Source organism: Pan paniscus, chromosome 8 (genome assembly GCF_029289425.2).
Source record: "Pan paniscus chromosome 8, NHGRI_mPanPan1-v2.0_pri, whole genome shotgun sequence".
Taxonomy (NCBI): Eukaryota; Metazoa; Chordata; class Mammalia; order Primates; family Hominidae; genus Pan; species Pan paniscus.
In genome coordinates this window covers 113,707,647-113,984,853 of record NC_073257.2, presented here as the reverse complement: position 1 = coordinate 113,984,853, position 277,207 = coordinate 113,707,647, and the positions used below count along the sequence as shown (strand labels likewise).

Here is a 277,207-nt window from a genome sequence, read left to right as displayed (position 1 = left end):
AAGACCAGCCCAGCCAACATGGCGAAACCCCATCTCTACTAAAAAATACAAAAATTAGCTGTGCGTGGTGGCGGCCGCCTGTAGTCCCAGCTACTCGGGAGGCTGAGGCAGGAGAATCGCTTGAACCCAGGAGGTGGAAGTTGCAGTGAGCTGAGATCATGCCACTGCATGGTGAAAGAGCGAGACTCCATCTCAAAGAAAAAAAAAAAAAAGGCAGGGCACAGTGGCTCATGCCTGTAACCCCAACACTTTGGGAGGCCGAGGCGGGCGGATCACGAGCTCAGGAGATCAAGACCATCCTGGCTAACACAGTGAAACCCCGTCTCTACTAAAAACACAAAAAATTAGCTGGGCATGGTGGCGGGCGCCTGTAGTCCCAGCTACTCTGGAGGCTGAGGCAGGAGAATGGCGTGAACCTGGGAGGCGGAGCTTGCAGTCAGCCAACATTATGCCACTGCACTCCAGTCTGGGCGACAGAGTGAGACTCCGTCTCAAAAAAAAAAAAAAAAAGATTAGAAGAAAACCAGTGGGTTCTGAACAAGGGCAAATGGTAGCAGGAGGGAGAAGCTGGAGCCAGACTGGACAAGGCTGCCGTGTTGATGATTATTATAATGATAGCATTTAACATTCATTCTGCACCAGCTACTGTGAGAAACCCTTTAAGTCAATTTTCTCATTAAAAACTGACCAGCCAAGCGAGGTGGCTCACGCCTGTAATCCCAGCACTTTGGGAGGCCAAGGTGGGCAGATCACAAGGTCAGGAGTTCGAGACCAGCCTGGCCAACATAGTGAAACCCTGTCTCTACTAAAAATACAAAAATAAGCCGGGCGTGGTGGCGGGCGCCTGTAGTCCCAGCTACTTGGGAGGCTGAGGCAGGAGAATCGCTTGAACCCGGGAGGCAGAGGTTGCAGTGAGCGGAGATCGTGCCACTGCACTCCAGCCTGGGCAACACAGCAAGACTCTGTCTCAAAACAACAACAACAAACAAAAAAAAACCTGACCATACTGTATGATGTAGGTACTGGGGGAATTGGTTCCAGAATGGATATCAAAACCCACGGATGCTTAAGTCCCTTATATAAGATGGTATAGTCTTTGCATATGACCTATGCATATCCTCCCATATACTTTAAATCATCTCAAGATTACTTATAATACTTAATACAATGTAAATGCTATATAAATAATTGTTATATTGTTTAGAGAATAATGACAAGGAAAAATCTCTGTACATGTTCAGTGCAGATGCAGCCATCCTTTTAGGGGGAATTTTTTTTTCTTATCTTTTTCTATAATGATGTTGACATCATATTTTTGGAATATTTTCCATCCGTGGTCAGTTGAATCCACAAATGCAGAACCTGAACATATATATGGAGGACCAATTAGCTCCCATTTTATTTATCTTTATTTTTATTTATTTTTTATTATTTTATTTATTTATTTATTTATTTATTTATTTATTTTGATTCAGAGTCTCACTCTGTCGCCCAGGCTGGGCTGCAGTGGCGCGATCTTGGCTCACTGTAAGCTCCACCTCCCAGGTTCACGCCATTCTCCTGCCTCAGCCTCCCGAGTAGCTGGGACTACAAGCGCCCACCACCACACCCGGCTAATTTTTCTTTGTATTTTTAGTAGAGACGGGGTTTCACCGTGTTAGCCAGGATGGTCTCAATCTCCTGACCTCATGATCCGCCTGCCTCGGCCTCCCAAAGTGCTGGGATTACAGGCGTGAGCCACCGCACCTGGCCACTAGCCTGGCCTATTTTTTATTTTTATTTATATATTTTGTGAGACAGGGTCTCACTGTCACCCAGGCTGGAGTGCAATGATGCTATCATATCTCATCTCAGCCATGAACTCCTGGGTTCAAAGGATTCCACGCCTCAGCCTTTCAAATAGCTAGGACTAAAGGCATGCACTACTATGCCCAGCTGTCTCCCATTTTATTTACCTAGGAGGAAACTAAGGAACAGAGAGGTCAAGCAGCTTGCCCAAGGTCACAGAGCCAGCAAGGATTTTGAATTTCATCCAAATGTAATGGGTTGTCACCAAAGGATCTAATGCAGGTCATGTTTAAGAGCTGGTCCCTGCCTTCCAGAAAAGAGAGAAAGGGCCGGGTGTGGTGGCTCACACCTGTACTCCCAGCACTTTCGGAGGCCGAGGCGGGTGGATCACCTGAGGTCAGGAGTTCAAGACCAGCCTGGCCAACGAAGTTTAGACTTAATTTTATAGAGAGTGGAAAACCACCAAAAGTTTTTCAACAGAGAAGTGACCTACTCAGATCTGTTATTTTTTTTATTTTTTTATTTTTTTAAATAAGGTTAGTTTGATGTGGTGTGTAGAACTGGAGAGGGGAAACTAATTAGGAGGCTATGAGGTCCATGCTGCTAGTAATGTAGAAAACCCAAACCAAACCACACAAAAAGATCCTAACTTATAAAATAAAACAAATACAAGATTAAAGAATTAGTCCGGGTGTGGTGGCTCACGCCTGTAATCCCAGCACTTTGGGAGGCCGAGGTGGGTGGATCACCTGAGGTCAGCAGTTCAAAACCTGAGGTCAGGAGTTCAAGCCTGGCCAACATGGTGAAACCCTGTCTCTACTAAAAATACAAAAAAAAACTAGCCAGGTGTGGTAGCAGGTACCTGTAATCCCAGCTACGGGAGGCTGAGGCAGGAGAATTGCTTGACCTGGGAGGCTGAGGTTGTAGTAAGCTGAGATAGTGCCACTGCACTCCAGCCTGGGTGACAGAGAAGACTCCATCAAAAAAGAAAAAAAAAAAAAAGAAAAACAAGATTAAAGAATTAAATGTAAGTAAATAAAGTTAGAAGAAAATGAGATTAAATAGTATTCATCAGCCTTGTAGGAATATGTGTGTGGGTGATAAACTTGCAAGCTTAAATACTATAGAAGAAATCAAAAGAGAGTAAATTTTATCCCAATTAAAAAAAAAAAAGGAAAGAATTTTGTATCTTTAGTAGAGATGGGGTTTCACTGTGTTAGCCAGGATGGTCTCGATCTGCTGACCTCGTGATCCGCCCGTCTCAGCCTCCCAAAGTGCTGGGATTACAGACGTCAGCCACCGTGCCCGGCCCTATAGTTATCCTTTCATCAATTGATGGACATTTGTGTTACTTCCACTTTTTTGCTGTTATGAAATAGGCTGCTAGGTCAGGTGCAGTGGCTAGTGCCTGTAATGCCAGCATTTTGGAAGGCTGAGACAGGCAGATTACTTGAGACCAAGGAGATGGAGGTTGCGGTGAGCCAAGATCACACCATTGCACTCGAGCCTGGGCAACAAGAGTGAAACTCCATCTCAAAAAAAAAAAAAAAAAAAATCATACAAAGTGGCTTCAATTCTGTTAAAACTTGTGTGATAGGAAAAGGTGGATGGGTGGTAATAAGAAGATTGGTGGTAACAAGAAGATTGGGCTCTAGGCTGGGCGCGGTGGCTCACGCCTGTAATCCCAGCACTTTCGGAGGCCAAGGTGGGCGGATCACGAGGTCAAGAGATCGAGACCATCCTGGCCAACATGGTGAAACCCCGTCTCTACTAAAAACACAAAAATTAGCTGGACGTGGTGGTGCCTGCCTATAGTCCCAGCTACTCCGGAGGCTGAGGCAGGGGAATCGCTTGAACCCGGGAGGCGGAGGTTGCAGTGAGCTGAGATGGCGCCACTGTACTCCAGCCTGGCAACAGAGCGAGACTCCATCTCAAAAAAAAAGAGGATTGGGCTCTAGTTGGATTTTTGCCTATTTGTCAAGCTTCTTTTAATGCACTCATGCTACCTTTTTAAATATCATATTTGTCTGGGTGAAGTGGCTCACGCCTGTAATCCCAGAATTTGGAAGGTGGAGGTGGGCAGATCACTTGAGGCTAGGAGTTGGAGACCAGCCTGGCCAACATGGTGAAACCCCATCCCTACTAAAAAAAAATTAAATTAGCCTGGTGTGGTGGCACGCACCTGTAATCCCAGATATTCAGGAGGCTGAGGCAAGAGAATGGCTTAAACCCAGGAGGTGGAGGTTGCAGTGAGCTGAGATTGTACCACTGCACTCCAGCCTGGCCGACAGAGTGAGACTCCATCTCAATAAATAAATAAATACAATAAATATCATTTTTCCTTTTACTTTTTTTTTTCTTCGTCAGGGTCTTTTTCTGTCACCCAGGCTGGAGTGTAGTGGCACAATCACAGTTCACTGCAGCCTTGACCTCCCAGGCTCAATCAGTCCTCCAGCCTCGGCCTCCCTAGCAGCTGGAACTACAGGTGTAAGCCACCACACTTGGCTAATATATGTAAAATAGAGATGGGATCTCATTATGTTGCCCAAGCTGGCCTTGAACTCCTGGGCTGAAGCGATCCTCCTGCCTTGGCCTCCCAAAGTGCTGGGATTACAGGCATGAGCCACCGCTCCTGGCCCAGGCCATCTTTATAGTAACAAATAATAACCATAAAAGACCAAGAATCCTGATAGGGCCGGGCGCGGTGGCTCATGCCTGTAATCCCAGCACTTTAAGAGGCTGAAGTGCGTGGATCACTTGAGGTCAGGAGTTCGAGACCAGCCTGGCCAACAAGGTGAAACCTCGCCTCTACTAAAAATACAAAAATTAGCTGGGTGTGGTGGCATGAACCTGTAATCCCAGCTACTCAGAAGGCTGAGGTAGGAGAATCACTTGAACCTAGGAGGCAGAGGTTGCAGTGAGCCGAGATAGGGCCACTGCACTCCTGCCTGGCGACAGAGCAAGACTCCAACTCCATCTCAAAAAAAAAAGAATCCTGATAGGAAGTAAAAAAAGACCTGAATTAGGGCATTTGTGTTGGGCCTGGGGAAGAAAGGAGAGGAATGGATACAATTCTATTCCTTACTGAGTCATAGGTGGTGAGTGATGGGAAGGATGGATGGCAATGCTGATGTTTGAAGGAACTGGAAGGATGCCAGTGCCATGAACTCAAATGGGGATCCCCAGAGGAATCACAGCACTGTGGTTCAGAGGACAGGCTCCTGCAATAGACACCCCTATTTTGAATCCTTGCCCAACCGGGATTATAGACGGCTAACCCTGAGCAAGTTATTTAACCTCTTTGACCTTACTTCCTTCTGTCTAAAGTGGAGATAATAATAGCATTTGTTTTAGAGGGTTGTTAGGAGGATGAACTGATATAGAGAATTTAGAAAGTGTCTGGCACAGAATAAACTTTCGATAAAAATTAGGTATTGTGATACGCCCAGCAGCCCTGGGAGATCTAGGGCTAGGACTTCTCTGTCCCTAGCCACCTATCAGACAAAAAATAGTTCCTCTACCTTTCCTGGGTCAGCCAGTTCACTGCCAGGAGGTGGCCCCAGGGGATGCTCTAAAACCCACAGGAGTGAGAGTAGATGGAAGCCTGAAGTGGGACAGGTGGGAGGACTGGAGGCAGGAAGAATCAGGAATGGGATGGAGTTATGATTTAGGAAATTGCAAGTTAGGTAGGCCAGGCTAGCAGTAAAGCAGAGATGCCCTGAAGCACCCCATTGAAGCCCTCCTATTCCATGTCAGTATACCAAGATACAACCTGGCATGAAGATGGGGTGCAGGAGGGGCTGTCCTTTGCCTAATAGGTGCTGGCTAATTGGGTACATTCTTCCTCCTCCTCCACCTGGACCTAGACTTACTGAGAGAATAAACCACAAGGAGAGGACTGGGTGCAGTGGCTCATGCCTGTAATCCCAGCACTTTGGGAGGCAGAGGCGGGAGGATCACTTGAGCCCAGGAGTTTGAGACCAGGCTAGGCAATATGGCGAGGCCTCATCTCCACTTAAAAAAATTAATAATAATAACAAATGTGGTAAATGACTAGGTCATCATCTCTTCTATCATTCATTCCCAAATCTTCCAACATGGTTTTGATAGTCACGGATTGTTTGGCAATTTCCACCTCAACTTCAAATATCTCTCCATCAGAACTCTGCACCTTAATTGAAGGCACGCTGTTTGGTCCCAAGGAGACTGGCCAGCTTGAGGTGGCATCAACACAGAAGACAAAGGCAGAGGACAAGGCTACTTGAAGGCCAGTTTTTCTAACTCTATTTTACACAGGAGGAAATGGAGGCTCAGAGGTTAAACGACTGAGAAAAGGTCACAAAATAAAGCAGAATTATAATGTACAAAGAGATTAGGTTCTAATGTCAATACATAGGTCAAAAATGGAATATTTTCAAAACAAACCATGGCAATTTCTTAAATCATCCATAAAATAAAGTAGAGCTGGCCTCTCAATAAATCCAACTCAGTCTGGTTTTTGTCCATCATTGGAACAAATTGCTCGTTTCAGTGGTTGAGCACCAGATTTGAAGTTGGCTTGCATTAAGGGTCCATGTTATGTAAAAAATGCTCGAATCACTAAACTCACACTTAGTGTCTCTGAGATGCTGTCTCCCTTCTTACCCTGCCAGCTGTTTACAACGAAATTGCCCTTTACTGAATGCACATAGCTATCCTGGCCCTGAGTTAAATGTGCCAGTGATGTGACTCCATTGTGGTTAAAGTGAGATTTAAACCTAAAAGCTGTGCCTCCCTCCCAAGCATTTATTTTTCTAGCTAGAGGGTCCTGAATATGTCAGTGTGGGCTTCAAACTGCTCTTTACTGAGCCTGCTTTGGGTTGCTCCCCACGACCCCTACCCCTATCCACTCCCTCAAACCATCCTCATGGAGCCAGTCTTGTTGAGGCCCTTCTTGACTGCTTACTCCAACTCAGCTTGAACAAGCATCCCAGCGTGAACTTTTTTTTTTTTTGTGACAGAGTCTCACTGTGTCGCCCAGGCTGGAGTGCAATGGTGCAATCTAGGCTCACTGCAACCTCCACTTCCCAGGTTCAAGCTATTCTCCTGCCTCAGCCTCCCTAGTAGCTGGGACTACAGGCACCTGTCACCACACCCGGCTAATTTTTTTGTATTTTTAGTAGAGACAGGGTTTCACCATGTTGGCCAGGCTGCTCTGGAACTCCTGATCTCAAGTGATCTGCCCGCCTTGGCCTCTCAAATTGCCGGGATTACAGGCATGAGCCACCGTGCCCGGCCCAGCATGAACTTTTGAGGCCCATGGAGGACAATCCCATCTGTTGATCCTCGGTGAGGGCTAAAGTCTGGGGGAGACAGGATAAAGATGAACCATCAGAGAGCACCACCCTTTCCGGTCCCACTGAAGACTAGTTCCACCTCACCCAGCAGGTTGGATTGGATTTTTCTGATGGGCTTCCATCCAAAGATAGTGTTTGTATACTAGGAGTAAGGGAAAGTTTGAAAGGAGAGGTTTTCTGCCCAGAAATAATCCCCTAGGGAGAAGGGATAGAGAAATGAGATTGGGTGGGCTGGGGTCTGGTTCCTGGGACTGTGAAGCCTAGAATCTGACACTCCTGCGGGTGTGAACCCAGGCGCTCTGGGAGACCGGGATTCTGGAATGGGGGTATGAGTAGAGCTGAGCTGGGGGAAAAGAGGGAAATTCCCAGGGGTGGAGGAAGAGTCAAGTCCCCCTCTACACCTAGAGGATGAACTTAAGGAAGGAGTGAAGGTCATATGTGTTGTTCCTGAGGAAAAGGCCGCTGTAGAAAATGGCCTCATACAGCTCCCCATTGCTTATGAAGCAGCAGATGTTCCAGTCTATGGGGAAATAAGGCAGGAGGGAGGGGCTTAGGGAACTCAAGGCTGGGTCAGAATGGGGAGAAGAGTCAGGAGAGGAAAATGGGGTAAGGGACAAGTGGAGGGTGGGAAGTTAGGAGAGGATGATGGAGGTGAAGGAGTCAAGGATGGGAGAGAGGAAAATGGAAGAGGGATCGGGGCAGATGAGAGAGGAGGCAGAGTATGGGCAGGATTGGATTTGGGGAGTACTGGGTAATGAAAGGGAATGGTTCTCAGAGGAATGGGGCAAGGATAGCCCAGGCGGGGAACAAGACTCACAAGGTATGGAGGGGTTACAGGTTAGGATCTTCCTGAGGAGACCAGAGGTGGCTCTTGGCCTGAGGGATCAGTTTTTAGAGAGGAGGGGTGGGCTCTGGGTAGGGGAAGGCTAACGTATAGCAGGAGCCCAGTCATGACCAGCAGGAAGCCAGCAGGAAGCAAGCAGGCAGGTGGTGCTGGGAAATGGGCTGAGGGAACACACAGCCCCTGCAGAACCTGCACAGGTAGCAGCCAGACAGCTGAGGCTGGACAGGAAGAGCAGCAGAGCAAAGGCCGGCCACAGTACCTCACGTCTATAATTCCAGCATTTTGAAAGGTGAGGCAGGAGGATCTCTTGAGCCCAGGAATTCAAGACAGCCTGGGCAACATAGTGAGACCTCATCTCTACAAAAAATAAATAAATAAATACATTGTTTTAATAAGCAGGGCAAGGGATGGGCACAGTGGCTCACGCCTGTAATCCCAGCACTTTGGGAGGCCGAGGCAGGCGGATCACCAGAGGTCAGGAGTTCGAGACCAGCCTGGCCAACATGGTGAAACCCCATCTCTACTAAAAATACAAAAATTAGCCGGGCGTGGTGGCATGCGCCTGTAATCCCAGCTACCCAGGAGGCTGAGGCAGGAGAATTGCTGGAACCCGGGACGCGGAGGCTGCAGTGAGCCGAAATCGTGCCACTGCACTCCAGCCTGCGAGACAGAGCAAGACTCCATCTCAATAAATAAATAAATAAATAAATAAATAAATAAGCAGAGCACAGTGGTGCATGCCTGTAGTCCCAGCTACTCTAGAGGCTGAGGTGGGAGGATCGCTTGAGCCCGGGAGGTCAAGGCTGCAGTGAGCCTTGATCACACCCTGCACTCCAGCTTGGGCAACAGAATGAAACTTGTCTCAAAAAAAAAAAAAAAGAAAGGCCGGCACGGTGGCTCACGCCTGTAATCCCAGCACTTTGGGAGGCTGAGGGGGGCAGATCACGAGGTCAGGAAATCGAGACCCTACTGGCTAACACGGTGAAACTCCGTCTCTACCAAAAATACAAAAAAAAGAAATTAGCCGGGCGTGGTGGTGGGCGCCTGTAGTCCCAGCTACTCGGGAGGCTGAGGCAGGAGAATGGCATGAACCCGGGAGGCGGAGCTGCAGTGAGCCAAGATCGCGCCACTGCACTCCACCCTGGGCGACAGAGCGAGACTCCGTCTCAAAAAAAAAAAAAAAAAAAAAGAGCACTGGCTGGGCACGGTGGCTCACGCCTGTAATCCCAGCACTTTGGGAGGCCTAGGCGGGCTGATCACGAGGTCAGGAGATCGAGACCATCCTGGCCAACATGGTGAAACCCCGTCTCTACTAAAAATACAAAAAAAAATTAGCTGGGCATGGTGGTGGCGCCTGTAGTCCCAGCTACTTGGGAGGCTGAGGCAGGAGAATGGCGTGAACCGGAAAGGTGGAGCTTGCAGTGAGCCGAGATCACACCACTGCACTCCAGCCTGGACGACACAGCGAGACTCCGTCTCAAAAAAAAAAATAAAAAATTAAAAAATAAAAAAAGAGCACCAAAGGAACAATGAAGGCGAGCACCAAAGGAACAATGAAGGCAAACACCAGGCACATCAGCACATCAGGTAGCCAGCCTTATCTTTCAAGACCTGGGAGCGGCGCAGTGGGGAATGTTGTCTTGGGCTTCAGTTAGACATCTGGGTAACTGCTCATATGTCCTCCTTCCTGGGTGTGCAGGGTAGGGAGGGGAAGTGGCAGCCGTGGCCTCTAGAAGCCGGACCTGCAAACAGAGCTCTCCTTATCTTCTTGTAGATGTTCCACCTGTTCTCCTTGTTTTGTTTTTGGTTGCAGGGGTGGGGTGGCATTATGTTGCCCAAGCTGGTCTTGAACTACTGTCCTCAAAGGATTTTCCTGTCTTGGCCTCCCAAAGTGCTGGGATTACAGGAGTGAGCCACCACACCCAGCCTCACTTTGTTTTTTTTTTGTTATTGTTTTTGAAACAGGGTCTCACTCCATCACCAGGCTGGAGTCCAGTGGCACGTTCACAGCTCACTGCAGCCTGGACCTCCTGAGCTCAAGTGATCCTCCTACCTCAGCCTCCCAAGTAGCTGGGTCTACAGGCGTGTGCCACCATACCTGGCTAATTTTTGTATTTTTTTGTAGAGACGGAGTTTTGTCATGTTGCCCAGGCTGGTCCCCAATTCCTAGGCTCAAGAGATCCTCCCTCCTCAACCTACCAAAGTGCTGGGATTACAGGCATGAGCGATTGCGCTGGCCCTCTGCACATGACAAGGACGGCCCTCCTCCTTCTGAGGATAATAAGAATAAAGAAAAGCGAACAGATGATATCTCTGTTTGGGACCAGGAATTCCTGAAAGTTGACCAAGGAACACTTTTTGAATTTATTCTGGCTGCAAACTCCTGAGACATCAAAGGTTTGCTTGGTATTACATGCAAGACCATTGCCAATACTATCAAGGGGAAAGCTCCTGAGGAGATTTGCAAGAATTTCAACATCAAAAATGACATTACTGAAAAGCAGGAAGCCCAGGCACACAAAGAGAACCAGTGATGTGAAGAGAAGTCAGATGTTGCGCCTGACTCTGTAGCACTGTAAGGATTGTTTCAAATACGAGTTGCACTGCTGTTTATAATCATGAATATTAGACAAACAGTAGACAAATGCAACTGCAAATCAATTATACCAGCAGAATATTGTGCTCATTGCATGCATCGTTTGAGTACAGATTCCAAACCTATGGCTGAGTTTCTTCCAGTGTGATAGAAAGTTCCTGTCTTCTTTGCTATACATAAAACTGAAATGTGGGTTCTCTAAAGAAAGTGGCATTTTGGGCTTTCCCCCTTTTTTATAAAGTGATGCCTGCCTAGTTTATTGTCCAGTTAACTTTAGTCACCTTTTTAAAAGTTGGCATTGTAGGCCGGGCGTGGTGGCTCACGCCTGTAATCCCAGCACTTTGGGAGGCCAAGGCCGGCTTATCACCTGAGCTCAGGAGTTTGAGACCAGGTGGGCTAACATGGTAAAACACCGTTTCTACTAAAAATACAAAAAATTAGCCAGGCCTGGTGGCATGCACCTGTAATCCCAGCTACACGGGAGGCTGAGGCAGGAGAATTGCTTGAACCTGGGAGGTGGAGGTTGCAGTGAGCCAAGATCACGCCATTGTACTCCAGCTTGGGCAACAAGAGCGAAACTCCATCTCAAAAAAAAAAAAAAAGAAAAAAGTTGGCATTGTAAGTAAAACAACTTGCAAAACATTTTCTGAAATAGAATTTAAAACAATTATCTTTTTTTTTTTTTTTTTTGAGACAGAGTCTCGCTCTGTCACCCAGGCTGGAGTGCCGTGGTGCAATCTCGGCTCACTGCAAGCTCTGCCTCCCGAGTTCACGCCATTCTCCTGCCTCAGCCTCCTGAGTAGCTGGGACTACAGGCACCCGCCACTATGCCCGGCTAATTTTTGTATTTTTTTAGTAGAGACGGGGTTTCACCGCATTAGCCAAGATGGTCTCGATCTCCTGACCTCGTGATCCGCCCGCCTCAGCCTCCCAAAGTGCTGGGATTACAGGTGTGAGCCACCTGGCTTTTTTTTTTTTTTTTTTTTTTTTCGAGACAGGGACTCACTCTGTCACTCAGGCTGGAGTGTAATGGCACCACCTTGGCTCACTGTAGCCTCGACCTCCTGGGCTCAGATGATCCTCCCACCTCATCCTCCCGAGTAGCTGGGACTGCAGGTGCACACCACCACAACTGCCGAAATTTTGTAATTTTTGTTCAGATAGGGTTTTGCCATGTTGCCCAGGCTGGTCTTGAACTCCTGGGCTCAAGTGATCTGCCCACTTTCACCTCCCAAAGTGCTAAGATGACAGGTGTGAGCCACCACACCTAGCCACAAAATATTATCTTTACTCATGAGTTGGAAACTGGAAAAAGGCTACTTGAAACAATTGATGTGAGTGGGGTTACTAGGATATCTTCCAGCCTCCTAGAGTCAAGGGGTATTACTGATATTGATTAACCTGTATGTAGCAGGGCTTTCCTTAATTGCATCTGAGGACTTTAAAAAAAATCCTCTTAGCTTTCAGTATATTGCTGAGAGACTCAGTTACTACACAGTTTGTGGGTTTTTTTGGAGAAATGGACTTGGAAAATTTGTTAGCTTTTCAATTAAAAAAGACACCCCACCCCCACCAAAGAAAAAAAAAAAAAGCCGCGTGTGGTCACCCATGACTATAATCCCAGCACTTTGGGAGGCTGAGGTGGAAGGATCATTTGAAGCCAGATGTTTGAGAGCAGCCTGGGGAACATGATAAGATCCTGTTTCTGCATAAAATAAAAATTAGCTTGGCATAGTGGCAAGTGCTTATAGTCCCAGCTATTTGGGAGGCTGAAGCAGGAGAATTGCTTGAGCCTAGGAGTTCGAGGTTGCAATGAGCTATGATCACACCACTGCACCATAGCCTAGGTGACAGAGCAAGACCCTGTCTCTAAAATAACTAACTAAAATAAAAATAAAGAGACTGATTTTAGCAACCCCTAAAAATCCTATTAGTGTCTCCAACTGATATGTAAAGAACTTATAAGCTTACAAATAATTTTCTCCACATTTATTCTCTCTTTTAATCCTTAAGACTGTCCTGTAAAATACTATTCTTATCTTTCATTTTTTGTGGCTGAGGAAATTGAAGCTCAGATGTCACTGAACCAAACTGGGTTCATTTGCCCACATGCAATGGAAAGCCAAACACCAAAGTATCAAGTTTTTGCAGTGAGAAAAGTTAATTGCAAGTCAACTGGAAGGGAGACAGGAGGAAACTCTCAAATCTGTCTCCCTGAGCTGGGGGATGGGTCAGGTTTTATAAACATAGGATAAGAAGGTGAGAACTGATTGGATCTTTTGATGAGGAGATGCCAGGAGGCAGGATCTGACTGGATCCTGCCATGGGGTGATGCCAGGGCTCCATCTTACTGAATCTTGGATCCCGCCATGGTGTCCACCTCTTAATTCAGTCCCTGCTCCTTGATCTGAGCACTTAGGTTCCACCATTGGCTGCATGCTTGGATCATCTGGTCATGCTCAGTTTACATGATCTTCAACCTGGGGTCCGTGGCAACTGAAAAACAACTCGCAACTTTGTTACATAAAAGTTGGACCAGGCTAGGTGCAGTGGGAGTGGTGGCTCCCGCCTGTAATCTCAGAACTTTGGGAGGCCAAGGCAAATGGATTGCTTGAGCCCAGGATTTCCAGACTAGCCTGGGCAACATGGCGAAACCCTGTCTCTACAAAAACTGGCCAGGTATGGTGGTGTGCATCTGTAGTCCCAGCTACTTGGGGGGCTGAGGCAGGAGGATCGCTTGAGATGAGAAAGTCGAGGCTGCAGTGAGCAGTGATCGAGCCACTGCACAGCCTGGGCGACAAGTGAGACCCTGTCTCATAAAAAATAAAGATGGCCAGGCGCAGTGGCTCATGCTTGTAATCCCAGCACTTTGGGAGGCCGAGGCGGGTGGATCATGAGGTCAGGAGATCGAGACCATCCTGGCTAATATGGTGAAACCCCATCTCTACTAAAAAATACAAAAAATTAGCTGGGCGTGGTGGCGGGCACCTGTAGTCCCAGCTACTTGGGAGGCTGAGGCAGGAGAATGGCATGAACCCGGGAGGCAGAGGTTGCAGCGAGTGGAGATCATGCCACTGCACTCCAGCCTGGGCGACAACAAGACTCCATCTCAAAAAAAAAATAAATAAATAAAAATAAAAATTAATTAATTAATTAAGTTGGACGAGATTGGTCTGATGTGGTTATACAGAGAGGTTAAGAAAATTACCTAAGGTTACACAGCCAATAGGTGGTGAAGGAGGGATTAAATTCTCATGAATTCTTATCCAGTGAGCCTCTAGGTACACATCTAACAGTTCAGAATGCAATCCAAACAGGTCAGCAGCATGCAGAAATGCCCCAGGCCTGAGTGGGCAGCTGAGCTTCCTTCAAGAAGCAAAGACAGTCATAAAATGGAAGGATATAATTTTACATACACCTCCTTTGCTTTCTAACTTGCAAAGCTCTCGGTCCTTTGGTCACACATCTGCTTTCCCCAAGTCCAAAGTTAAAATTATGCAGCTAGGCCGGGCACAGTGGCTCATGCCTATAATCCCAGCACTTTGGGAGGCCAAGGCGGGCGGATCACCTAAGGTCAGGAGTTCGAGACCAGCCTGACCAATATGGAGAAACCCCGTCTCTACTGAAAATACAAAATTAGCTGGGCGTGGTGGCACATGCCTGTAATCCCAGCTACTCAGGAGGCTGAGGCAGGAGTCTTGCTTGAACCAGGAAGCGGAGGTTGCAGTGAGCCGAGATCGTGCCATTGCACTCCAGCCTGGGCAACAAGAGCGAAACTCTGTCTCAAAAAAAAACAAAAAAAAAATTTTGCAGCTATGGCAGTCCAGCCATGGCTGGGGTCCTATTCTGCAGCTGAGAGGAGTCCATGGGGAAAGGTTCTGGCCTTAAGCCTTCAGACCCATCTTCTTTCTAGTCCCAGCTCTCTCATCTGCTAGCCAAGGAGCCAGTGTGCTGTTTGTAGCTTAGTTTTCTCATCCGTAATCTGAGCATCATAACCCCTGCCCTGTGGGCTTCAGGGATAGGAGGATCAGATGAAGTGACTGACAGGGAGGTGCTTTGAGGTATGAAATGCTCTTCAGTATGTTAGTGGGGAGGATGGAAGTTATCCAAAGAGTCTCCAGGATTGTGGCTCCAGCTTGGCCTGGCAGAGCAGTGCCTCCTTGGGCTGGGGTCAAAGCCAAGTCATCTTTCCACTGTCAATGCCAGGATCTATATTCCATTTATTGTTCTTGACTCCTTTCCTAGCAACCAAAGCTTTGAAAAGGTTCTGCAGAGCATCAGGGACCTTGCCCTTCAGCTCACTATGGAGAGGGACCAGCTGGACCAAGAGCTTCAGACACAGGGCAGCAACATCCAGGCTACCCTGGGCAAGTAAGGGAGCTCGGCCAGGAACTGCAAATTCACAGCCTAAAGCTCAACCTCAGTCTGAGCCTGGTGAAGGCTCTCCTGAGACTCTCAGCCTTTCCCTGGCATCCTGAGTCTGACCCACAAAAGACAGCCTTTACCCAAGATATAATATCCATCCCTCCTTAGGGAGCTGCAGTTATGAGGGAGACCTCACTCTTGTACAGTAGATGCATTTATTTGGGCTGCTATAACAAATTACCACACACTTGGTTTATAGCAACAGAAATTTTCTCACAGTTCTGGAGGCCAGAAGTCCCAAACCAAGGTGTCAGTAGTGCAGGTTTGTTCGGGAGGCTCCAGGAGAGAATCCGCCTCATGCCACTTTCCCAGCTTCTGGTGGCTGTCAGCAATTCTTGGTGTTTTTGGCTTGTAGACCCATCGCTCCAGTCTCTGTCTCTGCCTCTGCCTTCACATGGCTTTCTCCTTCTGTGTCTTTGTGTTTTCTTCTTTTCTGTCTTATTAGAAATATTCATTATTGGGGCTGGGCACAGTGGCTCACACCTGTAATCCCAGCAGTTTGGGAGGCTGAGGTAGGCAGATCACTTGAGTTTAGGAGTTCAAGACCAGCCTGGCCAACAAGGTGAAACCCCATCTCTACTAAAAATACAAAAACTAGGCTGGGCACAGTGGCTCACACCTGTAATCCCAGCACTTTGGGAGGCCCAGGAGGGCAGATCACCAGGTCAGGAGATCAAGACCATCCTGGCCAACATCGTGAAACCCCATCTCTACTAAAAATACAAAAATTAGCTGGGTGTGGTAGTGCATGCCTATCATTCCAGCATTCCAGCTACTTGGGAGGCTGAGGCAGGAGAATCGCTTGAACCCAGGAGGCGGAGGGTGCAGTGAGCCGAGATTGCGCCACTGCACTCCAGCCTGGTGACAAAGTGAGACACTGCCAAAAAAAAAAAAAAAAAAAAAATTAGCTGGATGTGGTGGCCAGCGCCTATAATTCCACCTACTCAGGAGACTGAAGCAGGAGAATTGCTTGACCCTGGGAGGCGGAGGTTGCAGTGAGCTGAGATCGTGCCACTGCACTACTCCAGCCTGGGCAACAGAGCAAGACTCCATCTCCAAAAAGAAGAAATTAAAAAAAAAAGAAAAGAAATACTCATTATTGGATTTAGGGCTCTTCTTAATCTAGAATGATCTTCTCTTGAGATCCTCACTTTAATTACATCTGCAAATACCCTTATTCCAAATAAAGTCACATTCTGAGGTTCTAGGTGGATGCCTTTTGGGAGTCACAACTTGGTTTGTAACAAGGAGCCTCCAGTTTGATGGGAGAGACCTAACCCCACTCTTGGAGAGTCTTCTAGTCTTAGAGGTGAAATCTGCCCCTACTTTAAGAAGCCCTTGTATGACAAGGAAGACCTTGATTCGCAGCCTGGTCCTCAGGAGCCTTTAAATTGAGATAGGGCTGGGTGTGGTGGCTCACACCTGTAATCCCAGTGGAGGACTGCTTGAGCCCAGGAGTTGGAGACCAGCCTGGGCAACATGGTGAAACCCTATCTCTATTTAAAAAAAAAAAAAAAAAAAGAGGCCCACAAATGTTGATGACAAGGAACGGTCAGCACTGGCAAACATCCAGACCACTATTCTCTACAGAACAATGCGAGGACATTGGTCAGGATTTGGAAGAGTAAGGGCATTCATGTCAGAATTTGGAGGGGTTGGTTCTGCCTTGACAAGGCAAGTGAGGCAAGCCAGACACCTAGTCCTAATCTTTGCCCACGTATATATATATTTGTGTGTGTGTGTGTGTGTGTGTGTGGAGATGGAGTCTTGCTCTGTCGCCCAGGCTGGAGTGCAGTGGCGTGATCTCGGTTCACTGCAACCTCTGCCTCCCTGGTTCAAGTGATTTTCCTGCCTCCCAAAGTGCTGAGATTACAGGTGTGAGCCACCGCACCCAGCCTTGTCCATCTTTTTTTTTTTTTTTAACTTTCCTCAGCTCCCAGATGTAAAAGAACAGGTATCATTGTTGAATACCTTTTTGAAAATGAACCTCCATGTGATCAACAACAAAATGGGACTGTTCTCTAGGATGGGAGGTGTCCCAATATGGGTGGGGAAGCCATCAGGGTTAAACCCCTAGGAAGATCCTTCTGTCAATTCAAGCTAGCTCCCTGAACACTGTTTTCTCCTATCTTACAAGGACAAGGCCATTCAGCTGGGTTCCTTTTCTTTCCACTCTGGCGATTCCTCTCCCCTCCCCTCCCCTTCCCTTTTCTTTCTTTCTTTTTTTTTTTTGAGGCAGGGTCTCTCCCTGTCACCCAGGCTGGAGTACAGTGGTGCAATCACAGCTCACTGTAGCCTTGACCTCCTGGGCTCAAGCAATCCACCTCAGCCTCCCGAGTAGCTGGGACTATAGGTGTGCACCACCATGCCTGGCTAATTTTTTTTTACTTTTCACAGAGACAAGGTCTCACTATGTTGCCCAGGCTGGTCCTGAGCTTAAGTGATCTTCCTGCCTCGACCTCCCAAACTGCTGAGATTACAAGTATGAGCCACTGTGCCCAACGACTCTGGGGATTTTTTTCCTGAACTGGGAGCCATATAATATCCAAATTGATCATCTGCACCCTCTTTCTTCCTTCCTACAAGCTGCAAGAGCCTCAGCCTGCTTACTGTCTACTTACTCAATCCCTGGGACTCCTCATTCCTCTAGATTGGAAGCTGAGGGGGGTACCATCTCTTCAGCTCTCCCCACACTTATTTGCCTCCCTGTTCACATCTCCCTAAAGAAAACTACATGGTACCTTTTCCTTTGAAGGATTTTACAGTTGATCATTGTGGGGAAAGAGACCCAAGGTTACCAAGTCGCTAGTCTGGGGGAAGGTGTGAAAATTTAGGAAATCTAGGAAACTTCTGCCAGCCCTGGTCTCTAGAATGAAAGGGCAGCCAGTAGTGTGGCTCTTTCTCCTCTCCTCTTAGTCCTGGCTTGAAGACACCAAGCAGGGCAACTGTTCATGTCCTCCTTGCCTCAGACATGACTGCATTTGAGCTTCTTCCAATTGGTTATTTATTTATTTATTTATTTATTTTTCTTGAGACGGAATCTTGCTCTGTCGCCCAGGCTGGAGTGCAGTGGCGCGATCTCGGCTCACTGCAATCTCTGCCTCCCGGGTTCAAGTGATTCTCCTGGCTCAGCCTCCCAAGTAGCTGGGATTACAGGCACCCGCCACCACACCTGGCTAATTTTTGTATTTTTAGTAGAGAGGGGGTTTCATCATGTTGGTCAGGCTGGTCTCAAACTCCTGACCTCAGGTAATCTGCCTGCCTCAGCCTCCCAAAGTGCTGGGATTACAGGCGTGAGCCTCCGTGCCTGGTCCTAATTTGTTATTCTCACCTCTGTATTTCCTCAGCCCCATGCGGGAACAGACCCCTTAAGGAAATATTTCTAGGAGAGCCACAAAGACTAAAGAATCTCAGTCCAAGGAGGTCTTAGTAGGGCTGACCTCCAATCTCCCTTTTCCTATAATCAGTCCTATGGAGTTGGGGTTAGAGAAAATTGCGATATTATCAGGGGACCCGTAGTCTCTCTATGGTACCCCAAAAATAGTGAACAAGAAGGCACAGATGTTGTAGTAGGTATGGGATGGGGGTATCTTCTGAGCTCCAGATCCCACTTTTACATTACCATCCCATTTCTACCATCTGCCCCCATCATTGTGAATACGCAGCTGGAAGACATTGGGATGTCAACAGAATTGATGAAACAGAAGATTTGCTGAATTCAAATTTTAAGAAATTTGGCCAGGCATGGTGGCTCACTCCTGTAATCCCAGCACTTTGGGAGGCCAAGGTAGAAGGATCACAAGGTCATGAGATGGAGACCATCTTGGCCAACATGGTGAAACCCCATCCATACTAAAATACAAAAAAAATTAGCGGGTATGGTGGCACACGCCTGTAGTTCCAGCTACTCGGGAGGCTGAGGCAGGGGAATTGCTTGAACCCAGGAGGTGGAGGTTGCAGTGAGCCAAGATCAGGCCACTGCACTCCAGCCTGGTGACAAAGCGAGGCTCCATATCATTAAAAAAAAAAAAAAAATTGGGGCCAGATGTGGTGGCTCATCCCTGTAATTCCAGCACTTTGGGAGGCCAAGGAGGATGGATCACCTGAGGTAAGGAGTTCGAGACCAGCCTCGCCAACATAGAGAAACCCTGTCTCTACTAAAAATACAAAAATTAGCCAGGCGTGGTGGCTGCGCGCCTGTAATCCCAGCTACTTTGGAGGCTGAGGCAGGAGAATCACTTGAACCCGGGAGGCGGAGGTTGCAGTGAGCTGAGATCGCGCCACTGCACTCTAGCCTGAGTGACAGCAAGATTCCATCTCAAAAAAAAAAAAAAAAGAAATTTGGTGTACTGATAGACTCTGTGGATTTGACTATTAATATGCACAAGTTCAGAATCCATCCCTTTGAGAGACGGGGATATGAGCACTGACCTGGGATAGATGTGAGGAAAGAAAAGGGATGACCAGGGCTTGACAGGGTATGATGGGCAACTGAAGCTGGGCGACAGAGCTGGGAGGCACAGGGCAGCCTTGCAACTGACTGAGATCTGCTGCTCTTTTGTTTTCTTTTTCTTTTCTTTTTTTATTTTTATTTTTATTTTATTTTATTTTTTGAGATGGAGTCTCATTCTGTTGCCCATGCTGGAGTGCATTTGTATAGTCTCTGGTCACTGCAACCTCTCATTCCAGGTTCAAGTGATTCTCCTACCTCAGCCTCCCAAGTAGTTGGGATTACAGGCACATGCCACCACGCCCAGCTAATTTTTGTATTTTTAGTAGAGATGGGGTTTCACCGTGTTGGCCAGGATGGTGTCGATCTCCTGACCTTGTGATCCCCCCGCCTCGGCCTCTCAAAGTGCTGGGATTACAGGCATGAGTCACCACTCCCAGCCAGCCTTTTCTTTTTTTAATAGATGAGGTCTTGCTCTATCACTCAGGCTGAGTAGCAAGATCATAGCTCTCTGCAGCCTCAAACTCCTGGGCTCAAGTGATCCTCCTGCCTTAGCCTCTTGGTAGCTAGGATTACACTGCTCCCAGACCTTTTGTTTTATTGATGACTCCTCAGCTGTCCCCTGCCTCCTTGACCCCTTGGAGCTTAGATTCCAAAAAACTATTCAGAAGAGAAAAATGGATGGACCTCAAGTTCTCTTCTGGTGTTCCCTCATGCCAAGCACTGAGGTCTCTATCCCTTGTGGGTCTGACTGCTGATATTAAGGGGATGATGGACAGGCTAACAGAGTGAGAAACATGGGGTCAAGAGCCCATTCCCAGCTCCAGTTAGATTTGCCATGAAAACAAAACCACACCCCTTCAACGTTTTCTGGGGCCACCTGGGAAGGTGCTGCATTCTACAAAGAGAAACTCTATCATTTAGTAGAGAAGCCACAGAGGTTTAGGAAATCCAGTGTTCCCTCCCTCCTTTCCTCCCTCCCTCTCTCTCTCTCTTTCTGACAAGGTCCTGCTCTGTCACCCAGGCTGCAGTGGCATGATCTCGATTCAGTGCAGCCTCAACCTGCCAGGCCCAAGTGATCCTCCTACCTCAACCTCCCGAGTAGCTGGGACTACAGGTGCATACCACCATGCCTGGCTGATTTTTTGTATTTTTTATGGAGACGGGGGTCTTACTATGTTTCCCAGGCTGGTCTTGAACTCCTGACCTCAAGCGATCCGCCCACCTCGGCCTCCCAAAGTGTTAGGATTACAGGCGTGAGCCACCATGCCTGATCCTCGCTCTCTTTCTGACTCCCCTTTTCTGGTTTGATGCTTCCTGGCTATACACTTCCAACCTTCCACTTTGGAGCCATTTCCATCTCTTCTTCCCAAGCAACTCTTTTTTTTTTTTTTTGAGACGGAGTCTCGCTCTGTCGCCCAGACTGGAGTGCAGTGGCACGATCTCGGCTCACTGCAGGCTCCGCTTCCTGGGTTCAGGCCATTCTTCTGCCTCAGCCTCCCAAGTAGCTGGGACTACAGGCGCCCACCAACACGCCTGGCTAATTTTTGTATTTTTAGTAGAGATGGGGTTTCACCGTGTTAGCCAGGACGGTCTCCATCTCCTGACCTCATGATCCACCTGCCTCGGCCTCCCAAAGTGCTGGGATTACAGGTGTGAGCCACCACGCCTGGCTGCAACCCTTTCTTTATTCCCAGAAAAGCCACATTATGTCCTTCCCTTTCCCAATATTCACAGGGGAGACCTACTCACTAGGGAATTCACTATGGTCTGACCAGTATGGTGGAGGGAAGAAGTGGTTGCTGATGTGTCCCTCCCCACTCCTTAGGCTCCCTGTAAATTCCATACCCCACACTGACCCTCCACTATCCCAAAGAAGCTATGAGAACAACGAGCTTATCTAGTCAGTCATAAGCAGTCACTTGATTTCCCATCTGGACAACTATCTCAGTGATACCTAGATCAGCATCCCCCCTGCCCTGTCCTAGGACCTGGCCTAGGATCTCTGTGTCCCCCTGACCCAATACCTCCCCTCAGTCTACCCTTCCTTCCCTTCCTCTACTGTGGCTCCTAATAGCCTTCCCACCCCAGCAACAGGGCTCTGTAGGAAAGGCCTGCCCCTCAATTCTGAGGCTCCGGGCTGTTCCTAGAGCTTGCCTGGGGCTGTTAGGGATAAGGGCAATGCCCACCTTCCCTACTTTTCTCCAGAATAAAACAAAAATAATAGAATTTGAGATGACTGCATATCACCTTGGAATCCAAATGGCTGCCAAAGCCTGAGGACCTGAAATCTATGTAAAGCCTGAACAGTTTGCTCCTCCAGGGCCTCCAGGAGGCCCAGGATGAGATGGGTCTTCCACTTTCTTGGTGGAGGTCACCATTCCCCTTTCCTCAGCCAATCACAGCTCCTTCCCTTTTCCTCTATTCTCTAGATAATGGAAACTTCTGGAAGACCAGATCTAGCTCAGCTGCCCCATTGGCTTTATGCATTGGCCATAATTCTGGTGACAGGCCCCAAAGGACCTTCTCTCTGTGCCTTCCTTCATCCTCCCAGCATTCATACCTGAGAGCCTCCTCTGCTCCCCAGAGTGAGCAAATGTCCCTGTTTCTCCCTCCTAGGCCCCTCTCCCCATGCCCATCTGTTATCTCTCCTTTTCATTCTCTGCATCCAGTCCAGCCCCATCTTCTTCCTCATCTCTCTGATTCTGTCTCTCCTCGCCTTTGTTCTTGCTCCTGTCCTGTCTTGCTCTTGTGCAGAGACCTTCAGAGCCAGGCCCAGGCCCTCTGTTTGGGAATTACAGGAGAAAGCACTCTAAGTCTTCTATCCACCACTGGGAGTGACCCTAGGCACTCAGTCCGGACCTCACAGCCCGATTCATTCTCTCTCCCCACCTGAATTTTTATTTAAAGCAGAAATGGGGACCCATGCAGTAATAGTGTAAGCAAAGCTTATAATTCTCATGGTTTGTGAGCCCTGAAATTGTGATTCTGGAAAATATTTTTATTGGGGGGCTCACCTCTATTTCACATTCCGTGCATTAAGTGAGACTTTATTTATTTTGAAAAAGTCCCAGCATCTTCCTGTACTTCAAATTCATATAAAATGTGAACTTGCTATGCCCTCCCAGGAAACTCTGCTGTGTGCCCTCAACTTCCTCCCCAGTTGGACCAAATTATCAAAGTCAGGTTGGTAGCTGGAATAGACTTCCAATCCTGGAGACGAAGAATCCTGCCAGCCCAGGTCCCCTTTCTTCTGGGTGATAACCATCCTAGTACAAGTCCAGGGCCCTTTCCCTTCTCCATAATTCTGTTCCTTGAATCTCTCCTTCCCTCTTCTCCTCTCTTGCTCTAAGAGAAGCTCCATTTACTACATCCAGAGGCTTCCTCAGTCCTTAGTTGAAAAATGGGCAAGTGTGCATGTTTGAGGGCAATGGGTGGAGTTGGCAGTGACAAGAGTAACCACCAGGGGGAGCCTGTGCCTAAGAAGAGACTGAGGTGGCATAGTGGAGCCACTCAGGACTTTTTCCCCTTCATTCTGGGGCAGTAAGGCTGCCAAGCATTCCAGCCCAGGGTGGCTCCTTATAGACCTGGGAATCTAGAGCTCCTTCCTCCCCCCTTTCTGGCTCTCCTCTTTTCCTGATTACCCGGGTCAGTGTGAACCAAACTGCTACATCTACACAATGTGAACACTTCCTAAGGACAGGTTAGGAAGAACATGGCCCCTGGAGGGCCTTATTATTTATTTATTTATTTATTTATTTATTTTTTTAGACAGGGTCTCACTGTATTACTGGAGTGCAGTAGTGTGATCACAGCTCACTGCAGCCTGGACCTCCTGGGCTCAAGCAATCCTCCCACCTCAACCTCCCGAGAAGCTGGGACGACAGGCGTGTGCCACCATACCTGGCTAATTTTTTGTTTTTTTGTAGAGACAGGATTTTGCCATGTTGCCCAGGCTGGTTTTGAACTCCTGGGCTCAATCTATTTGCCTGCCTCAGCCTCCCAAAGTGCTGGGATTATAGGCGTGAGCCACAGTGCCCAGCCTGGATGGCGATATTCAACGTAGGGATCGATCTTCCAGACCTTTGACCTCAACCCACAATTTCCACTAGCCCCTGTCACCAGTCTCTTCCTTGGAACCTCATTGACTCAGGCTTTCCTATCCCTTCTCAAACTCTCCTGGTTTGGGGATCGGGGGCACTGGGTAGTACCAGTTATGTCCATTGCTTTCACCTCCACCTCAACTCCCAAGATGGTCCGAGCTCAGTGACTTCTTCACCCCTGCCACTGTCCTTGGTGGCTAGGTTCTGCCTTCAGATCCACCTGACTTACTGCCATCAATTTCAGGGCTGGATCAACCAAAGAGTCAGTCTGGCTTATGAAAAGAAAGGAAGAGAGCCAGAGAATCTCTACAGGCCAGAGCTTAATCCCTTCTTTTCACCCCAGGTCATAGGGCCTTGTCAGTTCCTGCATTCACAATAATAATTAGGCCGGTCGCAGTGGCTCACACCTGTAATCCCAGCACTCTGGGAGGCCGAGGCAGGCAGATCACCTGAGGTCAGGAGTTCGAGACCAGCCTGACCAACATGGAGAAACCCCGTCTCTACTAAAAATACAAAATTAGCCAGGCATGGTTGTGCATGAGTGTAATCCCAGCTACTTGGGAGGCTGAGGCAGGAGAATCACTTGAACCCGGGAGGCAGAGGTTGCGACGAGCCAAGATCACACCATTGCCCTCCAGCCTGGGTAACAAAAGCAAAACTCTGTCTCAAAAATAATAATAATAATAATAATTAAACCTACTATGAACCTGGCACTGTGATACATGCTGAGGATACCAAAATACAAATAACCATGGTCTGTGTCTTCAAGGGACTTGTATACTAATCAGGGAAATGAACAAATAACTAGGCAATCACAGTATAAAAAAAGAGAAGACTGGAAGAGAAGACTGGAGAGGCAGGGCCAGACACAAAGGAAGGGATGGCTTTCTTAGGAGTTTGGCCTTTACCCTGAATGTTGGGGTAGGTGATGAACTTGATCAGATTTGCTGTAGTATACAATACTCTCGGTAACCAAGGTTAGATTTGAGGAGACAGGGATACCAATTAGAAAGCCAGTATAGGCCGGGTGCCGTGGCTCACGCCTGTAATCCCAGCACTTTGGGAGGCCGAGGCGGGCGGATCACAAGGTCAGGAGTTCAAGACCAGCCTGGGCAACATAGTGAAAATCCATCTCTACTAAAAATACAAAGATTAACCGGGCATGGCGGTGCACGTCTGTAGTCCCAGCTACTCAGAAGGAAGGAGAATCGCTTGAACCCGGGAGGCGGAGGTTGCAGTGAGCTAAGATTGCGCCATTGCACTCCAGCCTGGGTGACAGAGCAAGACTCCATCCCCTCCCAAAAAAAAAAAAAAGAAAAGAAAAGAAAGGCCGGGCGCAGTGGCTCATGCCTGTAATCCCAGCACTTTGGGAGGCCAGGGTGGGCGGATCACGAGGTCAGGAGATCCAGACCACCCTGGCTAACATGTGAAACCCCATCTCTACTAAAAATACAAAATAAAATAAAATAAAAAGCCAGAGTGATGGCAGGCACCTGTGGTCCTAGCTACTCAGGAGGCTGAGGTAGGAGAATGGTGTGAACCTGGGAGGCGGAGCTTGCAGTGAGGTGAGATAGCGCCACTGCACTCCAGCCTGGGAGACAGAGCGAGACTCTGTCTCAAAAAAAAAATAAAAAATAAAAAATAAAAAAAGAAAGAAAAAGGGAGGCTTGGGTCCCTGAGGCCACATAGGCAGTTGAAGGAGCCTTGCGCCCTGCTTCCTCGCCTTCACCCAGGACGCTTGCTGGGACTACTGTGCAGTACTCCTTGTGCCTAGCTTTACTGCCATGTGAACCTGAGAGAGCTCCTGAGGTGAGGCACACCTATGGAAATGCTCCTGCCCACTGGCTTAGGATCCTCCCCTCCCCTTCCCAGGGACTTCAGACCCCCCTACTCCTGCCTGTGGACCTTGGATCTGAGACCTTGTTCACCACTCAAAACCTTCAGCAGCTGGGTGCGGTGGCATGTTCCTAAAATCCCAGCTACTTGAGAGGCTGAGGTGGGAGGAGTGCTCGAGTCCAGGGGTTCAAGTCCAGCCTGGGCAACATAGCAAGAAATTGTCTCAAAAAAAAGAAAAGAAAAAAGGCAACCAAGCCAGGCATAGTGGCCTGTGTCTGTAGTTCCAGCTACTTAGGAGGCTGAGGCAGGAGGATTGCTTGAGCCCATAAGCCATTGCACTCCAGGCTGGGCAACATAGCAAGATCCTGTCTCTTAAAAACAGAAGCAAAAAGCTGGGCATGGTGGCTCATGCCTGTAATCCCAGCACTTTGGGAGGCCAAGGTGGACGGATCACCTGAGGTCAGGAGTTCGAGAGCAGCCTGACCAACATGGAGAAACCCCATCTCTACCAAAAATACAAAATTAGCTAGGTGTGGTGGTGCATGCCTGTAATCCCAGCTACTCAGGAGGCTGAGGCAGGAGAATCGCTTGAACCCGGGAGGTGGAGGTTGCGGTGAGTCAAGATCGCACCATTGCACTCCAGCCTGGACAAGAGTGAAGCTTCGTCTCAAAAAAAAAAAAAAAAAAAAAAATTAAATAAATAAATAAATAAATAAGAAACCCATCAATGCCAGAACTTACCCCTTTCTCAGGTACTCAAGGCCAAGGACTTTGGCTTAAGATCTCCACCCTCCTATTCAGAGACCTCTGTCTGATAACCCTCTCAGGAACTCCATTAAAGCTCAGTCACACGGTGATCCTTGTGCTGTTTCCAAAGTCCCGCATCCCTGAGCTGTCTTCCAAAGTCCTGAGATGCAGTTGGGATCACTTGCACCCTCCACATTGAAAGGAAGGATAAGGCTAGTGTGATCAAGCACCGAGCCTGTAAAAGCAGGTAAAAGTCACCATCTAAGCCCACCTGCTCTGCTCAGAGCTGCTGGGCTGGGTGGCCTTCATCTGGAGGCCCTACTAGTGGGTGGTCCCAGGGAACTTCCTTAAGCCATACAACCTTAATGAAAAACCTGGCTTCCTTCCCTTGCCCATGCCCCAGGGGCCCGCTGAGTAGAATTCCTTCTCTCCGGGGCACAGGAGGACCAAGCCAAATCTCAGGCTTGGGAGATTTGAGAAGCAACAATGATTAAGCAGGATCATGAACAGGAAGCAGCTTCCCATTGAGGAGCCATGATGAGCCCAGTTTCAAGACCAAGAAGAGGAACTCCTTCCAGACCAGGAAGAGGCTGAGGTGGAGGCCAAGACTGGAACTGTCCCTACCCCTGGGCCTCTAGCAAGAACAGTAGCTTGACTCCAGGTATTGGTAGGCAGCCTGGCTTAAGGGCCAGGACAAGGGCCATCCAAGTTCTGGAGGAGGCCAAGATGGTACCTCAGGACTTGGCCATGTAGATGAGCCACCTCAGGACCTCTATGAGGCTGAAGAGTTAACACCAGCCACAGATAAGACTAAGTAAGCTACTTCTCTCCCCTGAGAGACAGGAACTGTCCCTAGTCTCACTAGTCCTAGCCTGAGTCCACCTTAAGCCCAGGTTAAGGCTACCAGAATCTAAGCTGCAGGTCCCAGCTGAGGACAAAGCTGAGCGGCAGCCCTAACCTTGGCCCCAACCCTGGACAAGGGGTATCTGGGACTGCGGATGATGCTGAGTAGCTGCATCCAGGGTCCTAACCTAAGCTAGAACCAGGGGTCTATCCTACGCTAGGCTGAGGAGTTACTTGGGTAGAAGTGAGCATGGGGCAAAGGCCTCTTCAGAGTTGAGCCTGTTGAATACATCCAGACAAGCAGAGATCTGTGTTGCAGACGCTCTTATTTCTTGACTTGGGAGAGTCAGCAGGAATATGGGGCTCTCCAGATAGCTCTGCTCCCAGTGAATTTTGTTACTGAGCCAGAGAGCTCTGCAGGCAGCTCTCCTGTGTGTGGCAAATCTTCCCCTAAACTAGAGGCTGCTTCAGAAATCCTGGTGGAGACAGGCAAGGACCCAGGGCCCAGTAAAGTTCCTACTCCGGAGCAGAGGAGTCCTGGGGAAAGGAAGGGTGGAGCTCTGTAGTCCTCCTCCTCCTCTTAGCAGGCCAGGGAAGCCGGCATGGAGCCAGGGATGGGGGGTACATCCAAGCCCAAGCAGGTGGGAGCTACTGGGCTGTTCAGTGAGGTGGCTCCAATCTTTGAGTTGCTACTTTCTAGCCAAATGAACTTGGTCAAGTCATTTAATTTTTCTAAACTTCTATTTCCTGTAAAATGGGAATAACATCAGTACTTTCCCCACTGGGGTTATGAGAAGCTAGCTGAGGGATTATATAAAGATGAGTAGAATGCCTGCCTTGTATTAAATGCTCATAAATGTTAAACTATTTTCATGATTGGAAGTGGGGACTTTAGCCAAAAGATCCAGATCCAACCACTCCCTCTATAACCTGCATCCTCTGAGACCTGTACCTGTTTAAAAACACACAACTGTGTATATATTAAACTATGTATATATTTAACACACACATCTTAAAAATAGCTCCAGATGACAGAATAGTATTGCATACACAGGTCCATACATGGGACCCTCCAAGTCCCAGGCACCCTTCCCTGATCACTGTGTCCTAGAAATGATTTCCTGTGTCAGTGACACAGAGGACCTGTCCAAGCAAGCCTCCAGTCCCAAGCAAGCCTCCAGGCCCTGAGTGTTCTGATACCTGAAGGGTAGTCATAGGTCCCGAGGTGGAGTCGGGGGTGGAGTGCTGGGGTCCCATAGGATGTCCTCATATGGGCTTAGAACTGGGCCCGACAGCCATCCTTGAGCCCCAGTCTGCTCCAGCAGGGCTTTGAGCAAGCCCACAGTGAGAGGGGGCTCTGCTCCAGGCTCAGGGAATGGGGTTGGGGGCCCCACCTCATCTGGGAGGTATGTCCTCAGTAGAAGCAGGAGCTCAGCTGGAGCCAGTTCTGGTGGGCACAGGCGGCAAAGGAGGGGGAGGTAAGCATCAAGCCGGCGGTGCTGGGCAAACTCGGCCAGCAGCAGTTTGAAGATTTCACTTCGAAGCAGGGGACTGGAGGGGCCGAGGGCCAGGCCAGCATCCAGAGCCCGATCCCATTGTTCCTTTTGCACCAGCTGCCCAACAGCTTGGAGCACAGCTTTAGGCCGCCCACTGCTCAAGAGCAGCTCTAGCTCCAGAGCCTCAGGCCTGGTCCCCTCCTCACCTAGCACTGCCAGAGCTCGGCGATACAGGGGCAGTCCCGGGCCCCCTGCCCCCCAGCCCGGCCCGCCCTGCTGCTGTGCCAGCTCCACAAAGGGTGGCAGCCATCGAGGCTCCAGCTGGCACAGACATTGGCACAGGAGTTCAAAGGGGGGCAGTATTCCATTGGGGGGTTCCTTTCCAGCGGTTATTCCCCCTAACACTTTCTTCCACACATCAGGGGGTGCTTGGGACCTCAGCTTGCCATTCCCATCTAGCTGGAGCTGCAGGGCCCTGAGGGTGGCACCCCAGGCTGCTGTAGGAAGGGCTTGGAAAACGGTGTTGAGCTGGGCTAGCTGGTCTCCTATCAACTCAGTCCTCAGCAGGCGTGCCACTTCCTGCTCCGCCAGCTCAGTCCAACCAGCCTCCTCATCATCCCCAGCCACCAGCTGGGCCTTCAGCTGTTCTAAGCCTCGGTAATCCCGAAGCTCGGTCCTCAACATGGTCAGCAGTGCAGATGGGGGCAGGTGGCCCTGGAGGATAGAGGCCAGAGCCTGAGGTGCCCGGAATGTGCTGCTGTGTCTCAGTTCTTCTGGAGTGAGCTGGGCACCCCGCAGGCTCCGCCGCTGGTAGTACCCGCAGGCCTCCTCAAACACCAGATCCTTGGCTGAAGGCAACTCAACACCCTGTGGGGCTTCCCAGCCCACACAAAACAGACCCAAGGCTGAAAGCAGACGAAGATTCCCTCGGGTCTCCAGCTCTTCCTCATCCTCCATGCCGGGGGCTGGCGGTTCTAGCAGATGTACCCTGTCTGTACTTAGGACCTTCCTCTCCAGCAGCTGCCCACTGCCCATGTCCAGCAGTTCCAATGTGGAGCCCAGCACACAGGCCAGAGTGCCCTGAAATGTGCCTAGGGCTGCAGACCCCCACGGGCCTACAGGTGCCTCCTGCAGGGTGCCCACAGCCCGGGTACCACCGTGGGACTGCACTAGGCTCACAGTGCCCCCGAAGTCAAGCAACAGCAGGCCCTGGGGAGTTGGGGCCCAGGTGTGTACAGCCAGTGGCTCCCTGGGGGACAGCAACCCAGGAAGGCCTCGGAGCAGGGTCCGGAAGTCCCATGTGTCCCCTCGTCCAGGATTCAGACTCTTACTGTAGGAGAGGCCAAGCCGTGGGGCAGCCACCATCACTTTGCCCTTGCCTGGGCTCCAGATGAGTAGAACGTGGGCCACGCCAGGCCAGGTGGTGGCAGTGGGCACTAGGAAGAGTTGTCTGCAGGAGGCCAGCAGCCCGAAGGCAGGGCAGTGGTGCAGCAGGACGTGTGTGCGGCCCAGGCTGGTGCTAGCTTCCCCGCTGGGCTCCAGAGTCCGGACGCACACACAGTGGCTGAAAGCGGCTGCTGGCGATCCTGACGGGCCCTCGGCCCGGGCCTGGCGCTCCTCGCACCACACCAGGCGGCCTCGGAGCGCCGCCACTGCCACAACGCGGGCTCCCCCGCCCGGACACAGCTCGGTGCTCTGCAGCGGCCGCCAGCCAGGCCCCACGCCCGCGCCCCACACCTCGGCCAGGCCACTCTCCCACACCAGCACCAGCGCCGGCCGCGCTGGCCACGGCAGGAAGAAGGCGTCCAGCGGGGAGGGCTGGCCGGCCGGCCAGGCCCGCTCTAGCTCCGCGCCGGGCCCTCGCGACGCGACTAGCAGCTGTGGGGCTACCGCCCCAGGGGGTCGCAGGAGCAGCAAGTGGCGGCCGTCCGGACTGCCACGGACTCGGACCGCTGAGTCCCCGGCCAGCAGCTCCCGGAGCCGCGCCGCGCCGCCGAAGGCGCTCAGGTCCGAGAGCAGCCGCAGAGTCCCCGAGCGCTTCATGGCGCCGCTGCGCGGGAGCGCGCCCAGGCTTTGCCCAGGTCCAGCCGCCCAGCAGGGCGAGGCCCGATTCTCGGGGGAGCGGAGCAGGGCCAAGACTTCCGTCTCCCGTGGATGAGGTGAGCAGAGGCCGGGCCGAGCGTCGACTCCGCCCCGCCCGGCCGGCTCCGGGATGCCTCCCGCAGTCGCTGGGCCGACACTACACGCCCGCCGGGGGAGGAGCCACGGGAGCGCCCCAGGGGCTCAGCGCCTGGACCGCGCCCGCCCGGGCACGCTCTCGGCGCAGGGGGAGGCCCTTCCCCAGACCCCAGGACGCCGCCCAGTGGCCCGGAGTCCCACGCAGGAATAGGGATTCCAGCCCCCTGAGCCCCTCTCCCAAGAATCTCACCCCAATTTACTCATTCAGGAAATTTTCGTTGAGCACATGCTTTGTGCCAGGCTCTGAGTAGACAGCCCTAAACAAAATAGAAAACCTCAACCTCATGGAGATGACAATCTAGTGGAAATAGTAAACATGGCTGTGCGCAGTGGCTCACGCCTATAATCTTAGCACTTTGGGAGGCTGAGGTGGGAGGATTGCTTGAGGCCAGGCGTTCGAGACCAGCCTGAGCAACATAGGCAGACCTTGTCTCTATAAAAATTTTAAAAAGACAGAAAGAAAGAGAGAGAGAGAGAAGGAAGGAAAGAAGGAAGGAAGGAAGGAAGGAAAGAAAACCACTTCCATATCACTATGTGACAGCCTTCTCTATCCCCTAGTCCCTTTTACAGATAAGGAGGATGAAGCACAGAGAGATTACGTAACTTAACTAAGATCAAGCAGGTATTAAGTGGTGGAGGTGGGATTTCAACCACAGGCACTCTGGCTCCAGAGTCAGTGCAACAAATCACTTTATCATATCAACAACTCATCACCCAAACCAAAACAGAGAAACATAATTTAGAAGCACTGAGCCTGTGTACCGACTCTTCAGTAACACCTACAAATTTGTATGCAGGGGTCCTTCCACCCCTTGACTGCCTTTTCAGGTGAGCAGTTTTCCTCCTCTCTCCAAGGCCAATCCCTCTTTATGAGCCCTGCCTCTCCTCCCCGGCCCCTACCTTCCTTGAGAACTTGCATCCATTTCTGTTTCACTGCCCTCATTCCGTCCTCAGCATAGAAATACCCTGTCACCTCTCCTGTCTTGGAATTCGTTCTTTCATCCTCATCTCCCCACTTCCACCTCCATCACTCCCTCCCCTTTTCCTTTCTCAGTCAATTTTCTTGCAAGGATGCTACATTTGCCACCTCCACTTTCTTTCCTTCTATCCTCAACCCACTACTTCCCTGAAGTAGCTTTTGCTGAGGTCTTCAAGGACATTTTTATTTGACAGCCTTCTCATTGAAAGTCCCTCCTGTGGTTTGCACTGCATCTTTCCTGGCTGGTTTTCCTTTCCTTTTATTTTATTTTATTTTTTTATTTTTATTTTTAGATAGCACTGCCTTCAGAGTTTTATTTGCCTTTGGTTCATCTTCCTCCATCCTTTATTGATTGATTGATTGAGATAGAGTCTCACTCTGTCGCCCATGTTTGAGTGAAGTGGCGCCATCTTGGCTCAGTGCAACCTCTGCCTCCTGGGTTCAAGCGATTCTCCTGCCCAGCCTCCCGAGTAGCTGGGATTAGAGGCACCCACCACCACGCCCACCTAATTTTTGTATTTTTAGTAGAGACAGCGTTTCACCTTGCTGGCCGGGATGGTCTTGATCTCTTGACCTCGTGATCCACATGCCTTGGCCTCCCAAAGTGCTGGGATTACAGGCATGAGCCACCGTGCCTGGCCTATTTATTTATTTATTGAGACAGAGTCTTGCTCCGTTGCCCAGGTTGAAGTGCAGTGGCGCAATCTCGGCTCACTGCTATCTCCATGTCCCAGGTTCAAGCGATTCTCCTGCCTAAGCCTCCCTCCCTAGTAGCTGGGATTTCAGAAGTGCACCACCATGCCCAGCTACTTTTTATATTTTTAGTAGAGGTCGGGTTTTGCTATGTTGGTTGGCCAGGCTGGTCTCGAACTCCAGGCCTCAAGTGATCTGCCCGCCTTAGCCTCTCAAAATGTTAGAATTACAGGCGTGAGCCACTGCACCCGGCCCCTCCATCATCCTTTAAATGTGCTCTTCCTCCTATATCCTGATTCCACTTTGAGCCCCTTTATTTTTTTCTTTTGCCTACAGCTCAGACGTCTCTGCTAAGCTCCACACAAAAAAAGAGCATCCAAATGTCTACTAAATATTTATTTCTGCCTAGATGTCTCATCTCACAGACATTTCATTCTCAACATGTCCTAAACATCATCATCCTGCCCCAAACTGCTCCTCCTTCAGTTGCTCTTAGTTGACATAGGTTTCTTTTGTTTTTGTATCCTATCCTCATATTTAGAGTAGAGCCTGACACAAAGTCTCCACAGATGTTTGGTGAAGGAATCATTACGTTTTCATGGGCACATGTTTGTGTGTGTGATATCACTTAGAAAACTTTTCCTTAAAAATTACAGAAGTAGGCCAGGCACGGTGGTTCACGCATGCAGTTCCAGCTACTCAGGAGGCTGAGGCAAGAGGATTACTTGAGGCCAGGAGTTGGAGTCTTTGGTGTGCAATGATTGTGCCTGTGAATAGCCACTGCACTACAGCCTGGGCAACATGGCAAGCATCCTGTCTCTTTAAAAAAAAAAAATTACAGAAACAGACCATGGCTGTCTTAAGCAAAAATGAAGTTATTTAGAAGAACATAGGGGACTCACAGAATCTTCAGGAGAAAGGAAGAACAGGTGTGGCAAATGGTCATGAACCAAGACACCCACACCCACCAAATACTAAGAAGTAGGAAGCACGACTTTTTTTTTTTTTTTTTAGACAGAGTCTTGCTGTCTCCCCAGGCTGGAGTGCAGTGGCACAATCTTGGCTCACTGCAACCTCTGCCTCCTGGGATCAAGCAATTCTTCCACCTCAGCCTCCTGAGTAGCTGGTATCACAGGTGCACACCACCATGCCCTGCTAATTTTTGTATTTTTTGTAGAGATGGGGTTTTGCCATGTTGGCCAGGCTGGCCTTGAACTCCTGGCCTCAGGTGATCCACCTGCCTCGGCCTCCCAAAGTGCTGGGATTACAGGTATGAGCCACTGCGCCTGGCCACAACTGTTTTTTTAGCCGGAACAATTTGTTAAAGATACCATGATCTCTGGTGCTATACAAGCTGATCACTGCACTGGAAGACAGCACCTGTTATGAATAAATTCTGATCATACCTTCTATTGGGGTTCACCTCATTACACCTTTCTCTTACACCTGCCTACTTTTTTATATTCTATTAGGGTACAACTTTGATTTTTTAAAAAAACTGCAAATTGGCTGGGTGTGGTAGCTCACACCTGTAGTCCCAGCACTTTGGGGGGCTGAGGCAGGCGGATCACCTGAGTTCGGGAGTTCTAGACCAGCCTGACTAACATGGAGAAACCCTGTCTCTACTAAAAGTACAAAATTAGCCCAGCGTGGTGGTGCATGCCTGTAATCCTAGCTACTCAGGAGGCTGAGGCAGGAGAATCGCTTGAACCCAGGAGGCGGAGGTTGCCGTGAGCCGAAGTCACGCCATTGCACTCCAGCCTGGACAACAAGAGCGAAATTGTGTCTCAGAAAAACAAAAACAAAAACAAAAAAACCCCTGCTAATCATATCTTTCTTTTTCTTTTTCTTTTTTTTTTTTTTTTGAGACGGAGTCTTGCTCTGTCACCCAGGCTAGAGTGCAGTGGTGCGATGTCAGCTCACTGCAACCTCCGCCTCCCAGGTTCAAGCGATTCTCCTGCCTTAGCCTCCCAAGTAGCTGGGATTACAGGCGCCCACCACTGTGCCTGGCTAATTTTTGTAGTTTTAGTAGAGACAGGGTTTCACCATCTTGGCCAGGCTGGTCTTGAACTCCTGACCTCAGGTGATCCACCCGCCTCGGCTTCCCAAAGTGCTGGGATTACAGGCGTAAGCCACCGCGCCAGGCCAATCATGTCTTATACTATTGTGTAAGTAGACAAGAAAAATAAAACTCTACCAAGGAAGAACCTGAACTTCTGTGTTAAGAGGTGTTTCCTAATAGATCTGGATTCAAACCCTTCTCCACTTCTCACTAACTTTACATCTCTCTCTCTCTGTCTTTTTTTTTTTTTTTTTTTTGAGATGGGCTCTTGCTCTGTTGCCCAGGCTGGAGTGCAGTGGCACGATCTCTACTCACTGCAACCTCCACCTCCTGGGTTCAAGCGACTCTCCTGCCTCAGCTTCCCGAGTACAGGCACCTGCCACCATGCCCGGCTAATTTTTGTATATGTATATTTTTTTAGTAGAGAGAGGGTTTCCCCATGTTGGCCAGGCTGGCCTCGAACTCCTGACCTCAAGTAATCCACCGGTCTTGGCCTCCCAAAGTGCTAGGATTACAGGCGTGGGCCACTGCACTCTCTCTCTCTCTCATTCTCTTTCTCTCTCTTTTTTTTTTTTTTTGACAGGGAGTCTCATTGTCACCCAGGCTGGAGTGTAGTGGCGCGATTTCGGCTCACTGCAACCTCTGCCTCCCGGGTTCAAGCTATTCTCCTGCCTCAGCCTCCCGAGTAGCTGGGACTACAGTTGCATGCCACCACACCTGGCTAATTTTTTGTATTTTTAGTAGAGACGGAGTTTCACCGTGTTTGCCAGGATGGGCTCGATCTCCTGACCTGGTGATCCACCTGCCTTGGCCTCCCACAGTGCTGGGATTACAGGCGTGAGCCACCGCACCCAGCCCACATCTCTTGATGAAGAACTAAGCGCCAGGTGCATTGGCTCATGCCTGTAATCCCAGCACTTTGGGAGGCCGAGGCAGGTGGATCACGAGGTCAGGAGATTGAGACCATCCTGGCTAACATGGTGAAACCCCGTCTCTACTAAAAATACAAAAAATTAGCCAGGCGTGGTGGTGGGTGCCTATAGTCCCAGCTACTCGGGAGGCTGAGGCAGGAGAATGGTGTGAACTGAGGAGGTGGAGCTTGCAGTGAGTTGAAATTGTGCCACTGCACTCCAGCCTGGGTGACAGAGCAAGACTCCGTCTCAAAAAAAAGAAAAAAAAAAAAAAAAGAAAAAGAAAAAGAAAAAAAGAAATAAAGCCCTTGAAAGCTGCACCTAGTGTCTGAACCCAGGTCACATGCCCTCACTTATCTTGGTTGCCCAGGGCATAGTTTTCCATTGAGACTATGCCCAAGGAGGAATCTTCCAGAATAAAGGAGGAAGAATTCAATGCTGAATAACCTAAACAATATGACATAGGGTTTTTGTTATCCCCATTTTCTAGATGAGGAAACTAAGTTTCAGAGAGCTCAAGTAATTGCTCAGTCTTAGAGTTAGTGGGTAGCAGATCTGGGATCCCTTCTCATAGTTTTCCAGAGGTAGTGCTCTTACCTACTCAGTATATGGCCTTCTATATTTATTCTAGTCTGCATCTGTATAGAAATTGACTTCCCTGGCATAGATGTGGGCAATGTATTGTGTTGCTTCATTCTCATACCTTCTTTCTTTTTCTCCTCTCCTCTAACGCTTGACTCAATCTTCACCTTTCTCAGAAAGCCTCTGGAGATTCACATGACATTTTCCCTTCTCTGAATTTTCAAGGCATTTACAACTTCAGCCTTTGTATTCCAGCTTGTATTCATTGAGATTTAAAACATTTAATTGTATATATCTCTATCTCTGTACCTATCACTTTGTTACAATATACTCTCAGAATTGCTATTTTTCTTTTTACTGCTCCCAGGATTGGATATTCAGTAGGTGCCACGGGGAAAAGTGTTGTTTATTTTATTTTATTTTATTTTATTTTATTTGAGACAGGGTCTCACTCAGTTGCCCAGGCTGGAGTGCAGTGGTTCACTCTAGCCTCTACCTCCCAGGCTCAAGCGATCCTCCAACCTCAGCCTCCCAAGTAGCTGGGACTATAGGTGCACTCAGCTAATTTTTTAAATTTTTAGTAGAGATGAGATCTCATTATATTTCCCGAGCTGATCTCAAACTCCTGAGCTCAAGCAGTCCTCCTGCCTTGACCTCCCAAAGATTACAGGCATGTAATTGCTGTAATTACAGCTGGGATTACAGGCATGAGCCACGGCAGCATGCCAGAAAAATAATTTTGTTAAAAAGAAATCAGATACGCCCGGGCATGGTGGCCCGGGCCTGTAACCCCAGCACTTTGGGAGGCCGAGATGGGTGGATCACCTGAAGTCAGGAGTTCGAGACTAGCCTGACCAATATGAAGAAACCCCGCCTCTACTAAAAATACAAAAACTAGCTGGGCGTGGTGGCACATGCCTATAATGCCAGCTACTTGGGAGGCTGAGGCAGGAGAATTGCTCGAACCTGGGAGGCGGAGGTTGCAGTGAGCCAAGATGGTGCCATTGCGCTTCAGCTTGGGCAATAGAGTGAGGCTCCATCTCCAAACAAAAAATCAGGTATAGAACAGGGTTCTTTTAGCTGAACACAGGCTTCTAACTGGTATTCAAGAACTATTGGGGTTCACCTCATGATACCTTTCTCTTGCCCCTGCCCACTCTTTTATATTCTATTAGAGTACAGCTTTAATTTTTTTTTTTTTTTTTTGAGAGGGAGTCTCGCTCTGTTGCCCAGGCTGGAGTGCAGTGGCACCATCTCGGCTCACTGCAAGCTCCGCCTCCTGGGTTCACGCCATTCTCCTGCCTCAGCCTCCCAAGTAGCTGGGACTACAGGCGCCCACCACCACGCCCGGCTAATTTTTTGTATTTTTAGTAGAGATGGGGTTTCACCGTTTTAGCCAGGATGGTCTCGATCTCCTGGCCTCGTGATCCGCCCGCCTCGGCCTCCCAAAGTGCTGGGATTACAGGCGTGAGCCACTGCGCCCGGCCCGCTTTAATTTTTTTAACAGCCAATCATGTCTTACACTGCTGTGTAAGTAGACAAGAAAAATAAAACTCTACCAAGGTAGAACCTGAACTTTTGGATTGAGAGGTCTTTCCTGACAGATTTGGGTTTGAACTCTGTAGGGTCCAGCCCTACAGGGCCTGTGGGTTTTCTCTTCGTGTGTGGAGACGAGAGATGGTAGAAATAAAGACACAAGACAAAGAGAAGACAGCTGGGCCCCGGGGACCACTACCACCAAGACACAGAGACTGGTAGTGGCCCCGAATGCCTGGCCACGCTGCTATTTATTGTGTACAAGGCAAGGGGGCAGGGTAAGGAGTGTGAGTCATCTCCAATGATAGGTAAGGTTACACAAGTCACGTGTCTGCCGGACAGGGGGCCCTTCCCTATTTGATAGCCGAAGCAGAGAGAGAGGGGACAGCTTACGTCATTATTTCTTCTGTGCGTTTCTCAGAAAGATCAAAGACTTTAATGCTTTTACTAGTTCTGCTACTGCTATCTAGGTACAGAGCGGAACAGGAAAGTGAACCAGGAGCATGACCGCTGAAGCACAGCATCTCAGGGAGAGGTTTAAGCCTCCGGTTGGCTGCGGGTAGGCCTGGCTGATGTCAGGCTTCCAACAAGAGGTGGTGAAGCAGAGTGTTCTCTAACTTCCTCAGGGAAAGGCCCGTCTGCTAAGTAACAGGTGCCTTCCCAGGCACTGGCGCTATGGCTAGTCCAAGGTCTGCTAAGTAATGGGTGCCTTCTTAGGCACTGGCATTACTGCTAGACCAAGGAGTCCTCTAGTGGCCCTGTGTGGGCGTGACAGAGGGCTCACACTCTTGCCTTCCGGTCACTTCTCACCGTGTCCCTTCAGCTCCTAACTCTGTATGGCCTGGTTTTCCTAAATTATAATTGTAAAATATAAGTTATTAATAAAAGTAATGCTACAAACTAATGATTAATAATATTCATATATAATCACATCTATATTCTATTTCTAATATAGCTATTCTTATTTTAATTATTTTCTTTATTATACTGGAACAGCTTTTGTCTTCGGTCTCTTGACTCGGCACCTGGGTGGCTTGCCGCCCACAGAACTCTTCTCCACTTCTTTTTTGTTTTGAGACAGAGTCTCGCTCTGTCACCCAGGTTGGAGTGCGATGGCGCGATCTTGGCTCACTGCAACCTTCGCCTCCCAGGTTCAAGCGATTCTCCTGCCTCAGCCTCCCGAGTAGCTGGGATTACAGAGGACTGCCAACACGCCCGGCCATTTTTTGTATTTTTAGTAGAGATGGGGTTTCACCATGTTGGCCAGGCTGGTCTCGAACTCCTGACCTCAGGTGATCCACCCGCCTCAGCCTTCCAAAGTGCTGGGATTACAGGCGTGAACCACCGCGCCTGGCTTATTTTAATTTTTTTACTTGTTTTTTCTTTTTAATAGTATTCTTGCTGTTATAGCACATCTTTTTAAACCTTTCATTTGTGTATAAAAAAACAGAGACTCAGGCTGGGTGCAGTGGCTCACGCCTGTAATCCCAGCACTTTGGGAGGCAGAGGCGGGTGGATCACCTGAGGCCAGGAGCTTGAGACCAGCCTGGCAACATGGTGAAACCTTGTCTCTACTAAAAAATACAAAAATTAGCCGGGCGTGGTGGTACACTCCTGTAATCCCAGCTACTGGGGAGGCTGAGGCAGGAGACTCTCTTGAACTCGGGAGGCAGAGGTTGCAGTGAGCCGAGATCGCACCACTGCACTCCAGCCTGGGCAATAGAGTGAGACACCATCTCGAAAAAAAAAAAAAAAAAAGAAAACAGAGACTCAGAGGCAGGGAGTGGTGGCACGTGCCTGTAATCCCAGCTACCAGAGGCAGAGGCAGAGGCAGGAGGACTGCTTGAGCCTAGGAGGTGGAGGCTGCACTGAGCTGTAATTGTGCCACTGCGGCACTCCAGCCTGGGCAAGGGCAAGATCCTGTCTCAAAAAAAAAAAAAAAAAAAAAAAAAGGAAAAGAAAAGAAAATAGATTTCTGGCCAAGTTAATAGAGCTTTACACGCTACTTTGCACTTATCAGGCACACACGTATTTGTTGAAAGAATGAGTTTGTTTTCAATCTTTCACGTACAAAGTTGTAATACACATTTGGAAAATATATCTTTCCAAACTTCGCCAGTATTTCTAGAGGATACATGTATTCCTAGAAGTAAAATTGCTGAGGTCAAAGAGTCGGCCATGTTTCGGAAAACTGCTATTGCGACCCAGTAGGCCCTCAATAGACAATTCCACTGCGAATTTATTTCTCGCGATGCCTTTCGGGAGTTGTAGTCTTTGCGATGCTTGCTGGGAATCGTGGTCTGAGCCAGTCTCAGGAAGCGGGCGTGGACTAACCCATTGCGCCCCGGGCTTTAGGACCCGGCGGGGCGCGGGGACACGGGAAGGGTCGGGGAAGTCGGGAGCGCGCCCGTGAGCCCGGAGCAGCGGCAGCGTCGGTGGCGTCGGGAGCGAGCGGGCCCGGGAACGGCGCGGTTGGTAGAGGAGGAGCCGCGGGCTCGGTAAGCGGCGGCGGCCCGGCCCGGCCCGGTCCTCGAACCTGACCAACCCTGCGGGTCCTGCCATACTAGGCCTTGGCCCCGAGGCGGTTCTGGGGGCGGGGCCTGCGCTGGCCGCGGGGACGACGAGGACGCGAGGGGAGAGGGAGGGAGGACGGCTGCTGAAGCTGCGTGTGCCGGGGAGGGCTGGGCCTGGGGGCGGCCGAACCTAGAGAGAAACGGCTTCGCTCTTCCAGCGGCCGGTCCCTCGGACCACCCGGTCCCTGTCTTGTCCCTCTCCCGCATCCCTGCGGGGCCTTCTGGCTTCCGAGGTGCTGACCTTTGACCCCGCCAGCTGCCCCGAGAGCCTCCTCTCCTGCTGTTCTTGGTCCTGGGGTGCGGGCGTAGGGCAAGGCACCTCTGAGAATCTCAGGGATAGAGGAAAGCGGGTTTGTGCGAAGTCTTCAGGTGTCCCGGAAGGGCTCCAGTCCTGTCCCTCTCCAGGCTCTGACAGGCTTTAACCCACTCTTCACACGGAATCAGTGAAGCTACTGTGTTTTCTTTGGGTTACTCGGCGAGAGCCCAGGAAAGGAACCTGTTCCCAGGAGGGTATAGGGAAGGAAAAAGTAGAGAGAAACCTGGTCCCCTGGAGAGGGAGAAGCTGAGGCGTGCTGCCCCTGGCGAATGGGGAAGCAGAAACTTGGGCCAGACCCAAATGTATGTCACTGGATCATCCGACCCTCCGCAGTTCTTCCTCTCCAGAAAGTTTTTTTTTTTATTTTATTTATTTATTTATTTTTTTTGAGACGGAGTTTCGCTGTTGTCGCCCAGTCTGGAGTGCAGTGGCATGATCTCGGCTCACCACAACCTCTGCCTCCGGGGTTCAAGCGATTCTCCTGCCTCAGCCTTGCGCTACCACGCCCAGCTAATTTTATATTTTTGGTAGAGACGGGGTTTCTCCATGTTGGTCAGGCTGGTCTCGAACTCCCAACCTCAGGTGATCCGCCCGCCTCGGCCTCCCAAAGTGCTGTGATTAAAGGCGTGAGCCACCGCGCCCGGCCGTTTTTTTTTTGTTTGTTTGTTTGTTTTGTTTTTTGTTTTTTTGAGACGGAGTTTCGCTCTCGTTGCCCAGGCTGGGGTGCAATGGCGTGATCTCGGCTCACTGCAACCTCCGCCTTCCAGGTTCGAGCGATTCTTCCCCGTCAGCCCCCCAAGCAGCTGGGATTACAGACGTGAGCTACCACGCCCGGCTAATTTTTGTATTTTTAGTAGAGACAGGGTTTCGCCATGTTGGCCAGGCTGGTCTCAAACTTCTGACCTCAGATGATTCACCCACCTCGATCTCCCAAAGTGTTCGGATTACAGGTGTGAGCCACTGCGCCCGACCAGAAAAAGTTTTGAGCTTAGTGAGAGCTTTTTCTTTGCTATCCTTTAGTTGCTTTGTAAACTAGGGTAAATATGATTTGTGTCCCTGCCGGTAACTTAGCAGGATTGGAATTATTTTGGGTGTACCTTAAGTTGGATTTGTGTGCACAATAGCTTCTATGTGAAGACTTTCAGGATATCAGATCACAGTCAAGGGAAAGAGGGATCCCTCTTGTTACGACTGTAAAGGGGGAATACCCATTTCAGTGACTAGAGAAGCCTTTAAGGTGTTTTCATTGGACTTTTAGGTATTATAATTTATTGTTCAACTTTTTTTTTTTTTTTTTTTTTTTTTTTTTTTTTGAGACGGAGTCTCGCTCTGTCGCCCAGGCTGGAGTGCAGTGGCATGATCTTGGCTCACTGCAACCTCCGCCTCTCGGGTTCCAGAGATTCTTCTGCCTTAGCCTCCTGAGTAGCTGGGACTACAGGCGCGCACCACCATGCCTGGCTAATTTTTGTGTTTTTAGTAATGACGGGGTTTCACCATATTGGCCAGGCTGGTCTCCAACTCCTGACCTCGTGATCCACCCGTCTCAGCCTCCCAAAGTGCTGGGATTACAGGAGTGAGTCACTGCCCCCAGCCGACTTGTTCAACATTTGGATAATTAAAACAAGGTGAAAACCTCAAAGCAGTCATTATGAAATTTGGAATCTCACACTGAGCACAGTTTAGGAATCTGTAACATTTGGGGAAAATGGCCAAAAATTGATCCAGGATATATGAGGGTGAACTGTTTATTCAACACATTTATTGAGCACTTACTATGTAACTTTGGGAGGCGGAGGCCGGCGGATCACAAGGTCAGGAGATCGAGACCATCCGGGCTAACATGGTGAAACCCCGTCTCTACTAAAAATACAAAAAATTAGCCGGGTGTGGTGGCGGGCGCCTGTAGTGCCAGCTACTAGGAGGCTGAGGCAGGAGAATGGCATGAACCCAGGAGGCAGAGCTTGCAGTGAGCCGGGATGGCGCCACTGCACTCCAGCCTGGGCGACAGAGCGAGTCTCCCTCTCAAAAAAAAAAAAAAAAAAAAGTATACAGTGTAATGGGAATACTGCCATTGCTTGGGAGAGTCAGGGAAATCTTTGCAGGGGGAGATACTTGAGTTGGGTGTTGAAGGATGAGTAGGAGATTGCACAAGTAAGAAAAGGCATTTTGACTCGGCCTGGTGGCTTATACCTGTAATCCTAGCACTTTGGGAGGCCTAGGCAGGTAGATTGCCTGAGCCCAGGAGTTTGAGACGAGCTGGCTCAACATGGCGAGACCCCATCTCTAAAAGAGAAAAGGCATTTCATTTGGAGAGAACAGTACTTGCAAAGGCTTGGTGAGGATGTGAGAGGAAAAAAAATTATTTTAAATCTCAGAAATTTGTCCCAAACAGGATGTGTGGTGGGGAAACTGCTAGGAGGTGAGACTGAAAAGAAAGTGGGGAGTCATTGGAATTTTTTTCTCTTTTTTTTTTTTTTTAGCTTCTGAGGAGTTTTTTTTAAGTTAGGGAGTGACAAATGCAGATTAAAGTAATGAAGAATGAGGCAGTAGACTAATTAGAGTTGTTGCAATTGACTGAGAGTCTGAAGAAAGTGTAGCTGTGGGAATGAAGAGGAGGGGATTTTGGAAATACTGTACTTCTGAGATTGATTCAACTTCTTAGGAAGAGAGTGGGCTAGGATTTCTAATTTGAGAGAGTGGATGTATGGGGATTTCATTGACAGGATATGGATTAGAAAAAGTAGAGCAGGTTTCCGAAGGTTAGGGTATGGAAAGAGGCATAGGGGATATGGTTTGGTATGCTGAGCTCAGGTTGCTTGTAGGATGTACTGATGGAGACCTTAGTAGGCAGCTGGAAGTGAGAGACCTGGTGAGTTTAATGTATTGGCACCAGCTTTGAGTGAGGGCATATATGAAAAAAGTCTTGGGGAAAAAAATAATGTTTATTTTATTTGTCTATAAGGAAGTAGCAGATTATGCACTTCCTCCACTTAATAGTGAGCTTCTCAAGGCAGGGACTGTAATTTAGTAATTTTTTGGTCCCTTTCTGTCTTACACTATGCTTATGTAATTTATAAGGTCTTAATAAGTGTTATTCAAGTAGCAGGAAATCAGTTTACTTTGCAAGATTGCAGGTACCTTTTGGGCTTCCTTTATGAAGATTATGGGGTCAGGCAAGGTGTCTCATGCCTGTAATCCCAGCACTTTGGGAGGCCGAGGCTGGTGGATTGCTTGAGCTCAAGAGTTCAAGATTAGCCTGGGCAAGATAGCAAAACCCTGTCTCTACAAAAAATACAAAAATTAGCTGGGTGTGGCAGTGTGAGCCTGTAGTCCCAGCTACTCAGGAGGCTGAGATGGGAGGGTCGTGTAAGCCCAGGAGGTTGAGGCTGCAGTGAGCTGTGATTGTGCCACTGCATTCCAGCTTGGGCAACAGAGGGAGACTGTCTTTCGATGGGGCGGGGGAGTGGGGGAAGAAGATGATTATGGGACTTTATCTTATAATTTTCATTTTATATTTAGGTGGTGTTCATGAGGCTTGTATAATTGAGCAGGGGAAGAAATGAGAAGATACGAGTGACGGTGTGCCGTTTGAAGAAGTTCAGGGCTGGAGCAGGAGAAAGTATTAATTTACAGGAATCTCCTGCTCATTGAGAAGATCTTACCATGAATTTTCATTCTGGGATGTGTCAGAAAATGTGGTTTCTAATCAGAATTTCCTGAAATACTGTCAATTTGGAGCTGGTTCCCCCTTCGGAAGGAGGAATGCCTTCCTTCTTGTGTAGGATAATTTGAAAGGAAACCAAAGGTGGTCATGTTTATTTAAATGAACGAGAGCTCATCTTCATTGATCATTTGTAACATTAGGCAAACTGAGTAGATGCTGATGGGACCAGATTAAATTGTCTTTTGTGAAGCTAGTTGACCTGTAGTAGGTACAGACTGGCTGATACCTGGGAATAGTCCCGGTTTTGCCATTTGCTTCTTAGTCTTGGGAAAGTCTCTGAGTTACTTCCATTTTCAGGTATAGGCTGAACACCCATTCTGAGGGGAGCATTGTCTAGAGCACACAAGCTATGGACCCTGCCTTGTAGTGGTTTGTGTGCTTCCTTAATCAGTCTGGTTCTGTCCTAGCTTCTAGAAAATAGGGATGATGCTTGTCAGGTGATGTCCTGAGTTGACTGACTTCTTTCTTTTTCTTTTTCTTTTTTTTTTTTTCTGAAATGGAGTCTCCCTCTGTTGCCCAGGCTGTAGTGCAGTGGCCCAGTCTTGGCTCACTGCAGCTTCCGCCTCTTGGGTTCAAGTGATTCTCCTGCCTCAGCCTCCTGAGTAGCTGGGATTACAGACCCCCTCCACCACACCCAGCTACTTTTTGTATTTTTAGTAGAGATGGTGTTTCACAGTGTTGGCCAGGCTGGTCTTGAACTCTTGACCTCAGATGATCCGCCGGCCTTGGCCTCCCAAAGTGCTGATATTACAGGCATGAGCCACTGCGCCCACTTGACTTTTCTTTCTTTCTTTTTTTTTTTTTTTGAGACAGAGTCTTGCTCTGTCGCCCAGCAGGCTGGAGTACAAGTGGCACAATCTTTGCTCACTGCAACCTCCCTCTCCCGGGTTCAAGTGATTCTCCTGCCTCAGCCTCTTGAATAGCTGGGATTACAGGTGCTTGCCACCATGCCCAGCTAATTTTTATATTTTTAGTAGAGGCAGGGTTTCACCATGTTGGCCAGGACAGCCTTGAATTCTTACTCTTAAGTGATCTGCCTCGGCCTCCCAAAGTGCTGAGATTACAGGCGTGAGCCACCATGCCTGGCCTTTTTTTTTTTTTTTTCTGAGATGGAGTCTTGTTCTGTCACCCAGGCTGGAGTGCAGTGGCGTGATCTCAGCTCAGCGCAACCTCTACCTCCCAGGTTCAAGCAATTCTCGTGCCTCAGCATCCCAAGTGGCTGGGACTACAGGCATGTGCCACCATGCCGACTAATTTTTGTATATTTAGTAGAGATGGGGTTTTACCATGTTGGCCAGGCTGGTTTCGAACTCCCGACCTCAAGTGATCCACCTGCCTTGGCCTCCAAGAGTGTTGGGATTACCGACTTGAGCCACCACATTTGGTGACTTTTCTTGGATAAAATGGGAGTGTTGATATTATGGATGTCAGTTTGGAGTTTCTATAGAAGTGTAACTTTAACTGAATCTTTTTATGTATGTATGTATGTATGTATGTATTTATTTATTTGAGACAGAGTCTTGCTCTGTTGCCCAGGCTGGAGCTGGAGTGCAGTGGCGTGATCTCGGCTTACTGCAAGCTCCACCTCTCGGGTTCAGCCATTCTCTTGCCTCAGCCTCCCGAGTAGCTGGGACTACAGGTGCCCACCACCACGCCTGGCTAATTTTTGTTTTTTTGTATTTTTAGTAGAGACAGGGTTTCACCATGTTAGCCAGGATGGTCTCAATCTCCTGACCTTGTGATCTGCCCTCCTCGGCCTCCCAAAGTGTTGGGATTACAGGCATGAGCCACGGCGCCTGGCTCTATTTTTTTTATTTTTTGAGACTGAGTCTGGCTCTATCGGCCAGGCTGGAGTACAGTGGCGCTATCTCAGCTCATTGCAACCACCGCCTCCCGGGTTCAAGTGATTCTCGTGCCTCAGACTCCCGAGTAGCTGGGATTACAGTGAATCTGGTTTTTAATGGTCTAGTTAGCTCCTGATGTTTTGCACTAACAGGACATTCTGATAGGGAGAAGCGCTACCAGAGAGAAAGATTTAATGGCTTTATCACTTACTAGTTGTGTTACTTTGGGCAAAGTAATATCCTCATTGTAAAAATAGGTTGGGGCCGGGTGCAGTGGCTCATGCCTGTAATTCTAGCACTTTGGGGGGCCTAGGTGGGAGGATTGCTTGAGCCAAGGAGTTTGAGACCAACCTGGGCAACATGGTGAAACTCAATCTCTACAAAAAATATGAAAAGTTAGCCAGGCCTGGTGGCATGTGCTTGTAGTTCCAGCTACCCAGGAGGCTGAGGTCAGAGGATCCCTGAGGCTGCAGTGAGCCGTGATTGTGCCACTGCACTTCAGCATTGAGACCCTATCTCAAAAAAAAAAAAAAAAAAAAAGGTTGCAGGCCCTACTCTATTTTTTTTCTTTCTTTTTTTTTGGAAACAGAGTCTCGCTCTATCCCCCAGGCTGGAGTGCAGTGGCGCGATCTTGGCTCACTGCAACCTCTGCCTCCTGGGTTCAAGCAATTCTCCTGCTTCAGCCTCCTGAGTAGCTGGGATTACAGGCACTTGCCACGATGCGTGGCTAATTTTTCTATTTTTAGTAGAGACGGGGTTTCTGCATGTTGGCCAGGCTGGTCTGGAACTCCTGACCTCAAGTGATCCGCCCGCCTCAGCCTCCCAAAGTACTGGGATTACAGGCGTGAGCCACCGTGCCAGCCCTATTTTCATTTTGGATCTATAGAATCCTTGGAGTGAACTAGCAGTAGAAATTCATTAAAATAGAAAGGGGTTATTTGCTTGTCTTAGAGCCAGTCTTTTGGATGGAAGTGGGGGAACCTGTCCCATGCTACTGAAAGAAGCTGTGCTAAGGAACCATGTGGAACAGTAGGATGTGATCTAGCAAGTGAGCTAAATACCTGGGGCTTTTAGAAAAGAAGAAAGAATGATGCCCACATTCTTCACAAAGGAAAAAAAAAAAAAGAAAGTGAGAGGCATATTAGGAGATAGCTTGAAGGGCTGGGGCTTGGAGATAGAAAAACTGCATTCTCCTTAAGTTCTTATAGTGCTAATGTTTACCTCCAGGTAGTATGTTAGGTCTTGCAGAGAGGCTTAGGGAGCAGGTAACTTTTGCGTAAAGGTTTTTTAAAAAACCCTGTATCTAGAGAAACTAGGGAATTTTTAGGAGATCAGGACAGGAGACTTACTGGAAAGTCAGGGTAGGAGACTATTGCTGGCTTGATATAAACATGTTGTCTCAGCTGGGTGGCTGAGCGGTGGCTCAGCCTGTAATCTCAGCACTTTGGGAGGCTGAGGCAGGTGGATAACTTAAGATGAGTTCGAGACCAGCCTGGCCAACTTGGTGAAGCCCTGACTCTACAAAAAAATACTAAAATTAGCTGGGTGTGGTGGCATGCGCCTGTAGTCCCAGCTACTTGGGAGGCTGAGGCAGGAGAATTGCTGGAACCCAGGAAGCGGAGGTTGCAGTGAACTGAAATCGTGCCATTGCACTCCAGCCTGGGCGACACAGTGAGACACTGTCTCAAAATGAAACAAAACAAAAACGTGTTGCCTCCTTTGTATATTGGGTGAATGGCTCATGGTCAGATAATGGTAATATTTTCTTTGACTTAGCCACAACTCTTGGACAGATAGCTACATAAGATTTTCATCTCCATCACTAAGTATTGTGGATACTATAGTCAGTGTGTCTTGTAGTGATCTTCTTTCACATATGGGGAAATGGGCTACAGTCCCAAAGGAAGTGTGATTTAATGTGGGGAGAATGATATGTGGTAAGGTGAGTGTTGCTTCAACGCCCTTTTTAGAGACTGCAGAGGTTTCATTTATTCTGTCAGTATCATCTGTCTAGATACTCCTTCCTTTTCCAAGTCTGGTTTAAGGCTGGGATGAGTACTTCTCAAACTTTAATGGTCATCAGAATTACTTGGGGCAGGGTTTTTTAACCTCTTTGATATTGACATGTTGGGCTGGATAATTCTTTGTTGTGGGAGGCTGCCTCGAGTATTGTATGATGTTTAACAGCATCCCTGGCCTCTACCTAGTAGGTGCCCGTAGTACCTCCTCTCCCAGTTGTGACAATCAAAAATGTCTCCAGACATTGACAAATGTCCCCTGGGAGGCAAAATTGCACCAGTTGAGAATCAGTGATCTGGAGTGATTGTTAAAAATGTAGACCCAAGCTAGGCACTGTGGCTTATGCCTGTAATCCCAGCACTTTGGGAGGCCAAGTGGGCAGATCACTTGAGCTCAGGAGTTTTGAGACCAGCCTGGGCAACATGGTGAAATCTCGTTTCTACAAAAAAATGCAAAAATTAGCCAGGTGTGGTGGTGCGTGCCTGTAGTCCCAGCTACTTGGGAGGCTGAGGTGGAAGGATCACTTGAGCCTGGGATGCGGAGGTTGCCGTGAGCCGAGATCATGCCACTGCACCCCAGCCTGGGTGACAGAGTGAGAGGTTGTCTCTCAAAAAAAAAAAAAAAAAAAAAGTTTGGTTCAATAGAATGGTAGGAAGGCTTAAGAATTTACATATTTAGGAGGCACCCCAGGAGATTCTGAAGTAGGGGATCACAGCTCATCAGTATTAAAACATACTCCCTCCTAAGCTGAGGATTGTACAGACTCTTACTTGACTTGTTTTCCATTTCTTTTTTCTGTCCTGTTTTATAGTATCTTTCTATTCATTATAAAGTTGAGGGAGAATTATCCTCAGAACACTGACTATACTCAATTAAAATAGTGAAAAAAAATTAAAAATCCTCAAAGATAGTGGGAGAGTTTAAAAAAAAATCAATTAAATCCTGTAGTGGACATTAGGGTGTTTTATCCTTAAAAAAATTACCATGTTGGATACATCTATCAACTTGACTAGACACTCAGATTCTTCTCCTGTTTTTCCCTCCAAGTTTTCTGCCATTCCTGTGAATTTGTCTATTTCTCTCTGTTTCACTTTACTATTACCTACATTTACAGACAGATGTATATACTTCAGACAATTATCTTTTACTTTCTACCATGGCACCTTCATCCACTGACAAACTAGAGTGGTGGCTACTCAAGATATCTAGACATTTCACAGTTTGTTCATTAAAGCCAATGAGTACATACTCCCCCTTACTCACCTAGAACCTCTTCACAGTTTCTCTGTAGGCCCTCAGCTTTGTTTATGTATAGATGACTCTGCTCCTGCTCATTCCTCTGCCTTTTGAGATACAGTATAGCATAGTGGAGAAGAACAGGAACTCTAATATCAGGCTGCCTGGGTTTGAGTCCCCACACTCACTTATCTGGACAAGTTTATTTTCTTTTCAATTTTTCTTTTTTTGAAATGGAGTTTCATTCGTTGCCCAGGCTGGAGTGTAGTGGTGCAATCTCGGCTCACCGCAACCTCCGCCTCCTGGGTTCAAGCGATTCTCCTGTCTCAGCCTCTCGAGTAGCTGAGATTACAGGCATGCGCTACCATGCCCGGCTAATTTTGTATTTTTATTAGAGATGGGGTTTCTCCATGTTGGTCAGGCTGGTCTCAAACTCCTGACCTCAGGTGATCCGCCTGCCTCGGCCTCCAAAGTGCTGGGATTACAGGTGTGAGCCACCAATCTGGCCCATCTTTTCTTTTCTTTTTCTTTTTTTTTCTTTTTCTCTTTTCTCTTTCTCTCTCTTTTCTCTCTTTCTCTCTTTCTTTCTCTCTCTCCCTCTCTTTCTCTCTTTTTCTCTCTTTCTTTTCCAGTTCATGCTTTAGTTTTCTCATTGTAAACTTTCTGGATCATAGGGTTGATATGAGGATAAAATGAATTAATATATATAAAGTGCTTAGAACAGTGCCTGGTACATAATAAGAGCTAAATAGACTCTGGTTGTTATTTTATTTTTATTTTTTTTGAAATGGAGTTTAACTGTTGTTGCCCAGGCTGGAGTGCAATGGTGCGATCTTGTCTCACTGTAACCTCCTCCACCTGACTTCAAGCGATTCTCCTGCCTCAGCCTCCTGAGTAGCTGGGATTACAGGAATGCGCCACCATGCCCGTCTAATTTTTTGTATTTTTAGTAGAGATGGGGTTTCTCCATGTTGGTTAGGCTGGTCTCGAACTCCCAACCTCAAGTGATCCACCTACCTCGGCCTCCCAAAGTGCTGGGATTACAGGTGTGAGCCACCGTGCCTGGCCCTCATTCAATATTTTCTATGTAACTTACTCACATTGCTTCATGTATCAGTAATGGGCTCTTGTAAATTTCTATGTGGTATTCTATTGTATGACTGTATCATAATTGTCCCATTTACTGCTGATGGATATTTGGATTCTTCTTATATATTAAAAAAATTCACAAACACAAAAGACCCACTTTAATAAACTTTACAAAAACATTTCAGAAAAGGAATGTTTATGCTCTGTTTAGGCACGGTGGCATTTCTGTTTCCTGAACACGCCAAGTGCATTCAAATCTTGAGGTCTTTGCACTTGACATTCCATCTCGAACAATTTTCCCAAGATTTTTACTTGCCTGGTTTCTTCCTGTTATTTCAGATCTTAGCCCAAGTGCCATTTCCTCAAAGAGGCCTACTTTAATCTCCCAGTTGAGAGTAGTCCCCTTTGCAATTTGTCTTCAGGGCCCTTATCACTGTCTCAGTTTATCTTATTTGTTGTCTGTTTCCCTTCTACTGGAATGAAAATTCTGTGAGAGCAGGGATCTTTTCTGTCATGTTTACTGCTGTGTTCCCAGTGCCTGTGCCTAAAAGGTACTCAAAAAAAAGTTGTCGAATGAATGAGTGAATAAATGTCTGATCTGTACATATTTTTTCCCCCTAAACTATTTACTTTTGTTTCGCTCTTTTTTTTTTTTTTTTTTTTTTGAGACAAGGGCTGGCTCTGTTGCTCAGGCTGGATGCAGTGATGTTAACTCACTGCAACCTTTGCCTCCTGGGCTCAAGACATCCTCCTGTTTCAGCGTCCCGAGTATCTGGGATTACAGGCTCCCGCCATCACGCCTGTCTAATTTTCATATTTTTAGTAGAGACAGGGTTTTGCCATGTTGCCCAGGCTGTTCTCGAACTCCTGAGCTCATGTGATCTGCCCGCCTCGGCTTCCTAAAATGCTGGGATTACAGATGTGAGCCACCACGCCTGGTGTGCACATTTACTTTTATTCATTTTCCTTCTTTCCCCTTCCTTTTTTCTTTTCTTCTCTTCTTTTCCTTCTATACTGGTTGAAGTATTTTAGGATGTTTACCTTAGCATCTAGCTATAACATTGTTTTTGTTTGCCTCAATGTGAAGAGAGGGTGATACTTGGTGACAGTCCGTTACAAATGTGAACCTAAGGCTGGGTGCAGTGGCTCACGCCTGCAATTCTAGCACTTTGGGAGGCTGAGGCAGGTGGATTGCTTGAGTTTGAGACCAGCCAGGGCAACATGGCAAAATCCTGTTTCTATAAAAAATACAAAAAATTAGCTGGGTGTGGTGGCGTGCACCTATAGTTCTAGCTACTTGGGAGGCTGAAGCGGGAGGATGGCTTGAGCCCAGGAGGTGGAGGTTGCAGTAAGCTGAGATCATGTCACTGCATCCAGCCTGGACAACAGAGCCAGACTCTGTCTCAAAAAAAAAAAAAGGCCGGGCACGGTGGCTCATGCCTGTAATCCCAGCACTTTGGGAGGCCAAGGCGGGTGGATCACGAGGTCAGGAGATCAAGACCATCCTGGCTAACATGGTGAAACCCCGTCTCTACTAAAAATACAACAAAATGAGCCAGGTGTCTCAGCTACTGGGGAGGCTGAGGCGGGAAAATGGCGTGAACCTAGGAGGCGGAGCTTGCAGTGAGCTGAGATGGCGCTGCTGCACTCCAGCCTGGGCGACAGAGCGAGACTCTGTCTCAAAAAAAAAAAAAAAAAAAAAAAAAAAAATTAGCTGGGTGTGGTGGCACACATCTGTAGTCCCAGCTACTCACAAGGCTGAGGCACAAGAATTACTTAAACCCAGGAGGCGGAGGTTGCAGTGAGCCGAGATTGCACCACTGCACTCCAGCCTGGGTGACAGAGTGAGACTCTGTCTCAAAAAACAAAAAAAGGTTGGATAACTTGTATCTTCCAGAGAGAAGTGACAGCAGCTCACGTGGCTAACAGTCTTTCAGGTTTAGGAATAAAAGCCTTCATTGATTTACCATTCAGTTGAGGGGATTTGAAACCATTTGTAAGTTTGATAGTAGGTGAAATTAGTATTGAAAAGTTGCCTGATTCTTTTTTATAATTTTTCTATGTCTTATGTCTGAGACACTGCCTTAAAGCCTAAACTGACATTTCTGTGGGATTACTGTACCTTTGCTGTATTTGCTTCTTTGCCAGAAGGATTTAAAAGCTTGGATCAACAGGGGTCATAGCATAGTCACAGAATGTTTCTTTCTCTCCTTTATTATCCCATAGCATTTTCTTTGTACTTCTACTCCATTTATTTCTCATGATTTGCTTTGCACTATGGGTTGTTATGTGTCTGTCTGTGCCAGTAGATTATGAGCTCCCAGAGAATCAAGTCTGGAGTTTCCTCTCTTTAATCCTATAGTGCCTAAACTAGGGCTTTAGGTGCTTTTTATATATTTGTGGTATTTCAGTGATGCTGAGAGAATCATTAGATAATAGTCTGGTTCAATCCTCTTGTTTTACTTGTGAGGAAACTGAGAAGCACAGTAACTTGTCCATGTCGCCGAGTTGGTTGGGAGACCTGTGTTCTAATCTCAGTTCTGCTGGTTGCTTGTTCCATTATGCCTTGCAATTTCTCAGCTGATGCTGGTTCTCTCCTCTGGGAAGGAGGGGGATGGTTGTGAAATAGGAAAAAAGTGCTTGAGAATGTACAGATTACACTCACATTACTGATGTGCTGCAACTTTCTGCTCTACCAATCAGATATTTTACTTTTTCTTAGAGATGGAGTTTCACTCTTGTTGCCCAGGCTGGAGTGCAGTGGCGCAATCTCGTCTCACCGCAACCTCCACCTCCCAGGTTCAAGCGATTCTCCTGCCTCAGCCTCCTGAGTGGCTGGGATTACAGGCATGAGCCATCATGGCTGGCTAATTTTGTATTTTTAGTAGAGACGGGGTTTCTGCATGTTGGTCAGGCTGATCTCGAACTCCCAACCTCAGGTGATCCGCCCACCTTGGCCTCCCAAAGTGCTGCGATTACAGGCATGAGCCACTGCACCCGGCCGATATTTTACTTTCAAAATTAGGAGCATAGGCTTAATTTCTGAGACCCAAGGAAAAAGTTTTGTTAGAGTTCTATAGTTCTCCCAGTCTGCCACCTTAGAAACTCCCTGGGTAGGAGTGCTGGCAGGAGGAGAAGACTTTATGTTGTCATTTTCCAGTCACATTTCAGGCAGCTTGGGTGGTAAATTTCAGTTGCCTGTGATGACAGAGAGTAATGAGTTGAGGCCTTGGCTGATTTTCCTGCTGCTCCACATGGAAGGAGTAAAATGATGAAAAGAATTTAATTTCTTAGGAAATTTGGTAGTTTGGATTGGAATTGTTTTTCCCTCCTCTCCTGTTCCCTTTGCTTATTAGAAAGTATTGATTCTGAAATAGAGAAAGTGAATTTATTAGATTTGGGGTGGACATTGATTAGCTGTAACCCAATTATAAATCCTCAGAAGGGGATATTTGTAAACATGTACTTATCACGTCTAAGAACTTGTGGTTCCCACTCTTACTGCTAATCAACTGGTTGAAGCTGAGCACAGGCAAGATCCATATCCGCTAAGTTTAGAATTGCATTGCTTTTGATTTATTCTAATAGGATTCTCTTGATTTCCAATTTATTTTTCCTGGATAAGGACATCTTCCTCTTGACAACATGTTTAAAAGACATGTTGAATGGAGGCTGTATTTCATGCTTTAAGGAAAAGCCATGATCAATACAATGTAAATTGTCCCAAAGAGTCTTCTCTTTTCGTTATTGTTATTATTTTTTTCATCAGTTTTCTCTGGACCATAACAGAATTTGAGGGCTAAATTAAGCCTCGATAGAGATATGTCTTAGTAAAATTTTAGGTCAGGCTGGGGACAGTGGCTCACGCCTGTAATCCCAGCAATTTGGGAGGCCGAGGCAGGCGGATCATGAGGTCAGGAGTTTGAGAGCAGCCTGGCCAACATAGTGAAACCCCGTCTCTACTAAAGATACAAAAAATTAGCCAGGGATGGTGGTACACACCTGTAATCCCAGCTACTTGGGAGGCTGAGGCAGGAGAATCACTTGAACCTGGGAGACAGGTTTCAGTCAGCTGAGATCACGCCATGGTACTCCAGCCTGGGTGACAGGGTGAGACTCCATATCAAAAAAAAAAAAAGTCTAAAAATAAAATAAAAATATCTAGTTGGAGAAATTTACTGTGCTTTAGTGTATGCTCAGAGATGAATCTCCTCTTTTTGCTATATGTGTTAGAGAAGGACAATGTCTAAGATACAATCTTTTGTACTATTGGATACATCTCTTCCTTAAACAAAATTTTGATTTTGATCAGAAAGATAGTGCACATTTTCCAAAAGTCACTGATCAAAATTAGTTCTGCTGTGTCGGTTTTGTCTGGAAGTAAAATCTGGCCTCTCCCTATCTCACATACTTGTCATTGGATGAGATTAAGTTTCATATCTAGAGCGTAGGATTTAAAGGAAAGAGAGGAACTTTGTTAATAATGAAAAGAACCTGGGAGGTGAAGGGAATATGTGTAAATTCGCAGTAAAGACCTGTGGGATTTCGGGTTCTCAATTGAAAAAAAAAAATCGAGAATTCCTTGAAGCAAGATGGGAACATTTGGCCATGATTCATGAAACTACTTTTATATAGAATTGAAAAATACCTTGGAGTTTGATCTGCAATAGTGTTTTACGTACATATATATATATAATATATATATATACGTACACACAATTAAATTTGAAAGTAGTATATTACTCTATTCAGTTATTTTAAAATCAGATTTTTTTGGCCTCTTAGCTGCTATTTTCTGCCTTGGGTCTCTTTCCAGAGGAATTTCTAAAGACAGTCAAGTGCAGTGTGATTTATGAGGCAGTGAAGGCCAAGTACTTTGCAGTGATGAGGACCTACTTACTTTGGGGAAATCAATGAAGCACATCAGTCTGCAGCACACTTCCTGCCTTAATGGTCCTAAGCTCGATCAATATTTGAAATTTAACTTCACCATCAGTCTGTGGGCAGTGTGTGCTTTGCTGCCTTCCTTCCATCAACCTCAAATATATGGCCAGACCTATTACAGATGGAGCGAGTTACACTTTTGTGTTTGGTTTTGGATCTGCTTTAAGCCTTGTCCACTGGCACATTTTAAGAATGTAAAATGTGTTGTGCTGTTGGCCAAGTAATGATTTAAACCTTGACATTACCTAGTCAGGGAGGGGAGTGTTGGACAGATGCACAAGCTCTGTAGCATGGTTGTTTATCAGTTCTTCCTAAACGTTTTCTCATTAAGTGGTACGTCAGTGACTCCAGCACCTTGGAGAGCATTCTGGCACTGACTGGCTTTCTTTTCTTTTCTAAGATTTAATTTTTTTAGAGCTGTTTTTAGGTTCACAGCAAAATTGAAAGGAGAGGGCAGAGATAGCCCATACGTCTGCTTCCTTCACACATGCGTTGCCTCCTCTATTGACAACATCCCCCACTAGAGTGGCATTTGTTATAAATGATGAACTTACATTCATATATTGTTACCACCCAAAGTCCACAGTTTACATTAGGATTCACTCTTGGTGTTGTATATTCTATGGGCTTGGACAAATGTATGACATATATCTGCCATTATAGTATCATACTGAGTATTTTCACTATTCTAAAATGTGACTTTCTGTTCACAGATTCTCTAACCATGGCACAGGTAGAGAAACGTGGAGGTTTGCTCCGGAAATCTTCAGCCTCCAAAAAACCACTGAAGGAAAAAGTGGTGCTGATGTATGATGAGATCTTCATGGTAAGGCCTGCAGCCTTGTTGTGTACAGCTTGAGTCTTTAGTTTCTTAGTCCAAGATGAGAAATACCCTTACCTCTGCCTGCTACCTTCAGGTTCCTTGGGGGATGTGGGACGGGGGAGAGAAAGAGGGTTTGAGGGCAAAAATGAAAGCTGTCAGAGTAGAGATTATAATCATGTATGTATTAATATAGGTTGTTATTGTGTTGTCCTTATAGGTTGTTGCCATGAGCCAGGTAAAACAATTGAAAGGAGGGAGGAAGGCTGGGGAAGCTCCTTTTCTGAATATTTTAAAGAAAGACTTGCTCTCCTTATGCTCTAACTTAGGGCTGTCTTATCCTAGATGTCTCATGGTTTCTTTTGGACCTAGAATTCTATAATTCAGATACTTTTAAAGGATACATTATTATATTCCATCTCAAGTTGTTGGTAAAGGAAATAATTACTTAGGACTATCTCATTCCCCAACTATAGGGGATAACTGAGGAATTATTAGTAATTGGGTGGGGGATTTCTTTGGGTCTTCAGAACTGATTGGTCCAAGCCTATATTGTAAAATATACCCTATCAGGGGCTGGGCGCGGTGGCTCCCACCTGTAATCCCAGCACTTTGGGAGGGTGAGGTGGGTGGATCACAAGGTCAAGAGTTCGAGACCAGCCTGACCAACATGGTGAAACCCCGTTTCTACTAAAAATACAAAACTTAGCCGGGCATGGTGGTGCGCTCCTGTAATCTCAGCTATTCGGGAGGCTGAGGCACAAGAATCTCTTGAACCCGGGAGGCAGAGGTTGCAGTGAGCCGAGATTGTGCCACTACACTCCAGCCTGGGCAACAGAGTAAGACCCTATCTCAAAAAAAAAAAAAAAACCACTATCAAGGAAGATTAATTAGATATGCTGCAGGGGTACTTGCCTTCTGAAATTCTGGTCATAAGTAGTACGCATAAAGTAGAATAATACTTACAAAAAGAATTACTGGCTGGGTGTAGTGGCCCATGCCTGTAATCCTAGCACTTTGGGAGGCTGAGTGGGTGGATCTCTTGAGCCCAGGAGTTCAAGACCAGCCTGGGCAACATGGCAAAACCTCATCTCTACAAAAAAAATACAAAAATTATCCAGGTGTGGTGGAGTGTGCATGTAGTCCCAGCTACTTGGGAGGCTGAAGTGGGAGGATTGCTTAAGCCCAGGAGGTCAAGGCTGCAGTGAACTGTGATCATGCCACTGCGTTCTAGCTTGGGCAAGAGTGAGACCCTATCTCAAAAAAAAAAAAAAAAAAAGACCATATATTGGGTTTCTATTATGTGCCTGGAGCATTCTAAATGTATCACTAAATATAGAGGAGTTCTAATTCTGACAGGAATTCTGTGAGGGCACTGGTAGTATCCTCATTTAACAGATGAAGTAATTTGAGATCTCTGCTGGAAGGTGATGGAGCTGTGATTTGAATCCTGGTGCCTGATTCCAAAGCCATGACTAAGAATAAATAATTCAGTCCACTAAAATACCTAACTTTGGCAAGCCTTGGAAACAGAGTGCAGAAGATTAATACAGATTGCCCAGGCCAGTACAAGCAGCTATACAGAGAAAATAAGTAGGTGCTAGGATCCTATTAGGATTCTTTTGGCTGGGCGTGGTGGCTCATGCCTGTAATCTCAGCACTTTGGGAGGCCGAGGCGGGCGGATCACGAGGTCAGAAGATCGAGACCATCCTGGCTAACATGGTGAAACCCTGTCTCTACTAAAAATACAAAAAATTAGCTGAGCATGGTGGTGGGCGCCTGTAGTCCCAGCTACTTGGGAGGCTGAGGTAGGAGAATGGCATGAACCAGGGAGGTGGAGCTTGCAGTGAGCTGAGATCGCGCCACCGCACTCCAGCCTGAGCGACAGAGCGAGACTCCATCTCAAAAAAAAAAAAAAAAAAAAAAAGGATTCTTTCTTTCTTACGCAAGCTTGGTGTATACAACTCCTGCTTGAGTGAGCTTTGGGGATGGGAAGTGCCAGTTCCATGAATTCCCTCAGTTTCATTTGTAGACAATACAGTGATATTACAGAAGTGTGAGGGTCAAACTGTGACCTCTGCTTGGGAGCAGGACTTGAGAGAAAGTGATAGATAGAATCCATTAAGTGGCTGGGCGTGGTAGCTCACACCTGTAATCCCAGCTACCCTGGGAGGCTGAGGTGCATGGATTGCTTGAGGCCAGAAGTTTGAGACCATCTCGGGCAACATATCGAGACTCCCCTCTCTAATAACAAAATTAAGTGGGTGTAGTGGTATGTATCTGTAGTCCCAGGTAGTACCAGCTACTCCTAGCTACTATAGGAGGCTGAGGTGGGAGGATCCCTTGAGCCCAGGAGTTCAAGGCAGCAGCTAGCTATAATTGCACCATTGCATCCAGCCTGGGTGACAGAGTGAGAACTTGTCTCTAAAATAAGTAAATAAATAAAATAAATAATTAATTTAAAAATGAGGACGTTGTGAGAAGGCCAGAGATGTTGCTTCTTTATGCCATTCTCAATTAAAAATCCAGAAGAGGCTAGGTGTGGTGGCTCACGCCTGTAATCCCAGCAGTTTGTGAGGCCAAGGGGGGCAGATCACATGAGGTCAGATGTTTTGAGACCAGCCTGGCTAAGGTAGTAAAACCCCATGTCTACTAAAAATGCAAAAATTAGCTGGGCGTGGTGGTGCATGCTTATAATCCCAGCTATTTATGTGAGTCCAAGGCAGGAGAATCGCTTGAACCCGGGAGGCAGAGGTTGCAGTGAGCTGAGATCTTGCCATTGCACTACAGCCTGGGTGACAGAGCAAGAATCCATCTCAAAAAAAAAAAAAAAAGAAAACAAAATCCAGAAGAGATTATTAATATTTTATTAGATCAGGACTTAACTACTGATGACATTAGTTACTGGTAGTAATTTTATGCTGTTTTATTTTAATTAATTAATCAATTATTTATTTATTTATTTATTTTGAGATGGTGTCTTGCTCTGTCGCCCAAGCTGGAGTGCAGTGGTGTGATCTCGGCTCACTACAGCCTCCACCTCCTGGGTTCAAGCAATTCTCCTGCCTCAGCCTCCCAAGTAGCTGGGATTATAGGCGCATGCCACCATGCCTGGCTAATTTTTGTTTTGTTTTCTTTCTTTTTTTTTTTTTATTGGTCATTCTTGGGTGTTGGCAGGGTCATAGGACAATAGTGGAGGGAAGGTCAGCAGATAAACAAGTGAACAAAGGTCTCTGGTTTTCCTAGGCAGAGGACCCTGTGGCCGCAGTGTTTGTGTCCCTGGGTACTTGAGATTAGGGAGTGGTGATGACTCTTAACAAGCATGCTGCCTTCAAGCATCTGTTTAACAAAGCACATCTTGCACCGCCCTTAATCCATTTAACCCTGAGTGGACACAGCACATGCCCCAGAGAGCACAGGGCTGGGGGCAAGGTCACAGATCAACAGCATCCCAAGGCAGAAGAACCCCTCCCAGTACAGAACAAAATGAAGTCTCCCATGTCTACTTCTTTCTACACAGACACAGCAACAATCTGATTTCTCTAGCTTTTCCCCACCTTTCCCCCTTTTCTATTCCACAAAACCGCCATCGTCATCATGGCCCGTTCTCAATGAGCTGTTGGGTACACCTCTCAGACGGGGTGGTGGCCGGGCAGAGGGGCTCCTCACTTCCCAGAAGGGGCGGCCGGGCAGAGGCGCCCCCCACTTCCTGGACGGGGCGGTGGCCGGGCGGATGCGCCCCCCCATCTCCCTCCCGGACGGGGTGGCTGGCCGGGCGGGGGCTGACCCCCCACCTCCCTCCCGGACGGGGCGGCTGGCCAGGCGGGGGCTGACCCCCCACCTCCCTCCCGGACGGGGTGGCTGGCTGGGCGGGGGCTGACCCCCCCACCTCCCTCCTGGACGGGGTGGCTGCCGGGCGGAGGTGCTCCTCACTTCCCAGATGGGGCGGCCGGGTGGAGACGCTCCCCACCTCCCAGACGGGGTCGCGGCCGGGCAGAGGCGCTCCCCACATCTCAGACGATGGGCGGCTGGGCAGAGACGCTCCTCACTTCCTAGACGGGATGGCGGCTGGGAAGAGGCGCTCCTCACTTCCCAGACTGGGTAGCCGGGCAGAGGGGCTCCTCACATCCCAGACGACGGGCGGCCATGCGGAGACGCTCCTCACTTCCCAGTCGGGGTGGCGGCCGGGCAGAGGCTGCAATCTCGGCACTTTGGGAGGCCAAGGCAGGCGGCTGGGAGGTGGAGGATGTAGCGAGCCGAGATCACACCACTGCACTCCAGCCTGGGCAACATTGAGCACTGAGTGAATGAGACTCCGTCTGCAATCCCGGCACCTCGGGAGGCCGAGGCTGGCGGATCACTCGCGGTTAGGAGCTGGAGACCAGCCCGGCCAACACAGCGAAACCCCGTCTCCACCAAAAAAATACGAAAACCAGTCAGGCGTGGCAGCGCGCGCCTGCAATCGCAGGCACTCCGCAGGCTGAGGCAGGAGAATCAGGCAGGGAGGTTGCAGTGAGCCGAGATGGCAGCAGTACAGTCCAGCTTCGGCTCGGCATCAGAGGGAGACTGTGGAAAGAGAGGGAGAGGGAGACCGTGGGGACAGGGAGAAGGGAGAAGGGAGAGCTTGTTTTCTTTTTTGAGACTGAGTCTCGCTCTGTTGCCCAGGCCGGAGTGTAGTGGCACAATCGTGGCTCACTGCAACCTCCACCTCCCGGGTTCAAGCCATTCTCCTGCCTCAGCCTCCTGAGTAGCTGGGACTACAGGCTCCTTGCACCACACCTGGCTAATTTTTTGTATTTTTTATTTCACTGTGTTAGCCAGGATGGCCTCCATCTCCTGACCTCGTGATCCAGCCGCCTCGGACTCGGCCTGCCAAAGTGCTGGGATTACAGGTGTGAGCCACTGTGCCCAGCCATTTTTGTATTTTCAGTAGAGATGTGGTTTCACCGTGTTGGCCAGGCTGGTCTCGAACTCTTGACCTCAGGTGATCCACCCGCCTCAGCCCTACAAAGTGCTGACGTTACAGGTGTGAGCCACTGTGCCTGGCTGGCCTATTTACTTATTTATTTTTATTATTTATTTATTTATTTTTGTTTTTGAGATGGAGTTTTGCTCTTGTTGCCCAGGGTGGAGTGCAGTGGCATGATCTCAGCTCTCCGTGACCTCTGCCTCCTGGGTTCAAGCGATTCTCCTGCCTCAGCCTCCCGAGTAGCTGGGATTACAGGCATGGGCCACTGTACCTGGCTGTCTCCTGGTAGTAGTTTTAAAAGGTCAGCTTAAAATAAGGTGGTAGTGGGCTATTGACCTGCTTATTTTATGCCATTCTCCTTTCTTTAAAGTAGGGCTTCTCTTTTTTTTTTTTTTTTTTTGAGACGGAGTCTCGCTCTGTGGCCTAGGCTGGAGTGCAGCAGTGTGATCTCGGCTCACTGCAAGCTCTGCCTCCCAGGTTCACGCCATTCTCCTGCCTCAGCCTCCCTAGTAGCTGGGACTACAGGTGCCCACCACCACGCCCGGCTAATTTTTTGTATTTTTAATAGAGATGGGGTTTCACCGTGTTAGCCAGGATGGTCTTGATCTCCTGACCTCGTGATCTGCCTACCTCAGCCTCCCAAAGTGCTAGGATTACAGGCATGGGCCACCGTGCCTGGCCGGGGTTCTCTTTTTCTTGTTTTACCCATTAACCAGCAGCTTCTGACTTCCTAGAATTTGTTTGAAAATTATTGCTAGGAAATTTTGGATTTTAGCATGATAATTTTGTTTACTCTTTGGACCAATTTAAATTAAGAAATTTAGAGCACATTAAAAGCTCTGTACAGAATACTAAATGCATATGGAGGGCAAGTAGAAGCAGTCAACACAGCATGCTGTAAAAACCACTGTGGTATTACTGAGGTGATCTGAATTCTGGCTCCTGAACTTGTGTAAGTCACTTAACTTGTGTACTCTCTTTCCTAAAATGGGAGGACGGTGATAATATCTGTCCTTCTTGGCTCACTGGATTGTATTTCACATATGTGAATAGGTTTGAAAACAACACTGTACCAATGCACGGGAGGCATGTTGTGATGTGACTAACTTATTCTGATGTTTATGTTCATTTCTTGCTAGAAGATAAATATTTTAGGGAAGTTCTTTGAGCTATTATTTAACTTTTGGTGCAGAGAGTATATATCCATGCACACAGTTTTCCACTTGGGAAAAAAAACACAAAGAGATAAGTGTTCTTTTTCCCCTTCTAGCAGTTTAGAATGACCAAGAATTTTCAAAGTTAATTTTGAAAACTAAGGGGCCGGGTGCGGTGGCTCACGCCTGTAATCCCAGCACTTTGGGAGTCCGAGGCGGGCGGATCATGAGGTCAGGAGATCAAGACCATCCTGGCTAACGTGGTGAAACCCTGTCTCTACTGAAAATACAAAAAATTAGCCGGGCGAGGTGGTGGGCGCCTGTAGTCCCAGCTACTCAGGAGGCTGAGGCGGGGGAATGGCGTGAACCCTGGGGGGGCGGAGCCTGCAGTGCGCCGAGATCACACCACTGCACTCCAGCCTGGGCGACAGCGAGATTCCATCTCAAAAAAAAAACAAAAAAAACTAAGGTTGACTATGTATAGTATTCTTAATGCTTTTGGTGTTAGCTGGGAAGGCTGAATGTGCTTATATTCTGGTTTCAGACAGAGGACCCCAGTAAGTGCAGTCCTCGGTTTTGGGAGGAGCTCTTTCTCATGAAGGTAAGAGTTGGTGGCATCTGTGGAATTTCCTGGTAACTAAAATTGCCTTCTCATATATTCTAGGCGCTAAGCTAAAAATGCACTCTGCCCCTTATTTGCTTCCTTGGCAGGTGAATTTAGAGTACCTAGAAGGCAAGCTGGAATCTCTTGATGGTGAGGAGTTAATGAAGATCAAGGACAATATTAATTGCTTATTCCAACACTGCATCCAGGCTCTGGGAGAGGAGCATCCAATTCGGGTTGTCAATGCATTGCAGGTACAAGGCTGGGAGACTGGGGAAGTCTTGTTTAACAGGAGAAAGGAATTGTAACACATCTGTTTGAACTGAGGAACCTAGAGTTGCTCTGAGGTATGAGGTTTTCTTTTTTATTTCTGTAAGTTACCAAATATTTATGCCATGTTTGTTTAGCCATCTTTCTATTTATACAAATTGACACTTAGGAGTAATCGTATCCATTTGTATAATTTGATCTAATGCTAAAGTAGATTCTTAGACAGAATTCTTGTTTTTGCTTGAGAAAGGGAAGAAGTAGAGAGGAAACTGAGGCAAGAATGATTAGTCTTTATCAAAAATCAGAAGACTGCTGGGCACGGTGGCTCACGCCTGTAATCCTAGCACTTTGGGAGGCTGAAGTGGGCAGATCACTTGAGGTCAGGAGTTCGAGACCAGCCTGACCAACATGGTGAAACCCACCTCTACTAAAAATACAAAAATTAGCCGGGCATGGTGGTGGGCACCTGTAATCCCATCTACTCAGGAGGTTGAGGCAGGAGAATTGCTTGAACTCGGGAGGCGGAGGTTGCAGTGAGCCGAGATTGCACCACTGCACCGCAGCCTGGGCAACAGAGCGAGACTCCATCTCAAAAACCAAAGATTTTGAAAGGAATCTGTAATTCAGAAAACATTAAGAAACTGTTCTTTATGTTAGGTGGCATGATCATAAAATTCATTCAACAACTATTCCTTGAATTGTTATGTGCCAGGCATTGGGCTGGATGATAGAGATATACTACAGAGTTCTTGAGGGAAGAGACTTTGAGAGTTTCATTCAGTAGTTTGTTTCCAGTGAGTAGAATACTCCTTGTGCCCAGAGAGCAGTGCATAGCAAATAGTACTCTAGAAGTAAGTTCTTATTGAATGAATGGTGACAAAGTTTCTAAAATTTAGTCTAGTAAGTTTAGTATAGTCTAGATTGAGAGTACTTAGGGCAGTGATTGATAGGTTTAGAATATGAAGAATCCTGGGCTGGGCGCGGTGGCTCATGCCTGTAATCCCAGCACTTTGGGAGGCCAAGGCGGGCGGATCACGAGATCAGGAGATCGAGACCATCCTGGCTAACGGAGAAACCCCATCTCTACTAAAAATACAAAAAATTAGCCGGGCATGGTGGCGCATGCCTGTAATCCCAGCTACTTGGGAGGCTGAGGTGAGAGAATGGTGTGAACTGGGAGACGGAGCTTGCAGTGAGCCGACATGGTGCCACTGCGCTCCAGCCTGGGCGACAGAGCGAGACTCCATCTCAAAAAAAAAGAATATGAAGAATCCATGATGGGATATATAATTTTATTGGAACTTGTGATAGATTGGGTTTAAGTTTCTAACATACTAGTTAGGCAGATCATTTTGTGAGCCCCAGTTTTCTCATCTGTAGAATGGCAATAATAATTACTTCTTGAGTTGATGTCCCAGAAAGATGGACCATGTTTATTCTATAGCTTTGTTAACTTTTGGCACAATAAGTTCCACCTTTTAAGTTGTAGCATAGGGGCTCAATGAAAGTTGGAAATTGTACTTCCAGTAATTGCAGTGCTCATTGTGTGGGCATGAATTGTAGACTGTTTTATTTCAGTGGAAATAAGTTGACATTAAGCCACTTAGTGACCCATAAAATATTGTACATTGTTATAATAGCTTATACTTACTGAGCTCTAACAGAGTTCCAGGGACTAAGTACTTTACAGTATTATTTCACATAGCCCTCATAATGTTCCTACAAGATGGATGCTATTATTATCATTCCTACTTTATAGATGAGAAAACTGAGCCACTGGAAAGTTAACTAATGTGTGTGTCTGGGTTCTCACAGCTAGTAAGTAGTGGATGAGGATTATGAAGATTTTAAGATTTGAAGCAGTTGGCTATTATATAAGGGACTTAACTGTTACAGTTATTAAAAATAATTATAAAAACTGTTGGCCAGGCGTGGTGGCTCACGCCTGTAATCCCAACACTTTGGGAGGCTGAGGGGGGCAGATCACTGGCAGGAGTTCGATACCAGCCTGGCCAACATGATGAAAACCTGTCTCTATTTAAAAACTACGAAAATTAGCCAGGCGTGGTGGTGCACACCTGTAACTCCAGCCACTAGGAAGACCGAAGCATGGGAATCACTTGAACCCAGGAGGTGGAGGTTGCAGTGAGGCGGGATCACTCACGCCACTGCACTCCAGCCTGGGTGACAGAGTGAGACTCCGTCTCAAACAAAAACAAAAACAAAAACAAAACAAAACAAAACAAAACTATTAAACTGTAATATAAATGCCAAAATTATTATTATTATTATTTTTGAGACAGAGTTTCACTCTTGTTGCCCAGGCTGGAGTGCAATGGAGCGATCTCGGCTCACTGCAACATCCGTCTCCTGGGTTCAAGGATTCTCCTGCCTCAGCCTCCTGAGTAGCTGGGATTACAGGCATCTGCCTCCACACTTGGCTAATTTTTTGTATTTATAATAGAGACTGGGTTTCACCATGTTGGCCAAGCTGGTCTCGAACTCCTGACCTCAGGTGATCCACTTGCCTCAGCCTCCCAAAGTGTTGGGATTACAGGCTTGAGCCACTGCGTCCGGCCCCAAAATTAATTTTAAATAAAGGAAAACTCCACCAATCCCATGATTGAACTCAAGAACTATTTTTAATCTTTGAATATCACCTCCCAGTCTGCTTTATAATTTTTAAAAACAAGATGACAAGAAAATAAAAAATGAGGATGACAGCAGTCTCAGTTACTGTTCCTCTTTTATTTGCTGGATTTTGCACATACTGAGACTCAGACTGGGCTGGGCACAGTGGCTCACATTTCTAATTCCAGAACTTTGGGAGGCTGAGGCAGGAGGATCACTGGAGCCCAGGTGTTGGAGACCAGTCTGGGCAACATGGTGAGACCCTGTCTCTACAAAAAATAAATTAACCAGGTGTGGTGGAGCACACCTGTCATCTCAGCTACTTGGAAGGCTGAGGTGGGAGGATCACCTGAGCCCAGGAGGTCAAGGCTGTAGTGAGCTGTGATTATGCCACTGCACTACAGTCTTGGTGAAGAGCAAGACCTTGTCTCAAAAAAAAAAAAAAAAAAAAAAAACCCGAACCAAACGGAAAACCCCACAAAAACTCAGACTGTGTTTTGGAGCTCAGAACTCAGAGAAATTGAATTTATTCAGTGTCAGCTGTGTAAGGATGAGGCTGCAATGTGGGTCTACAGACCCTGAGACTTCCTCTCCAGAAAGAATTCTTTCTTTCATTTCTGCAGACCCTGTGCGCACTCATTCGAGGAGTCCATCAAAAGAATAAGTCTACCTCTGGGTTTGACATTATCAACATGCTGATGGGCTTTGACAAGGCGGAGCTGTGCATGAAGGTGAGGCATAAGCTGCAGATGTGCCTGTGGATGGCAGCTTCTGACAGCTGTTCCTGGACACTATCAGCAGACAAATGTACTCAAAGATTTGGACTCAGAAAGATACAGATGATTGAATTTGGCCTTGCATTTAGATGTTTTTATTTCACAGATTTGCTTTATCTGAATAAAGGAAAATTTTAAATTCAAATTTGAATGGAGGTATTCTTTCCCTGCGGGATAAAGACAGAATAGTTTATTTTATTACTCGTATCATATGATCATACATTCTTAAGAACATTTATGAATTTAAATAAAATATAACAACATACAAGGGTAACTTTAATTCTAAACTTTAAGCTTATTTAACACAATTACTTTGATTTTATCAGAATTTTTCTTTCTGCTGTTTGACACTATCTTTTTAAAATAACAGCCTTATAATTCATATAGCATAAATCCACCCTTTTAGATTGTACAATCTGACCAGGCGCCATGGCTCATGCCTGTAATCCTAGCGCTTTGGGAGGCCAAGGCAGGCGGATTGCTTGAGCTAAGGAGTTTGAGACCAGCTTGGGCAACATGGCAAAACCTCGTCTCCACAAAAAATACAAAAATTATCTGCGTATGGTGGCACGTGCCTGTAAGTCCCAGCTAGTTGGGGGAGGCTGAAGTGGTAGGACTGCTTGAACCTGGGAGGTGGAGGTTGCAGTGAGCCAAGATCATGCCACTGCACTCCAGGCTGGGCAACAGAGCAAGACCCTGTCTCAAAAAGAAGAAAATAAATAAAGTGTACAATCCAGTGGATTTTAGTATATTCATAGAATTATACAATTATCATCACTATTAATTTCAGAACATTTTCATCACCCTAGAAAGAAAACCTGTACCCATTAGCAGTCATTCCCCAATTCTCCACTCTTCTCAACCCTTGGCAAGCATTAATCTGCTTTATGTCTCTATGGGTTTAGCTGTTCTGGACACCTCATATAAATGGAATCATATCATATGTAGCCTTTTGAGTCTGGCAGTTACTTCACATAATGTTTTTGTGGTTCCTCCATATTATAGGATGTATCAGTATTTCATTCCTTTTTATTGCCTAATAATATTCCTTTGGCTGGAGATACTCACTATATTTTGTTTAGCCATTCCTCAGTTGATAGGTATTTGGGTCCTTTCAACATTTTGGCTATTAGGAATAATGCTGCTATGAATGTTCATGTATAAGTTTCTGTATGGATGTATGCTCTTATTTATTTATTTATTTATTCATGAGATGAGGTCTTGCTATGTTGACCCAGCTGGTCTTGAACTCCTGGCCTCCGGTGATCCTCCTGCCTCAGCCTTCCAAAGTGCTGAGATTATAAGCATGACCCACTGCACTCAGGCCACACATATGTTTTAAATTCTCCTGGGCATATACCTAGGTGTAGAATTGCTGGGTCACATGGTAACTCTATATTTGACATTTTAGGACCTACCAAACCATTTTTCCATAGTGGCTGTTCCATTTTATAATTTCACTAGCAATGTATGAGGGTTCAAGTTTCTGCACATTATGTCAACAGTTGTTTTTGTCTGTCTTTATTTTTTTTTTTGGAGAAATGTCTTTCATATCCTTTGTCCATTTCTAGATGGGGGTGTCTTTTTTTGTTGAGTTATAAGAGTTCTTTTCGTATTCTGAATATGTCCCTTATCAGATATATGATTTGCAGTGTTGGACACCATATTGAATGAATGTTATTTGAACTTTGAAGAACAGTCTTCTGTCACTTATTAAATTTAAAATAAATCTGTATACCAGAGAATCTTTATAATGATTAGGTTACAAAAAAGTTATTAATATATAATTATGAATATACAAATATTTAATACTTAGAGTTATTTTTAAATTCTGGCCTTTTGCAGTTCATATATATGTCATGGTAAAATCCCAGATAGCTCCTCATTCTCATAGTTCTAACTACTGCTTGTATGTTGATGACTGCTAAGTGTCTGTCTTTAGCCTTAATGTCTCTTCATGATCTCAGAGTTGTATCCTCTGCAAGTACTTGCTGAGTGTACTCACTGACACATCCCATAAGTACTTCTTGCTTGATATATCCAGAATGGAGCTCACTGTTTCTCCTGCATCTCTTCTTCCTCATTCATTCTCTTTCAGAATGGGAGCAGCTGTCTTCACAGGCCCCACGCTGTGATGAGGGGACTTCTCATCTTTTATCTCCAGATGATCACCAAGTTCAGCTAATTTTACCTCAGTTCATATTCCTCATACTTGTCTTCTTCTGTTATCACCATCTCTATTATGCTATCTCTCACCAGAACTATTACAGTGATGCCTTCATTCATTCTTTTTTTTTTTTTTTTGAGACGGAATCTCAATCTGTCACCTAGGCTGGAGTCCAGTGGTGCAATCTCGGCTCACTGCAACCTCCCTGTCCTGGGTTCAAGCGATTCTCCTGCCTCAGCCACCTGAGTAGCTGGGATTACAGGCATGCGCCACCACACTCAGCTAATTTTTGTATTTGTAGTAGAGATAGGGTTTCACCCTGTTGGCCAGGCTGGTCTCGAACTCCTAACCTCAGGTGATCTGCCTGCCTTGGCCTCCCAAAGTGCTGGGATTACAGGCATGAGCCACTGCGCCCAGCCCATTCATTCTTTTGACAAATATTTGTTGGGCCCCTATATGCCAGGTACTGTGGTAGGCACTGAGGATACAAGAGGCAAATAAGACATGACAACTGTCTCAGAAAATTGAAGTCCTCATTAGTCTCCATGCTTACAAGCTTACCATCTTTAAATCCATCATCCACACTGACACCACAACTGTGTGGCATTAGTGTGTATATCTTACGCTAGTGTGTACATCTTTCCTGCTTAAAATCCTTCATTAGTCTCCTGTCACTAACGGGATAAAGACCAAACTCCCTAGTTAGACTTATAAAACTTTCAAAATCTGCACCATATTTACTTCCCCAGGCTTATATCTCACCACTGTGCCTCATTCTTTATACTCCCTTAAAAACAAACTACTTTTATTCCAACCCCACACCAGGGCCATTTCTTTCCTTATGTGTCTTTGATGATGCTAATACCTGTCTGGAATTCCTTTCCTCCCCAATTCCTATTGAATTTTCAAAATATAACTCACTCCTGAGGGGTCTTGGAATAGGTGACTTTAGAGCAAATTCCATTCCTCTGTGTATATTTCCATCATAGTAACCACTGAATTGAAACTGTTGGCTTGTTTTTCTCTCCCATTAGACTAAAAGCACCTTGAGAGCAAGGGTCATGGTCTGAGTTTTTTCGTATATTCTTTTAAAGCACAATATTCAGCACAGAGTAGATGCTGACATATTTATTGAATTGAACTGAAGCAGCTTACCTTGGCCTTCCAGCATGCTTAAATCCTTATTCTCCATCTATTCTCCTTCCTCATTTAATGTAGAATATTTCTTTTCATCTCCCCTTTATTGTAGTATACAAGGGTTTCATCTTTTGATTAGTTTGGGTTTGTCAGCTGGCTTTTAGTGCAGTGATAAATTCCAATTACATTGCCAAGCGGAGACCAGGATGGACACAAGTTAGCTTCGTTGGATAGTTTATATGGCTAGTGATAGCCTGTAATGATACTGTTTCTTTTTCATTTATTCAATGTGCTTGAATCAAGTGTTATGCTTTCTTTACCAAATAATGAAACTTGCCAGGCATAGTGGTTCACACCTACAGTGCCAACCCTTTGGGAAGCTGAGGATCACTTGAGCCCAGGAGTTCGAGACCACCCTGGGCAACATGGTGAGACCTTGTCTCTATAAAGAAAAAGAAAAAAAAAAAAACCTGGGTGTGGTGGCACACATCTGTGGTCCTAGCCATTCAGGAGGCTGAGGTGGGAGGATGACTTGATCCCAGCAGTTTGAGGTTGCAGTGTGCTATGAACATGCCCTGCTTTCCAGCCTGACTGACAGACAGAGTGAGACTCTGTCTCAAAAAGAAAAGAAAAGAAAAGAAACTTATATACAATTATTTAACCATTAGGTTTCCCTTTTTTTATTTGCTTCCTTGTAATCTAAACGTTTATATGGGGATGACAGACTGCAAACATTCATTAATTTGGTAGAACAGTGAATTCTTTACTCTCTTGTGCAACTGTTCTAAAGCATTTTTCTCAATATAGCTAGATTTTGAAGTCTTCCTATTTTTCTTTCTTAGCAACCCCAGCCTGAGAAAAAGGTCCTCCTTTTCTTTATTTAATCTTGTAAGTTCTGGGCCTAAGGAAATGATATTGTTGCTTTATTGTGTGTTATTCACATTACCCTGTATAACATAACCCAGAGTTAGACAAAGGTGGGGTGTTATCTGGTATGGTTTAATGCTTATTGGTTCTCTTTCTCAGAACTTGATGGAGAGTTTGGATTCATTGCTTTGTGCAGAAGGTTCTGAAAGTCTGAAGAGTTTATGTCTGAAACTTCTCCTTTGCTTAGTGACCGTAAGTGACCTATGTTTGTCAAGGGTATTAATTGACAGGAGGGGCAATCCTGTTTGAATACTTGAGCCCAAAGATAGAAGGAAAAAGAGAAGAAATATTCTCAATGAGGGTATTACATCACTCCCTCGTGTCTGGATGTATGGGAAGTTAGCTGCATGGTCTTTTGCTTCCTCTTTGGAGCAATTACTGGCATTTTTAGCCTGCAGGCTATGTGATATTTTACTTTAGAAGTTTCACTTCAGGAGAACAAGTGTCTTCTGGGTTGTCAGACTTGTCCTCATCAGGTCTCATTTGGAAATAGTTTTTGTGATTCTGAGTAATTTTTTTTTTTTTTTTTTTTTGAGACAGAGTCTTGCTCCGTCGCCCAGGCTGGAGTGCAATGGCGTGATCTCGGCTCACTTCAACGTCTGCCTCCTGGGTTCAAACAATTCTCCTGCCTCAGCCTCCCAAGTAACTGGGATTACAGGCATGTGCCACCATGCCCAGATAATTTTTTTTTTTTTGTACTTTTAGTAGAGATGGGGTTTCGCCATGTTGGCCAGCCTGATCTTGAACTCCTGACCTTAGGTGATCCACCCGCTTGAACTGCTGACCTTAGGTGATCCACCCGCTTGAACTCCTGACCTTAGGTGATCCACCTGCCTTGGCCTCCCAAAGTGCTGGGATTACAGGTGTGAGCCACCGCGCCCGGAGGATTCTGAGTATTTTTATTTGTTTTGGCTTTTATTTATTTATTTTTCAAGGTGGAGTCTTGCTCTGTCGCCTAGGCTGGAGAGTGCAATGGCATGATCCTGGCTCACTGCAACCTCCATCTTCCGGGTTTGAACAGTTCTCCTGCCTCAGCCTCCCGAGTAGCTGGGATTACAGGCATGTACAACCACACCTGGCTAATTTTTGTATTTTTAGTAGAGATGGGGTTTCACCATGTTGGCCAGGATGGTCTTGAACTCCTGACCTCGTGATCCACCCACTTCAGCCTCCCTAAGTGCTGGGATTACAGGCGTGAGCCACTGCGCTCAGGTAGTTTTGATTTTATAACTGTAGGCTGCCTGTATTTCTAGTGGAAGGAGGGTGGGGTGTTGATTATTTACTTTAGGAGGGTCCCTTTCCCTGCCACCTCTTGAAGACTTCTGCATTCATAAACCTCTTCCTGTGCACTTGAGGAATGAAACCCAAGAAACTGTTAAGCGAATGCATGTGTGAGGATATGAGAGAAACAATGAGGAGTTCAAAGACTTAGGAAGTTTTAACTTGCTGATTTCCTACCCTTATGTTGTCTATTCAGACTCTCATGACTTAAGGGGCACTTGTGAAAGGTCAGCTAAGTTATCTAGTAGAAATATTTTAATATTTTTGTTTGTCTTAGATGTTAGGGGAGGAGATTACACAAGATATCAGAATACCTCAGAACAGACTTTAAAAAGCCTTTTATTACATTCAGGTGACAGATAACATCAGCCAGAACACTATTCTCGAGTATGTAATGATCAACAGCATATTTGAAGCAATTTTACAGGTAGGTCAATTCCCTTGTTACCTCCTCTCTTTGGGGTAAACCACCTCTTCAAATTTTCTCTGTGTTCTCAGGAACCAGGAGTTAGCAGTCTCATGCATTTTTGGTTCTTGTTACAGATACTTTCCCATCCCCCAAGTCGTAGGGAGCATGGGTATGATGCTGTCGTCCTCTTGGCTTTGCTGGTGAACTATAGAAAATATGAGGTAACTGGGCTCCTTAGTGGACAGTTGTTATCTGCCTATAATCTTCTTAAATGTGGCCTCTCCTAAAGGACTTTGCTTAATGTAGAAGACGTTCTTGGTAAATGGTATATTGATTAATTTTGATAATCCAGATTCTAAAAATCCTATATTAAATGCATGGGGCAGAGGATCTAGTTGTTTAAAGGAATCCTGTGATGCAACTTCTAATGAAGTGAGTAAGTACGCCCTAATGTAGTGATTCCCATACCCAGCTTATTAGAATCACCTAAGAACTTTTTTTTTTTTTTTTGAGACGGAATTTCGCTCTTGTTGCCCAGGCTGGAGTGCAATGGCACGATCTTGGCTCACCGTAACCTCCGCCTCCCGGCTTCAAGCAATTCTCCTGCCTCAGCCTCCCAAGTAGTTGGGATTACAGGCATGTGGCATCATGCCCTGCTAATTTTGTATTTTTAGTAGAGATAGGTTTCTCCATGTTGGTCAGGCTGGTCTCAAACTCCCAATGTCAGGTGATCTGCCCACCTTGGCCTCCCAAAGTGCTGGGATTACAGGCGTGAGCCACCGCACCTGGCCTAGAACTTTTTAAAAAGAAAAAATTTCGGCCGGGCACGGTGGCTCACGCCTGTAATCCCAGCACTTTGGGAGGCCGAGGTGGGTGGATCACGAGGTCAGGAGATCGAGACCATCCTGGCTAACACGGTGAAACCCCGTCTCTACTAAAAATACAAAAAATTAGCTGGGTGTGGCAGTGTGCGCCTGTGGTCCCAGCTACTTGGGAGGCTGAGGCAGGAGAATGGCATGAACCCGGGAGGCGGAGTTTGCAGTGAGCCCAGATTGCACCACTGCACTCCAGCCTGGGTGACAGAGTGAGACTCCATCTCAGAAAAAAAGAAAAAAATTCTGGATCTTATCCTGGACACAGTAAATCAGTCTTTTGGTTCTGGGGGAAACAGGAACCTGGAAATTTTTTTTTTTTTTTTTTAAGACAGAGTCTCGCTCTGTCGCCCAGGCTGGAGTGCAGTGGTGTGATCTTGGCTCACTGCAAGCTCCGCCTCCTGGGTTCACGCCATTCTCTTGCCTCAGCCTCCCCAGTAGCTGGGACTACAGGCGCCCACCACCATGCCCGGCTAATTTTTTGTATTTTTTAGTTGTTTTTTTTTAAGTTCCCCTATTGAGTATGATGATTAGCCCAAGATTGAGAACCACTGACCTAGTTCATCTGTTAAGAAAGATTTGATTTTTTTGTGGTCATGTGTCACTTAACAAGGATACATTCTGAGAAATGTGTCATTAGGCGGTTTTGTTGTCGTGAACATGAGAGAGTGTCTTTATACAAATTTAGATGGTATAGCCTACTACATACCTAGGCTGCATGATATAGCCTATTTCTCCTAGGCTGCAAACCTGGATAGTGTATGACTATATTGAATACTGTAGGCAATTATAACACAATAGTAATTATTTATGTATTTAAGCATATCTAGGCTGGGCATGGTGATTCACACCTGTAATCCTAGTGCTTTGGGAGGCTGAGGTGGGAGGATCGCTTGAGGCCAGGAATTTGAGACCAGTCTTACTCAAATAGTAAGACAGTCTCTACAAAAAAAAATTTAAAAATTAGCTGGTTGGCCAGGCACGATGGCTTATGCCTGTAATCCCAGCACTTTGGGAGGCTGAGGTGGGTGGATCACGAGGTTGGGAGATGGAGACCATCCTGGCTAACACAGTGAAACCCCGTCTCTACTAAAAATACAAAAATTAGGCGGGCGTAGTGGCAGGCGCCTGTAGTCCCAGCTACTCGGGAGGCTGAAGCAGAAGAATGGTGTGAACCCAGGAGGCGGAGCTTGCAGTGAGCGGAGATTGCGCCACTGCACTCCAGCCTGGGTGACAGAGCGAGACTCCGTCTCAAAAAAAAAAAAAAAAAATTAGCTGGTTGTGGTGATACGCATCTGTAGTCTCAGCTACTTGAGAGGCTGAAGCAGGAGGATTGCTTGAGCCCAGGAGTTTGAGGCTACAGTGAGCCATGATTATACCACTGCACTCCAGTCTGGGTGACATAGTGAGACCCTGTCTTTAAAAAAAAAAAAAATCTAAGGCTGGGGACGGTAGCTTACGCCTGTAATCTCAGCACTTTGGGAGGCTAAGGCTAGTGGATTGCTTGAGCCCAGGAGTTCGAGACCAGCCTGGCCAACATGGCAAAACTCCATCTATATTTTTAAAAATACAAAAATTAGCCCAGCATGGTGGCACATGCCTGAAGTCTCAGCTACTCAGGAGGCTGAGGTGGGAGGGAGGCTTGAGCCCAGGAGGTGGAGGTTACAGTGAGCTGATGTCACGCCCCTGCACTCCAGCCTGGGTGACAAAGCCAGATCCTGTCTCAAAAACAAACACACACACAAAACCTAAACCTAGAAAAGGTATGGTATAAAAGATATAAAATAGTTGTTGATCTTCATGAAACATGAAAAAAACTGTAAAAAAATCATACACCTGAATAGGGCACTTACTATGAATGGAGCTTGCAGGACTGGAAATTGCTCTGGGTGAGTCTGAGTGAGTGGTGAGTGAATGTGAAGGCCTAGGACATTACTGTATACTACTATAGACTTTTTTTTTTTTTTTTTTTTTTTTGAGACAGAGTCTTAGTCTGTTGCCCAGGCTGTAGTGCAGTGGTGCAATCTCACTGCAATCTCTGCCTCCCAGGTTCAAGTGATTGTCCTGCCTTAGCCTCCTGAGTAGCTGGGATTACAGGCACCTGCCACAATACTCGGCTAATTTTTTTTTTTTTTTTTTTCTGAGATGGAGTCTCACTCTGTCGCCCAGGCTGGAGTGCAGTTGTGCGATCTCGGGTCACTGCAAGCTCCGCCTCCTGGGTTCACGCCATTCTCCTGCCTCAGCCTCCCAAGTAGCTAGGACTACAGGCGCCCGCCACCATGCCTGGCTAATTTTTTTGTATTTTTAGTAGAGACGGAGTTTCACCGTGTTAGCTAGGATGGCCAGGATGGTCTCGATCTCCTGACCTCGTGATCCACCCGCCTCGGCCTCCCAAAGTGCTTGGATTATAGGTGTGAGCCACCGCGCCCGGCCGTGCTCGGCTAATTTTTGTATTTTTAGTAGAGACAGGGTTTTACCATGTTGGCCAGGCTGGTCTTGAACTGACCTCAAGTGATCTGCCTGCCTTGGCCTCCCAAAGTTCTGGGATTACAGGTGTGAGCTACCGTGCCTGGCCAACTATCGACTTGATAAACATTGTATACTTAGGCTACGTTAAATTTATTAAATTTTTTCTTTCTTCAATAGTAAATTAACTTACTGTAACTGTTTTACTTTATAAACTTTAAACATTTTTTAAAGCTTTTTAACTCTTTTGTAATAACATTTAGCTTGAAACACAAACACATTGTACTATATTTTGTGATGTTTGAGATGACATGTTTGACATGTTTGAGACCAGGCTGGTCTCAAACTCCTGACCTCACGTGATCCACCTGCCTTGGCCTCCTAAAGAATAAAAAGAATATATCTTTATTCTATAAGCTTTTTTTTTTTTTTTTTTTTTTTTTTTGAGACAGAGTCTCACTCTGTCTCCCAGGCTGGAGTGCAGTGGCGTGATCTCGGCTCACTGTAAGCTCTGCCTCCTGGGTTCATGCCATTCTCCTGCCTCAGCCTCCGGAGTAGCTGGGATTACAAGTGCCCGCCACCACGCCCGGCTAATTTTTTTGTATTTTTAGTAGAGACGGGGTTTCACCATGTTAGCCAGCATGGTCTCGATCTCCTGACCTTGTGATCCGCCCGCCTCGGCCTCCCAAAGTGCTGGGATTACAGGCGTGAGCCACCGCGCCTGGCCCAGCTTTTTTTAGTTAAACAATTTTTAAAACTTTTTAGTTAAAAACTGAGACACACACACGCAAATTAGCATAGGCCTATACAGGGTCCAGATGATCAATATCACTGTCTTTCACCTCCACATTTGGAAGATCTTTAGGGAAATAATACACATGAAGCTGTTACCTCGTATGATAATAATGCCTTCCTCTGGAATACCTGCTCAAGGACCTGCCTTCAGCTGTTTTACAGTTAACTTTTTTTTTTTTAAATAAGTAGAAGGAGTACACTAGAAAATAACAATAAAAAGTATAGTATAGGCTGGGTGTGGTGGCTTATGCCTGTAATCCCAGCACTTTGGGAGGCTGAGGTGGGTGGATCACATGAGGTCAGGAGTTTGAGACCAGCCTGGCCAACATGGCAAAACCCGATCTCTACTAAAAATACAAAAATTAGCTGGGCATGGTGGTGTGCACCTGTAATCCCAACTACTTGGGAGGCTGATGCACAAGAGTTGCTTGAACCCAGGAGGTGGAGGTTGCAGTGAGCTGAGATCGCACCACTACACTCCAGCCTGAGTGAAAGAGCAAAATTCCATCTCAAAAAAAAAAGTATAGTATAGTAAATACATAAACCAGTAACATAGTCGTTTATTGTCATTATCAAGTAGTAGGTACTATACATGATTGTATGTGTTATACTTTTTTTTTTTGAGACGGAGTCTCACTCCGTTGCCCAGGATGGAGTGCAATGGCATGATCTTGGCTCACTGCAACCTCTGTTTCCCGGGCTCTAATGATCCTCCTGCCTCAGCCTCCTGAGCAGCTGGGACTACAGGCATGCGCCACCATGCCCAGCTAATTTTTTTGTATTTTTGATAGAGATGGAGTTCACCATATTATTTAGGCTGGTCTCAAACTCCTGACCTCAAGTGATCTGCCCACTTCAGCCTCCCAAATTGCTGGGATTACAGGAGTGAGCCACCGTGCCTGGCTGATAATTGTATGTGCTACACTTTTATATGACTGGCAGCACAGTAGGTTTCTTTACACCATTATCACCACAAATATGTGAGTAATGAATGCGTTGCACTATGTTATAATGGCTAAAATGTCACTAGGTTATAGGGATTTTTCAGTTCCATTATAATCTCATGGGACCACCATAGTATATGCAGTCCATTATGGACCAAAATGTCCTTATGTAGCACATCACTGTGTATCACATCTTCTTATGAAATCTGCTTATGTAAGTATCGCTGTTGGCCTAGAAACTCCTTCTGATTTTAATGAAAAATTGAAGACAGTGCCTTATTCATATGAGTTCTGGAGTTCTTTTTGCCCCTGAATTAATCAAGGTGCAGATTTATAGGTTTTTGAGATGAAGAGCAGAACCCAGAGATTTATACTTGGGTTGGCACATATATTTGATTCCCTTCAAAAGGCAGAATACACAGAAAAGGAAGGGGACCACTCAAGGAAGACCGGGGGCTTCATTGGAGATTGCTTTTGAGGAGTAGGAAGCATTTGGCACTGAGTCCTGGTAACTAGGAGTACATTACTGAACCCAAAAGTCAGGAGCTGCACTGAGGCAACCTGACTTTCTTCACTTAATAAATAGCAGTACTGTGAGAACTGGGCCAGCTGGAGAGAGAATTTTCTTTTTTGAGCTTCTGGATCTTCACCTAGTGATTTTTGATATGATTCCTAGTTAGGCTTTATTTGGCCGGGTTGAAAGTGATGGGTAACACAAAATCTGGAGCTTATTCTTATAAGAAGAGATATGGAAGAAGGGGAGGCCGTGAGAAAGGAATACTTAAAGAGGGACTAGAATATGCAGAGCAATGTGAATGTGTTATAAATTCCAGGATCTGATTGTTTTCATTGTCTTGGAGGAACTGATGAATGGTGGGTAGAGCTCCTAATAAATATGAAATTTATTCCCAACACGTATTTTACTGATGATCTGGAGGGGCTGGCATGGTAGCCATTTTGATCTCTGTCATGTGTAATAGCCTCTGGGGCCTCATTACCACAGCAAGAAAAATAGCTGTGGAAAAATGCTGAGGATAGTTAAAGAGAGGTGAGGGTTATATGTGATAGGAACACACTATCATCAGTAATGAATATTTTTGGAACATTCTACTGGATGCAGTCCACTCTGAGGCAATGGCTTGGCTTCACTGATTGTGATCCAAATCCTGGCTCAGCTCAGTAGGGCTCTCTGAAATGTCAGTCTGAAATATTGGACATGGCCAAGGAACTGGAGAGAATCATATTTCTGGAATGAAGTATGCATCTCTAGTCTTTCAGAAGCCCCCAGAAGAATTAATGTAGTGGGCAAGGGCAAGCTGGTGGGCCTAATTTATCTGGGCTTTGCAGCTTTTGATATAAATCATTCACCAGAAACCATTAAGGAAGCCTGGTGATCATGGAGTAGGAAGGTTTTTGACAAGAACGTGAAGAATTCCAGATGAACACAGCAAAACCAAAGCTGGTGAAATTCTGTGCAAACTAGCATGAGACAGTGTGCTGGGGAGAATAGCATTCTAGCCACCAGTACAATCAATCTCATGACCAATGGGGTAAGTTGTAACCTTTCCAGAAAGGTACCGAGGCACAGAGAGGTTGGGTACCCAACTAAGCACAGAGAAAGTGAAGAAGTTGTTGGACTTAAGCAATAAAAGTGATAGAAAAGATACCATGTAGTAAATGTGTAGTTCTTCCTCACTTCAAGTAATGTGTTCCATTTTAATCATTTCATCCAAAAAGACAAAAGAGCCCCCAAAAAAGGTCTAGGGAAGAGCAATGGAAAACGTTAAGTGTACCTGCAATCAAATAAAGGCAGGACCCTAGTAGAGTGATACTGTGAAGACTCACAGATTTTGTAATTCTGTCTTGTGGATGAAAAGTAGATTTCCTCCAGTTTTAAAAAGTGACCAGTACAACAGTGGTATAGTTTAAATAATCGGCCTCTGGTAAAATAGAAATTTTCACAACATAAGATCCTGGCTTTCTAGGCTGGCCAAGTCTCCTGAGATGAAGTGACTCAGATCCCAACTGTTTCCTAGAGCATGACATTTCTCAGAAATTAACACATTGTTTTTTATGTCTAATTAAGTTGTTCCTTTTCTCCCCACACTGCCCTTTTTCCTAAAGAGCTTTCCTTTGAATGTGATAATAATGTAAAAGAGGAAAACACACAGCTACCTGTACCAATTATTAAGCCTTTAGCATGTACCAGGTATTGTGCTAAGGATTTGATGTGTCTTACTTCATTTAAGCCTTTTAGCAACCCCAGGAGAAAAAATACAGGTTGACCATTTCTTATCTGAAAATCTGAAATTCAAAATGCCCCCAAATCTGAAACTTTTTGAATACCAACATGACACTCAAAGGAAATGCTCATTGGAGCATTTCAGATTTTTGGATTAGGGATGCTTAACAGCAAAGTGTAATGCACATATTCCAAAATGTTAAAAAAAAAATCCAAAATCCTAAGTACTTCTATCCCAAATGTTTGTTTGATTGATTGATCGAGACAGGGTCTCACTCTGTTACCCAGGCTGGAGTGGAAGGACGTGATCACAGCTCACTGCAGCCTTGACCTCCTGGACTCAAGTGATCCTCACACTTCATCCTTCCGAGTAGCTGGGACTACAGGCATGTGCCACTATGCCTGGCTAACTTTTTAAATTTTTTGTAGAGATAGGGTTTTGCCATGTTGCCCAAGCTGGTCTTGAACTCCTGGGCTCAAGTGATCCTCCCACCTTGGCCTACCAAAGTGTTAGGATTACAGGCATGAGCCACCGTGCCCAGCCCTAAAGCATTTTAGATGAGATACTCAATCTATATCCTCATTTTACAGATGAGGAAATAGAAACTTAGCTTTATGTGCCTAATTCGTCACAATTAATAAGCAGAAGAACTAGAATGCAAACGTTTGCTTGGAAATCAGATGACCCCAATTAAAACCTAAAACAGGCTGGGTGCAGTGGCTCACGCCTGTATTCCCAGCACTTTGGGAGGCCGAGACAGGCGGATCACCTGAGGTCAGGAGTTTGAGACCAGCCTGACCAACATGGAGAAACCCTGTCTCTACTAAAAATACAAAATTAGCTGGGCGTGGTGGCACATGCCTGTAATCCCAGCTACTCAGGAGGCTGAGGTAGGAGAATCACTTGAACCTGGGAGGCAGAGGTTGCGGTGAGCTGAGATCATGCCATTGCACTCCAGCCTGGGCAACAAGAGCAAAACTCCGTCTCAAAAAAAAAAAAAAAAATCCCAAAACCTTAAACTTTTGGGTGACTAGAACCTTCAAAAATTATGCCAAGAAATAGTGGTCTGCTCTTTCTAGTGTTACTCTCATCATGGCAGCATATCTAAGTCAGCTGATTTTGCTTGATTTTCTTTTCCAAGGACCCACTTGCCTGGGAGCTTCCTTGAGGTCTGTAGAATCAGCAGAATTTGACTGTTGGTTATAGGAAGAAATGTTGAGAGCCTTCCTTCTGTCAGATCAAGTAACAAATGGAGTGGGTTTTACCCCTTAAGTTGTGTTGCATTAAACCTTATAAACATTTGGGCTGTTAAGAAAGCAAAGCTGTCTCTTTCTCTGTTCCCAGTTGACATGCGAAAGATGCCCTCAGAAGCTTGGTTAAATAGGTCTGTGTGGGGAATGAGCCTTTCAGTTGGGTTTTCAAGTTTCTTAGTTATGAGTTTTTTTGGTAGCTGTAGAAACTGCCAGTCTGAGAACTATTGTTCCTTGCCTCTCTTGGATTAGAATTGGTGCCTGATTTATATGAAATTTTTCCTCACATCCCATAGGTGTAAGGAGAGGTCATTGGTTCTCATTCCCCTTGTAGGAGATGATCCAGTTGCTTTATGAGTTTAAATATATGACCATTTATGCTGCCCAACTGAGATTGGGTCTGGAAAAACCCAAGAACTCTTCCAGTGCTCTAAGTGATGGGACAATCATTAAATGCCAGTGTCCTGACCAGATTGTTGTTTGGGTAATTACATCCTTTTTTTCAGTTCTCCCTGCAGTGTTATTTGGGTATCAGATCTCCATAAATGACCTCTCTGGCTGTTAAGCAGCTGCCACTTTCCACCCCAAGGTGGCTTTGCTTTACGGGTGGGTGAATCAGTCCTTGCATATAGTTTGTGAAATGGTTAGGGAGCCTTTGGGATGAAAATGTAAGTTAGCAACTTATAAATATGTGCCTTATGGCAAGAAGCTTTTATGTTCCCCAAAAGACAGCTATCTGTATGGACTTAGTAAATTATTGGTAGGGTAGGACAAAATGAGTGTTGTGGAGCACTCACTTACTTTTTAGATGCAAGTAAGAGGGAAAGATCGTAGAAGTGATGGACATAGGGCCTGCACTGATTTAGCCTAATGGTAGAACAGAACTGAGGTGTGTATGTGTATTTGTGTGTACACTTGATGAATGCCCAGACACACTGAAAAATTAACTGGAAATGGGAGGAGTCAGCAGGCAATATGGATTGGGACTGTGTATCAGGAGCATCACTGTAGAGAGAGGGCCTTATGGAAGCATTTTTGTTAACACTTTAAAGATAGCTAACGGGCTTTCTTAACTAGGTCAGACTTACCTGGAGTCTCTTCTCTTATTTAACAGTCTGTGAATCCTTATATTGTGAAGCTGTCTATCGTGGATGATGAGGCCACACTCAATGTGAGTATCTGGATCCTTGTGTATTGTCTTACTTATTTGCATTCAATGGTATTACTTTCAGTGAAAGTACATTTAGAACAGAGAGCAGAGAGCTATTCTGTCAATTTCATCCGGTTATAGAGAGGGAATTAATATTTCTTTTTAGTGCGTCAGTGCTACCGTTTTACTGTCTTCTGACTTATTATCATGGAAGGAAGATTTGAGGGGACATTTGCTTGCTAATCATGATGAAGTGGTTATGTTTCATGTTATAGTGTGCTGAAGTTGATTATCCTACGATGTCAATAAATTACACATTCAAGAATAAGAAAGCTTAGATGACTAAATGATGGGAGATTCCTTCTTTTAGAACTAGCCAGATAGTATTTATAGCCTGACTTTGTGAAACTGAAACAGGGGGATGATCTGTATCTACTATATGTATCCTTGAAAGTTTGGGAAATAACATCTGATCTCTGAATATAGGGAGGAAGAAGATGACCAGGTGTCTTGCTTTATTCCCTTTCCATCGTACCCTATTCCTTCTTTCCAATTTCCTTTATGAAAAAAATGCACATGTGATTCATGCTGTGGCCTTAATTGATCTTTGTGTTATGCATCACAGGTTCTGGGGGAAAGTTGATAAGTCACTTTAACATTTATTGAGTGCTACTTGCCTTTACATTCCTGTGGCTTTAAAGAAAGTGGCTTATCTATGTGCACCTTCATTTAGCATGGACTCATTGTCACCTTGCTGTGACTGTTTTGGAGACATTTGAGGGCTTTTTGTTTGAAGATTCTAACTGGATCTTCTCTTTCAAAGTGAAAATGATCCCAGTGAAATTGTCAACAATCTGGGCTGGTCTGTTTCACCGCTTGATAATCCATTTTAATTGTACCTGGGAACATTAAGATAATTAGATACGAAAAGTCTTCCCAAAGAACTTCCTTTTGATGCTTTGACAGTGCCTCTCAGAATTTCTGTCCTTGTCGCCAACTTTCAGGCAGGACTTCTTGGGCTAATTAGTGTTCTTTCTGACCTTGTTCTAGCATCATCACCAACTCCCAAAGGCTACTGTCTTATTTCACCTGTGCTATCTTTTCCCTTCTAGGGAATGGGACTTGTAATTGCTCAGGCTTTATCTGAGTACAACAGGTAAGTCCACCTTTCCAGAATGGAAGGGGGTCTGATTTTCATTTGAATTGGTTGTTAGAGTTTTGTTAGAGTTCTTGGGTCAAATTCCCTTACCTAGTCTAAGAGTATTCAGATGTACAGCCCCTGGCAGATGTATTTGCTCTAGCTTTGCTTGATGGCCTTAGCAGGGATTGTTTTTAACACCAGGGGAAAAGTAGCCACCAGATTAGTGTCTCTTTAGGCAGTTAGGCACATTCCTTTGCAACTTTTGGTATTTTATTACAGAGCATTTTAACTAGTCTTCAGCCACAAGTGGGCACTTCCATTTAGTCCAGTGTATCATACAAGTATTTTCCATGTAAAAAAGGTTGTGGAGACTGCTTTTTTGTTATCTTAAAAAATATATAAAAGGAGAAAGTGTATTAGGTAGCCCTAGTTTGACAGATGTTTCTTATTTATTGGGAATGAACCTCAACTTCCCATCCCTGTTTCTCCTGGGGGCTCCCTTCATTGATGCTTGCTTTCCCTTTTGCTGGAAGGATCTGACATTAGTGAATGGAAACCAGAAGTATCCCTAATTCTGGCAAGGGCCAGGCAGGATCTTTCATGCTCCTCTCTAGACTTTTCTCACACACAATTGGGTATCAGAACTTCAAATCTGTCCCATCTCTGCAGAGAGTTTAGTTTACTGATTTCCTTCCTCCTCCTTTAAAAAGAAACAAGATTTTCAGTGTTGTAGCCCTAAAGTAATTTTACTGTCACACTTTTCAAGTAATAGATTGTTTGAAAAGTAACTGGATCAGCTATATGTTAGGGCACTTTTGCAGCCTGCTTTCTAAGTCTAAGTCTCTCCCAAAGTAGCCAGGCATTTTGGTACACACTACCTCAAGAGCAGACAGGTGACTCTTAGCTTGCAGGGATTGTCATGATGCTTGATTGTCATAATGCTTTAGTTTTCTGGAGTCAGAGAATTTTAAGAGTGCTCTGCCCTGATTACCCCAAATGTCAAGGACAAAGACATAATTGATAAACAATCCTAAAGTTGAATTTAGTTCTTTTTGTTTAGGCAGTATAAAGACAAGGAAGAAGAACACCAAAGTGGTTTTTTCTCTGCTTTAACAAATATGGTAAGTCCTGCTTTTTTTTTTTCTCCTGAAAAAAACAGAAACAGTGTGGTCTGCAGGGGTGGACAAATCGGGCTCCGAAGTTCAGATATTTGAAGTGATGGCATGAGACAAGAGAGAGGCTGCTCAGAGCAGATTTTCTTGGGGAGTGTATTTCCTTTACTGAGTTTCTTTCTTTTTTTTTTGAATCCCCACTTTTGATGTACCTTTAGTGAGATTCAAAACCAAGTGAGATGGGGAAAGGAGAGCTTTGGTTTCTCTGGCACTTAGTTTTTCCACATTAATTAATTAATTAATTAATTTTTTAAAGGCTAAAGAAAAGGTACACATTAAGCCAGAATTTGCTTCCTAAAGAGTTGGCTCCGTTTAGGCACTGACCTTGTGGAACACGGTATAGTAGGGTTTGGATCTGAGTGCTCTCCTGAATGCTCCTTTGCTGTCTGCCATGGCTGTTTGATCCTCATAGCTGGTCCTAGGGTTGAGCGATCGTGCAGTAGATCTGTGCCACTCTTCTAATAGCTTAGGGTTTGGGCTTAGAGGTCTGAATTTTAGGGAAGTTATTGGTCCAGCTGGCAAGACTCCAGGGCAAGGTTTCTTGGCATTTGGTACCAGATAATCTGGGACTGATTTTGAAGAGATAAATCTAGGAGATTCTAGAATCTAGGCAGATTCAGAAAGTCTGTCTTCTGGGCATTATTATCCAAGTATTCAGCTCTAGGGCAAGACAATTTTTTGGTTAGTTGCAAGAAGTAGTTGCCCCCTCTCCTCCTCCACTTCTGCAATTCTTTTTCCCCCACTGCTTACGAATTGTTCCTTCTGCCTTCTCAGCCTGTTCTCAGGAAGGGGCCTGATAAACTCTTTAACTCCAAAATGTAAATGAGTGAAGTCTCTCAGGGGCTAGAGAAGTATGAGTTTTGTACTGGTGTTTGATTAAATGAATTAGATACAATTATACTGCTCCCAGATAGCTCTGCCTTTCAGTCAAGTTTTCAGAAAGTTTTGTACCAAACACATGAAGCTCTAGGAGCATAGGTTTGTGTATAGTTTCAAGCATAATTAAGGAGGTGGAAGAGGTATTTTTTAGTGGGGGTAGGCATCTTAGTGCTTCTGTTATCATACACATTAGAGGCAGCCTACTCCATGTACTTATTCACTTGCTCTGACTAGGACACAAACTAAAGTTTTTGTTATCTGAAAAATGGAGAGTGGATCTCATATAGACAGCTTTGGTCTGAAACCTGAATATTGTTCCCAAAGATAGCTTTATGTTGGTTGAAGTCAGCCTGCTTCCTGTGAAGTTTTTCCTAAGTTAGTTTCTGACTTCAAATAAGCAACTTCTAGGAAAGATACAGAGTGATGAAGATGTGTAGGTTAATTGTCAGAGGGACTAAACTTACACACTGAAAAGGAGAGTTGGACAAAAGTACTAGGCTTTTTCTTTAAAGCGAGGTGATTTAGTAGGCAAGATGATTTACTAGGCAAGATGATTTAGTAGGATTCTCATTATTTCATTTATTACTTATGAGTCTTTTAAGATTTTCAAAGTGGGCTGGTTTTGGTGTGTGTGACTTATGGCCCAGAGTTCCAAGTTCTACCCAGGTGGAAGCAGCTTGTTTTCTTCACTGATAAAAGGCTTCCTAGGCATAAAGCTCCTCTCATATCCTCCTGCTATAAGTTTGCAATTCCCCTTTTCTTCCACAGGTGGGCAGCATGTTCATAGCAGATGCCCATGAGAAAATCTCAGTACAGTAAGTGCCTGACATTCTTGTGCAGTGACTTGGACTTTAGTGTGGGCTGTCCTGCTGGATATGAGAGTGTGCAGTGTTACCTCTGCTAATCTTTTACAGAATCATACTTTTTTGGTGATTTTCAAATGTTTCATGGGTTTTGAACATTAATGGACCCTTAGAAATTTCTGCTTTTCATATGTATTGAGCGACAATAAGCTGAACAACTGTTGCCAGACTATCTCTGCAATGAAACAAAAGAGGGATGGGTGTCTGAGCCAGTTGAGGACTTAACTGGGTTGAGGTGGAAAAACAGAGGGAAGATAATGAAGTAGATGAGAACTGGTCCTAAGGAATTAAAGTGAAGGCCCTGACTCCTGCCTATACACTTTTGCATACGCCCAAATGGCAAGTAAAGGGGAACTTTAGAAATGCAAAGGAATTGATAATGAGGCGCTGGGGTGCAATCCAATCTTATCTTCATGGTTATACTGTTTTAACTCCCCCCACTATAAAAACCGCTCCAATTTGTTCTCTTTTTCTTTAGAACCAATGAGGCCATTCTTCTGGCACTTTATGAAGCTGTTCATTTAAATCGCAACTTCATCACAGTATTAGCTCAGGTTGGTCACATTAAAAATCCCAGTGTTTTTTTCTCTCTAAATTTCATACCGATTAATTCCATTGAAAAGCCTATCTGGCTGTACTTGTTTAAACCCTGCTTTGCATTGGTAAGTGGTAGTAACAAGGAGTTGAATCAGTTGCCTTTGTTTCCTGCTGTCCTCAAATATGTATGTTTCCATTGGTGCTGAAATGGGTCTAATAACGTGCAAAGTTAGTTTTTTTGGCCAATTTATTGATCCTGTTAACCCAAATGAATTGTCATGACTTCATTTTGCTCGCTAGAAATCCCTGGTATTATCCGCTATGTGGATTTTTATATTGGGCTTTCTGCTTTCCACACCACTGTGGAATTACAACTGGAGATAAAATAGGCCAAGCCACTCATCTTATTATCTCACCAATTTCCAGAGGAAAAAAGTAAAAAATATCCTGGCCAGGTTAAGGTTAGCTGTTAACAGATAACGTGGTTTACATACATTGAAAGGAAGTCATAGAATACTGAGCGCTGGGCCCTGCGCTGTGGCTCACGCCTGTAATCCCAGCACTTTGGGAGGCTGAGGTGGGCGGATCACAAGGTCAGGAGATCAAGACCATCCTGGCTAACACGGTGAAACCCTGTCTCTACTAAAAATAAAAAAAAAATAAAAAAAAAATAGCTGGGCGTGGTGGTGGACGCCCGTAGTCCCAGCTACTTGGGAGGCTGAGGCAGGAGAATGACGTGAACCCGGGAGGCGGAGCTTGCAGTGAGCCGAAGTCGCGCTATTGCACTCCAGCCTGGGTGACAGAGCGAGACTCTGTCTCAAAAAAAAAAATAAAATAAAAACAAAACATAACAAAATAAAACAAAATAAAAAAACAAACAAAAATACCCCCAGAATACTGAGCGATGGGTCACATGCCTGAGGGATAGCCACAGTAATTGGCATAGAAGAGGACTAAAGTAGACCAAGAACTCAAGAGCTGTCCATGAAAGCCATTTTAAAAAATTGATAAAGTGTTTTTATCTTAAAGCCAGACTGTTTAAAATATGTATGTAGGGTTATTTTAAGGGAAAGTTTGCTTATGCTTTTTCTCAAAGGGTAGATGTATATGGAATCTATTGATTTGAATTTTAACACAAAAATAAGGTCATGCTTAAAAAGCATCATGCTGGTTTGAGATCTGCTTCATAGAACACTTAAGAGTTTTCATGACTGATAACATAGAGACTTTAGTTATTATTTTCACTCGTTTCTTATCTGATCTCCAGATCCTATAACTGATTTTAAAGGAAGAGGTGAGGAAGGTAAAGTGCTGGTAAAGCTGTTAGGGAAGAAAAGGGAAGTTAAAAACAGCTGTCACTCAGCTTAATTCTCAAGAGCTGATGTGGGAGGGATGGCTAAGAAAGGTTAGGGACAGAAGAGTCATCTGTTTTGGTCCCTACTGGGTGTCTCACTATGTCTTTGCCTCCCAATGAAGGCACACACACTTTTGTTTGTTGTGGAACAGGAAGGCCGCCATCTGAATAGCTCTTTTGCTTTTTTTTTTTTTTTTTTTTTTGGAGATGGAGTCTCGCTCTGTCACCCAGGCTGGAGTGCAGTGGCACGATCTCTGCTCACTGCAAGCTCTGCCTCCCGGGTTCACGCCATTCTCCTGCCTCAGCCTCCCGAGTAGCTGGGACTACAGGTGCCTGCCACCACACCTGGCTAATTTTTTTGTTGTTGTTTATTTTTAGTAGAGACAGAGTTTCACCGTGTTAGCCAGGATGGTCTTGATCTCCTGACCTCATGGTCCACCTGCCTCGGCCTCCCAAAAGTGCTGGGATTACTGGTGTGAGCCACTGCACCCGGCTGAATAGCTCTTTTTATAGTACCTGGTATCCCCTTGACTCATCTACATCTGCTAGTCAATTATGTGGTTATCAGAACAGCCTATTGATGTGTTTTAGGTTGATCTGATGAGATCCCGGGTCTGGATGGGATTGCAAATGTTCTCTGCTCTCTTGTAGAATAATCCTGTATATTTGTTGACCCCAGTTTTTTTTTTTTTTTTAAATGTCTGTGGTGCCACAGAAAAACTTATGTAATGGGAACCTAGTTGCTTAAGATAAATTAGCACACAGAGCTTATTAGAGATTAGCAAGCATCAGTCGTAATCAAGTACTCATGAGAGCGAAATACAGAAGTAGTCCCTTCTCAGCTTTTTTTTTCTTTTTTTTGTTTTTTTTTTTTGAGATAGAGTCTTGCTCTGTCACCAGGCTGGAGTGCAGTGGCGTGATATCACCTCACTGCAACCTCCGCCTCCTGGGTTCAAGTGATTCTCCTGCCTCAGCCTTCCGAGTAGTTGGGACTACAGGCATGCACCACCATGCCCGGCTAATTTTTTGTATTTTAGTAGAGACGGGGTTTCACCGTGTTGGCCAGGATGGTCTCGATCTCCTGACCTTGTGATCTGCCCAGGCCTCCCTAAGTGCTGGGATTATGGGTGTGATCCACTGTGCCCAGCCTCAGTGAGCTTTCTAATTATGAGACTAGGGGCACAGTGGCATGCATCTGTAGTCCTACGTACTCAGGAGGCTGAGGCAGGAGAGTGCTCGAGCCTAGGATTTCGAGACCAGTTTGGACAACATAGCAAGATGCTGTCTCAAAAAAAAAAAATTATAAGGTCCAGAATACCAGTCCTTATTGGTATTAGGCACTTGATACTCAGGGAGAACTGGATTTTCTGTTTTCTTACACATCTGTGTATCTTTTTCAGAGCCATCCAGAAATGGGCTTGGTGACGACCCCTGTCAGTCCTGCTCCTACAACCCCAGTCACACCACTTGGGACCACACCGCCTTCCTCTGATGGTGAGCCCACCACCACTTTGTTTTTCTTGGTTAATATGATCTTAGATCTCTCAGAGTGAGCATAGCTGTGTTCAACAAAGAACCTACGTAGTTGTTAATTTTTCCCACTAAATTTGTCTGTAGTACTATCCTTCAGGCCTCCTAAATTTCCAAAGAAAACTTTGGAAAAAGACAGTCCAGTGATTTTCTCTGTAAAAGAAGCTTACATAACTCTAGCTTTTCCTCCTCGGGGAGTAGTTGTAGAGGCATGGAGTGCTAGACCCGCAAGGTCAGTAATGCCTGTCCTGCCACACTCTCAGAGTCCTTGTGAGGCTCAGATGAGATATTTTGTGAAAAATGTCACCTTGTGATTATAAAGCACTGAAATGAATGTAAAATAGTAATGTTATCTGATGTTACCATTTGATCAATGAGGGAATTAAGGCCAGAGAAATGAAGCAGTTTGCCTAAGATTAGTGAGAGTAGAGACTGAGAACCCAAACATGTAAGCAGGATCTTGTCTATTTTGTTTACTACTATATGCCTAGCATAGTGCCCAGCATGGTACTTGCTTAATAAATATTTGTTGAATAAATGAATGAGAATGTGAACCTGGCACTCACTCACTGTTATGTGTCTATCAGCCACTCCCAGTTGGAAAGGACAGGCTTTGAGTGTATTATAATTGGGAGTTTGGTGGATATGTAAGATTTATCTCCCTCAAGACAACAACGGTGAAAATTTCCCCTTCATAAATCTTATGGCTGGAACCTAAGAAAAAGGCAACAGAAAAGAAATTATGAATTTTTGCCAAAAATTTTGAGGTCTATTATAGGCTGAGTGTGTTTGGTGGAATATTGTAACCTAAAAACAATGTATGTTAATATTTGATGTTGTAGCTCAAAGATTGACCTTGTTTTGGTAAAGAAGTACAGACAATCCAACTTTGATACTTTCTTTTTGCCTCCCCACTGTTTGTACGTGAAATGACCTTCTTTATTCTTTCTCTCCTTTAAGTTTTCATATACCACCCGTGGCAGTAACATTTCCAGGCAGTATAAACAGTACAGAACTATGACAGGGAGGTGCCATTGTTAGTCATATGTATGGTAGCAAATTGGATCTGTTTAGAATTGAAAGCCAAATCCCAAAATATCTTTTTTTTTTTTTTTTTTTTGAGACAGAGTCTCGCTGTCATTTAGGCTAGAGTGTGGTAGTGTGATCTCGGCTCACTGCAACCTCTGCCTCCCAGATTCAGGCGATTCTCATGCCTCAGCCTTCTGAGTAGCTGAGATTACAGGCATGTACCACAATGCCCGGCTAATTTTTGTATGTTTATTTTTATTTATTTATTTGTTTTTGAGACGGAGTCTCGCACTGTTGCCCAGGTTGGAGTGCAGGGGTGCAATCTCACCGCAACCTCCACCTCCCAGGTTCAAGTGATTCTCCTGCCTCAGCCTCCCTGGGACTACAGGTGTGTGCCACCATGCCCGGCTAATTTTTTGTATTTTTAGTAGAGATGGGGTTTCACAGTGTTAGCCAGGATGATCTCGATCTCCTGACCTCGTGATCCGCCTGCCTTGGCCTCCCAAAGTGCTGGGATTACAGGCGTGAGCCACCACGCCTGGCCAATTTTTGTATTTTTAGTAGAGATGGGGTTTCACCGTATTGGCCAGGCTGGTCTCGAACTCCTGACCTCAGGTGATCCGCCTGCCTCGGGCTCCCAAAGTGCTGGGATTACACCCATGAGCCACCATGCCCAGCCCCAAAATATCTTACTGAGAAGGAGCAAGTAGTAAGGATTGCCTACTTGTCTCTGTTTATTCAGGCCACAGAATAACCCAATGGAAATACAGTACTTTCTCTTTAAGAATGAAGCCTGCCCGGTTACCATGGATATCAAAAGCCATATATATATGTGTGTGTGTGTGTGTGTGTGTGTGTGTGTGTGTATATATATATACATACATATATATATATATATATATATATATATATATCAGTTCCATGTGATGTTGGGGTTTGGATGCTTCAGAGAACTGCCTTTCAAACTGTTCATTGTGAACACTTCCACCCACACACTTGATTATGCAATGGTAGGATTTGTGCTTACTTACCTACAACCAGTGAGCTTTTATTTTTTCTAGTGGGAAGATCAAGTCAGCCCACTTTCAAATGACTGTCTCCCTTGACAAAAGCTGCTGGGAAGAATTATGAAGCCAAAGATCAAGGAATGACTCTTCCTTAGGAAGAAGATTTTAATTTGTGAGGGATTTTATTCTGTCTCTGTTCTATTTGTTCTTTTCCCTGTCTCCTAACTCATTTCCTTCTGTAGGGTTCCTAAGTATTACAACCTTGTTTTTAATTTTTAGATCTTAATTATAGTGGTGTTCAGTAGCCCACTTATATTTAAAGGTATGTCACCAGAGCCATATTTTTAAAAGCCGGCAGTTTAGCTATAACATTTGTTCTCAGCTCAGACTTGACATTTGACAACTCAGCCTTGGCATGAGAGGACTTTCTGGTAAACTAAAAATACATATACTTCTATATTTCTACATATTATATAAGATAGTTTTCCAGTTATTGCTGTGTATGAGCAGGAAAAAAGCCCCACTTACCAGTTAGGTGCCTCCTTGTATTGGACAAAGGGATGATTACAGGTTCTGAGCTTCAAAACAGGCTGTGGTTTGAAATGACAGTCTTGGGTCATTAACCCATAACATGAATTAAAACCTTTTAGTATTTCAACATAAAAATATATTTGTCTTATATTAGCTCTTGGAGGCCTAACTGGGAAAATAGCCAGGGGTTGGGCATGCTGATTTCTTTTCATAAGGCTTTTTGTTGTGCTTGCTGTTTATTATGAGTTCATAAAATGCAAATGTTTCTCACTGTTAATAAACGTTCTCTGCATATGTCGTAATAACTCCAGAGGGATCTGTTATGGTTATGAATACATATTATGAGTAATATCCCAAAGTCAACTGAGTCTTCATGGCTGAAAATGTAGCAGAAAGCCATAGATTCTCTAGCTTTTTTGGGCCATTATAAGACTCCTTTTAACTTATATATTGTGTCTTAGGCAGTGTAAAAGCACTTAACAAGAGGTCTGAGTCTAATTTAAAGTCTTAGAATTTTGGGAAGCCTACATTAAGACTGTGTTCTGGGCCGGGCACAGTGGCTCATGCCTTAATCCCAGCACTTTGGGAGGCCCGAGGTGGGTGGATTGCTTGAGGTCAGGAGTTCAAGACCAGCCTGGCCAACATGGTGAAACCCTGTTTCTACTAAAATACAAAAATTAGCTGGGCATGGTGGTGGGTGCCTGTAATCCAAGCTATTTGGGAGGCGGAGGCAGGAGAATTGCTTGAACCCAGGAGACGGAGGTTGCAGTGAGCTGAGATGGCACCACTGCACTCTAGCTTGGGCAACAGAGCGAGACTCTGTCTCAAAAAAAAAGAAAATACTGTGTTCTGTATGGGTCAGCCCTGGTCATTAGAGACCAATTATCTGTCATTGTTCATTGGGACTGTGGCTCAGAGAACTGGGTGGGGGATTTCTCTTAGAAACATCAGCTAGGTATGTAAAACTCAGTTCCCAGGCTGTTCCAATCAGTAATGTTCATCTGTTTTTATTTATTTATTTATTTATTTATTTATTTATTTATTTATTTATGACAGAGTCTCGCTGTGTCACCCAGGCTGGAGTGCAGTGGCGCCATCTCGGCTCACTACAACCTCCGCCTCCCGGTTTCAAGCAATTCTCCTGCCTCAGCTTCCCTAGTAGGTGGGATTATAGGCACCGACCACCATGCCCAGCTAATTTTTGTATTTTTAGTAGAGATGGGGTTTCACCATGTTGGCCAGGCTGACCTCGAACTCCTGACCTTAGGTGATGTGCCCAACTCGGGCTCCCAAAGTGCTGGGATTACAGGCGTGAGCCACTGCGCTTGACCTGTTCATCTGTTTTCAGTCTACTATTACTTTCAGTTCCCTTAAGCGGGGAAGGGAAGTCTGCCACTTAATAGTGGTAGAATTTGAATATAGTTCTGCCTTAACATTTTCCCCTCTCTATCATGGGTACGTCCAGCCTAAAGACTTGTTCTCAAAATTCAGCAAGATTTCTCCTTGTTAGGGAGGAATCTTCACTGATTTCAAGCAGGAGACCCATCAAAGTAAAACTCATTTATATTCAATACAGATCTTTCCTTCAGGTAGAAATCAAAGTTCCTTTAAGAAGGGCCTTAAACTCTTTGGGGATACTTGGGGCAGGAAGTGGAATCAACATACCCTTCCCAGGATGTTGGGAGAAAAAGCACCGTTCTTGGAGACTGGCCCTAGATAGGAGAGCAGGTCACTGGGCTTAATTTGGGGAATAGGAAGGGGGCTCTACAGGCTTAGGAAGAGTAGATAAAAGTTTTGTGATGAGCACTTGGTCCTCCCTCTGTTGTGGAAAAAGCTTATTTAGTGATTTTTTTGCCTGCTGGCAAATTGGCTATGTGGGTAGAAGTGTTAGATGGAATATGTTGCAGGCTAAGTGCATTTTATCTGTTCTATTCCAGTTATAAGTTCTGTGGAACTCCCACTGGATGCAGATGTACAGACCAGTAATCTACTGATAACCTTTTTAAAGTATAGCTCAATTGTCATGCAGGACACCAAAGGTAAGCCATAGCTATTTTGGGGGCTCAGGAAGTCAAAGGTGTGGCAGGCAGCTAGCATCAAAGAGCAACATTAATATTTTGAAGCTTTGACAAGATGAACTATTGGGGCCTTGTGTACATGGTCTTCATTGCTGGAAAATAGTGATGTCTCACCTAATTGCTAGATGGCAATTAGGTGGTGTTGGGAAAACCTGAAGCTGGAGGGGAGTACTCAAAAATAGAACAGGAAAAAAATTGGTCTCTTTGAAAACTAGCAAATCTTCTTAGCAGATCTTGGTAAGTAGATGCAGACTCTTATGTGTGGGAAGTGGAGGGATTAGCACGCTTCAGGGAATTCCCTTTTGAGGACAGGAACTGAAAGCATCAGCTCGTGGTGAGAATTAGAGGACTGTCGTACACAGTACAGTAGGAAGAGGTGAGATTCAGAGGGACTCTGTTCTTGAACACTTAAAATAGAAGTGTCAATACCCATCCTAGAAATGCAAGAGTGGAAGTGGGAGAGGATTGAGTGTTGGAAAAGTTTGAGGTTTTGTTGTGTAATTTCCTGTTTTTCCTCTGTTTATGATTTTGCCATGGCCTTTTACTTGGTGGTAGAGTAGTGGAGTAGGTGTCCTAGGATTGAGAAGGGGTTAGAAGGAGACACAGCAAATTCTATCCAGTATATATCTTAGTTTTGTTTTTTTTCCCCTACTTAGCATTTTTCTTTATACAGGATTTATGTGAGTGTTCACAATTTTTATGTTTTGTTTTTATTGTGGTAAAGTATATATAACAAAATTTACCATCTTAACCATATTTAAATGTACTATTTAGTTGCATTACCTACTTCCATGTTTTTGTACAACCATCATCACTGGCTGGGTACGGTGGCTCATGCCTGTAATCCCAGCCCTTTGGGAGGCTGAGGCGGGAGGATCACTTGAGGCCAGGAGTTCAAGACCAGCCTGGCCAACATGGTGAAACCTTGTCTGTACTAAAAATACAAAAATTAGCTGGCTGTGGTGGCATGTGCCTGTAATCCCAGCTACTCGAGAGGCTGATACAGGAGAATTGCTTGAACCCGGGAGGTGGAGGTTGTAGAGAGTTGAGATCGCGCCACTGTACCCCAGCTTGCATGACAGAGTGAGACTCCATCTCAAAAAAAAAAAAAACAACAAAACTATCATCACCATCCATCTCTAGAACTTTTTCTTTTTCTTTTTTTTGAAGGCAGGGTCTCAGTCTGTCACCCAGGCTGGAATGCAGTAGTGTGGTTTCAGCTCACTGCAGCCTTGACTTCCTGGGCTCAGGTGATTCTCCCACCTCAGGCTCCTGAGTAGCTGGCACTACAGGTGTGCACCATTATACCTGGATAATATTTTTTTTGTGTGTGTATTTTTTGTAGATATGGGGTTTCGCCATGTTGCCCAGGCTGGTCTTGAACTCCTGGGCTCAAGTGATCTGCCCGCCTTGGCCTCCCAAAGTACTGGGATTACAGGTGTGAGCCACCGCACCTGGCCTCAGAACTTTTTCATCTTACAAAATGGAAACTCTATACCCATTAAACACTAATACCCCATTCTCCTCTTGCCCCAAGGCCTGACAGCACCCATTCTGCTTTCTGCCTCTATAAATTTGACTCTCTAGGAACCTGATATAAGTGGAATATATCCCAGTTTTAGGGTTGCCTGGAAGTAAGCCTTTGATTTCATGGTGACACTGAGCTAGCATTTTTTCTTCCATTTTTTGTAATGAAAAAATTCTAGTATACAGAAGTTGAAAATAATTGTGAAGTGATTTACCTATATACTCATGAACATTTTACCATACTTGGTTTGCACTTAAATTTCTTTCTGTGTGTTGTTGTTGTTATTTTGGCTGAATCATTTTATTTTATTTTATTTTTTATTTTTTTGAGACAGAGTCTTGCTCTGTTGCCTAGGCTAGAGTGCAATTGCAACCAAGGCTCACTGCAACCTCCGCCTCCTAGGTTCAAGCCATTCTCCTGCCTTAGCTTCTGGAGTAGCTGGGACTACAGGCATGTGGCACAACACCTGGCTAATTTTTGTATTTTTAGTAGAGACGGGGTTTCATTGTGTTGACCAGGCTGGTCTCAAACCCCTGACCTTGTGATCCGCCCACCTCAGCCTCCCAAAGTGCCGGGATTACGGGTATGAGCCACCACGCCCGGCCTGGCTGAATCATTTTAAATGAAGTTGCAGACATCATGACTCTGCTTTACACATAAATATTTTAACATGTATCACCTAAAGTTAAGGACATTTTCCTAGATATCCAGAATACCATTATTATATCTAAGAAAGTCAACAATAATTCTGTAGTATCATGTAATATTTAGTCCCTATTTCAGTATCCCCATTTGTCCCCAAAATGCTTGCTTTTTTGGGACACAAAGCTAGCATTTTAATGAACATTTTTATTAGCATTTCTTTTGGTACCTACAGATTGATCCAGTGGGCTTCTCCTATTTAAAAGGATTTTTTGGCTGGGCGCTGTGGCTCACACCTGTAATTCCAGCACTTTGGGAGGCCTAGGTGGGAGGATCACCTGAGGTCAGGACTTTGAGACCAGCCTGGCCAACATGGTGAAACCCTGTCTCTACTAAAAATACAAAAATCAGCCAAGCATGGTGGTGGGTGCCTGTAATCTCAGCTGCTTGGGAGGTTGAGGCATAAGAATCGCTTGAATGCGGGAGGAGGAGGTTGCAGTGAGCCAAAATCATGCCACTGCACTCTAGCCTGGGCAACAAGGGCAAAACTCTGTTTCAAAAAAAAAAAAAGGATTTTTTTTCCTAATTACAAAAATAATTGAAATATTCTTATTAAAAATTAAAACATTCTAGCAATAGTTAACTTAGAAAGTGAAAGTTCTTTGTAATTTAAACTCTCCAGAGTTAATCACTCTTAACAATTTGGCATAGATTCTTCCTTTTTAAGACTTCTTTATAAGAATCTTTAAATCCTTTTTAGGAACTAACTGTCCAGTAGTTTACATTTGGGTTCTTAAATTATGGTCCACAGATGAACTTCAGATTCCTAAATAACAAAAAAACCATTTCCACTTTAGAAGCAAAATTGCTGAAATAGTATGGTTTTTGCCACTTTACTTTCTGTGAGGAGAGATTAATGCCTTGTAGGTGGTTTAAGTTTCCCTTAGGCATTAAGTATACTCTAGAAGTCTCTTATTTGCCAAGTGAGGTAGGTAGGTTTCTGGTTGGAGAGTTTTCAGAAGTCTAAGAATGGAGCTGAAAGGCAAGAACTGCATAGGAGGAGAAGACCAGGATTCGGAGACTTTTAGAGTGAGAAAGAAACATTGGTAGACAGAGACAGGAGAGCTAAAAGATAAGTATGGGAAATGAAGAATTGCCAGAGCAGAAAGGAGCCTGGGTGGGCAGAGTCTAAGATATGTTACACTCAGACATATTGTATTAGCTCTTGGAGATTTCTGCCTTGCAAACTTAGACTTTTTTCTTCCTTTATGTTTTGCAAGTGTTCTCTTTCAAGAGAGAGAGAGCTATATCAGGGATGAGATAGATTTAAGTAGTCCATGTCACTAACTCCTAACATAAAACAGTCCATTGGTTGCTGCAGAGATAGCTGAACCTCTGAGACTTGGCAAGAGAGATCTGGTAAGCAAGGATAACCAGACTTGTGTGTCACTTTCTTGAAGCCATTGCTTCTTTATGGAAATGGTAACCTCTTCCTTTCTCTAGAAGTATTGCAGCAACCACAGAATAGAGACACTGCATGGATGTGACCTAGAAAATGAACTTTTAGCTTTGCCTGATATAACACAGTGAACTGAGGCCCTTGGAACTCATTTTTAGCTTTAGTGATTATATAAGCTTCTTTGTCTTGGTCACTTGCCATCCATAAAATGGAAGGCAAAATTAAAGGCTGATTAATTGCAGAATGAGTGGTCTTGGCCAACAGGCAACCTAAATATGGCAAAGGGCAAGGTTAGGAATGAAGAGTTAATTTCAAAAATGACTCCTTGTGTGGCTTTATTGGCCCAGCTTTCTTCCTGCCTCAGCCCCTGCTGCATGCCTTGGCTAACAGCATCTCATTATGTTTTTAGCAGCAATAGAAGCAACTTTTTCTTGGCTCTGTTTCCACCACCCCCATGAGGATATTATCTTTTTCCTTTTTCTTATATATTTATCCTTTAAACCCAAAAAGATACTTTTAATAGATATGTATAATAAGGTATAAAGTTTATAATAACTATAATAAATAGCATAACTTATAAAGTATAATAATAAAATGAACATATGTCAACCTACCACCCAACTTAAATAAAACAACATTAATGTTGTTGAAGCTACCTGTGTGTCCCCCCCCAATCACTTCTCTCCTCTCCATTCTCCAGAATTTTTTTTTTTTTTTTTTTTTTTTTTTTTGAGACGGAGTCTTGCTCTGTCGCCAGGCTGGAATGCAGTGGCACGATCTCAGCTCACTGCAACCTCTGCCTCCCGGGTTCAAGCGATTCCCCTGCCTCAGCCTCCTGAGTAGCTGGGATTACAGGCTTGCGCCACCATGCCCAGCTAATTTTTTATATTTTAGTAGAGATGGGGTTTCACCATGTTGGCCAGGATGGTCTCGATCTCCTGACCTTGTGATCCACCCGCCTCGGCCTCCCAAAGTGCTGGGATTACAGGCATGAGCCACCACGCGTGGCCTAGAATTTTGTATTTATCATTCCTTTGGTTTTGTTTGTTTGTTTGAGACAGAGTCTCACTCTGTCACCCAGGCTGGAGTGCAGTGGCATGATCTTCTCGGCTCACTGCAACCTCTGCCTTGTGGATTCAAGCGATTCTCTTGCCTCAGCCTCCTGAGTAGCTGGGATTACAGGTGCATGCCACCACGCCTGGCTGATTTTTGTATCTTTAGTAGAGATGGGGTTTCACCATGTTGGCCAAGCTTGTCTCCAACTCCTGACCTCGGGTGATCATCCCACCTCAGCCTCCCGAAGTGCTGGGATTACAGGTGTGAGCCACCGAGCCCAGCCCCTATTCCCTTGGGTTTTCCCCTGCTTTTAAAGCCTTTATTACTTGGGATTTTTCTGACTTTGGTGGTGTCACCTTAAAGAAGCTTCTGCTCAACCTTTACAATAGATACTAGGCAAAAAATTGTAAAAACCATGTATATCTATGCATAGACTTAAAGTTGATTCACCAAAGTCTTAACAGTTATAACATTTGGGTGGTATGATTAAATTTGATTTTCATTGTTTTGTGTGTATATGCTTTTTTTGAGTTTAAAAGACTGTCTATAATGAAATAAGCTTAGTTTTGTATTCGTAAACACTTTAGTTTTAAAATTAAAAAAAATTTTAAGTGGAGAGATAGCTGCAGGCTTTTCTGTGGGAGTTGCGTATCAGTTTGTGGGAGGATAGTGCCATAGAAACTGTGGCTAAAGGTGGGTAGAAGAGTTGTGAATCTAGTTTTCTGGAGGCAAGGGCATTACTCTTTGGCTATGTCGGGGCTTTGATGAAGCTACAGGGAGTGTCAGATAGGGATTGTCACCATTACTCTTTTTGCATTGCCTATCTCTGAGGAGACGTGAGTATATTTGTGGATTGTAATCCCCATTATGCCATCTAATTGTCAAGTTTTAATGGATAGATCCCATTTTTGAGAAAGAAGCAGGTCAATGTCAGGGTAAATAGTAATAGCTAACTTCTACAGCACTCTAATCCATTAAGAGGTCTTCTCTCTAGATTGGACTTCATTCTGGGTCCTGTTGAAGCTAATTTGAAAATCATGAGCCATTTGTCTGTTTTGGCTATGCTGGCATGATCCTCTTCTTACTTCCTTTTCACTCCTTCACCCACAGAGTTTCTGGAAAGTAACATAAGCTTGATGGGTTCTCGTACTTGGCAGTAATGGATTAGTTCTTTTTTGTCCTTTTGTGTGTGGGCTTAGAGCCCTGCTACTGAGGTTGTCTTCTTCTTTTTTAATAACTAGAATGTGAGTTGTGAGAGACCAGGGACCTTTGTCTGTTTTATTCAGTGCTATATCTCTAGTGCCTTGCACAGTGCCTGCCACATAGTAGTGCTAAGTAAATATTTGTTGAATGAGTAACTTTGACAGGAAGAAAAATGATCAAGAGTTCACAGCTTTCTAGGGCATAAGTATACAATTGCAAGGAGAAGCGTGGGCTGGACCCTAGTCTCCAGTTAATTTCTTTTTGATTTCATTGCCAGTTTGCTATGAGCAGTCATGAAATCTTTCTAGATTTTGTGGTAGGTGGTGCTTAGAGCTGGCAGATGAGAGGGTGGGCAGAAAAGGAAATGGACCTGACTATTCAAGTTCTATCAGCAAAGGGCTGATGTGAGAGTACTGGCCACTATTTGAGCCATGACAGTAGGAACCATTATGAGTTAGATGGCTCTCAGGAAGGTGGTTAGCCATTTAACAGACTACCAGGATATTAAAAAAATAAATCTTCTGGGGGAATTCTTTTGCCTAGGAGGGAAGCAAGAATTACTATAGTAGTACCTTGATTTTCATTTATGGATTTTGTGGGAAGAGAAAGTGTGAATGTTTCCTTTTATGATATACGTCCTTGTTCTGTATTGAAACAGATGATGTAAGTCTGGATGATTTACAGAGAAGAGTTTCTTTTTTCTTTACAGATGAACACAGGCTTCACAGTGGCAAACTCTGTCTGATTATCCTTACATGTATTGCAGAGGTAGGTCTCACGAGCCTTCTGCTATTAGGCAGTCTTTTACAAAGTGCTATCTTTCCCTGCCTCCCCTCACCCCATTACTGTCTCATGACATTTAGGGTCCTAAAGTTTAGGAGAGAAAATCTTCCCCCTTTGTATTATCTGTCTTCTCCCACTAGAGTGTAGTCTTCGATGAAGCCATGGATAGACAGGGTCTTGTCTGCTTCCACGCTGTTTAGCACTGTGTTTTTAAACTGTGGAGCAGTTTGTTTGTTTGTTTGTTTTGAGACGGAGTATCGCTCTGTTGCCCAGGCTGGAGTGCAGTGGCATGATCTTGGCTCACTGCAACCTCCGCCTCCCAGGTTCAAGCGATCCTCGTGCCTCGGCCCCCCTAGTAGCTGGGATTACAGGCAGCGCCACCTTGCCCGGCTAATTTTTGTAATTTTAGTAGAGACGGGGTTTTGCCATGTTGGCCAGGCTGGTCTCAAACTTCTGACCTCAGGTGATCCACCCACCTCGGCCTCCCAAAGTGCTGGGATTACAGGCATGAGCCACCATGCCCGGCAGTGGAGCAGTTTAAAAAATAAAAAAGGAGCTCAGGTTTCCTGTGATGGGGTGAAGGGGTGGATAGTAAAGCCAGAGAGGGGAATTGGAAACTCAGTAATTGCAGTTTGCCGAGGAACAAGAGCTGAGGGGAAAAAAGAAGGGATGCTTTGGCTTTTTAAGAAGCCACTTTTGGTTGGACTAATTAGGTTCAAACTCACCATGTATCTTGGTGACACACAGGCATGGCAGAACTTGAGTGAGTTTAGAGCTAAATTTATAGCTTCAACCTCCCCCTTTACTATTCCCCACTCTGCTCTTTTCTCTCTTAAGAAAAATGGTGAAGGTAGTCCACATGAAGTAGAGATCTCTCTCAGTCTCTCTCTCTTCATGTTCTCTGTGGAAAGATGACCTCCTTTTCACAAGATTAGGGGTGGCTGGTTATGGAAGAGCTGCTTATTAGCAGTGGGCCTGGTATAATTGCTTTTCAAAAATCTTTCTAAGAAAATCTTTAAAGGAGTTGTTTTTCACAAATTATAACAGTTCCTTGTAATTGGAGTCTGTAGGCTTGTCAGATCTTCAGAAAAGGTATTGGGAAAGGGCCAAGGGATGTTTATTACTAATCCATGGTAAGAGGTTTTTGATTTTCCGTCAGTCTTCAGGAAAGCCCGGAACAGACAGGGTCTTGCCTGCTTCCACGCTGCCTGTGTAGCAGTTTGCTTCTGTTGGGCTGAACCCATTCCCAGCAGAGCACAGATTTTTCTTCTTGCTCCTAAACCCTCATGTGGAGCCTGCACATGAATCCTGCAGCCCCTGTGAAAACCTTAAGCTATCACAAACAGAGCCAGCTCCTTGGGCAGATGGGACGGAAGAGGGAATAGGAAAACAGATTACTCTCATTCCTCTCAGCATCTGCCTTAAGTCCCTGCGTCTTAATTTTTATTGTTTTTGCTTGGAAATTTTTGACCAGTTAGAGATACACTGGGAAATTACACTAAAGAAAAATCTCATGGCTTAAGTAGGGTTTGACATAAGGCTCTAGGCTCATCCTATTAGCTATCCAGCTGATCCTTGAAAGTAGTTCTCAAAGTCCAAGGATTTGTACGAAGTGCGATAGATTACAAACAGTTTCTTAAATATAGCTCTCGCTTCTTACTTTTTCTCTATATTTTTATTAGGATCAATATGCCAATGCATTTTTGCATGATGACAACATGAATTTTCGAGTAAACTTACATAGAATGGTAGGTGTTTCTTTTGCTTCTTGTTTTTTCTTAGAGGAAATTTTTTGTATGTCGGCAGGGTTGGGATGAAATTGATCTTACTAGAACAAATGTGGGTGGAAAGTTGTGCCAAAGGGCTTTGCATGACGGCTGTTCAACAGACCCATGCTTGTTGTTGGGATTTTTGTGTGTCATGGAGCTGTTTCTTAATCGAGAGTTTTGGAAGATTCACAAGCGTGGCAATGATACTGGATTTCTTTTTTTTTTTTTTTTCTTTTTTTGAGGGAGAGTCTCTCTCTCTCTCTCTCTCTCTCCCAGGCTGGAGTGCAATGGTGTGATCTCTGCTCACTGCAACCTCTGCCTCTTGGGCTCAAGCAGTTCTTCTGCCTCAGCCTCCTGAGTAGCTGGGATTACAGGTGGCTGCCACCACGCTCGGCTAATTTTTATATTTTCGTTACAGACGGGGTTTCACCACGTTGGCCAGGCTGGTCTCCAGCTCCTGACCTCAGATGATCTGCCCGCCTTGGCCTACCAAAGTGCTGAGATTACAGGTGTGAGCCACCGCGCCTGGCCTGATACTGGATTTCAATAATATAGGTTTCAGCAAGGAAATGGTTCTAAGCCTTTTGTTTTCAAAATGTAGTATAATTTTTGATTGGCTAAGACTAGCTGCTGCTCAGATTTGTTCATCTGAGAAGTGGGCAAATAGAATATGGAGGATCAGGGAATTTCTTAAAGCTTGGAGGTATGTTAAAAAATATCACATTGAGGGCCGGGCTTGGTGGCTCATACCTGTAATCCTAACACTTTGGGAGGCCAAGGCAGGATCACAAGGTCAGGAGATTGAGACCACCCTGGCTAACAGGATGAAACCCCGTTTCTACTAAAAGTACAAAAAATTAGCCGGGTGTCGTGGCAGGCACCTGTAGTCCCAGCTACTCAAGAGGCTGAGTCAGGAGAATGGCGTGAATCCAGGAGACAGAGAGCCGAGATCGTGCCACTTCACTCCAGCCTGGGCAACAGAGCGAGACTCCGTCTCAAAAAAAAAAAAAAAATTACATTGAGGTTTAGATGTAAAACTTTCTTTATTTTTTTGCAACTACTACTGTTGCTGCTTCTATAGGTGGCACCATCACTTCCTCTTTTTTTTATTATTATTATTTATCGTCAAAGAAAAACACCAGTGTACCTCTTTTGTCGTTAGTAATGCCACTTATATAACTGAAAGCAAAGTAAAACCAACAGTTTTCCCATTGTAGTATTCTCTAGTGCCCTTTGAGGTTGTGAATTGTAATTTTGTAACAGGCATGCATTGATAACTGAAGCATTCACAAGTCCTCCCTTCCCCGCCTCATCCCATGCTACCCCATTCCTCTCCCACCATGTGAAAAAGAGAAAGAAAAGGAAGTATCCCTGTAATAGTGATTTTATTTGCACAAGGAACATGATGATGGGCCATTGGATGTCAGTGCCAGTGTCTACTAATTTCCTTTCTTCATTTTTTGTGTGTGAAGCCTATGAGACACAGGAAGAAGGCAGCAGACAAGAATCTTCCCTGCCGTCCTTTAGTATGTGCAGTACTGGGTGAGTGAGTATCATCAACATTGACATTGTTTTGTGACAGCGATAGGCTTTCATGATGAAGATGAAGAGTAGAACCTGTTTGATGTGCTTCTTCCGCAAATAAATTATTAGTTGTGTTTTTTCCCTGGCCTAAGAAACCATGTTTATTGTTGTGTTTGGTAAAGCAACCCCAGTTATAGAGTGGTCAATAAAAGGGTCCTGTTGTTCAAAGAAAAAAGTCATTCCAGTGAGACAAATGGCTGTGTCTAAACTTGATACATGATTTACAAGATACATGATCAAGATTTCAGGCTGGGCGCAGTGGCTCACACCTGTAATCGCAGCACTTTGGGAGGCTGAGGTGGGCGGATCACTTGAGGTCAGGAGTTTGAGACCAGCTTGGCCAACATGGTGAAAACCTGTCTGTACTGAAAATACAAAAATTAGCTGGTCGTGTTGGCGTGCGCCTGTAATCCCAGCTACTCAGGAGGCCGAGGCAGGAGAATCGCTTGAACCCAGGAGGCAGAGGTTGCAGTGAGCCAAGATCACGGCATTGCACTCCAGCCGGGGCGAGACTGCATCTCAAAAAAAAAAAGATTTCAAATTCTTCCCATCCTTTCTTGGTTCGAATTGATGTGCTGGCTGGCCAGGAGGCTTGAAGTTCATGGTTCACATATACAAAACTTCCCCTGAGTAAATTAAACTGAGATGAGGCTGACTGAGTTGACAGGTAGGGGGCTGTATCTTGGGTAATTTTGTCTGTCCAGAATTCTGCATTTTCCTCAGGGAATTAGCTGAATTCTTAATCCCATTTCACTTGGATATTCAGCCCCAGTTTCTAAATCTACTTAATTTTAGAAACAGTAATTAAGGCTGTATAATAAGCCTCTCTTGACCCAAAGCCCCACAGCCCATTTCAGTCAATATCTGTCTAACTGAGCATGATAGTAAGATGAGATTGACTGACATAGCTTTAGAGCTGAGTCTCTGGTTACACAAATGTGATCCATAATTTCTTCTCAGAGCTTGCCTCATTGTCTAGTCTCAGAATATGATTTCCCTTTGGCGGTCTGCATTAATGCCATGGGATGAAATATCTATACAATGAAGTTTTCCATTTATCTGAATTTATTGGCAGGTCAGAGTATCCTTCTGGAGGTCAGCAAGTGAAATAATTTCTTATTACTTTACAAGTGGCAGGTGGTGAACAGTGTTACACAAAATGCGTTATATAAAATAAGTGTATATGAATAAAGATGTGGTTAGTGGATGCCGTTCAGTGTGAGTGCAAGGTGTACTCAGAAGCTTTTTTTCCAACTCAAAGACAAGAAATGAATTCCATTGTAATTGATCCAGTTTTTCTCTATTCCCCTTTCAGACCTGATGGTAGAGTTTATTGTAACACACATGATGAAGGAATTTCCTATGGATCTCTATATGTAAGTACAAATATGTACACATTTAATGTGTACAAATCTATTTTAAAGAACTGAATGTTAGAAAATTCATGGTCTGTGTAGGCCGGGCGCCGTGGCTCACACCTGTAATACCAGCACCTTGGGAGGCCGAGGCGGGCGGATCACAAGGTCAGGAGATCGAGACCACGGTGAAACCCCATCTCTACTAAAAATACAAAAAATTATCTGGGCGCAGTGGTGGGCGCCTGTAGTCTCAGCTACTTGGGAGGCTGAGGCAGGAGTATGGCGTGAACCCGGGAGGCGGAGCTTGCAGTCAGCTGAGATTGTGCCACTGCACTCCAGCCTGAGCGACAGAGCGAGACTCTGTCTGAAAAAAAAAAAAAAAAAAAGAAAGTTCATGGTCTGTGTATACTTTAAGAAAAACACATTTGCATGTGGAGAAGTGTTAGGGAACATTTTCTGGCCTGGATCTGTACATCTTTTCAGAAGAGGTAATAAGCACAAACCACAATGTGGATTCTGCACATATCTGCATGATCACTTCTAGGCACACTGCATGAAGAGGGAGCCGACACATGAATATAGTGATCGCAGGGGTCTGTTGTAATCAAAGATATGCAATACCAGCAGACCACTTAGTTGTCTCTGAGCTTTCGCATTAGGTAGGACGAATTTAGAGAGAGAGAGCACTTCTGATCCATTCTTAGCCTACATTGTCCTGACAGCCTAGCTGGAGCCCTATTATCTGGGCAGATTATGTCTCCAGTGGCCTCGCCGGGAGAGTCCTGCCTCCTGAGGAGAACTGTTTGACCATCACAGTTTTTTGTTTTTGTTTTTGTTTTTGTTTTGAGACGGAGTCTCACTCTGTTGCCTAGGCTGGAGTGCAGTGGCATGATCTCGGCTCACTGCAACCTCTGCTTCCCAGGTTCAAGTGATTCTTCTGCCTCAGCCTCCCAAGTAGCTGGGATTACAGGTGCACACCACCATGCCCTGCTAATTTTTGTATTTTTAGTAGAGATGGGGTTTCACCATCTTGGCCAGGCTGGTCTCTAACTCCTGACTTCAGGTGATCCGCCCACTTCAGCCTCCCAGTGTGCTGGGACTACAGGCATGAGCCACCACACCTGGCCGACCATCACAATTCTTTATAATGAGCACAACTGGAGGCAACTCAGAATCATCATATTTTCTTTTTACTTTGTGACAGGGCCTCACTGTGTTGCCCAGGCTGGTCTTCAACTCCTAGGCTCAAGCAGTCCTCCCACCTCAGCCTCCCAAAGTAGCTGGGACTACAGGTGTGTGCCATTACACCTAGCCATCATCATATTTTAATAAAGTTTAAACCTTTAGAGTTTTGTTTCTCCTTTGCCACTACTCCTACATTCTTCTCTTTAACACCCAAGAACAGCTGTGCCACATTAATGTGATCTCAAATATGTATATTATCTTTAGTCCTTATAAAACATCTGAATTGAGTGTGACATCAGAATTGCTCCCTCCAATTTTTGGGCAAGAGGGTAATTTGGTGAACAGCAAATTGAGTAAACCCCATTGCAGTGCCAGGCCTGGGATCTAGGGAGGTATAAAGGATTTCAGTCTAAATAGAGTAGACCTCTAGCTTGCTTTTTTTTTTTTTTTTTTTTTTTTTTTTGAGACGGAGTCTTATTCTGTTGCCTAGGCTGGAGTGCAGTGGCATGATCTCAGCTCACTGCAACCTCTGCCTCCTGGATTCAAGTGATTCACCTGCCTCAGCTTCCCGAGTAGCTGGGACTACAGTCGCGCACCACCATGTTGGCTAATTTTTGTATTTTTTAGTAGAGACAGGGTTTCACCACATTGGCCAGGCTGGTCTAGAACTCCTGACCTTAGGTGATCTGCCTGCCTTGGCTTCCCAAAGTGCTGGGATTACAGGCGTGAGCCACTGTGCCCAACCTTCCGGCTTCTTAGATTGCTTATAAACTATATAGTCTTGCTTTCGTAGGTCTGAAATAATGATATAAATTTTTCTTTCAGGTAAGTAGGTTGCAGTTTGCATTTTTCCATACCTTTTGGGTGTTTAGAAGTAAGTCTGATCCTTTATTTCAATTCAAAGACCATGAACAGTTGCTTTTTATAACACTTAACAGATGAGTGTTCAGCTTATTTTAGCTGGGGTCCCTGAACTTCATTATCTTAGGGTTCAGATTTGTTTTTGCTATAGACTTTATTTCTGGCTTATTTTATATCCTAGTTTTAGGATGTGCTGTTTACTTTGTAACACGTATTACTGTAGTTTCAATTTTTTCATTTTAAAAGAAAGGAAACTGAGGCTCAGGAGATTAATTACTTTGCCCAGGGTTATTCTGTTAGTAAGCATCATTGCCTAGATTTGAACCCAAATTTTCTTACTATAAATTCTGAACTGTTACATTCCCAGGTGTGTTAGTTATCTACTGCTGTGTAACAAACTACCCTAGACGTAGTGGTTTAAAACAAACATTTATCACCTCACAGTTTCTGTGGTTCAGGAATCCAGGAGAAACTTAACTGGATAGTTTTGGCATAGGGCCTCTCAAAAGGATGCTTTTTAAGGAATAAAGGTAATATGCATACTTGAGGATCACATTAACGTGGCACAGCTTTTCTTAAAGAGTGTTAAAGAGAAGAATGCAGAAGTGGCAAAGAATTAAAAAAAACCTTAAGGCTTAAACTTTATTAAAATAAGATGATGACCAGGTTAGTTGGGGCAGCAAGTATCTGAGATTCTACTGGGGCTCAAAAATCTGCTTTCAGGCTCACCTAATGGTTGTTGGTAAGCCTCAGTTCTTCACCACATGGGTCTCTCCGTAGGGTTGGTAGGCATGGCAGCTGTCTTTCCCCAAAGCAGTTAATCTAAGAGAGAAAGAGAAGGGGAGCGAGAGCCCAGGATGGAAGCCATAGTATCATTTATAACCTAATCTCAAGTAACATATCATTTCTAATGGTCACACAGACCAACCCTGATGCAATGTGGAAAGGGACTATATGAATGTGTGAATACCAGATTGGGGTCCATCTTGCAGGCTGGTACCACAGTTGCACAGCTAGTAAGCTGCATAACTAAGTAAAATTCATGTCTGACCCTGGAGGCTGTTCTCTTAATCATGTCTGTGATAAGTGATGGAGGAAAGATTTGTATAGAATGACTATGCTGACTGGAGCATTAGAGAAGATATCGGAAGGTTGCATTTGACCTGAGTCATGAGGAAACACTAGGGATTTTCTGTGTGGAGGAGTCAGGGAAGGACATACCACGTAGGGGACCAGCATGTTTAGGTGCTTGGAGGCTAGAAAATGTGGTATGTTTGGAGAATAGAGCATAATTCCAGGTGGTTAGAGTGTAGAGTGCATGGAGGGAGGATAAGAGAGTAGAAAAAAAGCTTGCCCAAGATTAAGTGGATGATGAGGAACAGTTGAAGGTGGGGCTGATATGATAAGATTGTATGTTCATTACTGTAAAGTTACAGGTATATTATCTGTTCACCCAAACCCCCACATTTCTAGCCAATGAACCTGGTCTACCCAAATGTTCTAACTCCCTCCTCGCCCTTGTTCATAACTTCACCCTCAAAAGAGTTTTTATCTTGCCTTGCTTTCTTAGGCGCTTTTTCCACCTGCTCCTTAATTTACTGCCCTGGGGTTAGGGAAGATGGAGAAGATAACGAGGCATCAAGTTGACAGAGGCTGGGCAGAAGGTCCCACCCTCAGGCTGAATTCACTTTCTTCATTACTACCCCTGGGCATGTTTCCAGATCTTCCTTCCCCCGCTTCTAGCTCCCTTTCCAGTTTTTAGAATTTGAAGCATCAAGTCCTTATCAGGTGAACCTCCTGCTTCCAGCTGGGCAGCAGGCCAGGCTGCTGTTCTCACTTCTCATTATGTACCCCTTTTCGGCAGTATACAGCAGAATGAGAAATTGAAAGCAAAATGAATTCCTGCCATTTCAGATAAGTTTATAATCTTCCTAGTGAAATATGAAGAAATATGGAGTTTGGAAAGACTTAATACTCAAAGCCAGAATCTGGGTCAGAAATGAAACAATTTCACATCTGTGTGTGAATGCTGTAGGTAATGATGGGGGAAGGTGCTTATACTGAAGAAAAAAAAAAAAAAAAGAAAGGTCTTGCCTGGAGCAGTTAAGAGGTAGCAAAACCGAACCAATTACTTTCACCTCCTAGCTGTACTCCTTGATTCTTGCTGCCACTCTCACTGCCACCACAGGATTGGGGAGTGAGGGGATATAGTCTCTGGGAGAGTAAATTTTCCTTTAAGTTACTCTTACATGGAAAACTTGGACTTTTCTTAAGTCACATATTTCCAAACCTGTAGGTAGGCATCAGAAGAAAGGTACAGACTTCAGTGGGTCCTACAGGAAGATTTCAGGAGAAAGTGGAACTCATTTTGTGTTGAAATAGGAAATTGCTACAAGCATGAAAGAAGCCCCACAAGAAGCACTAAATTTAGAGTCATTCTGCCAGTACATACATATGTGTGTGTGTGTTTGTGTGTGTGTGTATTTTGTTTCATTTATTTTTTTTTTTGAGACAGAGTCTCTGTGTTGCCCAGGCTGGAGTGCAGTGGCATGATCTTGGCTCACTGCAACCTCCGCCCCCCAGGTTCAAATGATTCTCATGTCTCAGCTTCCTGAGTAGCTGGGATTACAGGTGCCCACCACCACACCCGGCTAATTTTTTGTATTTTTAGTAGAGACAGGGTTTCACCATGTTGGCCAGGATGGTCTTGAACTCCTGACCTCCGGTGACCCATCCACCTCGGCCTCCCAAAGTGCTGGGATTACAGGAGTGAGCCACCGCGCCTGGCCTATGTGTGTAATTTTTTTTTAGAGGCAGGGTCCTGCTTTGTCGTCCAGGATGTAATGCAGTGGCACGATTATGGCTCACTCTAACTTGGAACTCCTGGCTGCAAGCAATCCTCCCACCTCAGTCTCATGAGTAACTAGGACTACAGGCTTGCACCACCATGCCTGGCTATTTTTATATTTTTTGTAGAGATGGGAGTTTTGCTGTGTTGCCTAGGCTGTCTTGAACTCCTGGCCACAAGTGATCCCCCTGCCTCAGCCTCCCAAAATGTTGGGATTTACAGGCATGAACCACTATGCCTGGCCTCCAGTATATATGCACACACATATACACATGTATGTATGTATATATACGTATTATATATACATGTATACATATATGTGTATATATAAACCCATGCGATCTGTATATATATGTATATACATGTATATATACGTGTGTATATATGTATATACACACGTATATATACATATGTGTATATATGTATATACACGTATATATACATATGTGTATATATGTATATACACGTATATATACATATGTGTATATATGTATATACACGTATATATACATATGTGTATATATGTATATACACGTATATATACATATGTGTATATATGTATATACACGTATATATACATATGTGTATATATGTATATACACGTATATACACGTATATATGTGTGTATATATGTATATACACGTATATACACGTATATATGTGTGTATATATGTATATACGTGTATGTATATATACATGTATATATACACGTGTATATGTGTATATACATATACATATATGTATATACACGTGTATATATACATGTATTCATATATGTGTACACGTATATATACATATATTTATATATGTACACGTGTGTGTATATATATGTACACGTATGTGTGTGTGTATATATATATATATATTTTTTAGATGGAGTCTCTCTCTGTTGCCCAGGATAGAGCGCAGTGGTGCTATTTCAGCTCACTGCAACCTCCGCCTCCCAGGTTCAAGCAATTCTCTGCCTCAGCCTCCCAAGTAGCTGGGATTATAGGCAAGCACCACCACGCCCGGCTAATTTGTGTATTTTTGGTAGAGACGGGGTTTCACCATCTTGGCCAGGCTGGTCTTGAATTCCTGACCTCGTGATCGACCTGCCTCATCCTCCCAAAGTGCTGGGATTACAGGCGTGAGCCACTGTGCCTGGCCTCCAGTATATATATATATTTTTAAGGCCATGGCAGTGGTTAAAATTTTCATTCTGCTTGATAAATAGTATAAATTATTGAAACCACAAGGCTAATGATGTCACCTGTTGGTGACTGTGGAGACAGGAACAGAGCCTAGGAGCAGTGCTGGAGTGGATGTGGATAGATGGCCGCAGGGGTTGGGGATGTAGGTCGCATCTCATTGCTGCTATGGAGTGGCTCAGTGTTGGTGGGATGGCGTTATCAAAGGGGGCCAAATATAGGCCGTCCAGACCCAGGCCATACGAGAGGTGCTGGCATTCAGGAATGTACTGTGTGTGCATAGGTAGTCATGTATGGGCAGCATCTAGTCACATTTGCTGGCTGCAACAAAGCCGTTAGCACCAGGGACCTCATGACTCTCAAGTTCATGGGAAAATTGACAGATGAGTTTGTAGATTGCTAAGGCAAATCATGCTCAAACAAGGGCATCATTAAGTGACAACTGTATCAAACAGGATCACATCACAATTTCTAAAAATCAGCAAATTATTTGGAAACAATTAGGATGATTTATATTGCAACTTATGTCAGTTGGTAAGCAATTTTGGTACAGGCTTATGAGTGTAAAAAAACATAGTGTTTTTTCTGTTTTCTCACTCAACAACAACAATCAACACAGAAGACTTCTATGACCAAATGTGGGGAGGGTTTACTCCCTACACACCAAGCAAGCAATCAGTTCTGTAGCAGATAGCAGCTGGGTGTACTGTATTTCAATTCTGACGCTATCTACCTGGAGGTAGTTTCAGATCCCATGGGTTTAGGGCTCAGTCCTTAAGACTACCCCTGGCTTTCAAAGCCAATCAGAAGCCCAAGGTTATTTTGCCTGTGTTTCTGATGGACCGGCTATAAATTGGGGTTCCTACAACCTCCTCCTTAGGTTTGATTAATTTGCTAGAGTGGCTCACAGAATTCAGGGAAACACATTTACCAGTTTATTACAAAGGATATTTTAAAGAAACATATAAACAGTCAGATGAAGAGATACATAGGGTGAGGTCTGAAAGGGTCTGGAGCCCAGGAGCTTCTGACCCCGTGGAGTTGGGGTGTGCCAACCTCCCGGCACGTAGATGAATTCTTGTTCGCCTTCCTGTAGGCCTCCATGTGTTTAGCTATCCAGAAGCTCTCCAAACCCTGTACTTTTGGTTTCTTATGGAGATTTCATTATGTAGGCATGTTTGATTAAACCATTGGCTGGCCATGGTTCATGCCTGTAATCCTAGCACTTTGGGAGGCTGAGGTAGATGGATCACTTGAGCCCAGCCTGAGCAACTTGGTGAGACCTTGTCTCTACAAAAATTAGTTAGGTGTGGTAGTGTGTGCTTGTAGTCCCAGCTACTTGGGAGGCTGAGGAGGGAGGATGGTTTGAGCCGTGGAGGTCAAGGCTGCGGTGAGCCGTGATTGCACCACTGCATTCCAGCCTAGGTGACAGAGTGAGACCTTGTCTCAAAAAATAAATAAAATAAAATAAAAACCACTGGCCATTGGTAATCAGCTTAACCTTCAGCCCCTCTTCTCTCCCTGGAAGTCAGGGCTAGGGCTGAAAGCCCAACTCGCTAATCATGCCTTGGTCTCCCTGGTGACCAACCCTCATTCTGAAGCTACCTAGGGGAGGCCAGCCGTCAGTCACCTCAACATACAAAAAGACATCACTTTGGAGATTCTAAGGATTTTAGGAGTTGTATGTCAGGAAACAGGGTTGAAGACCAAATATGTATTTTAGAACAGTGGTCCCCAACCTTTTTGGCACCAGGAACCAGTTTCATGGAAGACAATTTTTTCACAGACCTGGGGGCAGTGATGGTTTCGAGATGATCCAAGTGCATAATGTTTATTGTGTATTTTATTTGTTATTATTACATCGTAATATATAATGAAATAATTCTGTAACTCACCATAATGTAGAATCAGTGGGAGCCTTAAGCTTGTTTTCCTGCAACTAGATGGTCCTGTCTGGGAGTGATGGGAGACAGTGACAGATCATGAGGCATTAGATTATCATAAGGAGCCACAACCTAGATCCCTTGCATGCGCAGTTCACAATAGGGTTTGTGCTCCTATGAGAATCTAATGCTGCCTCTGATCTGACAGGAGGCAGAGTTCAGGTGGTAATGCAGACCATGGGCAGCAGCTGTAAATACAGTTGAAGTTTCCCTTGCTCACCTGCCACTCACCTCCTGCTGTGCAGCCTGGTTTCTAACCAGTACTGGTCCATGGCCTGGGTGTTGGGGACCCTTTTTACAATATCACAAGGTTAGTTTATTAGAGAATAAAAGGGAATGACTTAAAATTTTTCCATGTATGTATTGATTTATAGATTATTTTTCTGTACGGTTTGTAAAATACATGTTTTTTTCTTTTTTTGAGACAATCTTACTCTGGCATCTAGGCTGGAGTGCAATGGCGCAATCTCAGCTCACTGTAACCTCCGCCTCCCGGGTTCAAGCAATTCTTGTGCCTCAGCCTCCCAAGTAGTTGGGATTACAGGCCTGCACTACCATTCCTGGCCAATTTTTGTGTTTTTTTTTTTTGGTAGAGATGGCATTTCACCATGTTGACTAGGTTGGTGTCAAACTCCTGACCTCAGGTGATCCACCCACCTTGGCTTCCCAAAGTGCTGGGATTACAGGTGTGAGCCACTATACCCGACCTGTAAAATATTTTTAATATCACTGCTGAAGGTACTCCAGTCTTTGTTGTTGTTGTTGTTGTTTTTTTTTTGAGATAGAGTCTTGCTCTGTCGCCCAGGCTGGAGTGCAGTGGTGCGATCTTGGCTCACTGCAAGCTCCACCTCCTGGGTTCACGCCATTCTCCTGCCTCAGCCTCCCGACCTCCCAAGTACCTGGGACTACAGGCACCCACCACCACGCCCAGCTAATTTTTTGTATTTTTAAATAGAGGCGGGGTTTCACCGTGCTAGCCAAGATGGTCTCAATCTCGTGACCTCGTGATCCACCCGCCTCTACCTCCCAAAGTGCTGGGATTACAGGCGTGAGCCACCATGCCCGGCCTGTACCCAAGTCTTTTAAGAGAGTACTGTTTAAATAGTTCTTACTAAATTCTGTCTGAGAGGCTCCTGCAAGACCACTTAGGGAGTGTAAGTACAGAGAGAGATGTGAATAATGGAGCAAGTAGAATAAGCTAATAAGGTAGCAATGGAGGCTTATTATTCGGAGTACTATGAAAATATCTGGAGAAGAGTAATTTTAGGACTTTAGCTTATAAATTTAGTTCAATTCACTTGTATCCTTGGTACGTTGTTAGGCATTTTGTTTATTTATTTATTTTTAAGATGGGCTATCACTATGTTGGCCAGGTTGGTCTTGAACTCTTGGCCTCAAGCAGTCCTACTGCCTCAGCCTCCCAAAGTGCTAGGATTACAGGCATGAGCCACCAAGCCCGGCCAGTTGTTAGGCATTTTAATTCCTCTACCTGGTGTCTCTGGCTCTCATTCTGCAGAGAGAGGTTAGTAGTGTTTTTTCTGCTTTCTTCTTTTCTCCTCTGGTAAGAAGCCCAAGAAATTAGCTACCCCTGTTTTTTGTCTTTTTCTTTTTTTTCATTATTTCTTCTTAAAAAAACAAAAAAACGATTACATGTGCAGAATGTGCAGGTTTGTTACATAGGTATATGCGTGCCATGGCCTATTGACCCATCCTCCGAGTTCCCTCCCCTCACCCCCCAACCCCCCAACAGGCCCTAGTTGTGTGTTGTTCCCCTCTCTGTGTGCATGTGTTCTCAATGTTCAGCTCCCACTTATGAGTGAGAGCATGCAGTGTTTGGTTGTCTGTTCTTGTGTTAGTTTGCTGAGGATGATGGCTTCCAGCTTTATCCATGTTGCTGCAAAGGACATGATCTCATTCCTTCTTCTGGCTGCATAGTATTTCATGGTGTATATGTACCACATTTTCTTGATCCAGTCTATCATTGATGGGCATTTGGGTTGGTTCCATGTCTTAGCTATTGTGAATAGTGCTGCAGTGAACATACATGTGCATGTGTCTTTATAGTAGTAGCTACCCCTATTTTAGCTTGATTCCGTCAGCTGTCAGATTGATACCCCACAGATTAATGTGGTGTCTGCTAAAGTCAGTAGGGTCTTGGGATATTCTTTGTCTCGGGTTATAGCCATAGAACTTGAAAGAGTCTCAGGCTGGGCACGGTGGCTCCCGCCTGTAATCCTAGCACTTTGGGAGGCTGAGGTGGGCGGATCGCCTGACGTTGGGAGTTTGAGACCAGCCTGACCAACATGGTAAAACCCCATCTCTACTAAAAATACAAAAATCAGCCAGGCATGGTGGCAGGCATCTGTAATCCGAGCTACTTAGGAGGCTGAGGCATGAGAATCACTTGAACCCAGGAGGCAGAGGTTGCAGTGAGCCGAGATCATGCCACTGCACTCCAGCCTCTGTGACAGAGTGAGACTCTATCTCAAAAACAAAAACAAAACAAAACCCCCGAAAGACAAAAGGAGGAGCCGATTTCATTTACCTGAAACTAGCAGTTTACCTAGGTTCAGTTTTCTAGGAACTTTATAGCTTAGTATAATAAGACTTAAGCAGTAGCATTCAGTTGGTATACAGTCAAGATTTGTTGAATGAATGAATGAAAAGGGTAGGTCTGACAGTTTCTTCTAAACCTTTTGGTTTGTGTGATGAGCCTGGAGTTCCAGAGGGGTACAGTCCAAGCCTTGGGCCTGTGGTTGACCAAACCCTCCCTTAACTAAAAAAGTCCTAATTTAAGTACTTTTAAGGCAGCGAGGATATGACAAAGTGAGACTTAGAATCTGGATTTAGTTAAGACATTGCATTTTAGGCCATTTAGAAACCTCTATACACTAGGGATTCTAAGGGCTGAGATCATAGTTAATTGAATGTTGAATTTGTGAATTTAAATTGAAAATAGGAAATATAAAAGCTAATCCTCTCAAATGAAGAGTATCAATTTATCCACCTAACATAGGCTATTAAAGTGGACATTTAATGGCTTAATCAAGAATCCAAGCATACCTAGTTATAGAATATATGAAATGAACATTGCCGTGAAAGCTGTAAATTGCATATCTTGACAAATATTTGGAAAACGTAGGCCACAGAGTTTTTTTTAAGCAGCTTTAAATTATACAATTTAGTGTTTTTAAAATATATTCACAGAATTGTGCAACTATTACCACAAACTGATTTTAGACCATTTTCAATCGACCGTTGCATAAAGAAATCCTGTACCCAGTAGTAGTTACTCTTCTGTATTTCTTCCTCTGTCCTCTCCCTCAGGCCTAGATAACCCATGTCTACAAAAATTAAAAAATCTTCTTTTTGTCTCTATGTATTTGCCTATTCTGGACATTTTATATAAATGAAATAATAGAATATGTGGATTTTTACTACTGACTTATTTAATTTAGCATACTATTTTCCATATTCATCCATGTTGTAGCCATTCCTTTTTATGGTTAATATTTCATTATCTAGAATACAACATCGTTGTATTTATTCATTCACTAATTGATAGACATTTGGGTTGTTTAGACTTTTTGGGTATTAGGAATGCCACCATTACTGTTTGTATACCAGTTTTTGTGTGGACATATATTTTGTTTTATTTTTATTTTTTCTAGAGACAGGGTCTTACTCTGTTATCTGGGCTGGGGTGCAGTGGTGCAGTCATAGCTTCAAACTCCGGAGCTCAGGCGATCCTCCTGTTTCAGCCTTCTGAGTAGCTGGGACTATAGGTGCATGCCACTGCACCCAGCTATTTTTAAATTTTTATTTATTTTTATTTTATTTTAATTTAATTTAATTTTATTTTTTGAGATGGTGTCTCGCTTTGTTGCCCAGGCTGGAGTGCAGTGGCGCCATCTTGGCTCACTGCAACTTCCACCTCCCGGGTTCAAGCAATTCTCTGCCTCAGCCTCCTGAGTAGCTGGGATTACAGGCGCCTGCCACCACGCCCAGCTAATTTTTTGTATTTTTAGTAGAGACAATGTTTCACCATGTTGGCCAGGCTGGTCTTGAACTCCTGACCTCATGATCCACACACCTTGGCCTCCCAAAGTGCTGGGATTACAAGGCATGAGCTACTGCGCCTGGCCTAATTTTTTTAGTTTTTAATTTTTGTAGACATGGGATTCTGCTTTGTTCCCCAGGCTGGTCTGAAATTTCTGGCTTCAAGTGATCCTCCTGCCTTGGCCTCCCAAAGTGTTGGGATTACAGATGTGAGCCACTGCACCTAGCCTGTTTGTGTTTTTCTTTTGTATACACCTAGTAGTGGAATTGCTGGGTTATGTGGTAGCTCTGTATCTAACATTTTGAGAAACTCCAAACTTTTCCAAAGTGGTTGTACTATTTTTATTTTTATCAATATTCTTCGAGGGTTCTAATTTCTCTACTATTAACTTCCCTCTGTGATGTGAGAGCCAGAGACACTAGCTAGAGGAATTGATGTGTATTTATAATTCACCATATGAATTTTGGGGGACAGATGTCAATCTGGAACATGTGTGTAATGATTTACTTGCTCTTCTCCTGGCATCAAATGTTCTTTCCATAGTTGTTTCCAGTTTTCTTTTATTATGAATGCTGTTTCTTTGTAAGCATGAAATCTATGTTCATTTGATATGCAAAAGTAGAATCATGTTTTAATATGCCTTTTAAAAATGAAGTTGAACATTATAGAAAAATGTTGACTTTCCCTGTTCCCCTTTTTTGGGAGATGGAGGAATTTGTTGACTGTTTCCTTGGCCTATCTTTGTTGTTAGAGGTTGTCTTAGTCTGTTTGCTGTTGCTATAACTGAATACCTGAGACTGAAAAATTTATAGAGAAAAGAAATTTATTTAGGTTCACAGTTCTGAAGACTAGGAAGTCCAAGTTCTAGGGGCTACATCTGGGTGAGGATCTTCTTGCTGATGGGGACACTCTGTAGAGTCCCGAGGTGGTGCAAGGTATTGTATGGTGAGGGGGCTCAGGAGAGAAAGCCAGACTGGCTTATATAACAGACTTACTCTCATGATAACTAACCCACTCTCATGATAACCCATTAATCCATTAACCCATGAGTGGATTAATCTATTCCTGAGGGCAGAGCCCTCATGACCCAGTCACCTCTTAAAGGCCCTGCCTTTTAATAATATTACATTTGCAATTACGTTTCAACATGAGTTAGAGAGAGGGCAAACATTCAGACTATAGCAAAGGACACTGTTTTTATCATCTATGTATATAAACTTCTATATATTAAACATAGTAACTCTATTATATCATTTGTTGCAAATGTAATTTCCCATGTAGTTTGCCATTTAATTTTAATCATTGAAATTTTTTTTATTAAACAAAATATTTGTATTTTTAGGAAGTAAGTTTCATCAGTATTTACCTTTATAATTTCATCTGGCTTTTTAACCTTTCAAAATCCTATCTCAGTCAGAGATGAAAAAAATGTTTTTGGTAGGTTTATAATTTTTAAAAATATCATTTATCTTAACCTCAAGCTACTAACTGCTTATTTGGAAATACTCTCAGAAACATATACGTCATTGAGATGTGAATAACCCTGAATATTCCAATGATCTAGCAGAATGCTGTCCAGTAGAAACTTTTGTGATAATAGAAAAGTTCTATATTTTTTTGTGTTCACTATAGTAGCCATTAGCCACATGTAGCTATTGAGCACTTGAAAGGTGGTTAGCACAACTGACAAACTGCATTTTTAATTTAACTTTTAATGTAAATAGAATTTAAATTTTACAGTTTGCAGCAAAAAAAAGAAAAGAAAGGAAAAGAAAGAAAAAGAAACAGAACTTCTGGCTGAGCACGGTGGCTCGTGCCTGTAATCCCAGAACTTGGGGAGGTCGAGGCAGGTGGATCACTTGAGGCCAGGAGCTCTAGACCAACCTGGCCAACATGGTGAAACCCATCTGTACTAAAAGTACAAAAAAAAATTAGCCGGCTATGGTGGTGCATGCCTACAGGGTGGCTGGGAGTATAGGCATGTGCCACCATGCCCAGCTAATTTTTTAATAGATTTTATTTATAAGTAAGACTGGTATCTTAAATTATATATTTAATTAAAAATTTAATTTAAATAAAAACCACATTCAGATAGATATAGAGAGTTAAGGTCTTTAATTTTGTGTTTTTGCATTCCATGTCACTATACCACTTTGAGTAGAATAGTTTAATTGTGACCCACTGGTTTATCCTTTTCCCCTGGAAAGGTACTCAAGGGAAAGACGTCAGTGGCGCCTAATTGATTATTGACTTATAAATAGTTATAGCACCCTTTTCCCATTGATAAGGGGAATGGGTAGCACAAGCAGTATGTGATTGTGTGATTGCGTGTGTGTGTGAGAGAGAGAGAGAGAGAGAGAGAGATTGATTAATCTACTAGAAGAAGGCAGAAGTTCTTTTTTTTTTTTTGAGACAGTCTTGCCCTGTTGCCCAGGCTGGAGTACAGTGGCCCGATCTTGGTTCACTGCAACCTTTGCTTCCTAGGTTCAAGCGATTCTCCTGCCTCAACCTCCTGAGTAGCTGGGACTACAGGCATATGCCACCGCACCTGGCTTTTTTTTTTTTTTTTTTTTGAGACAGAGTCTCACTCTGTCACCCAGGCTGGAGCGCAATGGCGTGATCTCGGCTCACCGCAAGCTCCACCTCCCGGGTTCATGCCATTCTCCTGCCTCAGCCACCCCCCTGCCCTCCCCGAATAGCTGGGACTACAGGCGCCCGCCACCACACCCTGCTAATTTTTTGTATATTTTTAGTAGAGGCAGGGTTTCACCTTGTTAGCCAGGATGGTCTTGATCTCCTGACCTCGTGATCTGCCTGCCTCGGCCTCCCAGAGTGCTGGGATTACAGGCGTGAGCCACCGTGCCCGGCCTATTTTTTTTTTTGAGATGTAATCTCACTCTGTTGCCCAGGCTGGAGTGCAGTGGCGCGATCTCGACTCACTGCAACATCTGCCTCCTGGGTTCAAGCGATTCTTCTGCCTCAACCGAGTAGCTGGGACTACAGGTACACGTCACCACACCCAGCTAATTTTTGTATTTTTAGTAGAGATGGGGTTTCACCATATTGGCCAAGCTTGTCTCAAACTCCTGACCTTGTGATCTGCCTGCCTCGGCCTCCCAAAGTGCTGGGATTACAGGCGTGCACCACCACGCCAGGCTTTTTTTTGTACTTTTAGTAGAGATGGGGTTTTGCCATGTTGGCCAGGCTGGTCTTGAACTCCTAGCCTCAAATGATCTACCTGCCTTGGCCTCCTAAAGTGCTAGGATTACAGGTGTGAGCCACCATGCCCGGCCAGAAGTTTTGTATATTTTTTTGCATGTATACATATTCATATCCAGTGTCTTTAGTGGCCTTAGCAAAGCTGGCTCACTAAGAAGGGATCTGTGGTGAGTTGCACTATATTCTCAGGCTTACCCTCATTTTTTGCTTTCCCTGTTACAGACGCTGCATCCAGGTAGTACACAAACTGCTCTGCTACCAGAAGAAGTGTCGGGTACGCCTGCATTACACCTGGCGGGAGCTCTGGTCAGGTAACTTTCTCTCTTGAATTCATCTTCCTTTTTCTATACCTTTTATGAGCCCCTAGGCCTGGGCTCAAGGTGGATTTTTTGTTTTTTAACCTTTTGGTTTGTTTAGGTTGCCTTTATTTTCGGTTACTCTTTTTGTATTTTTTTTTTTTTTTTTTACGTTTTAGCTTTTTTCGAATCCAGACCTGGGTGTGTCACATGTCTATTCTTTACTTTGTCCCTTGTTCCTTCCCCTTCCTATATTTTTTGTCAACTGGTAAAAACAATTGAGTATTTCTTGTGTTCCAATAAATCTTCCTTTGAGTAAGAATGAGGTAGAAGGAGTCGGTACAAACTTGGGTTCTCACTCGGTTTCATTTGATAGCCGCATATGGACTGTAGGGAGGCTTCTGTGTGTTTCCTCAGGAATGTCATAGGGAGAGATGGAGGGATGGGGACGGGGTGGGGAGATGCGGGAATCCTGTTCTTTGTGTTACATCTGGCATTATTACTGTTTACAGACAGTGTCACTTGTACCACTCCCCCTGTGCCAGAGACAAAACAGCAAATTACAGTGTTTACTTTTGTCTTTCTAACCATTTGGTAGCCCAGTAAAGTCACTGCCACCCCTGCAGGGGGGAAGTGCCTCTTCTCTAAGGGTACAATTAATGCTGGCTTGCCACCCCTTTCTTTTGTGTGACTAAGTTGGAGGTTTCAGGAAAGCAGAGGAGACATGTTCCCTGAGGCAGTTGCTTGCTACTAGGTCCTGTGGCTTTTGAGACCTGATGGTACAATAAAATCTTCTCCAGATGATTACAGTGATGAAGGGTTGCCCACCCATGGGAGAGCTGCTCTGTATTTTCAGCAGAATAGGGTGTGTTAGTGTCAGAGCCTTTATAAGAAACAGGCCAGTAACCCAGCCCCCTTCCATGGAATTCATCTCATTTGTTGTGACACATGATTTCCTCCCAACCCAATTTGGCTTTCTAAATTTAGTCCTCCATAATGGGAAGTAGAGATCTTTAGTTAATGGATTAGCAAGTTTTTGCAGTTACTGCCTGTGGTGGTAAAGGGGGAGTAGGAGAATAACATTAAGTGGCAATAGTGGCATTTTGATATTTTAGGAGAGGAGAGTATGATTGTGTGAGAGGTTGAGATTGAAAGAATGTCAGGAGAGTTAAAGAGAGATCAAAAGGGATGGAAATGACCAACAGTAGAATTTCTTAGGTAGAAACACCTCCTTTTAATATAAAGGACTATTATTGTTGCCTATGGATAGTTGTATGATTGTTAGGCTCTAAAAGCATAGGATTAAAGAGAAAACACAATAATGATGCAGATCTTCAGATGTTGGTATCGTTGTTGGATTTATAATAAGTACACATGGTTTATGTCTATAACTTGAATGAAATTACACATTGTAGTACTAAACAAGGTGGTAGTAGTAGTTGTTTCCGCCTGCATCTTCTGATTCCCTTCTGGTTTTACTTTCTCTTTCATTCTATTTTCTTTCCTTTTTGTCCTAGCTATTCTATCTCTGGCCTCTGTGATCTCTGTGGCTTTTCTCTCATTCTCGTGATCTGTTGTCCTCTTCCTCATTATCCTGTTCCATTGTCTTGTCCACATTGCCTTCTACTCTTCGTTCTGGTCTGTCTCCTGAGACTCAGGGCTTCCTGTTATTCTCCTCCTATCCCCATTTTGTATCCTCTGCTCTCTTGATGAATCGACACTTTTATTGGTATGAAGTGTTCTTTGTGTTATTATAGTCATGCATTTTACTTTTTACATGTGTCATAAACTCTAGAATACATTGCCCTCATTTTTGCTTAAACAAGCGATTATCTTTTTTCTTTTTTTTTTTTTTTTTGAGACGGAGTCTCGCTCTGTCGCCCAGCCTGGAGCAGTGGCGTGATCTCGGTTCACTGCAAGCTCCGCCTCCCGGGTTCACACCATTCTCCTGCCTCACCCTCCCGAGTAGCTGGGACTACAGGCACCCACCAGCACGCCTGGCTAATTTTTTTTGGATTTTTAGTAGAGACGGGGTTTCACCGTGTTAGGCAGGATGGTCTCGAACTCCTGACCTTGTGATCCACCCACCTCGGCCTCCCAAAGTGCTGGGATTACAGACGTGAGTCACCATGCCTGGCTGCGATTATCTTTGAAAGAGATTTAAAAATGTCTTTTATATTTATCTTTTCTGACTCAGCATTTTGCTCTTCTCACTAGGAAATGGTGAAGAAGAAGGCCATTCTTTATTCTGTGTTGGTCAGTTGACGTTATGTCTTTCAGAACTTTCAGCTCTATTTATAATTATGTCCTATTCTCAGGACTGATTGCATGACAGTCTAAGGCCCTTGATGAGCTGAGGGGAAGTATATATGAGTGTCCTTAGGCATGGACCATTGCTTGTCGCGAAGGCATCTAGACATTTGTACTGGAGTTCTCTGCTAAGTTGACGTTAGCTCCTTTTCCTGTATAGGCTGGGTGAGCCCTCCTGGAACCCTGGCTCCGTGTATTCATATGTGGAACATACAGTGAGATGCAGAGCAGCAGGTGTTAAGGAAAGCTGCAAAACACAACGTTGCATCCTATGCAGTCACGTGTATAATATTGCATTCTGTGAATACAAGTGTGTCTATGGCAGATCCACCTACCTCTTAGCAGGCACTACCCCTTGTATGTTGGATTGCTCATGTTTTCACTCTTTCTTTGCCTTCTAGACTTATGGATTTGAGGGAGCTGTGTGAAACTCATCATGGCAAATATGCTTATGTGTATATATCCTTTGCCATACATGTGCTGCAAACTGTAATGAAATGTTATTTATAAGACTGGTAAGGCATGTGTTATTAGACTGGACACACAAAAGCCCTTGATTATCTAGGAAGCAGTCCTCTAGGGTCCAGACGTAGTTTGGAATGTGGGTGTTTAGTATCACTGTACTTCATTGCTGATTTTTATTTCTATGCTGTTTGATTGTATTAGCTCTTTGTTATTATTGGGGAGGTAGCCAGAGGTCTCCAGATTCCCATAATGAATTTACAGGTGTGATCTTATGGACAAGGAGGAGTCAGCTGTATTAGTTGGGGGTTCAATCTTGCCTGATAAGCTTTTCCTAGTTGGTTTTACAGATACGAGCCCTGATCTACTCCCTGCTGCCACTGTCTGTTTCTATGATGCATGTCACCATGATATCTGAGTATGTATGAAAATATATTTAGGCTAATTTTAACTAGAATATGGAAAGGAAAAAGTTCTATTGCTCTGCATTGCTCTGTTTTCAGCAATCACTGTTTTTCACCACATATAGAAAGTTTGAAAGCTCTTCTCTGATGTCTAGGCAACCCAGATCTCCCAGTCCGAGTAAAAGATTAGATCTTAAAACTCTCCACTGATAGAGGTAGAAAACTGGGTTTTGGGATAAGATCATACTGAAATAGTTCTTTACTTCTGAGAATAGAATGAAAGCTACAGTCATCTTTGTATTCAGAAAAAATGTCCATTTGCACATACATATTTTGCATATAGTTTCACAGAGCTTCTGGATCCTCTGAAGCCCCTTGTGTCAAAAACCTCTGTCTTAATTTTAAGTTCCACAGCCTCCCAATTAATCCTGTTCTCACAGAAATCTTAGTATCTAGGTAAATTTTTTTATTTTATTTTATTTTATTTTTTTGAGAAAGAGTCTCACTCTGTTGCCTAAGCTGGAGAGCAGTGGTGTAATTGCGGGTTCAAACAATCCTCCCACCTCAGCTCCTGCCCCAAGTAGCTGGGACTTAAAGGCACACACCATTATGCCTGGCTAACTTTTGTAAAGATGGAGTTTTACCATGTTGGCCAAGCTGGCCTCAAATTTCTGACCTTAGGTGATCTGCCCTCCTCTGTCTCCCAAAGTGCTGAGATTACAGGTGTGAGCCACTGCGCCCGGCCAGTATTTTTTCTTTATTTACTAGTCACACTGCGCTCCTACTGGGAACTTTAGGTTAGCAATCTCCTTTGCACTTCTTGAGGCTATAGACCATTTTGTTCACTATGTCTTATTTTTGGAGTGTTTTCTATAGCATATTGGGCCCCTATTTTAGTGTATCACATTGTTTTGCTATGTTTGCTTTTTTTTTTTTTTTTTTTTTTTGGAGACAGGGTCTCACTCTGTTGCCCAGGCTGGAGTGCAGTGCCACAGTCTCAGCTCACTGCAACCTCTGTCTCCTGGGCTCAAGTGATCCTCCCAACTCAGCCTCCTGAGCAGCTGGGACCATAGATGCAAGCCACCATGCCCCAGCTAATTTCATATGTTTTTACAATGATTTGTTTAAATATCTATATTTCCTCTCAAAAAAGTTCCTGGAGGGCAGGGCCTGTTTTTTAATCATTGTTACATCTCCAGCAGACTGCTTGGCTATTTATTTATTTTTTGAGACAGGGTCTTGCCCAGGCTGGAGTGCAGCGGCATAATCATGGCTCATTGCAGTCGCGACCTCCTGGGCCCAATGGATGCTCCCACCTCAGCCGCCCAAGTAGCTGGGACTACAGATGCGTACCACCATGCCTGGCTTATTTTTGTATTTTTTTGTTTTAGAGATGGGGTTTCATCATGTTGCCAAGGCTGGTCTTGAAGTCCTGGACTCAAGTGATCTGCCTGCTTTGGCCTCCCAAATTGTTGGGATTATAGGCATGTGCCACAGCACCCGGCCTACTTAGCTGTTTAATAGGAACTCAGATAACATTTGGATGAACAAATAAATGGATGAATGGATATGTAAGATTTTCATTAATGATGGATCAACATTCTCCAAAAGCAGCACAATGTTGTGTTTGAGCCGAATAATAATAATAATAGAACCCAGTAGGATGTCGTTAATGTTTCTGTTGAGCTGACATTATCACCTTTGATAGGGCCAGCCATCCACCTTAGTTTATTTGATTTGTTGATGTGAGAGAGAGTAGTTAGTAATTTCTTTTGTTTTTCTCATTCTTCCTTACCCACAGATGCATGGATTGCTTTTAACCAAGTAAAAATGGAAACTTTGATGGTTTCTAAGCCATTAAGCAAAGATTGAGCAGGATGTGCAGAGAGAAGTGTGTAGTTGTTGGAGAGAGAAATACTTGAACAGAGCTTCATGGAGTCAGCTTATTTTACTTCCACTGCAGGAAGAAGGGGCATTGGAGAGGCAGGCTGCATTTAAATAGTATGACTTTCCATCGTCTGAAAACATGGGTTGATTTAAAGGCAGATTTATACTGACATTTTATATTCAACATTTATCTATGGATCACAGTTGTTACCCTCTCACTCTGCCACATCCCGGTGATAAGTCGTTATTTTTATCCCCATTTGTTGGGGAAGGGAGTAGAGATATAGAAGGGTTAAGTGACTTGCTAAGGATCATGGAACCAGACACTAAACAGAGTCATGATTAGAACTTAGAGTTCCTGACTCCTATGCTCAGACACAGATCACTAAGCAACATTTGCTTGCCTGCAGGAAGAAAGGCCCCCTAAGCCCCCAGAACAATCTGTTCAGCTTCACTGTGCTAAGTAACATCCAAAGCATTCACAGCTTTGTGAAAAAGAAATTGTACATGGCCTGACCTTTTAGATATCTACTGGGAAAAATGAAAAACCCAGGGAGTATCACAGCGTTCTGGATCCAGCTGGCTCTCCTATTACTGGCAGAGGCCTATGACTTCTTGGTTAGGTACATCTCAAGACTGGCAATTGAGAGCCTTTCGTTGGAAGCTTGTTTTACTTTTAAGTGTTGCCATACAGGACTGAAATTTTTCAAGAGAAAGGCTGACTCAAGCCATAGATTTATCTGGCAGTTCTTGTGTAGATGTAGCTTTGATAGTTCAGCAGCCCCTCTTGATTTTGAGAAACTATCCTTTGAACTTTTCATTGTGTGCTTCTTTTAGTTTAGCTTCTTTTTTAAACTTTTAATTTTGATGTAATTATAGACTTACAGGAAGTTGCAAAAATAGTATATAGAGTTTCATGTACCCTTCACCCAGCTTCCTCCAGTGATGACATCTTATATAACTCTACAACATTGCTTCTTTTAGTTTTGAAGAGAGTATCCAGGCGGGAAAGAACATAGCAGTAAAAACTAGAGTAGATGGGAAGGGGAATTTTGGCAGCTGCTATTTCTATCTTGTTTTTAAAATTGCTCTTCCTCATTCTGCTAAATTTTCTCTGATTTAGGCAAATATGTCACAAGATATATTCTAGGCTGATGTGCCTAATTAAGACTGCTTTAGCTTCCATATGCAAAAATAGAGAGCCTTTTTTCCTCTATGGGTGATCAATTCCTCTCAAAATTAGAATGTTCTAATTCAGGGGCATTAGAAGGTATCTTTCTGGTTCTATAATGTAGTTATGAAATATTCTCTACAGCAGTATAGAAAGCCCAAGGACTAAAAAGGAATGCCAGGAAGCTTTTTTCCCTTTCAAATCACTACATTTGGCTGAATCCAAAATTTACACTATTTTGAATCTTTGTCTCATCCCCTCAGAAACTTGGCAGAAGCAAAAGATAAGAATCTCTAACAGGTTTAGCCTGTTACAGGGAGAAAAAGATTCCCACGTAAAAGCCCCCAAAAGAGCAAGAAATCACTTTGTTCTTTTCTCTGTGCATGCAGTCACTTCCTATCCAGAAAAATGTCAACTCTCATAGGCCCATGAGCATTTTGTCAAGTAAAAGGGACCAGGGAAGGATTAGCTGTGCTTTTGGTTACTCTGCCTATATTAGTTTCAAAGGGACATGTCATGTGGTTTCATAAGGTATCATCCTTCTCTGGATCTTGAGGGAGCAAGACAAATCTGTTATTGGTCCTACCTCATTTTGGCAAAAAGTAAAGTTATTGGTTCTGTGTCAGATGGCTCCACTGAGACATGGTCTCATTGACTTTTAGATTTCTTAAAGGGTGATTTTGGCTATCACTCCTTTGGGAAACGGTTGGGGGAAAGGAGCAGGTGGTATAGGGCCCTAGAAGAAGGCAGTGGCTCCTGAGCATGCTTGGTTAGAGGCAGCTGCACAGGAACCCTACATTTCCCAAAGTCTAGGATCTGGGAACTTTCATGTGGAAACTCATTTTCATGAAAAAGAAGAGGGTGGGTGCTAATTGTGAGGTTTGCATTGTCTGCAAGAAAATGGGGAATGGAAGATGGTTGAGAACCTTATTATTATTTTTTTTTTAGCAGATACACATTGACTGCAAGGAAAATGGTAAGGATGGAAGCAGATTTCCGTTTAAAGAAAGGATTTGTTCTATTTCTGACTCATTTAGAGGAATGTGGAACCTTTAGTCAGTGCAAGCTGTTGACATACTGACTTGTGTGCTGTGTTCACCTGGAGAGGCTGATAGCATACAGCCAGAGCCATTTCATTTTCTTGTTTGATTCTTTGGCCTCTGTGTCAGTGAAGTGCTTAGGCTTGCATCCAGACAGATGCCTGTATTCTGAAAAGCCACCTAGAGTTGTTCCCCGCCCCCTGCTCCCCCCACGACTGAGTCTTGCTCTGTGGCCCAGGCTGGAGTGCCGTGGCGCGATCTCAGCTCACCGCAACCTCTGCCTCCCGGGTTCAAGCAATTCTCCTGCCTCAGCCTCCCGAGTAGCTGGGAATACAGGCGCACACCACCATGCCTGGCTAATTTTTGTATTTTTAGTAGAGACGGGCTTTTACCATGTTGGCCGGGCTGGTCTTGAACTCCTGACCTTGTGATCCACCTACCTTGGCCTCCCAAAGTGTTAGGATTACAGGCTTGAGCCACCGTGTCTGGCTGAGTATTTTTAAATTATTCTACTGGCAGGTGTTGGCTTCAGATTCTCTCCTGCACCACTCTGCTGATTGACAGTGAGCCTGCTGATTGCTGGCAATGTCCCTGGGTAATTGGTGATTTTGTCCAGAGATGCTGGAATTGGCTAGGTTTATAGTGCCTCCAGGGTTTTGGTGGCATGAGCTTATTACACTAGTGCTATTTTCATCGTGTCCTTTGAGTTTCTTGACTTCTCTCCTAAGCAACTGAGATGGTAATATTATTCTTTTATTAGTCACTGTGAAATTATCCATCTCTCCTAATGAACAGGTTTTGATTTGGGTTCTGTGGTACCTAAACCTAGCTCCATGCCAGGTCACAAAATCAAGTCTGGGTGAGTGTTGTCTTTGCTGTTTGTCTTCATAGCATGTAAAAGCTGCTCAAATAGACAGCTTTCTCTGACCTGATTCTTTGGAGACATTTGTTTGTGCTCTCCTGGAGGCTGTCTCCTTCCTGTTTTTAATCTTATTTAAATGTCATTCACTTGGTTTTGTAATTAAGCCTCCCCTCTCCTTTTTTGAGGCAGGCGCCTGAGCTACCACTTAATTGTGTCTTCCTGTGGTTGGCTTGTTCCTCTCTGCACCTGGTTTACCTTAATGCGGGGGACAGGTTTTAGTCCTGGAGAAGTTCTCATATCCATTATTCATTCTACTGCTACATGGCAACACAATTTGCTGCTACCTTTTTTCCCTCCTCCTGAATTCAAAGCAGGATAGAAAAAATTCTGGGAAAGTTCTCATTGTGTATTAATGCTAGTAGGAACAGCTCTGCAAAAAAGGTTCCTTGTGGGGTGTGTGTTGGGGGCACTGTGTAAGATGGCAGGATTCTCAGATGGATCGTATTCAATTCTTCCTATTTGAAAAGTAGGGTGGGCTGGGCGCAGGGGCTCACACGTATAATCCCAGCACTTTGGCCGATCACCTGAAGTCAGGAGTTCGAGACCAGCCTGGTGGAGCCCTGTCTCTACTAAAAATACAAAAGTTAGCCAGGCGTGGTGGCGGGTGCCTGTAATCCCAGCTACTTGGGAGGCTGAGGCAGAAGAATTGCTTGAACCCGGGAGGCAGAGGTTGCAGTGAGCCAAGATCACACCATTGCACTCCAGCCTGTCTCAAAAAAAAAAAGACAAAAAACCCAAACCAAAAATTAGCCAGGCGTGGTGGCGGGCGCCTGTAATCCCAGCTACCTGGGGGGCTGAGGCAGAAGAATTGCTTGAACCCGGGAGGCAGAGGTTGCAGTGAGCCAAGATCACACCATTGCACTCCAGCCTGTCTCAAAAAAAAAAAACAAAAAAACAAAAAAACAAAAAAAAACCCAAACCAAAAATTAGCCAGGTGTGGTGGTGCATGCCTGTAATCCCAGCTACTCGGGAAGCTAAGGCACAAGAATCGCTTGAACCCGGGAGGTGGAGGTTGCAGTGAGCCGGGATTGCACCACTGCACCACTCCAGCCTGGGTGACAGAGTGAGACTGTTAAAAAAAAAAAAAAAAAAGAAAAGAAAAAGAAAAAAAAATTAGATTGTCTGCGTCTACCTCTAGGAATTCACGTGGGACTTAGGGAACCATCAGAGTGCCTGGTCCTGGCTCAGCTTCCCAGAACCTGTACACTCTTCTATATTCTATCTGCATCTGCATACAGAAAAGTTGGAACTCTACACACTGTTGTCATACTCTTTCAGCAGATATGATGCACAGGACTCCCCAAGGAAGGGAACATGGGCTGAAGCTGAGTGTGAGACTGATAGTTGCCTCTAGTACAGAGTCAAAAGAGAGCAGTTGTAGCCAATTTGCAGTTCCTGAAAAAGAGCCCAGAAAATAAGTTTTCAAGGGGCCTGGTATGAAAGACTTGCCAATGAAGAAATGAGTGTGTATTGAGCACTCACTTCCCTACAACTTAAACGTATTTAATGTGTAATATAATACCTCAAATATTTTACTGCAGTAATTTCTCAGTTCTTCACTTGGTGCAGAGTTAAGAGTACTTGGAACCTCATTAAGTATAACAGATGAAACAGCAAGGATTAGGAATCAAACCCAGAGTCCCTGAGGATTTTGTAGGATAGTGTTGGTATTTAGTGCATTGTTAGTTTGGATGGTGAACTTTGGTGATTATTTTGAAGATTGCCACAGTGTTGCCTTGAAGGCTGCCCGGGGTTCATTTTGAATTTGCATTCCTGCTCAAGTTCATGGGCTCTCTGTTGATTGAGTATATTTGGCTCCTTTCCTTTTACCTATCAGTGAGGAAGCATCTTTGTGTGTTTGTCCCTGTACTTAGTATGGTGTACTTTGACGTGAATGTCAGCCAGTCAGTTATGCAGAGGTTACAGAAAGTGAGACTGGAGTGTTTGTGAGGCTGTTGGGAGTGTCTGTGGAAAGAAAAACATTGACCTTTTGTTTTTCTTTTTAATTGGGGTAAAATAAACATAAAATTTATCATTGTAACTGTGTTTAACCATACAGTTCAGTGGCATTAAGTATATTCACATTGTGCAACCATCACTACCTTCCATTTCCAGTACTTTTTTTTATCTTCCCAAACTGAAACTCAGTACTCATTAAACAAAAACTTTTTTTTTTTCTTTTTTTGAGATGGAGTCTCACTCTGTCACCCAGGTGGGAGTGCAGTGGTGCAATCTTGGTTCACTGCAACTTCCGCCTCTGGGTTCAAGTGATTCTCCTGCCTCAGCCTCCCGAGTAGCTGGGACTATAGGTGTGTACCACCATGCCAGGCTAATTTTTTTTTTTTTTTTTTTTTTGGTAAAGACGGGGTTTCACCATGTTACAGGCTGGTCTTGAACTCCTGACCTCAGGTAATCCACCTTCCTTGGCCTCCAAAGTGCTGGGATTACAGGTGTGAGCCACCGTGTCTGGCCAGCAATAATTCTTAATTCCCCCTCATGCCAGACCCTGGCAACACTAATTCTGAATTTGATTACTCTGGGTATTTCATTTAAGTGGAATTAAACAGCATTTGTCCTTTTGTAACTGGTTTATTTCACTTAGAATAATATCTTCAAGGTTCATCTATGTTGTCAGAATTTTCTTCCTTTTTAAGGCTGAGTAATATTCTGCCATATGTATATACCATATTTTGTTTATTCATTCATCTTTTGATGGACATTTGGGTTGCTTCCACCTTTTGGCTGTTGTGAATGATGCTGCTGTAAACATGGGTGTACAAATACTTGTTTGAGTTCCTGCAATCGCTTGTTTTTTTGAGATTGTGTGCATTTAATTATCTTAGGCCAGTGGAGTGAAGTCCTAAGACATTTAGAGACATGTACTCTGAGCTGGCCAGGCGTGATGGCTCATGCCTGTAATCCTAGCACTTTGGGAAGCCAAGGCGGGCAGATCACTTGAGGTCAGGAGTTTGAGACCAGCCTGGCCAACGTGGCGAAACCCTGTCTTTATTAAAAATGCAAAAATTGCTGGGCGCAGTGGCTTACACCTGCAGTCCCAGCACTTTGGGAGGCCGAAGTGGGCGGATCACGAGGTCAGGAGATCGAGACCATCCTGGCTAACACGGTGAAACCCCATCTCTATTAAAAATACAAAAAATTAGCCAGGCGTGGTGGCGGGCGCCTGTAGTCCCAGCTGCTCGGGAGGCTGAGGCAGGAGAATGGCGTGAACCTGGGAGGCGGAGCTTGCAGTGAGCCGAGATCACACCACTGCAGTCCAGCCTGGGCGACAGAGCAAGACTCCGTCTCAAAAAAAAAAAAAAGAAAGAAAAAGAGAACCCCTACTTTAACGAAAGGGAAATGGCATAAAATAAGTAGGTCAATAGCCTACTACCACCTTATTTTAAGTTGACCTTTTAAAACTACTACCAGGAGACAGCCAAGTGCAGTGGCCCATGCCTGTAATCCCAGCTACTCGGGAGGCTGAGGCAGGAGAATCGCTTGAACCCAAGAGACAGAGGTCGCGGAGAGCCGAGATCGTGCCATTGCACTCCACCCTGGGCAACAAGAGCAAAACTCCATCTCAAAAACAAAAATAAATAAATAAAAAATAAAAACAAATAAGTAAATAGGCCAGGCACAGTGGCTCATGCCTGTAATGTCAGCACTTTGTAGGGCTGAGGTGGGTGGATCACCTGAGGTCAAGAGTTCGAGACCAGCCTGGCCAACATGGTGAAACCCCGTCTCTACTAAAAATACAAAAATGGCTGGGCACGGTGGCTCACACCTGTAATCCCAGCACTTTGGGAGGCCGAGTCCAAGGCGACCGGATCACGAGGTCAGGAGATGGAGGCCATCCTGGCTAACACAGTGAAATAAAAAATACAAAAAATTAGGCAGGTGTGGTGGCAGGTGCCTGTAGTCCCAGCTACTCAGGAGGCTGAGGCAGGAGAATGGCTTGAACCCGGGAGGTGGAGGTTGCAGTGAGCCATGATCGTGCCACTGCACTCCAGCCTGGGCAACAGAGTGAGACTCTGTTTCAAAAAAAAAAAAAAATGCAAAATTATCCGGGCATGGTGATGGGTTCCTGTAATCCCAGCTACTTGGGAGGCTAAGGCAGGAGAATCTCTTGAACCCGGGAGGTGGAGGTTGCAGTGGGACAAGATCATGCCACTGCACTTCAGTCTGGGTGACAGAGTTGAGCTCTGTCTCAAAAAAAAAGAAAAAAAGACATGTACTCTGAGCTTATAGGATTTTTCCTTTGGTCACTTTGTTATGTGAGGGGCTAATCAGTGGAATTGTGATCAAAGTATGGTTTTTGGTGGCAAATATAGATATTGACCCTAGATAGCTCCTGTATCCCCAACAAATATTTTTCAAATTGAAGTTTGGGTGGATCCAATACAGTTTCATAGACCTCAGCAGTGGGAGTTCAGAGACCTTCTTCTCCCCAGCATGATTTGTCCTTAATGCAGTTTAGCTCCAACCAGCATATTGGCTTTGGGTAATTTATTTAACCTTTCTGAATTTTGATTTGCTCATCTGTAAAATGGGAACAATAATACCTACTTCATCAGATAGTTAAGAGGATTCAGTGAGAAGAATATACTTTAAGTGCTTTACATAATATCTAGCACCTAGCAAGCACCTAATAAGTGTTACCTTTCCTGCCATTTATGACCATGGTATTTCTCACTTTGAAAAGAGGTGAATGTAGTTTGAGGAAGGTGATTTCTGTAGTTAAGTGTCTTTTTTTAAGGTATCAGATAGAGGGTAAAAAAAAAAAAAAAAAAGGAAAGTTTGAGATGCTCTGTGTGAGCTTCTGGACACAGTTATTAACTTGTAGTAGTTGTCATTCTTCTGGAGGAAATGATGCATTCCTCTGTGATGTGTCTCTTCACGTTGGTATTTTGGGACAGCCCATTCCCAGGGATGTGGAGTATAGGCCCATGGGCATTATCTCTTCAGGTTTGGAAAGTCTCAACTACCAAGCTTGCCCTTACCCAAAAGGATATTCTCTGCAACAAGCTATGCCATTCTCTTTTGAGGGAGTGAGCAGCCATTGCTCACCTAATGGGCAAAGCTGTTTACACAGTGTTAAGTTTCTATACCGTAAGGTCATGCTTCGTTGGAAATCTCTCAGACCAGGAGTCAGGCCTTTGGTGAAGAATCCTGTATTAGCCCTTTTCCCCCACTTCATTTTAGAAACTATTATTTAACAATGAGAAACATGATAAGGCAAAGGATTAAATTAAACGGTACATCCTGTCCCTTATATCTTCATGACTGCAACATTTACTGTACTTGATTGCAAAGTCTTACAGATGTATGACTGATTAACAGTACTATGTTTATGCAATCATCCCCTTATTTTTTAGTTATCTTAATTCTTCCCTGTATGTACTGCTGCTTCTGTGAGTGTCCTTGGAACAATTTGGCTGGTCATGTGCCCAGATGGCATCAAGTGGACAAGTGGATCAAGGGCAGTTTTCTAAAAATGTGTGTGTATGTAGAGGGGGTGAGTCAGGAGCCTGTTAGCATGAGCTCTGTGTTGGCACTGAGATCCTGAGTGCCAGTTCTCTGCTGTCCTTGAAACTGCTCCTGACACAGGGCATTTTCTTCTTTGGCCTAAACCTGTCTTTTTTGGCATAAACCCTGTGCAAAGCTCGGTCTATAAAGTTTATAAATAAACCTGGTTATTAATTGTTTATGCCCATATTTTTTTGTTTTGGTTCTGATTTTGTCTAAAGAAAGGGGATCTTGGCTCCCTTTAATGTCCATATCCAATCATCTTCCATTGGCAGTACCTAATTTTGAAGAAGGCAACACTGACTGAGGGAATTAGGAACAATTTTAGTTGATAGTTATGTGCTTAAAAAAAAAAGAGAGAGCAAGCAGCCACAAGGGATAGAGAGGTGGAGGTGAGAGCTGAGATGTAGATAAGACAGCAGAGAGCAGGCCAAGGAGCTGGCAGAGAGGCCTGCTGAGGTGGCTCGTGCTGAGCAAAGCTTCTGGGAGTCTTTTTGTGTTGCCAGTGAGTGACAGGAAGGCGATAATGAGGTATTAAATACTTGTACTTTAACAGGTAGCTGAGGACCAAGGGAAAATGGGGACCAAATACATGAAAATGACGTAGAGCAGCCAACAGGTGGAGAAAGTTATAAACCAGAGTCTAGAGAAGTGCTGATAACAGTATAGTCAGCAGGTCTAAGCACACCATTTGTAGTAAGCTGTAACCCCACTTTAACGTTCAGCTTGATCTCGCACCTTTATTTGTTTAATCTTCTTTTTTTTTTTTTTTTTTTGAGACGGAGTTTTGCTCTGTCGCCCAGGCTAGAGTGCTGTGGTGCAATCTCGGCTCACTGCAAACTCCGCCTTCCAGGTTCAAGCGATTCTCCTGCCTCAGCCTCACGAGTAGCTGGGATTACAGGTGCCTGCCACTGTGCCCGGCTAATTTTTGTATTTTTTAGTAGAGACGGGGTTTCACCATCTTGGCCGGGCTGGTCTCGAACTCCTGACCTCATGATCAGCCTGCCTCAGCCTCCCAAAGTGCTGGGATTACAGACATGAGCCACTGTACCTGGCTTATCTTCTTAATGGCATGGTAGAAAGAACACTAAACAGGTGACAAGGTCCTAGTCCCAGCTTAGTCACCAGCTAGTTTGGGGTGAGGGTGGAATGGGGCATGGAGTTTTCTTATCCAAAAATGAGGAAATCGGATTAAATGACCTAAGGCATTTTCTAGCTCTAAAAATCTATAATCAGCTATGTCAAAGCCTCACAGACTTAAAACTCCCATCATATCAGGTCAGAGGCTAGAATCTGTGTGTAGTAGTGTATAGGACACTGAACAGTTGATATAGTGAGTGCAAAGTCAAGGAGATGATGATGGAGAAAAGCACTAATTCATGGGATATTTGGGACATGCTCTCTTGAAGAAGAATTACCATCTGTGATGTCAGAGGCTTCATTTTAGTTGCCTGTTAAATTCCCTGTAGATAATTCTTTTTTTTTTTGGAGAAGGAGTCTTGCTCTGTCGCCCAAGGTGGAGTGCAGTGGTGCGATCTCGGCTCACTGCAGCCTCCACCTCCCGGGTTTAAGCAATTCTTCTGCCTCAGCCTCTCGAGTAGCTGGGACTACAGGCGCACGCCGCCACGCCCAGCTAATTTTTTGTATTTTAGTAGAGACAGGGTTTCACCGTGTTGCCCAGGCTGTTCTCGAACTCCTGAACTCAGGCAATCTGCCTGCCTTAGCCTCCCAAAGTGCTAGGATTACAGGCGTGAGCCACTGCGCCCAGCCCCTGTAGAGAATTCTTACTTCCAAGTGAGAAGACCTTGGTTCTTGGGGGAGCGGAATATCTGACCTGCATTTTCAGGGGCAGAATGCAAGCCACTCTGGCACTGACTCTCAGAGTATTGTGGTACTGGACTCTCCCTTTCAATACTCTGGCTCCGCTAATGCCTGTGGCAGTTGAGACACAGGTTGCCCGTGCCAGAGTTGCTCTCTTCCTCCTCTAATATTTGTCACTTTGTCATCCTGGATTCTGAATCCCAGAGATCAAGACTAGCTGTAGTCCAGCAGAGGAGCAATAAATCATTGCTCCCACATCCTTTCCTCCAGGTTTCCTGCCCTTTAATTACCACATAGCCACTGCTGAGGCTGCATCTCTGTGCTGTGTGTCCTGGGGACAAAAGCCCTTGTTGATGGGATGTGTGCAAAAGCTGCTTTGTCTCTAGCCGTTACGTTTTGCAGAGTGCCAAGCGTGCTGCCCATCCCTTTCTCTTGCCTCTATGATTTTATAGAGTCCGATTGTCAGGTAGTATATCATTAACAGGGCTTGTCTAAACTCTGGGGATTAGGTGGTGGGGTGGGCAGCCCCCACATAGCTCACTCAGCAAGGTGATCTTCTTTAAGGAGGGAAGTTTGGGTTAGTCATTTTTATGTGAATTTTAGCTAGCCCCCTTATTCCTGTGCTCCTGGTAGGAGCTAAGCAGGTTGTGTGATCCTGAATGGGCTCCCTTGGAGCCTTTTTGTCCCCCCAGTCCAACAGATACTTGATCACTTAACAGACACCATTAAAAGGGCCAGCTGCCTATCATTTGCCTTTTCATTATGAAACCCCAGAGAACTCAAGTTGGGGCCGGGGTAAAGAGTTTATAAATGAAGATGCCTATCTCCTTCATGCCTGGCAAGGCTTTTTTACTATTTGAGGGGAAGATTCAGGCTTTAGAAACAGAATGTGGGTGAAGCCAGCCTCTTGTACTTTCCTTGCCTGCTGTTTCTTTACTGTACCTGTGCTTTTAAAGGATTGAGAGTGAGGGGTGTTGTGTGGTAGGCAGCAAGAGTCTGGAGAGTCTCACTCCTACTCATCATTCCCTGCTGTTCCAAATCAAAGCTCACATCTCTTCTTTAAGAGTAGTAAACTTCACACAAAACTCTGACAGCATGGGAGAATGAACTTCTTTGCTGGCAAAGAAGCAGATATGGTCCTAGAAAAAGAGAGGTCAAGCCTTTTCTTGGGTCTGTGGAAGGTGGGGGTTTGTGGGGGAGAAGACAGAAGGACCACAGATTGCCTGCAGCTGCTGAACCCCTTTATAGTATCCCATCAAGTAGGGGAGGTAGGTACAGGAGCATTATCTGAGATGGGCAGAGAAGCAGGACTCATTTCGTGGACAAAATGTGCTAGGTGAATGAGTATAAGGTAACTGATAACTTCTTTTATGCTTAATATTTATTTGCAAAAATGTCTGAAGCTGCACTGCTAACCTAGGGACTTGGCAGTCAGTCTCTTTATTGAGGTTGCTTGGGTTTTAGGAATCTCTCCCCTCGCTAAGAATTGCCAGGCAGAAAGAGATTTCAATAAATGTTGTCACTGTGACGAGAGGTCAGCGCAAGCTTCACTTTGTTTGAATAGTTAGAGCAGTTAAGGGCTTTTTTTCTCTTTATGAGCTCTCCTCATCTAGAGGAGTACATACAGTATAGCTGCTATATCTGGTGACCAGTTAGAATGGATACATTTTCCTCTTAGCAATGATGTCTGAAACAGATACATGTCTAAAGCTTGATGACAATAGAAGCTAGCAGCTGAGGGTGGAAGGGGGACCCTCATTTTCACCTGTAAATTGAGCAAATTTGATGGGGAAATCACCATGTGGGAGTAAATTTGAAACACCAAGATGTCGGTTTTATAGTCAAATTTCTGAGCTTAATTGCTGTTTAAGAAGTGGCAAAAAGAAGTAGCTATTTCAAAACCTTCCATGAACAGATAAGCAGACACGTGCTTGGGAAGGTGAGTGCTTTCCTCAAATATACCTACCTTACCTGCTTTTTAAAAGACCTTGGTGGCTGAGACTTACTCACTCTAACCCTCTGGATTTTTTTTAGAGCTAGTCTGTTTTTATTTAACTTTATTAATCATGGTTTGAATAGCTTGTTGATGTCTTTTTTTTTTTTTTTTTAAAGCCTTGATAAATTTGCTGAAGTTCCTTATGTCAAATGAGACTGTACTTTTGGCCAAACACAACATTTTTACATTAGCCCTTATGGTGAGTATCAAAACAAATACTTCTTTTTCTGAAGCCATATGCTAAGGCAGAAATGCACTGATTTGAAACAGGAGCTGGTGGTCTGGGGACTAAGCCATAGAGGGAACCAGACCTATATATATTTTTTGGATCAGAATCTGGACTGGTGGTCCCCACTCTCACCTATGTCTTTGGCAAACTCTGCATGACTCTCTTTCCTTCATGAAAATATATTGTCTGGCAGGGGTGGGTATAGATTAGATCTCTGTGTATGAATAGTGAGCCTTGGTCCCAATTGAGAGACTGCTGTATACTACTGCGGTCTCTATGTTGGTAAATAGCAAACCCTCTGAAGGTTCCATCATGGCTGCACTTGGTTTCTGAGGGACATTACAGATGCTTGCTTATCTGGCTGGTTATTTGGGATAGAAGGAGGCCATTGTGCATTTTGACTATCTTCTTAGGATGTTATACAATGTGTTCTTAAATGTTCAACATTAGAGGGAAAAAAAGTCTTGATTCGTAGCATTTGCTGATTTTCATTGTAGAGCTACACCCACCATGGCCAATTTCAAGCTATCAATGTGACATCAGAGTCATGCAGAGTTGGGAAGCAATGTGCAGTAGCACACCATTATATGATGTTTGCACCACACAGATATAATAGTTATAAATCTCCAGAGCATAGGTTATAGTAAAAGGTAGAAAATAATTAGGAAGTGATAAGTTTTTAATATTTATTACTTTCATTTTAATATAATTTATTTAATTATAAGTTTATATGAGTGAAATTTTTAATAATGACTGTGTTTAACAACTGGCTTACAAAATTCCTGAAAATTTTACAGTCAACTCTTGCAAGACAGTAAGAGCTGGCTACAGCATACCACTGATAATTTCTAGTCTTCATAGCCTGATGCCTATATATGGGCCTTTCCTTCTTTTTTAGATTGTGAACCTATTTAATATGTTTATCACATATGGCGACACATTTCTGCCAACCCCCAGCAGCTATGATGAACTTTACTATGAGATTATCCGCATGCACCAGAGCTTTGACAACCTCTACTCCATGGGTAAGCTGCCTTTTCTTTTTACTCCTCTCTCCACCATTTGTCTAGCTTTTGGCATATAAGAGGAAAAGACTATGAAAGATTCTCCTCTAGTTGTTTGGTGCCCTGTGTGGCACAGAAATATAGTAGTCTCCTCTTCTCAGGCAATAGGAAGGTACATGTGGGCCTTTTTGCCTTTAGGAATTCAGATTTCATCTCAGTGTAAAGCTGGTTAGCAGCCCTTTGTTGATGTTTGTGAGAGAGAGAGAGAGAATAGGGAGGCTTGTGGATTCATTGAATGCCAGGGAGAAGGAGGTGAAAGAGTGGGTGGGAATTGACAGCAGCAAATAAAAGAACTTGGATCCCAGAACATTGTGTAATTTGCGGATGTCCAGGATTTTAAGGAATCTTAGTGTACCTATGTATTTTTAGCATAACTTACAAGTGGAAGTGGGCATTAGATAAAAATCTTTTTTTTGCAAATCTTTTGGTGATTGGCTCACTGAAAATATACTCTCAAGCTACAGCAAGTATAACTTATTTCTGAAAGAAGTCATATGTCCCTATAAGTTTGGAATAGGGGCCTAGTTAATTCTACCTGTAGTATAAAGGTTAAGGAAAAATCTCTGTAGATTGCACAGAAACAGCCACTCAGTAAAACTATCTTATTTTTAAAACCCAAATTTATTAGCTTTATTGAAGTATAATTGACATATAAACTGCACACATTTTAATTATACAAATTTTAATAAGTCTTGACATATGCGTACGTATGTGAAACTATCACAATCATCAGGATAATAACCATATCCGTCACCTCCCAAAAGTTTCCTTGTATCTCTTTAGAATCCTCTGATGTCTCCTTCACCACCTTCACCCACTGTGCCTCATCCCTGGGCAACCACTGATTTGCCTCTGTCACTGTAGATTGGTTTGCTTCATCCTTTGTGATGAGATTAATTGTGAAAATCCCAACCTCTCCTTGGGACTCCTGTATCATGAGGAAACTGGAGAGGATTTGGAACAAGTACCAGGAGAAAGAATAGAAGCAGCAGTGGAAAAGAAGGATTGCCTGGGAGGAAAATATTTTTTTTTCTAGTATACTTTATTTTTTAGAGAAGTGAAGGAAAACTTTTAAGAGAACTTTATAAGAGAACCTTTGCTATAATGTCTTAGGCAGTGCAAGTAGGGCCTTGTATTAGTAGGATGTTTTCAATGGCAAGTATCAGAAAACTCGGACTTAAAACTATCTTAAAGAGTAGGAAAATTATATGACAATTCTAGAATGGTATGATCAGTTGCTCAACAATGTCTACAAGGACCCAGGTTTTAAAAATATCTCCTCTCTCTCATTGTAATAGCTTTAGCATCAAGTCAGTTGCCCATGCAACAGCAAATTTCAGTTGTCCCATCAAGACCCATCTCTTTTTTTAGGAGCTTGGCAGCCTTACATAAGAACTCTCTAATAGACTTCACGTTGGCTAGATGTGCTCAGGTTACCCTAGTGTGGTTTGCATCTGCCTGGCTTCACCAACTTCCTGAGAATGTAGAATGTAGAATTTTCCAAGGGTAAAGAGCAGCCCCAGAGGTTTTAGCACTCATTGGTAGATGAATAAAGATGCTTTTCAACGAGAAAAGGAAAGAGTTGGAGTGGGGGAGATATTTTATAAAAGTCTGACATACCTGCTCAACTGGGCCATATGTAACTAGTCAAATGAGATAAACCCTTGTAGCTACAGCAACAAGATAAGAGAAGATACCTGTGAATGTCCAAATCTGCCAAGGGAGTAAAAATGTTAACCAGGAGGGCACAAATAGGAAAGTGAAACACAGCAAACAATAGGAGATAGCATGTTTCAGTGCTCTGTTTTATATAAAGTATAAACTTATGCTGAAAAATACTTGTTTTTTATTAACCTTTTTGAGGTTAATAAAATTTTGCCATAATTTACATATATGGCAAAAACCACCCTTCTAAATGTACAGTTTTGAGTTTTGACAAATGCATATAGTAGTGTAATTATCACAAAAATCAAGATATAGAAGAGTTTCACTATCCAAAAAATTTCCCTTGTGTTCATATGAGGTCACCTCCTTTGTCTACCCACAACCCCTAGCAACCACTGATCTGTTTTCTGTTCTCTTGGTTTTGCCTTTTGCAGAACATCTTATAGATGGAATCATATAACCTTTTGAATCTGGCTTCTTTCATATAGTATTTCATTTGAAATTCATCCTTGTCATTGCATCTATCAGTAGTTCCTTCCTTTTTATTACAGAGTAATATTCCATTGTATGAATTGCCATCTTAGTTTATCCATTTATCAGGTGAAGGACATTTGGAAGGTTTCCAGTTTTTAGCGATGATAAATAAAGCTCCTGTTAACATTCTTGTACCTTAGTGAATACAAGGTTTTTTTTTGTTTTTGTTCTTTCTTGAGACAGGGTCTTTCTCTTTCACCCATGGTGGAGTGCAGTGGCACAATTATGGCTCACTGGAGCTTTTACCTCCTGAGCTCAAGCAATCCTCCCACTTTAGCCTCCAAAGTAGCTGGGACTACAGGTACATGCCACCACGCCTGGGTCATTTTTGTATTTTTAGTAGAGACAGGGTTTCGCCATGTTGCCCAGGCTGGTCTTGAACTCCTGGGCTCAAGCAACCTGCCCATCTCGGCCTCCCAAAGTGTTGAGATTACAGATGTGAGCCACTGTGCCCAGCATGAACCCAGGTTTTTATTTCACTTGGTTATGTACCTAGCAATGGGATTTTGGGGTATTGTGGTAAGTATGTTTTAACTATATAAGAAACCGCCAAACCGTTTTCCAAAATGCATGTTCTATTTTACATTCTCTCCAGCAATGCATGAAAGTTGTCGTCATTCCATATCATATCCAGCACTTGATATCCTCCACTTTATTGTTGTTGTTGTTGTTTGCTTCTAGATATATAGTGCTACCTCACTGTTTTTAACTTTGCGTGAATAATGATTTTGAGCATCTTTTCCTGTCCTTATTTGCCATCTATATATCTTCTTTGGTGAAGTATTTGCTCAAATCTTTTGCTCATTAAAAAAAAAAAAAAAAAAAAAGGCTGGGCACGGTGGCTGACGTTTGTAATCCCAGCACTTTCAGAGTCCCAGGCGGGAGGATCAAGACTAGCCTGGCTAACATGGTGAAACCCTGTCTCTACTAAAAATACAAAAATTAGCCAGGCATGGTGGCACACACCTGTAGTCCCAGCACTTTGGGTGGCCAAAGTAGGCAGATCACTTGAGCTCAGGAGTTCGAGACCAGCCAACATGGCAAAACCCTGTCTTTACCAAAAATACAAAAATTTATCTAGGTGTGGCAGTGCATGCTTATGGTCCTAGCAACTTGGGAGGCTAAGGTGGGAGGATCACTGGAGCCCAGGAGGCTGAGGTTGCAGTGAGCTGAGATTGTACCACTGCACTCCAGCCTGTGTGACAGAGTGGTACCCTGTCTCAAGAAAAAACAAACACCAGTGCACACCAAAGTTTATAATAGCACCATTCACAAGTGCCAAAAGGTGGAAGCAACTCAAGTGTCCATTGACAGATGAATAGATAAACAAAATATGGTATATACACCCAGTGGGATATTATGCAGCCTTCAAAAGGAAAGAAGTCCTGTTACATGTTGCAGTGTGTATGAACCTTGAGGATATTGTGCTAAGTGAAATAAAGCAGTAACAAAGGGGTAGTACTTATATGAGGTATCCAAAGTAGTTAAATTCACAGATATGAAAAGTAGGATGATGATTACCAGGGGCTTTGGGAGGAGACAAAGAGAGTTGCTTAATGTGTGTAGAGTTTCAGTTCTACAAGATGAAAAAGTTCTGGAGATCTGTTTTACAGCAATGTAAATATACTTAACACCTAAATTGTATGCTTAAAAATGGTTAAGAGGGGCCCCTTCAAAAGTAGAGTATCTTAGTTATTCACAGTCAGTTAAAGATTGAACTTCTCCTCTTTTCCCCCTTCTTACTACTGCCATTGATGAGTCTTTTTTAAAAAAGTGGTTAAGAGGGTAAATTTTATGAGATGTCTTTCTTTTCTTTTCTTTTTTTTTTTTTTTTTTACCACAGTAACAACAAACCTAAACTCTAAAGTTTATTTAGATTTTACCAATTTTTCCACTAATGTCTTTTGTATTCCAGGATCCCATCCATGTTACCACATTACATTTAGTCATCGTGACTCCTTAGTCTTCTCTGGTCTGTGACTGTTTGTGTTTCCTTGTTTTTTATGACCCTGATAGTTTTCAAGAATGTTCCTCAATTTGGGTTTGTCTTGTGTTTTACTCATGGTTTGACTTGGATTGTGGATTATAGAGAAAAATGTCACACAGTCCAAGTACCCTGACTTATCACTGATGATACTAACCTTGATCACTTGGTTAAGGTAGTGTTTGCTGTGTTTCTCTACCACAGAGTTGTAATTTTTTCTACTTTTTCATAGTCTGTTCTTTATTTTGTTTTATTTTTGTTTTTATCATGTCTTATTCTTTGGAAGCAAATCACTAAATGCAGCCAACTTGAAAGTTGGGGGACAGGGAGGTTAAGCTCCACCTCCTGCAGAAAAGGGTGTCTATATAAATTATTTAGAACTTTTCTGGAAGAATTTGGTTGCTGTTGCTACTGCTGCTGCTGCTGTTCTTATTCCTCTTCTTCCTCCTCCTCATCCTCCGCCCCCCTCCCTCCTTCCCTCCCTCCCTTCTTCCTTTCTTCTTCTTCTTTTTTTTTTTTTGAGACGGAGTCTCGCTCTGTGGCCCACGCTGGAGTGCAGTGGCACAATCTTGGCTCACTGCAACCTCCACCTGCTGGGTTCCAGGGATTCTCCTGCCTTAGCCTCCCAGGTAAATGGGATTACAGGCCCATGCCTCCACACCTGGCTAATTTTTTTTGTTTTTAGTAGAGATGGGGTTTCACCATGTTGGCCAGTCTGGTCTTGAACTCCCAACCTCAAGTGATTTGCCCTCCTCAGCCTCCCAAAGTGCTGGGATTACAGGTGTGAGCCACTATGCCTGGCTTTCTTCTTTTTTTGGAGACAGTGTCTTGCTCTGTCACCCAGGCTGGAGTGCAGTGTCAATCACAGCTCATTGCAGCTTTGAACTTCAGGGCTCAAGCAGTCCTCCCACCTTGGCCTCCTGAGTAGCTGGGGTTATAGGTGTGCGTCACCATACCTGGATAATTTATTTTTGTTTTTTTGTATAGATGAGGTTGCCCTATGTTGCCCAGGCAGGTCTCGAACTCTTGGGCTCAAGCGATCCTCCTGCCTTGGCCTCCTAAAGTTCTGGGATTACAGGCATGAGCCACTGCACCCAGCCAGTATATGTTTTAATCAAAAGCTTACTGGAGTTTTGATTGGGATTATGGCAAACCTATAGATCATTTTGGGGAAAACTGATATCTTGATAATGTACCTTACAATCCCTGACAAAATATATCTATTTATTGAAGTCTGATTTTTCTGACGAATGTTTTGTTGTTTTTACAACATGAAAATCTTGCATATATTCTATTAGATTTATCTTAATGTATTTCATGGCATTTGGTGCTGTTAGTATTTTTGAAAATTTTAATTTTTAATTGTTTATTGCCAATATGCAGAAACACTACTTTTTAAAATTTTTTTAATATGACAGCTTTATGAGATATAATTCACCTACCTTATAATCTGCCCATTAAAGCATACAATTTGGTGAGTTTCACTATAGTCAGAGAATTGTACCACCATCACCACAATGAACTTTGGAGCATTTTCATCACCCCAACAGGAAACCTACCCATGAGTGGTGACTCCCCATTTACTGCAATCTCCTGAGCTCTAGGCAATCACTAATCTATTCTCTGTGTCTGTAAATTTGCCTATTCTGGACATTTTATATAAATGAAATCATACAATATGTGGTCTCTTGTGACTGGCTTCTTTTATTTTGGATCTTTTCAAGCCTTATCCATGTTGTATCCATGAAGTAACAGTACTTCGTTCCCTTTTTACTGTGGAACAATATTACATTGTATGGATATACCACATTTTATTTATCCATTCATCAATTGGTAGACATTTAGGTTGCTTCTACTTTTTGCTGTTATGAATTATCCTGCTATGAGCATCCATGTACAAATTTTTGTGTGGGCATGTTTTCATTCTGTTGAGTATATACCTAGGAGCAGAATTGCTGGGTCATATGATAACTTTGTGTTTATAACCTTTTGAGGAACTGCCACACTGTTTGACTGTCCTCACTTTTCCAATGTGGGTGTACCATTTTACACAAGCAAGAAACAATGCTGATTTTTAATCTTGTGTCCTGTTATCTTGCTATTTTTGATCTTGTATCCTGTCATCTCACTTATTGGGTTTATTAGTATTTGTAACCTTTTTGGGATTTTCTACATAGACATTCATGTTGTATGTGAATGTTGTGTGCCTTTTATTTCTTTTTCTTGCCTTATTGTACTGGTTACAGCCTCCACTACTATGTTAAATTAGAGGGTAAAGATGGACATACTTGCCTTGTGTCCAATCTTAAGGTGAAAGGATTAAGGTTATCCTCCATTAAGTGTGATGTTAGCTGTAGGTTGTTCATAGATGCCCTCTATCTGGTTGAGGAAATTCCCTTTTATTTCCTGAGAATTGTTGTCATTAATGAATGTTGAATTTTGTTAAACATTCTCTAGCATTTATTGCCATGATTACATGGTTTTCCTACTATTGTCTGTTAGTATAGTGATTGATTTTTAAATGGTGACCAACCCCACATGATTATAACATCATTTTTACATATTGTTGTATTCGATTTGCTAGTATTCATGAGGTATATTGGTCTGTAGTTTTACTTTCTTACAATTTCTTTTTCTGGTTTCAATATTAGTTAATTTTGGCCTCATAATATGAATTGGGAAGTGTTCTCTCATTGCTCATCTTCTGTTTTCTAGAAGAATTTGTTTAAGAGTGGTTTATTTCTTAAATGTTTGGTAAAATTTGCCAGTGAAGCCACTGCGTCTGGAGTTTACTTTTGTGGAAGATTTTAAACCATAAGTTCAATTTATTTAATAGATACAGGACTATTTAAGTTATCTATTTAGCAGTGACCTTTGGAAGTTTGTGTCTTTGAAGAAATTTGTTTTATTTTGTTGTCACTTTTATGGGGCATACAGTTGTTTGTAATATTCATTTTTAATGTCTGTAGGGTCTGTACGTAGCTTCCCTCTTTCATTCCCTATATTGGTAATTTATATTTTCTCTCTTTTTTTTTTTTCTTCATCAGTTTGGATAGATGTTTATCAAGTTTATTGATTTCCCCTCCTCAGAGAACCAGCTTTTGGTTTTATTGATTTTTTTCTCTGCCATTTTTCTGTTTTATTGATTTATGCTCTTTATTTTCTTCTTATTGCTTGCTTTGAGTTTAATTTGCTCTTTTTTTGCTAGTTTTTTAGGGTGCAAGCATAGTTCATTGATATGAGACTTTTCTTTTTTTCTAATATAAATATTTTGTACTATAAATTTCCCTTTAAGTACTGCTTTAGTTGCAGCTCATAAATTTTTTTGTTGTATTTTTATTGTCTTTCAGGTTCAGTGTATTTTCTTATTTCCCTTGAATTTCTTCTTTGACTTTTGAATTTTTTTAGAAATGTGTTGCTTAATTTTCAAATACTTGGGGATTTTCCAGATATTCTTCTGTTAGTAATTTCTAGTTTAGTTTTGTTTTGGCCAAAGAATATTGTTTGTATTATTTCAATGCTTCAAAATTTATTGAGACATGTTTTATGGCCCAGAGTATGGTCTATCTTGGTAAATGGTCCATTCCACATGCACTTGTATTTTGTTCTTGGTGGGTGGAGTGTTCTGTAAGTTTCAGTTTGGTTGAGTTTTATGATAATATTGTTCTCTGTTTTCACAAATTGTTCTGTCTACTTATTATAAAGGGACAGAGAAGATAGTATTCCTTGTTCTGAATTCTGTTTTGTCTGACTTTAATGTAGCCACTTTGGCTTTTTAAATTATTAGTATCTGCATGCATACCTTAACTTTTTTTCTTTTTACAAGTGAGTTCTTGCTATATAGCTTGACTACAGTGGCTATTCACAGATGTGATCATAGTGCAATACATCCTCAAACTCTTGGACTTAACTGATCCTTCTGCCTCAGCCTCCTGAGTAGGTGGGACTACAGGCACATACCACTGTGGCTGGCTTATATATTTTCCTGTTAGCTATATTTTTATATTTAAAGTGTCTGTCTTGTACACAGCTTACAGTTGGGTCGTGTTTATTATCCAGTCTGATAATCTCTGTATCTTATTTGGCATATTATCTATACATATTTACAATGCGATAATCACTATAGTTTCTTTCAGTTCTACCACATATTTTGTTTGCCCCTCCCCGCACTTTTTGGCTCTTCTGTACCTGCTTTTCTGCTTTCTTTTGGATAATTTGAATATATTTAAATATTCCATTTTAATTTATTAGTTGGCTTTTGGGCTATATTTGTATTTTTTAGCAGTTACTCTAAGATTACATTGTATGTACCTTTTGCAGTCTAAAGTCAGGATTGTACCACTTCAATAAAATGTAGAAACTTTGCTACTATATAGAGTCTATTTTATTTATTTATTTATTTATTTATTTATTTATTTATTTATTTTTGAGTTTCGCTCTTGTTGCCCAGGCTGGAGTGCAATGGCATGATCTCGGCTCACTGCAACCTCTGCCTCCCCGGTTCAAACGATTCTCCTGCCTCAGCCTCCCAAGTAGTTGGGATTACAGGCATGCGCCACCACACCCGGCTAATTTTGTATTTTTAGTAGAGATGGGGTTTCTCCATGTTGGTCAGGCTGGTTTTGAACTCCCAACCTCAGGTGATCCGCCTGCCTTGGCCTCCCAAAGTGCTGGGATTACAGGTGTGAGCCACTGTGCCTGGTCTTTTTTTTTAGTTTTTAGGAGATGGGGTCTTGCTCTGTTGCTCAAGCTGGAGTGCAGTGGTGTGATTATAGCTCACTGCAGCCTTAAACTCCTGGGCTCAAGTGATCCTCCTGCCTCAACCTCCTGAGTAGCTGGGATTACAGGTGTGAGCCACTGCACCCAGCTGGATATAGAATTTTTAGTTGGTAATTTTTATCTTTAAGTACTTTGAAGCTATTATTCTCTTTTTTCTGGCCTCCATGGTTTCTGAAAATAAATCTGTAGTCATTTGAATAATTGTTCCATTGTTTGTAGTATGTTGTTTTTCTCTAGCTTCTTTTTTTTTTATTTTTGAGACAGAGTCTCGCTCTGTCGCCTAGGCTGGAGTGCAGTGGGGTGATTTCAGCTCACTGCAAGCTCTGCCTCCCGGGTTCAAGCTATTCTCTGCCTCAGCCTCCCGAGTAGCTGGGATTACAAGTGCCCGCCACCACGCCTGGCTAATTTTTGTATTTTTAGTAGAGATGTGGTTTCACCATCTTGGCCAGGCTGGTCTTGAACTCCTGACCTCGTGATCCACCTGCCTCAGCCTCTCAAAGTGCTGAGCCACCACCGTACCTGTCCTTCTCTAGCTTCTTAAAAGGTTTTTTTTCCCCCTTATCTTTGGCTTTCAGCAGTGTGATTGTAATATATCTATGCACAATTTTTCTTTGAGTTCATCCTATTTGGGGTTTGCTGAGCTTCTTGACTCTCACCAAATTTGGGGAAGTCTTTAGCCCTTCTTTTTTCACTGGGGACAGAAACTCTGCCCCAATTTCTGTCTCCTCCTTTTCTGAGACTATAGTATCACAAAGATTAGACTTTTCCATATTGTCCCATATGTTTCTGAGGCCCTGTCCCTCCCCTCCCCCATTTGTCTCTATTCTTCGTATTTAATTATTTCTATTATACTTTATGTTCACGGACTCCTTTGTCAGTCTATTCTGCTATTAAGCCCACCCAGTGAATTCTTTATTTCACATAGTACATATTTTACTTCTAAATATGTGTCACCCTGGCTGGAGTGCAGTGGTGCACTCTTGGCTCACTGTAGCCTCAAACTCCTGGGCTCAAGTGATCCTCCTACCTCAGCCTTCCAAAGTGCTGGGATTACAAGGCATTAGCCACTGTGCCCAGCTTTACTTCTAAATATTTTAATTGGTTCTTTGTTATGGCTTCAGTTTCTTTGCTGAACTTGTATCTTTCCATTCATTTCAAGTATGTTTACCTTTTCCTCATGGAGCATAGTTACGATAACTGCTTTAAAGTCCATGATAATTTTAACATATGTGCCATCTCAGATATCTGTTTTTTTGTCTTTTCTTTTGAGAATTGGTCACTTTTTTTGTTTTATTATATATTCTGGTTCTTTATGAGTAATTGTGGATTACCTCCTGGACATTTTTTTTTTTTTTTTGAGACAGTCTTACTCTGTCGCCCAGGCTGGAGTGCAGTGGCCCACTGCAACCTCTGCCTCCTGGGTTCAAGCGATTCTCCTGCCTCATTCTCCCCAGTATCTGAGATTACAAGTGCCTGCCACCATGCCTGGCTAATTTTTTGTATTTTAGTAGAGATGGGGTTTTGCCATGTTGGCCAGGTTGGTCTCGAATTCCTGACCTCAGGTGATCTGCCCACCTTGGCCTCTCAAAATGCTGGGATTACAGGCATGAGCCACCGAGCCTGGCCTCCTCCTGGACATTTTTAATGTTATGTTGTATACACTCAGAGATTGGTTATAATCTTCTGGATTTTTTTTTTCTTTTTTGAGACAGAGTCTCGTTCTGTCACCTACGCTGGAGTGTCACCCAGGCACGCTCTCAGCTCACTGCAACCTCTGCCTCCTGTGTTCAAGTGATTCTTTTGCCTCAGCCTCTGGAGTAGCTGGGATTACAGGCATGCACCACCACGCCTGGCTAAGTTTTGTATTTTTAGTTGAGGTGGGGTTTCACCATGTTGGTCAGGCTGGTCTCGAACTCCTGACCTTAGGTGATCCACCCGTCTCAGCCTCCCAAAGTGCTGGGATTACAAGCGTGAGCCACCGTGTCCAGCCTAATTTTTGTATTTTTTGTAGAGACAGGATTTCGGCATGTTGCCCAGGCTGGTCTTGAACTCCTGGACTCAAGTGATCTACCCTCCTTGACCTCCCAGAGGGTTGGGATGGCAGGCACGAGGCACTGCGCCTGGCCTCTCGATTTCTTTCTCCAGAAAGATGAGGATTCCTTTTGAGTTTTAGCCATCCACACAGTTCCACTATGCAGCTCCGGAACTGGCTGACCCTTGGGGCAAAGCTGTAAGAGAAAATAGGAAAAATAAAACCTGGAAACCGACCCTCTTGTGAGCGTTTCTCCAAGTTTTGACTTCCCTCTATAATCTGTCTGCTTTTGTTTAATTTTCAGAGCCCTCAGATAATTACTTTTCATGTTTTGTCTAGAGTTTTTAGCTGTAATCAGCAGGAGATAGAGGCTTTAGTGGGCTTACTCTGCCATGCTGGAAGTAGAACACCATTTTTTAAAAAGATATTTTTGTTTAATATAAAATTTTTCATTCATTACTTTAAAAATCTCATTTGATTATTTGCTGGCTTACATAGTTGCTAGTAAGAGGTCCGTTGTTTTCATCTTTGTTTCTCTGTGCATAATATCTTTGTTTTTCTCTGGATGCTCTTTTTTTTTTTGAGATGGAGTCTCGCTCTGTCCCCCAGACTGGAGCGCAGTAGTGCCATCTGGGCTCACTGCAACCTCTGTCTCCCGGGTTCAAGCGATTCTTGTGCCTCAGCCTCCCGAGTAGCTGAGATTACAGGTGTGCAACCACCATGCTCGGCTAATTTTTGTATTTTTAGTAGAGACAGGGTTTCGCCATGTTGGCCAGGCTGGTCTCGAACTCCTGACCTCAGGTGATCCACCCGCCTCAGCCTCCCAAAGTACTGGGATTACAAGCGTGAGTAACCATGCCCGGCCTCTGAATGCTTTTAATATTTTCTCTTTATCATTGGTTTTCAACAATATGATTATCACATGCCTTGGCATGGTTTTCTTTATTTTGCTTGGGGTTCTTAGAACTTTTTGAATCTGTACATTTTTAGTTTTCATCAAATGTGGAAATGTTTTGGCTATAATTTCTTCAAATTTTTTGACCCTGCTCTTCTGTTCTCAGTTTGGACTGTCTCTCTCTCTCTCTCTCTCTCTCTCTCTCTCTATATATATATATAGGCTCAAGCAATCCTTCTGCCTTAGCCTCCCAAAGTGCTGAGATTATAGGCATTAGCCACTGTGCTTAGCCGTGGGTTTCTTTTTTAATATTTCCATTTCTTTCCTCATCATTTTCAAATTTTCCTCAGTCTTCCTGAATATATCGAACGTATTTCTAATAGATTTTTTTTTTTTTTTTGAGACGGAGTCTTGCTCTGTCGCCCAGGCTGGAGTGCAGTGGCAGGATCTCGGCTCACTGCAAGCTCCGCCTCCCAGGTTCACGCCATTCTCCTGCCTCAGCCTCCCGAGTAGCTGGGACTACAGGTGTCCGCCACCACACCCGGCTAATTTTTTGTATTTTTAGTAGAGACAGAGTTTCACCGTGTTAGCCAGGATGGTCTTGATCTCCTGACCTCGTGATCCACCCACCTCGGCCTCCCAAAGTGCTGGGATTACAGGCATGAGCCACCGCGCCTGGCCTCTAATTGCTATTTTATTGTCCTTGTCTTCTCCTTCCATTGTCTTTCTTCACGTCTAGGTCTGTTTCTACTGACTGATTTTCCCTCTGCTTATGCTTCGTATATTTTTTTGTTTCTTATGGTTCATATGTTTTTGTTTCTTTGCATGCCTGGTTATTTTTGTTATTAGAATTTAGAAATTGTGATTTTTATGATGTGGATGCTGGATTTTGTTCTGTTTCTTTTATGTAACATTGGACTTTATTCTGGAATTTGATTATGTTATGTGGAATCAGTTGGATCTTTTCAGGGTTTGCTTTTAAGGGTTGAGGGTAGATCAAGAGCAACCTTGAATGTAGGCTAATTTGTCCCATTACAAATGCTGTACCCATTTACAGAACCTGCCTGATACTCCATGTGTTACTAGGTCTTTCCACTCTTGCTGGTGGAAACATAAGTTATTTTCTTTGCGGAGCATGCCGTGAGCTCCTCAGTTTCTTCTCCTTTCCAGTGGTTCTTCGCCCTCAGCCTTGGGTAGTTTCTTCTTCCATATGCATAGATCAGTGTCTGCAAGAGATGTAAGGGATCTGCAGAGCTGTCTGTCAAACTCCCTCCTTGACAGCTTTCTGCCCCACATCCTCTAGATGTCTTGGCCTCTCCAAATGCTGATCTCTATGTCTACAACTTGGCAAGACTTCTAGCTTCTGTTTAGATTCCTCTTCCCAACCCTGCAGTGTGGGAACTTTTCTGCAGGGCAGTTGTAGGGTTCACCTTCTTTGTTTTCCTCCTTTTAGGGGATCACAATTCTATACTGCTTGTTTTCCAATGTCTGACAACCATTGTTTCATATGTTTTGTCCAGGTTTCTGTTGTTTAAGGTAGGAGGGTAAGTTACTGCGTCTTGGCTAGAAGAGGAAAGACTTTTTTTTTTTTGAGATGGAGTCTTGCTCTGTTGCCTAGGCTGGAGTGCAGTGGTGCAATCTTGGTTCACTGCAACCTGTGCCTCCAGGGTTAAAGCAATTCTCCTGCCTCAGCCTCCTGAGTAGTGGGGACTACTGGCACGTGCCACGGCACCCAGCTAATTTTTTTTTGTATCTTTAGTAGAGATGGGGTTTCACCATGTTGGCTAGGCTGGTCTTGAATGCCTGACCTCAAGTGATCCACCCACTTCAGTCTCCCAAAGTGCTGGGATTACAGGCATGAGCCACTGTGCCCGGCTCACTAAGACATTTTTGATAAAGGCACACACTTAATCTTCCTGTTTGGCTGCAGTGAAGCGCACTGTATGGGAAGGACTTCCACAGAAGCTACCCAGAACCATAAATGACATTATGTTTTAAGCTGTCTTTTCTTGTTTTTAAAATCAAAGGTAATTACCAATACTAAAGAAAAAGCATAGAAAATAATTAAAATCTTATAATTCCTGGGTTCTAGTACTACCACTGTTTTCACTGTTGTATATTAACCCACATGCATGCATAGTTTTACAGAGTTGTAATCATGATATCCTTCTAGCTTGTGTTTTCTAACATACAATTCATTTTTTTTGTAATTTTCATGTCTCTTTTTAAATGGCTGCATATTATTTTTGTGTACTATAATTTACTACATAAATGATGGCTTTAGTTTGAGGCTTTTAGGGAATTTTGAAATAATTTTGTGTTTCAGTTTGGTAGCTTAGAAAAGAATGTAAAAACCAATGGTGTTTCCAAAGGAAATGTAGTGATGAGGTCATCTGGGTGCCTGTTCAGTAAGGAACAGAGCTGACAGGATATTACAGAGAAGTAATCCGTGGACAGAGTTCAATACCTCTGTGAAAATGTGAGGAGGCAAAATTCAGCTCCATTTCATAAATGTCTAGGTTCTACCATCAGAGAACTTGTGATTTTATGGGGGATCTGGTGAAAAACCAATGCATCTAAATAAATTTCACAATTGAGGTATAATAATAATAAAATTTAAAAAATAAATTTCACAATTGAGTTGAACAATAAATGTATGGCTTCCTGAAACAATTTTGTTCATTACATGAATAAATTCTCACATGCACTCAGTGAAACCTGAGTTTAGACTATAGAGCTCTAACTTGGAACTATACCAAATTCCCTTGCACTAAATCTTATAAATTAAAAAAGCAGCACTGTTGATGTGTTTTATTAAGTCTTCTGTCTTCTTTTTCATTAAATTGCATGAATTTATAAATGTGAGACATTGCTGGAACAGACGTAGAGCAGCCAGATGAGCTTTCTTTCCCCCATCACAGCCACAGGCCCTCCCTCTGATAGAGCTTCTGCTGCAGCTCTTCAGAATCTTGGTCAGGCGTACATAGTGATGGTACTCAGCTATGAGGGTCATATACAGATTGGTCACACATTTCTTAATGTTAGTGAGGCCCTACTTTTTTTCTTTTGGGAAAGTCTCAGGTACATTCATTCATTCATTTGGGAGGTAGTCTGTTGAAATTAATAATAGCTAAAACTTATTTACTATGTGGCAGGCACTAATCTAAGAGCTTTATATATAACAATTCTTTCATATAGGTATTGCTGTTATTTTCTAGTAGGTGGTAGGGGCTGGACTTGGACCCTGACCATTGGCTTCAGAGATCTTGTACTTACTTCTCTACATAAATGTAGGCTCTTGAGTCATTTCCCTCCAGGTTTGAATTCCAGCTCCATTACTTACAACTTGTGTGAATGACTGCAATCAGTTACCGTACTTGTCTCCTCTGAGTCTTGGTTTTCCTCATCTGTATGCTACATTACATATAACCTAAGTTGGTCCAGTGCCTGGCACATAGTAAGCTCTCCGCATATTTAGCCCTTATTAATTAGCCATTCATTAAAACATACACTTAGAGTGCCTACCATGTGCTTGCTCTTTCAAGGAGCACTTGTGCTGTTTTGTCTCTTCTAAAATGGCATGTGTGGCTCTGAAGATCATAGCTGATAGAGGATATATTCAGGTCTATATTTCTATTATCTTTCCTCTCTGTGTGAGTTTGGAAAAGGGAGAGAATTTGGTCACACAAGGGAAGAACGTTCTTGTAGATTCATTTTGCAGGTCAAACAGTTAAGTCAGAGGAGCAAAAAAAGGTTAATCTGTTCTCACTCATAGGTGGGAATTGAAAAATGAGAACACTTCGACACAGGGTGGGGAACATCACACACCGGGACCTGTTGTGGGGTGGAGGGATGGGGGAGGGATAGCATTAGGAGATATACCTAATGTAAATGACCAGTTAATGGGTGCAGCACACCAACATGGCACATGTATACATATGTAACAAACCTGCACGTTGTGCACATGTACCCTAGAACTTAAAGTATAATTAAAAAAAAAAAGTTAATCCTTGATTGACACATGACCATCCTCTACGTGGATGTGTCCTGTTTGACTGAGTTTATATGTTAAGGAGTTTATGCATATACATAGAGCAGGAAGGGACATCAACTAAGCCAGCCAGTTCCACTAAATCAGCCCCCACCATTAGGGAAATGATAGATATGGCAACAAGGTTACCCTCACATCACCACCCCAGTGCAGATTGTAAATGCATGCAAAAATTAAGTTATGGAACCCGGTTAGCAGAGGGGAGGGAAAACCTAAGGCAGAGAAGGAGTAGAGTATTTTGATAGAAAGTGAAAAGAAGTTAGAGAAAAAACTGGAGTGAAAATAGTTGAGAGAATTCTATAAGCCCTTGTATTTTTATCTAAGCTGAGGATGTTTTTAACAGAAGATTGGCGCAGGCTTTGTTTGGTTATTCTGAGAGTGCTATTCTGAGATGTGTCTTCATTCCTCATGTTTGTGTTTTATGCCGGGGGTTTGACAGATCTGTGTTCTTTCCTTCTTTGCAGTCCTGAGGCTTTCTACCAATGCAGGCCAGTGGAAGGAAGCAGCTAGCAAGGTGACCCATGCATTGGTTAATATCAGGTAAGGAATGAGAAGTATCTCTTGCAGAGTTCCTTGGCTCTTCCTGAGGTTTATTGTACCTTTCTAAGTAAAGTGTGTTGAACACTACTACTATTTTAAGCCTTGATGTCTGTAGGAGTGGAAGAAAAATTGTCGTACTTGATCAAGAAAAGCAGGAGTACACGAGGCTTTTATTTTATCATATTGAAACAGCTCAAAGTGCTGGCTGTTCTGTGAATTTTTTTACTGAGAGATGGTTACAAGCCCTTTTCAGGCATGCTAGTTGCCAGAGTGTTCTCTATGTATAGGTCATCTGAAAACTTTTCTCCAAAGATTTTCAGCTTTTCTCCATGACTTCAGTGAATGATTCATGGAGATCTAGAATGTTGACCTTTTACTTTACGTGACTATTTCTATTTATGGTAAACAGAGGCAATTGGAGTCCATGGGGCTGAGTCATTTTAGGTTGCTTATGAAACAGCAAGGCAATTACAGAGTGCTGTATGTATTGCATAAAGTTGTGTCAGGCATGGAGTTGGTCAGGGTCTTGAGGAGGCACCACCCATGCACAGGTGTGAGCTGTTGGTAATGGAGAAGAGAAAGTGCTTTCACCATTGGGAAACCTAAATTCGACTTTTCTTCTGTTCGTTGCTCCCTTTGTGCCTTTGATTTTTCATTTTCTCAACAGTTATTACACTGTTCTTATAAACAATTGAAAAATTAACACTGAGTAAAAGAGGCAAACCCAACAGATGGGGAACTTGATTTAGCTCCAGATGTAAGCCTTGCCAGACATTCCTAGTAATAGTAATGCACATTTACAACTTGGTATAGATTCTAATGTGTGACAAAGCTGGTCTGTGATTTTTTTCCTATATCTTTTCTTTCTTTTTATTTAAAGGTAAAATGTCCTGTCCCTGCAGTGATTTACTACCCTGTTTGGCACATCTGGGCATAAAAGGAGAAGTGTGAAATTTGTGTGTTAAGAGGGCTGGGATGAGGGAGCATGGGGTGAGATGTGCTAACAAGATTGCAGTGAAGGTTGGTCTGCCTTACCTGTCACCAGACTCATTTTGCATCAAACACAATTTTATAAATCTCACAAATAAATGCATATCTGCACCTAGCAAATAATCCAGATACTGTGGTGAGGCCTTACGATAAATGCGATTTTCTGTAAGAATCAGGAATTACAAACTGCCTTCTCCCAAATATCTGTTTATGACCCAAGGGCAGCATGACAAATGTGGGTGTTTGAATGAAGCACCAGGTCACCAGGTTCTGGGCTAGGGTATGAAGTGCATATGGGTATAATTTATGTGGTGTTGACTCATTCATGTATTTATGTAGGCCTTCCAGGCAGCTCCTTTTCATCTGGGGCCTGTTTCCTTGATCACATTCCTTTATACTTGCCTTATCTTCTGCTTTTCCTTTCAGTGGTTTCTGGCTTGGCTTCTGTCTGTGTTCTTCCCAAGGGCCATCAAGCAGCTGATTTAAGCTTTTGACCTCTCCTTTTTCCGACAGCTAAGAAAGAACTGGGCTGAGCCTTGTTACCATGTAACTTCTTTCTTCTCTTTGCATGACCGTCAGGCATATACCTTCATTTTCATTCCTTAAATTTCTCTGATGAACTTGCTGCAATAATCACATCATTTTTACTGTTGCTAATAACCGGACTCAGTATACATCTAAAGTAGCGAAAAGATCCAGTCGTGGACAGGCTCAGTGGCTCACGCCTGTAATCCTGGCCCTTTGGGAGGCAGAGGCGGGAGGATCACTTGAGCCCAGGAGTTCAAGACCAGCCTGGCCAACATAGTGAGACCCTGTCTCTAAAAAACAAAATAAACAAAGATTAGCTGGGCATGGTGGCACATGCCTGTAGTCCCAGCTACTCAGGATCCTGAGGTGGGAGGATCATTTGAGCCTAGGAGGTCAGGTTGAGGCTACAGTGAGCCAAGATCATGCCACTGCACTCCAGCCTGGGTAACAGTGAGACCCTGTCTCAAAACAAACAAATCAGTTTTCTTAAGAGATTATTGGAAAGAAGTGTTTGAATGTCACCACAGTAAGGCCAGATCGGGGAAAAATACAGGTAGTACTAAGCCTGCAAATGTTTACCCTTTTTTTTTTTTCTGACATCTATTCTCACTTATTAAATGCCAGACTTTGTGCTACTCTTTCTTATGCCACCTTCTTTAATCTTCAAACTCTATAGGGTGTATTATGTACTTTTTAAAATATACTTTTTCCCAGTGAGGAAACTGAGTCTTAAAGATGTTGTATATTGTGGAAGGCCCCATATTTGTTCCTTGGCAAAGCTGAGAATTAATAATAGGTCTTCTTCTTCTTCTTTTTTTTTTTTTTTTTGGAGACAGGGTCTGACTCTGTCGCCCAGGCTGGAGTGCAGTGGCGCGGTTTCTGCTCACTGCAGCCTCCGCTTCCCGGGCTCCAGCAGTCTTCCCACCTCAGCCTCCCAAGTAGGTGGGACTATAGGCACGTGCCACCAGACCTGGCTAATTTTTGTATTTTTTTGTAGAGGTGTGGTTTCACCATGTTGTCCAGGCTGGTCTCAAACTCCTGAGCTCAAATGATCCACCTGCCTTGGCCTCCCAAAGTGCTGGGATTGCAGGCGTGAGCCACCATGCCCAGCCTAATCATAGGTCTTCTAAGTCCAAGTTCAGGGCTGCTCTTTCTTGCAAACCATAATGCCTCCTTCTGTAAAGCTGCATTGAAGACTAACATGGAGGGTTAAACAGAAAACTCACCATGATGTATTGAAAGGAATATGGAAATTTGAGTTGGAAAAACTTATTTTTTTCTTTTGTCTCTACCACTTATTGTGTGACCTTGAGCAAGTTACTTAGCTTCTGTGGGCCTCTATCCACCCTCTGTAAAGTGGGGGTGATGGTGATAGCAACTATTTCACCAGGTAGTGGTTGTGAGAATTATATAATGTAATGCATATGAAAGCTCCTAGTGAACTATAAAATACTGCTTATTTCACTTGTGTCTTCAAGGTTCATTCCTATTATAGCATGTGTCAGAATTCCCTTCATTTTTAGGGTGAATAATCTTCCTCTGTCTGTATATATCACATTTTACTTATCCATTCATCCGTTGATGGACACTTGAGTTGCTTCTACTTTTTGGTTATTATAAATAATGCTGCTATGAACATGGGTATACAGATACCTGTTTGAGACCCCACTTTCACTTTTTGGGGACATATACCCAGAGGAGGAATTGCTGTGTCATATGATAATTCTGTATTTAATTTTTTGAGAAATTGCCATAGTTTTTTTTTTTTTAGGTTTAGCATTTTGACCCTTCCTTAGAGTGTTTCCTAAGTACATCTTCATTTTTCCTTTCTTTCTTTTTTTTTTTTTTTTTGAGACAGAGTCTCACTCTGTTGCCCAGGGTGGAGTGCAGTGGCGTGATCTGTACTCACTGCAATCTCTGTCTCTTAGGTTCAAGTGATTCTGCTGCCTCAGCCTCCTGAGTAGCTGGGATTACAGGCACGCACCACTATTCCCGGCTAATTTTTGTATTTTTAGTAGAGATGGGGTTTCACCATGTTGGCCAGGCTGGTCTCGAACTCCTGACCTCGTGATCCACCCACCTCGGCCTCCCAAAGTGCTGGGATTACAGGCATGAGCCACCGCACCCGGCCAATTTTTCTTTTCTATAAAAGTTAAGATATTACCTTAACCTTGAAAGATGTTTTGCTTTCCTTGGTAGGGAGAACTTGATAGCTTTGAATGAGGGCAGTCCAGGGAGTTTTCTTTTCTCAGTCAGTATTCTCTTAGCAGAGAGCAAAAAATAGTATGACTTGGAAGTACGTACTCCAGTGAACCAATGGTAATGAGTGCTGCCTTAGGCTCCTTTGCCTTTCGCTAATAGCTTGTGTTATATACCCATGACACTACTTTCTGTGGTTTAGAAAACAAGAACCTGTGTCAGAAAATCTGACCTGTGGTTATCCAGGAATACTGTGGGATATTTAACACCAAGTTGATGATCAAGGATAGAGATATAAACACTTAGCAGTAAAATTCTGATGTTGTGCAGCATTTGTTTCTGCTGTTTATAAAAGGTATTTGTGCTGATCCCACACCTGAAAAGGATTTTTAAGGCAGAGTGAACAAACTCTTAGCCACCTCTTCTGTAGTATGTTCTTTAATAACCATGAGAAGGGCTTGGGTTGCATGTGAAGTCTTTAGACACCAAACAGCTGTGAGGCCTTCCAGACTAGTTTGCCAGTTGACAATAGCTCCAAATTATGTCTTTGAGATCTGGAATGCAGTGCATCTGATGACTACTGTAAGGTAGTGTCTCCCTAGCAGGTGAAAGGCAGCAGGAAGGCTGTAGACCTTTCTGTTCTAAGAATACTTAGTTTAGATTGTGACAGTGAAAGTTAAAAGTACTTCGACACACTCGGAGCATAAATTTGCTCAAGTGTCAGTCTTTTTGCTTTTCACTTGTCTTTCATGGCTTAGTCATGCTAGTTCTTTAACTGTCAAAGTTATTTGTATTTAAACAATTTGCCTCTCCCCATTTGATCCTTCAGTGAGATTCTTAAAATGCAGCTGCTTAGAAACTGCTGTCTTTATTGGAACACAAACAGGGCCCTGTATGTTTTCTTCTCTGTAGGAGAGTTGTGTCATTGCTTTGCTATACAAAAAATGTATATATATATATATATATATAGCTCCACCTTTGAGATTCCGCTTCTTGGTGTAATTGTTGCTTCAGCTGCTTCCACAGATCTAATGGTTCACAAAGGAGTACTTTGAGGGGCCAGTGCAGGGCTGCTTGGTGAACTGCAGCACAGTAAAGGAGTCTTGGTTTAGGAAATTCAGACATTGTAATTAAATAGTAAGATTTTTAGTTGGGGGCTGCTGTGTTTTAGAGGAGTGTGACTTTAGTATCTAAAACCCGTCCTAAACTTATCCTGAAATTTGGAAGCTTTTGTCTGAAGACTTATATGCTAAATATTTCCTGCCAACACTTGGCAGGCAATCCCAGTGAGGTCTTGTACTTTAGGAAGATGTCTGCTATTAACCTTATTAGTCAAAAGAGAGAAAGATAGTAAACTAAAATCTGACCTTCATCTAACCAAACAACTTTCAGGGTAAGTAATTTGAGGCCCTTAATGAATCTCTTCAAATTAAAATTTTAATGCTTTTCACTTAATGAGCATTTTATTAGGACCAAGTTCAAAATCCTGTTCTCTGATTGCTCACAGAAAGAAATAGTGACTGAATCACACTGCAAGTAGGTGATTCTGCTGATCTGTAATTTTCTTAAGTGGATAAGTTTTAACTATGGTTAATGTATTAACTTTTTTCTTTATTTGGAATGCCTTAAGCTGACATTCAGTATTTCTTCAAGAATGACTTTTCAGATATTGTTATGATTAGTGACAAGCCTGGGGTTTGGAATGAGAATTTAGTGTGTTTCTTTTAAGTCTCTTAATTATTCACCTAGGGAGTTTGCTTCTTTTCTTCCTGTTCACTTCATGGTCTTTTTGTTCCAGTGCCAAAGTGGTCCCCTCACCCACCCTTCTTACTTGCTTATGTAGCTGTTTTCTTTCACCCTAAAAAACACTCTTCCCCTCATACATGGGTGCGCACATGTGCACGCGCATAGACACACACACACATGGTTAAGTGTACACTGCTGGGGAGGCTGAGGAACAAGAATAGCTTTCAGCAGCCTCTGAGATAATGGGGTTATTGAGTATAACATCCTTTGGAATAGGCTGTGTACAGAATTCTGAATGTCACAGGAAATAAGCCTTCAAGCAGTAATCACTGTCAATAGCAAAGTTAGGGTTAGGAAGGGATGTGAGGTCTCATCCAGCCAAAATCTCCCCAACTTCCTTTGCCCACTCACCTGTTTGGGCTAAAATCTTTGCTGCATTGCTATAGTTCACTTAACAAAATGGATACCAATGAGAGAGAAGCAGTTTCATGTCCAGGCACTTCAGCTGAAGGATGCAACTTAGTCTAGTGAAAAGTAAATGTGGACTAAATTGATTAATGATAGAAGCAGAGCCATTGGGCTGTTGACTCTTGACTAGCAGGGAGTACATGAACATAACCTTCTATTCTGCAGTTGTCTGCTCTGAGGTGGCAGGTAGGCTCATATTATCTCCACTGAGTTAGAATTTATCAATCATGACCTTTTTTTTCCTGTTAATCAGACCCTGCTGATCTCCCATTAGAGAAAATGAAAAGCATTATGCAGATTAAAACAAAGCACCAAAATGAAGCTGGTATAATATTGTTTACCCAATGACTGGGAGCATTACATATCATTGTAATGGTTGCTGTACCCTAATCTCTTAAGACTACAGCTAGAATTGAAAAACCAAATACTGAATCCCATGTGGTTAATCATCTGTTTTACCTTAGTTTGGTTTATGCTGCAAAATGAAGTTTTACAATAGGTCATAGCTGGACTTGGTGAACTGCAGTGCAGTAAAGAAGTCTTAGTTTAGGAGATTCAGACATTCATAATTAAATATTAAGATTTTTAGCTGGAGGCTGCTGTGTTTTAGATGAGTGTGACTTTAGCATCTAAACCCCCTCCTAAACTTATCCTGAAATTTTCTTAGAGTCTTTTTCTATGTTTGCCCTATTTTTTTTTTTACTCGTGATAAAAATACACATAACATAAAATTTACCATTTTAACGATTTTTTTTTTAAATTGAGATAGAGTCTTGCTCTGTCGCCCAGGCTGGAGTGCAGTGGTGCAATCTCAGCTCACTGCAAGCTCCGCCTCCTGGGTTCACGCCATTCTCCTGCCTCAGCCTTCCGAGTAGCTGGGACTACAGGTGCCCACCACCACGCTAGGCTAATTTTTTGTATTTTTAGTAGAGACGGGGTTTCACCATGTTAGCCAGGATGGTCTCGATCTCCTGACCTCGTAATCCGCCTGCCTCAGTCTCCCAAAGTGCTGGGATTACAGGCGTGAGCCACCGCTCCCGGCCCATTTTAACCATTTTTAAGTGTACAGTTTAATGGTAAGTACATTCACATTGTTGCACAACCATCACCAACATCCATCTCCAGGGCTACTTCTTTTTCTTCAACTGAAACTCTGTACCCATTAAATACAAACTCCCTATTCCCTCTTTCTCCCAGCCTCTGGCTATTATCATTCTGTTTTCTGTTTCTATGAATTTGACTATTTTGGGAACTTTATATAAGAGGAATTACAAAATATTTGTCCTTCGTGACTGGATTATTTTGCCTAATATAATATTCTCAAGGTTCGTCCGTGTTGTAGCATGTAGCAGAATTTCCTTTTTAAGGGTGAATAATATTGCATTGTATGAATATACCACATTTTGTTTCTCCATTTTCGTGTTAACGGACACTTGGGTTGCTTCCACCTTCTAGCTATTGTGACTAATGCTAGTGTGAACATGAGTGTATGTAAATCTCTTTGAGACTCTGCTTTCATTTCTTTTGGGTATGTACCCAGAAGTGTTATTGCTGAATCATATGGTAATTCTCTGTATAACATTTTGAGTAACTGTCACTCAAAGTGGCTGCACCATGTTACTTTCCAATTTCTTCACATTCTTCCCAACACTTGTTTTCTGTTTCTGTTTTTGTTTTTTGCTCTGCCTCTCTCCTGTTTTCCATTTTTTGGTTACTAGCCATCCCAGCGGGTGTGAAGTGCTATCGCATAGTGACTTTAATTTCATTTTTTTAAATAACTAGTGATGTTGAGCATCTTTTTATATGCTTATTGGCCATTTGTATATCTTCTTTGGAGAAATGTCTGTTGAAGTCTTCTGCTCATTTTTTAATGGAGTTTTTTGGTGTTTTGTTGTTGAGTTTTAGGAGTTCTTTATTCTAGATATTAATTCATTATCAGGCATATGATGTGCAGATATTTTCTCCCATTCCATAGGTTGCCTTTCATTTCATTGATGGTGTCCTTTGATGCACAAGTTTTTAATTTTGATGAAATTTAACTTAGCTATCTTTTTGCTTGTTGCTTATGTTTTTGTTATCACATCCAAGAAATCATTGCCAAATCCAATGTCATCAGGTTTTCTCCCATGTTTTCTTCTAAGAGTTTTATGTTGTTTTAGCCCTTACATTTAGGTCCTTGATCCTTTTTTGTTTTTTGAGGTAGGGTCTTGCTACATTGCCCAGGCTAATCTTGAACTCCTGGGCTCAATTGATCCTCCTGCCTCAGCCTCCCTAGTAGCAAGGACTACGGGTATACACCACTACACCCAGCTTCCTTTGATCCATTTTGAGTGAATTTTTATATATGATATAAAGTAAGCATCCAACTTCATTTTTGGGCACGTGGATATCCAGTTTCCCTAATGCCCACTGCTTTTTTTTTTGTGACAGTTTTGTTCTTGTTGCCCAGGCTGGAGTGCAATGGTGCAGTCTTAGCTCACTGCAACCTCCACCTCTTGGGTTCAAGCGATTCTCCTGCCTCAGCCTCCCGAGTAGCCAGGATTATCGGTGCCCACCACCACACCGGCCTAATTTTTTTGTATTTTTAGTAGAGACAGGGTTTCACCATGTTGGCCAGGCTGGTCTTGAACTACTGACCCTCAGATGTGAGCCTCGGCCTCCCAAAGTGTTGGGATTACAGGCGTGAGCCATCGCACCCGGCCTCCACTGCTTTTCTGAGATAACCACAGCTTAGATTTCTTAACTTGAGTCAGGCTGAATTTGGAACTTAACTGTGATTAGAGATAGAAATGGAGCCTCTCCTGTTTTTTCCTACATATTTCCATTCCTTTTTGTTTCTTAGGTTTGCTCATTCCTCTGCTGTTTAAGAGATAGCATAATGTAGTGGTTAAGAGTAGGGACTCTAGAGTCAGGTTGTCTGAGTTTGAGTCCTTGCTGTACCATTACTTTGGACAAGTTATTTAACCATTCTTTCCTTGAGTTTTCTCAGCTATAAAGTGAGGATAACAATGGACCTATGTCATTATTGAGATTATTAAATGACAATATATATAAAGCATGTAGAATAGTGCCTGGCACATATTCAGTGCTATATACATGTTTATTATTATTATTTTTAAAAATTTGTTGTCCTGATTGTGCAAGTCTGGGAATCTTATCAGCCCCTTCCATACCCAACTTTGTTCAGTCCTTTTTCTGTACTCATCTGGGCTTAGTAGGGACCAGAGACACAAAATAATATTTATTTACAAGCTGACATCAGGGGCAATACTGGAACTTAGGCTGTCAGCCTGAGCCTTTGCATCATTGATGGGAAAATAGTTTGGGTGGGAAGAGTTTGTGTTTTCTATCACTTTCAGTCCTTTGAGGAGATGTCTGACCATGCAACCTTGGCTATATCATTGTGGTAAAAGAATGTCTCCAAAATGAATACACGTATACCTGAGAGGCTATTAACCAACATGTTCTTATCTCTGGTTGGCAGGATTATAGGTGGTTTTATAGGTTGGTGCAAAAGTAATGGCAAAACTGCAATTACTTTTGCACCAACCTAATAAGTTTTCTTTCTTGTATTTTAATTTATTAAAACATTTAGCTGTGAACTTTTTTTGTAGATACTCTTTATCAGGTTGAAGAAAGTCCTTTCTGTTCTTAGTTTGTTGGCTGTTTTTATCATCAAAGGGTGTTGGATTTTGTCAAATGCTTTTTTTGCTTCTATTGAGATGATTTTGTGGTTTCTATTTCTTATTCTATTGATAAAACGTACTACATTAATTGATTTTCAGATGTTAAACCTTGCATTGCTGGGATAAATCCTACTTGGTCATGGTGTATAATTTTTATATTTTGCAGGACTCAGTTTGCTAGTACAGGATGAGCATCTCAAATCTGAAAATCTGAAATCTGAAATGCTTTAAAATCTGAAACTTTTTGAGCACCAACATGATGTTTAAGGGAAATGCTCATTGGAACAATTTGTGTTTCAGATTTCTGGATTAGGGATGCTCAACTGGTAAGTATAATGCAAATATCCAAAATTAAAAAAAAAAATCTGAAACCTAAAACTCTTCTGGTCCCAAGCATTTTGGATAAGGGATATTCAGCCTATGTTTTATGTCCATATGCAATATCTGCAGACCAAAGAGGTATTGCTATCTCATTTTTTGGTCCTCTGATCCTTCTTTACTGCTTTCTTTTGCATTAAGTGAATATTTTCTAAAAAGCGTTTTTATTGCTTTAATTTTTTTTCACTATTTTTTGCGTTATTTCTTTAGTGCTTGCTCTAGGGCTTGCCATACATATCTTAATTTATCGGAATTAGCTTCAGTTTTATACTAAATTAATTCCAGTGAAATATAGAAATGTTACTCCTATGCAACTCTAAATAACATACACACACAACACCCACTTCAATAAACTTTATTTGCAGAGGACACTCTTTCCTGAGAAAGTGAGGACTCACTAGAAACAGGACTCTAATTTTGTCCACTTTATCATTTCTGGAGCAAGGACTAGATGATAGTGGGGAGAAAGTCTGTATTTAGATTTTAGATACATACATTTCCTTTGTGGGAGATTTTCTCACATATAGGTGTTAAACACAGCATTTTAGATCCTGCTTTATTCCTTGGTGAGCTAATAGCCCACAGCTATTTCTTTTCCTTTACTCAAAATGTGAGCATTCAGTGCTCATTGGCTCTTAAGGTCTGCATATTGAGCTTTATAACAAAGTACAAGTACAAAAGTAACAGGAATAATATAATTTTGAAAGGACACAGTACTTAGATAATGTAGTCAAAGAAGGAGTTGTTAGGTGTGTTCCTTTATGTCTGGAGTCTTTAGAACTAGAGTCTAGTTCCTTTATGGTTTGTAGAAGACATTCTTGTACTGTGCTCTGTCTTTTTAAAAATTTATTTTATTGGCCAGGTGTGGTGGCTCATGCCTATAATCCCAGCACTTTGGGAGGCTGAGGCCGGTGGATCACCTGAGGTCAGGAGTTCGAGACCAGCCTGGCCAACATGATAAAACCCTGTCTCTACTAAAAATACGAAAATTAGCCGGGCATGGTGGCGGATGCTTGTAATCCCAGCTCCTCGGGAGGCTGAGGCAGGAGAATGGCTTGAACCCGGGAGATGGAGGTTGCAGTGAGCCGAGATCACACCATTGCACTCCAGCCTGGGCAACAAGAGCGAAAGTCTGCCTCAAACAAAAACAAAAACAAACAACAACAACAACAACAAAATATCTTATTGTATTGTATTTTTTGTTTGTTTGTTGTACTTCGAGAGACAAGGCCTCTCTCTCTTGCCCAGGCTGGAGTGCAGTGGCATAATCATAGCTCATTGCAGCCTCAAACTCTGGGGCTCAAGTGATCCTCCCGCCTTAGCCTTCCAAGTACCTGGGACCATAAGCATGTGCCACTGTGCCTGGCTTGTGCCCTGTCTTTTGTATCTCATTTTCTCCCACTAAGGTAGGGCCTGCCGATTGTGGCCCGTTTTTATTGGCTCAAATTAGGAATTATTTCTAGAATATTGCTCCCAGGAGAAAAGGAGTCAATCTTGAGCTCAGCCCTCTGTCCCGAATCAAGCTACCTGACTATGAAAAAGATCTCTTTAGTGGTTCCAGGTGCATTCTCTGAGAGTATCATTTGAAGCCTTGTAGATATGGGGCCTCACCCTGTGTAAAGTCTCAGATTTTATAAGAACGTGAACAGCCAACCTGAGGAACCTTATAAGAACCTTTCATTATATTTGTGAGTTAGTTGGGAGAGATCTTGTATGTATCTGGTGACCTTACTTTAACTATTGTTTTGGCAAATGATTAAACATTCCTTTTTGTTGGTTAACTACACTGACATTTTCTCTTTCTTATTTTATTTTATTTTTGAGACAGTCTTGCTCTGCCCAGGCGGGAGTGCAGTGACGCAATCTTGGCTCACTGCGACCTCTGCCTCCCAGGCTCAAGTGATTCTCGTGCCTCAGCCTCCCGAGTAGCTGAGGTTACAGGGATGTGCCACCACACCCGGCTAGTTTTTTGTATTGTTGGTAGAGATGGGGTTTCACTATGTTGGCCAAGCTGGTCTTGAACTCCTGACCTCAAGTGACCCACCTGCCCTGGCCCTCCAAAGTGCTGGGATTATAGGCGTGAGCCACTGCATCCAGCTCTTCTTTTTCTTTTTCTTTTTGTAGTGACAGGATCTCACTATGTTGCCCAGCCAGGTTGGTCTTGAACTCCTGGGCTCAAGCAGTCCTCCTGCCTCAGCCTCCCAAAGTGCTGGGATTATAGGCTGAAACTTAGTGTTCATCCTCTTTCTTAATGAATTATGCCAAATACTTACTTGAGCCTTTTGGAGGTGGCTGGGAAGGACTGCCTGTGTGACTAAGACAGTGATAATGGAGTAGCTGCTTCCTGATGTCTAGCGGTAACTCAGAGTATGGACCTTGAGGTAAATTTAAAGGGCTGTGTTCTGAGCAGACAGTTACAGATGAAATTGCCAAGAACATTGGAGAAGAAATGGATGATTGGCAGTTTGCTCCAGAATATTATAGCTCTTGGTCCCAGGTAGGTAAGTAAATGGCCCCCTGATGGCAGGAGAGTACATTCTCTCCTTTCTCTTTAGGTCCACTGTCTCACTTTATTATTTCTGTAAATATGTATTTAAACAGCAGAGGCCTTGGGTTTGCACTTGTGCCATTAGTAATTGATTGGATCTCCTACCTATAATTTTATAGTATGATAAATTAACTTTAATTTTTAGTCTTAGCTTTAACTTTTTATGGGTGTCTGAAGTGAGCCATCTGACATATGTCCTTTATTCTGCTAAGCTTTTAATTAGCAGGACCTACCATATGTTATTTCCAATTTCTTTAGGTAAGCATCAAAATTATGGGAAGAGAGAGATTGAGAGGGGGAGAGTGAATGAGAAGCAGTGTAGAAGAAAGGTATTTCCAGTGGACTCATTCTATAATGGGGTCATAGGGATGAGAAGGGGCTAGAGTCTATATACCAATCCAAACCCTATCATTCCTGGGCGTTTGTTCTTGCCCGGCCAGCTCTCCCGAGCCTCTGGCTCTCTGGAGATGGGCTGCTTTGGCTGGCATAACTATCCCTGATCCTTTAGGGTTGTGCTACTCCCTAATTATTATTAATTCCAAGGTAGGAAAAAAAATTTTGTTTTCACCTGAGAAAAGGTTAATTTTTTTCCCCAAAGGAACTCTTCCTAGGAAATGTAGCCATTGAATTATAAAATACTGGCTACTAGTTATAACTTTTATAAGGTCTAGCCACAAAGTGTATAAACAGGCACAGTTTAGGTCCCTAATTCCTTTCTCTTTTCCATTCTATATCTAGGGTACTTAAAAAATAAATTATTTTAAAACCATGTGCAGTTTTTCATCTTATCCCTTATTTTTCCCTCTCCACATATCTTTCCCAAAAGTTAGAGTAGAGCTCTGGCCATATAACTCAGATATTCAATCACTCTAAATTCTCATGTTTGGCTGCATGTGGTGGTTCACACTTGTAATCCCAGCGCTTTGGGAGGCTGAGGCAAGAGGATCACTTGAGGCCAGGAGTTTAGCCTGGAAAACATACAAAAAATAAAAAAATAATTAGCTGGGCATGATAGCACATGCCTGTAGTCTCAGCTATTCTGGAGGCTGAGGCAGGAGGATTACTTGGGCCCAGGAGTTCGAGGCTGCAGTGAGTTATGATCACACCACTGTACTCCAGCCTGGGCGACAGAGTGAGACCTTGTCTCCAAAAAAAAAATAAAATAATAAAGAATAAATTATCAGGTTTATATCAGAATGGCTAAGGTACCAGAGCTCGTCTTTTCTATTGGGCCTTGCCCCTGCAGGTTAGTAGTTCCTGGATCACAGAACCTTAAACACTGAAAGAACCTAAGAGGCCATCTATGTCAGTCTCCTTCCCAAAGCATAAATCTCATTTGTTGGAGATATATTCAGCTTCTGTTTGAATACTTAGAGAAACAGTGCTTAATACTTTAGGTTCCAGACCATTCATTCATTTTTTATTTATTTATTTATTTTTTGAGAGGGAGTCTTGCTCTGTTGCCCAGGCTGGAATGCAGTAGCACAATCTCGGCTCACTGCAACCTCCGCCTCCTGAGTTCAGGCAATTCCCCTGCCTCAGCCTCCCTGGGTAGCTGGGATTACAGGCACCTGCCACCATGCCCAGCTAATTTTTTGCATTTTTAGTAGAGATGGGGTTTCACCATGTTGCCCAGGCTGGTCTCGAACTCCTGTCCTCAGGTGATCTGCCCGCCTTGACCTTCCAAAGTGCTGGGATTACAGGCTGAGCCACGGCCCCCAGCCCGTTCATTCTTTTAAATGATGAGTATCTCATATGTTGCAGTCTTTCTCTTTATAACCTGAACCTGTTGATTCCATTTCTGCCTTTAGTTACAACACTAAAAAATTTACCCTGTCTTCTAAATGTTAACTTCTTCAAAGGAGTAACATGTGTACTACTGCTGAACATTCTTTCTCTCTCAGCTATTCTTCATATGCTATGGTTTCAAAATCTCTGACATACTATGATTGTCCTTTGGACATATTCTTACTTCTTAATTTATCTCCTAAAATATGGTGTTAGGGTCTGCCTTATACCAAATAAGCATTCAGTGAATGTTTCCTGCATTGAATGACATCTAGAACTGGACCTAGATATGTAGCTCAGATTACAAGGAGACTATTTATACGCATGATATGGACATATTTTATTTGCAGCCTCCAATTGCATTATGTTATTCAGCAGCTGAATCACATTATTGGTTCATAGCAAACTTGAGTCCCACTAAAACCTTCAAATCTGCTTAAAGTGACCTGCCTTCAAGCTAGTTCTCTCCTGTCCTACACTTGTTCAGTTGATAGTGGTATTTTGTTTTGGTTTGTGTGGTGCTGCTTTTTATTTTATTTATTATTATTATTTTGTTTTGTTTTGTTTTTTGAGACGGAGTCTCTCTCTATTGCCAGGCCAGAGTGCAGTGGCATGATCTCGGCTCACTGCAACTTCCTCCTCCGAGGTTCAAGCAATCCTCCCACCTCAGCCTCCCAAGTAGCTGGGACTACATGTGCGTGCCACCACACCCAGCTAATTTTTGTATTTTTAGTAGAGATGGGGTTTCACCATGTTGGCCATGATGGTCTTGAACTTCTGACCTCAGGTGATCTGCCCACCTTGGCCTTCCGAAGTGTTGGGATTACAGGCATGAGCCGCTACTCCTGGCCATATTTTATTTTATTTTAATGCTACTTGCTTATTATTAAGAAAATGTAAGCAGGCTGGGCGTGGTGGCTCACGCCTATAATCCCAACACTTTGGGAGGCCGAGGTGGGCAGATCACGAGGTCAGGAGATTGAGACCGTCCTGGCTAACACGGTGAAACCCCGTCTCTACTAAAAAAAAAAAAAAAGCCAGGCATGGTGGCGGGCGCCTGTAGTCCCAGCTACTTGGGAGGCTGAGGCAGGAGAATGGCATGAACCTGGGAGGCGGAGCTTGCCGTGAGCTGAGATCACGCCACTGCACTCCAGCCTGGGCGACAGAGCAAGACTCTGTCTCAAAAAAAAAAAAAAAAAAAAAAAAAGCAATGCAGAAGAGCACAAAGACCAAAGTAAAATAAAATTATCTAAAATCTCACCCTTCAAGATAGCTACTATTGTTATTTTGGTGAATCTCCCCTCTGAACATCTACAGTTCGCTTTTTTCTTTTTAAACTAACCTATATGCAACACTTTATTTTTGTTAAATGTATTTTGTTGGTTTCAGCCCATCATTCTAGCTTCTCAGGGTATTTTTCGAATCCTGATTATGTCATTCTGTGTATTCGTTATCTTTTGCAGCTTTGTATCATCAGCACATTTAATAAATATGCCTTCTAAATCTTTATCCAGATGCTTTGATCTATTCCTGACTCTGCTACTGATTTGGTGGATAATTTGGGACTAATCTCTCCCCTTTCTGGGCTTTGGCCTGCTGTTACATGAAATGGCCTTGAAGACTGAAAAAATTCCTTACTTAAGAATCAACTGCAAAGCTCTTTGTGAAGAATGAATTTGTGAAGAAATCTGTGGGTGGGGGAATCATCAGGGCTAGACTAGAAAAATAAGACTCTTTTATGGAAAAGTCAGGGATGACAACCTTCATAGGGTGGTTTAAATCTTCCCGTAGCCTCCTACTCTCCCAAAACCGCAACAGAAGGATTCACCATTTGGATAATTTGAAAAAATAAAATAAGATTGTAGCAAGCATTAGTTCTTTTGTTGAGAAATTAGACCATAACAAGTAAAGGGCAGTAAAAAAAGACATTTTTGGAGTGAGAGTAGGTGGGAGAATTTTACTGAGAAAGAAGATGCTCTTCACTGTTTTCTCTTTTAATTAGTAGTAAGCTTGGGGGTTACAATACAGGCTCTTCTGAGTTGGGGTCCTTAGGGAGGGAAAAGTGTGCAACTCACTGCTGCTTGCAAGTTCTCCCCTAAACAAGCCTTGCTAGTGCGTGCATTTCTCTGCATTCTTAAAGAAGGTGTGATAATCTGAAACTGAAACTGAGGCAGCACTTTAAGCAGGCAATTAATGACATGGTAAGATTTTTTAGCTCCAGTAGATTAATTGTTAAATGAATTGTGTCTGCATTTTACTGTCATTTTACTGTGCTATCAGCCTAATTATAAATATAGTGTTACATAGTGGAAGATAATAATAAGCAGAATTATGCACTCAGTGATCAGATTTCAGGAATTTCTAACACTGAGGAAAAGATTTTCTTCTTAAACTGTCTCTTGCTGTTCTTTTCATGTAGGTTTTGATTAATTTTACCTCGATTATACATTTCTCCCTGGAGTCCAGATATTGTGCATGCTCTAGCAAAGTGGGCTCCTGTTGTAAGAGGTTTAATGAGAGTTTTTTTTCTAATTGGTTTCTATATAATTTCTTTTAAAACCACTAACATGTGAGTGGGATGTCAAACATGGAGTGTACTAATGCATTTTCACTACCCAGTGTACCAAAGGACATTAATTTCTCTCTCATTAGACACCATTTTCATATGATGAAAATTCTCAATCTCAAGGAAGCTCCAAAGACAGTTGGTTCCCATTGTTCTCCCCTCACATGCATTCATCTTGGTGACACATCTGAAAAGGCAGCAGGAGTAGCTATCTGTAGTTGGATCTCATTTCTGACCAGTTTTGAATGTACTTCATCTTTCTTGTGAGATAATTTACTAGATGGGATTCAGATAGGGATGGATTAAAATCTGTTCCTTTTACCCAATTAATCTGAACTAATTTCCTACTTATGCAAAAAAATGAACTATTTGATAAATTCTATTAATGAGTATATATAATAAAACTTGACATAGAATGAACATAGATGAACCACTCACCTTAAGAAATAGAAGGGGCTGGGCACAGTGGCTGTATTATAATCCCAGCACTTTGGGAGGCCAAGGCAAGAGGATCACTTGAACTCAGGAGTTTGAGACCAGCCTGGGCAACATAGCAAGACCTTGTTTCTACTAAAAATAATTTAAAAAAAATTAGCTGGGTATAGTGGTATGCACCTGTAATAGTCCCAGCTACTCTGGAGGCTGAGGTGGGAAGATTACTTGAGCCCAGGAGATCGAGGCTGCAATGAGGTATGATTGTGCCACTGCACTCCAGCCTGGGTGACAGAGTAAGACTCTTTCTCAGAAAAACAAAAAAGGAATAGAATGTTACCAACTCACTGAAACTCAATCTTTATTTCCTTTTTAATTGAGATATTGGTATATGGTAAAATTTAAAAATCTTAGAAGGTGTGTAACTGGACACCTTTTTAAAATTGATGTATAATATTTATATGTTTTTGTAGGGTACACGTGATATTTGGTTACATGCATAGACTGTATAATGAACAAGTCAGGGTATCTTGGGTGTCCATCATCACCTTGAGTATTTATCATTTCTGTGTTGGGAACAGTTCAAGTCCTCTCTTCTAGCTATTTTAAAATATATAGTACATTGTTGGTAACTGTAGTCACCCTACTCTGCTATTGAACATTAGAAGGTATTCCTTCTATCTAACTATATGTTATATCCATTAACGAACCTCTCTTTATCCACTCTGTCTGCACCCCTGCCTTCCCAGCCAGCCTCTGGTGTCATTCTACTCTGTACCTTCATGAGGTGAACTTTTTAGCTACTACCTATGAGTGAGAACATGCGAAATTTGTCTTTCTGTGCCTGGCTTATTTCACTTAACATAATGACCTCCTTTTCCATCTGTGTTGTTGCAAATGACTTGATTTTATTCCTTTTTATGGCCAAATCGTATTCCATCATGTGTATATACCACATTTTCTTTATCCATTTGTCCATTCGTAGACACTTAGGTTGATTCCATATCTTTGCTATTGTGAATAGCTGCAGTAAACATAAGAGTGCAGGTATCTCTTTGATATACTGATTTATTTTTCTTTGGATAAATACCCAGTAGCGGTATTCTAAACAGCTTTTTATATATGTATACCACCTATGTAAATCACCATCCAGATCAGGACATAGAACCCCAGAAAGTTCAACCTAGAAAGTTCCCTCATGACCCTTCTTTTCCAGTCAGTAGTCCCTTTCCCCAGAACTATGCCCTCTCCTGATTTCTGTCACCATAAATTAGTTGTACCTGTTCTGGAACTACATATGAACAGAGTCATATAGTGTGCCTTCTTTTGTGTCTGACTTCTTTCACTCAATATCAGGTTTTTGAGATTCATCTACTTTGTGGTATATATCAGTAGTTCAATCCTTTTAAAAAACGTTTTTAAGATTTTAAATTGTGGTAAGAAATATAAAATTTGCCATCCTAATGATTTGTTAAGTTTGGTAGCATTAAGTATATTGACATTGTTGTGCAACAGATCTCTAGAACATTTTCATCTTGCAAAACTGAAATTGTACTGATTAAACAACTCCCCATTTTCCCCTTCCCCAGCCCCTGCCAACCACCATTCTACTTTGAGTCTCTATAAATTTAACTATTTTAGATACCTTATAGTGGAATCATAGTGTATTTATCTTTTTGTGACTGGCTTATTTTGCTTAGCATAATATCCTCAGGGTTCATCCATGTTGTAGCATGTGTCAGAATTTCCTTCCTTTTCAAGGCTGAATAATGTTCCATTGTATGTATATACCACATTTTGTTTATCCAGTTATCTGTTGGTGACACCTGGGTTGCTTCTACCTTTTGGCTACTGTGAATGATACTGCTCTGAACATTGCTTGTGCAAGTATCTAGTAGTTAGTTCCTTTTTATTGCTGAGCAGTATTTTATTATTGCATAACTGTACCACAGTTTATTTATTGTTCATATTTCTTTTTCACTTGGATTCTCATAGTCTCTGATCTCACCTATCATCTTGCCTGCCTCTTTCTGTCTCGTTTTTCTCTCTGTGCTTGTCCCCTTCCTGGCCCCTCTCATCACCACAGAAAAACATTTAAGCTCTGTAGGGTAGCCTACATTGCCATTCTTCATCTTATTTCTAGAATCTCTGTCCTTATCTGTCACCTCACTGCAGCTATGCCAGACCACCTGGAGTTCTCTGGACAAACCAGAGACACTTAGAATTCTCTGGACAAACTGTTTTATAGTCCAGACCTTTTGGATATACCATTCCTCCCTGCCTAGAATGTCCTTTCCCAACTTGTCAACTCACCTCCTGAAATAGTGCATTTTGAGCATCACTTCATCCTTAGAGCCAGGCCTGGCCACACTACAGCAGCAACTGTCTACTTATCTGTTGTCCTCTTGACTAGGCTGTGAGCTCTTTGAAGGCAGGAAGCATCTATGTCTCACTCATCTTAGTAACACATTGACTCTTTCTCGAAAATAGATAAACAAACATAGAGTTCCTTTCTCTTAGAGAAGTGAGGATTTAGGATATTGGTTGGGCCTGATCTAGGATTAGCTGGGAGTAATGGTACTTCAGTTATTGGGCTGATGGAGGGAGCCAACAAGGGCAATTCAGAGACAGAAGCTCAGAGAAACACTGAACAAAAATGCCAGGCGGACTCTCCAGAAGAGAAATTGACTGAAGGGCCAGGCAGAGGATAAGAATCTACGTTAAGCCAGTGGTACAGCCCAGAAATACTAGAGTAAAAGGTTTGAAGGAAAAAGGTAAGGGTTAAAATCTAGAAGAAATTCTCTGGGATAAATAGGATATCTGCAACAGCATTTCTTAAATAGTGAGCAGAGACAAGGTGGAGTATGAAAAGCACAACTCTCCCGGTACAGTTTAGTAAGTATTGAATGTTTCGTAGGATTCAGCATTGGAGATCAAGCAGGTCAGTAAAGAACAAACCACTGTGCCGCAGCCACCAGAAGTCTGGAACTTTGCCATGTGCTTCAGCCTACAGGGGTCTGCTAAGAAGAGAAGCAACGCCCTCTAAGAACAGCACAGAGAGAAATAAAGTCAGCGAGAGATGGGACTATTAAGGGAAAGGCTTATAAAGTGCTGTGAGCTTCGTTGGCAAAGAAAGGGCTGTTCATCTAGTCTCGAATGTAGCCAAGCAGAGAGGGAGCTGGGAAGAAGGAGATATGAAGATAGCCTTAGCTAATGTGTGTCACTCTGCCTTTGAATGACCATTCAAAACATCAGCCTGTTGGTGTTCTTCAAACTGGTGAGGCTGTTGGGGGCTCAAGGAAAATGGGTCATTGTTTAAGACAAAAAGAAAGGAAGGGACGGAGAGAAGGAGAGAAGAAAGGGAGGGAAGGAGGGAACAAAGGAATTTCTTTGAGTTAAATCTCACTGCGTTGATATGCCCCCTCCCCCTTTTTGCTTGTTCTGAAGACCAAAAGCTCTGTTTTCTTCTGCTGAGGGTCCTCCCTTTGGGGTTTTGGTAATATCTGTGATCTATAATTGTTACTCTTAATACTAAATATTTTCACAAGTCATTTATTAATTATCTATAGATTTGACTAAACTGACCTAGATTTAGATTTAGGTTAAGCCTTCCATGCCTAATGCCACATACCTGTGCCCCACAAACCTGAGCTCTTTGAGTGCTGCAGGACTATAACTTGATTTGAAAAGCTGAATGTTGTTTTTCATCAGAAATCAGTGTTCTACTAAGCCTGACAATTCATTGTCTCCTAGACAATTTTGAATTGGGATAACAAATTAGAGTTAGGGATACATTACAAATGATAAATGTGACTTCCTTAAAGGGAAATCCATTTGTTTTGCTTAGTGTTTCTGTGATTAATTACTTGCCAGATTAAATTGCTCCATAAAAATGCATAGTATTTTATTCGATTGCTCTTCATGGTGATTAATCAGGCCATACTGTTGCTTCGTATGTTAATTATGCTGACATTTTATTCTGTTCTCTAGTTTAATTAATACAGCATGTATTTGAAAGACTGTTTTTAGGATGGGATACTATCTGTTTTAGGGGTAAGAAAGTCCAAACTTGCTTACAGGCTGATGTTAGGGAATTAACACTTCCAGTTTTCTAAGTGGCCACATTTTTTGCCATGATAGGCAAAAAGTAGACTAACTATGAATGAGTTGGGGAAAGCTCTGTTTGGTTTTCCTATAGTTATTAAAGATAATATACTGGATGGCCAGGCGCGGTGGCTTACGCCTGTAATCCCAGCACTTTGGGAGGCCGAGGGCAGCGGATCACTTGAGGTCAGGAGTTCGAGACCAGCCTGGCCAACATGGTGAAACCCCGTCTCTACTAAAAATACAAAAATCAGCTGGGTGTGGTGGTGCATACCTGTAGTCCCAGCTACTTGGGAGACTGAAGCAGGAGAATCACCTGAAGCCGGGAGGTGCAGGTTGCAGTCAGCCGAGCCAAGATTGCACCACTGCACTCCAGCCTGGGCCACAGAGCAAGACTCTGTCTAAAAAAACAAACAAACAAACAAAAAACCCCATGATATACTGGAGATTCTTGGCTCAATTGAAAATTGATTATTAAGAACACAGAGAAGAAGCTGTTGATGCAAAATGAACTGCAAAACGATTGTAAACCTAAATGCCAGTGTGGGGGCTGGGGTGGTTGGGAAAGATTGTTATTTCCTGGGATGCTGCAGGGTGCTGATGAGGAACAGGCATATTTAGCATTTGTATTAATGAACTAGGGCTGAAAGTAAACAAAGTATTAATGAAGTTTGTAAGTGATACTGATTTGGAGGTGTTTCCTATACCCGGGAGGGCAGAGAAATGATATTGATGGACCAGAAAGAGAAGCATCACAGAAAATAACCCAGCTATTCCCTTGGGAAATTGCATATCTGCTAAATAGAAATAGCATAAATAGAGTCAGGCAGATATTTTCCAAAGTAGACCTTCCAGCAATCCACTCCTAAATGTTTACCCAAGTGAAATAAAAACTTGGATTGGACAAATGTTTATAGTGGCTTTATTTATACACTGTCAAAACTGTGGACAACCCAAGTGTCTCTCAACGGCTGAACAGATAGACTATGGTACATCTATATAATGAAATACTATTCTACAGTAAAAAGGAATGAACTACTGATACATGCAACAACCTGGATTAATTCAGTTGCATTATGCAGTATGAAACTATCCAGATCCAAAAGGTTACATGCTGTATGATTCCATTTATATGACATTCTGGAAATGGCAAAACTATAGGGACAGGGTATAGGTCAGTTGTTTTCAGAGGCTGGGGTTGGAAGGAGAGGTTGATTACAAATGGGCACAGGGGAACTTTTGAGGTGATGAAACTGTTCTGTATCTTGACTGTGGTGATGATTATCTGGATGTATGCATTTTTCAAAACTTGCAGAACTGTATACTTGTATCAGGGTTTTTCAGAAAACAGACCAATAAAATATACATAGTTATACAAGAGGAAATAGGCTATGGGAATTAGCTCACATGATTATGGAGGCCAAGTTGTTTCACAATATGCTGTCTGCAAGCTGTAGAATCAGGGAGCTGATGCTGTAGGCTTCCAATTAAAGGTTGAAGGACTGAGAACTTGGGTGGTACTAGTGTAAGTCCTAGAGTCCAAAAACTGGAGAACCAGGAGCTCCTGATGTCTGATGTCTAAGGGCAAGAGAAGATGGACGTCTAAGGGCAAGAGAAGATGGACGTCCCAGCTCAAGAAAAGAGAAACAGAGAATTTGCCCTTCCTCTGCCTTTTGTTCTCTTCAGGTGGGCTTTCAACAGACTAGATGATGGCTGCTTATATTGGTGAGGGTGGATCTTCTTTATGCAGTGTATGGATTCAAATGCTAATCTGTCTCCTGGAAATACCCCTGTCAACACACTCAGAAATAATGATTTACCAGCTATCTGGGTATCCCTTAATGCAGTCAAGTTGATAATAAAATTAACCATTACAACACTAAAAAGGGTAAGTTTTGCTGTATGAAAGTTATTCCTTAATTTTAAAAATCAGAAAAAGAATAGTTCTTCACAGGGAAGGGTAAGAGATTCAACTTCTGACCATAGTTTCCATACTTTATGTGTGGCAACCTTTTGAAAATAATTTGAATGACAGGAGTTATAATTGGAGGATTTGTATTTTCTTCATATTTCTTACAAATTCCCAGGTTTGTTTTGTTTGTTTGTTTTTGAGTGGGAGCTGGGATGGGGGTGGGGGGTAGGTTGCTGATGGTTTTCCTTAGGTGTTTGCATTATATAAATCTATATACTGATGAGAGGGTTATTTTGAGAAGGAAAGCACAATTAAGATCTTGGACCTCATTGATAGCCATCAGACATAGATCATTTCCCCACTTTATGAATTGAATCTAATTATTTGAGTTCTCTGGATTGAGCTTTCATTTTAAAGCTTTGTTATTTCTTCTGTCTGGGCCCTACTACTGTTGAACTGTGTATTATAAGACTTGGAATAGGCCAGGCGTGCTGGCTCACACTGTAATCCCAGCACTTTGGGAGGCCGGGGCGGGTGGATCACGAGGTCAGGAGATCGAGACCATCCTCGCTAACACGGTGAAACCCCGTCTCTACTAAAAATACAAAAAAATTAGCCAGGCGCGGTGGTGGGCGCCTGTAGTCCCAGCTACTCCGGAGGCTGAGGCAGGAGAATGGCATGAACCTGGGAGGCGTAGCTTGCAGTGAGCCGAGGTAGTGCCACTGCAGTCCAACCTGGGTGAGAGAGCGAGACTCCGTCTCAAAAAAAAAAAAAAAAAAAAGGACTTGCAATAGTGCCAAGGGATATTGCTGTCCCAGAACTAACTTCAGAGACAACTTCCACTCCCCTCTGTACTTAGACTGGGGCAGAAAGCTTCATCACACTATGGGTTTGTAAGGCAGATTTGCACAATATCAGGGACCCAGGGATAGGTGAACCATGAATGCTAAACTATTGCAGACAGCTACTGTGCCTCCTTCCTCCCTTTCTGCCACGTCTCCAGTGATCTGAACTGTGTGTATACAGTGTTTGCTTCTCATGGTCAACTTGAAATGCCTTCCCAAATGCCAAACTATCTCTATTCAGTTGCTCAGGAAGGGGGAATACATGGTGATAGTAGTATTGCATTACTTGCAGCAATAATATTGAATATTGCTCTGTGGCTGCAACTTAGTGTGCTCACTGCTGACTACTCTGAGCAGATGTGTAGCCATCATTTTGTCTCAGACCAGGTAGGTTACATTTAGCAAGATGCTGATTCCCTAAGTGACTTGCTGAACAAATGTCCCTGGGTCTTTCAGCTGAATGATTTTCAGCACTGGACCTGAAGAGGCTGCTGGGGCCCTCAACCAAGACCCCATCTGTTAAAGCCTCTTATTGATTTGTATCCCTTTTTATAAAAATCTGTCCCTTCTCCTCCTCCTAGTGTGATAAATAATGCAGATATACTAGATGAAGTCTACTATTGGAGCAGGACTTGAATCATTTTGGTTAGAGTTGAACTAAACTAAACAGAAATGAGACTCTCAAATAGCCATCTATGTCAAATGGTTTCTTATTTTCTTATCCTTATTTATCATGGTTACGAATACTTGCAGAGTGTAGAAAGTAACAAAAAGCTGTAATTAACCTTGTAAAAATAAGTTTTAATAGGGAAATAAATTATAAGAATTATAAGATGACATTATAAGTTTGCTTTTTTTTTTTTTTTTTTTTTGAGATGGAGTTTCACTGTCACCCAGGCTGGAGTGTAATGGCTGTGATCTTGGCTCACTGCAACCTCCACCTCGCAGGTTCAAGCGATTCTCCTGCCTCAGCCTCCCAAGTAGCTGGGATTACAGGAGCCTGCCACCATGCCCAGCTCATTTTTGTATTTTTAGTAGAGACGGGGTTTCACCATGTTGGCCAGGCTGGTCTCGAACTCCTGACCTAAGGTGATCCACCTGCCTCGGCCTCCCAAAGTGCTGGGATTATAGGCATAAGCCACCGCACCCGGCCTATTTTAAGTTTTTGACTGAGTAAACAGGTGATAATAAAATGCTGTGAGATAACGGTTTACATTAGCAGGGTATCGTATCTTTTTTTTTTTTTTTTTTTTTGAGACAGAGTCTCGCTCTGTGGCCCAGGCTGGAGCACAGTGGCGTGATCTCGGCTCACTGCAACCTCTGCCTCCCGAGTTCAAACAATTCTCCTGCCTCAGCCTCCCGAGTAGCTGGGATTACAGGTACCCGCCACCATGCCCGGCTAACTTTTTGTATTTTTAGTAGAGACGGAGTTTCACTATGTTGGCCAGGCTAGTCTTGAACTCCTGACCTCATGATCCTCCTGCCTTGGCCTCCCAAAGTGCTGGGATTACAGGTGTGAGCCACCACGCCTGGCTCGGGTATCATATCTTAATCTTGTGTTTTTATGCCCCTTCAGCCCAATTTACTGACTATTCATAATAGATACACAGCACTTCATCCAGCCGGGAAATGAAGGTTCATCTTGGCCAACACTTAATTAGTCATTAATTATTTATTGTTCATTTCCTGTGTACCCAACCCTGTGTCCTTAGTTTCTGACCTACATTGGTAGTACTACCACATGGCAAGATTTCATAGGGTAGAATGCCATTGCAATTAAGACTTTGGAGGAACAGCTGAAGGCCAGGGTACAATCCTGCTGTACCCGAGTTAGAATGTGACCAGAATAGCTATACTTCCATTATAGCTCTTTTGAAAAGCTCCAGGAGATGACAGACCACTGCTTACCACCCATTATTTGCACCTGGGAAGTTTCTGAAGTGTTCCCTCCCTTTTGTGCAGTCATGGCAGCTCCGGGAAGGAGGGGACCACTTTACGCACCAAACCAAACAGGTCTGCTGAGGACATTTGCTCACTGAAGTCTGGGAGCCTTTGGCTCTGGTCAAGACTGATGTGGGCCTGGTGCAGTGGCTTACGCCTATAATCCCAGCACTTTGGGAGGCCGAGGCAGGAAGATCACTTGAGCCCAGGAGTTTGAGATCAGCCCTGGCAACATACAAGACCCCATCTCTACAAAAACATTTTAAAAAGTAGCTGGGTATGTGACGTGCACCTGTAGTCCCAGTTACTTGGGATGCTGAGATGGGAAGATCACTTGAGCCTGGGAGGTTGAGGCTGCAGCGAGCTGTGGTGGCACCACTGCATTCCAGCCTGGGCAATAGAGAGAGACCCTGTCTCAAAAAAAAAAAAAAAAAAAAAAAAGAGAGAGAGAGAATGTACTTCCTTCTGTCTGTCCTTTTAACCAAGAGCTTTCTCCTAGACCAAGAATTCCTGGCCAGGTGTGGTGGCTCACACCTGTAATCCCAGCAGTTTAGGAGGCTGAGGCATGAGGATCACTTGAGCCCAGGAGTTCAAGACCAGCCTGGGCCACATAGTGAGACCCCCATCTCTACTGAAAAGAAAAGCTTGGCTGGGAGTACTGGTGCATGCTTGTAATCCCAGCTACTCAGGAGGCTGAGGCAGGAAGATCCCTTGAGCCCAGGAGTTCAAGGCTGCAGTGAGCTATGATTGTGCCACTGCGCTCCTGCCTGAGTGACAGAGCTAGAACCTGCCTCTAAAAGAATTTAAATATTTCCTTTTTTTCCCTGTCTTTGGTATCCTTTTATAGATAATATGTACATATGGAAGTGTGTTTTGACTTCAGGGTTTTGTTTATCCATCATCTGAGAAATGCAAAATCCATTTCTGATAAAAATTCTCAGCATACTAGGAATAGAAGAGAGCTTCCTCTGTGTGATAAAGGGCATCTGTGCAAAACCTACAAGCTGTCATATTTAATGCTGAAAGACTGCGTGCTTTTCCCTAAGATTAGGAACAAGATGGATGTCTGCTGTCACCACCTCTATTCAGCATTATGCTGGAGGTTCTAAACAGTGCAATCAGGCAAGAAAAAGAAATAAAAGCCATCTAAATTGTAAAGGAAGATGTAAACTGTCTTTACTTGCAGCAACATGATTGTCAATTTAGAAAACCTGATGGAGTCTACAAGTTACTAGAATAAATGAGTTCAGCAAAGTTGTAGGATACAAGTTTGATGTACAAAAATCAATCAGAAATGGTATCTAATGAAATTTTTCTCTTTTTTAGTATCATGAACTCAGCATGTTATGTATTTCAGTTTATTATTCTTGTGCTCAAATCTTTTTTTTTTTTTTTTTTTGAGGCAGAGTCTCACTCTGTCGCCAGGCTGGAGTGCAGTGGCACGATCTCGGCTCACTGCAACCTCTGCCTCCCAAGTTCAAGCGATTCTCCTGCCTTAGCCTCCCAAGTAGCTGGGATTACAAGCGCCCACCACCACACCCGGCTAATTTTTGTATTTTTAGTAGAGACGGGGTTTCACCATATTGGCCAGACTGGTCTCAAACTCCTGACATTGTGATCCACCTGCCTCAGCCTCCGTAAGTGCTGGGATTATAGGCGTGAGCCACCATGCCCAGCCATGCTCAAATCATTTTCTTTGGACATTCATGGGTGTACATTCATACTGGATTCCATGTCTTTTTTGTTGTTGTTGTTGTTGAGATGGAGTCTCGCTCTGCTGCCCAGGCTGGAGTGCAGATACACGATCTCAGCTCACTGCAACCTCCGCCTCCTGGGTTCAAGTGATTCTCCTGCTTCAGCCTCCTGAGTAACTGGGGCTACAGGCGCCCACCACTCCCAGGTAATTTTTGTATTTTTAGTAGAGATGGGGTTTCACCATGTTGGCCAGGCTGGTCTAGAACTCCTAACTTCAAGTGATCCACCTGCCTTGCCTCCCAGAGTGCTGGGATTACAGGCGTGAGCCACTGTGCCTGGCCCCATGTCTTTTTTATGTTTTATTTTAGAGATGGGGTTGCTCTGTCGCTCAGGCTTGAGTGCAGTGATGTGATCATGGTTCACTGCAACATCGAACTCCTGGGCTCGAGGGATCCTCCTGCCTCAGTCTCCTGAGTAGCTGGGACTACAGGTGCATACCACCATGCCCAGCTACTTTATCTTTATTTTTTAGAGATGGAGTCTCGCTGTGTTGCCCATGCTGATCTTGAACTCCTGGCCTCAAGCCATCCTCCCGCCTCAGTCCCCTGAGCAGCTGGGATTACAGGTACAAGCCTCTGTGTCCAGCCTACATCTTTTTGACAAGACTCCGGTAGTCTTTGTTAGCCTTCTTGCTTTCTGGCACAAGATGTCGCAGGATTATCATCTACACTTCCTGCTCCAGACCTGGAATCAACCATTTCTTCACAGAACCCTCACTTCTTTTATGTGGGAGGTTTCATTATGTTTGACAGCAGAGCAGAGAATTGCAGCCTGGCACCCATTGACAGCTTACAGAGTGTCAATAAATCCCCTCAAAATATACCCAGAACTGTGTTCATACACTCATTTTCTGAAGACTTGAACATAACATTGATCACCTTCTCTCTCTTTTTTTTTTTTTGGTACGGAATCTCACTCTGTCACCCAGGCTGGAGTGCAGTGGCATGATCTTGGCTCACTGCAACCTCCGCCTCCTCTGGGTCAAGCGATTCTCCTGCATCAGTCTCCCGAATAGTTGGGCTTACAGGCGCCTGCCACCTCATCTGGCTAATTTTTGTATTTTTAGTAGAGATGGGGTTTCACCATGTTGGCCAGGCTCGTCTCGAACTCCTGAACCCAGGTGGTCCATCTGCCTTGGCCTCCCAAAGTGCTGGGATTACAGGCATGAGTCACCACGCCCAGCCCACATTCTCATTTATTAACCAAAAAAAAAAAAACTGAATGTGTGTGGGCATGGCTTGGGCTTGACCTGGATTGTGAGAAAATCATCCCCTTGTATTACACCTTGAGTTGTTTTTTTTTTTTTTTTTTTTTTTTTTTTTTGAGATGGAGTCTTGCTCTGTCACGCAGGCCGGAGTACAGTGGCACGATCTCAGCTCACTGCAACCTCTGCTTCCTAGGCTCAAGCGATTCTCATGCCTCAGCCTCCCAAGTAGCTGGAATTACAGTTGTGTGTGCCACCATGGCCGGCTAATTTTTGGGTTTTTAGTAGAGACGATGTTTTGCCATGTTGGCCAGGCTGGTCTCGAACTCCTGACCTCAAGTGATCTGCCCGTCTCGGCCTCCCAAAATGCTGGGATTACAGGCATAAGCCACTGTGCCCAGCCCACCTTGAGATTTTAGGTTCTTTTTTCAAGAATTCAGAGTGTATATGGTAAATGGTGGCAAATAACACAATCTAAATAATCTAAATACTAACTTTAATATTTATTCTCCCAGTTCAGTGCTGGAAAGCTACATTTGGAGTAGCTAGGTTATCAGACCATAGGTGTTGGAAACAGAAGGGAAAAGCTTGTTCCCCTTGGTTGTAAATCTCCGGGATGAAGGTCAGTTTGGTTGTAATTCTTTCTTCAAGTGTCAGCAGCAGATGGTTAGAGACAGCATTTATTCACCAAGGACTAGGCATTTTGAAGAAAATTCCAATCTCCAGTGTTTTTGACTTGCCAGGGCCGCATCACTGTATTGATTTCCTGCATTGAAGGCCACAGGAAGAGCAGGTAGACAAGTAACAGGGAAAGCGTTTTTGCAACAAGGTCTACATAGCATGATTCAATAGAAATACGTTGTGAGTCACATGTAACTTTAATTTTGAACATATAAAATTAATTTTTAATAGTTATTTTACCCAAAGTACCCAAAATATTATTCTTCTAACATATAATCAATATGAAAACATTAATTTAATTTTAATTTTTAATTTTGGTGGGTACATAATAGGTATATATAGATATGAGATACATGAGATGCTTTGATACAGGCATGCAATGTTTAATAATTGTGTCATGAAAAATGAGAGACTGGGCATAGTGGCTCACTCCTGTAATCCCAGCACTTTGGAAGGGCAAGGCAGGAGGATCACTTGAGCCCAGGAGTTCGAGACCAGCTTGGGCAACCTGATATTTACAAAAAATACAAAAATTAGCGGGGCCTGGTGGCACGCGCCTGTGGTTTCAGCTACTCAGGCGGCTGAGATAGGAGGATTACGTGAGCTTGGGGAGGTTGAGGCTGCAGTGAGATGTGATTGTGCCACTGCACCCTAGCCTCGGGACAGAGTGAGACCCTGTCTCAAAAAAAAAAAAAAAAAAAGAGGAAGCTTGCAACATACCTTCCTCTGGTCTCTTTTTTTTTTTTTTTTGAGATAGGGTTTAGGGTTTCACTCCTGTCGCCCAGGCTGGAGTGCAGTGGTGCAATCTCGGCTTACTACAACCTCTGCCTCCCAGGCTCAAGCAGTCCTCTTGCATCAGCCTTCTGAATAACTGGGATTACAGGCGTGCGCCACCACACCTGGCTAATTTTTGTATTTTTAGTAGAGACGGAGTTTTGCCGTGTTGCCCAGGCTGGTCTCCAACTCCTGGCCTCAAGTGATCTGCCCGCCTCGATCTCCCAAAGTGCTGGGATTATAGGAGTGAGCCACTGCGCCCAGTCCTGGTCTCTTTTTTTCTTTTCTGTTCTGAACATGGTACTATCTTCTGCATTTCCACTCAATTCTGTGTCCATAGTGTGCCTTCACTTTTAAATTTAAAAATCTTTCAATACTTACTTTTTAAAACTAGAAACAAAATTTAATTATAATTAAAATAATAGTAGGGCCAGGGGTGGTGGCTTACACCTGTAATCCCAGCACTTTGGGAGGCTGAGGCGGGTGGATCGCCTGAGGTCAGGAGTGCGAGACCAGCCTGGGCAATGCAGTGAAACCCCCTCTCTACTAAAAACACAGAATTAGCCGGGTGACGTGGTGCATGCCTGTAATCCCAGCTACTCAGGAGGCTGAGGCAGGAGAATCGCTTGAACTCGGGAGGCGGAGGTTGCAGTGAGCTGAGACTGCGCCATTGCACTCCAGCCTTGGTGACGAGAGCGAAACTCTGTCTCAAAAAAAAAAAAAAAAAAAGAAAAAACCCACAGTGGTAATTATTTTACTTTAATTAGCAGTTCTGATTTATGTAATCATAACTGTAACTTGGTGGTTTTCAACTGATATGATTTTACCCTCTGGGGGACATTTGCTATATTTCAGTTGTCACAACTTGGAGAAAGGAGGATGTATTACTGGCATGTAGTAGGTAGAGGCCAGCTATGCTGCTAAACATTCTACAGTGCCCAGGACAGCCACAGCAACAAAGTAGCCCCAAATGTTAGTAGTGCTCATGTTGAGAAACCGTGCTGTAACTCACGTTATCACATAAAATATTAAGTAAATATATTACATTGTTAAATTAATATGTAAAAAGTAAGTCATTTTAACTGAATCCATTGACATCAACTAGATTGATAATGTATTTACATGCATTACTAGAAACAACACACCTGCCCAACACATGTACTGTAATACAGCAATAATATCTTATACAATGCAGCAGTTAAAGTGAAATGTAGCCCTACCAAAACAATACAATTGTATTTAGTGGAACAAAATTTAAACTACTTTAGTTTTTTTCATTTAAATTAATAAAATTTAAAATTCAGTTCTTTAGTTGCACTGGCCATGTTTCAGATGCTTAGGAGCTACATGTGGCTGGTGGCTACAGGACGGGTCTAGAGGAAGATCAGATATGATGGGTTGGCTAAAAATTCCTTACACTGTAAGGCAAGGGGTGAGGATGGTTGACTTGTTACTGCAGGGCTTGAAGTGCGGCATGGGAGCTGGGTTTAGCCTGGTTTCTATAGCCACTATTTTCCTATACTTGATTTCTAAAAATAGAGAAATCAACACATTGTTTTATTAGGATACTACTTTGGGTTTTAACCTTGCATTTTCCAAGATCGGTTACTGCTGAAAAACAGGCCTGACTCTGGTAGTGTAATAGATTCCCAGCTATTTCTTTGTACCACTAGGATGAAACTGTGGAATCAAAACTATTATCCCAGCCCAGCACGGTGGCTCACGCCTGTAATCCCGGCACTTTGGGAGGCCGAGGCGGGTGGATCATTTGAGGTCAGGAGTTCGAGACCAGCCTGGCTGAAATGGAGTAATCCTGTCTCTACTAAAAATACAAAAAAATGAGCTGGGTGTGGTGGCGCATGCCTGTAATTCCAGCTACTCAGAGGCTGAGGCATGAGAATCACTTGAACCCAGGCGGCGGAGGTTGCAGTGAGCTGAGATTGCACCACTGCACTCCAGCCTGGGCGACAGAGTGAGACCCTGTCTCAAAACAAAAACAAAAACAAAAACAAAAACAAAAACAGTTATCCCAGTTCCTGAGCTTCTATTCACACTTTGTTGAAATTAGGAAGAAAATGAAGATATATTATATATTCACTATAACTTCTCAGTAAATACTTTCTTTTGCTTAAAAAATACCTTTCCATAGATCTAGAAGAGCAAGGAGTTCAAAATATAAGCAAATTATATCTATAAATGTATCTAAATAGGAACTTAAAGGAACCAAAGCTTGTTACCTTTGTCAAACAGGATGTCAGGTCGTCTCCCCGTTGGTAGACATTTAAAGCACCAGTTTGGTAGCTCTCTGAAGACTAGTGTTACGAAACTGTCTTCTTTCATCCCTGCTTGTTCCATCTTAAACTGAAGGCTTTAGTCTAGACAGGTGGAAAGTCAGATATAGAATTAGTTCAAGGGGAGGGTACCTTGTATCATGGGGCATGTAAGTGACTTTTTTTCCTAGAATAGAGAAACTGGTGTTAACTGGTAGGAAGCGCTGTTTATTTTGCCCTTAACTGTTTTGAAGCTACATATCTGATTCTTCACAGCTGCCTAGGTGAACAGGCTTCACAGTTTTTACTACCAGCATGGTCTTGCCTCTTGAACGTCATTCCCTACCCAGAGGTCCCACAAGTACTTCAGACTTGACATTCCAAAGAAAATGCCTTATTGCCCTACCTCTACAATTTAAGAACTTTTCTCTCCTATGTTTACCTTCCCAATTAATGGTGTCATCATCTGTTTAGTTGCCTAAAGTAGAAATCTCAGTTACTTTAAATTCTCTGTCTGCTACCCAGTCAGTAGGTTCTTTCAACCCTACCTTCTAAATATCTCTCAAGTAAATTCTTCTTCCCCAATGCTACAACCACTATTTTATTTCAAGGTCTCATAATCTCTCATGTTATAAGAGCCTCCTAACTGTTCTTTTTGCCTTCAGACTTTTTCTTATAGCAGCCACTATTCAATTTATTCAGTCACAAGTTGGATTTCAGAAGCATAGGTCTTTACACTGCTGGTGGGAGTATATGTTAGCAGCATCACTTTGAGGGCAGTTTGGCAACAGCTAGTAAAGTCAAAGTTGCCCAAACCTTATGACCCAGTAACTTCACCCCTAGGTACATTTCCTTGAGAAACTTTCTCAAACAAGGATATATAAACAACAACGTTGATTGCAGTATTAATCCGAAAGAAATACCACAAGAAAAAACAAAAGGAAACCAGTTACATTTCTATGAACAGGAAAATGGATTGTGGTATATTTATACAATGGAATGTGATACAACACTGAAGATGGACTAGAGCTAAACAAATCAGAATAAGTCTCACAAATATAATATTCATTAAAAAGTAAGGTGCAGAATGTAACATGTACGTAACATTTAAGAACACAAAGTGATATGTTATTTAGAGACACGTTTGTATTTAGTAAAAGGATAAACACTCTGTATAAGAATGATACTCCGGGAAAAGACGGACAGACAATCAAAAAGGGGTTCATGGAGGGTTTGAAAGGTAGTTATAATTCTTTCTACAATTAGATGGTAGGTATATAAGCATTCAGCGTATTCTTTTTTGCACCTTTTTGTACATCTGAAATATTTCATTAGGAAACCACCAGATTTTAAGTCTTGCTTGATTCTTCATCATTGATAGGGATAGGATAATGTCCAGACCTTTTTGCATGACATTTGATCCCAACCTACCTTTCTAGCCTTATTTGTTGTCACTCTCCCATCTATCCTAAGATCTGTCCCAATTAGACTTGGCCATAGAGTCTCAAATTTCATACCTCTGCACATGCTTTTACCTAGAATGTCTTCCCTCTTCACTTTTCACCTACCAAAATTCTGTTTATGCTTCAAAATCTAGCCCAGATGTAACCTTCCTTGAAAGCTTCCTGGATTCTTTGAGAGAGAATGATTCACACCTGCATTGCCAAAGGGTTTTGTACATTTCTCTCTTGTAGCATTTATCACATTGTGGTATGGTTGTTTACATGTCTGTCCATCACTAAATGGACAGAGACCATGACTTTTTTACTTCCGTAATTCCTGCCCCAGCACAATCCAATATGTTACGATAAGTGTTGAGTGAATGGATGGATAGCAGAATGAATGATTTCATCTTCCAAGGCCTTTACATTGCCATCATTGTCTTCCAGAATCATCACCTGACCTGAGGTCTTAAGCTACAGAAATGGATATTGAGATGCCTAAGAAGTCCTATAGGACTTTGCTTCTGATTGTGTTTCCCAAATGTGTCGGTGGAGCCCCATTATAAAAGTCTGCTTCAGATCTTAACAGACAATAGGAAATATAGTCTTAATAGCTCCTGGATTAATCCAGTATAGCCAGGAAGTATGCTTTGAAATTGTTAGAGTCCCTTTCTCAGTGATGAACTGAGTTGTTTTTTCTTTCTTTTTTTTTTGAGATGGAGTCTCTCTCTGTCCCCAGGCTGGAGTGCAGTGGCGTGATCTTGGCTCACTGCAACCTCTGCCTCCCGAGTTCAAGTGATTCTCCTGCCTCAGCCTCCTGAGTAGCTGGGACTACAGGTGCACACCACCACACCCAGCTAATTTTTGTATTTTTAGTAGAGACAGGGTTTTACCATGTTGGCCAGGCTGGTCTCGATCTCCCGACCTCGTAATCTTCCTGCCTCGGCCTCCCAAAGTGCTGGGATTACAGGCGTGAACCACCATGCCCAGCCAACTGAGTTTTTTTTTTTTAATCCCAACACTGTAGAATTTACTGACTTCCAATTCCCTCCAGAGTAACAGGAAGATGGCTGAAAGGCTTTAATTATCCAAAATGGGGCTTTGAGACAACTAAAGCCACTTTGAAGTGAATTATTGATAGCATTATGCATTGTTTTTCTTTCTTTTTTTAAGTAACAAGTCAAAGTAATTAGTGCTATTTTTATCTTTGCAGATTCACTGAATTATAAGGGATTTTAAGGCTGCCTTAAAAAAAACTCCTCACTGGCTGAGTGCTGTGTTGCTGTCATTTATGTAAGCTAGAGGCCCTGCTGAGGGAATGTGTGTGTGTTCTGGGGCTGTTTCACATGCCACTGGTGTAGGTGTTTGGATGCCTTACTGCTCTTGGCGGTAAGGTGTTTGCTCAGGCTCTTCGTGGCATTAAAGGTTCTCTTCTGTGTTTCTCACTGAGGACCTTCCCAAATGTATATTATTAATCTTATAAGCCAAAAGAGAACCAAGGACACTCTTATAACAGGCAGCTGCAAAGCCAAGCCATTTAGTGTCGTCAGTGTGGTTTGGTGGAGATCAGAGACTGGAGGCTTCAGTGTGGCTTTAAGTGGAACAGCTGCATCACCAGCTGGAGACTGACAGCCGCAGAGGGCGGGCACGGCACAGCTGAGATCCATCTACTCCCATGGGAGCCTGAAAGACCTGCCTTCAACTTAGAAAACTGCTTTGTGTTTACAGTTAGTTTAGGGGAGAAGAGGTAGAGAACCTGCCCTGGCCTGTCTCCATGAGCATCTTTGAGTCAGTACTGAGCAAACAGGTGTAAACAGGACCCCAACAGGCAGAGGTCTTGTGGCTTTCACAAAAGTTGTCCTGCTTCCCCTTAGATGGAAAATATTTAAAATGAGACACTGGGAAAGGAAGCTATAACTTTTATCTTTAGTTTACTGGAAAAATTTGACTATTTGTTGAATGCATGAACCTAATTTTTAACTAGTAAGGTTTCTTTTGTTTGATTTAGTAAAAGTTCGTTATCAGTCTCCTTCCCTGTAAGAAAATGTGCCCACACATTCTCACCTTTCCTTGCCTAATTATAAACTAATTCATATTTTGAGACTCTGCTCAAGCACCCTGTCCTTCAGAATGTCCTTTCTAAGCCTGCAGGTTGGGCTAAGCACCCCTCCTCTGTGCTTCCATGATACCTTTTGTCTGCTCTTTGTCTGCCTTAGCCTTTACCACATCATAATGAAATTATCTGTCTGTCGTGTGTGTCTTTTCCATCTATGAACTCCTTGATCTCTGGGATTTATTTTATTCACAACCTTCATTGCCTAGCGTAGTGCCTGCACATGATAGGTATTCATATGTTTGTCAAACAAACTGAATTATCAAGAGTCACTGGCAGTGCTGGCAAACCTTTAGCTTCAGATACTGTAGAACTTCCTTCTAGGGACAGAGATTCCTTGACTATATGAGAAAGCAGTCAATTTGCAGAGTAAGAGAGGAGAAAATATAGAAGTTCTCTTTCTAAAATAGTGCTTATAGCATAAACAAAGTTCTTTAATTACTTTAAAACTAAATTTCTCCTTTTGGTAGCATCACCTTTCAGGAGGAAGAAAACTTACTGCTCTTTCTGGTATATTGGAGAGATGGCAGCTAATAACCTCTTTGTGAGCATAAAACAATTATACCAGCCTCCTGTGGAGACAATCTGCCAGAGCCAACCGCCTCACCCTCCGCATGGGCTTCATTTTCTTACTCTGGAATCTCATCGACTCTCCCCTAAAGACCTTCATCTTGTTGCACTATTATGATGAATGTTTGGAGCTGGCTCTCACCCCCTGCTTTACTAGCTATTACTGGAGGTGCCGTCAAAGAATCAGGCCCCAAATTTATCCTCCCATTAAGTCCTCTCCTGGGCAGCGCTGCTTGGTTCTGAGTAGCAGTCATCTAGTTTCCCCTCCTTTTCCCACCTCCCGCTGCCTTTGAATGTAAGGAAACTGCAGGCCCTGTTGCAGACAAAGAGCTGTGGTAGAAAGTAAGGTTGCAAATCACTTTCTACCACAGCTCTTTGTTTGCTCTTGTTCTAGACCTGAAGAGAAGTGCGCACGTATGAGTGCCTGTGCGTGCATCTGCTGTGAGACCTCCAACATCATTTTCTGTCACAAGCCCAGCCCAGAAGTGCCACAAGTGACATTTCTTCAGTTGGTTGGTTGTATCTGTCTCCCAGCAATGTCTTTAGGATTTCTTCTCCATAATAAGTTAGAGATGTATTGGTTTCTGGACACAGGGACCTTACCTACTTCTGTCTATTCATATCTATTCCTCTGAGTAATAGACATATGGTCTTTGGCTTTTTAAACTAGTTATATGATTTTTTGAATTTGTCTCACACCTACTCTTAACAGCCTTCCCCTTGTGAGAGTTTCTGTTGAATAAAAGCTTTCTGGGTCTCTGATGTAGTTGGTTGGCATTTGGTCAATTTGGGGCTTTCATTTTGACTCTCAAAATTATTTGCAGAAAGAAATAGGGCCAAAAGGTGCTTCAAGTGCCATTTGTAAATCTTAGGATAATTGATAAGTATTCATTTATTCTAGCAAGCAGTGGATTTTGTTAAATAATAGATACTGATTAGGTCTCAACAAATCTGACCCTGTTAGCTTTGGTGCTAACTCATTAATAAAGCTGATGTTGAGGCTGCCATTAACATTAGAAAAGCGATGTTCCCTAGTAATATTTCTTTCCTTGAGGAGAAACTATTTTGCAATGAAGTTTTAACTTCTTTCCTTTTCAGAGAGAGAGAGACTATCAACTTCACTTAGGCAGAACGGTTCAATACTTTGGGCAGCTTGTTTATTCTTTATTTACTTCTTGATTTACCAAACTATCCCATTTTCTTTACCTCACTGACATAACTGCTACCCAGCCCCCCTGCTTTCTCCCATCCTCTCTACCTCTCAAGCCTCCCTTCTGTAGCCAACCCTACCACCTGCCACAGTATCCACACCCAGGCTTCTTACAGGAAGCCATCTCTGTGAGGGTCTGTCTGAAAGCAACATAAGTCAGTGCTGGAGCAGGTGAAAGCAGCCTGCTTTTTCAGAGCTGACGAGAAGGGCGAAGCTCTCTGTCACAGTGGGTGGGTGAGCAGCTAGGGCCGAGTAACGCCACGTCTCAGTGGTTAGCACCTGCAGGCTCAGAGCTGACAGTGCACTGTAATAAGATTCATCTTTGTTCACTTAACTGATGTGGGCTTTATGGTAAATGTTCGTTTGCTTAATTACTTTGGCAGACTTGCTGATTGCCTTTCCTGAGGAGTTCTAAAAGGTCCCCCTGGGATGGAGTATAAGCCTGTTTCCATGTCTTTTAATTTCATTCTTTTCATGGAGTACTTGAAAACCAGTACGTGATCCATATGGCCCACCCTCTCATCTCTCCTGTATGTGAACATCAGGACCACTGCTATCTAGTATGGAATCCATATGGCCCACACTGGACCACTGGGAAATCTTGACAGGTTTCTTCCTCCTTTGTGCACATGAGATCCTCCTCCTCCACCACTGAGGTATTATGTATGGCTCATCTAGTCTAGTTTAGGATTCATATGCCTCTTTTTCTCTAACTGGCATGGGATCCACAGAATATTTCCCTCCTTCCTCAGTCTAGCATGTGATCCACTAAAATAATTTCCCTTTATTTTTAGAGACAGGGTCTTGCTCTGTTGCCCGGGCTGGAGTACAGTGGCATGATCACAGCTCACTGTAACCTCAAACTCCTGGGTTCAAGCAATTCTCATGCCTCATCCTCATGAATGGCTAGGGCTATAGGTGTGCACATTATGCTAGCTAATTTAAAAAAAATTTTTTGTAGATATGGGGGTCTCACTATGTTGCCCAAGCTGCTCTTGAACTCCTGGCCTCAAGCAGTTCTCCCACCTGGGCCTCCCAAAGTGTTGGGATTACAGGCATAAGCCACTGTGACCAGCCAATTCGCCTTTATTTTTGAAGTGACGGGAAAAGAAGACTAGTCAATTGCTCATTTTCTTGCTCTCCCATGCTTAAAATTTAAGTGTCTTATAATAAATTGATTAATTGGGCTAATGGGAATGAGGTGTAATTAAAATATTTCAGGTTTTTGTCTCATGCCAGTTTTTAAAAAGTTCTTAATTCATATTCAAGAGATTGGAATGTTCACCATTAATCAAAATTAGATCAGTTTTGGGGGTTTTGAACTTATCTCCAGTGCTTCAGAATTCCTCTTAGGTATGTGTTAGGATTTTCTTATGTTCTGAAAAGGGACAGAACATCTAATACACATTTTCTTATAGGCCATTTTGTTCCTTTATATTCATTTGGCATTTCTGAGCATGTAGAGGAGCCTTGCTTCTGGAAATAGGAAATCCAGGAAAAGGGAAATAGGAAAACCAATTCCAAAGATTATTAGAGGTTTTCATTCTCTAGCCCCAGGAACTCTGCCAGTAACTTCGGACCTGCCACTAGAGAACAGAGTAAGGTAGTCAGAAGCACAGAGTGATGGATCTGAGCAACGATAGGATAATCTTATAGGTGTTTTATGTTTAGGAAAGTTTTGGAGCCTCTTTTCATTTATTGAAAGATTTAATAAAAAGTAGACATAAGGGGAATGGATTAAGTGATGATGCCTTTTATGGAAATGTAGATGGTCCATTTGACTTTTGTGGTTCTTTCAACACTTGTGGTTCATTCTTCTCCATTTACATTGGATCATTGGGTAAAGTAAGCAACTAGATGCACTGGTCAGTAGTTCATCCTTCTTGCTGGTTGTCAAAATGCCTTTTATACTAAGGTTCCATTTTTGTGTCTTTGGTCCTGAAAAGAATGGCCACAGGGACAGTAGTATAATTTATGGAGGGAAATAATTGTCCTGAAAGGGTTAAGACCTAAACCTTAGGGGGTAAGTTAGAAGGATAATCCTAACAGGTCAGTTGCTGATGTTTTGATTAGATAGTTTCAAAGTGAAAAGGTTAGAAGGTATTCTTACTTGAGGTTTTATTTTGTTTAATGTTAATCAGCAGAGTCTTTGAGGCTTGTAATGCACTTCTGTTAACAGGCATCAAGGGAAATTGCTTTTTTTGTTGTTGTTGATTAGGGTGGGCTGAAGATTCATTGACTCCATGAAGAAGGAAGCTTAGTACTGCATGAAATGGGAGTCTGTGAGGCAATTCTGAAGGTGAAAGAAATGTTAGTTTAAAATTAAATAACTCAACCTCAGATGAACCATTTTAACTACTGCCACATACACTCAGTCATACCTTTACCCCTTCTCAAAAGCCAGTATTTTACCTGTCTGCCTGAAGGTTTCCCAGGTAAAAGCAATTACGAATTTGATGGTTTTCTTGTCTTTAATCTCAGATACCTGAGAACATACTCTGTAGTATATTGCATAGTAGTATATCACTGGACTGGTCTAGGAAAAGAGAAGCTGCCTTGGGGGAAAAAAAATTCTTTAGGGCTAGTTAGATGGTATACAGGAAAACAGAGAGGAAAGTTTTGGAAGTGAAATTCAACCAAAGAAACTACTACTCAGAGAGGTTGGTCTCTTGCCCAAAGTCACACAGTTAATAAGTGGAGGAATCCAGATTTTTTCAGATCTCCTTTCTCTAAAGCCTTGCTGTTTTCTGTATGAACCATGTTGTTCGGGGAAGCAATGGTATTTTAACTGGGCCTTCAAGGAAAAAGATGACTTAGGCTTTTTAGTGGTGATAACATTCTATGTGAAGAGATCCAGGTAAACAAAAGCAAGACATCCAGGTGTAAATATTTAGTAAGCGTTTGAAAATACAGGGCTACAGCTCTTAATGAGGTTGGAGCTTAAGATCCAAATTTTTTACTAAGCTTGAGAAATTCACCCACAATCAGACTCGTTAATGTAAATCTGGTAGTCTTATAAGAGTAGTTTTAGGGTGAAACCTTCAAGAATCTTCATATACATACATATATGTGTGTGTGTGTGTGTGTGTGCGTGTGCGCGTATTGAGTATAACAGTTATGTTTCCTCCTTCCTTGGAATGAGAGTTACAAAAACAACTTTTGTTTGTTTTTCCCTGTTCTGCCTGAAAGATGTACATAGCAGCTTTTAGAGATAGCCTGCTTCCTTCAGGTATCTCAGTAATGAAACAATCGCCATGTTCTGAGCTTCTGAATGAAACTATTTATTTATTGTTTCATTAAAGACTCGTAGATGCTTCTGTCCATGGGAGATTGCATTTTGGAGGATTTGCTTTAGCTTTATATTGGATATGAGGAGGAATCCACATTTTCTTTTTCTTCTTTTTTTTTTTTTATTTCTTAAGACTGGGTCTTGCTCTGTCACCCAGGCTAGGGAGCGCAGTGGTGTGATCATGGTTCCCTGCAGCCTTGACATCCGTGGCTCAAATCATCCTCCCATCTCTTCTGTCCATGGGAGATTGCATTTTGGAGGATTTGCTTTAGCTTTATATTGGATATGAGGTGGAATCCACATTTTCTTTTTCTTCTTTTTTTTTTTTAATTTCTTAAGACTGGGTCTTGCTCTGTCACCCAGGCTAGGGAGCACAGTGGTGTGATCATGGTTCCCTGCAGCCTTGACATCCCTGGCTCAAATCATCCTCCCATCTCAGCCTCCTGAGTAGCTGGGACTACAACAGGCACATGTCACCATGCCCAGCTAATTTAAAAAAAAAAAAATTTTTTTTTTTGTACTCCTGAGCTAAGCACTTCTCCCACTTCAGCCTCCCAAAGTGCTGGAATTACAGGGGAGAGCCACCGTGCCTGGTCCACATTTTCTCTTAAGCTATATTGCCTACATTGTTAAAGGAACATTTCCATGCTTATCTTTAATGCAAGTTCGACATTAACTATGTGTCTCAGTTAACAACCGCCTGACACTTGGGAAAAGAGAGCTGCTTTGCAGAGTCATGAGTCAGAGAGAATAAGTTTACAATGGACCAAGAAATCCCCAGCCGGTTTACTGTTCATCCTTACTGTTCCATCTATCCACTTCATTTTGCTTTAGCTTGTATAAGTGACCTCTATCTTCTGCAGTCAGAAGTTGACAGTTGCATTGGAGGGTGGCCCAGATTCCTGCTCTTAAAGGTGCATTGGGCACAGTGCCATCCCTCACTGTGGCTGGCTTTAGCAATTTCTCTTTACTATGATGTTGTCTATTTATTTTTCCTTCCCCTTTGGGACTTTCTAATTCAGTGGCTTTAGAGGCCCAGTATCAGAATAAAACACATTCCCCCACACCTCACCTCATCCTCCCCACCCTCAAACAAACACACAAACAAAACCTAGGCTTACTTTTAGAAGGTATTAGATTACTTAAAAAAGGAATGCCAGAAAGCTTTCCTCTAGCCTCTTGATATGACTTAAGAGGAAGAAAAGCTTTATTGTCATCAGTGTCAACTTTTGCTCCTTCTTTGGGAGGACAGCTGTTCATGTCTGAGCCACCTTTTTTCCTGGGATGAGGATAAAACATTTTAATTTTTATTTTCATACTTTGGGAGGATAGCTAGTGATTCTGGATCTCCAGAAGCAAAAGCTACTTACAGTGAAACTGGACAAAATATTGGTGAGCAAAATAAATTTGGTACCTGCTGTCTTGGAGCTTTTAGTTCAAGTTTCAGAGAAGCTAGAGGTTTCGTTAGAAATTACATTCTCTTTTCCCACTAAGTTCTGTCTGTGGGTAACTCCTTTCCCCTTCCTTGGGCCTTATTACTACCCATATTTCTTTAAATCCTCTTCCCAATTCTGTTTCCCTGAATAATGTGGGCAACTCCAACTATTGCTGGAAAAATAAATTGGTAAAGGATGTTGAGAATAAGAGAAACTTTCTTCTCATCCACCAACCCTGCCACCCCTCTCAACATCCTATTCCAGCAGCCAAAAGTTGACATCCTTTGCCACATGCAGAACTTTTGACTTAAGTATATCATACATATTACCATGAGTTGGACTCTTCTCACCTCCAGGTAGGATCAGTCCTTCCTGAGCATGTGCCCTTCAGCACCAGTCTCACTCGCCATCTCTGCCACCTTTTGTGGTATTGCACCACAGAGCCCTCTCTCTCCAGAAGCTCCTGAAACTCCAGCTTCTGTAATTTATAGGATAGTCCATGGCCCAGTGAGCTCCTTTTCCTACTGCCATCAGCATTGCTAACATATGCAAGCTTTAGAAAAGTTTTCTTGGTGAGTGAATCACCCTGGGAATCACCACATTAATTCTGTGTGGAACTGGTTGGAGAAAGCAGCTTGCTCAAAAACTGCTGGGGCCAAGGAGGCCATAATCATTTATATATGATACAGTTCATCCACTTAAAGTGTACAGTTCATGTTTTCTGGTATAATCATAGGGTTGTACAACCATCATCACAATCTAACTTTAGAATATTGTGTTCCCCCTGAAAGAAACCCTATACCCAATAGCAGTCACTCCCTATTCTTCCCTAACCCTCCTTGTAGCCCTAAGCAACCATGAATCTACTTTCTCTTCTACAAATTTGCATATTCTGGACCTTTCCTATAAATTGAAGTAGCTGTACCATTTTACACTTCCACCAGCAATGTATGAGAGTTCTTCTCCACATCCTTGCCAACACTTGTTATTGTTTTGTTTGTTTGTTTGTTTGTTTTTGAGACAGGGTCTGTGCTCTCACCTAGGCTGGAGTGCAGTGGCTCCACCTTAGCTCACTGCAGCCTCGGCCTCCTAGGCTCAAGTGATCTGCCCACCTTGGCCTCCCAAGTAGCTGGGACTACCGGTACACGCCACCACACCCGGCTAATTTTTTTTTTGTAATTTTGTAGAGATGGGGGTCTCCCCATGTTGCCCAGACTTGTTTTGAACTCCTGGGATTGCAGGCATGAGTCACTGTGCCCAGCCTTGCTATTCTCTTTTTATCACTATCCTAATGGATGTGAAGTGGTATCTCATTGTGGTTTTGATTTGGATTTCCCTAATGACTAATGATATTGAGTATCTGTTCTTGTCTATTCAAATAATTTGTTCTTTTAAAAATTGTATTATTTGTGTGTAATTTATTGTTAAATTATAAGAGTCCTTTATATATTCTGGTACAAGTTTCTTATCAGACAAAATTTGCAAATATTTTCTCTTATTCTGTGGATTGTCCTTTCACTTTCTTGATGGCATTGTTTGCAGCACAGTTTAAACTTCAGATTGATCCACTTTTTCTTTTTCATTTGTGCTTTTGGTGTTTTATCTAAGAAATCACTGCCTGACCTCAAGTCATGAAGATTTACTTTTAAGAATTTTATAGTTTTTAAGGGCCGGGCGCAGTGGCTCACACCTGTAATCCCAACACTTTGGGAGGCTGAGGCAGGCGGATCATGAGGTCAGGAGATTGAGACTATCCTGGCTAACATGGTGAAACCCCGTCTCTACTAAAAATACAAAAAATTAGCCGGGCGTGGTGGCGGGCGCCTGTAGTCCCAGCTACTCGGGAGGCTGATGCAGGAGAATGGCGTGAACCCAGGAGGTGGAGCTTGCAGTGAGCCAAGATTGCACCACTGCACTGCAGCCTGGGCGACAGAGCGAGACGCCCTCTCGAAAAAAAAGAAAAAAAAAAAAGAATTTTATCGTTTTTAGACCTTATATTTAGATCTGTGATCCATTTCGAGTTGTTTTATGTGTGGTATAAGGAAGGGATCTAACTTCATTCTTTTGCATGTGGATAACTACTTGTCCCAGTACCATTTGTTGAAAAGACTATTTTTTCCCTATTTAATTGCCTTGCCACCTTTGTCGAAGGGAAACCTTAATCTTTTCATAATGGCTATGTTTTCTCATTCATTGTCCACTCAAACCTTCCTGTATTTTCTCACAGTTCTGGAGGCTAGAAGTCCCACATCAAAGTCCAGCAGGGTCAGTTTCTGGTGAGAGCTGTCTTCCTGGCTTATGAGATGGCAGCCTTCTCACTGTGTCGTCATGTGACAGATAGCAAGAGAGCTCTCTGGTGCCTTTTTTTTTTTTTTTTTGGCAGAGTTTCGCTCTTTTGCCCAGGCTGGAGTGAAGTGGCATGATTCTGGCTCACTGCAACCTCTGGCCCCTGGGTTCAAGCGATTCTCCTGCCTCAGCCCCCCAAGTAGCTTTCAGGTTTTGACCAGTAAAAGTGAGAGAGAAGTACTGTTAGAATATCCCAGAAACCCCCTCCCCAAAGGTTCAGAAAAGATGGTAGTAAATCCTTTTGGAGGTGATATCAGTGAGAAGGAAAGCCTAAAGAAAATGGAGAGATTCCTCCTTCATCTATAAACCTGGTGCCTTATCTTTCTCCCGCCAAGAGCTAGTCAAGCATGAGTCCTAGTCTAGTGCCTTGGCCAGGTGGGATGGTGTGGAATCACAACCCAGGTGAGCCTGGTAGCCATCAGACTTCCTGGGGAAGGAGAAGCGACGTAATTCAGTTACTGCAAAGGTGTGTCACTCAGCTTGGTCTGGCTTAGCCTGGTTCCAGTCTTCTGTCATTTCTGTGCCATGTCAGGACATATTTCCATTTCACTAGTACAAAGTACTAAGAACTTCAATGGGAAGCCTCCAAGCCCTGTCTGGAATTCCTTTCTAAGAGCCTGGAGAGAGAAGAGCCAGTGTTAGACTATTTTTCTTACTGCTTAGGGCGAATACCCTCCACCTGGCATCTCCAGGACATTAGGTTAGCACTCAGATTTTGCAGATAACAGTCCCAAAGAAACAGCAAAAAAAAATAAGGCCGACACATATACTGCCTTTGTGGGTACTGAGTTAGAGACTACTAACTGAATCTAGACTGTTCCACCTTACTCAGGTTTCTAAACAGTTTCTCAGCCTGCCTGGTGGGAGACCTTAATCACCTGCTTAGATCTGAAGTTCTGAGATGAGATTGTCACAGGGCAGGTGGGAAGATGATTTTATCTTCATTCCAAATATATATTCCCAGAGTGGTAAATACCCTCAGGATAAGTTTGCCCAAACAATATCAGCAGGTATGTCCTGCAGTATGAAGAACAGGTCACCCATAGAGCCAGCTGACACCTGATAAGTGTAATGGTGAGAAGGGAAGGAAACAAGTGTACATTTTGAAGGTAATGCCTTCTAGGTTTTCCTTTCTCTCCCTCACTCCCTCCCTCCCTGCCTCCCAGTCCCCTCCCCTTTCTTTCCTCTTTCCTTTTCTCCTTCCCTCTCTTCTTCCTCTCTCTTTTCTTTCCTGTCTTATGTCCTTGCTTTGTTTCCTTGTGAAAGAACTACTCAGATAGAAAGGAAAGAGAATTAGATCCCCAGCAATTCCATTCCCAGGGATTATTTCACTGTTCCAACCTCACTAGCTCCACTGGGTTGCCCCGGTGGCTGCTAACATTCCACCCAGACAGAAGCTAGGGTACTTGGACCTCTGTATTCTCCAAACCTAGGCAAGAATAAAATAATAATAATAATAATAATAATAATAATAATAATAATAATAAACAAGAACAAAACCTCTAGTTCAGTTGAGACAGGAATTTAAAAAAAAATTTCCTAAGAAATGTAAGGAAACCCTGATTTAAAAAAACAAAAAACAAAACCTAAAAAAGCATAAAATGTGGATGCATTTACAGAGTGCAAAATCTTTTTCGAAGATACCTGTGGTCTAATGGTAGATTGATTTGACTACTGAAGCTCCTTTCCTTCAATCGTGTTGGTCCTGGACACTAAACCCTATGACTCAGACTCCACCCTGAGTGAACTTTAAATTGGTGGTGCTGCTAGGATCAGTGGGATTATCAGTTCTCCTCTAAACTTGCTTCCCCTACCTTCTCATTGGGTTTAGGGTCCGGTTTTCCTTTCTGCTTATGGGCTGTGGTCATCTCTGCCAACATCCTTGAGCCTTGCTCTCTGATTGAGAAAAATATTTGACCCCCACTTGGTCATAAAATTCTTTCCTACTTTGGAATTAGAGCAAACCTCAGCCTTAACTTGCAGATATTATCTCCAGCTCTCTTGGTAGTTTCTGGAAAAATAAGTTTTCAGAACTCTTTTCTTGCTCCTGACTCATGTCTGTCGTATTTGGTTTATTCACTTATTGAATATTTATTGAGCACAAGCTGTGTACCAGGCATTGGGTTAGATGTTTGGCGTTGCTTTTCCAAGTTTTTATTATATGTACTATAAATGTTATATATTGTGTTAGATAAATTTTATAAATGTACCCTCTAAGATTTAGCCCTCTTTCAACAAATATTTCTTATATGGCTGCAATAGACTATTCCCAGGTACTATGATAAGTGCTGGGATTGGTATTTTTTTTTAAGTTTTTGGTTTATACTTTTATTACCTGAATTAGATTAAATGGTTCTATAATTCTTTACTATCAAGAAGCTATAAAATAGTGATTTGTTATGCTAGCTCATACATACACACACACAAACACACATACACACGTGCACACATTTTATTTTTTATTTTTGAGAGAAGGTCTCATTATATTGCCCACGCTGGAGCGTGGTAGCACAAACGCCACTCACTGCAGCCTCATCCCCCTGGGCTCAAGTGATCCTCCCACTTCAGCCTTCCAAGTAGCTGAGACTACAGGCAAATGCCACCACACCTGGCCCTGGCTTATTATTATTATTATTTTTATTTTGTAGAGACAAGGTCTCACCATGTTGCTCAGGCTGGTCTCGAACTCCTGGGTTCAAGTAATCCGCCCACCTTAGCCTCCCAAAGTGCTGGGATTATAGTTGTGAGCCACTGCACCCAGCCCATGCACCCATTTTGTTGTTGTTGTTGATTTTGGGTGGGGTTTTTTGCGGGGAGACAGGTTTCACTATGTCACCCAGGCTGGAGTGCAGTGGCACAATCTTGGCTCACTGAAACCTCTGTCTCCCAGGCTTAAGTGATCCTCCCACCTCAGCCTCCCAAGTAGCTGGGACCACAAGTGTGTGCCGCCACACCTGGCTAAATTTTTTTGTATTTTTTGTAGAGACAGGGTTTCACCATGTTACCCAGGCTGATCTTGAACTCCTGGGCTCAAGTGATCCGCTCACCTTAGCCTCTCAAAGTGCTGGAATTACATGCGTGAGCCACCACGCCTAGCCCACACTACCCATTTTAATAAACTTTCTGTTTTGGAATAATTTTAGATTTACAGAAAAAGTAAAAAGATAATCCACAGAGTTCCTGGATACCCTCAGCCTAATTTCCATCATTTTATGTCACCAAGGTACATGTATCAACACTAAGTAACTGGCATTATTATTAACTAAATTCCGTATTTTAATTAGATTTTACCAGTTTTTCCATTAATGTCCTCTTGCTGTGCCAGGGTCCATTCCAGGATATACATTTAATTGTCATATCTCCCCAGTGATTTGTGACAATTTCTCAACTCTTGTTTTTCATGACTTTTAGAGTCTTAAGAAAGTACTGGCTGGGCACGGTGGCCAGGAATCCCAATACTTTGGGAGGCCAAGGTGAGTGGATCACCTGAAAGGTCAGGAGTTTGAGAACAGCCTGGCCAATGTGGTGAAACCCCATCTCTATTAAAAATACAAAATTAGCTGGTCATGGTGGCGGGGGCCTGTAATCCCAGCTTCTTGGGAAGCTGAGGCAGAAGAATTGCTTGAACCCGGAAGGTGGAGGTTGCAGGGAGCTGAGATCGCACCATTGCACTCCAGCCTGGGCAACAAGAGCAAAACTCCATCTCAAAAAAAAAAAAAAAGGAAGAAAGAAAGAAACTACCAGTCAGCGTCAGGAGCAATGGCTCATGCCTGTAATCCCAGTATTTTAGGAGGTGAGGAGGGAGGACTGCCTGAGCTCAGGAGTTTGAGACCAGCCTGGGCAATCTGGCAAAACCCCATCTCTACAAAAAATACAAAAATTAGCCAGACATGGTGGCACATGCCTGTAGTCCCAGCTACTTGGGAGGCTGAAGTGGGAGGATTGCTTGAGCCAAGGAGATGGAGGCTGTAGTGAGCCATGTTTGTGCCACTGCACTCCAGCCTGGATGACAAAGTGAGACCCTGTCTCAAAAAAAAAAAAAAAAAAAAGTACCAGTCAGGTATCCTGTAGAATGTCCCCTGTCTGATATTTTTCTTGTGATTAGATTGAGATATTAAGTGCCCTTCTCATCAGATCATACCAAGGGTTACATGGTATCTACATGATATCACTGGCAATCTACAGCTTCATCATTTGGTTAAGGTAGTGTTTACCAGGCTTCTTTGCTATAAAGTTACTGTGTTTCCCATTTGCTACTCTAGTCTTTGGCAATAAATCACTAAATCTAGCCCACCCTCAGGATGAGAAATAAACTTCATTTCCTATAGGGAGAAGTATCTACATATATTATTTGAAATTGTTCTATGAGAAAGATTTGTTGGCCAGCCGCTGTGGCTCATGTCTGTAATCCCAGCACTTTGGGAGGTGGAGACCTGTGGATTGCTTGAGCCCAGGCTTGAGCCTGGGCGACATGGCAAAACCGTGTTTCTACCAACAAAATACAAAAATAATTAGCCGGGCATGCTGGCACATGCCTGTAGTCCCAGCTGCTAGGGAGGCTTAGGTGGGAGGATCGCTTGAGCCTGGGAGGTTAAGGATGCAGTGAGCCATGATCGTGCCACTACATTCCAGACTTGGTGACAGAGTGACACCCTGTCTAAAATATAAATATAAATAAATATATATATATATGAAAAAAAGAGATTTGTCTCTCTCTATGAATCATTTATATTCATATGGACTCATGTAAAACCCTGATCTAAAACCTGTGTTCTTTTTGCTACACCAGGCAAGAAATGACAAAGACCTATACCAAGGCACTGGTTTCAGGGAAATTTATTTCAGATTTCAGAGATTTTTAAGAGGTAGATTTGATAAGACTAGGTAATTTTGGATGTGACTAAGTGATGGAGAAGGGAGTGTTTTAAAATGACACTCAGCTTTTGGGTTGAATGGCTGGATATAAAATTTTGGTTTGAAACTATTTACTAACAAGTATGAAGATTGCTTCTATTTAGCCTATATGTTGTTGGCCCAGCTTTACTGAGTGCCCTGTTCTCGCAAGTCAGACAAGACAGCTTTTCTTTCTGATTGAAGCACCAGGGCCCCCTAGTGGACAGCCCTCTGGGTTCCCTTTCTCATCTGAAGGACTCAATATTTTTGTTTGGCTTTGGGTTTTTTCCGTTAGTTCATTTGCAGAGCAGAGATGCTTGATTCTATTTTCTGTCTAATAGTAAATCCTTCCCACTTCAGAGTTATCAATTCACCCCCATTTGTGACTACCTCATGTTCAATAAGAGGAAGTTACCCAGTCACAATCAGTCCCATGCTCTAGTACTCTAAACCAGAGGGTACTTGATCCTTATTTTTTAACAGATGTATCCCCCTCTTCCATCTGGCACCATATTAATATGAATTCTTTGTTTCAGAGCCATCATCAACCACTTTAACCCCAAAATTGAGTCCTACGCTGCTGTGAATCACATATCCCAACTGTCAGAGGAGCAGGTAAGCCACTACTTTCCCCAGATGACCTAGTTGGTGGCTAGGATCAAGCAGTTGCCTTCTCTCTGATGGCAGGGGGATTCTGTGACTGAGCTTTTGTGGTAGTGACCAGGGCCAGGCTGCTGAGAGGAATTAGTGTGGGGTTGGTTGATAGTACTTTTAATGCAGAGTGATGCTGTCTGCGTTTGTGCCATCTGAAGGGTTTGTTAATTATATAGAAGATATGTAGGTGAAAATCTGGTGAATTATTTGTTTTAGAGTGTGATAAGGCATTTCTTTTTTTAAAATTTTAGGCAGAGAGTCATTTTGATTTTTGAAAATAAGAAATGAGAACTTAGAAATGGATGAAACTGCCAATTAGAAAAACCCTGAGTTCAGCTTAATTTGAAGCTATTTGGCTCGTTAAAACATGAGCCCTCATTGGGACAGATTTTCCTTAGTAATTGAGTTCTCTTTGCCTTGAGCAATTATTTTTGAGGAGGTTTTTCTGTGGTATGGACTGAGTTAGAGATGCAGATAGCCTTGTGTCTTTGTTTTCTTTAAATCTGGCCTGATTTCCCCTTCTCCCAGAGTGCCTGCACTCAGCTCTGCATTATATAAAAGTACAGATGAGGCGTTAGCGTGGCATGGGATTGAACTTGATGTGTCAAAATGAAACTCTTGAGTCCTTTTTTAAAAAGCACTAAATAAGACATCCTATTCACATGGTTCCCTTTCCTTTTCACCCTACTCCCAAATTGGAGGGGCCAGGGTATAGACCCCAAGCCAGTAGGAAGACCATATGTGCCCTGTTCTTCCTTTTTTGCCAGTGCATCTTTGTAACCCTTGTTTGAGCTTCTTGCTGGCAGAGCCAGCCAGCCAGCTATGATTTGACCATGTGTTTCAGTGTTCCTCAAAGCTATTCAGTTCTCCCAGTGAAGCACCAAGGAAGCCTTTTTCCTAATAGACAAGCTTCTCAGTATTCCCACCAGTGGCTCTTTTCTCAGCCAGATGGATAGGACTCTATTAGTCTGTCAGTTGTTCCCTTTGACATATTTGTTCTCTTTTGTGAGCCCAGCTGTGAGAATCCATCCTCACATTTAAAACTGCTTGTATAAATGGCCTTCATTTCCTTTTTTTCCTCTCTGCCTGTGGAGCTATCCTGAATCCTGTTCTTTGATGCTGCGCTGTCTGTGAGGTGCTTTGTGATGCTACCATTTTCTTGTTGGACTGGTTCACATTAATTTTACTATATCATTTTTATGCAAAATAATTCAACATCTTGAGTTTTATGCAGTAAGAGAAGGGGTGACTTTCCTACCACAGTGAGCTCTGGTTAGTCTAAAAGCTTTTTTTTTTTTAAAAAAAAAAAAAAAAAAAGGAGACATTTACTCTGTCAGCCACGTGCAGTATTCATCCCCCAGCAGCTTGGGAAGGTCAAGCTGAAATCTTTCTCCAGCAGTAGCTGCCACAGACCAATAATAAAAATCCTTTCTGGCACACAAGGCAATCTGTGAAAGGATGATTAGCAAGCACGTGTCCTCAGCCTCCTCCAACTTCTTTCAAAGTTAAATGAAATGATGAAAGTGCCTCTCAAAAAGAGTGCGCAGGCCAGAGACGAAGCGATTTCAATGGAGAGGGATTTCATAGGAGAATGGGGAAAGGATAGCAAGATTGATTTACTTGGTCAATATGTAATTGTATACCTGCTGGGTGCGGTGGCTCACACTTGTAATCCCAGCACTTTGGGAGGCTGAGGTGGGCAGATTGCTTGAGCCCAGGAATTCAAGACCACCCTGTACCACATGGTGAAGCTGTCTCTACAAAAAAAAAAAAAAAAAGAGAGAGAGAGAGAAAGAAAAATTAGCCAGACGTGGTGGTGTGCACCTCTAGTCCCAGCAACTTGGGAGGCTGAGGTGGGAGCTGAGGTGAACCCAGGGAGGTTGAAGCTGCAGTAAGCTGTGATCATGCCACTGCACTCCAGCCTGGGTGACAGTGAGACCCTGTCTCAAAATAATAGTAATAATAATAATAATCATTATTATTGTATACCTTCTATAATATAAGTTGTGGTGCTAAGGTAAGTGGGGATCAGTGGTGAATAATCTTAGTCATTGCTCTCATGGAGTCTTTGTGTACTCATTACCTCTTTTAATAGTCCTTTTCACTTGGGGGTTTGGAGGAGGGTGATACTATTCTGGGACCTTCTTGAGAGCCACCCTCAAAATAGTTGTTGCTTCTCTTCTCTAACTGACTTTGAAGGGTGCTAAATGACAGCATTACAGTACACTTGGTTTATTCTCAGCACTATCAGATTAGAGGTATTTGACTGCCTTGTTAATCTCCAGCATGTGTTGGAGCACTTCTCTCCCTTCACTTATGAGCATTAATGTGAATGTCACTTAATGTTAACAGTATTCATGGCCTCTCAAAGAGCTAGTTTTATGGATTGCAGTAGGGCCCTGCAGTTGTTAGCAGCAGACTGAGTAGAGAAAAAAGTCAAGAACTTAATCCTCAATAGATTCTAAAGTACCCCTAAAATAAAACCTAAAGAGCATGGATAGATGTTAAATGGAATTTGTTACATTTAGTAAGTTAGCAGAGAAGACAGGGCACTTTCCTATGTCTGCCTGCCCAGCCTGCCATTTTTTTCTGGCAAAGAGATTTGTGAATTCTTGAATTCTGACAACCCCTAGATACATTCCAGCCTCTGTTTGAGGCATTTCAAGGTGGTACTTGTAAATCCATTATTGCATATTAAACAAAGCCCAGCCTTTCACACTGGGGTTTCTTTTCAGACATCCAGAAGGTAAATGACATTTTTTGTTAATTGTCATTGGCTTCATCATTCGTGATAAACTTTTTAATCAGTTGATACCCTCAATGTGACTGAAGGATCATTCTTTTTTGTTTGTTTTTGAGACAGAGTCTCACTCTGTCACCCAGGCTGGAGTACAGTGGCACGATCTTGGCTCACTGCAGCCTCTGTCCCCTGGGTTCAAGCGATTCTCCTGCCTCAGCCTCCCAGGTAGCTGGGATTAAAGGTGCATGCCACCATGCCTGGCTGATTTTTGTTTTTTTTAAGTAGGGTTTCGCCATGTTTGCCAGGTTGGTCTTGAACTCCTGACCTCAAATGAGCCACCTGCTTTAGCCTCCCAAAGTGCTGGCATTACAGGCATGAGCCACTGCACCCAGCCTGGTCATACATTTTTTTAATGTAATAAACTGTGTGCATTTTTATGGTATATATGCAGGTGCTATATTTGTCTGGGGTTAATTGTGAAGCTTGTTCATTTTTACCTCTTTTTTTTTTATATGTGGTAGAATATACATAACATAAAATTTACCATTTTAACCCCCCCTTTTTTTTTGAGATGGAGTCTTGCCCTTGTTGCCCAGGCTGGAGTGCAATGGCGCGATCTTGGCTCACCGCAACCTCTGCTTCTCGGGTTCAATCAATTCTCCTGCGTCAGCCTCCCTAGTAGCTGGGATTACAGGCACCCACCACCACGCTCAGCTAATTTTTTGTATTTTTTAGTAAAGATGGGGTTTCACCATGTTGGCCAGCCTGGTCTCAAAACTCCTGACCTCAGGTGATCCACCCTCCTTGGGCTCCCAAAGTGCTGGGATTACAGGCGTGAGCCACTGTGCCCAGCCCATTTTAACCCTTTTTAAGTGTACAGTTCAGTGGCATTAAATACATTCACATTGTTGTGCAACCATCTCTGCTCTCCTTCTCTCCAGGGAGAGCATTTTCATCATTCCATACTGAAACTCTATATCCATTAAACAGCTACTCCCCATTTCCCCTACCCTGAGCCCCTGATAACCACTGTTCTACTCTGTCTCTATGAATTTGACTATTCTAGGTACTTTAATGGAATCATACAGTATTTGGACTTTTGTGACAAGCTTATTTCACTTAGCATCATGTATTCAAGATTCATCCATATTGTACCATGTGCCACAATTTTGTTCCTTTTTAAGGTTTAATGATATTCCATTTCATGTATATACATTTTGTTTATTCATCCATTGGTGGACATTTGGGTTATCTCCACCTTTCAGCTATTATGAATAATGTTGCTTTTGAACATTGGCGTATTACAACTATGTGTTGGAGTCCCTGCTTTCAATTCTTTTGTGTATATACTCAGAAGTGGAATTGCTGGATCACAGGATAATTCTATGTTTAACATTTTGAGGAACTGCCAGACTGTTTCTCAGATTGGCTGTACCATTTTACATCCCAATTTCTCCACATCCTTGCCAACACTTGTTTTCTGTTTTTTTTTTAATAGCCATCCTAATGGGTATGACGTGGTATCTCATTGTAGTTTTGATTTGCATTTACCTAATGATATATTGAGCATCTCTTCATGTACATATTAGCCATTTGTAGATCATCTTTGGAGAAATTCTTTTCAAGTCCTTTGCACATTTCTTAATTGGGGAATTTTTTTGTTGTTGTTAACTGTTAGGAATTCTTTATATATTCTGGCTGTTAATTCCTCATTAGATATCTGATCTGCAAATACTCTACTCCATTCTGTGGTTTGTCTTTTTACTCTATTGTTAGTGTCCTTTATGCATAAGCTTTTAAAAACTTTGGTGAAGTCCAGTTTGCCTGTTTTTTTTGTTTGTTTGTTTTTTGTTTTGTTTTGTTTTTGTTGTTGTTGTTGCCTGTGCTTTTGGTGTCAAATCCAAGAAGTCCAAGAAGTTATTGCCAAATCTAATGTTATGAAGCTTTTCCCCTATGTTTTCTTCTAAGAGTTTAGTTTTAGCTCTTATGTTTAGATATTTAATCCATTTTGAGTTAATTTTTATATACAGCATTAGGTAAGGGCATTTTGACCTCTTTTTGTATTTAACATACCTTTATGAATAAAGATTTACGGAGAAGATACAACTTGCTTTTCTAAGAGCTATGAAACTACTCATAGCTTATTCCTTACTGGATTTGGCTTGTTTCTGGGACACCTTTCAAAATTGTCCTTCAGGCCCCTTGTCCCCCCCTCAACTGAGATTTAGTTCCTTTCTCTCTCCAGTGTGGCTTTTTAGTAAGCATGCATCCCTACCTGGTAGAATCATTTGATATGTCCAGGAAAATTGATCATCAAGGAATAAGGATTCCCAAAAAGATGAAACTAAGGGGTCAGACTGGAAGATTTAGAATGCATACCAGCTTAAATGGTTTCTGACATTAGGAACTTTGAGTCTACTTTGATTCTCTCCATTTCTAAGGCTACTTTCTCTCTGCTTCCAGTTGTGTTCATCTCCTCTAGCTCTCTTCTCTTTTAAAGAGGACCGCAAATAATGCAACCTGAGCACATCAGTCACCCTTGTAAGCCTTCCGAAATTCTGGTCTTCAGCTTGTCCCTCGCTAGTGGCCTGCACCCTAGTTTTCTTTTTGTTTGCTTGGCGGGTGTGTGTGTGTGTGTGTGTATGTGTGTGTGTGTGTGTGTGTGTGTGTGTGAGATCTCACTCTGTTGCCCAGAATGGAGTGCAGTGGCATGATCATAATTTACTACAGCCTCGACCTCCTGGGTTCAAGTGATCCTTCCATCTTATCCTGCTGAATAACTAGGACCACAAGTGCATGCCACCATGCCTGGCTAATTTTTTTAATTTTTTGTAGAGATGGAGTCTCACTATGTTTTCCAGGCTAGTCTCGAACTCCTGGGCTCAGGCAATCCACCCACCTTTGCCTCCCAAAGTGCTGGGATTATAGGCATGAGCACCAGGCTGCACTCTGATTTTCATTCCCCTGGGAGGATAGTTGTCATACAACTTGTGTTGCATAGATAAACCCCATGACCATTTTGTCTGTACTAAATAAATGTAGATGGCAGGTATTTAAGAGAAACTTAAATACTTGGGTTTGGATGCTTTGAGGATATCCTGTCTTGATGAGGCAATGCTACTACCTTCACAGAAGTATGCTGAAATGGAAGAGCTCTCCAGGGAGGTTCTTCTGCCTACCCCATCCTATCTGACACTCTTAGATACTCCCTCTCCTCTATTCTTACTTTTATTTTATTATTTTTTTTTTAGAGACAAGGTCTTGCTCTGTCACCCAGGCTGGAGTGCATGGAGTGATCATTGCTTACTGTAACCTCAAACTCCTAGGTTCAAGCGATCCTCCTGCCTTGGCCTCCTGAGTAGCTAAGACTACAGGAGCATGCTACCATGCCCCGCTAAATTTTTTTCAGTTTTGTGGAAAGAGGAGTCTCAATGTGTTGCCCAGGCTGGTCTCACACTCTTGGCATAAAGTGATCCTCCCATCTTGTCCTCCCAAAGTGCTGGTATTATAGGTGTGAGCCACTGCACCCAGCCCTATTCCTACTTTTCAAACTAGGAAAAAGATTTTGATATTATCAGCTGCATCATATTAGAAATGCATCCACGTACGTGCTAGAGGTCTGCCACGAAGTTTCTTGGAATGATACTAATTCACAGGTGGTGCTTAACCTAAGGTCCAAGAATAAATAGGCTTTAGAGAGTTAGTACACACCCTGAAATTGTGTGTGAAAATATGCATATGTCATTTTAAAAATTATTATTATTGAAGAGGGTTCATCTTTCCTAAGATCCTCAACTGGTCTTTGACTTCCCTTTTACAACATTTTAAGAATCACTAGCTTAGCTACTTTGAAAAGTACCTCATACTTAGGCTGGGTGTGGTGGCTCATGCCTGTAATCCCAGCACTTTGGGCGGGCAAGGCGGGCAGATCACGAGGTCAGGAGTTCGAGACCAGCTGGCCAACATGTTGAAACCCTGTCTCTACTAAAAATACAAAAATTAGCCGGGCATGGTGGCATGTGCTTGTAATCTCAGCTACTCAGGAGGCTGAGGCAGGAGAATTGCTTGAACTCGAGAGGCAGAGATTGCAGTGAGCCGAGATCGTGCCACTGCACTCCAGCCTGGGCGACAGAGCAAGACTCCATCTCAGTATTGGGTGAGAAAGTAAAGTACCTCATACTTTTCTTTCCTCCAAAGCCATCAGACCTTTGAAAATGCTCATTGAGGATCTTGAGCTTTTAGGCTGTTCACCGTTTGAGTTGGTTTACAAATGCTGTGACATGGTGATTTATATCTGCTCTTACTTCCTTATAGGCAAGAGAGGGCTTCATAGCAGACCTTTACAGAAGATTTTCTAGAGCCCTGAATATCTAGCAAACATAGTGGCAACTTAGGGTTCGAAGCAAAACCTTCTTTGAACACCTTATTCCTTAAGCTTTCAGTCACATTCCTGACCAATTTTATGCCTTTGAAATATCCCACTGGAAAGCAAGTAAATTATTGGCCCATTCTTGCATTCTTCAACCTTCATTCAGCTATCAGTGTCTTGGTATTTAGTGCCTGCTCTTTGCCTCTGAGTGTGCTAGGCATTTGAGGGATACAAAAGGGCTTTTGCTATCAGAGGATGGAATAGTGCAAGAGATGGTTTAAGGCAACTTGTTATTGTTAGCTTACCAGTGGATCTATTCTGTTAGGGAAAGATCTCTGCAGACGATCAGAAAAGTGGTCAGAAAAGGCCATACGGAGGAGAAAAGAATGGAGTTTGGCCTTGAAAGAGGAATGGTAGGGATTGGATAAAATGAAGAGGCATAAATTGTAAAGTGTACTCAAAACCAGGATCTGAAAAGGACAGAAAGAATAGAAAATAGTTCTAGCAAGTCATGTCTTTGGGTCACAGATCACCCAGAGGCTGGATGATTTAAAATATGTCAGTCATTTAATCACAGCCTCCATAATCCCTATCGCACTGACTCTCATCCCTGTCCTAAGTGTACTGCCTTTGGTTCAATTCACAAGCATTTATTAGGGGCCTGGTATGAGCCAGCCTCAATGGTAGACATATGATGAGGCCTATTGGGTAAATCTTTTTTTTAAAATTGCAGTTTAAAAAAACCCCACACCTGTCACTACTTACTGTTTTAATCATGTTAAGTGTATGGTATAGTACACTTAACAATATGTCCATTGTTGTGCCACAGATCTCTAGAACTTTTTCATGTTGCAGAATTGAACAACTTCCCCCCAACCCTCAGCTGCCCTGGTAACCACCAGCCTGCTTTCAGTTTTTAAGAGTGGGCACACTTATCTTGAAGGTGGTGTTCTTTTCAACCAAGTGACCCAGGAGCTTGCTAAAAATCTCTCTACATATAAATTTAGAAATTTTCTGGGAAGAGCAGAAAGGTGTTCTGCTGGTACCCTCATATGTCACAGGGCCGTAGGATGGTGTAACCAGATTCCTAAGTTTAAGTCTCCACTCTAACTAGGGCTTTGGATTTTGGATTCAGAGGAGACCTGTATAATGTTGTATAAGACATATCTTCAAAAGTATTATGACAAAACAGGTTATTCATTTGTGGGAGTAGGTTAAAGAAAATTAAGGAAATAACATGCTTTATATCTGAATGAGTGAAGGTTATGTTAGAAGCTGGTAAGTATTTTCTTATTTCCATCTATTGGTAATCTTGCTAAACCATTTTTGTTTTCTCCTGATCCTAAGAGTCATTATAAATAACTGCTGGCTCTTTAGAAATACAAATGATGCCTAGCTTTATTTTCCCAGAAAGGATCGAAGCACTCATAAGAGGAGAACCCCAGTTTGTGGGGAACAACATTGTTAGGGGCCCTGGGTGGCATCCATTACATGAGAACATCCAGGAGAAGAACAGAAAGATCTTGGGGAAAGGGCCAGAGAACACAAAGACTTATGAGGAAAATGGAGCCTGATACTTCAGCTTGAGAGTCGTTGGTCCTTGGCGTACTAGTTAGTGTTTAACAATTGCTGGGGGGCCGGGGGTTGTGGAGCTGTGAGTGGTGGGAGGGGAGCTGATTTGTAGTGTTCGGTGTGAATGCTCCCACCATGGCTACTAATGTGAAGCCAGCTGGCTGTCACCATTTTTGAAATTTAACAGTCAGCTCTCACAAGCCAAGCCTCTGTGTGAGCCATCTCCAGCACACCACAGGTTGTTGAGGAAGACTGTAAGAAGGGGGCTGTAAAGCTGTGTGGCGGGGTTTTCTGAGCAGGAGGTGAATGTGACCCACTTTCCCCATGGGAGCCACCTAAGTAAAAGTTTTCCCCAGGGAAGCTTTGGATCTCAAATAAGGTAATTGAGGCCTCTCTAAGCAGCCCACTCTGAGAATTCCTGTGGTGTTTTCTCATCTTAGAACAGGACCCGAACCATCACACAAGGCAGCCTTGGCAGAGACATGTGCTGAAGAGCTGAGATGTAAGACTCCCACGACAGCCATAACTCAGTTTTCTGTGCTTGGCATCATGTTTTTCTACAACAGCCTGTATTGTAGTCTTTCACTGCCTCCCTGTAGCCATGAATGATGGTTGCTTTGCGAATTCTCGAGTGTGAGCATGTGACACCAGCACTGGCCATCCAACCCCGCCTTCTTTGTTGCCTTTGTTTAGATTCTGGCATTTCAGCTGACCTGTTTGCAGAAAAATGTTTGATATGAGTTGTTCACCGGATTCACTACTGCCAGAAAGACACGTCAGAAGTGGGGATGAGGTGGGGTTTTACAAGCTGCTTATCCTCAGTAATCATCTTTATGTTATATAGGGCATCTTGAGAAGGCCCACATGCGAGGGTCAGCTGAACAATGATGTGCTGCTAGGATGACCACTGTCTTCCCTGGACCAGGAGATAAGCTGCACTGCCAGAGGCCCTAGATAGGAGAGAAAGTGTTTCAGATTTAAAATACGTGCAAATAGATAAAAGGAAAGGAACAACTGGTAGTTTTTGAGCTGCACACTTTTATATGGGTTATTTACTTAATTCTTATGTCATAGGTCGGGCATGGTGATTCATGCCTGTAGTCCCAGCACTTTTGGAGGCCGAGGTGGGCGGATCAGCTGAGGCCAGGAATTTGAGACCAGCCTGGCCAACATGGTGAAAACCCATCTCTACTAAAAATACAAAAAAATTAGCAAGGCGTGGTGGTGGGCACCTGTAATCCCAGCTACTCGGGAGGCTGAGACAGGAGAATCTCTTGAACCCAGGAGGTGGAGGTTGCAGTAAGCCAAGATTACGCCATTGCACTCCAGCCTGGGCAACAAGAGTGAAACTTAAAAAAAAAAAAAATTCTTATGTAAATTATTTGGGGTAGATGTACTTACCATTTTATAGATGAGTACACTAAAGAAACTAAGTAATTTGTTCAGGGTCACACAGCTATTAGTGGTAAAGCCATAGAGTGAACCTAGGTCTGTCCGACTACAAAGCCTGAGCTTTTTCAGTTTTATCAGGCTGGGGCATATGTGACAACCTAAGTGTGTCAGATATTCTGAAGGAAAAAGTACAGGAAAGTGGAGAAAGAAGGAAGGAGAGTGAAGATAATGGCTTATTCCCGGGGGATGGGGGAAGGTCTTAGACTGGGAAGGGCCCATTCAGTTGAGGACAAAAAGCACTGACGAGGCGTCTGGGGACTGTGCCTGCCAGTCAGGCAGAAATGTGTAAGTGGAAGATCCTGGCACAGTATGGTAACTTTATAAATGAGAGAAGAGACTCTTTATTCCAATCAAGTGTCTCAGAAAGGTCTCTATGAGAAATAAAGTTTCTTCTACACACTAAAGGGATGTGATGACTTAATTTTTTTTTTTTTTTAATTTTTAGAGACAAGGTCTTGTTCTGTCATGCAGGCTGGAGTGCAGTGACACAATTATAGCTCACTGCAGGCTCCAACTCCTGGGCTCAAGTGATCCTCCTGCCTCAGCCTCTCAAAATGCTGGAATTACAGGCATGAGCCACCATACCCAGCCAACTTTTTTTTTTTCTTTTTCTTTTTTTGTTTTTTTTTTCTTGAGATGCAGTTTCTCTCAGTCACCCAGGCTGGAGTGCAGTGACACGATTCTAGCTGACTGCAACCTCGAGCTCCTGGACTCAAGCAGTCTTCCTGCCTCAGCCTCTCGAGTAGCTGGGACTACAGGCATGTGCTACCATGTCTGGCTATTTTTTTTTTTTTTGATAGAGATGGGGTCTTACTATGTTGCCCAGGCTAGGCTGGTCTCAAACTTTTGGCCTCAAGCAGTTCTTCTGCTTTGGCCTCCCAAAGCACTGGGAATACAGACATGAGACATGATGCCTTACCTAAAATATTTTTACTTACTTATTTTGGTAGATAATATACTGTTCAAGATCTAAAAGGTAGCACACGGAATTTTTATTTATTATTTATTTATTTTTGAAACAGAGTCTCTCTCTGTCGCCCAGGCCAGAGGGCAGTGGCGTGATCTCTGCTCACTGCAACCTCTGCCTCCTGGGTTCTAGCAATTCTCCTACCGTAACCTCCCGAGTAGTTGGGATTACAGGCGCACTTAGCACACCTGGCTAATTTTTTGTATTTTTAGTAGAGACAGGGTTTCGCCATGTTGGCCAGGCTAGTCTCGAACTCCTGACCTCAGATGATCCATCTGCCTTGGCCTAACAATGTGCTGGGATTATAGGTGTGAGCCACCGTGCCCAGCCAGCACAGTGAATTTTAATTGTTTTTAAAATAGCGATTCCATTTTGTTTATAGAAAAAAAAAAAAGACTAAAAATGAATGTCCCACAGCCAAGCTGGATGAATGCAGAGGTCACTGGCAGAGAAGAGCTCAGCTTATTATTCACCTCTATCACTGTCAGCATTTTCTCCAATTAGGTATGAATTTTGAAATGACTGTCGTATAAACTTCTGGGCTTTCTCAGGCAACTGTGAAGCTTCATTGGCAGTGCATAGAAGGGAACAGTGATGGAGGTAGTAGGAATTCTAGTAATTGTCAGCTTTAAAAAAAAATTTTTTTTTTTTTAAGACAGAGTCTCACTCTGTCACCCAGGCTGGAGTGCAGTGGCACAATCACGGCTCACTGCAACCTCCACCTCCCGGGTTCAAGCGATTCTCCTGCCTCACCTGAATAGCTGGGATTACAGGCACACACCATCACACCTGGCTAATTTTTGTATTTTTAGTAGAGATGGGGTTTCACCATGTTGGTCAGGCTGGTCTCAAACTCCTGACCTCGTAATCTGCCTGCCTCGGCCTCCCAAAGTGTTGGGATTACAGGCGTTAGCCACTGCACCCAGCCTAAAAAAATTTTTTTTTGAGACAGGATTTCACTCTATATCCCAGGTTGGACTGCAGTGGTGTGATCATGGCTCACTGCAGCCTTAATCTCCTGGGCTCCAGTGATCCTACCACCTCCACCTCCTGAATAGCTCACTGCAACCTTGAGCTCCTGGACTCAAGCAGTCCTCCTGCCTCAGCCTCTCGAGCAGCTGGGACTACAGGCATGTGCTACCACGTCTGGCTTTTTTTTTTTTTTTTTTTTTTTGGTAGAGATGGGGTCTCACTGTGTTGCCAGTCCCAGCTGAGTAGCTGGGACTACAGGTGTGCGCCACCACACCCTGCTAACTTTTAAAATTTTTTGTGGAGACCAGGTCTCCTTATGTTGCCTAGGTTGGTCTTGTACTCCTGGGCTCAGGTGATCCTCCCACCTCAGCCTATCCAAATGCCGGGATTACAGGTGTGAGCCACCGCACCTGGCCAGTAGTCAGCTTTTGAAGAGGTTACTGGAGACAGCAGTCCTTGCTTTCTTGGTTTAACCCAAGAATTATCCTTTATCCTGGTTACTAGATGAGAGTGTTCAGGTAGGAATTCCCACTTCAGTTTTTTTAGTCACCTTTTTTCCAGTAGATCTTGGGGAAGTTCTTTTTGTTTCCACTGCAACATCTTCCCTCAGGAAGTGGCTCAAAACTCTTTAAGATGTTCTTGGAAGAACATGGTTTGTCATTACAGTAACATCAGAGGCCACATGTGTCATTATGCAAACTTGTATCTCTATTATTAACTGTGTTGATTGGAAATGTTTTTCCCAAGTACCATAACAGCATTTTGACTTTTTGTAGTAATCTTGTTGAAAAGATGTGGTCTTCAAAATGACCCACCTAGTTAGAGCCCACAGATGGGATTTCTGTTAAAAGATTCTGTTTGGGAGGGATAGATAAATGAGGTCTGGCAAAGAGACAGAGATCCCGTGTTGAATTACCAGTGAGTTAGGAACAAAGACAATGTTTTCTCTCTCCCTTTCTTAGATGTGATGTTTCCAAGAAAAGAAATTTCAGGTGGGGAGGACAGAGATGTCAGCCTCTTGGTTGGAGCTAGGGAGAGTGCCCTGCATGCAACAAGCCATAGAAAATAAGTTTTTTTTTTTTGTTTTTTGTTTTGAGATGGAGCCTTGCTCTGTCGCCAGGCTGGAGTGCAGTGGCGCTATCTCAGCTTACTGCAACCTCCGCCTTCCGGGTTCAAGCAATTCTCCTGCCTCAGCCTCCTGAGTAGCTGGGACTACAGGCGCGTGCCACCATGCCCAGCTGATTTTTTTTGTGTTTTTAGTAGACATGGGGTTTCACCATGTTGGCCAGGATGGTCTCAATCTCCTGACCTTGTGATCTGCCCAACTCGGCCTCCTAAAGTGTTGGGATTACAGGCGTGAACCACTGCGCCAAGCCAGAAGAGAAGTTCTAATGTGATATTTGTGTATCATGTTTCCCCAGCCCCATTAGTGTGATTGGATGCCTTGCTTGTGCAAGGTAAGGATCTGTGTGTGTTGGATCTGTAATTAGTGAAAAAAAGAAAAAAGCTTCACAAGGGGTATCTAGGGCTTCAACCAAATAAAGTCAGGGAGGTGGGGGTGACTGCCCAGGGAAATTAAAGTCATGTCACCACCCTTTTAACCAACTGATGGCCTCTCACTAATCACCCACTGTGAGGTTCATTATCTGGTTCACCTTGCTGAAGGGCAGAGTCAGCCTATCAGATCAATAAATCTGAGGGCAGTGTAGAGCTCTTTGGTAGCAGGCTTGAAAGGCATGGATGGACTGGGAGAACTGGCCGGCTTAAATTGGGTCTGAAACTGGGTTTGGTCCTGAAGTATAGGAAATGAAAATAGAAAGGGGGGAAAAACCTTCTGCCTATTATATACAGGGTGGCTGTATACAGGGAAGTTACCTTTTAAAAGGCAGAACAACTATCTGTAGTCTAACAGATTTGTGTCTACCTTTTGGATCATTGTTTCCAAATAATTATATTGAGTGTTTGTACCCTGGAGAGAGATTCAGATTATCTTGGATAGAAAGTCACTATAAGCACCCAGTGGAGGGAGGGATGCTCACTCGATGAGGTCTGTGGTTTTGTTACAGTTCGCTACTCTAGTTCCTGTGCTTTTGGCTATTTTTTTTTTTTTTCAGTCACTTTGGGCTACTAAAGTGTTGTGGAAAAAAAGAACCAATTCTTGCCTCCAAAGGAAGCTCTCAGGACCTGCTTTGGTCTAAGAATTCTCAGCTTCTAAGTATCTTTAGTGCAGTAAGGCAGAGAAGGGTTTCCCTGGCTTAATGTTCCGCAGATTTATTTTCTTCCATGCAGAAGTACAGAAGTATGTACGCTGTGCCAAGCCAGGGGCTACAAAAATGCAAAAACCATACCTGCCCTTGAGGCCTTCATGGAATATGTATCAGGATCACTACTTTCATTTTAGACCTTTGCCTGTGTGCACACCTTAGACCTCTCAGCTGATGTACATGAACGGAGTCTTCACAGCAGTCCCACCTGACCCTTTGTAAGCCTAAGAAGGACAGATAAACCTCCCTGTTCTCCTTGAACCCCCAGTGAAATATTGTCTCTTTGCAGATCCATAAACTATTGGCCCTTATTCAGAGTGAGTTGCCACAAGCAGAGCCATGATCATGTAGGATCTCTCATTCTTGCCTCAGTTTCATAAAAAAGGCAAAAGCAGAACCCTCGTTAGGTGTCCTTAGTAATGGCAGGACCCCAGAAATTCCTCAGCTTAGCAAATGATTGAGCTTGTTAGAAAGCCCAGGTAATTACACCCACTAAAAAACCTTCCTGTAGCTAGTCCCCAGCTGAGAATAGTTCCAGGCACTGTTGTTTGCTACCTGGAGTCAATTTAATTTGTCAGGGAGGATTATGGGGTTGTTCAGGGGTGGTGGGGAAGAGCACAATGGGAGGACTCATTAGCATTGTTGAAATACTAACTCCTAGCTTAGAGTTACTGATGTATCAGTCTGAATCATTCTTGTCCCAACCCAAAATGGAATATTAAGACCAAAAATGACACAAGCTTACTGCCCATGGCCATACATTTTTTTTTTACTAGTCCTGATTTGCTGGACTTTTAAATTTAACTTTATTGAGGTATAATTAACATATAATATGTTTATGTAACCACCACCACAATCAAGATGTAGAACATTTCCATCACCCAAAAAATGTTCTCTTATACCACTTTGCAGTCAGTCCTCACCCCAAGTCTGGGCCATAGACAACGGCTGATATGATTATTTTCACTATAGAGTAGATCTGTCTTTTTAAAATTTTTATATAAATAAACTAATGCAATATGTACTCTTTTATGTCTTCTTTCTGAGATTCATATACATCATGACACTCCTTGGGTGTTTACTCAAGAGAAATGAAAATATATATCCACCCAAAGATCTGTACACAGATGTTCATAGCAGTATTATTTAGGATGACCAAAAAGTAGAAACAACCTAAATGTCCATTAGCAGTTGAATGAATAAACAAAGTATGATTCATTCATACCATGGAATATTATTCAGCCATAAAAAAAGAAGGAAGTACTGATACATGTTACAACATGGATGACTCTCAAAAACATTATGATAAGTGAAAGAAACAGTCACAAAAGACCACATATTGTGTGATTTCTTTTATTTGAAATGCCCAGAAAATCTATACAGACAGAAAGTAGATTAGTGGTTGCTTGGGCTGCAGGTGGGGAGCAGGGTGGGGAGGGACTGCTAATGAGTACGGGATTTCTTTTTGGGTTGATAAAAGTGTTTTAAACTTAGATCTTGGTAATAGTTATGTAACTGTGTGAATATACTAAAATCATTGAATTGTACACTTTAAGTGAATGAATTTTATAATATATAAACTATATCTCAATAAATATGTTGAAAGAAAAAAAGAAACTGCCACGCTGGGTTTTTTGTTTGTTTGTTTTTGTTTTGTTTTTTTTTTTGACAGAATCTTGCCCTGTCCCCCAGGCTGGAGTGCAGTGGCGTGATCTCGGCTCACTGCAACCTCTGCCTCCTGGGTTCAAATGATTCTCCTGCCTCAGCCTCCTGAGCAGTTGGGATTACAGGTGCACACTACCACGCCCAGCTAATTTTTTTTTTTTTTTGTATTTTTAGTAGAGACGGGGTTTCACTATGTTGGTCAGGCTGGTCTCGAACTCCTTACCTCATGATCCGCCCACCTCGGCCTCCCAAAGTGCTGGGATTACAGGTGTGAGCCACTGTGCCTGGCCTGCCACGCTGTTTTCAAAAGTGGTTCTACCATTTCTCATTCCAATCAACGAACATACGAAAGTTCCAACTACACCATGTCTTTGCCACACTGGGAATTATGAGTCTTTAATTTTAGCCATTGGGTATGTAGTATACTTATTACAGCTTTTTTTTTTCTTTTTTGAGATGGAGTCTTGCTATGTTACACATGCTGGCGTGCAGTGGCGTGATCTCGGCTCGCTGCAACCTCCACCTCCTGGGTTCAAGCAATTCTCCTATCTCAGCCTCCCAAGTAGCTGGGATTACAGGCGCCTACCACCCCACCTGGCTAATTTTTGTATTTTTAGTAGAGATGGGGTTTCACCATGTTGGCCAGGCTGGTCTTGAACTCCTGACCTCAGATGATCCACCTGCCTTGGCTACCCAAAATGCTGGGATTACAGGCATGAGCCACCATGCCCAGCCACTTATTACAACTTTTTAATATTATTAGTTTTAATTTGCATCATGACTAGAGCAAGTTCAAGTGATTCTCCTGCTTCAGCCTCCTGAGTTAGCTGGGTCCACAGGTGCATGCCACCATGCCCAGCTGATTTTTGTATTTTTAGTAGAGACGGGTTTTCACCATATTGGTCAGGCTGGTCTTGAACTCCTCACCTCAAGTGATCCACCCACCTTGGCCTCCCAAAGTGCTGGGATTACAGACATGAGCCACTGTGCCCGGCTAGAGCAGCTTTTTATGTGGCCATTATATATCTTCTTTTGTGAAGTGTCCAGATCATTTACCTATTTTTAAAATTTGGTTGTTCTTCTTTTCTTAAATTGTATTATTTATGAGTTTTTATATATTTTTGATGCAGGTTGTTACACACACACACACACACACACACACAGGTTGTTACACAGACACACACACACACACTCTAAATATTTTCTCCAAGTCAGTAGCTTGCCATTTTTCTTTGCATATTCTCAGTGATGTCTTTCAAATACTAGATATTTTTAAGATCAATTTTAACTTAAGTAGATATTCATGAAGATTAATTTACTTTTTAAAGGAGTCATGCTTTTGTGTTTTATTTAATAAATCTCTGCCTACTTCTGGTTGCAAAAATGTTCATTGTACTTTCTTTTTTTCTTTTTTTTTTGAGAGTCTTACTCTGTCGCCCAGGCTGGAGTGCAGTGGCACATTCTCGGCTCACTGCAACCTCTGCCTCCGGGTTCAAGCAATTCTCATGCCTCAGCCTCCTGAGCAGCTGGGATTACAAGCGTGCACCACCACACCCAGCTAATTTTTGTATATTTAGTAGAAACAGGGTTTCACCATGTTGACCAGGCTGGTCTTGAACTCCTGGCCTCAAGTGTTACACCCACCTCGGCCTCCCAAAGTGCTGGGATTACAAGTGTGAGCCACTGTACCCGGCCTCGTTGTATTTTCTTCTGTAAGTTTTGTAATTCTGGCTTTTACATTTAGTTCTGTGATTCATTTCAAATTAACCTTTTTTATGGTGTGTGGTAAATGTTCTTTCCCCCCCGCCAAATATTCAGTTATGTTGCCATTTGTTGAAAAGACTACTCTTTCTCCATTGAGGTACTTTGGCGCATTGTAAAAAAAAATCAATTGAACATGTATGTGCAGTTTATTTCTGGACCGTCAGTTCTGTTCCATTGGTCTATACGTCTAAATTTATGGTCTACCATGTCTTGATTATTGTATGTCTATAATAAATCTTGAAATCAGCTAACCCTCTAATTTTGTTTTTTTTTAAATGTTTTTGAATATTCTAGGTCCTTTCCATTTCTGTATAAAATTAGCTTGTTTCTGCAAAAAGACTGGTGAGATTTTGATTAGAATTGCATTAACTCTATAGATGACTTGGGAGAGAATTGATACTTTTAATAATACTGTTTTCATATCCATAATGGAGTAAACATAATATACCTCTCCATTTATTTAGGTCTGTTAAAATTTTTGTCAGTGTTTCGTAGTGTACTTGTTTTATGCCTGTTTTGCTCAATTTATCCCTAAATATTTCATTTTTATGTCATGTAAATGGTATTTTAAATTTCAATTTCCAGTCGTTTGTTGCTAGCTTATGGAAATATACTTGTTTTTTAATTGACTTTTTTTTTCTGCATCCTTGATAAACTTATTTATTAGATTTTTGGGTTTTTTGTTTGTTTGTTTGTTGTTTGGGTTTTTTTGAGACAGGGTCTTACTCTGTCATCCAGGCTAGAGTACAGTAGCATGATCACAGCTCACTGCAGCCTCAACATCATTGGGCTCAGGTGATCCTCCCACTTCAGCCTCCTGAGTAGCTGGGACTACAGGCTACCAGGCCTCCCAAAGTTCATTGTTTTCTTGTGATGTCTTTGTTTGGTTTGGGTATTAGAGTAATATTGCTCTTAAAAAATGAGTTGGGGAAGTATTCCTTCCTCCCCTGTTTTTAAAAAGAGTTTGTATAGGATTGGTTTTATTTCTTGCTTAATGTTTAGTAGCATAATCAGTGAAGTCATCTGGACCTATAGTTTTCTTTGTGGGAAGAATTTATACCCAATATTTTATTAGGGAAAATTTCAAACATATAGTAAAGTTGGAAAAAATTATATGGTGAATAGCCACATAACCCTCACCTAAATTCTGTTATTTACATTTCACTCTACTTGCTTTATCACATGTATGACCCATAGGATAGATCTCCATCCATCAATCCATCTTTTTTTAATGTGTTTCAAAGTAAAATGCATATATCAGTATTCTTCTGTGGAAAACATTTTAATTGTTAGTTGAATTTCTTTAATAGATTTAGGAATAGTCAGTTTACTACTTGTTCTTGAACCAGTTTTAATCATTTGTGTCTTCAAGGAAGTTATTCATTTATGTAGGTTGTTGAATTTATTGGCATAATTCGTTCATAAAATTCTCCCTGTTCCTTGAAATCCCTGTAGGATTTATAGTGATGCCCTCTCAAATTCATGATATGAGTAATGTGTGTCTTTTCTCTTCTGTTGCTTATCAGCCTGGTTAGAGGTTTGTCAATTTTATTAATCTTTCAAAGAATTAGCTTTTAGTTTCATTGGTTTTCTGTTATTTTTCTTTTGTTTTCTTTTTAAGACAGGATCTCACTTCGTCACCCAGGCTGGAGTGCAGTGGCGCAATCTCTGCTCACTGCAGCCTCCACTTCCCGGGATCAAGTGATCCTCTGGCTTCAACCTCCTGAGTATCTGGGACTACAGGCTTCCGCCACCACACCTAGCTAATTCTTGTATTTTTTGTAGAGATGGAGTTTTGCCATGTTGCTCAGGCTGGTCTCAAACTCTTGAGCTCAAGTGATCCACCCCCCTCAGCCTCTCAAGGTGCTGGGATTACAGGTGTTAGCCACTATGCCCAGCCTGTTATTTTTCCTTTTCATTGATTTATATGGTTATCTGTATTATTTCCTTCTGTTTGCTTTGATTTAATTTGCTCTCTTTCTAATTTCATAAGGTAGAAATTTAGGTCATTGATTTTAGATCTTATTTTCTAATATGAAAAGTTAGAGCTGTAAATTTTTCCTGTGCTAACAACATCTCACAAATTTTGGTAGGTTGTGTTTTCATTTTCATTCAGTTTAAAATATTTTCTAATTTCTCTGGTGATAAATAGTAATGTGTTTCATTTCCATTATTTGGGGATTTTCAAGATATATTTTTGTTACTAATTGCATATTTAATTCCCTGATGGTCAGAAAATATACTCAGTGTGATTGCAATCCTTTTAAATTTATTGAGAGTTGCTTTATGGTCCATTGTACAGTCCATCTTGTTGAATGTTCTGTGTGCATTTGAAAAGAATGTGTTCCCTTGTTGTTGAGTTGTTTTCTATAAATTGCTTTTAGAAGTTAAGTATGTTGGTAGCTTTTAAATATTCTCTCTTTACTTATTTTCTGTCTGCTGGTGACCCTTAAACAACACCCAAGTTAGAGGCACTGGCCCCCTGTGCAGTTGAAAATTTGCATATTTTGACTCTTCGAAAACTTAACTGCTAATAGCCTACTATTGACCAGAAGCTTAACCTCTTTTTTTTTTTTTTTTTGAGACAGAGTCTCACTCTGTCTCCCAAGCTGGAGTGCAGTGGCACAATTTTGGCTCACTGCAACCTCTGCCTCCCGGGTTCAAACGATTCTTGTGCCTCAGCCTCCCAAGCAGCTGGGATTACAGGCGCCTGCCACCACACCTGGCTAATTTTTGTATTTTTAGTAGAAATGGGGTTTCATTATATTGGCCAAGCTAGTCTTGAACTCCTGACTTCAGGTGATCCACCTGCCTTGGCCTCCCAAAGTGCTGGGATTATAGGCGTGAGCCACCGTGCCTGGCCCAGAAGCTTTGCTGATAACATAAACAGTTGATTAACCCATATTTTATATATGTATTATATACTGTACTCTTACAATAAAGTTAGAGGAAAGAAAATGTTATTAAGAGAATCATAAGGATGATAAAATATATTTACTATTCATTAAGTGGAAGTGGGTCATAAAGATCTTCCTCATCATCTTCATGTTGAGTAGGCTGAGGAGGAGGAAGGAGGACAGGGAGGGAGGGGTTGGTCTTGCTGTCTAAGGATGGCAGAGGCAGAAGAGGTGGAGGAGGTGGAAAGGGGAGGCAGGAGAAGTAGGCGCACTTGGTATAACTAACTTTGTGGAAGTCCATCATAATTTCTGTCTAACATTTTTACTTTTTTATTTCTCTGAAAAATGTTTCTATATGGTACCAGTCTTTTTCCACGATTTGCTTTAGTTCTATTGCCTGTATCATAGAATGGTTCATGTTGTAAAAGAAGTCAAAAGCAGTCTTGAATAATTGGAAACCTTCATCCAGATTGTCTAATGTCAATTTGTTTCCTGGCTCTGCTTCTTCTATGTCTTCTTCCTATTGTCTGGCACTGGTTGGGGAAGAACGCATCTCCCTCATGTCTTCTTCTGTTTATTCCTCTGATGTTGTGTCTGTTAGCTCTGGAATTTCTCCAAGATCCATATCTGCAACCTCTTTTGTAATTTCCTTGATTTGACTCTGTAGTAAATCCTGTGAAGTCATGCACAACATCTGGACACAGTTTTCTCCTGCAGAAATTTGTTGTTTTGGACTTGATGACTTTCATGGCTTTTTCCAATTCTTTTTTTTTTTTTTAATAGAAACAGGGTCTCACTATGTTGCCTAGCCTGATCTCAAACTCCTGACCTCAAGCCATTCTCCTGCCTCAGCCTCCCAAAGTGCTGAGATTATAGCCATTAGACACCACCCCCAGCCTTTCATGGCTTTTTCTTTTTTTTTTGGAGATGGGGTCTCACTCTGTCATACAAGCTGGGGCGCATTCACGTGATCACTGCTCACTGTAGCCTTGGCCTCCTGGGCTCAAGTGATCCTCCCACCTCAGCCTCCCGAGTAGCTGGGACCACAGGCATGCACCATCACACCCAGCTAATTTTTTATTTTTTGTAGAGGTGGGGTCTCACTATGTTGCCCAGGCTGGTCTTGAACTCCCGGATGCCAGCAGTCCTCCCACCTTGACCTCCCAAAGTGCAGGGATTACAGGGGTGAGCCACTGCACCTCGCCCATGCTTTTTCTGTAACAGTGATGGCATCTTCAGTGTTGTAATCCTTCCAGATTTTCATGATATTCTCTCCAATTGGGTTTTCTCCCACAGCATTGACAATCCTTTGCATAGAGTACCATATGTAATGAGCCTTAAAAGTCTTTATGACCCTCTGATTTAGAGGCTGAATTAGAGACATCTTTGGGGCACCCATGGTTGGTGCTGAATTCGTGGGGTCATGGGTAGCCAATGGCATTGTACAGTATCAAAAGAACTTTAAAAGGCAGTTCCTTACTGGCAGGGTGCTTTGCGATTTCAGAGACAGAATCAATGGAACCAATCCAGTAAAAGGGTTTTTGTTGTCCAGGCCTTCTTGTCATATAACAAGAAGACTAGCAGAAGATTAGCAAGATAAAAACTAGGTGTTTTTCTTTTCCCTTCAAGACTCAGGGCTTAAAGGTTTATAGATAAGGGCACTCCTCATCATAAACCCAATTGCAATTGCACAAAGCAGGGTTACTGTTCCTGCCTTAAATCTTGTCGGTCACTTTCCTTCCTTACTAATAAATGTCTTTTGCAGAAATTTTTTTTCAGAATAGGGTACTTTTGTCTACAGTGATTTTCTTTGTTCATTCTTTTTGTTTGTTTGTTTGTTTTTGTTTGTTTGTTTTTACAGACAGACAGGGTCTTGCTATCTCAGTGATTTTCTTAATAGTGTCTAGAAATTCATCTGTTGCCTCTTGGTTGGCAGAGGCTGCTTCTTCTGTTATCTTGACATTTTTAAAGCCAAATTTGTTTCAAAATTATCAAACCATCCTTTGCTGATATTAAGTTCCCCTGCTTTAAATTCTTCACCTTCCTGTTTGCTTTAAGTTGTCATATAATGACTTCACTTTTTCTCTAATCACATTAGAGTCTATAGGTATGCCTTTCTTACAGCAATCCTCCATCCACATAAAAGCTGCATCTTCAATACAAGATAAAAAGGTATTTTGCAAAAAATGCAAGATTTTCATGCCTGCTGGCGTAGCTGCAGGAATGGCTTCATAAATTTCTTTTCCTTCTCTTTTCTTTTTTTTTTTTTTACATTTGTCCTTACACTGGATTCATTTTTCTTGAAATGGCAAGTGACTGCAGCTGCAGACCTCAGTCTGTGGTACATATCAAGCAATTCAGCCTCTTCTTGTAATGCTCTGACTCTTCTCTGCTTCTTGCGAGCACTTTCAGTCTCTCTCATGGCACTTTGTGTGGGTTCCATGGAGTTGTTCAAGTTTTACACTATTGCACTAAACACCATGAAAAATATATGAGAACTGCGAAAGATAGCTTTTTTTTTTTCTTCTTCTGAGATGGAGTTTCATTCTTCTTGCCCAGGCTGGAGTGCAATGGTGCAATCCCAGCTCACTGCAACCTCCACCTCCTGGGTTCAAGTGATTCTCCTGCCTCAGCCTCCCAAGTAGCTGAGATTACAGGCAAGTGCCACCACACCCGGCTAATATTTGTATTTTTAGTAGAGATGGGGTTTCGCCATGTTGGCCAGGCTGGTCTTGAACTCCTGACCTCAGGTGATCCACCTGCCTCGGCCTCCCAAAGTGCTGGGATTACAGGCGTGAGCCACCGCACCCAGCCAAGAGATCGCTTTTTACTGCAATACACAATTTATTGGAGAGAGGAACTACTCATGTGGAGATGATTAGCGTCACAGGACATTTTAAGTGGATAGTCACACTTGAGCTCACCACACTAGCAACAGGAGATGGATATGAAAATATTACAGTAGGCCAGGTACAGTGGCTCACGCCTGTAATCCCAGCACTTTGGAAGGCCGAGGTGGGCGGATCATCTGAGGTCAGGAGTTCAAGACCAGCCTGGCCAACATGGGGAAACCCCATCTCTACAAAAAATATGAAAATTAGCCTGGAGTGGTGGTTCGTGCCTGTAATCCCAGCTACTCGGGAGGCTGAGGCAGGAGAATCACTTGAATCTGGGATGCAGAGGCTGCAGTGAGCCAAGATCATGCCACTACACTCTACCCTGGGCAACAGAGTGAGACTCTGTCTCAAAAAAGAAAAAAAAATTACGGTAGTACAGTAGGTACTACAGTTAATTTTATACAGTTATAATTTAATACTGCCTCTTTACGTTTGCTTACATTTCTCTCAGCGGCAAATGGTGCCATGTGTGGTGTTTGTGTGCATGAGTTTTGTAAATTTTAACTTTTTATAATAGACTTGTGTATATTTTATGGTAGTAAATGATAAAATACTCTCTATGTATATCTTACGTGTTCATTCCATATTTAATGTTTTCTTACTTTTTTTGTTTGTTTGTTTGTTTTTGTTTTTTTTTTTGAGACGTAGTCTCACACTGTCGCCCAGGCTGGAGTGCAGTGGCGCAATCTCAGCTCACTGCAAGCTCCGCCTCCCAGGTTCATGCCATTCTCCTGCCTCAGTCTCTCGAGTAGCTGGGATTACAGGCGCCCACCACCATGCCTGGCTAATTTTTTGTATTTTTAGTAGAGACGGGGTTTCACCATGTTAGCCATGATGGTCTCGATCTTCTGACCTCGTGATCTGCCTGCCTCGGCCTCCCAAAGCTTTAATATAATTAAAAAAAAATTTTTTTTTTTTGAGCTGCGTCAGGGCTTTTAATTGAGAGTTTGTTAAGTCCTGATTTTTTTTAAATTTAAGTTCTAGGGTACATGTGCACAATGTGCAGGTTTGTTACATATGTATACATGTGCCATGTGGTGTGCTGCACCCATTAACTCGTCATTTACATTATGTATTTCTCCTAATGCTATCCCTTCCCCCTCTCCCCAGCCTACAACAGGCCCCAGTGTGTGATGTTCCCCAACCGGTGTCCAAGTGTTCTCATTGTTCAATTCCCACCTATGAGTGAGAACATGCGGTGTTTGGTTTTCTGTCCTTGAGACAATTTGCTCAGAATTATGGTTTCCAGCTTCATCCATGTCCCTACGAAGGACATGAACTCATCCTTTTTTATGGCTGCATAGGATTCCATAGTGTATATGTGCCACATTTTCTTAATCCAGTCTATCATTGATGGATATTTGGGTTGGTTCCAAATCTTTGCTATTGTGAATAATGCCGCAATAAACATACGTGTGCATGTGTCTTTATAGTAGCATGATTTATAATCCTTTGGGTATATACCCAGTAATGGGATGGCTGGGTCAAATGGTATTTCTAGTTCTAGATCCTTAGGGAATCGCCACACTGTCTTCCACAATGGTTGAACTAGTTTACAGTTCCACCAACAGTGTAAAAGTGTTCCTATTTCTCCACATCCTCTCCAGCACCTGTTTCCTGACTTTTTAATGATCGCCATTCTAACTGGTGTGAGATGGTATCTCATTGTGGTTTTGATTTGCGTTTCTCTGATGGCCACTGATGATGAGCATTTTTTCATGTGTCTTCTTTTGAGAATTGTCTGGGTTTTTGTGTGTGTGTGTGTGTGTGTGTGTGTGTGTTTTTGAGACGGAGTCTTGCTCTGTTGCCCAGGCTGGAGTGTAGTGGCACTATCTTGTCTCACTGCAGCCTCTGCCTCCTGGGTTCAAGTGATTCTCCTGCCTCAGCCTCCTGGGCAGCTGGGACTACAGGCATGTGTCACCACACCCAGCTAATTTTTGTATTTTTAGTAGAGACAGGGTTTCACCATATTGGCCAGGCCAGTCTCGAACTCTTGACCTTGTGATCCAACCTCTTTGGCGGCCCAAAGTGCTGGGATTACAGGTGTGAGCCGCTGTGCCTGGCCTTAATTTTATTTTATTTTTTAAGAGATGGAGTCTCACTATGTTGCCCAGGCTGGTCTTGAACACCTGGGCTCAAGCGATCCTCTCACCTCGGCCTTCCAAAGTGCTGGGATTTACAGGCACGAGCTACCATGCACAACCAATTTTTTCAAAATTTCTAAGATACACACTTTGCGAGATTTTTCAAATTGTTCCAAATCTTCAAAAACCTTTCTAATATATATGTATATTTTTAAATTTGCGTATAAGTGGACCCACACAGTTCAAACCCATATTGTTTAGGGTTACCTATTTGTTCTATTAGTTACTGAAAGTAGTATGGAAACCTTCAACTTGTAACTATATGTTTTTCTGTTTCTTCTTTAGCCTATGAATTTTGTTTCATTCAAAGTTTTGAAACTGTTATTAGATGCATTGTATGTATGGGTTTGTTACGTCTTCATAATGAATAGACCTCTTTATCATTACAAAATTTTGCTCTATATTCCTGATACTATTTCTTGTTTTTAAGTTTCCTTTGTCAGATATTAATACAGCAATTCAACTTTCTTCTATCATTTTACTTTCAATCTGTGTCTTTATATTTTAGGTAGATTCTTGTTGCCCAGGCTGGAGTGCAGTGGCGTGATCTTGGCTCACCGCAACCTCCGCCTCCCGGATTCAAGCTATTCTCCTGCCTCAGCCTCCCGAGTAGCTGGGATTACAGGCATGCGCCACCATGCCAGGCTAATTTTGTAATTTTAGTAGAGACGGGGTTTCTCCATCTTGGTCAGGCTGGTCTCGAACTCCCGACCTCAGGTGATCCACCCGCCTCTGCCTCCCAAAGTGCTGGGATTACAGGCATGAGCCACCGCGCCTGGCTTAAGTGGATTTATTTTGGGCAACTTGTATAATTGGCTCTTGATTTTATGTCCAATCTGAAAGTCCCTGCCTTTTAATTGGAGTATTACATTGAACTTATTTATGAATATAACTGAGTTAAAAACTACCATCTTGCTTCCCCCCATTTTTCCCATCCACTCATTGTTCTTTTTCTTTTTCTGCTCTCTTTTTATTTTACTGAGGGTTTTTTTTTTATGATTTCATTTTATATCTGCTGTTGACATTTTAGCTATCCGTTTTCATTTTCTTTTTTTAGTGGTTGCTATAAGGCTTACAATATACATCTTTAACTTATCACAGTGTACCTTCACGTTATTTATTTTTTTAGATGGAGTGTCACTCTGTTGCCAGGTCTGGAGTACAGTGGTGCGATCTTGGCTCACTACAACCTCCCCCTCTTGGGATCAAGCAATTCTCCTGCCTCAGTCTCCCCAGTAGCTGGGATTACAGGCATGCGCCACTACGGCCAGCTAATTTTTGTATTTTTACTAGAGACAGGGTTTCACCATGTTGGCCAGGCTGGTCTCGAACTTCTGACCTCAAGTGATCTGCCTGTCTCTGCCTCCCAAAGTGCTGGGATTGCAGGTGTGAGCCACTGCACCCGGCCATAGTGCACCTTCAAAATAATGTATTATTTCACGTTACATGTGAAAACCTTGTAATAGTATGTTTCCATTTGCCCTATTCTTTCATTGGTACTATTGTTGTCATACATTTTAAATTTGTGTAAAAATAATTTCTGTTTACCCATGTATTTACTATTTCTAGTGCTCTTTATTATTATTTATAGATACAGGTGATATAAGTTTCCTTCTGCCAAAGAACATCTTTTTTTTTTTTTTTTTTTGAGAGGGAATCTCGCTCTGTCGCCCAGGCTGGAGTGCAGTGGCACAATCTCGGCTCACTGCAAGCTCCGCCTCCCAGGTTCACACCATTCTCCTGCCTCAGCCTCCTGAGTGCTGGGACTACAGGTGCCCGCCACCACGCCTGGCTAATTTTTTTTTTTTTTTTTGGTATTTTTAGTAGGGATGGCGTTTCGCTGTGTTAGCCAGGATGGTCTCGATCTCCTGACCTCGTGATCCACCCGCCTTGGCCTCCCAAAGTGCTGGGATTACAGGTGTGAGTCACTGCGCCCAGCCTTTTTTTTTTTTTTTGGAATGGAGTCTCGCTCTGTTGCCCAGCCTGGAGTGCAGTAGTGCAATCTTGGCTCACTGCAACCTCTGCCTCCCGGCTTTAAGCAATTCTTCTGCTTCAGCCTCCCAAGTAGCTAGGATTACAGGCATGTGCCACTATGCCCGGCTAATTTTTGTATTTGAGTAGAGACAGAGTTTCACCCTGTTGGCCAGGCTGGTCTCAAACTCCTGCCCTCGTGATCCGTCCGCCTCAGCCTCCCAGAGGGCTGGGATTAGAGGTGTGAACCACTGCGCCCAGTCAAGAACTTCTTTTAATATCTCTTGTAGTACAGGACTTTTGGCAACACATTCTCTCAGATTGTTTGAAAATGTCTTTATTTTACTCTCATTTCTGAATGATGTTTTTGCTGGACGTAGGATTCTAAGTTAACTATTTTTTTTCCTGTCAGCACAAATATTATTATTACATTGTCTTCTGGCTTACATATTTTCTGGCAAGCAATGTGAACTCTTATCTTTGTTCCTCTATACATAATGTGTCTTTTTTTCTCTAACTGATTTTACTATTCTTCCTTTAACACTAGTTTCATTACAATGTGCCTTATATCTACCATTTTTCTCTTTATTGTGTTAATGGGTCTTTAAAATAATAGCTCTTTAAATGTCCTTGTTGCTAACTTCATCATCTCCCTCATTTCTGGGTCTATTTCTATTGACTGCTGTTTCTCTTGGTTATAGGTCACATTTTTCTGCTTCTTGATATGTCTGGCTATTTTTATTGAAGTTAAGTGCTAGATTTTGTTGTCTTTCTTTAAATTATATTGGACTTTATTCAGGAAGGCAGATAAAATATTTATGGAGTAGTACAATCCTTCTGACACATTTTTGAAATCTTCATTTGGGTAAGTTTAAAGTAGCCTTTACTCTAGGGCTAGTTTAGTGCCACTGCTCGGGTGTAACTATTGTGGCATCTTGTTTGAATGCCCTAGGTATTCAACAAGTACTCTTCATTCTGGTTAGTCAAAATTCAAACATCTCCCAGCCCTCTGTGAACTCTGAGAATTGTTCAGCTTACAAATTCTCAGTTAATTTTTGTCTGACCTAGTTGAGTCAGACCCAACATATGCAATCCATATTATTAATATTTAGGAACAAATTCAGTAGGAACACTTTGAAAATTTCTGAAGCTCCTTCTCGGCTTGTCTCCCTTCTCTTTGATAGTCTGCCTCCCCAAACACCTATATGTCTCCTTAGCTTGGCAGGACCTTCAAGTTCTCCTTGTTTTCCTTCTCTTAGGATTCCTGTCCTGCACTGCCTGATATCCAGTATCTGACAAGAATTGTTTCCCAGTTCTCAGTTACTCTATCAAGTGGAAGTTCTGAACTACTTTAAAATACTGCATACCCTGAGTTGCCCAACTGAATTTTTTGAATTTCACATATTTTTCAGAGAACCTTCCCTTATATTAACTATTCATCTATATCTATATATCTATATCTATATCTATATCTATATATATCATCTCCACCTACTTCATTCTCTTTCTTCCCTCCTCTTTTCTCAGTTACTACAGAGGGAAGTCTCAAATGGATGTTGGAAATGGTATATATAGTGAGCATTTTTATGTCCTTTTTAAGATAATTTACTAAAACATTTCTGATATTCCCTTTCCCCGTTTTTTTTTCCATCTATTCTTGGGTCCAAGTGCTAGCCTTAACTAACATTGATCATTTACAAAGGCTCAACCTTCATGTCTCTCAACAGTAAGGAGAGTTTGAACCTGAAGCTTTTGGGTCTCTAATATTTTATCCTTTTAACTGTCTGCTTGGTCACTGTGTCTCTTTGAGACCCTCCATCTGCCCATGGACCAGAGGGGTAAGCCGATAGCATTTAAAGGAATTTAACAGTCTCCTCTGGGTACTAGTTAGCATTGGAGCTCATGAATCTAATTGTTTTCCTTGTTGTCTGAGATACAACTCTTTTGGTTGCTATATGCAAACAAGTGCTAAAAATGGCTCAGCAACTCTTTGAACCTGGCTGCTCAAAGATCACCATGTTTCTCTGCTTAGATTGTTTTGGACAGTTATCTAATAAGTACACTGCACAGCTGAGCTGAATTTATGCAGTTGGAATCCATCGCTACATTGAACACACCTCAGAAAGTCATTTCAGAATGGATCAAACATAATTTCTGAGAAACCATAGCTATAGCTTGTATATTTTGAGAGTAGAGTGACATCCTCTCCCATTCGTTTCATCTTTTGCTCATCTTTTGTACAGGATTTATTTATTTCAGTGTCAGGGCTGAGCCTTGAAGAATCTGCCTTTCAGGTGATTGCCCTGATGGAGTCTAGGCTGTCAGTGTCAGTCACAGATATGTCCAAGCTAATGGTTGGTCCTTCCTGCAGCTGCTGTCTCAGGGGCCCTGCTACACTTGTGTAGAATTTTGCACTCACAATTAGCTACTACAGTAATGTAAAGAGGAAGAGGTGGTAAACAAAAGAGAAAAAACCTTGGGTTCCTTATTTTCCCAGTCTTAGAAGGTGTGACACTATCTCAATCTAGCTGCCCATTCACTGGTCAGTTAAGCAGCTGACTCCAAACCATACTTAGTGTTACTGGCTCAGCCTTCTATGTCCTTACATCTGTGGGTGTGCCTGTTGATGGTGGTTTATCTTGATTCCTCAGTTTGCATGTTAGCTCCATAAAGGCAAGACTTGGCTCTGAGGGCTTTTGAAGCCTGTCAAAGAATGCTGAGAACAGTGCAGAAGGTACATCAGGGTCTAACTCTAATCTTACCACGTGACCTTGATGAGCGATTACTTTCTTTTTTGGTTGGGCCTGTGTTACTAAATTAGTCTGCAAACATGTTGACTGTTTGTTGTTTCTTAGGACTCTGTTAGACATTATGAAAATCCATAATGTCACACTGAGCCTCCTTCAGAGTGCTAAGCATCTAGCTATGAGAGATTTCAGTGAGGAAATCAGTCGTAATGGCATGTTGTTTCTCTAGGAGAGGGTCTGCCACTCTGCCTGCGTCCACCTGCTAATGCACGAACCCTAAAGCAGTATATTCTTTCCTCCACAGGAAATCCCTCATTGGGAAACCTGTAGAATGCAAATGTCTTCCAGAAAGGGTGGAGACAGATGAGAGGAATTTTTTTATTTATGGATGGGGTTGAAAGGGAAGCTGTGGAAATAGGTCACTTCTCCCAATTTCAGGCCCTAAAAAATAGTTATTCATAGGGTCATATCAAGGCAAAAGAAAATAGTAGTAACACCTACACTTCTTAAGTGCTTTCTGTGTGCCAAGCATAGAAAGCTTTCAATACATTGTCTTATTTAGTCCTCAGAACCAGCTATATATGATGAAGTTATTAGTATTTCCACTTTAAAGATGAACAAACAGGCTTACCCAGCTCCACCCTGCTGCTAACTGGTGAAGATAGGATATGAGTCCAGGCAGGCTAACTCTAGAGCCATGCTCTTAACCACTATGCCATCTTGACTATCACTAGCTACTAATTGGAACTTTTCAGCACCCAGGTGCAACTAGACCCAACGTGACCTGCCAAGATCTTTACTTAGAGAACATCTTTGCAGTGCTGTGCTTCTTGTTTAGCTTTAACTAATCTTGAATTTGGAAGAATATGGGTTTTAGGGAAAGAAGAATTGGCTTTTGCTTCTCCCTTATCAGAATCCCTCTTCTAAGCTGTCCAGCATCTGACTACCACTTAACATAATTGTTACAATGCCATCAAGAGGCTCTGCCTAGGCTGCTGAAATTGCAAGGTTAGGGACAGACCTTTACTGCTTCTGGGAGAAAAGAGGGCTATTCCTCATTAGGAGACACATAACCAGTTCTGGGAAAGGCCTGGTTTTAGGAAAATAGAGGAAGAGTGGGAGGCTAAATTTAGTCCTTTCAGAGGAAATAAAAGATAAGACCTTCCATTTCTCTTTCAGTCTCTTGCCCAAGTTTATAGAGCATTTTAGACCCAATAACAAATCCAGAGAAGAGAATTAGGCAATGCCCTGAGTAGGTCATTCTCATTTTTGTAGGAAAAGTCGTCTAACTTTGAGTTTGAGGAAATTTGCTGGGCATTAGAAAGAAGATGACTTCAGCCTTTCTGGCTGACAAATGGTATATTTGAGTTGTGATATTGTTTCTCCAGGATGATGAGAGGGAGATTTCATTGTGTATTTACCATTAAAAACTGCCTGAAGCTGCTTGGACCTTCCTCTCCCCTCTAGCAGTCCATTTGCCAGTGACCATTGTTGAAGGCCTAAGGTATGCTCAGCACTATTTTTTTTTGAAGTGGAGTCTCACTGTCGCCAGGCATGATCTTGGCTCACTGCAACCTCACTGAACCTCTTGGTTTCAAGCGATTCCCCTGCCTCAGCTTCCCGAGTAGCTGGGATTACAGGCACATGCCACCACTCCCGGCCAATTTTTGTATTTTTAGTAGAGATGGCGTTTCACCATGTTGGCCAGACTGGTTTTGAACTCCTGACCTCAAGTGATCCGCCCACCTCGGCCTTCCAAAGTGCTTGCATTACAGATATGAGCCACTGCACCCGGTCCAGCACTATTTCTTTTAGGGATAAGACAATTATGCTAGGACCAGGAGGTCAGAAAGGTCAGAACAGTGAACAGCTTAGAAAGGTGGTGTGGGGAGCAAACCTGATTATTCAGTCCTTCTTTTTTTTTTCTGTATACCTACTTTGTGGTCCAGACTTCTTGCTTCTTGATTCTGTGGGCACCAGGATAGATGTGTCCCAAATCCTGAAACATCATGAGGAATAAACTCCATTACCCAACTTGCCGTGGAACAAACTCATTATTTCTCCATTATCAGCTTGCAGAATAAGTAGTGCCTGCCCAGCCCCCTCCATATTATGGGAAGGAGAAGCAAGGGCAGTGTCTGGACTTAGCCTGGTGATGCTCTTGTTTGTGTTTTCAGAGTTTGATGACTCAGGCTGTCCTTTCCTGCTTTGTGGAATAAATGGGTTCAAAAAATCATATTCTCTAGTGAGTAAACAACTAAAGTAGAACAGTGATCAAGAATCCAATGGGACAGATAGATGGAAATTATTATGAAAATCCTATAAAAAGCCTTTTTATCTTTTTTTCCTTCTGATTCCATTTTAACTCCTTTATCTGTTTCAAGTCATCAAGAGATTTTTTTTTTTATGATTAGGAGTTGGACAGGGTTAAAGCAGAACTGCATGGAAGTGGAACAGAATGATGACAGTCTCTTTGGGAAAATGGAAGATTAGCCTTGAGATAGGAGTATTCATTGTAGAAGGGATTTATTGAATCTTTCAGCACCCCACCCCGAGCCTGAAGACCACAGGATGGCAGAGGCCTAAAAAGCCCAATTAAAGATCAAAGACCTTTGAATTTCAAGCTTCCATCTAAAATGAGTATTGAGTAATCAAAATAGCAGCCAAAATCAGATATTGCTGACAATGAGTTTGGAGTGATCTGTAAAATTTTGTTGGTTTACACCAACTATCAACAGGGTTGAGCAGGGTGTTCAACTGCTAGTATTGAAAATTGTCAAACCCTGGAGCCCTAAGGAGCTGGGTAGTCATTAAAGCTCAAACAGCAAATCAAGGCTTCACCAGGTTACTTTCTTAGCTCTCCACAAATCATACTTCCAAACTTCTTAGGAGAAGCAAGTTTGAATTCCTTGAATCTTTGGTCTCTGAAGGCCAAGTTTAGCCTGTAAACCCAAGAATGTGCCTCAGGTTAGACCAGCCTGCACTGGGTTGAGCACAGCCTGCACTGGGTTGAGCACTAGGAAGAGCACTGGATTGAGAGAAAATTCTGGTATATAATCCCAGTTTTATGACTTTGGGCAATTTACAATCTTTTTGGACATTTATTTCTTCCTCTGTGAAATAAGGGCCATGAACTAGCTAAGTGATTTCAAAGGCTCCTCCCAGAACTATTATTTTTTTCTTTATATATATATAATATATTTATATATAATACATAAATATATTTTATATAATGTATTTTATATAAATATATATAAAATATATATATATATTTTCACACCCGTGATTCTAGCACTTTGGGAGGCTGAGGTGGAAGAATCACTTGAGACCAGAAGGTCAAGGGTGCAGTGAGCTGTGATTATGCCACTGTACCCCACCCTGGGTGACAGAGTGAGATCTTGTCTCAAAAAAATAAATAAAACATAGAGATGGGGTCTCACTCCATCATCCAGGCTGGTCTTGAACTCCTGACCTCAAATGATCCTCCCACCTCGGCCTCCCAAAGTGCTGAGATTATAGGTGTGAGCCACTGTACCTGGTCCAGAACTATTATTTCTGTGGTTTTGTCCATGTAGTAGCACTTGGCCAAAAAGAGGTATGATAGCTGGGCGTGGTGGCTCACGCCTGTATCCCAGCGTTTTGGGAGGCCAAGGCAGGCGGATCACCTGAGGTCAGGAGTTCAAGACCAGCGTGGCCAACATGGTAAAACCCTATCTCTACTAAAAATACAAAAATTAGCCAGGAGCGGTGGCAGGCACCTGTAATCCCAGCTACTTGGGAGGCTGAGGCAGGAGAATCACTTGAACCCAGGAGGTGGAGGTTGCAGTGAGCTGAGATCACGCCACTGCACTCCAAGCTGGGCAATAAGAGCGAAACTCCATCTCAAAAAAAAAAAAAAAAAAAGGTATGATTTTCCATATCACTGTCCTCAGATGCAAGGAATAACTCCAGGCCCTCCTGGCTACCATGTAACCAGCTGATTCATTTTATTTGAATACATCAGACACTTTTTCTTTTTTCCCCTCCCTCACATCAGATACTTCCATTTTCTATTTCCGTTTTTTCTATTTGTTTCCATCTCAATAGCCTTCATCCATTTGGCACCTCCTATTTGCTAGGCCCTATCATTTTTTTAAATATTTATTTTGTATACTATCTCTAATCTTCATAATGTTATGAGAAGATAGTATTAGGACTATTTCACCATTAAGGAAACTGAAACCCAGGTCAAAGTCATGTAACTAGTAAATGATGGTTCAAAATTTGAACCTAGGTTTCTGATTTCATAGCTTCTTTATTCCCCACTACCATCCTGTTAGGTTCCTGGTTTACTTCCTATTCTGTAAGAAGTCTCTGTAAGCTTCTCTGTTAGTATCTTGTGGTCTCAGCCTCATCTGGCAGCCTGGCCCCTAGGAAAGATCACACATGTTGCCCTGGTTGGGAGAGGGCTGGTGGCAGCCTCACATGTTTTCCCCAAACAGGTTAAACTGTAGATGTCAGCTTAAATTGAGAAGAAAGTAATGAACACAAGTTTGCTGTCAGGTCACATCCTATTATTTAGGTGTCCTCTCACTGTTATTCTGCTGGGAATTGAGGTCAACAGAGATTCGAAACGGAGTAATTTTTCAGGCACAAGGCAAAGCCCTCTGGCATTGAGACTGAATAGCCATTGCCAGGAACTTTTCTATGTTGGTGATTCTTGTTTTGCCGCTGCTACCTTCAGGGTAGAATTTATTTTGTGTTTCAAAGGCCTTGCTGAAATAAATGGAGCACAGGGTACTGAATAGTCTGTGAGGAATGCATATTATGTGTGCTAGGGTGTGTATGTGTCTGAAACCTTGTCAGCAATTTTGAACTAACCTTGTGCACTGGGATCTCATCTACTTCCTGTCTTGAAGACATCCTGGTCCTGATGTGGCCAACAGCCTCACAACCTGCATCATGCAAAGCCAGGCCTCTTTGCTTAGTTTTTCTTTAGTATAACCTGTGTCACTTTGCACTACCAAAGTTATACTGGCCATTCTCTGAGTTCTGGCTGATGCCTTGCTAGTTACACTGAGAGTGGTGAGGTCATTGTGGGAAGCTTGCTTTCACATTGCATAGACAATGTTAACCCGGTGCAGTGGCTCACACCTGTTATCCCAGCACTTTGGAAGGCTGAGGCAGGCGGATCATGAGGTCAGGAGTTTGAGACCAGCCTGGCCAACATGGTGAAACCCCATCTCTACTAAAAATAACAAAAAAAAATTAGCCGGCATGGTGGTGTGCACCTATAATCCCAGCTACTCAGGATGCTGAGGCGGGATAGTTGCTTGAACCTGGGAGGTGGAGGTTGCAGTGAGCCGAGATCGCGCCGTTCCAGTCCAGCCTGGGCGACAGAGTGAGACTCCATCTCAAAAAAAAAAAAAAAAAAAAAAAAGAATAGACAGTGTTGTTTCCTCTTCACCAGAATCTGCCATAGGCTGAATGAAGATGTATGAGGCCCTAGCCCCTGGCTTATCGTTAGAACTATCTTGAGATAGCCAGAACTCCAAATACTCCTTGTCACCAGAAAGACTTTCATTATAAAATTAGTAACCATTATTGACTATTGATTATGTGCCAGGCATTGTACAATCGTTATCTCATGTTATCCTCACATCAGCCTTATAAGATGTAGATGGTGTTGTCTTCATTTTATAGATACTGAAAACTGAGGCTCAAAGACATTAAGAAACTTGTATAAATTTATTTTGCTAATTAATGGTTGACTGGGAACTAAAACTTAGGTCTCTGACCTCAATCCTATGTTCTTGATGGCTTTGCTGTCCTCTCAGGCCCCTTACCTCCAGAGGCTTCAGGGGCAGATGTTTAGGCCTTCCCAAACATTGCCCACTTTGTTTTCCCCTCGCCTAAGTTGAGGCAAAGTGTTTTAAGGCAAAGAAGAGGGCATGAGATACTTGAACCTGAGGCCATTTGTGTATTCCTTGTCTTCCACTTGAACCCAGAAGTTGTTCCTTTGTGGTGAAGAATCACTTACGCACATAGAATCTTTGGGACAGTTTGAAATAGGTAGGTACTTCCTGGACTGTGAAAGTAGTTACTTTTGAGTCATAGGAGCTGTCTAGGTAGCTGTGTAGCCATTGGGATGACAGTGTTTCCATCAATTGTATGTTACTTAAAACTTTTATTCAGGAACTTAAAAACTTTTATTCCCATGTCATTTTAGGAAGGTGAGTTCAAGTTCCATTTTATAGAAAAAAGGGCTGAGACTCGCAGAGGCTAGGTGAATTGTCTGAAGTCCCATAACAAGAGTAGGACTCCCAGCTCAGTTAATTTTCTTTCTCTTTTTTTGAGACGGAGTCTCGCTCTGTTGCCCAGGCTGGAGTGCAGTGGTGTGATCTCGGCTCACTGCAACCTCCGCCTCCTGGGTTCAAGTGATTCTCCTGCCTCAGTCTCCCGAGTAGCTGGGATTACAGGCACCTACCACTGCACCCAGCTAATTTTTGTATTTTTAGTAGAGACGGGGTTTCACCATCTTGGCCAGGCTGGTCTCGAACTCTTAACCTTGCGATCCATCCGCCTCGACCTCCCAAAGTGCTGGGATTACAGGCATGAGCCACCGTGCCTGGTCAGCTCAGTTAACTTTCTATCAGGCTCTTGCCAAGACCCAAGTGTCTGTCTCCTAAGGGTCATAGGTGGTGGTGTGAGGATTCCTTGGAGAGCATGTGACCTGTAGGTGACTTATTGGCTTTGAGGCTACCTTGGGCTGAGGTGGTTGGCATGATTCTAGGAAGCCCACAAGCCCAACGGCCGATGAAAGAAGGTAGCCTTGTGCTTGCGGGGGCGTAGACTGTTACCTGACGGATTGGAAAGGGATTTCAACCTGAGAAGGACCTTTAGAGTTGCCAGGAAGCAGATACTGAGGCTGCAAATTGTGGTAAGCCTCAGGCCTTTAGGCAGAGGCTCTGGGAGATGGCCCTCTCCCTAAGTGTGGCCCTCACCATGTCCCAGGCCAGTGCTGAGACTCAAATGAGACATGTTCCTTAAGTCTGAGCTACAGAAAGCAAAGTCCCAGGCCAGGCAAGTACCTGCTAGTGTTCTGAAGTCTTGGATGGGTTGGGGCCCAGGCCTGAGCCTAGAATGTCTTTTTCCTTTGTGAGTAAAACAAAAGTGACAAGGGCAGGAGACAGCAGAGACTAGATGAACTGACAGGCAACTTTCCTCAGGTATAAGAGGAAGAAAGGAAGTAAGCCCACAAGAAAGGGCCAGGGAAGGCCGGGCGCTGTGACTCATGCCTGTAATCCCAGCACTTTGAGAGACTGAGGCGGGTGGAGCACCTGAGGTCAGGAGTTCGAGACCAGCCTAGCCAATATCATGAAACCCCGTCTCTACTAAAAATTAAAAAAAAAAAAAAAAAAAAAAAATTAGCCAAGCATGGTGGCAGGCGCCTGTAATCCCAGCTACTCAGGAGGCTAAGGCAGGAGGATCGCTTGAACCTGTGAGGTGGAGGCTGCAGTGAGCTGAGATAGCGCCATTGCACTTCAGCCTGGGTGACAAGAGCAAGACTGTCTCAAAAAAAGAAAAAAAAAAAGAAAGGGCCACAGAAGGGGGAGGTGGCAACGGGCAGTGTCTGGACAAGAGGAGAGCTGAGATCATGGGCACTATAAGTCCAGCCAGCCTTCTGGATTTTTTTCTTTTCTTTTTCTTTTCTTTTTTTTTTTGAGACAAGGTCTTGCTCTGTCATCCAGGCAGTAGTGCAGTGGCGTGATCACAGCTCATGGCATGGCATCCTCTGCCTTCCAGGTTCAAGCAATTCTCCTGCCTCAGCCTCCAAAGTTGCTGGGATTATAGGTGCGCACCACCACTAATGTTTGTATTTTTAGTACAGATGGGGTTTCACCATGTTGGCCAAGCTGGTCTCGAACTCCTGACTTCAGGTGATCTGCCTGCCTCGGCCTCCCAAAGTGCTGGGATTACAGGTGTGAGCCACCATGTCCGGCTGCTTCTGGTTTTCTTCCAAGGAGCTAGTAGCTCAGGGACCTTTTCTGTTCTTACCTCCCTGTAACAAACTAAACTAAACCATGCTGGCAAAAGCCTGCTTTATTGGGATAGGAAGAAATCACTCTTCTAAGTGAGACCTTAGACCTTCTACCATGCCCTGGCAAGAGGAGAGAGTCCAGGTGATCAAAGCAGCCTTACCTGCGGCCTGAGGCTCTCAGGATGTAGTCAGAAGGTTCAGCCATCTCTTCATATGCAGTAACCTCTTTCGCAGAAATTGACTTTAGCATGATGTTTGTCCTTTGGCACTTGACACCGCTCAGGAAAGGCTGAGCCCAAGTTGCTGGGTCTTAAGCATTGCTGAGGCTCCCCAGATTTCAGGGCATAGGAAAACATGTATTACTCTATTCTGCCTGGTTCCTAGGGGCTGATTCCATCTTGGAGGAATTTTGCCTTTTTCTGGGCTTGAGCCATTCACTTCTGAGCCAAGACCTTGGCTGCAGATATTCCAGCCACGAGTGCAGCCCACGTGCATGAGAGGACCAGATTACTTTGTGGGTGACTGCTGTTGCTGGGTACCAGTCCTCCTGCCTACAGAACTGACAAGTGGAATGAGAAGCAGAGGAACCAGCCTATACTACAGTCTGTGGGACACACCAGGCAAAATGATCTTGTAGAGCTGGGTGTCTGAAGGGGAGAAAGCTGGGCCAGACCTTTGCCCTAGCTGTTCCTTCCCTCCCAAACCGAACTCGGTAACTCTCCCATAGGGACACAAGCCTTCCCTGTGCCCTCTAGCCCTTCTCTCTCCTCAGGAATTTTTGGCAGCCAGAGTGTTTGCTACCAAGTGAAGTCTGCCTGGCACAAATTTGGACTGGTGCAGGGAACAGTGCAGAGGCACCTTTGGGCCCCTCAGGAGCCTGTCCTCCATCCTGACTCTGGCTTATTTCCTCTTCCCAACCCCCAACCCCCTTCTGTCAGAGCTGTGTGTTCCTTGTCACTCACTAATTCCTCCAAGCTCCCTACTGAGCAGGGAGCTCTCCACGATGCCATAGGCTTTCCTCCAGGTCAGATCAACTTCACTCCGATGATCAGAGTGAATGATCATCCCCTTTCTTGGTCTCCCCTTTCTTCCTAGCTCACTTCTGATTTGATGTGTAGTGCCTCTCCCCTGATTGTCCTTGCCTTTGATTCATGATCTTACAAGCTGAAGTCACATCTGGCCTGGCTATGAACAGTCCCTTCTTTCTGTAACCACAGATAGTCAAGTTTCCTGGAGTCAGTGGAAGTCTGAATCCTCCCCGCATAGAAAATCAGAGAGATGTTGTGGGAGAAAAACCCCACAGAATAAAGGCTCTAGCTTAGTCTTGAAAGCGTACCCTATACCCAAAGGCTGGGATGCCCTAAAGTTCAATCCAGGCACTGGATAAGAAGACTGAGTTGGCACTGAGCAATGAAAACAAGTAGCAGATGGTGCTGAGGAACATCCCAAGACTGAAGAAATATGGTTCCCAGAACGGGAGAAGGAAGGAGACATTGGCAAAGTCTTACTCAGCAACTGTGACAGCCTGGCCAGGGAAAGCTTCAGGATAAGGCTGAGAGCACATTTGTGGTGTCAGGGATATTGGTGAGCTGAGATGCTCACTGTTCTGTAACCTCTTCTCATGCTCTTTTGCCGTACTCAGAGTAAACAGATTTGGTGGCCAGGCTGGGCTGGTCAGGAAAGGCAGGGAATAGAAGAGATTAGAAAGTCGCGGTGGGTGCAGTGGCTCACGCCTGTAATCCCAGCACTTTTGGAGGTCAAGTCTGGTGGATCAACTGAGTTCAGGAGTTAGAGACCAGCTTGGCCAACATGGAGAAATCACATCTCTACTAAAAATACAAAAATTAGCCAGGCATGATGGCACACACCTGTAATCCCAGCTACTCAGGAGGTTGAGGCATGAGAATTGCTTGAACCCAGGAGGCGGAGGTTGCAGTGAGCTGAGATTGCACCACTGCACTCCAGCCTGGGCGACAGAGTGAGACTCTGTCTCAAAAAGGAAAAAAAAAAAAGAGAGAGAGAGAGAGATTAGAAAGTTGGCCAGGCTCAGTGGCTCACACCCGTAATCCCAGCACTTTGGGAGGCCAAGGCAGGTGGATCATCTGAGGTCAGGAGTTCGAGACCAGCCTGGCCAACATGGCGAAACACCATCTCTACTAAAACATATAAAAAATAGCCAGGTGTGGTGATGTGCCCCTGTCGTCCCAGCTACTCGGGAGGCTGAGGCAGGAGAATCGCTTGAACCTGGGAGGCAGAGGTTGCAGTGAACTGAGATCACGTCACTGTACTCCAGCCTGAGCGACAGAGCAAGACTCGGTCTCAAAAAAAAAAAAAAGAGAGAGAGAGAGAGAAAGTGGTCCCAGAAACCTGAGGCATCGCTCCCTGTAGCCAGGCTGTTTTCTGGAAGATAAGTAATAAGCAAGGTTTCTTGGGGGTGTTGTCACAGACCAAACCCAACCCAGTAGATCAGCAGAATGGGGCTAAGGGTTGTGGGATTTGCATGGCCTAAGCCCTGCCTGGCCCTTGATATCCTCCAGGTGCTGGAGGTGGTGAGAGCCAACTATGACACGCTCACGCTGAAGCTGCAGGATGGCCTGGACCAGTATGAGCGCTACTCAGAGCAGCACAAGGAAGCTGCCTTCTTCAAAGAGCTGGTGAGTGCCCCACCGCCTCTGCCTGTGTCTTAGGGGCCCGCCCCCAGCCACTGGGTTCTGCTGTGCAGATGGGCCTCTAGGGAACAACTGCAGTTTGCTAAGGGCAGATAAAACAAGACTCGAGGGGTCTGCTGGGATGGGGTATGCAACTTCTCTCCCGCACTGTACCAGGCAGTAAGAGAAGATGCTATTCGAGGTAGTATTGCCTACTTCTCCTTTGCAGCCATGGAGACAGCCCTTGCACAGCTCCAGCTGGGCCTGGGGTTTGACGTGTGTTCCCAGGAGCAGATCTGGCTCATTATTCCTTAACCTGTCCTCAGGGCAACTAATAAAAGTAATTAATTCTTCCCCTTCTTATGGAATCACGTCTTCCTAAACTCCTAACTGGCCGCTGGTCTGAGTCCCCTCCCAATCTAGTTCTCCAGTCTCCACTCCCTGCTTTCCAATCACTTAGCTTCCTGCAGCCCCCACCCTTGGGCACTTGGAGCCATGAGCATTTGCTCTGCCTCCTACTTAACTTCCCAGTCAGTGTCTCCACAGAGCTAGCCCTGTTGATGGTCCCTTTCCTGCCCTGTACTCTGAGCTGTTCTCAAGAAAAGCTCAGCCCCCCTGCAGTCTGTAACCCTACCAGCTTGGTTTACACAAACATCCTGGCTGGGGACTGAGACCAGGACCTGCAGGCCTCTGTACCCACTTCCCCTGTCCTTAGACCTCCCTCTGCTGGGGCTGAACTTGCGTCAGCTCAGCTTTTACTTACCCCGTGCCAAGTGTGGTGAAGGCACTGCGTATTAGATCGTTTGTCTTGTGCTAAACACAGCCCAACTCTGATCCTGACATGACATTCCTCAGGATTTTGGACTTCCACAAGGTCAGGAAGACATGCTCTGGGGTGAGTTAGTTTGGAACACAGAAACCATTAGTGTAAAGTGATAGCAGAGTGGAACATTTTTATGGGATGGTTGGCAAGTCTTTAAGTTGATGTGGAGGAAGTTCTGGGAGCAAATGGTTAACAGAGAGCAATCTGTGAGGAGCTGGAGAGGGTTACGGGAGCGGTGTCTCGAGGCTCTGAGACACTCACCACGGCCTTACTCAGTTCTGCTCATATTTGTTCCCCTGGCACAGGGGAGCAAAGAGGGTCTGGTCCAGTTTGGAGCTAATGAGCTCAAGTTTCCTGCTGTTTGCCATGCTGCCCTTTCCTCTGCTTCCTTCCTGATGACTTCATTAAGTTTCCTATAGCATAGCAGAAATTGAAGGAAAGCTCCTGAGACTTTGGGGCCCAGGGCAGACACACTCTCCTCCTCCTTCCCCTTTTTGTTTCTCAGGCAATCTACACAGCTATTTCCTGTGGGGAAATCTCCTTGAAGAGTCTGCCAGATTCCTCTTGGAACCCTCTCAGAGTAGGGACTTGGGCCCTCTGACCCTTTCTCTACAGGCTTTTACCCTGCTGACCCAGGCAACACTGGGTTAGGGTTCCGTGGGTAGAGAGTATGTGAGGTGAGCAGTGGGCACACAGCAAGGATACGCCCCAGACTTTCCTCTCGAGTGGGCAGGCATCTTTAGAAGGAGTGCTAGACTAGGAGTTAAGAACCCTCGGCCCTGCTCCCAAGCTGGGACTCACTAGCAGTGTCACCTGGCCCTGGCCATTGAAATTGGCCTCCTTGGATCCTACTCTTGCCATCTGTGCCAGAAAAGGACTGCATCTCTAAATGCTCCTTCTAACCCAAAAATGTAAATAAATCCAAAGGGAGAGTGAAGAGACTAGAAACACATCTAAAGAGAGGTGGTGCTAGAGCATGAGTCTTCTGGCCTCAGTTTCTCCTCCTCCATCAGATCACTGAGCAGCCCAGTCCCCCTTCTGCATAGCCAAAGCAGAGACAGATGCCACCCTTAGCCCTCCTTTCTTGTCTGTGCCTGCTTCTACCTCCCCAGGAGCCCAGATGCTCTTCTTACATCCTCCAGAGTTTGTTCCTGTCCACCCCTCTTCTCTCCTTCCCTGCTGTCAAGGAACTGTTTGCTCATTTGCCTGCAGGGATAATAGCTGTTAAGGGTTCATTTCCTAAGAGAGAGACTTCTAGTGCCCCGTGTAGCAGGCACTGTCCTCTGCCGTTTAGAACTGACTCTCTCCTGTTTTCTCTCTGGCTGTGCCCTCCCACCTTCCCCAACTACCCTTTCCCAGGTTCGATCCATTAGCACCAACGTCCGGAGAAACCTGGCCTTCCACACACTCAGCCAAGAAGTCCTGCTCAAGGAGTTCTCCACTATCTCCTGAGGCCACGCCTACCTGAGCAGCCTCTGACTGCCCTTACCCATGAGGATCATGGGCTGGAGGGGGAGCGAGGGGAGAGGGGGCTGCCCCCGAGGTTGGAGAGAAACACAGATACCAAGTTCTCTTGGTGAAGACCACACTTCAATGGAGCTCGGGCAGCAGGGGCAGGAGGGTCAAGCCAGGGATAATCTTATTTGGGGAGGAATGGGTGGGCACAGTGGGGAGAGGCCTCCAGGAATGTGGGGACTTCCAGAGTGGGCTCCCTAAACAGCCCCTCACATTTCCAATCTTGAGGTTACAAGCTGTAGCTACTGACTAATTTTCGGGAGCTGGTGAGGCAAGCCTCAGGGTAATGCCAGCACCCTGAAAGTCAGTGGCTCTGCTCGGCTTCTGAAAACAGATCAACTCTCAGATATAGCTGGAGCTACATCCTGCTTCCTTTGGGCCTGGGGCTGTGCTTGGCTTGAAATCTGTGTCCCCTGCCTGCACTGGCACTTTGTCCAGTCATCGGGACCTTTGGCTCAGATTTAGGGTAAGATAGGAATAGGGTACCTTTTTCCTTTTTTTTCTGAGACGGAGTCTCACTCTGTCGCCCAGGCTGGAATGCAGTGGCGTGATCTCGGCTTTACTGCAGCCTCCGCTTCCTGGGTTCAAGCGATTCTCCTGCCTCAGCCTCCCGAGTAGCTGGGACTACAGGAGCGTGTGCCATGCCCAGCTAATTTTTTGTATTTTTAGTAGAGATGGGGTTTCACCATGTTACCCAGGATGGTCTCAATATCCTGAGTTCATGATCCACCCGCCTTGGCCTCCCAAAGTGCTGGGATTACAGGCGTGAGCCACCACACCCAGCCAGTTTTCCTATTTTCTGAATTCAGAATTGACTTCTCTGGGAAAACTGGAGATGAGAATCTGCCCAGTGCTCTGCTGTCCGGCCACCGCCTTTTGAATTTTAGTTTTGGCACCAGGAGTACCGTTAGCTTTCCCCTTCTTCTGGCCCATTTGACTCATCAGCACAATAGGGTCACAACCTTAACTTTTAATTTCTAATCTGGTTTACTGTCTTTAGGGTGTGTATGAAATAAACATTGACAGGCTTTCTGGAGCCCTCAAGGTGCCTACTTTGCTGGTTCCCTTTCCAGCAGCTCCCCCACCTCCCTAGCCCCCCCTCCTCTGGCAGCCTCTCCTGCCTCTGCTGAGCTCCCCTCCATGTGTTCCACCCCCTTACCCTGCTGTTGTTTACATCCAACCTGCCTGAGAATTTCCTCTGGGGAGGAATCTATTCCTGTCATGGTCTAGTGCCTGGGAGGGAGAGAACTTTCTGGGGGTAGGGTGCCCTCCATCTGTAACAGGCCAGGTGAGCATCATGCATAAGGCCTCCATTCTGTCCACTCAGATTCTGGGTAGGGCCACAGGCAAATCTCCTGACTTCTGGGGAGTTGGCTTGTGGTTCCTCCCTTGGATAGCCTCCATGGAACCACTATAGGCTTTCCCAACAACTGCCTCTGAAATAGCTGCTGCTTCGAGATCCTCCCTTTTTAAAGCACTTTCTAAAGCCCTCAGGATGGCGGGAGCAAACAGCACTGGTATATTCTAGGAGTAAGTGCAGGAATTCAGCAGTGAGAGCATGTCTGGGACCACCTGGACTGCCATCCATTTAACCTCAAATCTCTTTGGGATACTCGCCCTCCCTGGGAACCAGAGTTCTGGCTCTAACATTGAGCAGCTATGCACTAGTTCCAGAGAAGCCACTAACAGGCTGCCATGTGTAGATGTAGGTTCTTAAGAGATCACAGGCTGGGTCATCTGATCACTGGATGGATAGCTCAGCCTGGGGCATTTAGTGTTTTCCCTGGTGATAAACCCCCAAGGCAGCTGGATTTGGAGCTGGTGGCAAGTTGAAATTATTAAAAATTGATTTGTGTGGGACTGTCTTTAGTGTTGCTTTTTTTTTTCTTAATCTCTGTTGCCCAGACTCATTCCTCAAAGATAGAGGTAAGGTAATCTCCTAGGTGCTGCTCCCATCTGGCTAGGGGACCCCTACCTGCCCTTGTGAACTCTCCTCCTTCCTCTGAGTCTCCTGGCCCTAGTAGAGGTCAGTTGGGTTCGGAGAGCTGTAACCTCTCTTGTCCTCTGGGTAGAAGGAGGGAGAAGAGAGTTAGTTCCCTTATCTCCAAACTTAGTGGTATTGAGGAGGCAAGCCAACCCATTTGGCCACTTACGGATTCCTGCCAGCCTTTCCTCCAAGTGAATGAGGACAGGTCTAGGGCATGGGGCACTAAGCAGAGGGCTCCTTGCCCTCCATTGTAAAGGCCCTTCTCTTGACCAGTTTATTCACATATACCTATCCCAGAACTCCAAACAAGAGTGCCCATTCTCTCCTGGAAATCAACCTTAACAGGAGCTGCCCAAGCACTTTCTATGCCCAGCCTCTATGCCAGGTCTGTGGAGCCTCCTCCAGAGCCAAGGGAGATCCAAGCGCAGGGCATTGCTCCTAAAGACAATCTTACCCTCAGCCACTTGTCCCCCTCTTAGGCCAGAACTCCCGCCACAATTCCTGCTGGGTTGATTAAATCAAGTGGTTGGAAATTAAAGCCAATTGAAGAGATTAGGTGTGCTTGAGTCACTTTAAAGTTTTTGGTCTTAACAGGTCACTCCTTCAGACCCACCAGACAAGGTCCCCTCATCCTCATAGCAACGGGTTGGGGGGCTTTTGGGTGTGGAGCCCAGGAAGCATCCTGAGGAAGGTCAGACCTGTGACGCTCAAACACTCAGGATCCATTCCTGGGAGATGAGGCAGCCCAGCTTCCGTGCTAGCCCTGCCTTTGGAAAGGAGCTAATCTTAAGGAAGGGGTTTCATAACAAGGGCATTTCTTTCCTACTCTGTATCCTGACTTGGATCCCCAAACCTGTCAGTTGCTCCCCATATCTGCTGGAAAACAAGGAATCTAGGACAGGACAGGTGACAAAAGAGAAAGGCAGAAAAGTTGCTGCAGGGGAGGAACAAAAGAGCAAGGATGTCTTGAGAAACTGACCTGGTTCACTAATTTTTTTATCTTCCTAGTCGGCCTATGGGGGTCATTAGATCAGTGAAGGAGGCACCCTGAGAGTGAGTAGGTTCCAGAGACGGGGTCCTGGAGTGGGTGAGAGTTGGGGTCCTTCTGGAACTTGAGAGAAGACGAAACAGTAGTCCATTGGCCCACGATGAGCCTGCTAATATTAGAGGCTGGGTTGACTCTTCCTTTGCATCCCTAACCTGCTTTAAGCACGGTGGGGACTGTCTGGGACCACGAGAGACGCATACACGGGAGGAGGAACAACAGAGAAAATACAGGCTGACATGGAGACAAACGGAGCGGGGACTCAGATATGATACCCCAGGCTCTGCCTCAGCCAGAACTGTGTTGACGAAGGGGGAAGGGGTGCCTGAGAATTGGGGGCAGGGTTTCCTCCTCTCAGTGGGGCTCTTCTGTCCCGCGCTCTCCTCCTCCCCCCCCCCCGCCAAGCCCCGTGACTTCTGCTTTAGGGGCAGATTGCTGGGGAGCTAGTCTCCTTCCCCGCACTTTGCAGTTCACCCTTTCACCGGGTGCCTCCCCCGGGCTGCAAAGGGTGGGGGGCGGGGGTAGGGGGAGCCAATCCCGGCAGCGCCAAAGAGGGGAGGAGGCGGTGACAGCCGCGGGGAGGGGGCGGGAGGAGAGAGGCGGCTCGGCTCGGCTCCGCGCTCAGCTCCGCTCTGCCTCCGGCTCTGCGCTCACCTGCTGCCTAGTGTTCCCTCTCCCGCTCCAGGACCTCCGGGTAGACCTCAGACCCCGGGTCCATTCCCAGACTCAGCCTCAGCCCGGACTTCCCCAGCCCCGACAGCACAGTAGGCCGCCAGGGGGCGCCGTGTGAGCGCCCTATCCCGGCCACCCGGCGCCCCCTCCCACGGCCCGGGCGGGAGCGGGGCGCCGGGGGCCATGCGGGGCCAGGGCCGCAAGGAGAGTTTGTCCGATTCCCGAGACCTGGACGGCTCCTACGACCAGCTCACGGGTGAGTCAGTGACGTGGGGGTCGCGGGAGGGAGGGTGGATTCCATTCCTCCAGACCCTTCCGCCTCTCCGAACCCGGCCTGGCCCGCACCCACACTCTGCCCCATTCCCAGGCACTCTTATGGCCGGTCTGGGCGGCAGGACACTGGGGGTTCAAAGCCTTGGGTCCCGCAGGGGTTGGGGAGGAACAGAAGAGGCAGGTGTGGAGAGGCAGCAGGTGTGGGCGTATGTGACACAGGGCTGAGAGGGTGTCTGGAGTGGGAGGTGTTACGTGCGTGAGCACCTGTCATTCCGTGTGTGTGTGTGTGTGTGTGTGTGCGCGCGCGCGCACCTCCCACAGCTGGTTGCCATGTGCCCTGGGCTTGGTGACAGCTAGGGTGAGTGTGATTGTATGTGGCAGTGCAATTGTATGGTCTCGTCAGATGTTTGAGTTTGTGTAGGACCCTGGTTGTACTGATGAAGTTGTTTTGACCATGTGTCTCTATGTGCAACGATGTGTTGTGAGTGTGTAATTCTGTATGAAGTGGTGTGTAACTACCAGAATGTATCAGGGCTCCACTTTAGGGTGGCTTGTCTCTTTGTAAGACTTCATGACCATAAGCCCTCTGGGCAAGAATTTGTTAAAGTAGGTTGTGTTGTGTTTTGTGGTTGTGAGATTAGTGTTCAGTGCTAGTTGTGTACTTTCATGTGGTGATGTCTGCAGCAGGGCTCTGTGAGTGTCCATGACGTGTCTCAGCCCTGCTGCCTCTCTGGCTTCCTGGTACAGATAGGCGTCTTTAGTACACCCCACTCCTTCACCAATTTTTCCACAAATAGCCCAGGTGGACCCAAGGAGGGACTTTAGTGTTCAGCTGCCCAGCCTGGTTTCCAAGAGACCTTATGGCTCCAGCACCTGGCCCCTGTAGGGAGGCTTTAGTTAGTGCTGGGTCAGCCCTCTCTCCCCACACCAAATCATGTACTGAGATTATTCTTACAACTGAATCCTTCAACCCCCAACAAACCTTTCAGAACTTCACTCAAACCCCAGGAAAACACATCCTCTTGCTTCCCCTCCAGAGCCAGAGCTAGAAGCTCTAGGCCTGGGAAGTGCCATGTGGTGTCCTGTATGTCCCCCCAAACCACTTGGCTGCCCGGGCATCCTCTCTTTCCCACATGGGGAGGTATGTGAGGCCAGTACATCTGTGCATGTGCATGTTCCTGGGTTTGGTAGGAAGAGCCATGTGTTTGTGTAGGTGACTGTGTCACCCTGTGTACATTTCCATGTGTGTGTTTGTGTCTCTCATTGTGCAGCCTGCTCTAGAAAGCCAGCAGAGTGGGAGGAGGGAGGCTGTCTCCCTGAGGCCAAAACAAAGCCGGGGAGGTGGAGGGAGGCCATGATCCTTGTCCTTCCTGAGGGGAGTGAGATTGAGACCTGGGAAGGGGGAGGGGACTAGGATGAGGTGCCTTGAGCATGTGTCTTCCCCCATCCCCCATCACTGTCCCTAGGGAGGCCCTAGTCAGGATCAGGGGAGCCACTCAGGCTGGCCCCAGATGAGAGAGCATGCCAGATGTGCCTCAGAGCTGGATGGAATCCAAAGGACCCACTGTCCAGCTCTTCCATGAATTCTGTTCCCATCACCAGCTTAGGATTCTTGAGAGTAGTAAGGGCCTAGGGGCCTTCAATAGTATCACATTAGTCAGTGTTTGCTTCCAGCTTTAATGAGTTCTCACCTTTAGTGAAACCATCCCTTCCCCACTTGGCTATTTGAATGAGATTGGGTGGGGGAAGCATTTGTATTTGGAGATGCCCTGCCCCAGTTCAGGCAGGAATGGAAGTGTACCAACTATGTGACTTTTGTTCTCTTGGCCTCACCTTTCTCATCTGTAAAAGGGAATGTTACTTCCTGCCTGCCTGCCTACCTCCCAAGGAAAATGGAAAGGTCAAATGTTGACAAGTATCAAGAATTGTGGTCCGGGTCTACAGCAGCCTAGCTGTAGATAGCTCCACACACGACTTGGAAAGTAGAAATAGGACTACCAGGAGCTCTCCTCTCGAAGGGCGGCTTATTTTATAGCGGGAGACAAATCGGGTTGGGACGCCAGTGTCAACGAAGACTCCCGGGCAGGCGGGCGGCGCTGAGCTCTGAGCGCTGGGAGATGCCTAAGCTGAAGCATGAAGGGGAGTCGTTGTCCGCGGTGCTGAAGCGCGCGCCAGGCCTCGCCTCCGCTTCCCTTCAGTTGGGATTCCTGGAATCGGATTTAGGGTAGTCTGCAGCTCCCGTCTTCCCGGCCCATCAGGCTTGCAGGGAAGCAGCTGGAAAGTTACACCTCAGGGCATCCTGGGTACCTCCGACCATTTTACTTCCCCACTCCCACCCCAAGCTCAAAAGGGAGCTGGGAGAGACTCTTTAGGAAAACAAAACAAAACAAAAAACAGTCCGAGCCCCACCCGGACCCCTGTCTAATCCCTCAGGTCTTCCCAGCCCGGCGGGGCCGCTGGGCAGTGCGGTTCCGAGGGGAAAGGCCGCGTTTAGCAGCGGCCCTGTCTGAGCGGAAGAGAGAAAGGCCAAGAGAAGATGCCGAGAGGGTTGGAGCCTGGCTGGCCAGCCCTGAGCTCGGTCCCCGGACTGGGATCTCAGTGGAGTCCCTCCGGCCCTGAGTATTGTTGCCGGGGCGGGGGCGCCCCCGTGTGGCTGCGAGGAGCCATGCGCACGGAGCTGCTTTGCGATGGGGATAGTCGCCGTCAAGTGGACAAGATTTGCCCAGAGTTAGGAGGTCATTCTCACCACTTAAATGTAGGGTTTTCAACCAAACATGCGGGATCCCAGTCGAAAGAGCGGGACTATATCTCTCCCGTAGGCTTTCCCAGGAATTTTAAGGCGTTAGAGAGTCCTGGAAGTGTTTACTTGGGGTCTAACCTGATAGAGATGAGTCCGGAGTCCAGGAAAGGGGCGCAGCGGGACCGAAGTTGGGGGGGGGGGTGCGGAGGGGGCTCTTCTCGAAGCATTCGGCTGTAGCCAGCGTATGGTGGTAGTCTGTGAACCTGCCGCACCGAGACAAACACAAATAGAAACAGTTATGAGAGCAAGGAATTTGGAGCCAGGAGACAGAAGGCAGTGGGGCACAACTCTGCCGCCTCTTCTTTGCCACCCCAATACACTGGCCTCTTTCTCCTTCCTCTTGGCTTTCTTCCATTGGCCCAGGAAGTGTGGAAGTGTGGGGAGTTGCCATGACAACTCTGTCCTCTTACCCCTTCGGCTCTTTATGCCAAAATGGTGGGGGCGGGGTGCAGGGTGCGGGGAGGAGTGCGACAGGCGGAGAAAGGGGGGCTGAAAGGGGGCAATAAAAGATACGGTTCATTCCCCATCCAGCTCTTTTCTCAAAACCCACATGTGCCTGCCTGGCCTCCCCGCCAGAACCCAGAAAAATGCTCCCTGAGAAGGCTGAGTCCGCGCCGCCCCTCCCCGCCCCCCCCCCCCCCCCCCGCCAGTCCAGGAACTTTGGGGGCGGGTGCTTCACATGATGGGGCCAGGGTGAGCTCCTCTCGTGCGGCCAGGAGAACATGGGAAGGCTCCAGGGTTTCGATCCTATGCCTGCCGGGCCGGCCCTCCCGCGCCGCCCACGCGGGGCCTACCCGGGTGAGGGCGGAGACCGGACCGCCCCGGGGCCTAGGGGTGGAGCTTGGACGCCGAGCTCTCCGCCAGACCATGAACCGATGCCCCCGCAGGTGCCGGAGCCCGCTGGGGCAGGCAGCGCGATCCCTCTACCAGCTGGTGACTGGGTCGCTGTCCCCAGGTATGAGGAAGGGAAGGGAGGGGCAGGATCCTTCAAAAAGTGAGCGAAGTGGGTTAGGAGCTCCGCAGAGGTAGGGAGGGAAGGGCCCCTCAAATAGATGGAGGGAGCAACATCCCTCCAAGGAAAGGGCTTCCAAGACGAGATCCCGGACAGAAGCGGAGCAGGGGATGGGCCTCCTTACAGAGCAGGAGGAAGACAGCGCTCTTCAAAGAGGAAAGGAGAGGGGCATCAAGGTCCCTCACAATGGTGGAGGGGGCGGGGCTTCTCACTGAAGGCAGAGGAGGGGGCCTTAAGTGAGGGGCAGGGCGCCTCCCAGGGATGAAAGGAGGAGGCCTGCAGCAGAGCAGGGAAAAAGTTCAGCCCTTTCCTGCATTTCTTGGCTGAAGGGGTCTTAAGATGAAGGGTCAGTGTCCAGAAGGAAAAAACCCTGAGATGGGCCTAGACCAACATGAACTCAGCTAGCAAGTTCATACATGACGTGGGACTGATAGACTTGTGTGGCTTAAGGATTGTATGTCTCTGTTTTCTCTCTCTCTGGGAGTGTGTATTAATGGGATTGTGCATTACTAAGTTGTGCATCACTGGGCTATGTATGGCTGAGTCTGTGTCTCCCTGAGGTTGTGATCACTGGGATTCTGTGACACTGAGACTGTGTGTACCTGGAGTTCTGTACTTTAGGATTGGGTTGAGGGTTCCTGAGTCTCTAAGTTGGTTGTGTAGCCTTCGTGAGGTTGTACCTTGGTGTGAAATTTGTGGAGTGTATGAGATGTGGATTGTGAGTATCCCATGGCACTGCTGAGGTGTATGCACATCTCCACTTGCATTTCCTTATGACTGCTTGGGCAGGGCCCATAGAACGCAACGTCTCCTCTGTACCTGACCTCAAACAGACCAAAACAACCTGGTCCTGTGGCATTCTGAGATCTGTCATTTTCTGGTGCTCTCCATGGGTATCCACTTGAGCCCCTGGAGTATAGATAGGGCCTGTGGCCTCTCCTTGCCATCTGTCCCCCAAAAGGAGGGTAGATGGATGGTCCTGAGCCAGAACCATACCTGGAAATCTTCTGGGGAGCATACAACCTCCAAGCCCCCTGCTTGGGCCTGTCTCCAGTGACAGATGGCTGGAGCCAGGCAGGGCCAGCTCTCAGTCATTGCAGGCATGACTTCCAGGACCCAAAATAGCCCCAATGTCTAGGGAGGTCATTAATCACTCGATGCAGCTGGGGGCTGCAGTGTCTTTGGCCTAGCTGGGAATGGTGTGGGTCTGGGGGACTGAGAGAAGGGCTCTGAGGTCTTCACTGGCTGGGTTAACAGTGGCGGTGGGGGGTGGGACAAAGCTAAACTGGGGAAGGTGGGACAGTTGCATAGAGTGGGTTCCCCCACAAGGCAGTGTTACTCACATTTGAACTGGGAGAGATAAATAAATAAATGATAGGAATATCTCTGTGGTAAGATTTGAGGGATCTGGGGAAGGCCCACCTCATGCCTCGAGATGGTTTTCCCTTGAGTTCCCACTCTGCCAAATTGCTTCCACAGAGATTTTACTTTGAGTGAAGAGCTAAATTCGTGGCACAGGGATGCTTGGGGAGGATGGATCTGGCAAGTTTCTCACTGAACCCGAAGACTTGAGAAGTCTCTGAGTGGGGAGAAGGGACAGCCTGGAAAAATAACTCATCCTTTCACTCCTGACAGACTCTGCCACAGGATGCCTGGCTGATTTAGGACCATGAGTCCTGGCAAGGCTGGGTCAAGGTCTCTGAGAGTTGAGAGTGGGAGTTAGGAAAAGGAGGGGCCAGGGCCAGGGCCAGGGCCAGGTCCAGGGCAACTGGCTGCAAGTTATCAGTAGCAGGGAGCAAGGAGGGGCTGTTGTGGGGCCCCTTTCCATTCAAATAGTCTGGCTTGGCATTCAAGGTTTCATGGAATTTGACCCTTTTTGATTTTATTACCCATAGCTCCCTTACCTAAACTAAGCTGTAGGCCCTAGGATTCCTTGACACCCCACACATATTGGAGAGACTGCCTGAGGGAGCTGACAGATCACTGTCTCTGGTTAAACAACTCATTATTATTATCATTATTATTATTATTGAGACAGAGTTTTGCTCTTTCAGTCAGACTGGAGTGAAGTAGCGTGATCTCAGTTCACTGCAACCTCCGCCTCCCAGGTTCAAGCAATTCTGCCTCAGCCTCCTGAGTAGCTGGGATTACAGGCAAGCGCCATCATGCCTGGCTAATTTTTGTATTTTTAGTAGAGACGGGGTTTCACCATGTGAGTCAGGCTGGTCTTGAACTCCTGACCTTGTGATCCACCCGCCTCACCCTCCCAAAGTGCTGGGATTATAGGCGTGAGCCACTGCACCCAGCCAAACTCATTCTTTATTAGCATGTCAGCTGTTATCTTGGAAAAAAAATCACTCTTTTTTCCCAAGATAAGCAGGGAGCTTATCTTGGCGGGGAGCTTCAATTCCTTCATCTGCAAAATGGGTATACTATCACTCACTCTGACCATGTCAGCTGTAAAAACAGGAATAATAGATCCTACCTCTCAGGTTTATTATGAGGACTAAGTGAGATACTACATGTAAAGTATCCAGGACACAAAATGTGCTGGATAAATATTATCTTTGTTTATTTGTTTATTTTGAGATGGGGTCCCACTTTGTCATCTAGGCTGAAGTACAGTGGCACAATCATGGCTCATTGCAGCCTCAAACTCCCCTCAGCCTCCCAGGTAGCTGGGACTATAGGTGTGTGCCACCATGCCAGGCTAATTTTTTTTTTTTTTTTTTGGAGACAGAGTCTCGCTCTGTTGCTCAGGCTGGAGTGCAGTGGCGTGATCTCGGCTCACTGCAACCTCCACCTCCTGGGTTCAAGCAATTCTCCTGCCTCAGCCTCCCAAGTAGCTGGGATTACAGGTGTGTGCCACCACGCCCGGCTAATTTTTGTATTTTTAGTAGAGACAGGGTTTCACCATTTTGGCCAGGCTGGTCTCAAACTCCTGACCTTGTGATCCACCTGCCTCGACCTCCCAGAGTGCTGGGATTACAGGCATGAGCCACCTTGCCCGGCCCAGGCTAATTTTTTGTAGAGATAGAGTTTCGCCATGTTGCCCAGGCTGGTCTGGGACTCCTGATCCAACCTTTAGGGATTGGCAAGCAATCCCTAAATAGACTTTTTCCTAGGGGAAAGGAGTGGAAAAGACCAAGCCTATTTGAGGCCAGACGCGGTGGCACACGCCTGGAATTCCAGCACTTTGGGATGCCGACGGAGGCAGATCACTTCAGGCCAGGAGTTCGAGACCAGCCTGGCCAGCATGACAAAACCCTACTTAAAAATATAAAAATCAGCTGGGCGTGGTGGTGCACGCCTGTAATCCCAGCTATTCGGTGGCTGAGGCACGAGAATCTCTAGCGCCACCGCACTTTAGCCTGGGTGATAGAACGAGACTCTGTCTCAAAAAAAAAAAAAGAGAAAAAAAGCCTGTGTGAAGCGTCATCTTCCCACCTCTTCCCTGGATAGGGCAGGTCGGGGAGAAGGAAGGTGTATGGTACTGTGTGAGGTTGGACGCGTGCCCCCCAGTGGTGGCTGTATAGAACTGCAGATCAGCCAACCTCGACTGGGGCCTTAGGGACTGGCCCCCACCCCACAAATTGGGCTGAGACACAGTCATCCCAGAGCTGGACAAGAGGGAGGGCTCCTTCTGGGGCCAATCCCCCTAAATTGGGCCTCCTGGCTGGGCCAGCTTTCTAAGAAGGGAGCCAGTGTAGTGTGGTGGTTTAGAGTGAAGGCTGAGTCAGACTGGGTTAAAATTGAAGCTCTGATCTTGAAGATTTGCTTAACTTCTCTTTGACTTAGTTTCACCACCTGTAATATGAGGATAATAGTATGCCTTCATAGGCTTATTGTGAAAATTCGGTGTTACAACACCTGTAAGCACATAGCGCATTATCTAGTACATAGTGAATGCTCAGTCACCGTTAGCCAGCAGCGGTAGTAATGGTGTTACTAACCCAGAGGCCCTAGTCTTGTGGCTCATTGGCTCTGTAGGCCTCTCCCCAACCCTTTACACACACAAACACCCCACCAAGAAGAAGCAGGGAAGAGGAGGGAGGGACTCCGGGGATGCTGGCTGGGAGGGGTGGCTCCCTTAGAGGGTTCAGATTTCCCTCCTACAGCAGCTGGGCTTCTCCATCAGCTCAATAACAGTTCCTAAGGAGCAGGCAGGGCTTTGGCATTTCCCGGATGAGGTCCCAGCCACATACGGAGCCAGCACAGTCCCCCCTCCTCTCCCAAGAAGCTTGGGTTTCTTGATCCCAAAGGCAGCTGCAGTAAGTCCCCTCCCCAGAGGGTCCTGATGGGGTTAAGTGGCCTTTTTCTGCCTAGGCTACTACTGTATCTTATCCCCCCTCCCTTGGGCCTCAGTTTCACTGCCTGTGGCCTGTGGGAAGAGAGTGCTTCCCTCCTCACAGTCTCCATGGCAACCAAATCGATATTGGTGATATCCTCCTAGCAGGAGAGGTCACTGCCTTCTCCGCCATTATTCTCATACAATTCCATGCCAATACAATGACAAAACAGTAGACCCACCCTCCAAATTATACAACACATCCATACCTAACAAACTTCAGACCCACATCCTACAACCCTACTAAAACACAGGAACCTCACTCCCCATGCACACTCACAAATACTTCAACACACTCCTACACATGCAGACCATAGACACCCAGCTCACATACCCATATACGCAAGAGTCAAAATGCATAACCATACGCCAAACACACACCTCTGTGACAGGTGCACAGTCACGTGTAAGCACACAAAGACACACATAAGAGGAGACATATGCACTGCCATACTGACAAACACAGGAATATACACACAGGAAAACACCTGGCCACCACAACATATTCTGACCCATGCATCTGATTACTTATACATGTGCAGATGGTGGTTTCTCATGCACATACACCCTGCCCTTCCCTGCCTTCTCCCTAAGCTCAGCTCCTCCCTCTGCCCCCTCCCTTTGGCACAGAGTAGCCACAGGATGTCTAGGGGGAGCACTTCTCAGGGACAGAGGCGGGTCACTGCTCCCTCCCTCCTCTGGCCCATATCTTGGCCAAAGGTTCCCAAGGAGGTGCCAGTCCAAAGGCTGAGGTGGCCCTGCGAAGAGGAAGAGGCGGCGGCTGTGGTTGGGAGGCTTGTGGGGCAGAGGCGGGGTGATGGGGGAGAGGAAGGAGATCCTGGGAGGGAGAGTGGGAGGGAGGCTGCAGGCAGTCCTACTCAGGCTGGGGAGTCTGAGGGGGAGGTGGTGTGAGGCGGCGAACCGGCGTATCTGAACCTGGGCCCTGTAGGGGCCATGCCCCAGGCCCACCATGAACCTGGAAGGGCTGGAGATGGTTGCTGTGCTCGTGGTCCTCGCTCTGTTTGTCAAGGTCCTGGAGCAGTTTGGCCTCTTTGAGCCTGTCTCCTTGGAAGGTAATCCAGGTGTCCTGGCATGTCTGAGCTGCTGGCTGGTGGGGCAGCTGCCCCACAGCACTAGGGGAGGGTGTTTGTCTGTCTTCATGACTGGGGCAGGGATGAGCAGGTGAGTGATGGGACAGGGATCTGGGAGGTGAGTAGGGGTGCTTGGGGGATACAACATCTGGGAGGGGTGAAGAGGAGGCCTCAAGGAGTAGATATGGAGGGAGGAGGGAATCTGGGGGACAAGGTGTCAGGAGGTGATGAGGGGTGCAGTGTGGGAGGACTGGGGTGTGGAGATGTGGAGGTGAGGGGATTCTGGGCGATACCAGGAGGGGTCTGGAGATAGGGAAGGAGTGTCTAGAGTAGAGGAGGGAGGTTCTAGGGATCCTGAGATAACGGATTTCTGGGGGGTCCTTTTTGGAGTCAGGGGCCCACCACGGTGCCTGTGCATCCTCTCCACACCTCCATCCGTGCAGTGTAGCTTATGGGGTGTGTGGGCTCAGTGTGTGAGAGACACAGGGTGTGACTTTGTGTTCCTGTATGTGAGAGAGTACAAAGTGTGTAACTGTGAGCCTGTGTATGGGACAGGGATATGACTGTATGTGTGAGAGTGACAGGGCATGTGGCTTTGTGAGAAGGTGGATGTGGCCAGGCCTGAGTGGCACAGTATGTAGCTGAGCCTCTTTGGGTATCAGGTTGTGCATGTGGCTGTTTCCAGAATTTCCTGAGGATATACCAGCTCCATACCCAAGGCTTGGGAGGAGGTGGGTTCTGGAGGGAAGAGTGTGAACATTGTGAAGGAGACATTTATAGCCCAGCTATGATTGGGGATGAGGAGTGGATCAGATCAGGGACCCTGCTTCCCAAGTCCCCTTGCCTCTCCAAGCTCCTATCAGGATCCGAGTGCAGAGTGATCTCCAGGGCCTAGACATTGGGAGTAGAAAATCAACTCCCCTCCCCAGCCCACCCCAAAGTCAGTAGGGAGAGTAATATTGGGGTGGAGTGGGGAGCACTTCTGCCTCCCCCTTGGGAGTTTTGACCTCTCCCTCCTCTTCACGGCTAGAACTGTGTAACTCCGTAGCATGGCTGTTCCCCAGTACCACCAGGGACAGGAAGACAGACTAGAACCATGATGGAGGACTGCAGGGTAGATACCTGGAAGAACTGGAAAAATATGAAGGAAACTGGGAACAAGAGGAAGGTGCATGAATTGCCTGCTCTAGGGTTCAGTAAGAGCAGAAAACTCCTAGCTCACCCTCCATCCTCTGCTGCGTTTATTGGGGTGGAGTGGGGAACAGGGAGTTGGACCTAGATAAACTGGGACAGCTGGGCTGAGCTTGTTCTCATTCAATCTGGAAAAGGTGAAGTTGATTGAGCTCTAACTTGCCATTCCTTTTAGATGGGAAAGGGGGAAGAGAGGGCATCTGGAAATCCCAGGAGTCTTGGGCTGAAGGCAGCCATTCTGTTCTCACCTTTAGAGGAGACAGAGGCTTAGAAGCAGGTAGGGGGCTGGGGTGGGGGGCAGGAGAGCCACCCCCGAGTCGGGCAACTACACCATTGGAGGCCCCAGGCGCAATCCAGCTTTGGGAAACTAGAGTGCAGGCTAATGGAGCCCTGGGCCAGAGGCCAGGAATGCCATTGATCCCCCTGCCTGGCCCACTGCCTCCCTCCCACCTCTCCATGGCTCCTGGGGTGGGAGGGAGGTAAGGATGTGTTGAAGGAGAGGAGGTGGTTACTCACCCAGTCACCTCCTGAGAACAGGGCCTGATCTGGAGGGTGAAGCCTGGATTGGGAGGGTGGGGTATATGGAGGGGGAGTAACCTTTAACTAAAGGAAGTTGGACCCCTCCAGGAATGGACTGAGGCCAACTTTAGCCACTGTGTCAGATCCAGTGGGATCTGATCCAGGAATCTGGATGCAGTGCAGCTGGGAGACAGACACACACACACACACACACACACACACACACACACACACACACAGAGTAACACTGAGGGTCCTCTGGGGGTGCAATTAGAGCTGTACAGCATGTGCAGAAATAAGGGAGAAGAGGGGAAGGGGAGCCATGATCAGTGGGCCATGGATAGCCCCACAATACACCAGAATACTCCCCTCCAAGATCTCTTATTGCCACAAAGTTTACTATTATTTCACCCTCAAAGAGCAAGCCATACTGGAAGAGACTGTGAAGGGGCCACAATTTAGGGTAGATGAGTTAGCTGATGAGGAACCCTGCCCTTTGGCAGAAAGATTCTGGACGCCTTGGAATGAGGAGGGGTTACAGGAAAGAAAAGTGGGTGTACCCAGGAAAAATGAAGCCTCTGTGGGTGAGGTATTGAGGTACAGCCTTAGATATCTGGGTGCCATGGGGACCCAGGTCACAGTATGATATGGATATGTGTCATGACAACCTTGATATGTCTCATAATGTTATAAGGTCACAATGTCATAGTGTTCTTTGTAGACTCACATGTCATGATGTCCCAGAGGCATTGTGTGTTCTTGTGTGGTTTGATCGTGCTGTATGTGAGATGGCCTATATGGGTCTCCATGTGTGTGCATCCTGTTTTACTTAGGTCACATTTGTATATGTTTGTGTTAAGGAGTTAGCAGGTCATTGTGTGTGTGTGTGTGTGTGTGTGTGAGCATGCATATTACGCCATCAGGTGTGAGTTACTGGATATCAAGCTGTCACTGGCACCCATCACTGTGATGTATTGTTCTACATGTCACTATACACGCCTGTCACTGTAGGTGTGTGTATGAGAGAGGTGTTCTTACCCAGGCAATCCTTGGGTTGGACATCATCCTGAGAGGTCCAGCCATGGCACTTGAGCCAAGGGTACTAGGTCAGCAAAGACACTGAGGCCACTGCCACCTCATCCTTGCCGCCTCGCTGTCACCGGCCACGTCCCATTAAACCAAGTGCCTGAGCCTCACCTCTATGGACTCACTGGGCTCCCCTAACCCGATTCCAACCACCCTTGCCATTCCTTTCCTCCCCTTAATTCCTCCCCCAGCCCGGTCCCCAGATGGGGTTGATTTGTGACTGGCGGGGAGGGGACAGGGAACAGAGGGACAATGGGAGTTAATGTGCCTTCCTGGGGTCTTCTCTCTTCCCAGGCCACCCTCCAGGGCCCACTAAAAAAGCGCTGAAGCAGCGATTCCTCAAGCTGCTGCCGTGCTGCGGGCCCCAAGCCCTGCCCTCAGTCAGTGAAAGCAAGTGCCTCTCATGTGCTTCCGGGGGCGGGGCCCGATGTGTGCGTGCGTGTGTGTGCATGAGTGTGTGCACGTGTGCCCCAGGCCTGCGTGTGTGCGCATGCTCCAGGCCTGCATGTGTGGGGGGGCGTGCCCCAGGCCTGCGTGTGTGTGGGTGGGGCCTGCCCCAGGCCTGTGCGTGTGTATGTGTGTGCATGTGCGCGCGAGCGTGCCCCAGGCCGGCGTGTGTGTGTGGGGGGGCGTGCCCTACCCCTGCATGTGTGTGGAGGGCGTGCCCCAGGCCCGCGTGTGTGTGTGTGTGTGTGTATGGGGAGGCGTGCCGCACGCCTGCGTGTGGGGGAGGGGCGTGCCCCAGGCCTGCGTGCGTGCGTGTGTGTGTGTGTGTGTGGGTGTGACCAGCGTGGCGAGGGCGGGTGCTGGCAAGGCTGGAGCATAAGGGGGCGTGGCTACTGTGTGCGTGTGCGGCTGAAGCCAGCGTGTGTGGGCGTGGTCAGTTGGGGGCGGGTGTGTGTCACCGCTCCCGCAAAACTGTGGGACCCGAGAGTGTGGATGTGACCATTGTGACTGGGCTGAGGCCTGAGCCTGTGTAGCTGTGGCGGCCTGTGTAGACCAGGCGGCCGTGAGGGTCTGTATGTGGCTTAGCTAGGTTAGTGTCTTCAACTCCGTGCGGCCGCCCCCTTCCCCACCGTGTTTTGGACCCCTGATGTGTGTTGCCTATGCCCCGACAGGATGGTGACAGGTGTAGAGGATGGCGCCTGCCCTCCTCCAGACGCCAGGGTATTTGGGTTTTCTGTGCCAGCCTGGTCCCCTGCTGAGTGATCTCCAGTTGAGTGACCTCGCTTTGTCTCTAGGTCTCCATTTCCTCAGTTGGGCCTTGCCCACCTCATAGGATCATACTGCATTTTGCAAACCATAAAGGCCCGCTTTGTAGTTATTTGAGCATGCTGTTGTGTTGGACTTAGATGGGTCCCACACGGGGGTGGATTCGGAAAAGGACAGGTGTGAGTCCCGCAAGCTTGTGTGCATGGGGTCCGTTTCGTGTGTGTCTGTGCTGGTTGGGTGTGCCTTTGCACGGGCTGGTTTGTGAGGTTTGCTCTGAGTGTGAGGGGCCAGGTGTGTGTCTGCAGTTGGCCGGGTCTTCCGCTTTCTCGGTGACAGTTCGCTCCCTTCAGCATTAGCCGCCCCAGCCTCCCTCCGCCCCCACAGACCCCGCCTGCTGGACCCAGGTGACTTACGCTCCTGGTGGGGGCGGGGCGGGGCAGGGCGGCTTTGCCATCTTGGGGTGGGGGGCACTTGCCTGGGGGCTGGACGTTGGGGGCGGGGCAGGATTGAGATGGGGCCGGGGGTGGGGTCTGGATGGAGTTTGGCTGAGCTGGGCGGGGCATGGCTCAGGCATGGCTGGGATAGATGGGGCTGGGCGGGGCGAGGGGAGGGGCTGGGCGGGACGAGGGGAGGGGTTGGGCGGGGCAAGGCTGGGGCTGGGCGGATCTGAGTTGGTCCCCGAAGGCCCGGAGCTCTGACCCTCAGACGCCCCCTCTTGAACGGGCTTTTCCCACTCCTCCCTTTCTAAAACGAAGATGCGGCTGGGGGCCTTCCCCTCCAACGAGGGATCGAGGGCCGCGGGGCGAGCACTGAGTCGGATCCCTGGCTCTGGGGCCAGGCCAGGCCTTGGCCCGCTGATAGACCTCGAAGATGGCCATCATCTTTTCTCCTTACCTCAGTGTCCTTGGCTCGGGGCCCAGGGAACTGGCAGCCTGGTCTCCGGCATCGGATGGGACCGGGGGGCGGGGAGGGGGTGAATGGGGCAGTGATTTGAAGAGGGGTCGCGGAGGCTGGGCCTGAGGCGCGGCTGTCCTCACCGCTCCCGCAGACAGCGTGGACGATGAATTTGAATTGTCCACCGTGTGTCACCGGCCTGAGGGTCTGGAGCAGCTGCAGGAGCAAACCAAATTCACGCGCAAGGAGTTGCAGGTCCTGTACCGGGGCTTCAAGAACGTGAGTGCAAGGCGAGGCCAAACTCAGCGAGGGTGGGACAGGAGGACCCAAGCCGGTCCACAGCTTCCCAGAAAGCATGGCTTGGATGCTTGAGGTGCGGGTGGAAGGGAGGCAAGGCCCTGAGACTGAACTTCTAGCTGGAGGTTCTGGGGCGGGGCCAGAACGGAAGTGGCGCCTGTAGACTGTCAGTTTCGTTCCATGTTTTTTATTTGTGCACTGGGAAAGAAGTCTTCCCTCCCATCACATGAGCCACGTGGTGAGTCCTCTGGAGGCTGGAAGATTATCCCCCTCCCTGGGAGTCTTGGGCCATGGAGGGTGGGGGCGGTGAACGGAAGGGGATTTTGTCTCTGCCCTCAGCCTGGTGCCCTCTCCTTCCAGGAATGTCCCAGCGGAATTGTCAATGAGGAGAACTTCAAGCAGATTTACTCCCAGTTCTTTCCTCAAGGAGGTGAGGGGACAAGGCCCAAGGGGAAGCAGTTGTCCTTCTCTAGGCTGAGGGAGGGAGGGATTCTGGAGGAGCTGGGAATGCCAAGGTGATGGGGGGTATGGGGAGCTCCTTAGAGGGAGGAAGTCCTCTCCTGTGTGGAAGCCAACTTCTCCACACTCACCCTGCAGACTCCAGCACCTATGCCACTTTTCTCTTCAATGCCTTTGACACCAACCATGATGGCTCGGTCAGTTTTGAGGTGAGCTGGGCGAGGTGGGCCAGGGAAGCCTGTTTCCTGGAGTTCAGGGCCAGGATCTCCAGGCCAAACCCAGAGAAGGAGTTGGGTGAAGAGTACCCGAGGACACAGCTCCCTCCTGCCTCCTTCCCAGGACTTTGTGGCTGGTTTGTCCGTGATTCTTCGGGGAACTGTAGATGACAGGCTTAATTGGGCCTTCAACCTGTATGACCTTAACAAGGACGGCTGCATCACCAAGGAGGTGCAGGGCAACTGAAGGGCTGGGGGTCTGTGGCGGTGATGGGGGTGGCGTCCAGAGGGTGATGGGAGGGAAATATGACCCACATATGCCCACAAGCAAGGGATCAAGGGAGGCTGGAGGCTCTGAGGAAGGATCCTCTTCTCTCTTGGCCTAACAGGAAATGCTTGACATCATGAAGTCCATCTATGACATGATGGGCAAGTACACGTACCCTGCACTCCGGGAGGAGGCCCCAAGGGAACACGTGGAGAGCTTCTTCCAGGTACTTGGGAGTGGGTAGGCTGGAGGGCCCTGGAGTGAAGGGAAGGAGGCCAAGAACCAGCAGGGAACTCACCTGACTTCTGTCTGCCTCTCTCTTGCCATCCCTCCTGTTCTCCCTGCCTGACCACCTTCTTGCAGAAGATGGACAGAAACAAGGATGGTGTGGTGACCATTGAGGAATTCATTGAGTCTTGTCAAAAGGTACAGCTCCCTGCCCTCTACATTACCCTGACCTGGACTCAGGCCTGATTTAGTAATGCAGGGAAAAGCTTCTTTGGGCAGAATACCACCTTCCCACCTCACCCCCATATTTCAATCCTATTCCTTTGTGGGAGGCTTACCCCTTCCCTACCTCAGGTCTCTCTGGGCATCTCCTTCCTCTGTGCTTTTGAATGTCCCCGTCTGTGACTCAGTGTCCCTCTCCCTGTCTCTGATAAGCTCCTTCTCTTTCTCTCTCTTCAATCTGCCTCGCTCACATCATGGCCACAGGATGAGAACATCATGAGGTCCATGCAGCTCTTTGACAATGTCATCTAGCCCCCAGGAGAGGGGGTCAGTGTTTCCTGGGGGGACCATGCTCTAACCCTAGTCCAGGCGGACCTCACCCTTCTCTTCCCAGGTCTATCCTCATCCTAGGCCTCCCTGGGGGCTGGAGGGATCCAAGAGCTTGGGGATTCAGTAGTCCAGATCTCTGGAGCTGAAGGGGCCAGAGAGTGGGCAGAGTGCATCTCGGGGGGTGTTCCCAACTCCCACCAGCTCTCACCCCCTTCCTGCCTGACACCCAGTGTTGAGAGTGCCCCTCCTGTAGGAATTGAGCGGTTCCCCACCTCCTACCCCTACTCTAGAAACACACTAGACAGATGTCTCCTGCTATGGTGCTTCCCCCATCCCTGACCTCATAAACATTTCCCCTAAGACTCCCCTCTCAGAGAGAATGCTCCATTCTTGGCACTGGCTGGCTTCTCAGACCAGCCATTGAGAGCCCTGTGGGAGGGGGACAAGAATGTATAGGGAGAAATCTTGGGCCTGAGTCAATGGATAGGTCCTAGGAGGTGGCTGGGGTTGAGAATAGAAGGGCCTGGACAGATTATGATTGCTCAGGCATACCAGGTTATAGCTCCAAGTTCCACAGGTCTGCTACCACAGGCCATCAAAATATAAGTTTCCAGGCTTTGCAGAAGACCTTGTCTCCTTAGAAATGCCCCAGAAATTTTCCACACTCTCCTCGGTATCCATGGAGAGCCTGGGGCCAGATATCTGGCTCATCTCTGGCATTGCTTCCTCTCCTTCCTTCCTGCATGTGTTGGTGGTGGTTGTGGTGGGGGAATGTGGATGGGGGATGTCCTGGCTGATGCCTGCCAAAATTTCATCCCACCCTCCTTGCTTATCGTCCCTGTTTTGAGGGCTATGACTTGAGTTTTTGTTTCCCATGTTCTCTATAGACTTGGGACCTTCCTGAACTTGGGGCCTATCACTCCCCACAGTGGATGCCTTAGAAGGGAGAGGGAAGGAGGGAGGCAGGCATAGCATCTGAACCCAGTGTGGGGGCATTCACTAGAATCTTCAATCAACCTGGGCTCTCCCCACGCCCCCCAGATAACCTCCTCAGTTCCCTAGGGTCTCTTCTTGCTTGACTCAATCTACCCAGAGATGCCCCTTAGCACACCTAGAGGGCAGGGACCATAGGACCCAGGTTCCAACCCCATTGTCAGCACCCCAGCCATGCGGCCACCCCTTAGCACACCTGCTCGTCCCATTCAGCTTACCCTCCCAGTCGGCCAGAATCTGAGGGGAGGGCCCCCAGAGAGCCCCCTTCCCCATCAGAAGACTGTTGACTGCTTTGCATTTTGGGCTCTTCTATATATTTTGTAAAATAAGAAATATACCAGATCTAATAAAACACAATGGCTATGCACAGGCTGCCGTCTCTGCCTTTTGTCCCTCCCACCTACAAATACTACACAACCCCTAACGAATGCACCTGCAGCCTTTTAGATCCCCAAGAAAGTGGCTTTCTTTTCCATAGTTGGCCATACCTTGGCATGAGACTGAGACACAGGCTCTGGAATGGTTGGAAACCCACCCAACCTCAGGCCCCCACATGAATCTCCCTCCCACACAGCCTGAGAGGAGACAAGGAAGGAAGGACAGGACACTGATGTCCCGAAGACTGTGCCAAGCAAGCTGTTTTTTAGCTGACATTCTTACAAGTTGAATCACAGATTTCTAATTTACAGACTTTTTAGTTAATCTCAAAGTGCTTTCTTTTGAGGGGCCTCCCTTTAGTTTCTTTCTTTTTTTTTTCTGAGACAGAGTGTCTCTCTTTCGCCCAGGCTGGAGTGCAGTGGCGTGATCTTGGCTTTACTGCAGCCTCCGCTTCCTGGGTTCAAGCAATTCTCCTGCGTCAGCTTCCCGAATAGCTGGGATTAAAGGCGTGCACTGCCATGCCCGGCTAATTTTTGTATTTTTAGTAGAGACAGGGTTTCGCCATGATGGCCAGGCTGGTCTCAAACTCCTGACCTCATGTGATCTGCCCGCCTAAGCCTCCCGAAGTGTTGGTTACAGGCGTGAGCCACCATGCACAGACCCTCCCTTTAGTTTCTAATGAAAGTTCCTTTGTGTCAACATTCCAACCTTGCCTCCAGTATAGATAAATATTTTTTGTGTCCATACCCCAGCCAGGAATGATGGGGGAATGAGATGGAGTGGACCCAGCGCAGGTCACCATGAGGCAGATGGCACAAAGGATGACATGGACTTTCTGTGTGTTCCCACCCTTTCTTTGTTCTGCTCCTGCAGAGGGACCCACCAATGGTTGGTTCCTCTCATCCTTTCTCTGGGTCACCATTATGGGTGACTAAGCTTCACCATCCATAGGAGGAGTATCAGGCCTTATCCTTCCTCATGATGAAGTCAAGGGGAGAGATATGTTGTCCAAAAAGCAAAAACTCACTTTTAGCATCCATTGTTTTATCATCTGTGTTCCCTGCTTATATCATCAAAGAACCATCTGCTCCTTGGGCCCTTGGGTTTCTTTGAGTCATCAGCATAAAGATCTGATAAAAGCTGTGGGCCCACTATCCAGAAGAAAAAAAAAGGCAAGAATTCCCATGCATTTTTGTATCCCTGAAGCTCATCTATGGGTCCTAAGTTAAGAACCTGTGATCTAGAGTGAGTGCAGCGGCTCATGCCTGTAATCCCAGCACTTTGGGAGGCTGAGGTGGGTGGATCACTTGAGGTCAGGAGTTCAAGACCAGTTTGGCCAACATAGTGAAACCTCGTCTCTATTAAAAATGCAAAATTAGCTGGGCATGGTGGCGCATACGTGTAATCCCAGCTACTTGGGAGGCTGAGGCCAGAGAATCGCCTGAACCTGGGAAGCGGAGGTTGCAGTGAGCCGAGATGGCACCACTGCACTCCACCCTGGGCAACAGAGTGAGACTCTATCTCAAAAAAAAAAGAACATGTGATCTAGTCTAACCCTCCATTTCATAGAATAAGCAGGCTCAGAGAAGGGAGACTTGCTCAAGGTCACTCAGTGAGTTTGTAGCGGGACTGAGGCTAGACTCAATCCCTCAAGTCTGTCAACAGTGGCCTTTGGGCACAGTAAAGAGTTGTATGTGGGCCGGGCGCAGTGGCTCACACCTGTAATGCCAGCACTTTGGGAGGCTGAGGTGGGCAGATCACAAGGTCAGGAGATTGAGACCATCCTGGATAACACAGTGAAACCCTGTCTCTACTAAAAATACAAAAAATTAGCTGGGCATGGTGGCAGGCGCCTGTAGTCCCAGCTACTCGGGAGGCTGAGGCAGGAGAATGGCGTGAACCCAGGAGGCGGAGCTTGCAGTGAGCCGAGATCGTGCCACTGCACTCCAGCCTGGGTGACAGAGAGAGACTCCATCTCAGAAAAAAAAAACCAAAGAGTTGTATGTGAAGAGTGGATGCTGTGCATGTTATGCATAATCCAAGCAAAGTGACACTATGACAGGCTCTCACGATGCCCTCTGCTTTTCCTTTATGGCACTTCTCAGTTTGTAACCATATACTTACTTGGGTAATTATATACTTGTCTTCTCCTATACACTGTAAGTTCCTGAGGGCTCCCTGAGTGCCTGGACTAGGGTTTTTTTCTTCACCATCTTATCCCTGGGGCCTGGCACACAATAATGGATGTAAGGACATCCATTATTCAGTAAATAATAATGGATGAAAGTACATGGTGAATGTGTGTATATAATTACATAGGTATGGAGACAGTTGTTTTTTCTTTTGAGACTGGGTCTCACAATCTCAGCTCACTGCAGCCTCCACCTCCCAGGCTCAGGTGATCCTCCCACCCCAGCCTCCCAAGTAGCTGGGACCACAGGTGCACACCACCACGCCTGGCTAATTTTTTGTATTTTTGGTAGAGACAGGGTTTCACCACATTGCTCAGGCTGGTCTCGAACTCCTGAGCTCAAGCAATTTGCCCACCTCAGCCTCCCAAAGTGCTGGGATTACAGGTGTGAGCCATCACGCCTTGCCCAGTTTCCATTTTCTAAGGTAGATTCAAGTTTAGTGGGATTGAAGCAGAGAACTGCTAGTAAGCTGAGAAGTGCCCCAGAGCCCAAGCCTACAGATGAGATCCGGAAAAAAAACAGTAGGTTGGCATTCAGATTGTCACCCAGGCTGGAGTGCAGTGGAGTGATCTCCATCACTACAACCTCCGCCTCCCGGGTTCAAGCGATTCCCCTGCCTCAGCCTTCGAGTAGCTGGGATTACAAGCACATGCCGCCATGCCTGGCTAATTTTATATTTTTAGTAGAGACGGGGTTTCGCCATATTGGTCAGGCTGGTCTCGAACTCCTGACCTCAGGCGATCCACCCGCCTCAGCCTCCCAAAGTGCTGTGATTACAGGTGTGAGCCACTACGCCAGCCTCAGATTATTTCATCTTGGCCATTGGTTGGGTTCTGAGTGTTGTCAGCTGCTCCATCTCAAAATACTCTCCTTTCTTGCCTTCCAGTATTTCCTACGCTCCTGGTTTTCCTCGTGCCCTTCTGGCTACCCCTTCTCAGCCCTCCCTTATAGACTCATCCTTCTCAACTTGAATTTTAAATCTTAGGCCCCACAGCTCAGACCTAAGCCTCTTTTCCAAACCACCCCTAATCCCATGGCTTTAAACACCGTCGATATGCAGAGGCTCCTAAGTTTATATCCCCAGAACTCTCTCTTCTGAAATCCAAAACCTGTCTATCCAATTGCCCCCCGCTTTTTTTTTTTTTTTTTTTTCCTGTCACCCAGGCTGGAGTGCAGTGGTACAATCACAGCTCACTGCAGTCTCAAACTCCTGGGCTCCAGCGATCCTCCCACCTCAGCCTCCAGAGTAACTGGGACTACAAGTGTGTGCCACCCACACCCTGCTAATGTTTTAATTTTTTGTAGAGATGGGGTCTCACTATGTTGCCCAGGCTGCTCTTGAACTCCTGGGTTCAAGTGATCCTCCTCCAGTCTCAGCTTCCCAAAGTGCTGAGATTACAGGAATGAGCCACCGTTCCTAGTCCAATTGCCTATTTGATATATTAATGTGGACCTGTAATGGTTGAACTTAACATGTTCAAAATGGAGCTTAGATTCATGCCTTTCCAGTCTTTCCCATCTCAGTAAATGACACCAACATCCATCTAGTTGCTCAGGTCGAAATTTAGAAGTCTCCATTTCTTCCTCTCCTTCATTCTCCCTCCACCCCCATTTAATCAATCACCAGTTCCACCACCAAAGGTACACCACCTCTCTCTCTCTGATGCTGTTTCCTAGCCCAAGCCACTATTGCTACTCACCTAAATTACTCCTTCCTATTTGTCCATCTGAAGTAGCTCCTCCTTGATGCAGTTGGCAGGTTTCTTCCCTTAATAGCCCTTACCACAAACTGTGAGTTCCTATGTGTGTACTGAATTTGTTATTGTCTGGTTCTCCAAACAGAATGTAAAATCTGTGAGGGCAGGGCCCTATCTCATTCATTCCGCAAATATTCATCATAGGTCTACTAAGCACTGTTACTGTTGTAGGTGTTGGGGGTGGGTGGAGAGAGGTGTGGTATGGTGAGAAAGTGTATAGCAGTTATGTGGCAAGAACCACTCTTCAAATTTGAGGGATACAGAAATGGGGCAAACCTTCCCTATGAGACTGGACTGTGGAAAGTAGGAGAAATTGTGGCTGCTGACTTGCTGGCAGTGATTAAGGCAAAGAGGAAAATGTCATGAGACTAAGGACATCAGCCAGAATGACAGCCCCCAAATCTCCTGTCAACCTATAAGGAAGAAGCTGAGGCAAAATGAATACAAGTAGAGAGTTTATTATAAGCTTGAGGATTGCAACGAAAGAGCATAGATTCAAGTTGCCCTAAATAGACACTCTGATTAGCAGCAGTTACAAGTGGATTTTTATAGGGAAAGAAGAGGCAGTTCCTGAGTTATTTACCAAGAGTTTACATTAAAATAACATAAGCTATTGATTGGCTATACATTGTTAAACTATAGGGTGTGTGTTAGAGTGTCCAGTACAACATTATTAGGTTAATTTATAGCTACTTGTGGCAAGAGCAAGCAGTGTCAAGAGATGAATACATAGCTCAAAGGAGGGAGGCATAGGATGTGATTCTGTCATTTTATTTTCTTTCTTTTTTTTTTTTTTGAGACTGAGTCTCACTCTGTTGCCCTGGCTGGAGGGCAGTGGCACGATCTTGGCTCACTGCGACCTCTGCCTCCCAGGTTCAAGTGATTCTCCTGCCTCAGCCTCCCAAATAGCTGGGATTACAGGTGCGCACCACCATGCCCAGCTATTGTTTGTAGTTTTAGTAGAGACGGAGTTTCAACATGATGGCCAGGCTATTCTTGAACTCCTGACTTTCTGCCCGCCTTGGCCTCTCGAAGTGCTGGGATTACAGG

General features: G+C 44.3%; 3 protein-coding genes and 1 long non-coding RNA gene across 21 annotated transcripts; 2 read left to right on the top strand and 2 right to left on the bottom strand.

The window, feature by feature from the left end:
* Window positions 1–27,943: 27,943 nt before the first annotated feature.
* On the bottom strand, window positions 27,944–30,786 carry HPS6 (HPS6 biogenesis of lysosomal organelles complex 2 subunit 3). Its single transcript, XM_003825510.5, has one exon. It carries the CDS (start codon window positions 30,505–30,507, stop codon window positions 28,180–28,182), a length of 2,328 nt encoding a protein of 775 aa, XP_003825558.1. The 5' UTR covers window positions 30,508–30,786; the 3' UTR covers window positions 27,944–28,179.
* Window positions 30,787–39,757: 8,971 nt separating this feature from the next.
* On the top strand, window positions 39,758–252,553 carry ARMH3 (armadillo like helical domain containing 3). 15 transcript variants are annotated; one of them, XM_034931347.3, is made up of 27 exons: window positions 39,772–39,963; window positions 55,924–56,036; window positions 62,699–62,755; window positions 62,866–63,012; window positions 66,283–66,390; window positions 70,766–70,858; window positions 72,300–72,374; window positions 72,491–72,577; window positions 81,261–81,410; window positions 82,041–82,097; window positions 83,189–83,232; window positions 84,278–84,338; window positions 86,037–86,083; window positions 86,610–86,685; window positions 89,423–89,516; window positions 94,057–94,158; window positions 100,795–100,853; window positions 102,551–102,616; window positions 104,110–104,179; window positions 105,537–105,597; window positions 121,108–121,196; window positions 138,837–138,919; window positions 139,848–139,974; window positions 156,418–156,493; window positions 207,144–207,222; window positions 248,240–248,356; window positions 250,533–252,553. In XM_034931347.3, exons 2-27 carry the CDS (start codon window positions 55,935–55,937, stop codon window positions 250,623–250,625), a joined length of 2,220 nt encoding a protein of 739 aa, XP_034787238.2. In that variant the 5' UTR covers window positions 39,772–39,963; window positions 55,924–55,934; the 3' UTR covers window positions 250,626–252,553. The 15 variants fall into 15 exon arrangements, 14 of the variants coding, with proteins under 14 accessions (XP_054949286.1, XP_003825557.2, XP_063463933.1 ...); XM_003825509.6 differs by lacking the exon at window positions 81,261–81,410 and having other exon boundaries at window positions 39,761–39,963; XR_010113275.1 differs by lacking the exon at window positions 207,144–207,222 and having other exon boundaries at window positions 39,764–39,963; window positions 250,533–250,670.
* A 1,727-nt stretch (window positions 252,554–254,280) lies between these two features.
* Window positions 254,281–272,197, top strand: KCNIP2 (potassium voltage-gated channel interacting protein 2). 4 transcript variants are annotated; one of them, XM_003825502.5, is made up of 10 exons: window positions 254,281–254,648; window positions 267,007–267,102; window positions 268,275–268,328; window positions 268,973–269,097; window positions 269,476–269,545; window positions 269,713–269,783; window positions 269,914–270,021; window positions 270,179–270,283; window positions 270,421–270,483; window positions 270,772–272,197. In XM_003825502.5, the coding sequence occupies exons 1-10, from the start codon at window positions 254,576–254,578 to the stop codon at window positions 270,817–270,819; spliced, it is 813 nt and encodes a 270-aa protein (XP_003825550.1). In that variant the 5' UTR covers window positions 254,281–254,575; the 3' UTR covers window positions 270,820–272,197. The 4 variants fall into 4 exon arrangements, with proteins under 4 accessions (XP_003825550.1, XP_034787237.1, XP_003825551.1 ...); XM_034931346.3 differs by lacking the exon at window positions 268,275–268,328; XM_003825503.5 differs by lacking the exons at window positions 267,007–267,102; window positions 268,275–268,328.
* Window positions 254,741–258,107, bottom strand: LOC134731147 (uncharacterized). The gene is made up of 3 exons (XR_010113276.1): window positions 257,876–258,107; window positions 257,544–257,668; window positions 254,741–256,872 (listed from the first exon to the last, which is right to left on the bottom strand). It is a non-coding gene; the product is annotated as an uncharacterized LOC134731147 (long non-coding RNA).
* Window positions 272,198–277,207: the final 5,010 nt, after the last annotated feature.

Excerpts from the sequence above, each read along its gene's own strand:
- HPS6 (XM_003825510.5), bottom strand. The coding sequence starts at position 30,507 with ATGAAGCGCTCGGGGACTCTGCGGCTGCTCTCGGACCTGAGCGCCTTC.
- ARMH3 (XM_034931347.3), top strand. The coding sequence starts at position 55,935 with ATGGCACAGGTAGAGAAACGTGGAGGTTTGCTCCGGAAATCTTCAGCC. Across the intron at positions 83,233-84,277 it reads GCTTTATCTGAGTACAACAG|GCAGTATAAAGACAAGGAAG; the intron begins GTAAGTCCACCT and ends CTTTTTGTTTAG. Across the intron at positions 105,598-121,107 it reads TTTCCTATGGATCTCTATAT|ACGCTGCATCCAGGTAGTAC; the intron begins GTAAGTACAAAT and ends TCCCTGTTACAG.
- KCNIP2 (XM_003825502.5), top strand. The coding sequence starts at position 254,576 with ATGCGGGGCCAGGGCCGCAAGGAGAGTTTGTCCGATTCCCGAGACCTG. Across the intron at positions 254,649-267,006 it reads CTCCTACGACCAGCTCACGG|GCCACCCTCCAGGGCCCACT; the intron begins GTGAGTCAGTGA and ends CTCTCTTCCCAG. Across the intron at positions 269,784-269,913 it reads ATGGCTCGGTCAGTTTTGAG|GACTTTGTGGCTGGTTTGTC; the intron begins GTGAGCTGGGCG and ends CCTCCTTCCCAG.